General features: G+C 40.5%; 8 protein-coding genes across 28 annotated transcripts; 3 read left to right on the plus strand and 5 right to left on the minus strand.

Moving 5' to 3' along the window:
* Window positions 1-6,971: 6,971 nt before the first annotated feature.
* LOC109406136 (HEAT repeat-containing protein 5B) lies at window positions 6,972-21,728 on the plus strand. Of its 5 annotated transcripts, none has more exons than XM_019674376.3 (8): window positions 6,972-7,128; window positions 7,401-9,386; window positions 9,707-9,980; window positions 10,080-10,112; window positions 15,845-18,980; window positions 19,971-20,573; window positions 20,665-20,679; window positions 20,840-21,728. In XM_019674376.3, the coding sequence occupies exons 2-8, from the start codon at window positions 7,426-7,428 to the stop codon at window positions 21,181-21,183; spliced, it is 6,366 nt and encodes a 2,121-aa protein (XP_019529921.3). In that variant the 5' UTR covers window positions 6,972-7,128; window positions 7,401-7,425; the 3' UTR covers window positions 21,184-21,728. The 5 variants fall into 5 exon arrangements, with proteins under 5 accessions (XP_019529921.3, XP_019529922.3, XP_029718433.2 ...); XM_029862572.2 differs by lacking the exon at window positions 6,972-7,128 and adding an exon at window positions 7,165-7,329; XM_019674377.3 differs by lacking the exon at window positions 20,665-20,679.
* A 1,507-nt stretch (window positions 21,729-23,235) lies between these two features.
* LOC109401779 (ABC transporter F family member 4) lies at window positions 23,236-35,463 on the minus strand. Its single transcript, XM_019674393.3, has 4 exons — window positions 34,956-35,463; window positions 34,781-34,891; window positions 24,995-25,051; window positions 23,236-24,683 (listed from the first exon to the last, which is right to left on the minus strand). Exons 1-4 carry the CDS (start codon window positions 35,299-35,301, stop codon window positions 23,332-23,334), a joined length of 1,866 nt encoding a protein of 621 aa, XP_019529938.3. The 5' UTR covers window positions 35,302-35,463; the 3' UTR covers window positions 23,236-23,331.
* LOC109401780 (uncharacterized) lies at window positions 25,137-27,242 on the plus strand. Of its 2 annotated transcripts, none has more exons than XM_029862574.2 (2): window positions 25,137-26,276; window positions 26,341-27,242. In XM_029862574.2, exons 1-2 carry the CDS (start codon window positions 25,780-25,782, stop codon window positions 27,224-27,226), a joined length of 1,383 nt encoding a protein of 460 aa, XP_029718434.2. In that variant the 5' UTR covers window positions 25,137-25,779; the 3' UTR covers window positions 27,227-27,242. The 2 variants fall into 2 exon arrangements, with proteins under 2 accessions (XP_029718434.2, XP_062698336.1); XM_062842352.1 differs by having other exon boundaries at window positions 25,138-26,276; window positions 26,338-27,242.
* A 5,024-nt stretch (window positions 35,464-40,487) lies between the features above and the next one.
* LOC109406147 (GTPase HRas) lies at window positions 40,488-54,391 on the minus strand. Of its 6 annotated transcripts, none has more exons than XM_019679207.3 (5): window positions 54,241-54,391; window positions 48,474-48,653; window positions 43,777-43,917; window positions 43,601-43,716; window positions 40,488-43,535 (listed from the first exon to the last, which is right to left on the minus strand). In XM_019679207.3, the coding sequence occupies exons 2-5, from the start codon at window positions 48,610-48,612 to the stop codon at window positions 43,359-43,361; spliced, it is 573 nt and encodes a 190-aa protein (XP_019534752.1). In that variant the 5' UTR covers window positions 48,613-48,653; window positions 54,241-54,391; the 3' UTR covers window positions 40,488-43,358. The 6 variants fall into 6 exon arrangements, with proteins under 6 accessions (XP_019534752.1, XP_062698338.1, XP_062698339.1 ...); XM_062842354.1 differs by lacking the exon at window positions 54,241-54,391 and adding an exon at window positions 54,000-54,213; XM_062842355.1 differs by lacking the exon at window positions 54,241-54,391 and adding an exon at window positions 53,986-54,213.
* A 5,450-nt stretch (window positions 54,392-59,841) lies between these two features.
* Window positions 59,842-63,335, plus strand: LOC109401778 (uncharacterized). The gene is made up of 4 exons (XM_062842356.1): window positions 59,842-59,996; window positions 60,059-61,744; window positions 62,201-62,358; window positions 62,570-63,335. The coding sequence occupies exons 2-4, from the start codon at window positions 60,235-60,237 to the stop codon at window positions 62,693-62,695; spliced, it is 1,794 nt and encodes a 597-aa protein (XP_062698340.1). The 5' UTR covers window positions 59,842-59,996; window positions 60,059-60,234; the 3' UTR covers window positions 62,696-63,335.
* Window positions 63,336-73,866: 10,531 nt separating this feature from the next.
* LOC109401782 (ubiquitin-like protein 7) lies at window positions 73,867-75,335 on the minus strand. The gene is made up of 2 exons (XM_019674397.3): window positions 75,037-75,335; window positions 73,867-74,971 (listed from the first exon to the last, which is right to left on the minus strand). Exons 1-2 carry the CDS (start codon window positions 75,179-75,181, stop codon window positions 73,947-73,949), a joined length of 1,170 nt encoding a protein of 389 aa, XP_019529942.3. The 5' UTR covers window positions 75,182-75,335; the 3' UTR covers window positions 73,867-73,946.
* Window positions 75,336-85,780: 10,445 nt separating this feature from the next.
* On the minus strand, window positions 85,781-216,996 carry LOC109406135 (tyrosine-protein phosphatase 10D). 11 transcript variants are annotated; one of them, XM_029862590.2, is made up of 13 exons: window positions 215,850-216,994; window positions 114,708-115,233; window positions 114,175-114,219; window positions 106,317-107,417; window positions 105,822-106,253; window positions 102,757-104,187; window positions 102,487-102,507; window positions 92,207-92,444; window positions 91,861-92,047; window positions 91,536-91,793; window positions 91,209-91,467; window positions 91,022-91,141; window positions 85,781-86,336 (listed from the first exon to the last, which is right to left on the minus strand). In XM_029862590.2, exons 1-13 carry the CDS (start codon window positions 215,934-215,936, stop codon window positions 86,305-86,307), a joined length of 4,737 nt encoding a protein of 1,578 aa, XP_029718450.2. In that variant the 5' UTR covers window positions 215,937-216,994; the 3' UTR covers window positions 85,781-86,304. The 11 variants fall into 11 exon arrangements, with proteins under 11 accessions (XP_029718450.2, XP_029718452.2, XP_019529912.3 ...); XM_062842400.1 differs by lacking the exon at window positions 85,781-86,336 and adding an exon at window positions 86,549-87,385 and having other exon boundaries at window positions 102,487-102,504; XM_062842399.1 differs by lacking the exon at window positions 85,781-86,336 and adding an exon at window positions 86,549-87,385 and having other exon boundaries at window positions 215,850-216,993.
* A 9,670-nt stretch (window positions 216,997-226,666) lies between these two features.
* Window positions 226,667-227,243, minus strand: LOC134292035 (histone H3). Its single transcript, XM_062860694.1, has one exon. It carries the CDS (start codon window positions 227,166-227,168, stop codon window positions 226,758-226,760), a length of 411 nt encoding a protein of 136 aa, XP_062716678.1. The 5' UTR covers window positions 227,169-227,243; the 3' UTR covers window positions 226,667-226,757.
* Window positions 227,244-288,358: the final 61,115 nt, after the last annotated feature.

Below are 288,358 nucleotides of genomic sequence, written 5' to 3' on the forward strand. Positions count from 1 at the left end.
TTTTTATTTAAAATCTAAATTGAAAATAAATTAACAAAATCAAGGCCCCGGAGGAGCTGGGTATCGTTTACCCAGATTTTGCCACCAACATCGGTAACCCAGATTTGAGTAAAGGTGCCTTTACTCAGTTTAGAGTAACTGCAGTTTTGCTCAGTCTGGGTCGCTTTGACACCAATCTGGGTAACTGAGGGTTAGCGTGTAGATTCATGATCGATTATTTTAATCGATTTTTTAAATAAACACTACACTGTAAAAATTTTACACCGTAATTCGAATTTTGTAATGATTATTATTCTAGATTGAGTTTAAATAAGGGCGAAAGTAAAATGATCGATTTCTCTTCATCGACTCTCTCTTCTGCAAATATTTCTAGATTGAGTTTAAATAAGGGCGAAACTAACATGAGCGAGTTCTCTTCATCGACTCCCTCTTCTTCAAATTAAAGTGACAAGATGCAAGTATGGTTGCACTTTTTGGCCATAAATCGCTAGTTTGCGATGCAATCTAGCGTCTAAGTGTAAAAATGTTCGATTTAATTTGCATCTTGTCACTTTAATTTGCAGAAGAGAGAGTCGATGAAGAGAACTCTCCCATGTTACTTTCGCCCTTATTTAAACTCAATCTAGATTTAGAGTGACAAGATGCAAATTGGGTTGTTTAGTGAATTAAATATTGCCATTTTCTTTATCCTAATCGAAAGAGCTCATTTTTCTGAGTATAAGGTGATTTTATTGCATTCCAATTCCTTTGTTTTGATGGTTAAATAAATAAAACAGTTTTAATTTCCGTGGATAGAATGACAGTTCAATCGCTAAAGTGACAGTTCGCCCCGAACAAAAAAAAAATCCCCATATAAACTTTAAACGCATTTTAAAAATAGTTCCCGAGCACCAAAAATGATGAAATTTTGGATTTCGACTAATTTTTGGGCGGAGATTCCGATTATGCAATAATCTGGATACCCCTAAAGAACCCAATTCAATCGAACTTTTTTACGTTTAGCTTAGGCGCTAGGGCCCTAGGCGAAAACGGATTTTTCTCCGAATCCGTGCGTCGGAGTGGTGCGCTGTATAGCGGACAAGGTGTACTACACAGCGCATCACTTTCAAAGTTAGGTCCGACGCACGGATTTGGAGAAAAATCCAACGTCGCTTCGCTAGTCGAAAATGCTGCGGGTTTCAACTGCGGAGAATAGGGTCCTAAAATTAAAGACGAAATCTCGCTTATATCGCAGACAGACGTTCAAGTTTGACTCAGCAGCTTGTGTAAAAAACATGGCTGCCACAAATTGCCAAGTGGCAATCAGCGAACAGATGGCGTTAGCGACGTTCATATTCAATCGCTGCCTCACATGTGCGTTGCGACCAATAACTGTCACCACGGTCGTCTTCCAGCCGGATGGCGGGAGCAGACCGCAAGTGTTGCACGCTAATAATGTTTCCACATAATTTGTGCAGAGTAAATGACTTTTATTTAATGTCTAAAATCCTTTGCACAAATTAGCGCAGGACTCTTGTAAACTATTGTACACATTATTACTTTTATTTCATATAGATTTGCTTGAATAGAACTGCATTTGGATAAGCTTCACTCGTATTGGAAAATCTTTGTGAATGTGACGAAAATGTAGGAATGATATTGACAGTGTTTGTTTTGATTTTATTTCTCGGTGGGTGGTGAATTGGGTAGTAAGTAAGCGGCTGGAAGCACGTGCTTTTTCAAACTGTCAACTGCACTGTGGCAATCGGTTGCCTAGATGTCGCTAGTGAAAATTTACAAAGAAAATTTGAATAAATTTGTTCAAGCTAGAACGTCTGTCTGCGCTTATATTGAACAATCCAGCTTTTTACGCTATGATGAGGGGTGATTCAACTATGACAATTCTTGCCGACAGCCCTTGCAGCATCAAAGCTCATCATAGTAGCCGACAAATTTCAGTTCAACTCCAGCAAAATGTCAAAAATTTTCATCTTGGATGTTTACAAAGGTTTACAAGAGTTTATGTATGAGAAAATAAAGGTTTTCCTTTAATTTTAGGTTTGTGATGGCCACCAGCATTGGAAAAACCGCAACACATGGAATAAAACTTGCAGTGAAGGGAAATAACTACCTGACGTCGAAATACCAAATCATTTTTGGCCGCAACTTCATGAACCCACTTCAAACTGGACAAATACCCAACTCGCTCGGCAACATAAACTTTTCCTACATTAAAAAAAATGTTGCAGCTATTTTAACTATTAAGTCTTTGTCTATTCAACCTTTCAGAAGGCGCGCTTTTACAACGGCGCTTTTCCTGAAGGGTTGAAAAACTTGGACTACCAAACTCGACCTATTTTGTTTTTTAATGAGATTCTCATTCGAAAGAATTTGCAATTTATTGCGCGCAAACCCCAAAATTTTATTCCCACCTTTGGGTTTCCGCGCCGAAGACCCAGCGCCAGATTCGGCGACAAAGAAAACTGACAGCAGTCGTCGGGCAGTTGGCAATCCTGATATTTGACGGCGGTCGCCCGTTAGTCATGGGAGAGGATTGTTGTCACTCAAATAGAGCTTTTCGCTGAAAATGCATGTGTATTGAGGTCTTGTTGACAGATTTTCTGCTGTGTTAGTGTGAAATTCAGTGATTTCCTGTATCGCGTAAGCCTTCGCTGGAAGGAAACGTCATGTTGCTCAGCGAAGCAAGGAAAATTTTCAGTGAAAAAAGCAATACATACATTGAATTGACCAATTCCCTTTTGAGTTAGTGGATGGAGTGATTAGGAAAACGTTACACATAAAGCTAAATAATGCTTATCCAGCAATTTACGAGTGCTAATGGCCGCCACAATCATGCTCACTTTCTGGTAGGGATAAGCCGATCTGACGTTTGGCTTGTGTCGTTTGACAGCTGGTCGATAAGATCGATAATAAAACTTATCGACCAGCTGCCAAACGACACAAGCCAAACGTCAGATCGGCTTATCCCTACCAGAAAGTGAGCATGATTGTGGCGGCCATTAGCGCTAGTAAATTGCTGGATATCATTTTTGGAATTTGGAAATTTTATCATAAAATCTTCATATGATGGAGTGGTTATGATACAGAATGATCACATTTTGTGACATATTTTCCGGCAATTAGACCTACAAAAACTACAAATAACGACAACAAGGAGCTTGTATTGAATGGGGATTAGCATGAATAGCAAGAACGACCCAAGGAATTAAACTCGGCCAAGGATTCGGCTAGTTTGGTACTGAGTGAGCGTAACGAGTGTAGGGATATTTTTGATCGCCAAGTGGGTTGGGTTTGTAGTGGATTGATGCACTTGCAGCTGTTAAAACAACATCATTTGTTGCTCCGCCATCAATAAGTGAATTATTTTATCGGCATTTTCAATTCGATTTGTGGTAGTGGCCATCGCAAACCTAAAATTATAGAAAAAGCTTTTATTTAATTCAAACACAGACACTTGAGAAACACAAAGTGAAATTTTTTGACATTTTGCATCAGTTGAACTGAATTTTTTGGCTACTCTGATGAGATCTGATGCTGCAAGGGCTGTCGGCAAGAATTGTCAAAATCGAATCACCCCTCATCATAGCGTAAAAAGCTGGATACGATCAAGCATGGTATTCTAATCGCAATTGTACTTTACTCGAACTTGAAAAACAAAGGAATAATGAGAAAATTTGAAATCAGTAAAATGGTAAATAGTTCTAGATTGAGTTTAAATAAGGGCGAAAGTAACATGAGCGAATTCTCTTCATCGACTCTCTCTTCTCCAAATTAAAGTGACAAGATGCAAGTAAAGTTGAATTTTTTGGCCATAAAACGCTAGGTTGAGATGCGATCTTGCGTACAAAAGTAAAAAAGTTCAATCAAACTTCCCGCATAATCACTAACTGTTAATGCAACGTTTTCCATACTGTAGGGGACTATTAGCAATTGTCACTTAACCATTTCTCAAACTGTCAGAGATAACAGTAAGATAATCATACCATGTACAGATTTGCCAGTTTGGCAAATGGTAATCCGCCAAATTACAGTATGTGGAATAGGCGGTTAAGATAGGTTACCATAAAAAATCGCTCGTTTTCTCGAACAAATTTTTCGCAAAACAGTGAAGGATATGGTTAGTTTATGATTCAGTTTTTCAAACAATTCACTGTATAGCAAAGGGTTAGAGAACAGTTCAACAATGAAGCTGGAAGAAAAACGAACAATGTATGTGTTATTATTGATTTATTGTCGCCAATAGTATTTTAAACGTATGGTATATGGTTATGCTGTATTTAAACCATTAAAATAAAAAAGTCGGTTGTGCGTTGACCAAAGATTTATTTTTTATTCAATAAACATTTTATTTCGATTTAATTCACAAGAACCATTACTTTTTTCGGATATCCGGTAGCAACTACGGCGATCAAAACTCTTGGTAGATATTCCTCCGATGGAGACGGATTTTTCATAACATTTTTGCCTATAGCAGGACGGATCCTTCTGCAGTCAGGCGAAATAGGATGCGAATTCTGCCAAAAAGAAATCATGTGAATAGTTATACCACCAAAAACAAAATAGAATTAACACGCAAAACTTACCTCTGTTTAATCTAGATCGCTCCAGGTGCTTCAAACTGTTTATTGTAACGAAATTTCGATTTGTTTTTCTCTCAACAGGTGATGGCCGCACGAGAGATTTTGTTTTATTTTTCTACATAACAGTGCAGACTGCCAAGTTCTGTCGTTACAAATACCAATGTTTGCAACTATTTGGCTAACTGTTGAATTTAAGTGGCATACAGTGCAATACACATGTGTAAGTGAATTGTGCAAACATAATCACAAACCATTTGAGATATGGCCATTCCATATTGCCACCATATCTCAGGAATTTTCGTCGTTATAATATTACACAATTTCTGCACAATATGGTGTACTGCTACATCTTGATATGGGTTGATTAGACCATTCTTTATGATCTCGAAGCATCCGATCATAGTTTTCAACAGAACAGCACGTGATCGTGATACAGTAACATTAACATGTAGAGGTGACGTACTGTTTGGAGTTTAATACAAACTGTAATTTGCTATGCGGGTTGCTTCTTGTCACTTCTAGATTGAGTTTAAATAAGGGCGAAAGTAACATGAGAGAGTTCTCTTCATCGACTCTCTCTTCTGCAAATTAAAGTGACAAGATGCAAATTCAATCGAACTTGTTTACACTTAGACGCTAGATTGCATCGCAACCTAGCGATTTATGACCAAAAAGTGCAACCTTACTTGCATCTTGTCACTTTAATTTGAAGAAGAGAGAGTCGATGAAGAGAACTCTCTCATGTTACTTTCGCCCTTATTTAAACTCAATCTAGACTTTAATTTGCAGAAGAGAGAGTCGATGAAGAGAACTCTCTCATGTTACTTTCGCCCTTATTTAAACTCAATCTAGAGTTCTACTTTGACATTTGAGGTCAACACGCTAACCTGAAACTACCCATCGACTGGGTCGATTCGACCCGGATTTTCATGTTGTTAGCAGTTGTCATAATCCGGGTAACCCGAAAACCCAGATTCGTTGAATTTGGGTAAAGATCTGGGTAATCGGCACTTTGTCACTTTTCAGCTTGAGAATATGGCAGCGGTCAGGAGAACGCTGAAAACTATGAATGTTTTCGCGAAAAATATGCCGATAAATGACGGGAAAACAGTGGAATTATTCCGGGGAACTGTTTTCCAGCATCAGGTAAGTGAACAGCACATGGAAATTAAGAGCTTTTTATTTAAAATCTAAATTGAAAATAAATTAACAAAATCAAGGCCCCGGAGGAGCTGGGTATCGTTTACCCAGATTTTGCCACCAACATCGGTAACCCAGATTTGAGTAAAGGTGCCTTTACTCAGTTTAGAGTAACTGCAGTTTTGCTCAGTCTGGGTCGCTTTGACACCAATCTGGGTAACTGAGGGTTAGCGTGAACCTTGTGTGACTGAGGGGTCATTCAAATATGATGTCCATCGTTTAGGGGGGAGGGCGGAGGGGGGGTCTGAGAAAGTGTGACACTCCATGTATAAGGTATACAAAATTGCGTGACAGAGGGGGGAGGGGGGGTCAAAAATTCCCGAAATATGATGGACGTGATTTTAGTAAACTTTGGCTAACGTGTAATATTTACAGTCACTATAGAGCTTGCTGACGTTTGTTCACCTTTCTCTTTCAAACATGCAGGCGAAATAGAATTTGTTTTCATCAGGAAAGGTTTCCCGATGAAAACAAATCCTATCCCGCCTGCATGCATGAAAGAGAGAGGTGAATAAACGTCAGCAAGCTCTATATACACAGTCTGGCGGACTGTCACTTTCGACCGGAGCCAATCGAGCATGACGTCATAGTGTCCACACAGATAAATGCTACACCGTGACGTCATGCTCGATTGGCTCCGGTCGAAAGTGACAGTCCGCCAGACTGTGTATAGTCTATTTTACGATCCGATTTTATGAATGAATTTTGACAGGAGGTAGTGTCCAATAACCCGTGAAAACCAATATCATCATCAACATTGTTGTCACTTCGTAAAATGGCTCATATAGTGACTGTAGTATTGTCGGGCCGCCACCAAACCGGACTTCGCACAATCAAGTCGCGACGCGACCCAACTCGCGACGTTTTTGAATCATGTTAAAAGTAGTGCGCATCCTTCCCGTTGTTGTCAGCAACACAGCGCACTAGAAGCGAAACAGATGGGACACTTGTGGTCCAAGGAAATGACAATTTTTGATTGAATGTCTGTCCTGATTCCAACCGGATAGACAATAATAGTCCTGTTCAACGACGTAGGTTGAACTTGCTCGAAGTTGCTGCATCCCGCTCTTACCCGTTTGATGACAAATGGGTAAGAGCAAGATGCAGCAACTTCGAGCAAGTTCAACCTGCGTCGTTGAACAGGACTAACATTAATATTTTGTTCACACACCTTGGCAAAATCTACGTCAAAACGATGCACTTTTTTGACGTCTGCTGGATCGATCGACGAAGTAAAAAATAGAGTGCACTGCTGGTGGCTGGAATTTTGCTAAAAATTTTGAATTGCTGATAAAATTGAGATTAAAAACTTTCCCAATCCGAACTTGATATGCAATTCTAGGAGCAGGTAAGTCTGCTGCATCACGGTGCAGTGTGAATTGAGCAGGAAACGGTCCGTGGGAAGTGTATGAGTATCAAATTAGTGTTCTCTGCTAGCTGCGACATACTGCAAGGGCAGTGACCCATTTTCGATGATATCAGTGTATGCTGTGGTCAGTCAGCAGGAACCAGTGCATATCACCTATTGAATCATGCAGTCCAAATAAGGGTGTAACAAAATTGTCCAGCAGCGTAAAACCTTTATATTCGGCTTACTAAATGAATTTATTTTCGTTTCAGAACCAGCTGGAAGTGTACGACAGTCATGGAACTGTCCCACAGTCTCACCCTGAATGAGGAAGCCCTCAATCAGATTCCGGAGCAAAAGCGTCCGGTGTTTATTTTCGAGTGGTTGAGATTTTTGGATAAAGTTCTGGTAGCAGCGCAAAAATCCGACATCAAGGGATGCCAGAAGAAGCTGGTCGAGCAGCTGACTCAGCACATTCAGGGATCCCCGGGGCCTCCGACGCGGAAGCTGATTGCTCGCTGTCTGGCGACGTTGTTTTCCGTGGGCGATACGTTTCTGCTGTTCGAAACCGTGAACAAGTGCAACGACATTCTGAAGAATAAGGATGACTCTCCGAGCTATCTCGCGACTCGATTGGCCGCGATCTGTGTGGTGGGATGTATGTACGAGAAGCTGGGACGCATGATGGGCCGATCGTACGAGGAAACGGTGCAAATTTTGATCAAATCGCTGAAGAATGCTGAATCACAGGTGCGGATCGAAATTATGCTGACGCTGGAGAAAGTATGTGCCGGTATGGGCTCGGCCATTTCGAACGTGCACAAAGATATCTACAAAGCCGTGCGCTATTGCCTGACCGATCGCGTCATGGCAGTCCGTGTTGCAGCGTCAAATTGTTTGCTAGAAATGACCAAACATGCACCATTTCTGTACACTACGGAGCTGGAAAGCTTGGCCTCGCTGTGTTTTCGTGCATTTGATAGCTGCAACTACGAGGTCAGATGTGCCGTGGCGAAGCTGCTGGGAACGCTGATCGCGTGCACTCAAAATGGTAGTTTAAGGAATTTCAGTGGCATGAACACGTCGGCTTCCAGTGCCAAGTCGATTCGTTCGATTTCGCTGGATGAAGCACTGGGAGTGTTGATGGCGGGTTTTCTTCGTGGAGGTGTATCTTTCCTGAAAGGTACTGGAGAGATAATTAAAGGAAGTTCCGGAGTTAATCGCGAGGTACGCGTGGGTGTTACCCATGCATATGTAGTGTTTGTTCAAACGATGGGTGGTTTGTGGTTGGAGAGGAACATGCAAACATTTTTGGTGCACGTATTGGATTTGGTAGCCAATCCTAAAGCTGCTTCATCCCACGTAGATGCCGTTTACTCGAGGAAGTGCATAAATTTCATTCTTCGGTCGGTGATTGGTAAAATGCTGGGAGAAAAAGCTCAATCCTCGGCATGCAAGGAACTGATTCACATTATTGCCAAGCAAATGAATTCCATCGACTTTAATCCGGAGAATGCAAAGGATTCCAACCAGGAAACGCTGTTCAGTCAGCATTTGCTAGTATGTGCCCTACAGGAACTCGGCAGCCTGGTACTCTTATTGGGAACTACTGCTCAAAACTTACTTACAGATCAGTCACTAAACTTCATCGATGCCACCTGCGCTGTTCTGATTCATCCTTGCATGGCAGCCCGACTCGCCGCTGCTTGGTGTTTGCGATGCGTCTGCGTGGCCGTTCCCAGCCAGATAACTCCGCTAATCGACCGCTTCATCGAGGCCATCGAGAAAATGAGAACTTCCCCTGATGCCATTTCCGGGTATAGTGGAGCCCTGGCTGCTGTTCTCGGTGGGGTTCGCTTTTCACCGCTAGGGATTCCCCACACCAGGGGAAAAATCATCTTCAATACTGCGGAAGAACTGCTCCGCACCGCTAGTCAAAATAGTCGGCTTTCCCTGAACCGCACACAAGCCGGCTGGTTACTCATCGGAGCCATCATGACGCTTGGGGTGCCTGTGGTAAAGGGATTGCTTCCGCGGATGTTACTTCTCTGGCGGAACGCCTTCCCGCGCTCCACTAAGGAGCTTGATTCGGAAAAAGCACGGGGAGATGCTTTTACCTGGCAGGTCACGCTGGAGGGACGGGCCGGAGCCCTGTCGGTTATGCATAGCTTCCTGCTGCACTGTCCGGAGTTGGTCACCGATGATATTACAAGGCGGCTGCTGACGCCCATCGAAAGCGCCCTGGCAATGTTAATCAAGTAAGTATTAAGTAAGAGACAAACTAGCGTAGGGCTGAAAATCTCTATAGTAAAAAAATAGTATCACACCTAGTTTACTACTGATAAATAGATATTTGCTCAGGGTGTTTCAAAATGAATCTCCCTCGCTTTTCATTCCACTAAAAATTCCAAGTTGGCCAATTACGGTTGGCGGCTGCGGCTCCTAACACTAAACTGGGACATCGACACCCTGTTACCCTTTTATTTATATTGTGCTAGTTAGTGATGATATTTGTTAGTCAACTAATTTAAAAGCTCTGTCAATTATAACACCTTAATTGTTCTAACACATTCAACAGCATCACATCTGTTTTGAAAAGCTACGGACAGCATCTCAAAGCTCCCACCGCGATGGTTCGTTTACGGTTGTATGAAACACTGTCCCTGCTACCGGCTAATGCACTGGAGTCATCCTACACACATCTGTTGCGCATGCTGGTATCCGAGTTTACCTTGACGGAAAATCCTGCCAACACAACCACTTCCCTCCTGAGACAGATGTGCCATGCAGATGATTCCATCATTCTTGGGACGTGGCTTCAGGAAACGGACCATCGCACAATCGAGGATCAGGTAAGAAATCTATACCACCTGTTTGGAAAGTTTTGGAACTCGTTATTTTACGTTAAACCTCTTCGTTTCTTCCTGGTTTGAATTATTTTGAAATACAAGATGGAACCGAACCGTAAAGCTGACGGTGACTATGTAAGTTTAAAAACCCTATTAATTGATGCTCGTTTTGATGAGTTCTGTTGACAAGCTTTACACTGCAAAAACATGAACAAAGCTAGGCTGCACCATTCCGAGCAAAAAATATTCCTTTTGCTTTTAGCTGCTGTTTCATAAATACAAGATTAATCAAACATACAAAGGGAGGTGAAACATTTGGACTTTTCGCTGTGACTCATTCGTTTTCAAACCAATTGGATTACATTTTTATACATGATAAAGTTACGTTATCAACGAAAGCATAAAGGGTTTTAGTAAACGGTAGTGTTTAAGCGGAAATAATCTCCAAGAAATATTCTCTAGCGGTTTCTTGTTTAACTCCCTACGACGAGCATCCAAAGTAATTATTACAAACAAAATTGTATAAACTGCTAATCTAACTGTTTTTTTTTTCTGGTTCTATTGTACAATTTAATAATAATATTGGCATATTTAACACCACATTCATGTAGAAATAAGCAAACGAATCATTGCTGAGTTTACCTAAAGTCAAAACATTCTTTCACACACTGCTTGTGATTTACGTGTTCTAGTTTAGTCAATTTTCCACACAAGTTTGGGGTCACCTCGGGGGTCACTCCCTCAAAAACATGTCATTTTCTAGGTCCATATATCCGTCAATTTGCGTTGGATTTTGTAACCCTAGGTCTCATTCAAAAGATAATAAGTCAAAGTAACTTTGGACATGATTTATGTGAAAGTTTTACAAACATATTTCTATGTAAACTTAACCCAAAGTTGCCAAATTTTCTGAAAAATAATATAAACTTGCGGCAGGGTCGCTGGAAATCGGGTCGAATTTTATGATGAGAGCGGTAACATAACAAATTTTCTATTAGCTTTCAACTGCTGTTTGCCGAACTTGGCTAAAAAATCTATCAAAAAAGTTTTTAAGTAAATTAACTCTTGATGTCATCGATCAAAAGTTTGGGGTCACCCCTCAAAATGATGTACAATCAGCCTTGGTATCAGCCAAAAGCTTGGGCACGTTTGGGATCACTTTCGTAAAACAAGGAAAAGTGATTTGATGATATCTTCGCCATATAGTTCAATTATAATTCCTTTTAGCTCATTTCAAAAATAATTAACTAAATTTACGTTGGATGCCTTAAATTAAACGTATTAAACGTATCTATATATATAAAAATGCAGTGGCATACGTGGGACCGCGCATAACTTGCAAACGGATGGTCCGATTTGGGTCGTCTAAGTTTTGTTCTGTTAGTTTTCACCCAAGGAAGGTTTATGAGACAAAAAACATGCAAAAATTTAAAGATTTTTGAAAATCGGGTTTTTGTGCAATTGAACGGGGACTTGGACTTGACTAGGGACTTGAAACGTCAAAAAACGCAGTAGGCAAGACAAAGTTTGCCGGGGTCAGCTAGTTTATATATAAACATGTTAAGTAAAGTTAGCACATTTCACACAATCAAAAAAATAGGATATTTCACGTTGAGTTTTAGAATGTAAATTTAAAAAAAATATGTGTGGTTCAATGTCTAATGCAGTAAATACCATTCATTATATTTCAAATAAGCTAAAAAGATTTAAAATGGAATGAAAGATATCAACAAATCACTTTTCCATCACAGAGAAACATACGTTACAGTCTCAACGCCTACCATCGATCATTTTTTAACGGTTGTTTCAAATATTCAGTAGTAGGTCGATTGACTCGCGGCGCTGGTGTCGTTTTTGCTCCTATTTGACCTTTGCTCATTACCGCCATCTAGTTGCGGCCCGGCCAAATACAGTACGTTTAGCATTAGGCGATTACGTTTTCTTTACGATGTTTTTTAATGAAATTTGTTCTAAGTGTTACGTATGTTTCTCTGTGTTTCCATGTTTTGAGATAGTGACCCCAAACTTTTGGTCGATGACATCAAGAATTAATTTACTTAATAACTTTGTTTTCTAGATTATTTTTTTAGCTAAGTTTGGTAAAAAGCAGTTGAAAGCTAATAGATAATAGGTTATATTACCGCTCTCATCTTGCAATTTGGTCGACCCAATTTCCAGCGAAACTGCCGTAAGTTTATATTCATTTATTAGAAAATTTGGCAACTTTAGCATATAAGGCGAAACTGGAAGCATTTCCTCATTTTTTCAGTTTTTGATTTTTCAAAAAATAACGAAGCAATATTTTAAAAATCGGTTTTCGTACACATGTAGAGGATGGATCAAGGTATCTTCTGAATTTTTTTGGTGTTGAAAAAGTTTTCCATTTTTTTATAAACCATTTTTTTAAATTTCGTTCAAAAATGGTTTCTGCAAAAACGAAAAATATTTTCCACTACGAAAAAAAATCAGAAGATACCTTGATCCATTCTCTACATGTGCATGGAAACCGATTTTAAAAATATTGCTTCGTTATTTAATAAAAAAAAACACCCTGGCCAAGTTCGCAGGGGTTGACGGTATTAAAGTGAAGGAGTTTCATTTTGATTATTGTAATGTAGTGTTCTTTAGTGAAACATATCACCTTTTTAACACTTTAATGCGCCTCCAACGGTTCATCACGAACCGGCTGCTGCTGATGGAGTATGGCTGATCATATGCATCAGACATGCTCGATAAACAGGAGGAACCGCCGGAGCTCAGTAGAGTCTATTCCCAAGCAATAGTTCCAAGTCGGTTGGATTTGAGAAGGTTTAGACGATCGTTACAAATCCTAATAAAAGTATTATAGGATTTGTGACAGGTTTTGGAACCTTTTACAGCCATCTGACTTCAAAATGTTGTTTGGACTCTATTTCCCACGTTTCTCGGTTGATTTTTATTACATAGTAATTTATTAATGTCATAGTCGCTTTTTCGAATTTTCACAATGTTAGTTGGCCATATTTTCTTTAAATAAAGCAATAAAAATCGACCGAAGAATCAATAGTGGGAAGGAGATCTGCAGCACTTAATTGTGCTGATAGATTCAAAGCTAACGTGCGAACACTTAAACGCATTGTTGACGTCAATGCGTTCGACGTGACATTTTGGACAAAAACTGACTGCTTTTTATTAACTGAACAACGTTACTTGTGTATGACTAGGTTGACATTTCTTGGCTACGCTTGAGGAAAATGACATGGTTCATCTAGGTAGGACCGATAGGACAATTGAACGAATTTGAATATTTTTAATAGTATTTGTAGCGGGATGAAAGTTGACATGAAATCTTTATTATTTTAAAATTTTATTGCAATCAACTGACCAACTTGGCGTATTTTTGATTATCTCTTAGATGTTCAGAAGTTCATTTACATGTTTCTGTGGATTTTGGACCGATGACAATTTAAGGACACAAGAGATGAACACAAGTAGAAAACGATTAGCGAAATCAAGAAAACAATTTGACACAGGATCGACTATATTTTAACATACAGGGTTCGATTGATTCGATGAAAAAAACAACATACGACAACTGACTTAACGAGGAGAAAAACATATTTAACCATACCACAAAATCAAACAAGGAGACAAACACAAACCGTGTGACGGTGTGACCATAACAATAGGCAATAACAATAGGCAAATCCTGACTGACTGACCAATTGAAAACTTTCCAATCTTCTACCGTATCTTTCTGAGTCAGTTGCAACAGTGTCTTAATGCATATCATTTTCCGCGTACGGCTGGCAAACTGCTTCTGAAAGATTACGTACTCTTTTCTATCTTCGGGTCTAGTGTAGAGCTTTCAACTCTATTCAGAGTGCAGCTAGAAACCTAGCAAAAAAAAGTTATTTAATAAAAAAAAAACAAAAACCTAAAAGTGAGGAAATGCTATTCGTCTGTTTTCCACTATAACTCAGTCAAATTTGAACCAATAGGCTCCTAAAGTCCTATCGGTATTCTTGTTTTAAACCACAATATATGGTTCAAGAGTACATATTTACTCATTTTTTGACGTTTTTATAAACCGTAGTTGGAAATGTATAATTTTTATTTTTTTAGCCTTTTGTCTCGTCCCTACTTTGAGTGATTTTTTCGCCGTGTATGTCAGATAGGAACATTTTTGAAATCCCAGTGCGAAAAATGTCGAGCTCAGTCACACAAGGTTGACTTCAAATGTCAAAGTAGAACTATTTACCATTTTACATATTTCAAATTTTCTCATTATTCCTTTGTTTTTCAAGTTCGAGTAAAGTACAATTCCGATTAGAATACCATGCTTGATCGTATTATTCAATATAAGCGAGATTTCGTCTCTAATTTTAGGACCCTATTGACACAACTTTTGGAATGTGGTGAGATAAGTATAGTATCTACCCGTGTACAACATTTCAAGTCAATTGGTTCAAAATTGACTGAGTTATAGTGGAAAACAGACGAATATAGAAGCCACCGCCCAAGTGGCGCGATACCCTACAAACATTTTTGAAAAAGGTACATTTAAATCATGTTCAAAGTATCTTTGACTTTTATCCTTTAAATGAATCCTAGGTTTTTGAAATCGTACGCAAATTGGCCACATCTCCGCCTAAAAAAAATGACAAATTTTTGAGCGAGTGATCCCAAACTTTTGATCGGAAGTGTATAGGGTAGATACGGTTCGCTTGAATTTCCTGGTGTAGCGATATAAGACTAACTTGCGAAATAGGCAAAATTCTGAAAAAAGATGATGCATAGATGCACAAATTCTGGGAGAAGTTCATGGTTGAAATATGTGGTTTTCACAGACATTATGTGAAGAGGCATGTCTGGCAAAATTCACTAAGCATTATTTGATACAATTTAAGAAAAAAAATATATTACAGTTTGAAAACATGCAATAATGTATTCCTAGAATTGCAAGAAACAGGATCTATTTGAATTTCATTTGAATATTCTCAAGGAGATCTATATTGGTATAGTATTAATGACAGATCATATTTCGTTACGTTTTTTAAATAGTTTCTCTTGGTGACATTTGATTGTTTTCCGTAGGATCATAATAATTACCTACAATAAACTAAAGGCCCTAAAACATGGACAAAAATACCGAACATATAGCGTATGAATATAGGACGGTTCGGTATCTATTACATTACAGTCGACTCGCCATATATTGATATTGGAGGGATCATCGAGATAAGGAGAGATCAAATTGAAGAAGCAAACCTCCGTAAAAAGCCGACAACAAGCAGATGTCTCCTCGCCTGATAATTCCTAATTTTCCAGGGAGAAGATAGATACTTTTCACAATTTTAAATGACCCCACTTTAAAGAGTCGACTAGTTATCTTTCGCTAATCGCTACACCACTGATATCAACTTGATACGTATACTGCCTACCAACTATACTGCCCCCATTTCCACAACAGTCCCATGTGGATAGTAAACCCAGCAAACATGGGACTGTTATGCGAATAGGGGCAGTGGGGCAGTATTCCAAGTACTTCGGAAAAAAGAATAAATCTGATTATCTGGTTGATACAGATGTATTAACAAGAACATACAAGGGAGTATAGAGGGTGTTTGTTGTCCGAGAATAGTAATTTAGATCAGACAGCACAAAATGAATCTATATATCACTCATTTTTAATCCTTTAGCCGACCACCGAAGTATGATTTAAAAGGAGCAAAAAATCTTTACAAAAAAATATACTAAAAACATTTGGAAAAGAAAAATCACCATAAAAATATTTTTGTTAGTAATGCTTTTAAAAACAATTTCGCCTCTGTATAAATCTGCCCGAACCATCGATAATCTAACGTTTGTTATTTCTTCATCCACAGCTTCAGCCGAACAGCGCTGCCGGCTCGGGAGCCCTAGAGCACGATCCTTGCTGTTTGTATCGTGCGGTAGCAACAAATGGCGAACAGTGTCCCGGACCACTCCCGCTGGGTGTGGCAGTCATCGACATGTCGGTGGCCCTGTTTGGTCTGATCTTCCCGAAGGTGGCCAACAAGCACCGCCTGCAGATGTTGGAACACTTTGGCGAGTGCATAAAACATGCCAAGAGCTCGCGCCAGGAGGCGGTGCAGATGAACATCTTTACGGCGCTGCTCAGCGGGCTGAAAGGTTTGACGGAAACAAAGTCCAGCATCGGCCAGGAGGAAGTGAGAAAGAGTGCTACCAATTTGATTATCAATGCATTGATTTGTGCGAACCCGATATTGAGGTGTGCAGCTGGCGAAGCTCTTGGAAGGATTGCACAGGTTGTAGGTGATTCGAGGATTACTGCTGAGCTTGCACAGACCAGTTTTGATAGGCTGAAGTCTGCTAGGGATGTGGTGACAAGGACTGGACATTCTCTGGCATTAGGGTGCTTACACCGTTACGTTGGTGGAATGGGATCTTCTCAGCATTTGAATACAAGTGTTTCCATATTGTTGGCATTGGCACAAGATGGAAGTTCACCGGTTGTACAGGTTTGGTCGTTGTATGCCCTGGCGTTGATTGCGGACTCCGGTGGGCCCATGTTCAGGGGTTACGTAGAGCCAACGCTTTCTTTGGCGTTGAAATTGCTCCTTTCTGTCCCGCAGTCTCACGTGGATGTCCATCAGTGCATTGGACGGGTGCTGGCTGCACTAATCACTACGATTGGTCCCGAATTGCAAGGCAATGGTCAAACCATATGTACTGCCAGATCGTCATTTCTCTGTGCGGCAGCGATCATGCAATCCCATTCGGACCCACTGGTCCAAGCGGAAGCCACGGGATGTCTCCAGCAGCTCCATCTGTTTGCACCTCGCCATGTCAATTTATCCACCTTGGTTCCTAATCTGTGTCAAAACCTTAGCAGTAACTATTTGATGCTCCGCAAGGCGGCCGTATCATGTCTCCGTCAATTAACCACTCGTGAGGCCAAGGAAGTTTGCGAACATGCCATGACACTGGTCAGCGATGACGAAGGATTCGCACTGTCCGATTACGGACTGCCGGGGGTTTTATTCGGTATGCTCGATACGGAAAGCGACAACATCATGATCAAGAACATTCACGACACAATAACGTCGATGTTGCAAATACTGGCCGCAGATAACCTATCGCAATGGTTGAGTATGTGTAAGAATGTCCTTACCGTAGCATCGGAAGCGGCATTGACATCTGGCCCGGCGGAAACCGCTACAATCAAAGAAGATGCAGATGATGCCGAAGACGCAGAAGCAGATGATGACAACATCGAATTCCACGCTGAAGACAATCAGGCTACTCACCCGGCGGTACAACCTCGGTGGCCAACCCGGGTATTTGCGGCGGAATGTGTGAGAAAAATTATATCCACCTGCGAAAATGCCAATGCTGCGCATTTCGATTTACTGTTAGCCAAAGAAATTCAAATCACTAAATCACGTGGCGACTATTTGGTACTGCATTTGTCGGATCTCATCCGGATGGCATTTATGGCTGCCACAAGCGATTCCGATCAATTGCGTTTGGAAGGATTGAAAACACTGCAGGAGATAATAGATAAATTCGCAAGAGTTCCGGAACCGGAATTTCCTGGCCATTTGCTGCTGGAGCAGTTCCAAGCTCAGGTCGGAGCTGCGTTGAGGCCAGCCTTTTCCCAGGACACGCCATCTCATGTAACGGCAGCCGCGTGTGAGGTATGTTCGGCATGGATTGGTTCCGGAGTTGCCAGAGATTTGAATGATCTACGAAGGGTCCATCAGCTGTTGGTGTCGAATCTGAGCAAACTAAACGATAAAACAAACAGTACACAACTGTACAACGAAAGCATGGCCACACTAGAGAAACTCAGCATTTTGAAGGCATGGGGACAAATTTATATCATGGCTATGATAGATAACGGGACAGCCCCAGCTAGTATGCTATTGAAAGCTTTGCCTTCTTCATCAACTACGATCGCAGCCCCTACAAATGACATGAACCGTCTTACGCTGGATGAAGACTTCGGAGACTTTGAGAGTCGGGGCGAGAGTTTGCTGTCGCTTGTGCAACCCGAACTGACTAATCTCTCCACTCATTGGTTATCTGCGCTGAAGGACTATGCATTACTGTCGTTACCGGCAGAATACGCCAGTCAGCTGCCACATGATGGCGGATCTTTCTACACTAACGATACAATGAATCTGTCTAAGCCGCATTATCTCACATCTTGGCCTCCAATCTTGTACGCTTCTGCCCTGTGGTTGAACGCAGGAGGTTTTGCCGAAACAGAATCCGATTCACCTACCATTAATGAGGACGATAAAGCTAACGCTAATGACCTTGCAAACGGGAATAAGATTACAGATAAGGTTAATCAAACTGGCTCTACAACGTCCATTTCATACGGCAGTGTAGCAGCCGATCGATTCCATCTAGTATTTGGCATTAGCATGGAAGCCCTGTGTAGTACGCGAACGAATGAAAAGCTGGAAAGTGTAATAGCCTGTCTTCAAGCCCTGTACACGATGTTCGATTACAAGTGGTCGCGTCAGATGCTCACCAAAAACCGTTCCCTTCCGGTAGAGCTGTGCAACGTTCTGCACCGTCTAATACTGACCCGGGACAGTCTGGAAGTGCAATACTTGTGCATATCGATTCTCAAGCAAACCATCGTAGCCGCAAACGAGTGTCTGGAGTTGGAGAAGCAGGAAAAGATGACAGAATTTGAGAACAAAACCGACAACGGCAATGAAGAAAACCGAGACGTCGATAATCTCGGCGAGGGCGGCGAAGAAGGGGAAATACTTCCTGGAAAATCACACGTCTACGCCATACTGGAAGTGATCCTGTGCCTCTTGGCGCGGCAGATTCCCGCCATGAGTCCATCGCAATCGGCACGGGTGGCAAACGAACAACTGCAGCGCCAAATGGCGCAAACCAAAAATGGCCTGTTCAAGCTCTCCGAAGACAACAGCTTGCTGGTGGCATCGGCAATCAACTGTATGACGGATCTGACGAAGCTCTGCTCACCTACTGGTAAGTTTGTGGGAAAGTGGGGTGTTTGGTCGCTTTAAGGCAATGTGACAAAACAAAGAAATCAACGTTCAATCGTCCACAATCTGGCACGGTCATAACGCTTCTAATAATACTACTTCGAATGCATAACATTAATGCAGTCTAATTGTACACTTCAACATTCAGTTTAAAAAAGTTTGTATTGTCAGTGTCATCGGGGTAATATGGCACCCTATTTTTCGCCTAATGTAACACAAACTTGATGTACGGTACTGAGTCAAACTTAAAGTATATGAAATTCGTACAATAAATAGAAGCCTCTTGTACTGTTTTTGTTCAGCGTCAGTCGGGATAATTTAATCAATATTTTTCGAAATACCTACGTTGTCTATTTTACTGCATGCTTAGAGCCTATAGGAGGATTGTTGACAGATTTTTAAGGGTTAATCAGTTATCATATGTATTGCCTTATTGACTAGATTGCCCCGACTACCTTTATGTTTAAAATTTTGAAACCCGTCTTTGAATGATAAACCACAGACAAACAGACGTTAAACTTTCTTTCAACATAGGTATCTTAAAAAATCATCGTTCGATTTACATTGTCACCACCTGGTGAACATGTTTCACGAAGCACCGCGTGGTGCTTCAGAAGGCGAAAGTGTCAAACGGCAAACGCGAAGAAAAATGATGCGCGAGCCTCTGGTTGTGAACGACAGAACTTAAGAGATTTAAAATGATCGTTGAAACAATAGAGTTAATAAACTATAGAGGACGAATGTCGTTGGCGTCGTCGGCGCAACATAGATACCCGACATGTTTGCGAACGAGAACAAATGGAACAGCAGCGACATTCCTCTATAGTTTATTAACTCTATTGTTGAAACCGTAGTCGATAGAATTTTGCCAGTGTTGTATCTGTTTGTATGTGGCTAAACTTGTAGATTACCATAAAACATAAGTGGTACAAACAGACGTAAGAAGTGATGCATTTCACTTTTACACCTACAGGAGCTGTATCGATCCTTCCTACAATGCTGTATCTGACGACGGGAGTGATAAAGGAAGTCGCAACCAAGTCGGTTAACGATGAGACTATAATAGCCAATTCGAATATTATTCAAGCCGCTTTGCAACTGTTGAAAAATCTCGCCACCGACCGTTACAGCAAGCACGATCTATCTGCCGATGACTGGCGGAAGCTGCTACAGAGTGCTTTGGGAAAGATCATCGATCTAACCAAAACCGGATGCGACGAAACCAAGCTAGATGAGGTCACAATGATGCTGACCATTGCTGTATTCCTGCTGCATACGCCTTCCTCGTTGGTGTCGGTGCCCAATTTGCAGTATCCTTGCATAAATCACTTCAGGCAGTGCTTTTTAACCGGATCTCCAATGGTTCGGTTGAAGTGCGTCCAAACTATGCGATCGATTTTCGTCAATGCGGACTTGAAAGTGTCTACGCCATATATCCATGCACTGGCTCCGCGCTTGATTGAAACACTGTTTGCTGAATCGAACCGCAGTCCCTCGAGCGACATGGAGCTTGCCATCATACTGGAGGGCATTACAACATTGGAAGCGCTAATCGCATTGGCAGAACCCCAAAACCGTAAGTGTTGAACATATTTTTATTTTCGGATCGTTTTGATCATTCTTTGTAATAATTGTTTCCAATTTATATGCCTTTCACTTGACGACAGATGAACTAATCCAAGGTAAAACAAAAAAATCAAGCATAAAATCAATCAGAGCAATACTATCTAGCTCAAAATTTTATATTTTCTTGCTGTATTCTTAGGATTTCCTAAAATTCGCATTCCTAACTTTCAATAAAAAAACAGCAAGCACATGAGTATACGTGTGTTAACTTTTCAGGCATCCAAATGTTGACTCTGCTGGTTCCCATATTGATCAACTATTTGCTCGAACCGGATCAGTTCCGTTCTAAGCCCAAACAGTGCGTACAGCTGCACGAACAATCGCTGCAGTGGCTCATGAAGATCGGTCCCAAGTATCCGCATGAGTTCAAAGGGTTCATGGGACAGTCTCCGGAATTGCGGATCAAGCTAGAAGCAGCCATCAAACGTAACCAGATGAACGCCATTCAGGCGAAAAATAAAAGCGAAGCAGCCAACGCAGCAGCTCGTGCCAGTGCAACGCAACAACAGAAACCTACAATTCAATTGAAGACCGACTTTAGCAACTTCAGCGCGACCTAATTTCGCCATTTAACGCTTCATAATTGGGTGATTCACGTTGAAAAAGGAAAACGCATTCGATGGTGTTTGTTTCAAAATCCAAAACTACAATTTTTTAAATAAATCTGCATATAAGACATATTTGTATGCAAATAAAACATCTAAAGCTGAGAAACCTAACCTGATCCTGTTTTCCTTCATAATGAACATTTTACACAAGTTTCAAGTTCTTGATACCTACTTCTTAATTTTTGATTTTTGAAAACAGCATTATTGAGAATATTTTTCCTCTTCGCGTGTATCTCTTTGAGCTACATAAAATAAGAATAAAGTATATTGACACATTTCAACAGTGTAATTGGACGATTTGAATAACATCTCTTATAAAATAATCCTCTCACTAGTGGAATATTATACTATTGGCTGTTTAATTTTATTCAGGTCATCTATTAGTGAAAAAAACTGTGTAGGAACTTATTTACATTCTAATACAACAATTATAAAAATAATAAATTGTTAATATCTGTATAATTTACTGAATAATAAAGTATTACTATCATTACTCACGTAATTGCATTTGTGATCGTTTCTGATAAATCCGAACTGGTCGTTGAATTCATGACGTCCATTCAACGTTGTAGGCGTATATTATGTACAGCACACGACGCTTGTCCATTCAGGAAAATTCTACAGCTTGATCGTACGGATTCCCGGATAAACTGATACGATTGCTCAAGGCGACGATGGATCGCGTGATGTGCGTACATAGTTCGAGTATCAGGGACACTCTCGAGTCCCTTCGAATCTCGCAGAGAGTTACGGCGAGGTGGTGCTCTTTCATGCTTGCTGTTTAACATTGCTTTAGAGGGTGTGATGGTAATAAGGAGAGTGGGGATAAACACGAGTGGAAAGATTTTCACGAAATCCGTTAAGCTGCTTGGTTTTGCTGATGATATAGATATTATAGCTCGCAAATTTGAGACGATGGCGAAGACGTTTATCCGACTAAAGAATGAAGCCAGGCGAATCGGATTAGCCATTAATCTGTCGAAGACAAAGTACATGGTGACAAAGGGCTCCAGGGAAGAATTGCCGCGCCCGCCACCCCGAATTTATATTAACGATGATGAAATCGAGGCGGTTGAAGAATTCATGTACATACTTGGGCTCACTGGTGACCGCCGACGACACCAGCAGAGAAATTCAGAGGCGCAATATGGCAGGAAATCGAGCTTACTTTGGACTCCACAGAACTCTACGATCGAAAAAAGTTCGCCGTCACACGAAGTTAACTATCTACAAAACGCTGATTAGACCGGTAGTCCTCTATGGGCACGAAGCGCGTGAGGAGTTTTCGAACGGAAGGTGCTGCGTACCATCTACGGCGGAGTGCAGATGGAAGACGGGACTTGGAGAAGGCGAATGAACCACGAACTGCATCAGCCGCTGAGAAAACCAACCATCGTCCACACCGTGAAAATCGGGCGGCTACGGTGGGCGGGTCACGTCATCAGGATGTCGAATAGAAACCCGACTATGGTTCTCGACAGTCATCCGACCGGTACAAGAAGACGTGGTGAGCAGCGAGCTAGGTGGGTCGATCAAGTGAAGGACGGTTTGCGGATCCTTCGCACGCAGAGTGTGGAGCTGGAGACATTCAGCCGAGCAGAATGGAGACGATTCCTATATACAGCAGAGGTCACTCAGGCCTTAGTTTGACCGGTAAGGTAAGTAAGAGGGGGCTTAGACCCCCATAGAAAATGAATAGCCCCCAGAAAATCTTCAAATTAAATATCGCTTGGGCTAGCCCAAGACCGGATACAGTGGTGAAAGATTTCTTTATTCGGCGTATGTTCAGGGGAACGAATTTCAGGACATAAAGTATCAAAAAATAGCTCGATGCAGTTTATATTCCATACAAAACTCAAATAGGTACCATATTATATATTTCTAAAAATTGTAACTGTTTGATCATAGTCCAACTACCTATGTCTATGTGAATCATGAAAACACAAAGCGAAAGATTGCGGAGGCTTTCTTTTACGTTCTTTAATAGTAACAGATAATCCAACGTAGAGAATTACTTGTGGATATAGTAATACAGTTATGTTAAAACAAAAGAAAATTACTTACATCATCACTTCAGCGCAACAAAGGTCCAATGAGTTTTCAATTATCATTCTCTGCAGGAGTGTTAGTTGCATTTTTTAGCGTCACATCAGCACCACCAGCCTTTGCCACCAATTCCTTGTAATGCTCGACTGAACCCTCTTCAACATTCGATGGTAGCTCTGGTTCTTTCGGTGGTTCCGGAGATTCCGCCTTCTCGGCTTCCTTCTCAAGCTCCTGTTGCTCTTGTTGTTCCTTTTGTTTCTTCTTTTTGAGTTTATCGCGCACTTTATTGCCCAACCGGGAGGCAGCCATCACCTTTGCCACCCGCTTACTCTCCAGCCAACGCGAACCCCACGATTTTTCCGTTTCGTCTTCTGCCAGTTTCTGTTCCAGCAATGTTTCGTCACTGGAGTCGTGTATCTCCACAACATCTGGATCATGATCATCGTCATCGTCGCTAGAGGATGTAGGTTTTATTTCTTCTTCTGAACTTTCGCTCTCCGGTTCACTTTCATCACTTTCGTTATTTCCATCCGCTTGTTGGACCTTTTCTTCTGCTTCTTCGGTTTTTGTGGAATCATCCTTTGCTTGGTTACTTGTTTCAGGTTCTGAATCTGAAATTTCTCGTACTTCGTAATCTAGTTCTTCTTCCTGCTCCAAGCTTGTCAACTTTTTAGGAGACTCAACTACAGCCGGTTCGCTGTTTGCTCCAATCGATTTTACGGATTCCTTCCTGTTACGTTGGGGAGACTTGTCCTCTTCTGTCAGTTCGCCTTCTTCTGGCTCGTCTTTGTGATCTGATTTTTTCGGAGTAGCCGGAGTTTGCTTCTCTTTAAGCTGTTTTTCCAACTCTTCAATATTATCGACGAAAATGGATGATTTTGCTTTTTTAGCCTTTTCGTCCTCAGAATCGGAAGATATACATAGCGTTTCCGGGCTTGGGATCACAGGTATAACTTCCGGCGAGCTATCTCTGCTTTTTGGGGCTTGTGCTTCTTCCTTTGGTTTTGCGGGTTCATCAACCAACGGTTTCGGCTCGGGTTCCTTCTCTTTTGACTTGCTCCGTGATTTACGCACAGTCCGTTGTTCCGGACTAGATTTTTGGGCTGGTTCCTCGGGTAGATCTTCATCTCCGACCTGACGGATGCGGAAATTTCGTTTCAATCGAACTCGCTTGGATTGTTCTTTTGGAGGTGATTTCTTGGACTGTTTCGTGCTGTTGGTATTGTCCGGCTTTGCCTTTGAGTCGTTTGGCTTTTTTGTGGTCTTTTCCGTGTCGGAAGTAGTTTCACCATCTTGGTCAGAATCTAGCTCAATTTTCGTAACTGGTTCCAAAGCTAACTGGGAACGAATTGCTCTGGCACGAGCTTGCAACTCCAAGAGTTCCAAAACGGTCATTTCCTTTTCACCTGGATTGAAATGAATAAAACAAAAGAACTTTCTTGAAGTATGTTATGGTCCAGACCTTATGGATAAATTCAACATCTCAATTCACGGATGCCACGCACAAATAATCTTGTTGCAGTTGATAACAATAAAAAATAAATCATATTGACTATTCGCAAAATATTTGTAATTCCGTACAATTGTGCATTGGCATGGTTTTAAATAAGAAAAAAATGGGTTTGCAATTGAAGGCTTTCCATTATTTTAACGATTTGTCTGCCGATTGTCCGACATTATATATTGAAATATTTTGCAATTCATTTTGTGTACTTACTTTTCTTGCCACCATTTTTATTAGGCTTATCCTTGGGCTTATCGTTTTGTTTGACATCTGCAAAAAGATTTAATGATTAAATTAGAATTGAAAACAGGAATACTGCCCCACTTCGCATGGCAGTCCCATGTTGTTTTTCAAAGTGCTAACGTTTTGCACTGTAACTCCAATTGTTTTCAAAAAAGTGTATTCATGTGATGCATAAACTTTTCGTGGCACGTTGAGCTGTGAAATGAGGCGAGAAAAATATCAAATTTATTTTAAATGGGCTCGTGAGAGACAAAAATATGATTTGCATTAGAAACAACATGGGACTGACATGCCAAGAGGGGCAGAATAGTTTACACATAAAAGATGTCGGTACATATCTAGGTACATAAACAATATCTATTGTAGAACCCACATCCACGACTAAAAAAAATCTTACAAATGTGCGCAAAGCATCTAAAACTTGTGCAGTCTCAATTTTCAACCAAATGAGCTCAAATTTTGGGAGAAGACATAGAATCTGGTTACAAATCGAGTAGAACGGCAGTGTGGAGCAAAAACAATTTTTTCAACCACTTTACTGGCCCACCTTGTCCCCAAATACATTTTCCACAACGTTATTACCAGCATACGATTATCCCATACTAGCCTAGCATTGCTAGGATATTACATGTATACAAATATAAAACGATTTTGTCCAAATTTTAAAATTGCTAAGCAAGCTATGCTTTCTTTTCTGGACAGTATTTTTAAATTTTCTTTGCGTGACTAATTTTGTTCGACGTCTCCACGAAAACATGACTTTTATCGCAGAAAATACATTTCTATGGCAAAAATTAGCTGTTCAGCTGAGTGTAAATGTGACGCTTGATAATGCTATACAATTATTGCAACAAGGAGTAAAAATTCTATACATTCAGTTTGGATTACATACAAGAGAAGAGAACGAACATCTCTTGGATATGGCAAATCAAGCAATTGGAACATATGCCTTAGAAATGGACCTCCGAAAACCGGCTATCGGTGTCGCATGTGAGCTGAGTGGTAGAAGTTGTCGTTTGAAGTATGGCCGCAAATGGGGTCCAGTTGAAGTTACTCCAGGGCAAAGAATTTACCTAACATCCGACGCAAAATACGAGGACAAAAAGTCCGATTCTATAATTTTCGTCACCAACTTTGAAAAGCTGTTGACCACATTGATCCCAGGAGACGTTTTGAACATAAACGAAATGCAGCTTAAAGTATGTAAAATAAATGGGAAATACATGCAGTGCTGCATCATAAATGACTCTAGGTAAAAAAAAAATAAAAAAATTAAATTCTCGAAAAAAATATTACATTGCTTAATTTTTCAGAAGCTCTTTGTGTATGTTCTATCCTTACGACCAAATAGAAAACATTTCTACGGACAAAAGTACCAAATTGTCCAATATTAATGCACAGGAATGTTTGCTAGCTCTCAAGAAAGGATGTCGCTACATTGTCATACCTGATGTGGAAAACCACACGATGATTCATGCTGTGGATGAACTACTGCAATTTAATTTGAAAGGAGATCAAACCATCCGAACAATCGCTAGATTGGTAACCTCTGCTAGTGATAATCCCTGTATCAAGCATAACATCCAACACGTGGCAGGATGTGTCACACAGGACGCCGATGTCGTAAGACAGTGTAAGGAATTATGCAAAGCAGTATTGTTTGAAGTTTCGGACATAGATCAACTACCCAAAGAGGAAATATTTCGTCATGTAGATGTCTTCATCACCAAGCCAGAAATAATCGAGGCCCTTAAATTTCGCCTCAGGGAGTTAAATCAAACTGCTATGAGTACATTGAAACCATCTGTCTATCCACTGCAACTAGAGCAAGGACAACGTGTTCTATGCCAGTGCATAGAATATGCCAGCAACAATTGCAAAGCTAATGCTGTTATTTTTTGCACGCCCAAATCCTTATGCGAAGCAGAAAAACTCTCCCGCAGGAGTTTACCATGTCCAGTGCTTGTCACAACCGAAGATGAAGATGCGTTGTACTACCTTCTGCTTCGCAAGTACTGTTTTCCCGTCTTTGTATGTGGCGCCAAGTCTAACCGACAACTCATCAAGTATGCAACCATCTATGGACGAAAATTTGGATTTTTAAAACCGGGCAACTTTATTGTCAGTGGATTCGGTGAACACCTTGTTCAAGGGTTGGAAATGCGGTACGTACCAGACGACTTTATTGTTGGAGCCCAATAAACTTCACCAACTTGCAGCTCTTTTGTGTTTATATCCATCGGTACAAATGACAAAATCTTCTACATCGAGGGTGAAATGAATCTAGGGTAATTCGCCAATTGTTGAACGGTTAGTACCGGCATTTTGGTTTTCGTTTGTTTTTCCGAGCATAATTCCACTTTAGTTGAAAAATATCCAGTGAATGTCTAGATCTACTTAGGGCCCATATAGCCGAGGCGGTAAACGCACGGGTATTCAGCATGACCATGCTGAGGGTGACGGGTTCGATTCCCGGTCGGTCCAGGATCTTTTCGTAAAGGAAATTTCCTTGACTTCCTTGGGCATAGAGTATCTTCGTGCCTACCACACGATATACACATGCAAAATGGTCATTGGCAGAGGAAGCTCTCAGTTAATAACTGTGGAAGTGCTCATAGAACACTAAGCTGAGAAGTAGGCTTTGTCCCAGTGAGGACGTTACGCCAAGAAGAGAGAGAGAGAGAGTCTAGATCTACTTATCCCTTATACTGCCTATTGAATTTGTATTCCCTTAAATTCCATTTTCTAAGAGAAAATAGAGCATTTGTATGGGAAGTCTGTAACCCAAATGTTGAACGCTTCCTTAAGCTAGCTCATCCTAATGTTGGACCTAGGGGCAAGACACTGTGCAAACGAGTGCAACTCTGAGAATTTCTGAGTAACTCTTTTTAGCAATGATCGACGAAATTTATCGAAAGACATCCCCACAATTGAAATTTTCATTCAGCACATGCAACACTTTGCAGTTTGACATTGGTGCCAGATCACACTTTGGCATAAATGGGAGAAATTCTGAGGAACTGTGAGGAATTCTGAGAAACACCTCGAACACAGATTTGCTCTCGTTAGATCTGTCCTGCCCCTAGTGTTGGACGGTTCTCGCCAATTGTTGAACGGTTGAAGCTTTGTTCGTAATTAATGACGTATAACCCGACATCAACCTATCATTCACCTATTTTTATTTTGGCCACCAAACCCAACATAGACACGAGAGTTACCCGATGTGGGTCCAACAGTGGTCCAACATTTGATAAAATTTGACCCGACTTTGACCCGACATCCGATATTTTTTCACTCTGGCGGACTTTTTTCCGGGTTTTTCGTGTTTTGTGCCCAGCTAGTCCGAGCTAGTGACAATTAATTTAAATGACAAGAAATCGCACATTTGAAGAGAGCTCTAGTGGACTGAAATCGTTTTAAACATGACTAGATGCAAAAATGGCTGAAAAGATTTGTCTTTAAAAGCCCCTGAAACTCTCCTGGAAACCCATGGGACCCACTCAACCCCCAAGAACACACATGGAACGACCCTGAAATCCCTTGAAAACCCGTGGGTTGCTCTTGAGCCTCCTGGAACGCCTTGAAATACTCCTTGGACCCCCTTAACACTCTGAATTCCTCTTGAACACCTCTGGAACGCCTTTGAAACTCATTAAAAAACCACTGGAATCTTTCTGAAGCCCACTGGAACACCCCTAGAACATCCCTGGAACGCCCTTGAAACCCCATGCAATGCACGGTTGGGTAAAGTGAAAAAAAAAATCTAGCAGTCATGGTCCTAACATCGTAGGTTATGCCAGTGTCCAACAATTGGATCATGGATGCATAATGATAGTGTGATAAGAAAAATATTTTTTTCCAAATTAAATTACAATGAAAATGTGATTTTAAACAGTGGTAAACTGTTAATGACATCCTTCCATGTCTTGTAACTATGGTGTGCCTTTGATATTTGTGGTCGATTTGCCCGCAAAGCTTATTTCGTAACAGCAATTTCTTAAAATTAATCTTAAGAATTGTGCAGTTTTCGTGTCATCAGCGGTACAAAATTTTCAATAAATTTTTTTGACATAAAATATGTATAGTTTTGTAACTTAATTAGAGCAATATCGTTACCCACATGTATATGCATCTACATCATAAGTTTACGTTGGATGAAAATTACTTAAGTAAGGTTTATAATAAAATTTTCAGAAACTGTTCAACATTTGGGTAGTGTTCAACAATCAGCGAATTACCCTATAACATTCCTCAGAAAACCATTTCTCAAAAAAAATATTTCTTAAAACGCGTCATTCCTCAGAAAGAAAATAAAACCGTTTTTCGAAATGGTTTATATTAATCGCTAAAATCAAACATTTATTCGTAAAAAATCACCGGAAGAAACATCCTGCCAAAAATTCTCATTTGACAAGAAAAACTTTGGAAAAAAGCATGATTTGCCTTTACAATTTAGGCTATTAGTATAATTGGCTTCTTTAGCAATGTTGAGATAATTCCATATTCTGAATCTGCACGCCAAACTGAGTCGAAATCCAAATTTTCATCTACTTTGGTGGCCGGGAACCTATTTAAAAATCAATTTGAAGTTTGTATGGAAGTGATTTGTCGAATCACCCCTCGTCACATTTTGTACTTGGCGGAGCTGTCAAGCAGTTGCCTAACTGTCACAAGATGATTTCAAAAAATCTCTTCAAAATTGATTTTAGGTATCAAAATTAAGTTCTTAAAATCTGAAAAAAATCATACTGACTCAGAAAAAGGTGCTCTTTGTATAAAATTGAAAAATCAATAGGGGGATTCACTTAACAGCGTAAACTGATTAAACTGATTAAACGTCACGATCACCAAGGCAATCTTTGATTATTTCATTCGCAAAATCATGAAACATTTCAAATTAGCAGAAAATCATGGCTTACGCAGCAATTTAATCTGTTTAGTGAGTACCCCTAATATATTTTCCAAAATTTAAAAACCCAATTATTGGCATCGCAACTGCTTACTTTTTCAACATACATTTTCCCTTCTTTTCTGCATTGACCAATCCAAATTCCTATGTGGTAGTGGTTTGTGTTCAGATTTCCCGTGTTAATCTATCTGTAAGAACTTTGTAAACATCTTTTGTTCTCCCGTATATGGATAGGCTTGTGATAGGTTACGTGAGATAAAATTTGGAGAACTCAATAGGCTCTCTCTCTCTTCTTGGCGTAACGTCCTCATTGGGACAAAGCCTGCTTCTCAGCTTAGTGTTCTATGAGCACTTCCACAGTTATTAACTGAGAGCTTCCTCTGCCAATGACCATTTTGCATGCGTATATCGTGTGGCAGGCACAAAGATACTCTATGCCCAAGGAAGTCAAGGAAATTACCTTTACGAAAAGATCCTGGACCGACCGGGAATCGAACCCGTCACCCTCAGCATGGTCATGCTGAATACCCGTGCGTTTACCGCCTCGGCTATATGGGCCCTTAACTCAATAGGCTGTTCTTTCGAATTGCACCTTCCAGAAAATTATGGGCATTATAACAATCATCGGTGTTAACGTTGAACAATTCGTCATTGAAATTATCGTCATCATCAAACATTTGAAAGCAGTTTTTTCGTTCAAAACGAAAGATTTTGCCATAAAAATGTATTCACTGCATTCCACATTGAGAATGGAGTACAGTGAATACATTTTCGTGGTCATTGTTTTGGTTTACAGCAAAAAACTGCTTTTCATTTTCTGAAAAAGTGATGACGGATGCTTGAGGCTTAAATTGCTATAATATTTATTATATATTTTTTAAATTTCTAAACACCTGTGCTTGTGGTGCCGATAATTACCTGAACAGTGTAACTTGAAAGAACAGCCTATGTAGAAAAGAAGGGAAAAGTGCAATTCGAAAGAACAGCCTATGCAAAAAAGAAGGGAAAATCTATGTTGAAAATGTAAGCAGTTATAATTTCAATAATTTTACTAAATGCCTTAATTCTAAGAAAAATACCTATTGTTTAAAAAGAAGAATCATTGTTTTCCTTTCGGCATTCAAGAAAGGAAAACAATGTCCCTTCTTCATCAAAAATATTTTTGAGTTGTTATAAGAATTGTTGGCATTAAAACTGCTTATAATGTTCACTTTTTCTATTCCATGGTATTTGAATAATAATATAAAAGTCCTTCTCATACCGCATGAATGAAGGGCCTTTGAAGCGAATAATTAGGGACAGCCATTGGGATGAATCCCTCCAACCATTTACGTAGAAAATGTTGGAAATAAAAACAACGGCGAGGCTTTGTTCTCCAAACCCAGGCACTGACTGAACTCGCTACCAGCTCAGTGCCTCTCCTTTATTCAATCTAGGTATAGCGCATTTAGTTCACCACTGGACTATCGCACTAGTTTTCACGAGTGCGAAAACGCTAATAAAAGTGCGCGATTGCATCAAATCAACTCGGTGTCTTCAGAGCACTTGTTCACCATAGATTGAAGAAATAGTGCGCCGAAGACATCAACCTGATTTGATGCAATCGCGCACTTTTATTTACGTTTTCGCACTTATGAAGTCGCAGTTCGCAGTCCAGTGGTGAACTAAATGCGGTATATAACATATTTACAATTTATTTCCGATTACCTACCAGTTGATACCTAGCTCTCCACTGAGCTGTGTGATGCACTTCCAAGGATGTACCTACCATTCAACAGAAAAACGTGGTCTGTTGACTCTTTCCGAGTAACTCAAAGTTTTCAACAGAATAATATTTTTAATATAAACCGGCCATAAATAAACTGATCCATAAACATCTTGTACACTGGACAACAACAATAGAAAATGCGTTTCCTCTGTAAATTTTGCATATCACAATTAAATCGTTATTCATGGCGAAACACGTGCTGCACAATTTTCACAAATATCTATGTAAGGAACAAAACAGTAACAAATTTTGAAAACGACGTATAATCAATGCTACACCATTGATTATACGTCGTTTTCAAAATTTGTTACTGAAAACATTTTATAGCAACTGGAATGATGATATCATATGCTGATTTATCGACCGTATTCTATTAATAACTTGATGATTTTGTGGCTATATCGGTCTCTTTCTACTCATAAGTATAAGGGAGTAGAGATCAAAGTGGATAATGAAATGATAGATATGATAGAATTCGCTAGGTAGCGAACAAGTGTGAAAATTTTATAGAAGGTGAAATTAGGCAAGTAGGCCATGTATTGAACGAATACATCGAATGCGTGAAACTTCTGCCGTGCGACCTGTGCTTTTAAACAGATCGGCTTGGTTGGTAGTTCATACCACCTTACCAAGACTGGCAAAAGTTTCAGGCACCCGACTGCCTAATGTATTGTTCTGTTTTCATCACAAATTCTATCGATCGGTAGCTTTTTCGGAATTCGCACTCCGTTCATAGAGGTATGTCTATATCGCGGCGTGTTCTTCCTATTAGCTTTTTCGATCTTATAGGATAGAACACTTTTCTTTTTGAGCCAAATTTTTCATATCATATGCTGATTTATCGACCTACCGATCGATAGAATTTGTGATGAAAACAGAACAATACATTAGGCAGTCGGGTGCCTGAAACTTTTGCCAGTCTTGGTAAGGTGGTATGAAGTACCAACCAAGCCGATCTGTTTAAAAGCACAGGTCGCGCGGCAGAAGTTTCACGCATTCGATGTATTCGTTCAATACATGGTCTACTTGCCTAATTTCACCTTCTATAAATTTTTCACACTTGTTCGCTACCTAGCGAATTCTATCATATCTATCATTTCATTATCCACTTTGATCTCTACTCCCTTATACTTATGAGTAGAAAGAGACCGATATAGCCACAAAATCATCAAGTTATTAATAGAATACGGTCGATAAATCAGCATATGATATGAAAAGTTTGGCTCAAAAAGAAAAGTGTTCTATCCTATAAGATCGAAAAAGCTAATAGGAAGAACACGCCGCGATATAGACATACCTCTATGAACGGAGTGCGAATTCCGAAAAAACTACCGATCGATAGAATTTGTGATGAAAACAGAACAATACATTAGGCAGTCGGGTGCCTGAAACTTTTGCCAGTCTTGGTAAGGTGGTATGAACTACCAACCAAGCCGATCTGTTTAAAAGCATAGGTCGCACGGCAGAAGTTTCACGCATTCGATGTATTCGTTCAATACATGGCCTACTTGCCTAATTTCACCTTCTATAAAATTTTCACACTTGTTCGCTACCTAGCGAATTCTATCATATCTATCATTTCATTATCCACTTTGATCTCTACTCCCTTATACTTATGAGTAGAAAGAGACCGATATAGCCACAAAATCATCAAGGAATGATGATAGTTTGAGAACTTTCAAGATAGGTTCAATGATCAACATGTAACTGTATACAATGGTAATTAAACGTTTGAACCATTGTAGAATATTTTTATGGATATGTATGTATGTATACATCAATTACCTTAATTTGTTACCTATACCGTATACGGTGTTTGATGTTTGCGCGTAAGAACACTATTATAATGTTAAAATCCTTGCCTATACTATTATAGTATAATACCATTATGATAATGATTATGATAATGGTATAATACCATTATGATCAAGATTGTACTGTTTGTGTATCGAATTATACTTTTTAGCAGAGTATATTAAGCTTTTCTGGGGAATAGTGCTTTCTGGGGAATGGATTTTTGGGAAATGGTACATTCTTGGGAATGGTACATTCTGGGAAATGGAATTCTAGGGATTGGTTTTCTTGGGAATGGTTTTCTGGGGAATGTTTTAGAATAGGTGAAATAACTTGTATACAGCATATCTAGAATTTTTCAGCACGAGCTTTTTTCAACGTGTTTTGCAACTCATCCAAATAACTAGGTACATAGGTATACGGATTTTTTCTGTATGTATTCACAGATGCGCAATAGTCCATTTTACGAGCCGATTTTATGAATGAATTTTAACAGGAGGTAGCGTCCAATAACCCGTGAAAATCAATATCATCATCAACATTGTTGTCACTTCGTAAAATGGCTCATATCCATTGAATAAAAAAGAGGTGCATTCTATAGTAAACATTCTAATAATTTCAGTGATAGTAAGGCGATTTCAATATCAATGTTTTCACGAAAAAAGTTAACATAAATTTATGTTACAATTTTCCGCTTGGCTAAAGTGAGTTAGGAGATAGCTTTCTATGTAATAAAAAAAATGAATGTTCAAAAAATACACTCAAAATTGAGTGACCTATCTTGCCCTGCGGTCGTTTATAAGGAGATTATACATAACGATACATTCTGCATAACCAAAACCCATTTTGTTTTATGTCCAATTAGAGTGAATAGTCCTGTTCAATGAAGTAGGTTGAACATTGTTGAAGTTGCTGCATCCTGCTCTTACTTATTTGTTGATGAATAGGTAAGAGCAGGATGCAGCAACTTCAACAATGGTCAACCTACTTCATTGAACAGGACTAATGTTTCAAAAAATACATACCCTTAACTTTTGTGGATTCATGGTAGTCAGCTAACAAAATTATCAACATAATCATAACACATTGCAAATAAATAACAATTGCAATAGAAAAGCCCTAAAAAGCACACTGCCTATGATCGCATAATTGTCCCATATGAATAGGAAACCCAGCAAATATGGGACTGATATGCGATCATGGGCAGCACATTTCTCATTGTCTTGACAGAGCAAAAGACTAAAGCCAGATTTTCCAGTTGGAAAATATTGAGAAAATGACTTACCGGGTTCCTTGTCCTTCTTGGATTTGACATCTTTAGACTTAGTTTTCTTTGCCGCTGGTTTTGCCATCTCCACTTCAGAATCCGATGAAATCTCATCCAGGGATATATGCTCTGTAAAGGCAACAGGTAATTATTTTTACTTTGTTTATTTAAAGAACAATACTATTTTACTCACCCACAATCTTCTCATCCTCGTCCGAGGACGATTCCGTATCCGTGGGACACTTGGTGCTGTTGATGATCGACAACAGTCGCTTTGTGGATATGCCGAGCACCTCATCTAGACATTGCTCCTGAAGAGATTCGATAGATTTGCCTTGCAGAGAGTCCGGAACGAGACACTTCACCTCTTTGGGCTTTAGGCACGAGAAAGCTTGCCTGATCAATTCCACCCGATCGTCCACAAAAGCGCCCAGCGGTTTTATATCGAGTGGTTCAGCCTTGATTTGAACCGGATTTACTAACAGCGCTGCTGGGGGATCCGGCTTGGATTTTTTCAGCTTATTTTTCTGTGTTGGCATTTTGTTCAAATCACACTGCTGTTTGTAACCGATAATGTGACAAATTGCATCAGATTAACTTTAAAAACTAACTAGAAAAGTAAAACTAAGTAATTTACAAAGTTTTGCAAATTTTGAAAACACTCCGGCCAGGACCGGTAAACAAAGCGCACGCAAACTGCAGCTGTCATCGACAACACGCTCGGTATAGAGAGGCCAAATTATGCATATTTTTACCCAATTTCAAGATTGTTTCATAAGGGTCGGTTTTTTTACGTTGCACAGTGGCAAACTTGCTGAATTTATTAAGCAACAATTGGGTTGTTTAGTGAATAAAATATTGCTATTTTCTGTAGCCTAATCGAAAGAGCTCATTTTTCTGAGTATAACGTGATTTTATTGGATTCGAATACCTTTATTTTGATGGTTAAATTAACAAAATAGTTTTAATTTCCGTGGATAGAATGACAGTTCAATTGGTAAAATGACAGTTCGACCCGAACAAAAAAATTTCCCCATACAAACTTTAAATGCATTTTAAAAATAGTTCCCGGATTCCAAAAATTATGAAATTTTGGATTTCGACTAATTTTTGGGCGGAGAATCCGAATCTGAAATAATCCGGATACCCCTAAAGAACCCAATTGGGGGCTACGAAGGCTGATGAGCCGGGAAACTCTTCCTACGGGGTTTTTATGGGAGTATGAGTATTGCGAATCTTTTCTGAAATCCGCATACTGGCCAACAACTAGTGCGCCGACAGCCCATGCGCCGGGTTGTGCGCCATACAAAATGTAAATAAACAAGTGTCAAAATGGTTCGCGCCAAGAGCTCTATCTTTCTTAGGGTTCGGATCCATGTTTTGTCTAAAACATTAAACTTCCTAATGTCTGGAAATATGGTACAACAAAGATATTATTGACGGTAACAACGCTTTTACTTCATTAAACCACTGATTAATAGTGATTTGACTAGTGAAAAACTTGGCGCGTAGGCAATCGGCGCGCAAATTGTGCGCTGGTGTGTGGATTTGAGTTAATCGTCGCAAAGTGCCCAACACACATTATACCCTGGCGCGCAACCAAGAGGTCGAAGAGAAACTTGTCAAAATGCAAAAAATTCTCGAGAAGCCCAATAAAAAAAGCCAAAATTTTTCCCTCCGCTTTTTTACAGAAAACCGCAAACAAAATCATCACCTTCGTAGTCCCTAATACACGAAATGACAACAATGTTGATGATGATATTGATTTTCACGGGTTAGGACGCGAGCTCCTGACAAATTTTCATTCAAAGATAGGGCTCGTAAAATGGACTTTTGAAACACCACAGGCAAACAGACGTAATTCGTAGAGGAAACTCATCAAAAGCTTTAGCCCGGTGTCTTTTTCATGAGTACACTACCATCTGTTGGTAGAACCGCGCGAGACACTGTCGGCCATGATGGATTTCGATTTGACGTTTGTCTAACACGCACACTACTACACAAATCGCCTGTAATTTTCGTTTGCATCATGCACTGAAAAACGTCAAAGCGATCGAACACTAGCGCCTCTGATGGAAGGATCGCGGAAATCAAATAAAATTTGAATCGTTAAATGCATGTGCCAAGCTGTTCTGAAGAGTGTTACATCTGTTTGTCTGTGTGCAAACTATGAAAAACATAAGGTGTTGTTCATTTCCGATTTGCTGGATATTATTAATGAATAATGCTGTCATCATGTATCAGTTGATTTTGTTTTAGGATATACTTTCATTCCAGAACCACAAAACCATTATGTTAGATTGAATACGTCTGATCAATTTTATTTCATCAATATTTTACTACATTGGGCTTACAACAGTGAATATCTTATTCATCAGTAGGCTATCTTTGTAAAGCGCACTGGAAATTTATTTGAGCGGACACTTGTTCACGATGAACCTTAGCGTTTCTGGTTTTGTTGCTTCCTGATAAACTACTAATGCGTAAGCATAAACTGCATAACTCTTCATTACGCTATTAATCCGACTTGTGCTTTCCTTTTCTGATTGTATTGCGATCTGCCTACAAAATTATACTAGTTCAGATGACAAAACTAGGTTTAGTTAGCCAAACATCGCATACTTTGAGTTACATTGAATCATACAAGTTTTAACAACTATCGTTGCTTGCAATGGCTTGATGTGTTCATCAAGTGAGTCAAAAAAAAACTAACTTATGTGGATTCAAAATATAATCTATAGTTTTATGAATAATTATTCTAACTCTGGGACTGTTATAAGTGTGTGGGCAGATCGCAATAATTTCAACTAAATAAAATCATATGAACGCTGTTCTTGTACTAATAAAATATGCTTGTGTTTCTTTTTTAATTTTGGAATTTTTACAATGCATGCCAATCAATATATTCTGAGGGTCCTGATCAATCCTTCTGTTACTCTAGCGGTTTTATATTAGTTTGTATTTTCATGCGTTTATGATGGTTGTGCAGTTGTAATTATCTGCTAAGTTCTTATTCGATGAGATATTGAGTGAAGGTTTACAAGTGCGATTATGTGTCCAGCATGGTAATATCGATTTATATAGATGTCAGTAGTGGATCTGGCAGCAAGGCTAAATAAATTCAAGAAGGTTAACTGCATTATAAACATCAGTTCATCAAAATGCATTACGCTTTATCCTTACATTTGCATAAATACTTAGGTCATTATTTTTGTATTTAAACCAATTTTGACAAACTGTTACAATCAGGGATGGCATTCACCATTTGCAAAGAGTTACATTCACTTGCTACTATCTCAGTTCATAAGCACGCTATCAAAAAACAATGTATGGATGACTTTTACCTTGTAGTTTTATCTGAAAGTTTGCCGAATATCATAAGGGTCGCACACGCATGCTTAACTCGTGAGCGAGCTGTGAAAGCAACTCTCCACGCCGTGAATGTAATTTACATTCACGGCGTGGAGAGTTGCTTTCACAGCTCGCTCACGAGTTAAGCATGCGTGTGCAACCCTTATGATATTCGGCAAACTTTCAGATAAAACTACGAGGTAAAAGTCATCCATACATTGTTTTTTGATAGCGTGCTTATGAACTGAGATAGTAGCAAGTGAATGTAACTCTTTGCAAATGGTGAATGCCATCCCTGGTTACAATGCCTAACGTAAAAAGGATATGGTTTGAGTTTTTTTTTCAAGCATTATATATGGTCACAGGGGAATAGGCAACATTTTCTGGTTTTGAAACATATTCAACAGGTTGTTGACAACAACTGCGGTAAACATCTCCATATCGTTTTTTTTTTTTATATCAAAAACATAAAAAAAACTATATGGATACAAGCATATGACAGTGATGTAGCATACAAATTCTTTCGAAATTGACATACCTACTTTAATTGAAAGGTTGTTTGTAGCTGCAAAAAAAAAACCTTTTTCTAGCTACTTTTATTGTATTCTAAGAAAGGAATTGAACATTTTTTGTAGTGATTCTTAACTTGGTGCTTCTAGTTATAACAAATCCTAAACCGAAGAGCTTGATTTATCATTAGATACAAGATGTATCAAAGCAAGTTTAAAAAATCATACCACAAGTGGTTTAAAATTGGGTGAGTTATAGTGAAAAGTATCCAATTTAAAAACGCTGCCCAAAATGGCCCAACTTTTTATATATGGTTCATGAACTCAAATACATACTTCGCTTCAATTCAGTTTTTCATTTTGACCTAGCACCACGACTTTCGTTTTCGAGATTTATCCTAGCTTCCTTTTTTTGAATGAAGTAAATTAACATGTAAAAGATGATGTCATAAAATCTGACCATTTATCCTTCCCGATTTGAGAGAAAATGAATCATGATAAAATAGAATAACTTGAAGAAATAGCCTAATATGCTTGCACAGAGCCGCATGTACCCTGGTGCATTTTTCCATGATGTTTGCGTGCTATTTTATCCCAATCTTATGGATAATACAGGACTAGAATTATTGACACATAATCTTTCAACTTGCAGAGCCATTAACCCTCTAATACCCAAATTTTTGATTTTGATCTAAATATCATTTTTCGTCATCTAAAATCGATTTAAACATGTTTTGGAAGATGATTCTTTTTAATTCTCGATTTCGTCAATTTCAGTTTTTGATTTTTCTAATTTTTGTTTTTGAACATCCCCACAGTTTTATATTTTTCCTGGAAGCCAATTTAGGGAACGGATTTTTTGAGATGAAAACATTTTGAGATTTTATGATGATTGTTGAAATATTATTGTTTTAATTTTTTTTCACAGAAAATTTTATTTTCCGTGTAATTTTAAGGAAAATAATTTTAGAGTGTATTCGATTTCCTTAAACTATTAAACAAGGATAGAATGATTTGGGAAAAATTTAAAATATGTCAATTGTAGCGATTCAATACAAAATAAACAATGACTTCTAAAAGGTGACTAAAACATCAATTTTTCAATGATTTTTAAAAAATGTAAATACGCTTCAAAATACACCAAAAACCATTTTGAGATATACAGAACAGCCCTAAATATCAGCCAAAAATATAAAAAGTTTGATTTTCCACGAAACAAAAATTACAAAAATGCTCAAACTATACCCCGTCTAAAGGCGGGATTGGGTATTAGAGGGTTAAAATCCCTTCAACCTTGTGCAAATTCCCCATACTGCACTTTTTGACAAATTGTGTTGATATGATAAACAAAACACACCTACTTCTTAAAATCTGGGTAAAAGGTGTGACTTGAATATGCAATATGAAAACTAACGTAACGCTTGACATAAGGCCATTTAGAATTAGGTCATGTGGTACACTACCGTGGATCGCAAGTCAGTCCCATCTGTAAAAAGTAAGTATTGAGAAAATGGACTCTATGGTTCACAAATTCGATTTCTATGTGAAACTTCAAACATCGCCATGGCATTAAAATTGCTGCGATCATCACGAAACTTTCACAAAATGCCAAACATGAAAACGTAACTGTGAAAAATATAAAGCTAGTTAAAACACAAGTTCGTAATGCGACTGACTTGACTTGGTGTATACTGAACAAATTAGGTATTGTTATTCACGCAGCTGAAAGATTATCCGAAGCAAGATCGAAAAATGCCATCAACTCAGTTTTGCTCAGACTGCAGATGGGAATGACTTGCGATTCACGGCAGTATAGTGAAGATAATGCATAACTGAAATGCGTTCTTCTTTTTTTTATGACAAATAATCATTATGTCAAGCAAACTTATGCCAAACGACGCTAACGTAACGTAATCCCATCATAAATAGAAGTATCTATACTACATTGTATGCTCAATTTAAAGTAAGATACACACAATTAAAGTGTATTCTGTCTGATTATACGGATGCACTTGCTTAAACGTCTGACCACATGCACAATTTCGTAAGTAGAAAACCCCATTTTCGTAGATTTGATAAAATGTAAATTCAAATGTGGACGACATTGGGTGCTAGCCTAACAAGCAAACAACATGCCGAGAAGGCTGCGTACCATGCGGAAGATCCTGTAGAAGAGTTATGTACATCATGTTTGTACAGTTATGTGATATAACATTTTCCGTCAAGCCACTTCCCGGAGTGACATTGCATAGTGGATAGGCAGCTTTTATAGCTATGTCCATGACTCTGAACTAACCAGGTAGCAACTGGTCGCAAATAATACATTGTCATAAAATTTCGTAATATTTGAATGTCTACCGGATTTCGGTTAAAATACAATTCAATAATTCAATTGTCGTGAATTGTGAACTCATCAAAACAGTTCATTCATTGTTTCCATGTGCAAGATTTTGCGTTCGTAGGGAATTAGAATATAAAATAAAATGAAGCTTCTCGGCATGCAATTCGTGAACTAGACTTTGTCATAGGTGTTGTTGTAATTAAGCTACGTATTTGTAGTTTTGGTTTTCAAGTCAATCTATAGCACTGGTAGAGTAGAAAGGATGGAACATTTTATTGCCAAGAAAAAAAACGACTGCACATTTTTAAAGCTAAGTGGTTGTGAACCAAGAAAGTTCAGCCAAATTCATGCACATTTGACACAGCGCAGATTCTGTATACTCAATTTTGCCGCTATTTTGTCCTTTTAGTAGATAGGTGGCAACACAACGTAAATGTTTAGCAACCAGGGTGACTCAAACTGTTATTGAAATACCGTACGACCAGAATGTTGATGGGCCCACTCCTCCTTTCGTGGTGCCAAAGGGTTCAAGTTCATTTTTTAATCAAATTCGTTGACATTTTAGGCGTTGCTGTTCGCATTAGAAGTTTGTATTTAAGATTTGGTCAGAATAAGGGGGACACCAATGTAAATTTCCAGTTGTATTTTCTACACGTTCCGCGTTGTAAAAGCCATTGGACTAATCTGAGGATTAACTTCACAAACAACTGAACTTTGCAATTCGATGAAATTCACTACTGTAATATTTTTGGAATACTTTCCTGGACCTGACATAAAGTGTAACTGCACGATTAATAAATTACAATTACATTTTTTACAAAAGTTTGCTACTTTGAATGTTAATTGATGATTTGCATTTACCGGAGAAAATTTAATGACCAGGTACGTGGTACCAGTAGTCATTCATGTCACAATGGGGCACGTTCGGTGTAGTACTAGATTTGTAATAATGAGCTGAATTTTAGTATGGTGAGAAGGTCAATTCTCCGTTTCTGCAATGAAATGGTGCAAAAAGCGTGGTTATTGTGATTGCTTGCCTAATTTGATGCTATTTGAGCAAAACTTTGGATAACTATGTTGTTTATGTTGCAAGAAATGGAGAAAACAACAACACTGTTGCCCAAAGTTTTGCTCAAACAGCATCAAATTAGGCAAGCAATCACAATACCTACGCTTTTTGCACCATTTCATTGCAGAAACGGAGAATTGACCTTCTCACCATACTAAAATTCAGCTCATTACTACAAATCTAGTACTTCACCGATCTGTCCTATAGCCGCACATTATTGTAAAAAACAACAACTTTACACACATAATTGCACTTTTTTGGCACATATGTACATTCATTGATAATGTAAATTAGATGAGATCAAAGTTGATGTCCATTTATACATATTTGTAAATAACACAAATGTGAATGTTGAAAATTTTTCAAATGCTGAGCGGCTATTCTGCCGCCACTCGCATAACAGTCCCATCTTTGCTGGGTTTCCTATTCATATGGGACTGTTTTGCGAAATGTCCAGCCTTTTTTTCCGCATAGATGAGTCATGAAAGAAACGTTCTCGTGCCGTTTGCAAGGAAAGCAGCACTGCGTTGACAATTTCTTTACCATTTTCTTTTTCTGGCAGCAAAATTGCAAAACATTTCTGTCTACTGGAGACGTGGGGATATTCACACTGAGCTGTACCCCCGTTAATTTGAACGACATGCAAATCAACAGGATTCATGCTTATTTTGATTATCTGCATCTGATTATTTTCGCATTTAAGTAAGAAAGACACTACGCTACAAATTTGCAGACCATCTTATTTAGACGTTAAGCTTAAGAAATGTTTTTTAGACAAATGAGTCATTTTTTTCCACATAATTCAAACATCCTGGCATTTTACCACGTACCTTGTTTAACGCTTGACGGCCAATAATGACATGACACGAGACTAGTTTCTAATTTCAGTAAATACAATTATTAGGACTGTAAATGCTTCAATCCTAATAACTTGTTCATTTATCTTTAGATCCAATTCTCGTTTTCGACACTTTCATACATTTATATACGTGAGTTAGTTGAACAAGAGGTCATTAGGAATGGGATAAATGTGGCTGCAAAATAACATTCAATTTCTACATGTAGGTATTATGATCAATTCTTTATCGTTTAAATGTCAACGGATTCGGAAAAAAGACGAACTACAGTTGTGTGGCACCACGGCATTTGAAGTGGGCCCTTCAAAATTGCTGACAATTGATATTTTGAGCCACTCCTTTCTCCACACAACATGAGTGTTGTTGTGCGATCATAGAAAGATGTTCAAATGTTATACTTTTTATGCGTACAGATAGGTAATATAAAATGTAGAACAGCAGGGCAGCGTACGATACTCTCACACACAACTTACAGCAGTCGACATTTGAACCGCCGACTGGAGCCAAGTTTATTGTGCTTCCGGTTTTTCTTCCCTCTTTCTTTGTCTTTACGGATCTCACGAACCAGTGTATAGAAGGCATCGTCAACTCCCATTCGAGTTTTGGCGGACGTTTCAACAAATGGTACTCCATATTGTTTGGCCACCTAAAAGAAGGGAAAGGAATAATTACAGTGCTTATCATCTAGCTCGAAATTACACAAATTCTTACATCTCTGGCTTGGTTCATGTCCACGGCCCACGCCTGCAGATCACATTTGTTACCGACTAGAACCATGGGAACTTCTTCTGCATCTTTGACGCGCTTGATTTGCTCTCGATAGGTTCCTGAGCAAAAAAAGAGATTTTCTTACTGTCAGCATAATGAGCCCCAAGCCATTGTTTTACCTATATCTTCGAAGCTTTTGGCACTGTTCACTGCAAAAACTAGCAAAAAACCTTCGCCAGTCCTCATGTATTGATCTCGCATAGCGGAGTATTCTTCTTGTCCTGCTGTATCTAGAATATCTAATAAACACGTTTCACCATCTGAAATTAAAGGAAAAGGTAGTCAATGTAATGCAGCATAATTATTAAAGTAAACAGTAGACGATTTGCAAGCATCGAAGCTTGCGTGGTAGTAGATCTAGAAGTACGTGCGGAGGACGAAAGTCTTCCGGCCCCTGATCTCCAAGAGATTTAGAACAAGGTTGACCGGTTGAAAAACAACAATGTCGCTGGAGCAGATCAACTACCAAGCGAGCTTTTAAAATACGGTGGAGAAGCACTGGTAAGAGCACTACACTGGATCATCACCATGATTTGAAAGAAAGAAGTATTACCGGAAGCATGGATGGAAGGTATCGTCTGTCCCATCGATAAAAAGGGCGATAAGTTGGATTGCAGGAGCTACAGCGCGATCACACTATTGAGCGCTGCGTACAAGATTTTATGCCGCCGTCTATCAGCGATTGCAAGAGAGTTCGTAGGGCAGTACCAGGCTGGATTCATGGGTGAACGCGCTACAACGGACCAGATGTTCGCTTTCCGCCAGGTGTTGCAGAAATGCCGCGAAAACAACGTGCCCACACATCACTTGTTCATCGCTTTTAAATCGGCGTAGGTATGGTACATTCGATCGAGACCAGCTATGACAGATTATGCACGAGCACGGCTTCCCGAATAAACTAATACGATTGATCAAGGCGACAATGGATCGAGTGATGTACGTAGTTCGAGTATCAGGGACACTCTCGATTACCTTCGAATCTCGTAGAGGTTTACGGCAAGGTGATGGTCTTTTGTGATTGCTGTTTAACATTGCTTTAGAGGGTGTAGTAAGGAGCGCGGGGATAAACACGAGTGGAACGATTTTCACGAAATCCGTTCAGCTGGTATCGCCGAAAATATTGAGCTCGCAAATTTGAGATGATGGTATCTTCGGAGTATGGCGCTAACCTCCGCAAATAGGATCAATGTGTCGAAGACAATATACATGATGACAAAGGGCTCTAGGGAGGATTAAACGTGCCCGCCATTCTGAATCTCTATCGACGGTGATCAAATCGAGGCGGTTGAGGAATTCGTGTACTTGAGTTCACTGATGACCATCGACACCAGCAGAGAAATTCAGACGCATTGTGGCAATCGAGCTTACGCAGAAGCCTACGGTCGTACAAAGTTCACCATCACACGAAGTTAACCATCTACAAAACGCGGACTAGACCGGTAGTCCTCGGTAGGCACGAAGCATGGGCTATACGTGCAGAGGATTAACATGCGCCCTTGGAGTTTTTGAACAGAAGGTGTTCCGTACCATCTGCTGAGAGAACCAACCATACTCCACACCGCGGAAATTGGGAGGGTACGGTGGACGGATCATGTCATCGAGATGTCGGATAGCAACTCGATTAAAATGGTTCTCGAGAGCAATCCGACCGGTACAAGAAGATGGTGCTCAGCGAGGTGGGTCGATCAAGTGGAGGCGAAGGGTCCGCGGAGCGCCGAGTCCAATGGAGACGACTCCTACGTTCAGCAGTAAGCAGTAAGTCAAGAAGTCATCTTCTCTTCACACAAATTATTGGTTCAAAGGGGGATAAGTGTCACCCAATTTATCATAACACATGCCTCTAAAAACTATAGTCTTGAAAACTTTGACAAATTGAGATTTGGATTGCGAAAAGATATTCATGTACTCCGAAATAATGATTTATTTTGTATAATCTTTTGTATAAACTTGCATTAAACTAAATGGCTGTAAAAAAAAACAAATCAATTATTACAAGATACGCTCTAACTTCATGTATATTGTCTATATTTTTACGTACTATTTGAGGAAAAACTAACTAGCATTTCCAGTTTGAAAATTCTTGGTGCACTTTACAGAACAATATAGCTATGAAACTGAAGTTTTCCTTGCTCCTGTTATGCGATAATTAACCCTATCCCGCCCATGACTTCTTATAATGTTTAAAAATAGTTTTTATTATTTTTCCTCAAAATGGTAGAACAAAATCTTATTTTCTATGCCAAAATTATTGTTTAAGGCTATTACAACTCAAATATGAAGTGATGCTCTGGAGCACCACCAGGCATTTGGAGAACTTTATTTCATGTTTTTTCTCGTTAAGGCCCAAATACAATGTGGGCGGCATAGCGGCATGGCGGCACGACGGCACGACCGCGGTGTGTTCTAAATCTGACTGTCATTATGCCGCTGCCGCTTTGCCGCAATTCAAAACACAATGCAGACGGTTTGACGAACGGTTATTTGTAATTAAATACGTGTTTATTTTGGTTGGCTGTAATCGCGATCGTAAATCTTTGAATTATTTTATTGAAATCATTAACGGCAGAAATTGCAAATGTAAAAACTGTTCAAGAATGTTAGGATCTATAAAACTTCCAGGAAATGAAGTACATGCTGAGAAATAGATTGTAAACACTTTTCAATTTACCGTCTACGCTGGCAGCGTTCGACCAGGAACGAAAGCCCAGAGTAGAATCATAGATTAATTTCGTAGAACCGTCAAACTTAAATCGGATCGTAACCGACCGGAAGTTGTCGGCTGCTAAACTTTGCGAAGTTCTTTCATGAAACGGTCCCGCAGATGCTTCCATTTCTTTTTGTATCTTCAACATGACACATTTCACGCCATATATTGCGCCACGGTTTTTGAACTTCGTGGAACGATATTTCCATCGAGCCATGAATATATTATCGATTCCCAATCTTTAACTCCAAAACAAAGATAAACCATAAAGACAAAACACTGATAATTCTCATCGTACACCGATTTAAGTCTCTATTTAATTGATAGTTGACTAACTGCCCACCCGTGTGGCGCTTGCATCGTTTTTATTCGAGTTTGGCGTTTTATTGCCACCTAGATGATGGTTGGCCAAACTCAGTCCTTTCAGTATTGGACGAACATGATTCTGTGGCTATGATTTGTATCGAACAATGTTTGAAGTGTTACGTCTGTTTGTCTGTGTTACCATATCTCATTTTATCTTTGAGTAAATATTAGCATTCTTGAAAAGTTTCCAGAGGGTAACAAATTTATTTATGCAAAGTAAAAATCTGCCATTTTTTAGGATGGTGTCGATTTGATTAAGAAGCGTGAATTGGATCTTCTGTTTAATTCTGATTTTTTACATGCTGGTTGACACAAATTTACTAAAAAAAATGTTGGAAGAAAAACATTCTAACGTAAAACGTAATGCGAAGAATGTGTCAAATCCAAAGAAAACAATATTATTTCAATTTAAATTAAATACTTATTAGATAATTTGTTTGAATTTGCCACTGTCAATCGGGTTTTTTTCTTTTGAAATTACATTACAATAGGATTGACAGATGTTTTCGACCAATTCAATAAAATAGCACGTTGAAATATCATCATCCAAAAACCCATTCTAGTTTTCTATATTTCTGATTCAAATTATGTCCACGCAAAAGACTATAATCACAGAGAACAGACATCCAAGTCCAGTTTCGAAACTGTGTAAGGAATTTAACGGCCATTTGGAATCGGCAACACGAGTGGCAATAGCGTGGCGCTGCAGTCGGTCAATTTCCCATACTAATTTAATTCACCACTTGAAATGTTTCAATTCACCACTGACTGTGGCAATATGGTGTTTGGTGGCGTTAGTGTTGTCATCGTGTATTGGTTTGCAACCTTACTCAAGTAGAGATTCAAATCCTTACACAACTTTCCGAATGAAATTTGTTCTAGCCTGGATGTCTGTTCTCTGTGCTATAATGTAACAGAATGTTAACTTGCTCCGCTTTGCCGCTCATCCTTTGCCGCGTTTTTCCAAATTTCTGGAAAAAAACGCATTTTAGTACAATGCCGCTCTTGCCGCTAAACACTCATTGTGCGCAATCATATGGCGTCCCATGTGTTGGAAATTTGCCGTTGCCGCCCATGCCGCTATGCCGCCCACATTGTATTTGGGCCTTTAAAAATACCTTAAGCACAGGATGCTTTATTTGACAATCCACGAAAATCACTTTCCGAACCAGTTTTATACAAATTCATTACAATTCGAGACAAGTTGTTCTCAAAAACTTCGAACTTTTATGCCACCAGAATCCTAGAATGGGATGCAAACAATTATTACATTGGAAAATTGCTTATTTTTTGCACACCATGTGCCCAGTGGTGCATATGCACCATTTATATTGCATTATATTATGGGTTTAAATACATATTTCAGTTCTTTTCAACGTATGACTACACAAATAAATAGTAAATCTGTTAGGGAAATATTTTTATTTCAACCCATGAGGATAATTATGCCATTAATTAAGTTGTCAAAGTTTGTCATTATTTTTTTGTCGAAAAAATTGCTTTCCGTGAAAACTTTTTTTGACAAAAACATTGTATTTGTATGCGCATACATAGTGTAATGCCTTTAGATAGAAAACTACATATGAAATCATAATTCACAATTAAAAACATTCAAAAAACTTCATTAGTTTCAGAGATACAAGGGTTGAACGTTCTGGTGCTCTACAGACACCATGGGCGGGAAAGGGTTAAATTCTAAAGCTTAAAACCCAATATGTACTCAATACCAAATTGACTTTCACTTACCAATCACGACTTGTTTCCGGTAGGAATCTTCAATGGTGGGGTCATATTCGTCCACAAAGTGATTCTGGATGAGTTGTATCGTGAGCGCCGACTTGCCGACACCTCCAGCACCGACCACTACCAGTTTGTATTCAGTCATTTCTGTTGTGACTAGCTACTGACGCATTCCCCGCAGAATTACTGGAAAAAGTCGAATTATGAACGTGAACGTCTGCGATTTTGAAAATTCTTAGCATAGGTTTTCAGAATAGGGAACGAAACAAATTCTGCTGATCTAAAAAATCGTGGAATCCGATGGTTCAAACTTTTAACTTAAGTTTGTATTTTCTTTTTGGAAAAATATTTTACCGGTGTATTTTTTCTAAAGCCCAATGATTCTATTATAGTATGTTTTTGGGCTGATTTTTTTTTATTATTTCCATCAGATTCCACGCTACAGTTAATTCTAAACAGTTTGTGTATTCACTACACTAAGGATCTCTTAAAAATATTCGAGCGTAAGTTTTTTTTTTATTAGCGGAAAATGTTTTGTTTCTAATTCTGAGAAGTCTTGCAAAATATCACATTTGAATCGATAATATTCAAGTTGGGAGGATCCGTATTTGAGCGTGGAATCAGTCTACTATAGCTGATGCACAAGAATTTTGACGTCCGCCTTCCGCCGCCAAGAAACAAAAATCAGCTTGTTGCTAATCGATGTATACTATTATACTAAATAAAAATGCAGCATACACACGCGTCAGATGTGGACCAACCAGCCTGCTCACTGCTGGCAGCAGAAAAGGATTCTTCTCTGCTCGATGTCGTCGCCGCCTCTTGGTTGTTGTTATGTTTATTGGAATAGCTAAATACTTTTCTTGTTCTCTTTTGATGGCAATGATGTTGATTATGTGCACCGCCCGTCTTTTCGTTCTCTGTCTTGGGATTCTCTTTTCGTATGTCTGATTAATCCCGGACGCTGCTCATCGAACGAACACTGTTCACTACGCACGCACGCACTCACACAAATTTACAAATTTGAGAACTCAGTCCTGTACGATATGGGCAACAGATTGCTAGCATAGGTGGTTTGCAAGTAACTCGTTACACGGAGCAGACTGGGAAATGGATATCATACGTGTTGGGACTCCAGATTTTTACTCTTTTGATAACACATGGAAACACATCTATACCTACGATCTTCACTATCATTTAGACTATACTAAGGCGACCAGATCACGATTATTGATCTGTCGTATCCCGCGCTCAACGCCAACTATTTTGATTTCTTTCAACTACTGAAGTGGCTACGGTTAGGATAGCACCGTAGTCCAAGAACCTTACTTTCGTAAGGGGAATTTCAGTAAAAATGAAATGGCAGACTCGCGTGTAATGACTTGAGTCTGTTTGCTTGTCAACAACAAGAGGAACCCCTTGGTGGAACTCTGATCTAGCGAAACTCAGGAAACAATGTAGAAAGAGTTGGGACAGGCCACAGGCGGCGTTCGGCTGGTTCGGAGGCTTTCAGGTCGGCTCGCAAGGCCTAGAGGAAAGTTCTCCGATCTGATGAACGATCCGGCTGGAAAAACCTTTGCACAAATGTTTCCAGTTTGAGTGAAGTCAGTCGGTTAAACAAAATCCTTGCGAAATCTAAGGATTTCCGAGTTAACGAACTTCGTTTGCCAAATGACGATCTGACTTCCTCTGATGAAGAAGTTCTGGAATGCTTATTCAACACACACTTTCCTGGATGTGTGGATATTACACCTTCGGATGAACCTGATGTCTTTTCTTGTAGTTATGATTCTTTAGCTTCGGCTCGGAGTATCATAATAGCTTTGCTCCTTTCAAATCTCCTGGGGCAGATGGGATTTATCCTATTTTGCTTCAGAAGGGATTTGATCATTTCAAACATGTTTTGAAACAACTACTTGTCTGCAGTTTTGCTACAGGGTAGCAGTAATCCTGGCGGGATATTACTGTGAAGTTTATTCCTTGGTTTATTCCGAAAGTGGGTCGCGAGTCGTATGAAGAAGCAAAGAGCTTCAGACCTATCAGTTTGACCTCTTTTTTCAGAAATGAACGCATTGTAGATCATCACATCCGTGATGTTCATCTGGCCAACGTGCCTCTTCATGTGAACCAACATGCCTACCAACTGGTAAGTCCACTGTGACTCTTTTACACAAGGTTGTATACGATATCGAGAAGCCATTCGCTCAAAAGCAATCTTGTTTGGGTGTTTTCTTAGATATCGAGGGTGCCTTTGACAACGTGCCTTTCGATGCCATATTGGAAGCCACACGGGGTCATGGTATATCTCCAATGATTTCCAATTGGATTCACCAAATGCTTAAAAACCGACATCTCTTCTCGACATTGCATCAAGCAGCGATTAGGAAATTGAGTGTTTGTAAGTGCCCCCGAGGGGGAGTCTTGTCACCGCTTTTATGGAATCTCGCAGCAGATACGCTATTGAGGCAACTCAATAATAGCGGTTTTCCTACATATGGTTTTGCCGACGACTATCTAACATTGTTAGTTGGTATGTGCATCAGCACCCTTTTCGACCTGATGCAAAACGCTCTTCAGGTAGTTGAGGGCCAATATGGCCTTTCGGTTAATCCGAGTAAAACATCTATATTGTTCTTTTCACGGAAAAGCGAAACCGTAATGGTGTTCGACCTTTGCGTCTCTTTGATTCTGAAATCAATGTGCCTGAACAAGTGAAGTACGTTGGAGTTATTCTTGATTCCAAGCTTTCCTGGACACCTCACATTGAGTTCAGAATCAAGAAAGCTTGTATGGCCTTCGGGCAATGCCGGCGTACCTTTGGTACAACTTGGAGTCTAAAACCCAAGTATATCAAATTGATTTACACAACTGTTGTTCGTCCAATATTGGCCTATGGATGTCTTATGTGGTGGCAAAAGGGCGAAGTGAGAACGATCCAATATAAATTAGGCCATCTCCAAAGGATGTGCTTAATGGCGATGTCTGGAGCGTTCTCTTCAACTCCCACGGCAGCGCTCAAAGTTCTCTTTGACGTTGCCCCACTACACATTCATCTCAAACAAGAAGCACTTTCTTGCACTTACCGTTTACGGGTACTCGATTTACTAGAGGAAACTCCTGTAAACCGCAGATCAACACACACACTTCGTTGTGTCCACTATTGATGAATTGGGACAAAGTTGTCCTTGCTCCAAGTGATCTTACAATTGCTTGTAATTTTCCATATGGGATATTTTCCACGAAATTCCCTTCCGGGAAGAGTGGACATCTGGATATCTGGAGAGAAGTATTGCGGAAGGCATCGTATGTTACACTGATGGCTCCCTTCTCGAAGGTCGAGCAGGTGCTGGTGTATATTCTCGTGAGCTAAGGCTATATCAGTCTTACTCACTTGGAAGACACTGCACTGTTTTTCAGGCCGAAATATTCGCTCTTATGTGTGGATTGCAATCAGCACTTCAGCAACACGTAATGGGCAAAGTAATATACTTCTGTTCAGATAGCCAGGCTGCTATTAAAGCACTTGCTTCGGCCAACTGTAGGTCAAAGTTAGTTACCGCTTGTCGAACTCAAATCGAGGAGCTGAATTCAACAAACGCTGTTTACCTTGTATGGGTACCTGGCCCTTCTTCCATCGCTGGAAATGAATTTGCTGATGAGTTAGCTCGCACTGGAGCATCACATGACTTCATTGGTCCTGAGCCAGCTATTCCGGTATCGAAGTGTTGGGTAAAGCTTCAGATTCACACCTGGGCAGCCACTCAGCACAAACAGTATTGGAATAGTTTGGAGTCATGCCGTCAAACAAAATTGTATTGTACTGAGTCATCTCTACGCGTGGCGAAGTATCTAACTAATCTGTCTAAGCAGAATTGCAGAACGCTGATCAAAGCGTTGACTGGCCACTGCCGCCTCAGCTATCACATGGCGAATATTCAGCAAGCTGATTCATTTGTATGTGATAGCAGTGAATCCGATTATGGCACTTCGTATCATTTGATATGTAACTGCCCAGTTTTCGCGCAACTGCGTTCCCGAGTACTCGGTAAACACTTATCAAGTGAAACTGACTTCAGAAACCTGAATCTTCAAGATGTTCTGTTGTTCTCAACCCGCTGTGGTAAAGAGCATAGACTCTCTTTGCGCTTTATGCGTTATTACAGTGCCCTTTTCAGGGCGCTGTTTGCACCCTTTGTGGTACTCTTATGTGGTATTTTTCCTATTTCCCTACATGTCCCTATCCCCATCCAAATCCTTATTACCTTCCTTTTCCCTCAGATAGATGATGAAATAGGTTTTTATTATGGCAATGGCACAAATGTCCCAAATGGATGATAACGTGCCTCTGGAGCCGGCCTTCTGATACCTGATAGTTGCGGTAATAATAGTAATGATAGGAAAGGCGCCACTAACAAGTTTGCCTTCTTTCCATTAAATGCCGTTTTTTTTAAGTTTTCTCACGGGAGAAAGAATGTCAAATTTTCATTATGCCAAACGTTCCTAATGCCAAATGTCATTTACATATCTCAAATTTGTAATTTGTAAGTTTATTTATACGATAGCCTGCCAGTATACAAACTTTAAATCAGGTCAAGGAATCGTAACCACACTGTGATAAGTGATTATTGTATACATTATGTTCAAAAAAGGCTGATTGTCAATCAATCGCAAAAAAAACTCTGAATGAGTAATGATTAAAGGCGTACAAGAACTTTTAAAATAGTAGTTACTAAACTAAACTCTGCATTATTGAAGTTTAAAAAACAGAAATAAACAAATACCTATATAATATTATTTAAAACAACATTAAGACCAATTCAATTTGGATCATATATTTTGTATGATCAATCATTTTAAGTAAATACTGATTGAGTAAAGATTTTTCTTATGATATTATTTGTAATCAAATTGCGAAAGAATGTGATTAAGAATGATAATTAATGATTAAATCAAAAATGAATATAATGCTTTGATTCAAAGTGCTTCGCCGAGTTGTTTTCGAAACCCCCGATGCTAGCGTATCGTGTATGCACCACACCAGTGTCTCCCTGTCTGCCATCCGAGGTCACGAGTAGGAAGGTATTATTAATTACTTAACCGTATGCCAAAATAAACCAAAAAGAGAAGAAAAAAGTTGCACTGTCTCTTGGGGTCTATCGTGCGATGATCACACGAAACGTTCCAGCCAAGTTCTTCTGCGGCTCTACAAACAACACTGACTGCAGTAGCACTATCCAAAATGTCCGCTTTGTTTTCCGCACTTATTTGCGCTGTGTGACACTCCAAACTGGAACACTAGGCTGGGATCGCTAGGATGATTATTGCTCGCAGATTTGTCAAATACACTCTAGCTGCTAATAAGTACTCTTCTTGTTGATTACAATAAGCTTTCGCGTAATGACTCATCGCAATATTCTTGAGATCACCACAGCATGTCTCAATAAAAAATATCAGATAATGCCCAACCTGCGGATGGAGCAACAAGGCACAGTAATCAAACTCATACAGAATAGCAGACCTCCGAGAACAAACCGATTAGGAGCAAGCTGAGAAAAAAAAACACCGAATTTGACTTGTTCACTTTGTGCTTCCTTCGCGACGGGAATTTTTTTCCGGCCAACACCAGTGCGTAGCCCCAAAAGAGGCCCAGCTATTCACTTGTTGTGCTGGGATTTTTTCACAATATGCACCGTTTAGCGACGCGCTACGAGCAATTTTCGCACTGCAAACGCAAATTTATACTTTCCCGCACATTTTTAAAGTAAATTCTCACCGTTTTTCAATGTTTTTCGACTGAAATAATCAGAAATACTTTTCGTTCTGCAGCATCGACCGAAACCGAACCCGAGCCAGACCTCCGCGGACTACATCAGAGCGAGACGATCCCTTTTTCTCTTCAAGTTTTGTTTGAGGAGTGCTTGCAGCACTGCCGAACCGGTTAGAAAGGTTCAGTCGCGGATACCATTGCACAAATGCAGGCCCCTGGCATCAATGAAATTTATCGTAACCAACATCTAACTGCCTTATACTTATATTCGTGCAAATTGAAACGAGCGTGTAATCAACAAACACAGCTTTTGTTTGATGTTGTGAGCCACTCACGAAATCACATTCACAATGCGTGCTTGTTGGGTTGCTTAATTCAACTAATCGCATGCTCCTCTTATCGTACATTAACATTAAAGCGAGTTTGAAGTGTTTTGTGATCATAACAGGTGGAAAAAATGATTCCAAAAACTGATCAACAAACCCAAATAAACGTTAAACAAAAAATTGTTGATGTTTTCGCATTTGACAGTGGGCGCTATTTACTAGCGCCCAGGGCATCCTGTCTACCATGATTCCAATGCATTGATATAGGCCGTGTCAAGGGCCTGCACAAATGTCAATAGTCACTAGGGTGGGTCATACTTCATTTTAAGACGATTTCAAGCATAATTTTTCAAATCGACGTATCTAACTTTTTCACTGATCTGAGTAAATTCATGGTCAATGTTGACGACCATTTCACTAAAATAGTTTTGTATAAAAAGACTTTTCATAAGTTTTTTCGTGCTTAACATCACCAGGGATATTCCACGCACTAGGTAAGGAACGAAACCTACCCATTCCATATCATGTTAACAATGCATTTTGACAAAAATACACATACACCGGGTTGGTTCGAGATACGTCATGCCAGATACGTCGCTTTTGTATGGTGCCAGTTTGGTGTATCTGTTACTTTTGATTTTGGCTAGATACGTCGTTTGGTTTTCTCATATATCAAAACGGTGTATCTATCAGTAAAGTTGTAAACATCAAAATAGTTAGATACGTCGTTTCGAAAAATATGCTTAGTTAAACAAATTAAGCAATAAATCATCAAACAGTGATGTGGATTCTTCAATTTGCTTTATGAATCATGCATGCAGCAGTAATCCCGGATTTGTTTACATTCTCGAGTTACGTCGGATTGAAAATTTATGCTTGATTTTATCTGAGTAACGCGGACTCAACCGTTGGGGGCAGTCACCAGGGTGCGATGACGTCACGATTTCGATTCCCGCATCTTGTACCAATGTTTAGGGAACTCAAATGCATTGTCAATGGGGGAGCCCAATTGATGTTGGCTGCAAACAATCCTATCCACTTATCCGCGAGCGGTAATGGCGGCGGCTGTGTAACGTTTAGTTTTGTAAATTGTAAAAATTAGACTACTCGAGAATAATTTATACCTGCTCCGCGAACTGTGAATTGCATAACCCTGCTCTGCACGAGGCGATCATTTGAATTCGTCGAAAAATCCCATCATATTCCCCTTCATTTCCGCATGTGACAAAGCTACACACATACACATGCACCATCTTTACACATCAATGTGATTGCGGCTCGGCAAACTAACGAAAGGAGGTGCAGGAGAGGCGAACACGATCGTTCCACGGCGAAACAATGAGCAGCTCTTGGAAACACGATTCGCCGACTTCGGCATGATCATCAAATGAGAGAAGAGCGAAAACTTCGCTGAAAGCCATCTCACACATCAGCTTCGTCGGCTGTGGTACTTGTTTGTCGGGAAGAACGAGTGCGCGATCGCGATCTAGAAAGATCAGTGGTCAGTCCCTATCCAGCTAGCGCTAAGGACAGCATGCAACGGTGCAGCCTCCGGTCTGGCTATATTTGATCTCGTTAACACTCGTGAGGATCGATGTCATGTTACCTCGAAGAACAATAGTGCAAGGTTTGTGTACCGTCGGCGAAAATCATAGGAAGTGCCACTCTATCATGAATCAAACCGCGAGACATCTTTTGCTGGATTCGACGGCACCCCATCGGCATGCGGATGAAGGTGATCGCCTAGGTGATCGCCGTGTGCTAGAAGGATGCCAAGGAGCGAGGAGTGGACGGGCGTTGATATGCCCCAGCGTGGTAATCGTCGGTGCATGGTGCCAACGGCGATACTCAACGACAGTGAAGCACGTGCCGAAGAAACCTTTTCTAGATTGAGTTTAAATAAGGGCGAAAGTAACATGAGAGAGTTCTCTTCATCGACTCTCTCTTCTTCAAATTAAAGTGACAAGATGCAAGTATGGTTGCACTTAATGGTCATAAATCGCTAGGTTGCGATCTAGGGGCAAGACACTGTGCAAACGAGAGTAACTCTGAGAATTTCTGAGTAACTCTTTTTAGCAATGATCGACGAAATTTGTCGGAAGACATCCCCAAAACTTCAATTTTCATTCAGCGCATGCAACACTTTGCAGTTTGACATTGATGCCAGATCACACTTTGGCATAAATGGGAGGAATTCTGAGGAACTGTGAGGAATTCTGAGCAACACCTCGAACACAGATTTGCTCTCGTTAGATCTGTCCTGCCCCTAGGTTGCGATGCAATCTAGCGTCTAAGTGTAAAAAAGTTCGATTGAATTTGCATCTTGTCACTTTAATTTGCAGAAGAGAGAGTCGATGAAGAGAACTCTCTCATGTTACTTTCGCCCTTATTTAAACTCAATCTAGTTTTGTGCAATTTCGAAAGTGTGGGCATCAGGCCCTTGACACGGCCTATATCAATGCATTGGAATCATGGTAGACAGGATGCCCTGGGCGCTAGTAAATAGCGCCCACTGTCAAATGCGAAAACATCAACAATTTTTTGTTTAACGTTTATTTGGGTTTGTTGATCAGTTTTTGGAATCATTTTTTCCACCTGTTATGATCACAAAACACTTCAAACTCGCTTTAATGTTAATGTACGATAAGAGGAGCATGCGATTAGTTGAATTAAGCAACCCAACAAGCACGCATTGTGAATGTGATTTCGTGAGTGGCTCACAACATCAAACAAAAGCTGTGTTTGTTGATTACACGCTCGTTTCAATTTGCACGAATATAAGTATAAGGCAGTTAGATGTTGGTTACGATAAATTTCATTGATGCCAGGGGCCTGGTGGGCATGATCGTAGCTAGGGAAGAGCTAGGTAGGATTAGGTTGCGTCAGAAGTAGGATGATAATAAATCTGTTAAAATGAGTCATGGCGTCTTATTATTTTGTGGGTGAAGAAAGAACTGTAACAGCTGGCACAAATAACCGATTCGAATTTGGACGTTTCTTGGGGGAAAGTCAAAACAGTTTCATTCTCCTCCTCACCCCTTCACCCACCGTTTGGTGGCGCCAACCGATTGAGATCCCCAAGAAACGTCAAAATTCGAATCGGTTATTTGTGCCCGCCGCCGCCATTACCGCTCGCGGATTAGTGGATTGGGAGGGAGTAGGGATGTCATATCCACTAATCCGCGAGCGGTAATGGCGGCGGCGGGCACAAATAACCGATTCGAATTTTGACGTTTCTTGGGGATCTCAATCGGTTGGCGCCACCAAACGGTGGGTGAAGGGGTGAGGAGGAGAATGAAACTGTTTTGACTTTCCCCCAAGAAACGTCCAAATTCGAATCGGTTATTTGTGCCAGCCGCCGCCATTACCGCTCGCGGATAAGTGGATACGTGGGGGCAGTCGTCTCACGTTATAGATCCCGTTCACAACATTTATGTATTGCGCGCAAACCCCAAAATTTTATTCCCACCTTTGGGTTTCCGCGCCGAAGACCCAGCGCCAGATTCGGCGACAAAGAGAGCTGACAGCAGTCGCCGGGCAGTTGGCAATCCTGATATTTGACGGCGGTCGCCCGTTACTCATGGGAGTGGATTGTTGTCACGCAAATAGAGCTTTTCGCTGAAAATGCATGTGTATTGAGGTCTTGTTGACAGATTTTCTGCTGTGTTAGTGTGAAATTCAGTGATTTCCTGTATCGCGTAAGCCTTCGCTGGAAGGAAAAGTCATGTTGCTCAGCGAAGCAAGGAAAATTTTCAGTGAAAAAAGCAATATCTGGAAACCTTTCTCTTGTTTTGATTTCGCTTGCGTCCTGAATCTTCGTGAGCATAGCCAAAAAGTTCGCTGATTCTGCTGCCTGTGAAGTTTATTTTGTGCAAAACATTCCTCTAAGAACTGAGAAATTTGCAGTCGATGACATGATTGCCAGATCTATCCTAGAATGTTTTAGCTAGTGTTTTAGTGATTCTTAATCGAACCAACGTTTGCGTCAGGATTAGCGCTCTCATCTCAACAACCCTAATAGAAAATATATGATATATATGATATATGATACAACATGCTTAACAACCCTTTCGGGCTATCATCTTGATCATACACTGAATTATACAATCATTCACCCAATCGCCAGTGTATAATACATTTTTATTAGCGAACGCCTCAGGCATTCCTGCAAAGATCTACGAATTTAGATTGTTCCGGCGCATAAAACCCTCCGCTGGCTACGTTCTTCTGAGGATATTTCTCCACAAATTGACGGAATTGGCTCTAGAGAGCCCAAACTTCAGGTCCTCATCCTTGCTCTCCGTCTTGATTATGAGTCCCATCAGATCCAATCAAATAAGGTTCCAAACTAGGGGCAGGACAGATCTAACGAGAGCAAATCTGTGTTCGAGGTGTTGCTCAGAATTCCTCACAGTTCCTCAGAATTCCTCCCATTTATGCCAAAGTGTGATCTGGCATCAATGTCAAACTGCAAAGTGTTGCATGCGCTGAATGAAAATTGAAGTTTTGGGGATGTCTTCCGACAAATTTCGTCGATCATTGCTAAAAAGAGTTACTCAGAAATTCTCAGAGTTACTCTCGTTTGCACAGTGTCTTGCCCCTAGGTTCCAAAAGATTTGCAGCTCTTCATTTCTCAGGTTGTTAAAACATCATTCGATACCGTCTTCGGAATGCCCTCGAGAATACCTATAAAACCGTCTGAATACTCAGGGTCTGTGTCAATTGGTGAATAAAAATTAATTTTTACTTAAATTTGACAGTTCAACACTCAAACTTGACACTTTTCCTAAGGAAATAATCATCGAACTGTCAAGTTTAAGTGAAAATTAATTTTAATTCACCAATTGACACAGGCCCTCAGTCCTAGGGGCAGGACAGATCTAACGAGAGCAAATCTGTGTTCGAGGTGTTGCTCAGAATTCCTCACAGTTCCTCAGAATTCCTCCCATTTATGCCAAAGTGTGATCTGGCATCAATGTCAAACTGCAAAGTGTTGCATGCGCTGAATGAAAATTGAAGTTTTGGGGATGTCTTCCGACAAATTTCGTCGATCATTGCTAAAAAGAGTTACTCAGAAATTCTCAGAGTTACTCTCGTTTGCACAGTGTCTTGCCCCTAGCCTCAGTCATGCTTTTAGTTGAAATTGGATAGTTTTGAGATTCGGAATTGCCTGCATTCAACTCAAATTTGGCTCATCAAGGAACAAATTTGTTGGGTATCTTTGTTTTACCGTGTGTGTTCTTTTCAATGTAGCCGAAGCTGAACTTTAGATTTTACCGTTTCAGAAGTCGGCAATCCCTCGTTGTGTGTTGACGTTTTGTGCGAAATGTCACAAGAACATTCAGAAGACGGAAAATATTTTGCATTTTGCTTTGTAACTTTAGTAGATTGCCAGAAAATTGTAATTTTTGCTTCAAATTACTTATAAAATACAAGGTAATAGTGTTACAGTCGTGCATCAGACAATTGCAATTAATAATCTTTATCTTTATTAACAGATTTCTAGGCTTGTCCGTGGGATATTGCTATGGCTACAAGTTATCACAAAGGGAGACATTAATCCAATTTGGTAGCTGTCTGTGGGGGAAGATAACATTGAAAGGAAAAAAACCTTGATGAAATCATCGACCTTGTGGTTGTGCTCGCGAATGCAGGTAATTAACAGGGGAAGAGAATGTCACACAGTCCTCCCAACTACATGGACGGAGTTCCGGTGAAGATATCGGAGCGATTCAAACCCCCTCCGAAGATCACAGTTCCGCAGAGTGTCATAAATCGATTGGCCCATGCCCAAAGTGGCGGTGGAACTGTTCGAGCGACAACGACGGCCAGTTATGATTTCGAACTGGAAGCCACCGTACTTAAGCGGATTACAGAGTGGAGGGCGGCTAAGGAACGAGAGCGTTACGAACGCGAGGAACGCGTTCGACTCAAGGAGCAGGAACGGGCCCGATTAGCAGAAGAAGAGCAAAAGCGTAAGTTGAACCAGATTTCCTATCCAAATACCGATGACCTATCCAGTGCTAGCGACGGAGAAGGCGAAGGTTCGGAAGAGGAGAACGATGAATCGTCGCCCTCGGGGTCGTCCGAGGAACGAATTCAGCAAAATCAAGTATCATCATTAGTAGTTAGTTCCAGCGCAGTGCCGCATAGTCATATGAACAAATTCGATACCATTCTTATGCCAACGGTGCTCCCCGATGTGGCAACGTCCGCTATAGGCTCCACTGAAAAAGCGATTGACTCCAGCAAGCCACTTCACTTCAGCATTCCAAAGAATACTAATTTGTTGAATAATAACAATAGCATCTATAATAAGATCAACTATTCGGATTTTGAAAATGACACTTCGAGTCCTTTCGATAATATGGAACTAAAAACTATAAACGATTTGGATATTTTAGCTCAAGTTTATAATTTAGACATTTCTAATTCTGGTTCAGAGCGAAGCCCTGGCGATTCTAACGAAAATGATTCCAAGACGCAAGATAAGCCGGGAAATGTCTGTTCCACAACTCAAGAAAACGAAGAAAGCGTAGAACAGAAACCCACGGTGGTTCCGTCTCAGTCGTTGAGCTATCAAATGCAGTCCCACTATCAGCCTGCTGCATTTACGCAAAACTCTGGACAGGAGGTTCAATCGAATGATTATTATAAATCCTACGGCAGTTACAACTATAGTTATGGTGGCTTCGTTCCTTCGTCGACACCCTCGAATACCAGCTATGCGACTCCAGACAGTCGATTTCTAAGTCAATACCAGTCGACGGCTGGTCCTTCCTATCAACAACCGGTGCAATCTCAGTATCAATCTTACAACCAAGGCATAGGATCATACAACTACTTCCCATACACAAGTTCCTCGAACAGCACGGCCACGCAGTCCACCTATGCCAGTGCGTATTTCTACAACAGCACCTACGGCCACCAGTCTCAACCGGCGCCCAATTACAGCAACTACGCTGGCAATGCAAATGCGGCTGTGGCGGAAACAGCTGCGTCTGGCTGCACTCCGGGGATGGAAGGGGCCCCTACATCAGATGATCAGGGATCGTCGTCGATGAGATCCAAATCTAAAAGTGTGCCTGACATTGTCCGCCAATTGGACGAGGAGGTGAAAAGCTCCGCTCAGCGAAGGACTCGAAATAATAGTCAATCCGTTGCTGATAGTAACTCGACCGAGGGTAAGTAATACTTTACCTGAAGAATCATGCCCTCTTTGTGCTAAAACTAGGTAACTCGAAATTCACTATTTTGACTTGAATATGTAATTTTATGGCGCGTGTTCGCATGTTGGCGCTTCGCATGAACCCTCAGCCGCAGTTCAAATGAACAAGTTTGAAATTTTATTCAGTTGTTTGCATAAATATTTTCATTTTCATTTATTTATTAACATACTTGTAGAGTTATCCCACTCATTAGAACTCTGCAATCGGTTTCTTGATTGTCTGTACCACTTTGGTGTTATAGCTATGCTATGCTGTAACCGTACACATCCTGGGGAGGCTATCGATGCATTATCGTGTATTAGTTTGCAGCTGTTTGCAGGTTTTTAAAGAAAAAAAAAATAAAAAAAGTTTTCTTAGAAACATTTTTGATTGTTTTTTTTCTCAATTTTATTTCCATCGTTTTTTTTGCAGAAAAATGTATCGCAAAGTCAGATTCTACGCAGGACTTTACTCTTTACAATCGGTTATCGCCAACCGATCAGAATCTAGTGAAACGCATAGGATCAATGGGTTTCCCGTTGGAGCGTGTAGCAGCGGTACTAGCACGAATAGGAAATGACGATAAAAAGGTAAGTGAAATCCCCTGTTCCACTGTGGCTCAGAAAGGTGTTTTGTTTTTGGCGATAAATCAACTTTGAAAAATTCTCAGCAAGTATTTCACCTAAATCTACACTTACAAACAATTTTGATTTACTATCCAAAAATGACCATCCTGGGCCACACAACTTTCCTAAATATTTTTGTCGATCGTTGCTCTTCACCGTACTGTTTCACCAACAGATCGTGGAACACTTGATACCGCTGAGCGAGTTGTTGGATTTGGGTTTTGAGGAGGAGAAAATATCCGAAGCGTTAGTCAAATTCGACAACAATAAACACAAGGCGCTTGATTATTTAATATCCTAGTATCTGAGTATTTTTTTTTTTTGGTTTGATATTGGGATGTCGCTGCGCTCGACGTTGACGACAATGTGATTGCTGCTCGCAGGAAACGAAAATCATAGATATTGGCTCCAAATTTGATGTGTAACATGTAATAAACCAAATCGATTATAGTAGCTATTTCATATTCCACTTGAGGACAACTAACAGTAGGCTTTGCTGATGTGATGCCTTATCCGCAAAAAAGTAATGATCCTAGAACGTATTTTATAAACTCAAAAAAGCGCATCATTTGCTTTTGAAGAAGTGAGCTCATTGTTTGAAATTTTTTGTGCCACTGTGTTTTTTTTCGCTTCAAAAGAAATGCGATACGTTTTTCTACAACTACAAATGTTTGTTTCATTCAAAATAGCGTCATTGTACCTTATCTTTTTTTTTTACAGTTTGACTCGTCAATTTCTAATTAAGCCTGGGTGTGTTCTTGAAAAGGATTTTCTATACACAGATCTATTCTATGGATTCTTGTATCATTCAAGGCAATACATCACTTACTTAGGGAAAATGCACGCTGCCTTCAAGGAAAATTGGAGCAAAATCCTTTTCAGGTACATACGTAGGCTTATTAATAGAAAATAAACAATAATATGAAATATTCAATGAAAAACAGTATGAGCTATATTTTTTCCGAAATCCTTTTGGTAAACATTACATCTAAAATAAGACATAATCACAATAATAGTAGGTATGCCACGGCAAAATACTTACTTTTCAGGTATCCAGGGGACTGTTATGGTCTTCTTGTTTTCTTATCCCGCATTAAAACTATATGGTGCTGTGTTGAGAAATATGATCAGCTTGAGCCCTGCGCCGATGTTATGTTGACTACGGAAACATCGTATTGGTGGGATAGGGATGCCATTTTCTTGGCAGGTACCGCTCTCCATCCTCGGTCATGCCCAATGTTAACCAGATCACTCAGTGGTTTTCAACCCTTTTTCAGTTCGTACACCCTTTTTGGATTTTCCCCAAACCTAATTCCCCCCTTCATCGAACTATTTCAAAACTATTAATTAAACTATAGTTGATGATAAAATTTTATTTGAAAATGGTTTTGTCTTTAACCCTTTCTTTCCCATGGTAGCACAGGTGATCCACTACTTTGCACTGTTCATACAAATACAGGATAATTTAGATAATTTCCATTTTTTCATCAGATGTTTGTATATGTTTAATGAACTATTATGCAAAGTTTGGTCAAAATTTCTCTGCTCGTTTATGTTCTAGAGCTTAATGATTTAGCGAAAGTCGGTATTTTTTCGATTTTAATTCAAACAGTATTCAAAAATTCAATATTCTGAAACCTGAACATTTTTCTCAACGGAAAAAAATACTAACATGCCTTATAGTATGTATATTAGCACAATAAAATATTGTTTTACAAACAAGTTGACAATAAAACACTAATTTAATGAACAAACATGTGGATCATCAGTGATCCATTGGGAACATAACGACATTTTTATACTTTCTGATCTAACCTGTTCCTTGTTAGCATGTTTGTTTACATCCAAGAAATTTGCCATTGTTAATAGTGTTTCATGTAAAAATGTCATTATTTCATATAATATTATCTATTTATCGCCGGCAATATGTCGCAGATTAACCCTTTCTTTCCCATGGTAGCACAGGTGATCCACTACTTTGCACTGTTCATACAAATACAGGATAATTTAGATAATTTCCATTTTTTCATCAGATGTTTGTATATGTTTAATGAACTATTATGCAAAGTTTGGTCAAAATTTCTCTGCTCGTTTATGTTCTAGAGCTTAATGATTTAGCGAAAGTCGGTATTTTTTCGATTTTAATTCAAACAGTATTCAAAAATTCAATATTCTGAAACCTGAACATTTTTCTCAACGGAAAAAAATACTAACATGCCTTATAGTATGTATATTAGCACAATAAAATATTGTTTTACAAACAAGTTGACAATAAAACACTAATTTAATGAACAAACATGTGGATCATCAGTGATCCATTGGGAACATAACGACATTTTTATACTTTCTGATCTAACCTGTTCCTTGTTAGCATGTTTGTTTACATCCAAGAAATTTGCCATTGTTAATAGTGTTTCATGTAAAAATGTCATTATTTCATATAATATTATCTATTTATCGCCGGCAATATGTCGCAGATTAACCCTTTCTTTCCCATGGTAGCACAGGTGATCCACTACTTTGCACTGTTCATACAAATACAGGATAATTTAGATAATTTCCATTTTTTCATCAGATGTTTGTATATGTTTAATGAACTATTATGCAAAGTTTGGTCAAAATTTCTCTGCTCGTTTATGTTCTAGAGCTTAATGATTTAGCGAAAGTCGGTATTTTTTCGATTTTAATTCAAACAGTATTCAAAAATTCAATATTCTGAAACCTGAACATTTTTCTCAACGGAAAAAAATACTAACATGCCTTATAGTATGTATATTAGCACAATAAAATATTGTTTTACAAACAAGTTGACAATAAAACACTAATTTAATGAACAAACATGTGGATCATCAGTGATCCATTGGGAACATAACGACATTTTTATACTTTCTGATCTAACCTGTTCCTTGTTAGCATGTTTGTTTACATCCAAGAAATTTGCCATTGTTAATAGTGTTTCATGTAAAAATGTCATTATTTCATATAATATTATCTATTTATCGCCGGCAATATGTCGCAGATTAATCCAGGAGGGTATATATGGTACGAGAAGAGAATCCATAGATTCTAAGCGAGCCATGTCCGAATAACTACTTATGATAACTGTAAGAAGTCCGACAAGTTTCATTAAGTTTTGCAGAAGGGCTAGATTAGAATCTCAAGATGAATAAAAGGTGTGATGGACGAAATACCTATATAGTTTTGAGGAAAAACAATATACAAATAAAAAAAAAACAAAATTTGTATATATGTGCCTTCAGTGCATCCATCTTCCCAATGGATCACAGGTGATCCACCTCAAAAATCAAATTTTTCATTTCTAACGATATTTTGGAGTAAAACTATACATCTTTTGTTCTGGTGATTTGTTCAGAAACCATTTTATCTATTTTTAAATGTCAAAAAACCTTGTGGGAAAGAAAGGGTTAATCATCGACAAGCAAAACACAGTTTTCTGACTTGAAAATCAAAACATGCACCTATTCCGATGCATCGTGTTTGTCTGCAGCATTGTAAAAATCCTGATTTCCATTGATACATGGTCACGAATGGCAATAAAATTCGCAAGGCCATTTGCCAAACTTTGGGGTTTTTATATCCTTCAAAAGAAGAATATTAAAGATGTTGACAGTCCAAGGCTTGGGCAGTCTCCGCTGTGTGGTCCAATGAACACCCGTATTTATACTACCTTAGGTACACACAATGAATCATACCTAGACATTTAGGTACTGTCATGAATAATATTTCATGTAGGTAGATATCATATGCACACAACCATTAGGTAGACACTACAGTCCTTTCCCCTTTAGAAAACTTTAAAAAATCACATTCATCACCAAAATAATGATAGCACAAATAAACTGACGAGTCCGTCACTTTCAAAGAACATATCTGTTTGCTAACAAAGCTACAAAAACAAAAGACGATTTCGCTATCCCAACATCGACAACTTCACCAAAAAAGTACGAATAACACAAATCCATTCACCAAAACCTAACATATGACAATTCCGCCACAAAAGAACAATTTCGTTCACCACGAATATTAAAGATGTTGACAGTCCAAGGCTTGGGCAATCTCCGCTGTGTGGTCCAATGAACACCCGTATTTATACTACCTTAGGTACACATAATGAATCATACCTAGACATTTAGGTACTGTCATGAATAATATTTCATGTAGGTAGATATCATGAGCCTCTGCACGAATCTGGTGTACTGCTCACTCCCACAGAAAATTTGAAAACAGCGCGCACAGTAAAAGTCAAATGTGACTTTTACTGTGCGCGCTGTTTTCAAATTTTCTGTGGGAGTGAGCAGGACAGGGCAAATTCGTACAGAGGCTCATATGCACACAACCATTAGGTAGACACTACAGGGGTATGTGTCACTTATGAGAACCCTGAACTCACATTGGATTGGAACTTTTCTTCGAAAAAGTTTTTCTTTAAAGTGTTCGATGAGCTTATCCTGGAATTGATTTGGAATTTTGGCCACTTTTACTCGAAAAGTATTCCATCATACCATCTCCAGGCCTCTTTCCTGGACGTCAGGAAATACCATTCAAATTTATTTTAAGTGCTGAAGTGCTTTTCTGGAATGTTTACTCCTTGGTTGTTTCGTCAATTATTGATAATATAGCTATATTGGAATTTTCGCATCCAATTTTGTTGTTTACTTGAAAACGCATTGAGTGAATTGCTTCCCTTTGAAGTATCGTGTTGAGCTTCTTCAATTCCTCGAAAATGTTAGCAAAATAAGTTAACTGTAGAATTCGATGAGGATTGCTCACCATATTTAAATGTTCAACTTTGGCTTGTAATTCAAGAATATCCTTCAATTCAGATTAAAGTTGAAAAAACGATCCGTCACATTTCCTTTTGACAACGTTGAAGTGATTCAAGAGCATTGGTTGGAATCCATGTTGAAAGTTGAAAATCTTGAATTCAAAGCGCTGAATTTAACAAAAACTTAGGATCCAAAGCGATGCTCAAAGATGCCACTAGTATTAAATTTCAATGTCACAATGTCAAAGTTTGATGAAATTGAAATAATATTCTTGGAAAGTCAACTCCCCCCCCTAGGAGGACAAAATTCCCCCTAGGGGGAATTCCCCCCCGGTTGAAAACAACTGGGTTACATGTACCGTGCATTGTAGGAAGGAGTAAGGAATATGAAAGAGTACTTTGCAGCAACAAACCTCCGTCGTAAGGAACTTATATAGGGTAAGAAATCAAACTTTGAACTAGTCAAATTGTAATCTTAATTTGAACCATTTCGAAATTTATTAAAACGACGTACTTTTTAGGCAAATATTGTCCCGAAAAAGATGTTAAACAGCTTTCCGTAATATAACCTGATAACATGGACTCTAAAAGCAGTGAAAAAAGCGTTTTTGTCATGGAAAACAGGCAATTGAAAAATCACTGTGATTTCACCTATTTCCCCCCAGAGAAAGCCCATTTTCGGTGCACCCATACAGCTCATGCATTGTATCACACGCAATATGTGAACACGTCAAATGAAAGCTTATTTATCGTAGAATCGACCAACCGAATAATATTCCGCATTATTTGTCATAAAATTATCAAATTTAAGTGATTCTTACTTGGAGAATGTTATCTTAAGGTTGAAGGATTCGTCATTGATATTATCGTCATCATTGAAGTTTCGAAAGAAGTTTTCTTGTGCACAACACAAATATTCGTTATGAAAATGTATTCATTGCATTCCATTTTCCATCTGGAACGCGATGAATACATTTTCATAAGGGGTCGTCCATAAATGACGTAGCTTTTTGGGGGGGAGGGGGGTGTTTGTGATTTTGTGACGAAGTGTGACGATAGGGGGGTAGGGGTTTATGATATGCTACGTAGCTTTCTACTAGGCCTATTGAAAAAAATATTTCATAATTAATAAACATTTTACTTGCATTAATTATCATTATCCAGTAACTAAAAAAATATTGCATGATTTTTTTTCCATTCACAGTAATGTAAATAAAAAAATACCTAATGGATAAACAAAAAATAAATGCCGGCTTCATTTCATAAGGCATGCAGCTATCGGACGCAACAACTGTATCTGAGAAAGTGGTTTTGAAATCCTGCGTGAAGAATAATGTATTGTGTTTGCAGACAAAAATCAATTTCGCTTAACTGCTTCTCAAGACCAATAGTTTGCTGCTTGCTATAGGGCACTGCACGCCGCTAAGGTTGCAAAGGATTTTTTTTTCTAAGTTTTTGGCATTACTGCATTATTCCAGGATTTCCTTATATAGTTTCTACAGGACTTTCTCGAAGAATTCATCCAATAATTTCTTAAGGAGCTTCTCTAGCAACTTTGTAAGGAATTTCTCATTGTGGGCTTTATAGGTTTCCCCAACAAGGGAAGGATAACATTTCCACAGGAATTCCTACTGGGAATTCCAGAAAAAAAACTTCTGAAAACATTCCAAAAGGATCTGGAGGAATTTCAGAAGGAATCCCTGAAGAAACTTCCAGAAGAATTTTAGAAGGAACTCCTAAAACAATCTTGAAAGGAAATAGATGAATTTCAAAAGATATTCCGTGAGGAGTACCTGGAGCAAATCTAGATGAAGCTTTCAGAGAAATCTTGAATAAACTTCTGGAAGAATCTTAGAAGGAGATATTTGTTGATTGTCAAAAGGAACTCCTGGTTTAATTTCTGAAGAAAGCACAAAAGAAAAAATTGAAAGAATCCCGTAAAGAATTCCTGAAGGAATCCCGGAAATAACTTTTGGGGAATCACGGAAGATTATCTTAACTCCTGATGAAATCTAAGAAAGAAAATCCTGGAGGAACTCCAGAAGCAACTATGGGAGGAATTCGTAAAGGGATTCCTCGCAGAATTCTAAGATATCCTGGAGGAATCCTGGATGAAGTGATAGGAGGGATGCCGGAAAACGTTACTGGAGGAGTCCCGAAGAAAAAAACATCCTGGATAAATCCTAGAAGGAAGTCCTCGAGGAATCCCAGAAGCAACTCCTGCACACCTAGAAAATATCATGTAATTTTAAGTGTCCTGAACCTGACATATACGAGCATCTTCAAAAACACAAATTTAGAGGTTATAACATGTAAATTTACGTCTTTCAAGACACCCCAAAATTTTCTCAGCGTCTAGTAATCGCTAGAACCGATTTGACAGATAAAACATAGAAAAGTAAAATATTGTCATGCATGGGATTCGAACTCCGGATCTCCTGATCATGAGCCACATCTCTTACCACTCGGCTATTTCACCGAGTTGGAAGGTGGCTGATGAACGTGATACTAATTCTACACTGTTCAAAAAATTAATGTACATTTACATGATATTATGCCTCTCAAGAAAAATCAGAATATGGCGATTATCTGCCTCTGGCTTCTGATATAAGCGCGACAGTCACTAATCATAACAGCGTCACCAGATTTTAAAGTATATAATTCCATTATATGTGGTTTGACAGCAAGAACACTCATTCAACTGAGCCACTCTTGCCGTTCGTCACAAATACATTCAAAAACATCTGCCACTTCGCGAAACCCACGTGCTTTTGTTTTTGGCGGGAACACTTTTTCTTTTGTTTTGCCTTGCGACTGTCATGCGGCGGTATGCCTTGCGAGCGTACGACCGCCGCAGGACTCTAATAAAAGATAAGCGCGACAATATATAATGCACATAATTGGAGCGTGCAATGTGCTGCAACATTACATGGCATTTTATTTTTCATTTGCCATTTACGATGGCCATGTAAATTTCACGGCTTCGTGTAAATGCCATTACTTTAGTAGGAGTTATCATTGGTCTTATTTGGATATTCTTTGATCAATCATAGTAAAACATTAACGAATCATAATATAATAAACCTTTTATTTATGTTTTCAAAACATACTGAATGGAACAAATCGGTACACAGGCACACGGCACTGGAATGTTATTTGAACATTGATTTTAACGCTTGGTGTTACGAAAATTGCACTTTATTACACTGCTCACAACATGGCTCATACACTCCAGATTCACCATTAAATACTCCATAAAGTCCTGTGGGGTTTGCATATTATTCATTCCTTGATACATTGCAGAATTTCACGAAAAAAGTGGATGCAACTTGATGATGAATGGAAACTCCTTCAAAGCGCGGATGCTTCCACGGCTCTGTTGTCCGTGCAGTGGCAGCTTTCAATATACTTCCTTGGTTTTTCAATATGGTCTGAAATAAACATCGTGAATATGTAATCAATGTTGCTAAAGTAATATTAGAACAAAGAACATTTACCTGTAAATCTGGATCGAATCGAAAATGAGAAGAATCACTGAAACTCCGCCAACTGCGCACGCAGCGAGTTTGTTTACTTTTCCGCCATGTTGGATCTGGCAAGCCATCATCTGTACATTTCGTCAATTTAAAGTTGTCGGTAATGTCATGTGAATTTTGCCGCTTAACGGAACTATTTGAGCGATCGCATGCTTTAACACAACGGAATTATTTTATTAATGCAGCAATAATTTAATATTGACTATGATGACAAGCTTTGATCAATTATGTTTTATTTGGTGCAAATTTCAATTGAAGCAGCGATTACATGAACGAATGTTACATTGTATTTCGATTTACGTTTCAACTAAAGTTCATATTTTCTTTCTGTGTACGTTTCTGGTGAAACGGATTTGTTAACCAACCAGCACTTACATGATGCGCGTAAAATTGAGTCCAATTTTTGATTCAGTCTTGAAAACATTTACGTTTTTTGGTGATTCCGTTTCGTGGAAGTTTCAGAATTTCTAAGTGTGTGGGAGGGTTTTGAAAGAATGGCGGAGGGGCTACCTGCCGAGGTCTTGGAATGAATATCTGAGTGAATTCCTGAAGGAAACCAAGAAGGAACTCCTGGAGGAATCCCGAAAGGAACTTCTTAAGGAAACACAGAAAAAATTTCTGATGGCATCTCAAAAGAAATTCCGGTTAAAATCCCTGTAAAGATGTCTAAAAAAACTGCTGGTGGAAGAGAGGAGAAGAAAACCTTGAAAAAACTCCTGAAGGAAACCTTGGATAAACTTTTAGAAAAACCTTAGAAAAAAAAACTCATGGAGAAATCTCAGAAGGAGGTTTTGAGGGAATCTAAACAGGAACTCCGGAATGAACTATTGAAGGGATCTTTGAAGGAACCCCCGAAGGAATACAATAAGGAGGAATTCTCTAATGGAATCCCAAAGAAAATTATTGGAGAAATCCTAGAAGGAAGTGCTGGAGGAACTAAAAAGGGAGACATTCTCAAAAATGGAAATTTCAAAAGAAACTTCTTGAGGAATTCCAAAATGAACTGCTGTAAGAATTTTAGAAGAACTCCTGCAGGATCCTTCGAATGTCGTGGTGAATTTTATTCAAATAAAACTAATTTTATATTCTTAATAGATTTATTAGTGAGCAAACTAATATCTCCGGAAGAGCTTCTATGGTATATTGAGAGCATCAATTTCTGGTTCTTCGGCATCAAGCAGAACGATGGGCGGTTTATTGAGTCATTAGCTCTGGTGATAATCTCCACTGTTTGCACCTATGGTCTTGATGTCGGCGATCTGAACCTGGTAGTCGGCAATGTTTTCTTGCTATTGTTTTTTTTTTTCATAATATTCTATTAACATTCAAGTTAAAATTTCAATCAGAACTAAGTTCGAATTTTTTTTTACATGAAAATTTTGTTGAGGGGGGGGGGTGTTTAACATGCTACGTCATTTATAGAGGGGGGTATTGAAATTTGTGACGAAATGCTACGAGGGGGGAGGGGGGTATTAAAAATCGCTTAAAAAAGGCTACGTCATTTATGGACGCCCCCTAACGAACATTTGTGTTTTTAACGAGAAAACTGCTTTTTGGATTTCAATGATTACGATGATGTCAATGACGAATCCTTCAACCTTAAGTTGAACCATTTGTAATCTAAATTTGAATTAGTAAACGGGGGTGAGCTTCTAGTGTTGGCCTGTAGATTGCGCTAGTGGTTGCTTTGTTTACTCTTGGGGGATGAAAAATTCCAAATTTAGTTTCCAAATTCCTAAAGAATTTCGAACATTCTGAGGTGAGATTCCACTGCCTAATGAAAAATAGGTATGCGAATTAGCAGATTCATGTGATTTTTAATTGTTTAGCATGGAATTGGCTGTTTTGTGAGTTGCTCGAGCTGCTGCCGCCAGTAGTTCAAATTAAGATTAAAATTGGTTCAAATTATGATTACGATGGTTCAAATTAAGATTAAAATCATTGTTGATGAAAAATCGAATATTTCAATGAAATTCGGTGCAAATACAAACTTTTTACCATTTAACAGAAAGCTTATACCCGTGGCTTTCATGTACATACGGTTTTGCCGTAGTAAATTATTTCCATGTTTGAGAAAAAATCACTTAAAATTTGCACTGCTTCAGAAAGCCGCAATATGGTTCAAAGTTTGATTACCTACCCTAGTTCTAGGATATAATATCCCTTCTACAAGAATTATCACACTATTGAATCCAAATCATCGTGGTCCTACGTGACCCTTTCGTACAACCCCTAGTACAACCTCGTACAACCTTTCTAAAACTCCCTCAAAATAAACCGTTGTTGAAAAGAGGACAGATAGAGCCATTATTTACAGTTATAAAAAGTTGGGTTGGCCATATTGATTTTGGTTGCCATCTTCTTCTTATTTATGGCTCTACGTCCCAACTGGGACTTGGCCTGCCTCGCTTCAGCTTAGTGTTCTTTGAGCACTTCCACAGTTAATTGAAGGGCTTTCTTTGCCTGCCATTGCATGAAATTGTATATTGTGAGGCAAGTACAATAATACACTATGTCCAGGGAGTCGAGAAAATTTTCCTGACCGGAACGGGAATCGAACCTGCCGTCTCCGGATTGGCGATTCATAGCCTTAACAGCCTAGTGAGCCTGGTGAGTTTTGGTATAAAAATCCAAGATGGCGGTAAAAATCAATATGGCCGACCGAACTTTTTATAACTGCAAATAGTAGCTCTATCTTTCCTCTTTTGAACAACATTTCGTTTTACGGTGGTTTTTGGAGAAACTTTCGAGTTATAACGGTTTAACCCTTTGAAGCCAGATTGTTTTGCTTTCGCTGACGCAACCGCGCTGGCCTCGAACACGTTTCTTATGCTCTGTTTCATTACCCTGGTCATATTGACCCTCCGGCTCCAAAGAGTTAAATGAGCCACCATTTGACTAAAATCGAGGGGTCTGCAAAAATTGTTGTGGCTCTAAGTAACGAAGGGTCTATCAATTTGAATAACCAAATGCATTTTCCTTACTTTTGGCAAGGACTTTCAGAAAATCGCCACCTTAAGCCTTTTTAAAGACAAGGTGTTAAAAGTGAGCCGGTCTCAGCGAGAATAACTCAATCCGTCTACGAAACATCTACAGTTATATAATATCGAAGTATTTTTCTTTCAAAATAAAATAAGTATACTATGCATATTAGTGATTAAATATTTTAATCAAATAATTAAGACATATTATTACACCATTAGCACATTGGAAATCAAAATCAAAAAAGTTTAATTTGCCATTCCGCTAAATACTAGATTAACAGCGGCTTCTACATTACCATTGCACACAATCAACGCCTGCAGATTCGTCTCCGTGTCGGTCAGTCCCATTTCTCTCATTTGGTCCAGTTCGGCACGATACTGACTGAGGCTGGCCTCCAGCGTCGAATGCTGCGATTGTGCCTGCGCACCGACGTCGTTGTCCACGGGAGCTGCCGAACCACCACCAGCAGTGGAAGGCGACGATGTGTCCATCGGTTCCGGCTCGTTTGCATTGGCGCTCTGGGATTGACGTCTGTGTGATTGGATCACATCCGACAGGGCATTCATGAACATGGACGATGTGATTCGGTTCGAAGCCGGGGCACTGCCGGATGTAGACGGTTGATTTGTTTGATCGGTGGTGCCGTCCTGGCGATTGTCAGCATCCCTTTGGGAGATATTCGAAAGAGAATTGTACGACGATGACCCGGCAATGGCCAGCGCGGAAGCCAGCTGGTCTGCAGTGATCCGCCGAGCGGAACGGGTTCCAGTTGATGTAGTCGGCGAAGTGTTATCGTCACTGGATGAGGAATCCGACAGGGCATCGTCCAAGGCGCTTTCAATAGTTGGAGAAAAAGTCGTCGATTTTGAAATCATCTTCGAATTGAGCAATTGAACAATCGAACGCGATGCTTCGATCAAGATGTAATGCTTTTCTGCTACGCGACGAATAGTTTCAGGTTGTTGCATGGACGACAGAAGAATAGGATCCTTGAGAATGGACAAGGCCCACAAATCCTTGCGGATCGCTGGGTTTGCATCGAGAGCATTCTTCATAAATTCTGGGTGACGAACTTTCTGAAAGTTGGATGAATCCACTGTTCGCCATAATCCCAATGTTTCCTGCACATCCGCTTCGGTAAAACTGTGAACTTCTTGCGGAACGGGAGACTCCGATTTTCTTTGAATGAGATGAATCATGGAACCATTTTCCACTCCTTTGTCTTTAAGAACATCGTCATCGTGAAGCAGATCACCACAATAAATCAAATCTAAATTGGGAATTATTAGGTGGATAAGTACAAAGGTAGAAAATAAAAGCCAACATCGAACATACCGAAATCGTCACTACTGAAATCGCTTATTGCCTTGCTGGCCTGTTCGCGTAGTTGACCCGTTTTGCTGTCCAGGTCAAAATTGTCCACCTTAATTTTCTGATACGATCTGAACGGTAGATAGACACCAAGATAGACAAACGGCATTTTGTTGCGAACACTGGTTCAACGCGAGATTCGTACTTGTACTTTTTGAAATATCTTTCGTTTTAGAAAGGTTGTTTGAAAGAAAAATTGCGATTTTAAGATTAAACTTCGGACAAAATGACTTGTGGATAATTCACACACCAAAATCAAAACAAAAATCGTATCTGCGTCATCTGTCATCTTTACACGCTAAATGCAAAACAGTAAAAAATAATTGAAAAGCAAGGTTAAGGTCCTGTTACAATTATTCACAAGCACTGAAATATTTTTGTTGTGGAAACAGGGGCAAGACAGATCACGAGAGAAAATCTGCGTTAGGAGTGTTGCTCAGAATTCCTCACAATTTTGCAGGTTTTCTCCCGTTTGCAGCAAAGTGTAACCTAGTGGCATCAGATTCAAATCCAAAAGTGTTACATGTGTTGAAATTTCTCAAGAAAATAATGAAATTCATTGGACATATTTTAAGGATTTTTTTTTTGCATATTACGTAACGCAATCCCTATATTCATGCACGGATTGATCGGGTTGCAGCAGTTCAGATGTAATATTACACAACAGTTTTTTCTGTGTGCTTTAAACGAAAAACACCATTTTCGTTTTTCACCATTGAAAGATGAAAAAAATATATTTTGAACTAGGGGCAAGACACTGTGCAAACAGGAGCAACTCTGAGAATTTCTGAGTTACTCTTTTTATCAATGATCGACGAAATTGGTCAAAAGACATCCCCAAAACTGCAATTTTCATTCAGCACACGCAACACTTTGCAGTTCGACATTGGTGCCAGATCACACTTTGGAAGAAATGGGAGATAATCTGAGGAACTGTGAGGAATTCTGAACTAGGGGCAAGACACTGTGCAAACGAGAGCAGCTCTGAGAACTTCTGAGTAACTCTTTTTGTCGATGATCGACGAAATTTCAGGCTAAACATGTCTAAAGGTCCAATCTGCAGAAGAGAGGCTCTCTTTGCTTTCCCTCTCTTTCGTTAATATTGTCGCGCTTATCTTAGATTCTCAGCAAGCTGCGTTCGAAACGCGCAGCCTCAGATCGCGCCAGACTGCGCACGTATGATTTGTACACGGTGTGCACCTTGGCTAAAACTGTTTTGCAGCCGCCGGGTGGAGCTGTCAGCCGCCGTATACAAATCAAACGGGCGCAATCTTATGGCGGCTGACTCAGATTAGCAGGATCTGAGTGATTAAGCTAGGATACACAATATTTGAATTATGATTGTCTCCTTGCATAGAACGATGGTCAAAACTATAGATAGTAGAGTAAACATAGATCCGCGGACATCGCTGAGTGAAATGTTTCAAGCGTGTGAATAGTATTTTTCAAGAGTGCGACGGTTGGATATGACGTCATGCGCTCCATTGGTGTTGTTGGAATCGTGACGTCATGCTCGTTTGGATACAGATTTTGACAGTTCGTTTGGATACAACGGATTCATCATCACGGATCTATGTTTACTCTACTATCTATAGTCAAAACAATCGTCTTTTGATTTGTACTGCAAAAGTAGTTGAAAAGTGTACCCACAGACAAACAGACGTAACTCTTAAAGGAAACTCCTCAAAAACTTTTGCCCGGTGTCTTTTTCATGCGCACATTGCCACCTGTTGGTAGAACCGCGCGCAACACTGTCGGCCATGATGGATTTTCATTTGACGTTTGTCTAACACGCACACTACTAAACAAAGCGCCTGTAATTTTCGTTGGCATCATTCAGCAACGTGTACACTGGCAAACGTCAAAGCGATCGAGCACTAGCGCCTCTGGTGGAAGAATCGCGCAAATCAAATGAAATTTGAATTGATCGTTAAATGCATGAGGCAAGTCGTTTTGAAGAGTGTTACGTCTGTTTGTCTGTGGTGTACCATTACATTGCAGTAATTTAAAGAGAAAGTGAACAAAGAGAGCCTCTCAAATGCAGATAGGACCTATTGAAATGTTTGGCCTGATTTATTGAAAGACATCCCCAAAACTGCAATTTTCATTCAGCACACGCAACACTTTGCAGTTTGGCATTGGTGCCAGATCACACTTTGGTATAAATGGGAGAAATTCTGAGGAACTGGGAGGAATTCTGAGCAACACTTCGAACACAGATTTGCTCTCGTTAGATCTGTCCTGCCCCTAGATTCTGAACAACATTTCGAGCACCGGTTTCCTCCCGTTCGATCTGTCCTGCCCCTAGATTTTGAACAAGGCTAAAAGCACAGAGAAACAGACGTCACACTCCACTCGTCTCCCATCGAACACCTTTTTAACGTTGATTCAAATATTCAGTAGTTGGTCAATTGACCACTTGCAGCGCTGGTATCGTTTTTGCTCCTGTTTGACGTTTGCTCACTACCGCAACCTAGTGGTGGTCCGGCCAATTGGGTTTTTAAATTAAGAAAAACGTATTGATTTTTTGATTTTAAACGAAAGAGCACCTTTTTCTGAACCACTATGATTTTTTTAGATTTTTTGAACTTTATTTTGGTACCCAAAATCAATATCAAATAGATTTTTCGAAATCACCTTTTGACAGCTGAGCAACTGCTTGAAAGCTCCGCCCAGTACAAAATGCTACGAGGGGTGATTCGACAAATCGCTCCCATACAAACTTCAAACTGATTTTTAAATGGGTTCCTGAGCACCAAAATTCATGAAAATTTGGATTTCGACTCAGTTTTGCATGCAGATTCAGAATATGGAATTATCTCAACGCCGCTAAAGAAGCCAATTACAATAAGATTAGCTTTTTCAATTAAATTTGTTCTAAGTTTTACGTCTGTTTCTCTGTGCTAAAAGATTTGAAATCGGCTTGCGCCATCATATATATGAAATCCCAGAGTTATCTGTCTGTCCTTCCGTCACACTTTGAAATGTTTCTTTGAAATGTTTCACACGGTATCACAGCTATACAACTGATTGCATATGTCGTTTTCGTTTTTGCGGCGGAGCTACACCACTTCGTGCTACACTTTTCGCTGAATAAACGAACATTTTCGGTGCAGTTGCATTGGTGTGCGTGTATAAACACCAAAATATTGACAACTTTGCAAACGCTGATTGGTGGACACGGTGTGCAGCAGCTACACTCCCGATTTTTTGAGTGCTACACTATCATGCGCGGTGCAGAAAAAGTGCTGCACCGGTGTAGCACGAAAATCAAAAACGAACATTTTCGGTGCAAAAGTGCTACACCGGTGTAGCACCACCGCAAAAACGAAAACGACAATAGTTTCATCGCTGCTTGTTACACCGTTGAAGCGATGTATAATACATCGCTAAATTGGGTTCTTTAGAGCATCGCCACGAGAGTCCTCATCGCTATCCCTATTATACCACTCCTTTTCGGGTGCTATTTTAGGATAGCACCCTACCTTCTCACCAGTGGTTTCTATTTTGGGTTTAGGGGCTTCAAAAACATATTGATTTACCACCGTGCGTTGCTAAAAGTGGTCCTCATTTTTTATCGGACGTAGTACAAACTGAAACACATTAAAAATGCCCAAACTTTTGATGAATCCTGCATAAAATCACAAAGGCATAAAGGGTCACAGACAAGCACACAACACTTCTAACATTTCGTCACAGACAAGCAGACGTCTCCAGTCTCCCTCTAGTCACCTCTTATCGTTTTATTTTTTTAAGAATATTTTAATCAAATTTTCTGTAGTTTGCAAATTGTTCGCAGACGGCGCTCACATAATTTTTGCTCCTGTTTCACGTTCGCTCACTACCGACAGCTACTGAGTGTTTTGTGAAATAGCGTGTTTGGCATTGGGGATTATGTTTACTTACATGACGATGATTTTATTGTCGCGCTTATCTTAGATTCTCAGCAAGCTGCGTTCGAAACGCGCAGCCTCAGATCGCGCCAGACTGCGCACGTATGATTTGTACACGGTGTGCACCTTGGCTAAAACTGTTTTGCAGCCGCCGGATGGAGCTGTCAGCCGCCGTATACAAATCAAACGGGCGCAATCTTATGGCGGCTGACTCAGATTAGCAGGATCTGAGTGATTAAGCTAGGATACACAATAATTTCAAATTTCTTTCAAGTGATACGTTTGCTATTCAAAATCATAGTCGCGGAAACATATACCGCATTTAGTTCACCACTGGACTGCGAACTGCGACTTCATAAGTGCGAAAACGTAAATAAAAGTGCGCGATTGCATCAAATCAGGTTGATGTCTTCGGCGCACTATTTCTTCAATCTATGGTGAACAAGTGCTCTGAAGACACCGAGTAGATTTGATGCAATCGCGCACTTTTATTAGCGTTTTTGCACTCGTTAAAACTAGTGCGATAGTCCAGTGGTGAACTAAATGCGCTATATTCTCCCAATCTAAAAGGACTGAGTTTGGCCAATAGAGTGGCCAATCATAAACTAGGTGACAATATTGAGCGAATGTAAAACTTGAACAAAAACGCTGCGAGCGCCACAGATGGGCAGTTGGCCACCTATTGAATTTTTAAATGAACCGTTGAACCGGTGTACGTGGTAATTATTAGTGTTGCGTCTGTTTGTTTGTGATAGAGTTCTGGAGAGCATCTAGTCCCGTAAGACAAAGTGCATCAATATTCACCTCTTGCTTTATTGATCCACACCACTGCTGTTCATTTTCAACACCACCGCTCAGCTCACTTCACCGCAAAATGTAAATAAAGAAAGTGACGTCTCACAAACCATCGGAATAGCAACTCAGTGCAAGATTTGAGTGGGTCCCCAAATGTGGAAACCCATCGCTAATCCCATGTCGCGTCCTTATTTTTCATTCCCGTTTAGATACCACCGGTGTGAACATGAGTCCCTATATTCAGGGTTCGGAAATAGGGATAGGGACCCAGATAGGGACGCCCGTGGCGATGCTCTTAGGGGGATTCAGATTATTTCATAATCGGAATCTCCGTCCAAAAATTAGTCAAAATCCAAAATTTCATAATTTTTGGTGGCCGGGAACTATTATTAAAATGCATTTAAAGTTTGTATGAGTTAATTTTTTTGTTTTGGGGCGAACTGTCATTTTATCGGTTGAACTGTCATCCTATCCACGAAGTATTGTGTTGTTCCTTGCTGTGCATGCATCGCTCCTGTATGGAGTGAGTATCGCAGCATAATCGTTCGCGTTCGCAATTGTCTCGCGCGAAACCGAAAACATTAGATGCGCGAGTGTTTAGTGTTTACAATGTACCATGTTGTGAATGCATATGCTTTGGTTTACTGATGTGTCCTTTGTTGCGTTCAGTTCATCCCTGCGTGGAATGGGCTAAACGTTTCTGCTCCCTGATGAAGTGGAGACGCGCGACAGAATTTCTTTTATTGAATATGTTTCGTATAGAAAAGTGGTCGATTGTGCGCGAAAGTTAGTGTTTATTGATCCACTGTCAAATCATATCACCAACCCAGACTGACAATGTACCCTACCCTACTAGTAAAAAAATCCTTCCTGAGACAAACGTGGAGTCTTTTTAAAAACGTTTGTCTTACTAACATTCTCTGCCTTCCTCGATGACCAAGGACGTGACCGTGGCGCCGTTATTGACCTTAATAAAGTTGAGAGCTCTCGAAATGTGTACATTGAGAATAGTAAGCTAGTCCCAAGCCCTATTCATTGGTTCCTTGTACAATTTCGATTGCTCTGGTCAATCACGGAGTAGTAACTACGAATTGTGCGGTCATCTATGCTCATGCTCATGCTCATGCTCATGTACTGTCATCCTATCCACGAAGGTTAAATTTGTTTTAGGTTAAATAACTTGAAAACATAGGAGTCGAATCGCAATAACATCACGTTATACTCAGAAAAATGAGCTCTTTCGATTAGGCTAAAGAAAATAACAATATTTTATTCACTGAACAACCCGATTGGTCGCTACGTTGTATTGGATGCGTAGGATTGGTGAAGCAATGTATTGCTGTATCAACCCTGCAGAATGTTCTAGAAGCACAGAAGCGCAAGTCTGTGCTAGAAGTTTATTTCATTCTTTGAACGCTACAAGTCATTCATGAACCACGGTTGAATACATAATAGTATACCTTCTGGCGCTGGGTGAAATGTTTCACACATGCATTGGTACAAAAACTTCTAAGCTTCTAAGGAAGCTTCTGGAAATTTTCCTTCCAGAAGATTCCACAATCTTCTTGATTCGATAAAAATAATGAAATTTGAAAGTCTTGAAATTAAACATACAATATTTCAGCACGAATGTTGTTGTTTTTCGGATAACCAATCGAAATGGTATGTTAGACATACGTAATGCCTAAAGTTCATAGGCACAATATGTGTTGAAAAATGGACAAATTGAGTGGAAAAATTGCGAAAAAATCCACGTAGTTCTGGTGGGGTTAGGTAACTTTTAATCAAATTCAAAGCAATTCCTCTCACTCCGTAACGTTCAAGTTTACCCAGAAGAATATCGTGATTTAACGTATCAAAAGCCTTTTTCAAATCTATAAATAGGGCACCTACGGTTTTTTTTAGCATCAATTTCTGTGATTAAAAAATCGACAAGTTCTGTGATAGCAGTGGTGGTACCGCAACCTTTTCTAAACCCGTATTGTAGATTGTAGATTATGTTATGCCTTTAAAAAAACGATAACAAACGACATAGGGTAATTGTTCCCATCGTTGCGGTAGTACCTATTGTTGCGGTAATGGCAATTGAGCACTTTTTCGACTGAAATGTTAGCAAAAGGTATTTTTAATAGATGTATGGTGCTTAAATTATGAGATTGCACCATTTGTTTGCTTAAGATTTGCCCAAAAACCTATTTAAAAAAAATATTTTGCTGCTGTGTTCATATTGTTGCGGTAGTGTTCCTAATGTTGCGGTATCCCATATGATTTCAATGGGATACCGCAACAATAGGAACAAAATACCGCAACATTAGGAACACATACCGCAACATTAGGAACACAATGATCTTTCAGATAAAAACGAATAAAATGCTCATAACAACATCAAAGTGGCAATATTTCGTTATTTTCCCGTAGATTAAGGATGGATTTTATTATTTTCAATTCAATCCATGTAAAAAGTTTGCTTGGGGCGATACAATTGTGGTTTAAACATGAACCCAGCGCTTAACTCCTCCATGATCGGATCAATTACCCTACTAACAATTTCTCAAAAATTTTGTTGAATATGGAGAGAGTGGATATGGGACGATAGTTATCAGGTGAAAGTGGGTCACCTGTTTTGAAAATTGGGACAATTTTTGCAGTTTTTTAGACAGTCTGGATACTGTCCGGTTTCTATCATGGTGTTGAAGCATTGGTATAGTATTTTGGAAAATGTAGAACAGTTATCTTTGAGAAGGCGGGCTGGAATGTTATCATAGCCACAAGCTTTTTTAGAGTTTAGTTCAAAAATCAATGGTGTTATTTCATTCTCTGAACAAGGTAAAAGAAAAATCGAATCTTGTATACAGTGTATGCTCGAAAAAGGATCGGATCTATTGATCGTTGGGATGCTATTTGCGAGGTTTTTTCCAATACTAGAAAAATGAGCATTCAAAATCTCACACGTCTGCCAGTCGTTTTCAGTTTCAGTGCCATTTACAGTAAGACAGATTTTATCTCGATTTTTTCTGAATCCAAATATTGAACTGATATTTTTCCACCGCTTTGAATGTGTAGTGTCATTCAAAAGGTTAGCATAGTACTTTTTCTTACATGATTTTTTTTACCTTATCAACTTTACTCGAAACATGTATAAGCATATTTTTGGCTTGCTCGTCTAAGGGTCTACGTTTAGTTTTCTTTAGGTACTTATTTTTGATTTTAATCAGTTGCCATAAATCGAAAGTCATCCATGGACATTGAACATGTTTCACTTTCGCCTCTTTTGACACTACTCTAGTGCAACTTTCGCGTATTAGGTTGTACTTTGTAATTATATCTTCAAGGGCATTATTTACATTATTCACATCTCCAACATTTTCAATATAATTTTTAAATTCATAATTTAGCTTGTTGTGATCAGTAATTGTTTTTGTGAGGATAATTTTTGCGTACCTAAATTGAAACTGGAAACAACCGGCAGGTGATCGCTGACATTGTTCAAAATAGTGTAGTTTTTCACCCGATGCGCATATTCAAATTGGCAAATAAAGTGATCTAGAATATTAGAGCTCACAGGTCTAGTGACAAAAGTGTCTGTACATATGAAACCGAAAGATTCGACAAGATTCCTGTATTTTAATACAACATTATTGTTAAACAGATTAACGGGAACATTTATATCACCAATGATAAAGCAGGGACGATTATTCGATGAATTTTGCAACCAGGACTCCATCAAATCATGAAAACGATTAAAATCAAGGCAGGGTGGACGATATACGCTATGCACATCATAACATAAACCATTTATTTTTATTTCAACAAATATATGATGCAAACCATCATCAAATGTATTTTCAATAATTTTATGTGTTAGATTTTTGTGGACAAAAACAGCTAGTCCTCCTGATGATGAATCTCTACAAGAAAAGATAGGTGAGAAATTTCTAATATTAAATAAACGAGTGTTCTCTTTGTTCAACCGTGTTTCACCAATTACAATGACATCTATGGATGTGTTCAATTCATCCAAGAATTGCAAAATGTTGTCTATTTTGTTTACATCATTAAGTCCTCTAACATTCCACTGCAATATTTTCAACGATAACCCAGACGAAAAAACATTGTTAAAATCTTCAACACTTTTACAATAATATTTTTTTAAATTAGCCATTAAGATACACTATACAACAAAAAAAATTTTCAAATAAACAGAACGACAGAAATTACTTACTATAGCACCTGATTAAATCATACATATCAGCTCTATTCCTAATTATTGTTTTATCACAGTTTTCGTTTTCCTTAACTAAGATAGCACCTCCTCTACCAGGCCAGATATATTTAATTCCAAATTTTTCTTGATGAGTATGCAGCTCTTTCAAAATTTCAAGAGATAAATTTGTTAGCTCATCCCGAATGTTTATGCTTGTTGCTTTACCATTTAGTATATATCGTTTGTCTATAGTGGTAGATTTCAAATTTCCTACTTTAGCCTTTTTCTGAATTATTTCGTCCTTGACTGCTTTGGACTTGAATATCACCCTAATTGGTACAACTGAGTTTGGTTTAGTTGATGGAAACATACGAGCAGCAGAACTTATTGCATCTCGATCTGATTTCATTCCAACATGTTCGAAAGCCTGACGGGAGATTTGATGTACGTTTTCCTCAGGAGTACAGGGCAAGCCAGTAATTACGGCATGATTAGCAATTGCATTCTGATCAGTTTTGTCAACTTTGCATTCAAGAATATGCATTGTACCTGCTAGCGATGAATAATACCGTTTAATTTCAGCAAACCCAATTGAGCCAAATTTGTGCTCAAAATTGCGATATCTCTACTGGTTTCTGAGATATTTGAAAAAAAATGTCGTTTTTCAGTATTTTTTGGTTTTGATTTATCTTGATTTGAGAGACTTTCAGCCCTTGACTGGTTCGTCTCTACCAGTATTTTTTGGGTTGGGTACCAAAATATGACATTTTTTTAAATATCTCGGAAACCAGTGGAGATATCGCAATTTTGAGCACAAATTTGGCCCAATTGGGTTCTAGAATCACCGATTTAGTCTAGAAAAAATAAGTTTGAAAATTAAATTTGAAATGATTTTTGAAAGTTTGTTCTAGCTAAAATTTCACTTGAACCCTTTGCGCCACCCCCAAATATCAACCGAAATCGCTCATTTTTGTACAGCTGACTTATTTCGACTAGTAGATCACTTTCCACTTGGGAAATCATATATCGGAGAGATTTTTTGAAATTAGCCCCACCCTAATCAAGCATTCACTACCATTCAACACAGCGTAAGCTAAATCAATTAAGAAAACACAGTATCGAAATTAGTTTTCACCGTTCCACCTCAAATTCGGTTCAAAATATTAGCGCACAGTGCACAATCAAAACCATCACAAACCGTGTTGCCAAACTTTTTTACGGCGTAAAAGCAAAAGGAAAAACACTTATCTACAAGCCGAACACCTCATTTCAATATTATGCTTCTGAACTAAGCTATGGATAAATGAGCCAAATGATTTCCAGGTGATCGAAAACATCCTTGTGGTGAAAATAAAAAGTTTTGTTAATATGAATTCAAGATGGCGACCGTAATCAATACACCCGACCCAACTTTTTATAACTGCAAAAAGAAGCTCTATCTTTCCTCTTTTCAACAACATTTCGCTTTGATTTTCTCCAAAACCAACGGAGAAACTTTTGAGTTATAACGGTTTAAATGAGCCAATTTGAGTAACGAAATGCATTTTACTTACTTTTTTAGTGAGGACTTTCAGAAAGTCGCAACGTTATAGTGGGCTGGTCTCAGTGAGAGTTAATCGTTATCAATTTATGTCATATTATAGTTTTTTTTAAATTATATTAAATAGTCCAAGTCTCGATGATTTCTTGAAGAAGTTGCTTCTGTAGATTTTGGCTGCAAAACATTCGAAATAATCGCTAAAATGTGTAGTGCACGGTGGTAGTTTACTAGGAGATTTCTTTTTAAAAGCTAGAGCAATAAAACCAACATTATCAATTGATATGATACTTTTCTCTTTTATTGTAAGTTTTGTTTTAAAATATCGTTTAACTAAAATTGCAATGATACAACTTACATTATTTACAACAAAAAAGAATTAAAAAAATGGACTCAGCGTCCATTGCACATGCATAAATACAGTAAAAATTTCTGCGATTCGTTATTTTTTCTGGTTTGATTTTCCGTCCAATGAGGTCAAGAAAATAATTCCTGATCACATAATAGCACATGTACGTTCAATTTTGTTTACCGACATTTAAAAGGTGGAATACACAGTAGTACACTGATAACTTTGTCTTTTTTTTTGTATCTGTTTTAAGAAGATGCCGAAAGATTTCCGATATTTACAGCTTTTCGATTTTGTTAACGTTGAATTTTGAATTTAATTGTGTTACTGTTTTCTCGTCTAAGACTGATTTGCTAATGATGAGAGTTGTTGCGTGTTTCTAAAGATTCAGCTGCACAATGAAAAAAAGATCGTGGTTCATTTTGCATGGGGAAGGTTAAATCACTTGCGCTGTCTACATTCCTGACTCTGCGATTCCTTCGTCATCTGTTGGGAATTGAATATACGAGAAAGGTTAATAATTAGGATTTTGAAAAAGACATTATTGCAAATTTCATGCGGTTATTGTTAGTTCGTGTCGTGATAGAAATTGTTTTCGAATTTGTTAGAGCGAAAGTAAGGATGGTTTGCTAATGTTAACCAAAATTTACAAGTTTTTACATTAATTTGCAAAAGTAATTAAATAGAAAACTACCAACCCATTTCTCTAAGCTTTAAATATAGCTCGTCACTAACACCTCCACCACCACAGAGATTATTATCTTCGTCTACGATAACTATGATATCATCATCTTGTTCATCTTCCTCGTCTTCGACAAAGTGGTGCTTGTATCGAATTCTATCGCAGCCGCCGTCCATGCTGAGATTATTTTTCTCGTTCTTCTTGTGCAGCAACAGTTCCCGTTGATCATTCGAATCATCCTCATCCTCCTCGTCAGAGTCGATACCGACGTCGATCTCTGTTTCGTCGTCCTTCTTGTCTTCGATTTCATCTCCTTCAACGCGAATGATGATGTGGGCACTGTTTGCATGACTGTCATCGTTGATAGCGATAACGATGCTGCTTCTACCGCTGCTTCGATTATCGCTATCATTCTCTAACTGTCATCTTTCTTCTTTCCACAATTTGCAACCAATCGATTGTTGGTCGCTACTGTTAATACTTTCGGGCTTCACTTCGACAGATTCAGTCAAATGACCACTGCCGTCTTGGCTAGAATCATTGCTGTTACTCTTATCTGCTATATCTTCGATCGCCTGTTGTAACTGCTCGTTGCTGTTACTTTTATTGGGCGCTTGTACTTCAACGGCTATCACTTCTGTTTCTTGGCAATAGTTTGCATCTGCTTTGGCATCATCAGTCGCACTGTGGTTAAGTTTATTGCTTTGTTCTTCCTCCTCTTGTGTACTGCCAACAGGTTCGTTGTCCTTCAAGTCAGTACTATTAGCTGCCTCCAGTTCGCCTTCGTTATTAGTGTCCCCTCCCTCAGCCTCTATCAGTTGTCTTTCTTCGGAAGCGTCTTGTTCACCCGGTTCTAATACGGTTATTGCGTAAGTGTGTCAATTAAGCAACAAGTAAAAGGTGCAGAATATAAGTGTACCGTTTGCATTTCCGACACCAAAAACCAGATTTTTTTTAACATTGTATCCAAGTGTGGTTTTATGAAAAGGAGGGAGCGACAATAAGATAAGAAGTTGATTACTTTGTGATTTTGATTTATTAATAATTTACTTTTTTATGACCTAGATCTTTCAACTCGTCTACACTACAGTAAGCTTGGTTTTGGAATTGCTCAAAAGATGGCTCTCTTCGGTTTGGTTTAGTGTGCTTTCGTCGGGTACTTCGAAAGAAACAGAAAGAACAAAATAAGAAAATTTGCACGTGTTTTTCACAAATAGTATTAAAACGAAAATCAACACACGCTGTCCACACCATGCAATTAAGTAAACGCAATTTTTAAGTTAAAACTTTGTGTGGGAAAAGATGGAATAGTAGAGTAATGAAGTCATTTTGGTTATTTAAAAAATGTTATTGATGATGCGCTTTGTCTCATATATAGAACTTTGTAGGAATCCAGTTTCAAATTCGCATATAAGTTTTGGAATTTACTTTCTTCGTTTTCAATGACACACGCAATGACAGCAACTAAACAACATTTGCAAAACAAATTCATTTTCATCGATATCTTGTACAACACGTTGGGTATAAGGTTCTACTTAACATGAATAGCATAGGCACCAACAACGAAGCGCTTCCATTCGATTCTCAATCTCTTTGATTAATGACGAAATATTCCAGCAAATATTTTAACAAATATTCCAGGAATGCCACCATCGCCATTTTTAGTCATACAGTGTTAAATGAGATTTTTCCAAATTTTACTACGAAATTCCTCAAGTTTCCATTTGACATTCTTCGCAAGATTCTACAAACACATCTTTCAGAACTAACCAAAAGCTACAATTAACATTTTAGAAACTGCCATGCATTTCTCAACAGTAATATCAAATTTCTACTGTGATTCTAAAAAATCCGCCGAAAATTTCAATTTTACTAAATACATATCTTATCCAAAAATGAATCTTTGGGATACGACAGAAATGACTTCAAGAGTTTCACTAAGGAACCCAGTAAGGGATCTGTCTGTCACTTCTTTAAAATTAGTTAGAATAATCCCTAAAAGTTCGACCAAGAATTCCTACGAGTTTTTTAAATTCTCATTTCATTTATAAAGTTATTTATGTAACGGGTGGCAAAAAGTTGATTTTTCCAGCACGAGTCGTACATTTATCCAATGAGGCTTGCCGAGTTTTGCAACGGTTCCATACAAAATTGATGTTTTCATTATACAACTCATGTAAGATGCATAATGTTCATAATGCAACTCAAATGAGTTGCATAATGAACATTATGCAACTATTTTTCATTATGCATTCGGTACGGAAATGTTGGTCATCATGATACTGAAATAGGTATGATAAATTATGATACTGGATTGCATAAAATCATTTTTGCAATTTCTCATCGTAATAGGCTGTTTTGCCTCACGCAAATCTGCCAGGAAATGGCCTACTTTCCCACACCAAATCAATAGTGCTGTAATGGTCTATTACAGCACTGATTTGCGTTGCGTAATGAACCATTACAACACTTTTTTTAGTTTTTATCAACTTCTTGATGCTTTCTGGACACAGATTCGAAAAATTTTGACATCTGCACAGTACAACCTGCTTTGATCAAACATTCTGAAACATGGCTATGCACATTAGTGTGCAGTTTGATGAAAAAGTTTCGTTAAAAGCTATCCTCATGTGGTCATTTATGAAACTGCAAAAAATGTTGTACACAACTCGTTGCAGAACTCGATTTTTACAGCACTCGTGCTGTAAAAATCTTCATTCTGCATCTTGTGGCGAAAACTACTATTATAGCAATTCCTTACAAGCTCTTCTATCAGACTGAATAGAATATAGTCTCAGTATTTCCGGGTCGGACTCGATTATCCGGAGTCGGGTTCTAGCGCTTTCTAAAATAATATCTCGCAAACGAAATGCTGTAAGAAGTTAAAATTTTGACTAATCACTAATAAAAGTTATTTTGACAAAATGTAAAAATTTCAGCTTTATAGATCGTTCCGTTCTTCAGATACATGATTGAGAAGCATCCGAACCCAACCCCGGATAATTGAGTTCGACCTTTCTTACGGATGTTCAACAGCTATTAATTAAAAGTGTGATGGATGGTCATTCTATTGGCCTCTTGAAGAGAGATTATGTTTTGTGAAATCCCATTTCGTTTTTTATTGATTGAGTCGTTTCTGATAATCTTTTTTGTAAAAACCGGGTAGAAAAAATTGATTCACCGGTAAATTTACCAAAAAATGATGATTTAGCTGTTAGGGAACTTTCAAATTTCCAAATTTTTACGACCCAACGTCTGTTTCTAACCCTCTATATAAGACCCATTTTTTTTTATTTTGATCTAAATATATTTTTTTATCATCTAAAGTCGATTTAAAGATGTTTTGGAAGATGATTCTTTTTAAATCTCGATTTTGTGAATTTCGGTTTTTGATTTTTGTAATTTTTATTTTTGATCATCCACACACTTTGATATTTTTCCTGGAAGCCTATTTGGTATACGTATTTTTTGAGACGAAAATATTTTTTATGTTTATTGTTGAAATATTTTTATTTTTAGTTTTTTACATGCAAAATTTTATTTTCTGTGTAATTTTAAGGAAAATAATTTTAGAGTGTATTCGACTTCCTTAAATTATTTTACTATGATAGAATGATTCTGGATAAAAATTAAAATATGTAAATTGTAGCGATTCAATACAAAAATAAACAATGACTTCTGAAAGGTCATTTTTTTAATAATTTAAAAAAATGTAAATACGCTTAAAAAGACACCAAAAATCGTTTTTAAATACACAGAACAGTCCTAAATATCAACCACATATATAACAATTTTGATTGTCCACAAAACAAAAATTACAAAAATGCTCAAACTATACCCCGTCTAAAGGCGGAGTTGGGTATTAGAGGGTTAATTGCCAATACTGAACTGGTATCTTAAAAGAACAAAGCATTTCAAAATCAGAGGAAAGCAAATTGTTAAAGTTTTTGAGGAAAAGTAGTTTATTTGAACTATTGTGATAGGTGTAATATTTAATTACTAGAAGGCGAATAAACCCTTCTGGTTTAAAACCTCTATCGAGACTCTATATTAAACGCAAAAACAATACTGGCATCTTTATTTTACTAAAGCATTTTTTTGGTAAACTTTTGTGACGTTTGGAAATACTTAGGATTGACAACTTAGAAGTTCATGCTCCACTAAACTGAGATCCCTGGTGCAACGTTCCTAAATCGATATAAAAGTGCTACTTTCGGTGTTAATGACGCAAATTGTAACCAAAGCACATTGTGTTAATAAGGTCTGATTAAATAATAATACACCACTAAACCAAATCGAAAGCTCCATATCGTTAATTAGTATTGTAGAACAAGTAAGCGAATAACTTCCGGTTAGGAATCATAATTATTCACTTTGCTACCGTGTTTTGATTTGGTAGCAGAGGTAGTAGTTGTTGGAAAGATCGATTATCAAAGACAGGAAGCCACCACAGGTAACAGATTTGCAGTAAGAAAACGAAACGACTTACCTTCGTAACCCTGGTTGTCGTGAATTTCACGCTCGGTACCTTCCTGACCCTCTAACACCACCAGTAAGCACTGATGGACACAGATATATTGTTGCTCGGTTTGGACCATCCAGACACGTTCTAGAATTATTGAGACGATCATTTGAGATGTCGTTATATTTTTCCTAATTCACATTCAATGGTTTACCTTTTCGCATTGCCCAGACAATACCGAAGATATCGACATAGTCCGATACCTGTATCTGTTGAAGTATTCTGTCGAGAGTAATAAACGTACCGGAACGGCCAACCCCGGCACTGCAGTGCACCACGATTGGGCGTTGGTCAGGTCCAACCCGCTCCCGGAAGGCCCGCACGAAGCGAGCGAGGGTTTGAGGAGGATTTGGCACACCGAAATCGGGCCACGTAGTAAAGTGGAAATGGCGGAGGATACGTTGCTGGTCACCCTACAAGAATTAAAACAACGGTAACCAAACATCTGGGTGATTTTTTTTTATCAAGCTCTTTCACATACCCTCGTCATCATGAACTCCGTGATGACCCAGTCCGGATAGTGACTGTCGTTGAGCAGCGTCACCTTGATGTCACCGTAGTACACTGGTACGGTATCGTGTGGCCAGTAGTGGTCACACTTTTCACGACCTTTCTCGAACGTTCGCGTCAGCATCACAATCGCACGAGAATTGCTTTCCCAACACATCCGCCAGAAGTCGTCCCGCGTCGAGTGCAGCGGTCCTTGCGTAACAATGAACTCACGTGGCGAATTGTGACCCTGTGGGAAAAGATCAGAGTTAAAAGATGGACAGAAAGTCCACACCTGAAACCAAAACATCACATACCGGAACGTAGTTAGCATTGATGTAGTCCGACCCCTCTTCATCATCCACCGGTTGCAGTTTAAATCTAGAGTGGTCGTATGGTAAAATGTTGGTGAAACGGTTCTTAGGTCTATTGCACGGTAGGTCCGCAAATGTGCATGGTTGGTCCCGACCTACGTGCTTCAGTTCTTCAAATTCTTCGCTAAATCTGTAAAAGTGAAGTATGAAAATTTAATTATCATAGCTGATTCAATGTTATCCAATATATTGGGGAACTGTTTCCCTCTAAACTACCGCCATCTGTTGAGAAAAGTGTGAAACCTATTGCGCTCCATAGATGGCGGTGGTGTATTGAATTTTTACACACCTAAAGTCAGAATCGGCCGACATCATCCGGTAATGTTCGGCAAAATTCTTCACAAGTACTGGACGGCTTGTTTCGATTGTGCTATCTGGTAGCGACATATTGTCATTTGCGCGTTGTTCGGTGGTTTTCTTGCGGCCCGAGTGGCGCCGTCGACGTAGGAACAGAATGGTGCCGACGAGCAGGAAGATGATGAACAATGGGACCGTTATCGAAACGATCAGCGATGTGTTGTCTTGTGCTGGAATGGAAGAGTTGCTTTAGTGCTGCATTGGAAGGTTGTTTAAAACAAAACTCTGGAAAAGCAAAACATATATGTACACGACATGTACAAATGGAACGATTTGCATGAGGTCTAACTTCTGCCAGATTGAATATGTACACCTGATTTTGTTTTGTTCAGGAAATTCCGTGTACAAATTGATTCGGGAGTTCACGTGCACGTCAATCAAGCGAAAGTAGGTTTTGGTACATATTTATAACAATCCGCGTAGGAAAAGAAATATGGTTCCTTATTTTTCAGAAATTAAACATGTTATAAGTTCGTTGTTGGAAAGTGATTTTTTTTCGACGAAAAAAAAAATACACTATTTACTAAAACCAATGATCTCAGAACCCTAAAGGGCCAACAATGTGCTTAGAATTGCGACATCTCCACTCGTTTTTGAGTTATTGACAAAAAAGACCGAAAAATCAGCATTTTGGTCATTTTTTAGATCTTAAAGAAAACCTATCCTATTTTGTTCAATTACTAAAAAAATTATACAGATAAAAACAATAACTTAAAACGAGTAGAGATATCAAAATTATGTCCTTTAGAGTCCTAAAATCATCGTTTTTTTGTAGTAAGGCGTATTTTTCTCGTCGAAAAATTTTTATGTTTTTTTGACAACTTTAGGTCCCTTGAGGGACCACTTAGCCTTGAGATACGGACTTCAAATTTTGACACGATCATTTCTTAGCTAAAACGATCATTTTCCAACAACGAACTTAAAACATTTCAAATTGTTGCAAAATAAGGGACGGCATAGTGTATAGCCCATGCGACTTGTGCAGTTAAATTCAGAATTTGCTCTTTAAATTTTTTAAATCAGGATTTGACTGAAAACTAATTAAATGCTGAATTGTTATTTGAATTTTGAACAAGCAGTCAGCTTTAAGTGATTTGTTAGAACAAGATTGATTTTCTGGAATACTGATGATGCGTGTGACAATGAAAACTAAGCTTCTTTCACAAAGACGAACCATAAATTGTTTGTAGCGTTTCGTTTCAAACAAATTAAGGTATTCATTATATGCAAAAGTCGGGAATCCTCGGGAAATTTTATTTATCAGGGAAAAACCTGGAATACCCAGGGAATATTTTGAATAGTCAGGGAAATTTTACACCGATAAAAAATAAAACATTAATACCAAGTAATGAACTTTACTACTTGTAGATCTACTCAGAAGTAGAGTTTACAGAGTTTATTGTTGGTATGATTCTGGTAGTTACGTAAAAACATGGTGTGAAATGCCCACTCTTAGTTCATAACACCATAATAGCTGTTTGGAATTCCAGGAGGAATCTCCGAAGAAATTCATAGAGGAATCACCAAAGGAATTCCAAGAGGGAATCCCGACGGAATTGCAGAAGATATCCCCGACAAAATATCAGGAGAAATACCCGAAAGAATTTTAGGAGGAATCCTCGAAGGAAGAACCCCCCAGGAGAATCGCCCAAAGGAATCCTAGAAGGAATTCCCTTGAAGCACTCTAGGAGGAATCCCCGAAGAAATTCCATGCGAAGTCCCCGATAGAATTTCAGGAGAAATTCTCGAAGGAATTCCAGGAGAAAACCCCGAAGAAATTCTAGGAGGAGTCCCCGACGGAATATCAGAAGGAATCTCCGAAGGAATTTTAGGAAGAATCCCCGTAGAATTTTCCAGGAAAGCCACCGAAGGAGTTCCGGGAAGATTCTCCGAAAGAATTCCAAGGGGAACCCCCAATGGTTTCTTCAAAACAAAACGCCGAAGGAATTCCAAGAAGAATTAGAAGTCCAGGAGAAATCACCGAAGCAATTCAAGAAGGAAATCCCGAAGGAATTGCAGGAGGAATCTTAGAGCAATTCCATGAGGAATTTCTGAAGGAATGTCAGGAGATCTCTCCAAAGGAATACTAAAAGAAATATCCAAAATAATTCTAGGAGGAAACCCCGAAGGAATTCCAGGAGGAATACCCGGAAGAATTCCAGAAGAAATTGCCGAAGGAACTTAAGGAGAAATCTTCAAAGAAATTGCAGGAGAACTCCCAGCAGGAATCTCAGGGGTAACCACCAGAAGAATCCAAGAATTCCAGGAGGAATTTCCGAAGGAATTCTAGGAAATCATCGAAGAAATTCAAAAAGGAAATCCCGAAGGAATTATTGGAGGAATCCTGGAGGAGTTCCATGATGCATTTCTGAAGATATTTCGGAAGGAATCTCCGAAGGAATACCAAGAGGAATCACCAAAGCAATTCCAGGGGAAAACCCCTAGGGGCAAGACAAATCTAACGAGAGCAAATCTGTGCTCAGAATATTGTTCAGAATTCCTCACAGTTCATCAGATTTTCTCCCATTTATACCAAAGTGTGATCTGGCACCAATGTCAAACTGCAATGTGTTGCGTATGCTGAATGAAAATTGCAGTTTTGGGGATGTCTTTCAACAAATTTCGTCGATCATTGATAAAATGAGTAACTCAGAATTTCTCAGAGTTGCTCTTGTTTGCAGGAAACCCCGAAGGAATTCCAGGAATAATCCACGACGGAATATCAAGAGGAATCCCCGAAAGATCTGCAGGAGGAATCCATGAAGGAAGTCCAGGAGGAATCCCCAAAAGAATTTCAGAAAGAATTTAGAAAGGAGTTCGGGAAGAAATCTTCAAAAAATTTCCACGAGGACCCATCGAAAAATATCCAGGAGGTATCCTCGATGGAATTCCAGTAGAAATCCTCGAAGAAATTCCCTGTGGAATCCTCGAAGAAATATTAGAAGGAGTCCCCAGAGGAATTGTAGGAGAAATTTCCGAAGGCAATTTAGGAGGAATCCCGAAGGAGTTCTAGGAATAATCATCGTAGGTTTTTTTTTCTGTTCGGATGAGCCACTGCGACCAGTATTTAGATCTTTTGTGGCATCGTAGGAATATAATTCTAGGAGGAATCCCCGAAGGAATTCCAAGACGAAATTCCGAAAAAATTCCAGCACGTATCACAAATGAATTCCAGCAGTAATCTACATAGAAATTCCAGCAGGAATCTTCAAAAGAATTCCAGTGAGAATTTCTAAGGCAATTCGAGAAAGAAAGCCGGGGCCCGTAGCGTAGTGGCTACACGTTCACTTCATAAGTGGATGGTCATGGGTTCGATCCCAGCCCCGGCACTTGCAATTTTTCGTCAGTTGCTCTTCCCACCGAGAGCGGCTGACATCTGACCCTCTTCAGAGCATATGCTCTAACGGACCCGGAAACTTGGATATCGGCTAACGGCAATTCATAATGGACCCCCAACCGGACTGGAAATGGAACAAGAGCCACACAGCAACATCGGGCTCATCATTCTACCATGGTCAGGGTAGAGAAGTGACAGTAGCGCAAAAGGCTACCAGTTCGAATAAGAATTAGTGGAATTAGAATAGAATACATTTAGGCGCTGTACAACGTGTATTTAAGTGCAGCCGCCAATTGAAATCGCTCACGCAGTGCCCTAGTGGACAATAGAGCTGTAAATTAGGTTAAGTGGTTGAAGAATAAAAAAATTCGAGAAAGAATTCCCAAAGAATTTCTATGAGCAATCAACGAAAAATATCCAGTAGGAATCTTTGAAGGAATTCCAGGAGAAATCCCTGATGGAATTCTAGGAGGAAACACTGAAGGAATTGCAGGAGGAAATCACGAAGTAGTTCTAGGAGGAATCCCCGGAGGAATTCCATAAGGATTTCCCGAAGTAATTCCAGGAGGAAACCGAGATGGAATTCAAGGAGGAATCCACAACGGAATATCAGGAGGAATGCTCGAAAGAATTGCAGGAGGAATCCTCAAAGGAAGTCTTGGAAGAACCCTGACAGAAAATCTAGGAAGAATTCTCGAAGGAATTCCAAGAGAAATCCCCGATTGCTGTAGAAATTCCCAAAGGAATTCTAGGAGGAATCTTCGAAGAAATTTCAGGAGGAATCCCTGTAGGAGTTTCAGGGGTATTCCCGAAAGAATTCCGGTAGTAATTTCCAAAGGATTTCGCAACGGAATCCTCGAAGAATTTTCAGCGGAATCTCCCAAAGGAAATGTATCCGGGTGGGGGAAAGGATGTGCAGGAGGTATCCCCTAAAAAATTCCTGGAGGATTTCTTGTAGAAACTCCCTCAAGAATATCCTGAAGATATGCCTGATTATAATCCTAAGGGAATTATTAAACGAACTCCTACAAGATTCCCCGAAGGAACTCGTGTAGGAATTCCTGAATGAGCTTCTGGTGAAATATTTGATGTTACTCCTGGAAGCATCCGTGAGTCCTCCTGGAAAAAATCTCAATCTCAATCTACAATCTTAAAGAGCCCTAGGAGTCCCCAGACAAACTTCTGGAAGAATCCATAAAGAAACTTGTCAAGGAATTCTCTAAGGATATCCTGAAGGAATCTTAGAAGGAACTTCTATATAAGAATTCCTGAATAAACTTTGGGGGAATCCCTGAATTCTCCTGGAGGTATCCTTGGATCCTCCTATAAGATTCTCTGAAAGAACTGTTGGAGAGATTTCTGAAGCAACTTATGTAGGAATCCCTAAGATATTGAGGAGAAATCTCTGAAGAAACATCTGCAAGAATCCCTGAAACTGGAGGAATCTCTGAAGGAAATCCTGGACTAATTTCTGTAAGAACTCCTGTAGAAATTTCTAAAGGAACTTCTGACGGAATCCCTGTAGGAACTCCTAGACTTATTTCTAGAAACATATTGCAGGAATCCTGAAGAATCTTCTTACGGAATTCTCGATGGATCTCCAGGAGGCATTTATGAATCCTCCTTAAAGAATCTTAGAAGGGACTTAAGGAATATCTGGATCTGGTTACCTGGACCGGGATACTGGACAAACCACTGTTAAAAAGCTCAGGGAACTTCTGAAGGAATTCCTAATGGACGCATGGATTCATCCCTGCATCCTCCTGGAGTTTTTAGAGGGATCACTGAACGAACTTCTGGAGAGATCACCGAAGGAACTTATGGTGCAATCCTTGAAAGAACTCTGGGGTATCCCGAAGTAGTTCCAAGAGAATCCCCGAAGGAGTTGATGAAACACCCGGAGTGATCCCTGAAGGATCTCCTTGAGCGATCCCTACAGAACATCAGGGGAAATCACTTGTTGGAGTTCTAAAAGAATTCCTGAAGGATCTTCTGGAGAAATCTCTGAGGAAACTTTAGGACTAGTTCCCAAAGAAACTTTTGTAGGATTTCCTGAAGAAAATTCCGAAGGAAGTCCTGAAGGAACTCTTAGACTAATCTCTGAAGGCCGTCCTATGGGAATCCCTGAAGGATTTTCTGGATGAATCTATGATGTATCTCTAGGAGGCATCCCTGAACCCTCCTGAAAGAATTTCCAAAGTAACTCCTGGAGTTTTTAATGAAGGTAGGGTCTTGTACCATTTGGGCAGGTGTACCTATTTTGGGCACTTGTCGCTATGACTAAGTCAATTTTATACCTTTTAACTTAATTTTCGGCACACGGTAAGATACGCACAGTATCAGTATCTAAGCCTATACAAAATTTTCGATCAATTGGTATGAAATTTTACCTAGTTATACCGGCAAGTACCCAAAACAGATACACCTGCCAAAATGTTACAAGATCCTACTTCTGTAGGAATTCCTGAATGAGATTCTGGAGAAATCTCTGATGTAACTCCTACAGGCATCTCTAAGTAATTTTCTGGAGGAATCCCTGGTGGATCTCCTGGAAGCATTACTGAATCCTTCTATGAGAATTTCTGAAAATACTGCTGGAGGGATGTAAATGATAAATAATGCAAGAAATCTAATGAGTAGTGAAAAAAAATGTTCTAAGAGTTTCGTATTTGAATGGGCACCCTGAAATTCCATTTCAATTTCTTCAGAGGTTCTTAATAAGTCTTCTGCAGTTCAAGTAACAATAGAAAGAAAACAATAAAATAAACGGATTCCAATGACCAGACATCAAATTGTTAGAACGTACTGTTTTCAATTTTAATATGATAAGGGTATAACTACAGTGATTGATTTTTTATTGATATTTTCTTAATAATATTAAGTTCAAAATACGATCCGGTTTTGAATAATCTCATGGTAATCTACTAGAGAATGGTTTTGACTAGCGTTAATAAATGCAAAAGTAACTGAATATGAATCATCGATTTTCTCTTTTGTTAAGGACAGACGTCTTGAAATCCCGCAACAATAGTGCATGAGATCTTCAGGCGCACAAATCTCAGGAAGCAGGTTTCAAAATACAGTGCATTTTAATATTTTGCTCTTGCTCACTTGTAATGGGCTTAAAATAAGATGATTAATTACGAAGAGATCCTTGCACTCAAAGTCGTGAGTAGGTTATAAACTAAGTGAATGTAGCTATACTAAGCATTGCCTGAAAAGTAGTTCTAACAATATGTACAACAATGTTCCTGTGGAGCGGATCTGGTGTGATGGTTAGAACACTTGACTATCACGCCGAGGACCTGGGATCGAATCCCACTCCCGACAAACTCACAACAATGGCGGGTTCTTCCTTCGGAAGGGAAGTAAAGCGTGGGTCTCGAGATGAACTAGCCTAGGGCTAAAAATCTCGTTAATACAGATAAAAAAAAACAATGTTCCAAGTATTGTTTTTTTTTAATATTTTCCAGGGGAACATTTTTTGACGTAAACTACGTCTTACGGGAAGTACTGGGTGTAAAATGAAAATCTAAAATTTTGCGACCGTCACGAAAAATTGATAGGTTTTGAGCGCTAATAACTCAGCCGTTTCACGACCGATTTTCAAAATTTTTGCACCGATCGATCAGAAATTTATCTACGCGTTGAAATAATTATAGCTAACTATTGAATTTTAACAGCAAACTATTGAAAATTTGGGAAAAGTGAACCCATGTTTTATCCAGCCAATCACGAGCGAGCACAGGTTTGCGATTTTTCGTCGAGCATCACCCAGTATAAAAGATTACTGCTTCTTCCCATCTTCCTCCATTCTGCATCGACTCTTCGAGGGGAACGCATCGAAGGAGAACAGCCCAGTACCACCGTTTGCATTTTTGCTGCTCTCAGTTTACTTCCACATGCCGAGCACGGCGGTTGCCGACGGTCGCGCGTCGTCGCATCGTCGTGCCTGACACGGTACGAGTGGAGCTGCGGACCAGTCCAGAGGGGAACGCATCGGAGGAGAGTCAAGTTTCTCCGTTTGCGCTCAGTATTCTTTGACATGTCGAGCGCGGTGGTAGCTGTCGGCGGTTGTGCCGCAACTTGTGCGTGTGTCTTCGCGTCGGAGTGCGCGGCGGCACGAGTGGACCTGACGACCACATCAGAGTTGGACCACAGAGCAGTTTCTCCGTTTGCATGTTCGCTCAGTATTCTGCGACATGCGGAGCGCGGTGACTGTCGACGGTTGTGCGTCGTCGTGCGCGGCGTGCGGTGGTAAAATTGGAGCGGCCAGCCGCATGAGGACTTTTCATCGTCGGATGGGAATGATGTAAATCAAAACAGCCCTTCTGAGGGCTATAAAACTGTCCCACAAGAGAGAACGGTTAATTTTCCAGGTTACGGTTTCAAGTGAAATTATTATGAGATAGCTGTTATAAATGAAATGAACAAAATTTGTACGACTTGATTGAAAATTTGTTCATTTTCTTCAACTTAGACAAATGGTTACTTTGATGAAGAAAATGAGCATAGTTAAACAAATTTGATTGAATAAGTACGTTACCCGTTTAAAATCTGCAATACTTAACCATGATATGAAATTATTATTTATAAGTATTAAACTTTTAATAAATCTAGTCTACCGATTTGCAAAAGTATGATTTGCATAATAAAATGAATTTGATGAACATTAATCAAACCAATATTGTAAATAAATCCTATGGCATCACTGATTCTTACCCCTCTCTCATCGAACCAACCACGTTCGAGAGGGGAAAACGAACCGCCTTGCCGTATAAAAGCAAACTGCTTCTTCCCATTTTCTCTTATTCTTTGCCAACTCTTTGACGGGAACGCATCAACGGAGCGCTCACTTCACTTCCTTCAGTATGCTTTGGCAAGCCGGTCGCGATGGTCGAAGGCGGTTGCACGCGAGTGCGTCCGCTTTCGCATCGTCACGTTTTGCACAGCATCGCCTCGCAAACCCACCATCGGAGTCAACGCCACCGTCGCCGTTCGGGATTTCGCAATCGTAACTACCGAATTCCCCCTTTAGTAAGCAATTGAATTTAAACAGCCCTTATGAGGGCAACAATTCTATATTTTCTGCAAGAGTTGATTCCGAATTAAGTGAAGACATGCAAAAGCCGACATTTTAAAACCATCTACTACGCGAATGCGGTAAAATTGCATGAAATGGGGTGCTTACGCTACCACGAAACTGGAAATCTAAAATTTTACGACGGTCACGAAATTATGTCAGATTTTGCACGCTAATAACTCAGCCATTAATAGTATTAGTTCCAAATATTTCATATTAATCGATTGGAAATGTATGTAAGTACCATTTATGACAAATAATCAAAATTATTGATTTTCAACAGCAAACTATTGACAATTTGGGAAAAGTAAGCCGATGTTTTAACCAGCCGATTGCGTGCGAGCACATTTTTGCGTTTTGCCGTCCAGTTGAGGTGAATATATCGTCGGTTTCCTGCAATAGGGGCACAACTCAAAATTTGTAATTTTTGAGATTTTGATGGTAAATAATGAAAAACTATGTAAACTTTCATCTCACAAAGACCCGTACCGAAATTCGTTGAGAAACGAGAGATTTTTTGCATTTTCACCATTTTTCCGCAATAAAGGCACAACTCAAAATCAGTCAAGTTTTTCAATAGTCGATGAAAAATAGTAATCCACAATTAATGAAACAGATAGTCCTTCAGTCCCTTTCCATGATACAACAATCGAAATTCGTTAACTTTTGTCGAATAATGAGAGAAATAAGTGAACTTGTACGAGGTGCTTCAAGATTGCCAATTTTGAAACGCTCATTCTGAAAATTCACATTTTTTGAGTTGTGCCTCTATTGTAGGAAACCGACGATATAACGAAGCCACACCTCGAATTTTCAAAAGTACAAATCTGAAGAACCGAATGTCGGTTTGAGCTATAAAGTTGATCGATTGGTCATCACCAGCGGGTAACCAATCGATCAACTTTTAAGCTCAAACCGTAATTCGGTTCTTTAGATTCGTGCTTTTGAAAATTCGAGGTGTGGCTTCGTCATATATTCACCTTAAATTCTTCTCATCTTCCATCATTCGTTCATGACCTTTCTAGGGGATTGCATTGAAGGAGGGCTAGCCAGTTTCTCCGTTTGCGTTTTCCAATGTTCCTCCACAAGAATGAACCGAATAATTTTCTAAGGAAGACGAAGCGCCGGGTCACAAATAATGTCAAAAGCGGCACAGTCTCAAAGCCGGAGTAGCGGAGTAGTGGAAATGTAATTGCTTCTTGTAGCATCCAAGATACATTCCATATAAATTTACAAAAGCGAGTTGATGCGAGTTGATCAGAAATTTCCAATACGAGACAAAGCCTCGTCGCTGTTCTGACTTTTGCTGCCAGAACAATGAAATTTGTTAAACTCACGTGCAATAATTTGACTAAATTCTGGTTCGAACAGCCTTTTCAAGGGTTTACCAATTTTCTGAAAGAGTAAATGGCAGATTTTCCGATAACGTGACGCTGGTCACATAAGCGTCAAAACTGCCGAATTTTGAAACCTACTATAGTGTACTAAACAAAATGCAACAGCATTGTGCGGAAATTAAACCGTGTCTTTGATTCAACCAATAACAAACTGATTTACGTAGTTTACGTCATGCGGTTGTGTCTTGTACACGCCCCTCTAATTTTTTAAATATGGAAATTTGTCACACGCGTTTGCAGCTATACATAATAATATTATAATAAGTATATTATACTCTAAATGCATTTTACTATTTTGTACTAGTATCCAATTATTCGGCGTTTTGCTAATGATAATGACAAGACAACATTTGCGAAAAAACGAACACAATTAAACACAATATCTAGTTGCTTACCGTCTACTGATAGCAATCCTGCTATTTGTTTCCAATCGGAAGCATAGGATAGACATCATTGAAACATTATCACTTTGATTAAAGAAAAGGATTTCACCTCAGTATTTTTGTTACTGTTTTTCTTCAACATCATTTCCAAATAAACATAATCTGATGTGAAATCCTATTCCGCTTTTTTACAGTTTTCTACACAACATCGAATTCATTTTTTTTTTACTTTTTTCTGTCCAATGATAAATTTTGCATTCATTCATAAAACAATTTCCTTACCTGTTCGAATTGGATAACTGTACGCCGTGTCGGTAAACTTGTCCGGCGCGGTAAAAGCCCTAACCTTCACCTTGTACGTAGTGCCCGACTTAAGAGGGCCGTTGCAGTACCCCGACTTGCGGGTATCGCAATTTTCCGTTCCGATGGTAAAGTCCTCCACCGAACTGTTCTTGAAGGGGTAGTACGGTTCTATGACCTGGTACGGTGGCCACACGCTATACGATTGTACATCGTACCAGCTGGGCATCTCCAGGCCGGAAGCATTCTTGCTATCGTCCTCGGCAATTATGATTGTGTAGGTGGTAACGACTCCGTTCTGGTCGCTGAAGTAATGCTTCCGGAAGCGGATCTCGATGGTCGTGGCACTGCTGCCGACTTCGGTTGGAACGACCTGCGTTTCCGGTTTCGGTGGTGCCAAAATAGGCATCTTCTGCTTCCACATCTGTTCTGGCCCGTAACCAATAGCGGTCCTCGCCTGAATGCGGAAAATGTAAGTTTTACCTGGCAGCAATGTTTTAATTGTTCCACGCAGTTCGGACGGCTTGAAGTCCTTAGCTTGGGTATGTTGCGATCCATCTAGGCCGTAGGTGATGGTGAACTGTCTGATGATTCCGTTTTGTTCGTTCGGTGGAAGAGACCACTCGAACGTTATTTCGCTAGGTTGTATATCGATGGGTGCAAACTTGTCTACCCGTCCTGGAACCGATTCCTTGGTTTGGAAGTTTGCAGATACGGGAAGACTGCTACGCAGTACGCTCGATTCGGTTCCAGACCGGACTACTACTGTGAAAGTATAGTTACGATGGGGTTTAAGATCGGTAATTGTGATGTGATTGTTCACGGTGAGATTCTGCACGTAGTGCGAATCGTTTTTGAGGTACTGAATTTCGAACGCATTGTATTCGCCTTTTGGAATGTCCCAGTTCAGCATGATATCGGTATCGGTGACGTTACTAGCGTTCAACTCGGTTATTGGATCCGGATACATACGATCCTGCCGTTGGATCGGTTGACTTGCAACACCTCCACTTACGGTCCAAACGGTGATATTGTACAAACGACCAGGTATTAGGCCGGTGAAGGTAACCTTTCGATCAGTATCGTTCGCCAGTTTCTCTTTATCTGGAATGTTGATGTCACCGAGGGAGAAGCGATAGAGATCGAATTTGGACGACTGCTGCGGAGTTGGCGTGTAACTCAGCGTAACTGTGTCGCGCATTTGAACGTTATTTACGATCAACACTTCGGACTGGATGAGTGGCATTGTGCGAGTTTGAAGTTTAGTAACATCACTTGTCAGACCGTACGACACGGTTTGAATTTTGAAGTTGTACATCACACCGGACATCAAATCTCCGATCAGAATACGAACCGTTGGTGGCTCCTCGATTTGCTTGTCGTCATCTCCCAAACCTCCCGGGTAAGGGAAAACTGAAAGAGATTTAAAATTTGTTAGTATTTTATATGTTGTGCGTGTTTATGAGTAAAGTGCGTCTCCGAGTAAATTGTATGTTTGAATTTAAAGATATGTTAATGAAAAGTGTAGAGAAATTTTGGAGGAAAAGATGCAGCGCAGGAATGCCTCTTTCGGAAGCTGTGTCGTTCTGGAGGAACACGGACATCTTACCAGAAGCTCAACGCATTCCGCAACGGCTTTGTGCCACAAGCCGAAATGCTTCGGGATAAGGAGGGGAATCTTGACGAATGGACGTGACGTGATCGAAAAGTGGAAGCAGCACTTCAACGAATACCTAAATAACGCAGGCACTGGGGATCGGTGCAGCGGAAAAAATGGCAGCGTCAGCACGGCGGGTGATGGGGACTTACTAACTCCTTGCTAAGTAAAGTAAAGATGCAATTCAACATCTCAAGGTGTTGTGCAACCGGAAGGGTAGTATAGCAACTGAATGTCTGCACCGGCTGACTGTCAGGATCAGGGAACTGGAACAGCTATCGGATAAATGGAAGGAAGCGGTAGTTTTCCCTATCTACACGTAATGCGACAAGTGAGAGTGACAACTCTCGATCGATCACCTTTCTGAATACCGCATACAAAGTGATATTCCAGATGATCTAAATTAGTCGTCTATAGGTATAACAAATGAATTCATGGGAAATCCACAAGCTGGCTTTGTCGATTGTCAGTCGTCAACGGATCAGATATTTAGCGTACGGCAAATCTTCTAGAATGCTGTGCAAATCAGATTCCCACATTCTCCGAACAGGACTCAAGGCCACACAGAGCTTTGGAAAAACATGAAAGAGAAAGAAAAATCTACATGATTGATAAGAGCAATGATTGAAAGTGTGTGTGAAACTGAGTGAAGATTTCGGGAGGATACTTTAGTTCGTTCGAATCTCGACGGGGACTACCACAGATCAATGAACTTTCTTGTCTCCTGTTAAGCACTAGAGGCTGTTATGCGTAGAGCCGATGTAGCAGCCGCGGTATGATTTTCAACTAATCTGGCCAGTTTGTTTGTTTCACTGACGACATTATTATCCGCAGAACATTAGGATCGGTAACAGAGTTTCATATGCTTAGAAAAGTATTAAGCCTCAAACGCGAAGCAGCAAAGGTAAGACTGGTGGTGAATGCGTCAAAAACGAAACAAATGCTTATAGGTGGAACTGGGCTAGACAGGTTAGGCCTTGGCAGAAGTGTTACGGTAGACGGGGACATCTTCGAAGTGGTGAAACTATGTGTCGGCGGAGGATGAACCATGAGCTCGCTGCGCTCTACGGCGTACCCAATATCTAGGAGGTTGCCGGAAGGATTCGGTGACAGGGAATATTGCAAGAATGCCCGATAGCAACCATGCAAAGATGGTGTTCGCAAGAAATCCATATGAAGCAAGGTGGCGTTGAGTACAGCGGACAAAGTATGGGAGCTCACCAGGTGTCTAGTTGGCGAGTATAAGACCCTAGACTGGAGAGAAACAGCAATGAACCGAAGTGTGTGGCATAGAATTGTGTACTCAGTCTTATCTATGTAAAGATGCTACAGTAAATAAATAAAAATATTGTGACAGATATTTAAATTAGTGCACAACCAAACTACTTACTTGTGTTGACCTCGGATACATTCTTATCGGAGACTTGATCCGGGAACTCAGTCGGCCACCAATGGATGATGTAGGTCTCCACGCGACCTTCCGGTCGGGGCCACTCCAGCGTGATGTTGTTGGAATCGGCCAACGGTGCAATGTTGGATACCGGATTCGGTCGTACTGTTTGATTCACTTGCTGCGGATTGGGACTTTCCACACCATAGCTAACGGTATTGACCTGGATGGTATATTTCTCGCCAGGAGTCATGTCCGTAACGTCTGCCTCGGTAGTCTTCACCGATGGCAGTCGAATCCATTGCTTTTCACTCTCGGTGCGATATCGAATGGAATATTCGGTGAACTCCGATCGTTCCGGTGGTTTCCAATGTACGAGGACAGAATTACTTGTTACTTTCTCGATTGTCATGTTACGCGGTGGGTTGGGATCTGAGATTGAAAAAACGTATGTTGTATCCATTTCCATGTGGTAAAATTATGAACTATACTTACAAACTGCCTGGAAGTACGAATGCGGTTCACTCCTAAGTCCATGACTTACAGCGAACACCTTAACTTCGTAGCCAGCCCCTGGGTAGAGATTGGTAAATACTAGCCTAGATTCGGTGGTAAGTACTGTTTTTCCATCGTTGGTATCGTTACGGGTGTAAGTAACCTCGTACTTTTCCTGCCGGGAGTTAACGTCGCTCTTCCAACTAATGTTCAAACCTTCGCGGATCGATTTCAGATCCTCGATGATCGGCGACGAGGGCCTTGTCACTACGTAGATTGTCGTTTCATTGGATTCCATCTTCTTGGAAATGGCCTGCACAGTTATGGAATAATTTCGTCCCGGCAGCAGAGATTCAAGGGCAAAAGTTGTCTTATCCGTATTCATCGTACTAGAATCACCATTGATAGTACCAAGTTCATGGTAGCTGATTTTGTACTCATCTTGGGTACTAGCTTCGTCTGGACTCCATGTTATCGTTATTATACCTGTTTTACTATCCGTATAAGAGTAGAGATTCTTCACTGGCAATGGTTTAAGGGTGACTTCACCGGTAGCGGGCCAAGAAGTGACCTTACCGGACAAGGTCTTAACTACCACCTGATAAGTTTTACCAGGCTCTAAACTGTCTTTAAACTCCAGCCATGCCATATTCTCATTGTCGTTTCGCATCACTTGAATCTGGCGTCGCGCTGCCGCCACTGAGACTTGATACTTGTCGAACTCACTGATGCCTTTGGGCGCTTCCCACATGACTTTGAAGGCATTCTCCGTTATGGTTTTCTTATCGAAGGTGACATTGAGTGGCCTCAGCGGAACCGTTCTGTACTGTGCCGTCGTGGGCAGAGAGATTTCGTCCTCGGACATTGTCTGTACCGAGATGTTGTAGGCCCGACCCGGCACCAGTCCTTTGAAGGCCGCCTGGGCAGGTCCGGGGGGTTCGCCTTCCTTCTGGACGTACAACACACTGCCCAGGGCATCCGGTGGCTCGATGGATACCTTGTAGTGTGTGTAGATTCCAGCGGGGTATGGTGGTTGCCACAGTACCAGCAGAGTGGTTTCATTGCGGAACCACACAATGAATTTCCCCGGAGTGTTGGGTTCTGTGGAAATAGTAGAAGTGAGATTAGTATAGAAAGAGAAGGACAATTTTGGGTAAAGTTATGCATGAAGTTAGTTCGTTGACACCTTGCTGATCTATCGCAGAAACGTGTAGTGCATAGTAAAAATTAATCAAGAAAATACACGTAGGAGTAAATGTTTTATGTAAGTGTTAGTATACTTATAATGCTTTTTCGCTAGTTTGGAAGTTATTTTAACTTTAGTGCTTATGAAGTTGATCATCGAAATCTGGGATATTTTTTGTTATTTATTATAGTATTATTATATATTATTTTATACTTATTTACCAATACATGATGTTCTTAAGAAGTTTAAAGTAACAAAAAATCCAAAGATATTACCAAAACCTTTATCGCAATATTTTCAAAAGGTTTTTTTTTTTAAATTTTCCAAGCACATTTTAACTCCACCTGCTCAGAAATTCCTTCTGAAAGTTCAAAATCACAAAACAGAGTTCCAACATTTTTCCATAATAACAGTTTCGATGAGCTGTTAGGGTATTCCAAAGCTGCGTTTGCAAACTTTCTCTGAAAATTGGTTAAGATTGACTCCAGGGATGTGGCAAGAAATGTCATCAAGAATGACAAGAAATGTTTGCAAATTTTACAACAATATTCTTAAGAACGTCCATTTTGGTCTAACTTCTTATATGCATATTTTTTTTGCATGGATTCGAAATAACTAGTCTGAGATAATTTGTTCAACAGTTTCGCGCCATGTCATGTCATGGAGGAAATGCTCACCAAATTTCCTGAATGTTTTCCAAAAAAAAACTTGAGATAGGCAAAGCTTAGCATTTTCCTGTATTTCTTTCTGAAATATCTTCAGAAACTTTGTGACCAGTAAGTCTTGATAGATTTTTTTTTGCGATCGTGAACCTCACCAAAAATGCCTTCAGAAGCTCATGGCGCCCTTGGCCAGCATCCAGATTGGCGTCCCACAATAATTGGACATTGTCAATTTGCAAAAGCGTGTAGTTTCATTTTAATTTTTCAAAGTTTTTTTAAGTAGGATTTTGGCGTTTCGAAGAAACAAATTTCCTCTGATTTTTTTTTATTTTCTTATAGTGTTTTTCATTCGTGTTTTTTAAAGGAATTTCAATAGGCCATATGAATAATATTTAGAATACTCTTTACTAAATCTATGTGAAGCCGTGGAACAAATCTTGAATCTTCACAGAGATCTGAGTAAAGAGTATTTACTCAGTTTTATTCATATGGCCTAATGTTAGCCGCCCAAAAAATTACAAAAAATATTTCTTTTTACGAGTATATTTACGAATACTTTTTACATTTCAAGAATTTCACTAGGACCAGCACAATAATTAGAAGTTACATTTTTAAAAGAAAATTAAAAATGATGTAAGATGTCTCTAAGAAATTTATGCAAGGAATCATAAATTTCGTCTAGACAAATTACAGCCTTTTTGAATTTCTTTTCTTTTCTGGATTTTTTAATCAACTTAAAATTGTTTTAAAAATACTTAATTGAGTTTCAGGTGTTTTCAGGAAACCTCAATCGATTCATTTTACCAACTTTCGGCGATTAGTTAAATTGGCTTTACCAGAATTTTCCAACTACTTTACCAGTGGTTTCTTCTGAAGTATAATCAAAACACTTCGCAGAAGATTTGTAAGAAAATTTTCAGTTATTATCAGACAAACCATGAACATGGATAAATACCAGGAGGAATTCCTGAAGAAATTTCTATATGAGTATTTGTTGAAATCTTTGGTAGAATTTCTGTTGGAATTACCGAATAAAATTATGAAGAATTCTGCTGGGATATCCAGTTTATTGGAAAATCCGGTCCATGTGGAAATCTGGGAGACATTTCAGCAAGAATTTCCAACGGAATTTTTGCAGGAACTCCTCCAGTAGTTCGTGAAGAAAGGCCTGAAGGACTGCCTGTAAGAATATGTGTACAGAACCTTTGGAAGAATTTCAGAAAGAATACTTGGAAGATTTTTGAAGAAATCCCTGCGAAAGTTATTTATCGAATTTCTTGAGAATATTCTAAAAAAATCCCTAGGAGATTTTATGAAAAATATTCTGAAAAAAGTCTGAAGGAATCCATAAAAGGCTTTCAAATAAATTCTTTGCAAAAAAAATGTATAAAGTCATTATCAGATTTTCCAACGGAATACCTTGACAAGTTTTTGAAAGAATTCCAAATTTATGGTTTTCTGAAGGCATTTATGAGGCAATGTATGATAGGTTTTCTAAGGTAATTCTAGCAGAAATTTATGGAGCAACAACATGGAACAATTTCAGAAGGAAGCAATGCAAGGATTTCTAAGCGATATTGTAGCTTTCTTCTTTCTAAAGGGCTCTGTAGAAGACTCCCTGAAAGAAACTTTAGTCAAAATACTAAAGGAATTTATAGACGATTTTCTTTACAAATAGTGAAAGAATTTCTGAAGGAATTCTCTCAGGCATTTGTGAAGAAATCTCTGGAGGGAATTTTTGAAGAAATTCACAAATTCATCACTTAAAGATTTTTTAAAAGAAAATTTCCAGAATTTCCTTGACTCGACTATTGAAGTTTTTTTTTAATAAAAATAAACCCTTAGAGCAATTTCAGAAGGAATCCTTTGGAAAAATTTCTGAAAAAAAAATCCATAGATAACTTCCTGAATTTCTAAAGTATTAAAAAAAAATCAATGAATGCGAAGAAAATCGTTGCAAATAGCTTCAAGAGATTCACTGGTGTGAATATTTAGGACTTCTTTATAAAACTTTCACTAGAATTTTGAAGGCATATTGTTTTTGCGTTGCTCATTAGCCCTTATGTGGCCGACAGGGTACCCGGGTATTCTGCACCCATTTGAAAAGCACGGTGTAAAAAGCAAAAAAATATTGGACACATAACGGTTAAAAACTAAAATAGTTTCTCGAAATAAAATAAGAGAACTCCCAGGTAACATCATGGGTAATGCTCAAAGTAAATCTGATGAGAAGACGGAAAAACGTAAAAACATTTAATCAATCTCAAATACTGAAAATAGTTAAATCTTCAATAAAATTTCAGCATCAGCCTATTTTCTTCTAGCCTTAGGCCTTTCCGGCGCCCCTCTGAGGCTGCTGGTGCCATTGACCTAGAATTTATTCATTTTTTTTTATTGAAAACTGCATGAAGAAATCTATCTATGATTTAAAAACAAAATCTTCTCTTTTTTGTACACTGCTTCATCTAAAACTAACGAGTATCTTGCGATTTTCGACTGCGAAACTTTTGGTCTGGCTTGCAGTCTTAATAAATTGGCCTACGAATTTAATTTCTTGGCTCCAACGTTTCGATCCCGGATTTTCGTCAGGGATTTATCTCCAATGATTGGTAGCTGTCCAAAAACATTCAGCCCAGTGTTGGTAAAATCATACTCAAAGCACACTCATGAACCGCTCCTGCGTGAGCAAACTTGCGCGCAATTCTGAATCATTTTCTCACGCACGAGATTTTTATGCAAAATCTCGCTCTCACGAGTCAAGTGCCGTAATCTCGTTTGCTTGTAAAACGAATCCCATTCAATTTAAACGGCATTCAATGTTGTTGTACGCTAGATTTGCTTTTATTCTATCATATAATCCTAAAAACTTCAATGTAAATAATAAGAACACCAAGAAATAAAGCAATGAGTCAAATCACGAGTCTACTCATGCATGTTTTTTTCGGCGGTGAGTTTGGCGAGTCAAGAATCGCGCGTGAAACAAACAACTCAACCATGAGCTTTGAGAATTTGAGTTTTTACCAACACTGATTCAGCCTGTAGTATTGTCTTAATTTTGTCGTTGGGAAGTCGGTTTGGTAATCTAGTACTGCCATCTGTACACCTCCACTAGACTGGGTCAACAAAGTCGATTTTTTGGAATAAAGGTTTTTCGATTCCTTTTGGCGTCCAAAATAACTGTGCGAAATTTGGAAGCGATTGGTTGCGACCCCGTATTCCGCATTGCGATTGAAATTTATATGGAATTTAGTATGGGAAAACGTGCTTTTTTGTATTTTTCTCCTGAATCGATTTTTTTTGTCTAAAACTATCTAACTAATGACGTTGAAGTATAGCCTAGGATATGCCGAAAAACTTTGCCAAAAACGCAATAAAGTGATCCGACACTTGTGAAAAAAGTTATAACGTATAGTGGTGCTTAACATTTAACATGTAAAGGAATAACATCAATAATAAAGTCTCAATTTTTGGCCTAAGTTGCCAAGCTAATAACTCTTTCCACAAGCGTCGGATCACTTTGCAGTCTTCGACAAAGTTTTTCGACATATCCTAGGCTATACTTTAACGTCATTAGTTACATGGTATTAGACAGAAGAATTTAACTTATGAATAAAATGCAAAAAAGTACGTGTCCCCATACTACTTCTTCTTCTTCTTCTTGGCGTAACGTCCTCACTGGGACAAAGCCTGCTTCTCAGCTTCTGTGAGTGTTCAGTCAGTGTTCTATGAGCACTTCCACAGTTATTAACTGAGAGCTTCCTCTGCCAATGACCATTTTGCATGTGTATATCGTGTGGCAGGCACGAAGATACTCTATGCCCAGGGAAGTCAAGGAAATTTCCTTTACGAAAAGATCCTGGACCGACCGGGAATCGAACCCGTCACCCTCAGCATGGTCATGCTGAATACCCGTGCGTTTACCGCCTCGGCTATATGGGCCCCAATACTACCTTCCATACAAATTTCAATCGCAATGCGGAATACGGGGACCCAACCAATCGCTTCCAAATTTTGCACAGTTGTTTTGGACGCTAATACAGATTGAAAAAGCTTTGTTCCGGGGTGATGCGATCAAATTTGATTTTTTTTTCATTACAACGTTGAACCACTCTAGCCTCCACTGTCCTATGTTTTTCGCCCACAATTCAGTATAACACTTACTAACAAGCTCTTTAACATTAATCGTCTTTACTGTTTACGTTATCCGCCATTTATCCCTGATGACGATCCAAATTGGGATCGAAATGTTAAAACCAAGAAAATAAATTCGTAGTCTAATTTGTTAAGACTAATCTCGAGTGTTAGTCGAACAGTTTATTGGAAATTCCTTCGCCCATTAAGAGCTGCGCTATATCTCGTTTAGATTTCCAGATTTCCAAGAAGCTCATACAAAAACTAGCAGTCCTATACTAGAAACGACTACTCTAGGCATACTTTACATGTGTACGAAAACCGATTTTGAAAATATTGCTTCGTTATTTAATCAATTTTATCAAAAACCAAAAAAAAGAGGAAATGCTTCCAGTTTTACCTTAAATAGTTTTCACACACCAATTTTGAAATTCTGTGTATTTTAATTATGCATCACTATTTTTTTTTTCTCCAGAGATCCCTACCTGTAGGGGTATATATCTACTGTGATTGATCTATTGTGAGAGAGACCCAGTTGCTTTATAACCCTTTCGGGACGGAGCCCAAAAAAGTGAAATTTCCATACAAATTTCTCAACTTTGGCTCTCCGCAACTCATAGGTTTCCCAAAAAAGCAACTTCTCATTTAAAAGAACTACTCTTTATCTTTCGATTTTCTAGCTCAATATACGACAGATAAAACTTTTTCATGTTTTACGGGTGACCTTCAATAGAAAATGTCGAGATGGGAAGTGCCCGGCTAACAATCCTATGTACACACTTAATTCGCGTTTGCAAAAGTTCCGAGTACACGAGATGAAATATTTGACAGGGTGTGAACCAAAGAATAAGCATCTGTTCGACACTGCTGAAAATTAGATCGAGTCAAACCAGACGTTTGAGCAGAGATTTGTTTTTGGTCAAATATTTGACCCTGTGTGATAGTATCTTCAGTTTCAGTCAGTAGTGTGTTCTTTGACTGGGATGTTCCACAGAGATCCCTAAAAATCTGAAAATATCAGGGAGCTTAATTTCACGATTCACTTCCATCTTTATTCCATCATTTTTTTTTGCCGCCAAATTTTCATTTTATTGGATTCCGCCTCCAGCAGTGGTCAATTTCGCAATAGTAATTAACACCGGGTACCATGCGTCTCCATTGGATTCTTCGAATTTTAAACAATTGTTTCGTTTTCAATCAGGTTATACATTTCCCTTACTATAATGCCTATACTCTTTACGACGTTCGAATAGAACTTGGTAAACCCGAGATGAACTAGCCTAGGGCTAAAATTCTTGTGAACACAGATAAAAAAACTTGGTTAACTGTCAGTTGTAGTTTGATATCCTGATCGCACATTTGTTCACTATATGACACAATTGACACTAACAGAAAATGTAATTCTAAGTAAGTTATTCAAGCATCATCATTTCAATTTCGAAAAAAATATTGCATTCAAAAGTGTGGTCAAATAAGCAAACAAGTCGATTGGAAAACTTGGTGTGAAGTATCTTTGAAATTTCGTCGAATTCATGTCTAGTTTGATGATTTTATTTCTGCTTCAAACATTTTTAAATAATAGTCGAAATTTGTCTATTTATTTTAAACTAATTAGCACTTATTCAACCGAAGAGGATCAACAAACCATTCTATGCACTATAACAATCCTGCGTTACAGATCAGCACCGGCATCGAACAACATTATGCATGCAAGCAACAACTGTAAAAATTCCATTCCATTGTTATTAAATTGGAGTGCGTATACAAATGCCATCAGCGCGCGCGTCATTATCGCCACGACGACGACGCGACGCGACGGCACTTGACGATCACTGTGCTATATAGACAGACATGCAGTTTGATTAGCAACTACTATTACCTCGCAGAATCTTTATGTCCAACAGATCTTTGTGCCGATAGCGTTCTGCGGAAAAAAGTTGTTTGTCCCCAAAGTGTGAGTGATGTGTTAGTGTTAGCATAACCAACCCATTATGGATTAGAAAAGGGGAAAAAAAGAAACAGAAACAGACATTATAGCCAAGTGAATGTGAATGGGCGTTTTATACGTTATATGAGTTTACGACGTGGTACGCATATTTTATTGTGGAGTAAATAACTTTGTGCATAAGCATTTCAATTGAAATATCCGCTGTCCGTTGAAGAGGTTTGCTGTCTGTCCGGGTTCATCTTGGTGACTGCACTATCCAATCCATGTGTCACGCTGCAGAAACGCTTATCTGCTTTGTCCGGTATTCTGAATTAACCTTGATGGCTAAATGAGAGTTATGGCGAAGTTAGTTATCGGTTGTTATATATCCTTTCACCACGCTACAGAAAAACTAGGTTAGTTGTGTACCACTGCACCCCAAAAAATGTGAATGTTGCAGAAATTGGAAAAAGGTGACTACTCACTTGTCGTGAAGTTGCGACTAGTGTAGGCAACGGACTCCTTGCCATCGAATACGGTGTAGGCTTGGACCTGATAGGTCGCACCCGGTGTCAGATCTCTGAGCACGTGCTGAAACTGATTGTCCTCGACGGCAACGGTTTGATTGGTGGCAAAGTTGTCCGACAGGCCGAGGATTTTCAGCTTGAAGGCAGAGTAGTTACCCTGCGATGGCGGACTCCAGTTGATGATGGCATTCTTGCCAGACCGGACCGCAACCGAAAGGTTGGACGGTGGATCTGGCGCCGTCGTTATCGACACGGTCCACGTGAGCCAGTCATGGTGTGTCGAATTGGTGTAGTACAGCCAAAAGTTGTACCTCGTTCCGGGCAGTCCGTTGGAGAACTGAATCTCATCTCCGACGTCCCGGGATGCGATTGTTGCGTTTGGAGCTGGATTTCCAACCGGTGGGTAGTAATCGAGACGGTAGTACGATCCATCCTGGCCGAGGTTGCCGGGAATTTCTATCACAAGGTCGGCACCCCGACAAATCTACAACGAGAAACGAAATAAACTTGGTTAGACCAACAAAACAGACAAACATCGAATCAAATATGAGTTATTGGTTGCATGAGAATTACGCCAAACGTACTTGGTAAAATGCCCATTTAAAACTTGAAAGCGTTACGGATCACTGGTTCATTTACAAAGAGGAACCATTGTAGATACCAGTTTAATTTACGCGCTCTTGGTATTGATGCTCTTTGTGCCTGTCGACAGAAGAACTTGCCTAACTAGCCTCTGACGAAGCGAGACGCGATGGTGTGATTTTGATACGGCTGCCAATTTGGAATTGATCTCAACGTTTTTGCGACGTATATTTCAATTCAAGTGCCATGCTATACTCTGTAGCACTACTGTACGTAATTGCTTTCAAGGGTGTCAATAGCCGCGGAGCTTTTACCTTGAATTTGCTGAATTGATTGGACAATAACATGAAATGGTCTGATTTGGCGAATTAATGTATGTTTTTGCCTTTCTCGTACACCAAGGTGTACCGAAAGGCTATATGTTCACTCCAAAAACGAAAATTTGATAGAGCCTCCGGAGGGGTCAAGTGTTATATACCAATAGACTCAGCTCGACGAATTGAGATGATGTCTGTGTGTATGTATGTGTGTGTGTGTGTATGTATGTGTGTGTGTGTGTATGTGTACAAAAAGGTCACCTCATTTTTAAATAGTAAATATGAACCGATTTCAACGACCGATGGTTTATTCGACGGGGTACATTGTCCCATTGTTTCCTATTGAAAATGGTTCAGATCGGTCCAGCCGTTCCGGAGTTATGACCATTTAGGTGTTCCGGACCGGTACCCCAGAAAGGGGCCTGATATGAAAATGCAACAAACCCATGCATGCGACCCATCAAACCACGACATTTTCGATTATCTGATGAACGGAAAGTAGGAAAATAATCTCTGACTACATCTGAACCGGTGGTGTTCCGGAACCGGTTCCGGGTGTCCCGCCGGAAGTGGCCAAATAAGAAAGTAAACCAAACCAATGCATGCGACACGTCAAATAGCGGCTTTTTCGAAAACCAGTTGAATGGTTAGCAGGAAAATAGTTTCAGACCATGTTTGAACGGGTAGTGTTCCGGAACCGGTTCCGGATGTCATGTCGGAAGTGGCCAATTAAAAAAGTGAACCAAACCCAGGCATGCGACACATCAAACCACGGCATTTTCGATTACCTGATGAGCGGTAAGCAAGAAAATAGTCTCAGACCATATCTGAACCGGTAGTGTTCCGGAACCGGTTCTAGGCGTCCCTCTGGAAGTGGCCAAATAAACAATTGAAACAAACCCATACATGCGACACATCAAACCACTGCATTTCTGATGGCCTGATGGACAATGAGCAGGAAAATCATCTCACACCATATCTGAACCAGTGGTGTTCTGGAACCGGTTCTAGGCGTCCCGCTGGAAGTGGTAAAACATTCAATTGAACCAAACCTATGCATGCGACACATTAAACAACGGCATTTTTGATAACCTGATGAGCGGTAAGCAGGAAAATAGTCTCGGACCATATCTGAACCGGTAGTGTTCTGGAACCGGTTCTAGACGTCCCGCTGGAAGTGGCACAATATACAATTGAACCAAACTCATGCATGCGACACATCAAACCACGGCATTTTCGATTACCTGATGGACAATGAGCAGGAAAATCATCTCAGACCATATCTGAACCAGTAGTGTTCCGGAACCGGTTCCGGGGTTCCCGTCGAAGTGGTCAAATATGAAAGAGAAACAAACCCGTGCATGCGTTACATAAAATAGCGGCTTTGTAGATTACCTAATTAACGGCAAGCAAGTGTTTCGGAATCGGTTTTGAGTGGCCGGAAGAGGCCAAATGTAAAAGTAATCCAAATCCAGGCATGTGACACATCAAATCGTGGCTTTTGCGATAACCTGATGAACAGACTGTTCATCAATAGTGTCAGACCATATTTGGTTCAGCCGGTAGCTACCCGGAATCAGATCCGGGTAGTAAAATGTATAATTTAACCAAACCCATGGATGCGGTACATCAAATCACGAGTTCACGACTTATCGACAACTTGATGGAAAAATAGGGTTAGACCACATTAGATTCCCGGTAGTGTTGCGGGTTCAGCTGTGGCTTCGAAAGTAGTTAAAGTGAATCAAACCCATACATGCGATATATCAAATGGCGGTGATTAGGTAAAGGTGAAGAAATAGCAATAAAATAATCTCAGACCGTAATTGGGACATACGGTAATGTCATGGAATCAGATCCGAATATCCCACCGCAAATTACCAAATATAAAACTGAACCAAAGCCATACATACGACACATCAGATCGCAGATTTTTAAATAATCTAATGAACGGTTAGCAAGAAAATAGCCTTAGATCACATTAGAGACTAGCTGTTGTGTAGCAGAACCAACGTTCATGTGAAAAATTAAATCGTGACTTTGTTTAATGGCCTGATAAACGTTAGGTATGAGCAACAGTGACGAATATGTCTAAGTTCTCATATATGAAAGAGAACAAAATATAGACAAAACTAAAGCGATCTCATCAAATCGTACCATTCCAGATTCCTAAGGTGTTAATTTATAGCAGGATGGGTCAACGTTGAACGGAAAAATAAGAATTTGATCGCGTCAACAGAAGATGGCGGCTGTTTTAAGGAATTTTGAGCTCTAAAACTATGTAAAATAAGTGTATTTGGTATGGGAAATATTTTTTTTTTTTTATCTGTATAAAAGAGATTTTAGCCCTAGGCTAATTCTTCTCGGGACCCACGCTTTACTTCCCTTCCGAAGGAAGAAACCACATTTTGTGAGTTTGTCGGGAGTGGAAATAGATCCCAGGTCCTCGGTGTGATAGTCAAGTCTTCTTACCATCCAACCAGATCCGCTCCACTATGAGAAATATGTTCGGAGTCCACCAGAGTATCCAAGATAGCGGTCCAAAATCCAAGATAATGGCCCAGTATTCAAGTTAGCGCCTATTTTATAGGATTTTAAATTCTTGCATTATGGCCATATTTTGTGAGGAAATATGTCCAGAATTCAAAATTTGTAATCAGAAAACCTAAGCTGTGCGCTGTTTCACAAGGTTTGCAATATGACTATAGTTTGAATGGGGAAGAAAACTTGGTAAATTGTACTAAAAGTTCGGGTTGCATTTACTTTCGGTTTGTTTTGATTCAGATGAACAAAGAAAAATATTGAGTTAGTACAACAAATAGGGCAGTTAATTTAACTAATATTTTGTTTGGAGAAAAAACAACAAACATTTTAGTTTGAAACCTGACCAGAACAAACTAAATTATTGGTGTGTTTCGGTGTCCGCGCCATTTTTACTCTGATTCATTTTCACTCGAGAAGACAAAAAGATAGCTCAGAAGTTTTGTGTTTTGTGCTCAAGTGACTACTGTTTTCAGCTTCAACAAAAATTCAAGACGTTTGCTTATTTTCTCAGCTGATATATCTATAGGTGAACCAAGACAATATTATCTAGCAAGAGCTGGCAAGTAAGTTTCCAACCATTCCTTTTGGCGAATGTGAATAAATGTCGAAGTTTTACTCGTTTTTTCACTTCTGTTAGCAAATTTTACAATGAAGGGTATGATAAGAGAGATGTCACTAAGGAGCAGGCTAGATGCTGCCAACCTACCCACGAGCCTTCCCGCAAATGAAGAAACAAAAAACAGATCCTGGCAGAAATTTGGACGAAGCAAGGGGCCACCGGTGAGATGTTAGGAGATTCGTTTACTGTGGCCGGTTATCCAGTCTATTCTGGCAGAGATGCTCCATTTCGAAACCTCCATGGGGTAAGCAAAAGACACCACGCGAGCGCTTTCGATATTTCGGATTGGATGAATGCAACATAATCTGCTGGATATGGCGGAAAGTGTAATTTGTATTTAAGACTTGATTCAGGTTTGTTTTGTGTCAAGCTTATATATATTTAAATAAATAGACATACGATTTTATTGTTGTTTTTTTTCTCTTCAAAAGAAAGAGAAGGATGGGTCATATAGTTCAACAAATGTGTCGTTTAAGATAACCGGCGTTTTTGGTTCCATTCAAACTAAGCTTTGGTAGATTCAAACTGAACCTGTTTGTTAAAACAACAAATACTTCAGTTTGGATCGAGAGCTGTCAAAATGAATCAACTAACAAAATAGTAAAACCAAACTAAGGTTAGTTGAATTTAACTGGAAGTCCTTCAAAATAGTTAACTGAAATCATAGTTTGTTTCAACTAACGCGGGCAGTAAAATCAAACTATTATTTTATTTGTGCCATATTCAAACTTAAATTCCGGTTGAATTGAACTAAAAAATGGTTGTGTTTACTAATTATTTTTCTCCGTGTAATATAAAATGTATCCATATTGAGTGGATTTAGCGAGTAGTTTTCATTTTGTATTTATGTCAATGTCATCAACACGTCGCTTGAGTTTTGTTGAAAGGATATTTTAAAGCACGAGAAAGGCACCATCACCGCTAGGTGGATTAATTAGGGTTTTTTTTCTCAAGGTAATGAGTATTTCATCGAGTTGCGTTCCTTTAACTGCAGCTCACTAATCGCTGCTAATGTAATAAATACTTAAAAAATTAACCCGGAAATCGGACTTTCTTAATGTGTCGTTGATTTTTTTTGTTTATATTAACGTGTATTTTAATTTAAATGCTAATTCTACACTTATGTCTCGTTGATCATCAAGTACCATTTCTTCCTCGTTAGCATGATCAACGCGCACAGTGCACTATGAAGCACACATGAGTTGTACCTAAATGTAAATTGAACGCCAAGCTCGAACTTAAGTACGACCGCTGCCCACATCTCAAGATCGTATGAGGAGGTCTATGCTCTCAGGCAGGTCAGTAGGGAGAATTCAGGCCAACGATTGCAAAATTAATGGAAGACTTATGATAGGTCGACTTCATCGCCTTCAAGACTACATACTTTTTGCGACAATTTATTCTTCATTTAGGTACATAGATTTTTTTAGTGAATGAACAATTAACCTGAGTAATTAATAGTTTTTGCTAAATCTATGTAAAGTCTATAAGCAAATAAATGAGTATTTTAATTCGTATGTCTAACGAATAGAGTTTATACCTTTGAACCTCATCAAAAACACCTCTGTGTCGTATATTAGTATTCGATTTTGGATGTACAGGGGATGGTCAAAATGTTTGGGATAGGCAACTTTTTTTTCTCCCACAAAAAATTTCAACATGCTGTAACTTTTCATAGAGTGCATCAAAAAATCTCTAATTTTGACTGTTTGTCAACCTATTATATGTGCATCATTGGTACAAATTTGGGCTCGATTGATTAATTTTTCGCGAAGTTAGAACCGTTCGGGTAAAACACTATTATTTAGACAACTAATTTTTGAACTGTCATATCTCGGAAACCAGTGAACCGAATTGAATGAATTTTTTAACGTTTATCAATAATATATTGATACTCAATACGACGTTATAAAATGTAATATTTTCTCACGGCGAATTAAGTTATACCGGATTGGAATTTTTACCCATATAGAGGAAAATAAGTCAAATTTACAATACCACACAAAAATTACTAAATGTGTTCTTCCTTCAATCTAAATAGGCTTTAATATATCTAATTAGAGATTATTTGAGAACAGAAGTGGAAAATCTTTGGATATCAACACTAAAATTTATTGACATTGATGTAAAAAAATCATATTTTTTCGAGAAAAATCCAAAAAGTGTCAATCCATGATAACTTTTTTCAACGTTTAAAAAGTATCTATGTTTTAATATTTTGTAAAGCATTTACATATTGTTAGTGTACGTTCAAATTTTAATTCAATTCACTGGTTTCCGAGATATGACACCTCAAAAATGAGTTGTCTGAAAAATAGTGTTTTACGCGAACGGTTCTAACTTTGCGAAATATTAATCAATCGAGCCCAAATTTGTACCAATGATGCACACATAATAGGTTGACAAGCAGTCAAAATTTGAGATTTTTTGATGCGCTCTATGAAAAGTTATAGCTTGTTGAACTTTTTTGTGAGAGAAAAAAAGTTGCCTATCCCAAACATTTTGGCCATCCCCTGTAGCTTCCGAGAACCTTTTGTATCCGGGTATCTCAAGACGCAAGACCGCATCAGCTATAGACAAGACAACCAAATGGCACTTTTGGACGTGTTCCTTATATCCAGGGTCACTATTGCACAGTAACAAGTCCCCCTCCTCTTACGCTGGACAGCTATCTTGGCGATCGACAAGTTAGCGTCTCCGTCGACCTGCCCTTCCGGAAGCCGAATTGGTTACTTGTGAGACCATCTACATCTAAACCCTCGGTGTGCCTCAACAGTCTGTTGAGAATGATTCTCTCGAGTACCTTCCCCACCGTGTCGAGTGTAGCTTATTAGACTATGTGCCAACAAATCTCTGGGTAGTTTCCCCGCCTTTGGCGATAGGAGCAGGCTTTGTAGCTTCCACAGTCTCCCGGATCGTGCTACAGAGAAAATTGCGGGCTGACCAACAGCTGTTGGTCCCCTCCTCCTTCAATAGTTTAAGTCCAACGGGGAGACTATATCTGAACCAGGATTCAGAGCGGGTAACTTAAGACGGTAGCTGGTGGAACGCTTATCAAAGACAGTGCTCATGTACGACTTCCTCTTGAAATCATCCCTAACGGACGTACCGTGAACAAGAGGTAGAGAAAGAATGAGGTTTTAGTGAGTCGATCTTTCAATTCCACAAAGCCCATGGAATCATCCCTTGGGTGTCTGATACAAAGATGCATCTCTGGTATGAGGGCAGATTTCCTCATTCATGAATGCCCACTAGAATTTTCAGCTTTGGATTGTATTCAAATACCTTCAAATACAGCAATAGAAGGAGAAGGAGGCGCGTAATTATCAATACGTTGTCATTCATCATTAGAGATGAACCAGATGCCGGCTGAAATTTCAAAAATCGTCCTTTCCACGATTTTCTTTAACTGTATAAATCGTTCTATACTATACTATACTCAACTTGTATGCATCTGAATAAAATCTTTTCATTAGACCTTTATTGATTGTTTTCGGGCATGATCTGTCCAATTTATAGTTTAGATTGCTTTGAGGAACGCAGTTGAAAGTGCTAGTATGAATACATTTTTAGTTTTCAATTATAAACGGTCTTATTTCAGGAACTTTTATCTAATTCATCTAACTAAACAATATTTGCTTGCGACGGTGGAAACATTTTCAAATAAATACGTTTTTATCGTTTTAGCGGTTCTAATACACTAAAACCTCTTTTTATGCATGTTTTTTTTATGCACTTTTAATGTATGCACCTTTTTTTATGCCCTGCATAAAAAGAGGGAGAGCTGCTCAGAACCAATATTGTGCATAAGAATATTTAATAATGCCAGGAACTATTGCAACGGCGACCGGGGGGTGTGTACAGATGAGAGCAAAGGAAGGTTACAGGTTCGTTTTTGGGTGTGTCCGAAGGTCTCATGTGCGTTACATGGGCTCCGAGTGGGTCTTAAGGGTATTTTGGAGTGATTTCGGGAGGCTCAGAGCATTTTAGGCTGGTTTCAAAGCCGTTATGAAGGCGTTTTTAGGGGTTTTGGTTTAGGAGGATTTTTTTTAGACATTTCAAGATGTTCCAGATAATTTTTGGCGTGATTCAGAGGCGTTACGGAAGCGTTACGGAGGAGTTTTCGGGGTGTTCGGAGCCTCTCAGGTGCGTTACATGGGGTCCGACGGGGTTTAAGGGGAATTTTGGAGGCATTTTAAGACGTTTCAGAGCATTTTCGGCGGGATGCAGAGGCGTTACTTATGCGTTACAGAGGAGTTTTCGGGGTGTTCGGAGCATCTCAGGTGCGTTACATGGGGTCGGAGGGGGTTTAAGGGGGATTTTGGAGGCATTTTAAAATGTTTCAGACCATTTTCGGCGTGATTTGGAGGCGTTACGGAAGCGTTACGGAGGAGTTTTCAGGGTGTTCGGAGCCTCTCATGTGCGTTACATGGGGTCCGAGGGGGTTTAAGGGGGATATTGGAGGCATTTCAAGACGTTTCAGAGCATTTTCGGCGGGATGCAGAGGCTTTACTTAAGCGTTATGAGGAGTTTTCGTGGGGTTCGGAGCCTCTCAGGTGCGTTACATGGGGTCGGAGGGGGTTTAAGGGGATTTGGAGGCATTTCAAGACGTTTCAGAGCATTTTCGGCGGGATGCAGAGGCGTTACTTATGCGTTACGAGGAGTTATCGTGGTGTTCAGAACTTCTCAGGTGCGTTACATGGGGTCCGAGGGGGTCTAAGGGGGATTTTGGAGGCATTTCAAAATGTTTCAGACCATTTTCGGCGTGATTTGGAGGCGTTACGGAAGCGTTACGGAGGAGTTTTCAGGGTGTTCGGAGCCTCTCATGTGCGTTACATGGGGTCCGAGGGGGTTTAAGGGGGATTTCGGAGGCATTTCAAGACGTTTCAGAGCATTTTCGGCGGGATGCAGAGGCGTTACTTAAGCGTTACGAGGAGTTTTCGTGGGGTTCGGAGCCTCTCAGGTGCGTTACATGGGGTCGCCGGGGGGTTTGAGGGGGATTTTTGAGGCATTTCAGGAAGTTTCAGAGCAGCCTCTGAAATACCTTAAATCGCCCCTCAAACCTCATGCACCCTTCAAAGTCTCCTGAGATCCCTGGAATTGCCCCTAAAGCCCCTTGGAACGCCCCTGAAACCCACTTAATACTATTGAAATACCCCAGAATTCTCCGTAATCCCATGAAAACACCAAAAAATCTTGACAGAACACCCTTGTAAGGCTCCTCAAACCCCCCGAAACAACCTCTTAAAACGCCCCTGAAGCCCCTTGGAACCCCCATTTTGGGCTCTCTGGGAACATTCTGGAAACCCCCTTAGCCCCACCTCATCTGCCCAGGAGCAAGATCTGTTCTCGCAAACTAGATTTTCTAATTAAAGCCCAAACTTAATTTATGCATAAATTTCCCTCTTTTTATGCCTTTTTTAATTTATGCACATTTTTAATTTATGCAGTCCCAGCCATGTGCATAAAAAGAGGTACCAGTGTAGTTGGTTTGTTAAACGAATGTGATAAAAAACATGGGTATCAAGACATCAACGACCAAGCGTCTCCATTTGGATACTTATGCCCAGGGAAGAGAATTGTGGGACAAAAGTGGCGCAAAACCAGCTACAAAGAAGGCGTGCCGATTACTCTTTATCCCAACTGGTAACAGATAATGACTTGATCTTGAACATTTTTGTTGTATACAAAACGGAAGCTGAATTTGTTACGTACTTTTCAACACGTGAATAATCGTTTATTGTAAACCCAAAATCAAAACTGTTGGATGATAGATCTTCAACAGCGTTGCATTTTTCTCTGACTCGAAGCTCCCGATCGAAAATCACAATGCAAGGCTTGAAAATAAACTGATAGTGTACGATGTTTATCATATTCTGTTCAAGTTGGGACAAACTTATGTCGCCCTGGGTAGATTGTCGCAACTAATGCACGTTGCGATATTATCATTATTGTTGCGCCATTTTGGAAATTTGATTCAGTGCTCATTATTGATAATAAAACACTTGATTCATCTGTCAAAAGCCGAAGAAGATTTCTCTGTTGGCCAATAATTATGATCATGATACGTTCAGGAGTATGTTAATATGTCATTAACCCTAAAAGGGATACCTTCATGGCCTCAGTTTCGTCACCTCGCTGAGTGTGTTCCATCAAAGACGAGCTCTGAAAGGCGCCTGGGGTCCAATGGACCCCAGGTATCCCTTTTAGGGTTAATATGTCTACTCCATCAGTGTCCCTATGAATAATATTCATTGGCATGGGTACGATAATAAATACTTTACACATAGACCTGTGAAGCCATCGTACAAAAATCATGCTTATCGGTTCATCCGTTCGTGAGTTTTATTGATCCAAAGAGAATTCAAACTCATTTTTTATACTGCGACTAATCTCATGGAGGCGCTTGGTTGTTCAATGTTAATCTTCGTAGATGGTTTTGAAGGACAAGCACTCACCGTCATTTTTTTTACAACTTGTTCATTAGAAATAAATTTCCAGGAAAAACTTTATAATTCACATTGAAAAACTCTTTTTAAAATGTTAAATTGAACATCCCAAGTAACAGTTTTAATTTTATCAAAGTTTTTTAGCGATTCAAAAATCTTAAACATAAAACCATTAATTCCGACTTGAAAATGCTCTCGAGTTCTTGTATGCCTCAATAAGCCCACGTTCTTACTAGTTGGCCCAGTCTTATTAGGGTCTACAGGACTTCGTATGCAAACCGGCTTAGGATTTCGGGTTGTATCATAGTTTTACCAACCTTCTAAATAAAACCATCTTCTGACTTGTCAAATAATTGTTTTGATTATTTTTCACTCTCAATGTTCGATCGTCAGAATAAATTATGCTTGGTTGTTTATCCAGGTATCAATTGGAAAGATGCAGATATGGAATTCAGATTTGTTTTCCTATTTAATACGTGTCAGGAGACATGCCACGGAAAATTTGTGGTGAATGTGACTGTGGTAATGACAAAAACTAAGTGCGCCACACAAACTATGCATAATTTGGAAGTTAAATGCATTTAATTTACTCGGTGGAATTGGGTGCAAAAAAGTTTTTTTCAACACAGCGAAGTTTATAAGACATTATGTAATTTTTCTGACAAAATAAAATGACGGAAACGTGTTGTATGGTTTAATTTGATCTTAAGCTGTACGTGAAATCATAAAATTGAGTAATGATTTTTCTGTATTTACATAAATTATCCCGGCCAGGCGACATATTTTTCTGATAAAACTCTGTGTTCCTGATGATTCCTCCAATAGGGCTAACTCTCCTGAGCGGTTTTATCACAGCATTTTTTGGTTTATGTTACGGCCACGAAATCTTTTGTTGGTTTTATGCATTGCCTCACAGTTTTGTGTATTTGTTTACAAAAAAAGTCTCTCCGACAACAACCGCAAAAGCAAGTTTTATTGAAATGGTATATAATAAGTGACAAAACCAATTCATGTCTACTTGCAAGTCTTTAACTGAAGATGTTTATAGCAGAAGTTATATGATAGTTTTATGGAACGCCAAAGGTTCAAAGTAAAAACCTACCATATAAAACTAATTTAGAACAACTAGCTTTTTCACATGCTCGTACAAAACCAGGATAAAACATGAATAAACCTTCAAGGCATGCTGATTGTTACTTGGGATTAGCAATATATTTGAACATTTTAATGTTTGAGCTAAATCAGTGGACAGATAATAAAACACTTCTACAATTTCGTGACATAAGTTGATTCCGATTACTCAATTGAATACGAATGCCCACCAAACAATCCACCCGCGCAGGTGAAGAATCCATAATTCACTTATCAAATTATCTCTCTCTGATGCTCTGTCGAATGAAAGTGAAACGGAACGTCAACATCAAACAATATAGTGGGGGAAATAGCATAACGCAAAAATTTAAACCCACACCCCTGAAAGCACTGCAGAGGGTGATGCCTTCTTAGCGCGGTATGTTATTGGAAATCAATTCGAAGGTGATGCATTTTTTTTTTTGCCGGACGAGTGAAAGTGCTGCGGTCGGTTTTGGTTTTGTTTTCAATTTTCATTTTTATTTTTTTCTCTCTTCATGTGGTGGCTCCACGTGATTTACGCCAAGGTATTTACCGGAGGCCTGGCATCAGGTATGGGTTGAAAACAAAGAAAAAAGATACAAAAATGCAAACATTCTCCTCACATCATGTTTTACAGAGTTTTCTTTCGTATTTTTTTTGGCTAGGCTAGATAAAGAAGAAGACGGTGGAGGTCGCTGGCTGTTTGGCTCGATTGAACAAGTTGGTCGGATGGGATGAATGTGGGCTTGTCTCGTGCGCTGCTGATGCGGGTGAGCTGGCTGGCATCATTATCAAGCGTTCATCAGCTCAACAGTTTGATTGTGTAAGTTTTTTTATGTTTCTTTGTCATTTTCGTTTATTTTTCGTGTTTTGGTACTGGCTTTGACCAATTTGTCTGACAGGTGATTTGATGAAATTCGCACATACATCAGTTTGGATCGCTGTTGAGTAACGTTTGAATGAGGTCCCGGGCAACTACATACATAGTAATGATAGCATAGCGTCGTAACTGCCCTTTTGACTTGATTATGTTGCGAGACGGTTGAGAAAAGCCGTGTAATTGCATTGTATTCAGTGAACATTGAGAAGACATCACCCTATCTAATGCGTTTAGTTGTAAGTGGTTATCAAACACAGCCAACAATATCGCAATGCTGGCGTATTTCAGATCTTGAATGACCACCTATAGTTGCTACTCCAGTAAACCATTATTTTTTGAGTACCCAACCAACTAACCAAGGGGAAAGGAATTGTTGAAGCTTTTGATCGGCTGCTGAAGACCATGAAATCTAACATATCTTCATGAGTCCGCGTGGTTCTTGGTTAACCTTTCGTAACTCGCGCGTTTGACTACCTGCGTCGGCACCACGCTAATGCTGAGTACAAAAAGCGAGATTTTTTCAACGTGTTGTACAAAATACAACAGCGCGATCGCTCGAGGGTTAATGAGATAAAGGTTTCAGAAATGCTGGCACAGTTTGGTTCCCGAATTGCCCTAGTCTCCAAATAGGAAATATATGACTCTATCTAGCAATATTACAATGGATATGTACATGTGAATATCTATATCTATATCTATCTATATCTGGGAAGGAATCAACACGATCGAAATCAGACCAATCTAGAGTGCGGTGTTATTTTAAGCTCAACAGTTGTCAAAACAACACAAGATGGCAAGACAGCGTTTGCCGGGACAGCTAGTCTATATATATATATATATAAAAATGAGTTTGAAGTTCCTTTGAGGCAACAAAACTCGGGAACGGCTGAACGGATCAGGATGACTCTTGCTTGGTTTGATATGTATTCATGGTGGCTGTGTTTATATGCATAAAAAGTTACGAAAATCAACTAGAAAAGTAAGAAAATTGATAAAGTACTGATTTTTCATGAGCTGGGAAGGAAATCAACACGATCGAAATGACACCAATCTAGAGTGCGGTGCTATTTTGATCTCAACAGTTGTCAAACCACCACAAGACGGCAAGACAAATTTTGCCGGGACAGCTAGTGTATGTTAAAAATAGAGAAAACAATAGAAACAGAATTACAACGTTGAAATAAGAGGACGAGTCAAAGATTCAGATATTTGTACAAGCACTGAAAAGAAGAAGACACGGACACGCTTGATGCTTCCAGTGAGCTATTCGCTCTTTGAAGGAGGCACGACACTAGACAACGGACTAGCATGCAACGCCCAGTGGCACAGCCGAAAACTTTTCCTAACAGCTGCGGTGGGAATCGAACCCACGCTCCTCAGCACGATGCGACAAAATGCACTAGCCGCACGACCACGAAGCCACAGTCGTGTTGTTTTGCCAGGATTTTTTTTTTTTATGAAGTCGTTCAAAAATTTCTTATCAAAGTCTACTAAGTCCTGCTGCTGGAAGATCTCTGAGGATTTCTACTGGAAATGATCGAAGGATTTCTTCAGCGATTCCATCAGGCATTCTTCCAGGGAGTCTTTCAGAAATTCCCTCAAATGTCGCTTCACAACCCCCCCCCCCAGAATTTCTCTGCGATTCCTCTAGAATTCATTTGATGAATGCTTCCGAAAATACCTTCAGGAATGCCCCTAAGAATTTGTTCAAAAAGTTATTCCAAAGATTCTTCAAGGAATCTCCCAAGGATTCCTTCAGGAATTTCTCCATAGATTCAAGATTTTCCTCAATGGTTTTTTTTTCAGGAAGTCCTCCAGGTGTTGTTTTACAAACTCCTCCCAGAATTCCTTCAGACATTCTTTTGTGACTTTTTAGGGCATTCATCCAGAAATTCGTTGAAGAATTCCTTATATGATTCCTCCAGGTATTTACCAAGAATTTGTTGAAAACATATTCGGATCCCTTAAAGAATGCTGTAGAGATTCTTTTAGGAATCCCTTAAGGATTTAACCAGTAATTCCTCCAAGGTAATTTCTCCAATAATTTCTTGAGGACTTTCTCCAAGGGTTCCTTCAGGAATTACTTCATGGATTGCTCCTAGAAATTCTTAAGACAATCGGTCAACGAATCCGTGAAGAATTCCACCATAGACTCTTTTAATAATAATCTCTTCAAGGATTCCTTCATGTAGGTTTGCAACTATTTTGTCTAGAATAATTGAAATTTCTCCAAGCAAATAATTCAAGGATAGTTTAAATAGTTCTTTGGCATATTTCTCCAAGTATTTAATTTATCAAAAATTAATACAAAAGTTTCTCCAAAAATTTCGCAAGGGATACCCTTTCTGAAAAATTTCTCAAATAATTTCGGTAGAACTATTTCCAAGGATTTCTTCAAAAATTTCACCTAAAAACCTTCAGTAATTTCTTTAAGTATGTGAAAATTCCTCCAAAGATTCATTCCGAAATTCCTTCAAGGATTCCAACGGGATTTTTTTTATCACGATTCCTCATGGGATTCCTTTTCTGAGTAATCTTACGGGAATTCCTCAAAACATTCATTCAAGAGTTTCTCTTAGGAAAAATTTCTTCAAGGATATCTGCAGGAATTTAGACAATGTTTCTTCCAGGAATTTTGCAACGATACCTTCAGGGATATTTACATTGATCTTTTTTGAAAATTTCTCCACAGCTTTTTATTTTTAATTTCTTTAAGGGTTCCTTCAGGGAATCCTCCAGCTCCAAAGATTCCTTCAAGAACTCTTCTCAGGGAATCTTCAAAAACTCCTTCAAAAATTTCTCCAAAGATTCCTTCAGCGATTTCGTAAAGATTATTACAGAAATTTCATCAAAGATTTCTTAAGTAAATCTTTTGAACATTTCTTAAGGAACTCCTCCAATAATTCCTTCAGAAATTCCTTATCCCTTCGGAGCCGGAGCGGTCAATATGACCCGATAAACCGATAAAACCGAGCATAAGGAACGTGTTCGAGGGCAGCGAAGCAGCGGTAGCGAAGGCAAAACAATCCGGCTCCAAAGGGTTAAAGGATTATGTATTTTGAAAATTTATTCATGGTTTCAATAGGGTATTTCTTGAAAGTCTGATTAAGGCGAAACTGGAAGCATTTCCTTTTTTTATGAGGATTTAGATTTTTTTTATTAAACGAAGCAATATTTTCAAAATAGGTTCTTGTACACATGTAGTGTATGGATCGAGGTATCTTCTGATTTTTTTTTCCTGATGGAAAATGTTTTTCGTTTTTTGCAGAAACCATTTTTTTTTGTGAAATTTTGTTTGAAAATGCTTTCTGCAGGAACGAAAAACATTTTCCACCAGGAAAAAAAATTAGGAGGTACCTTAATCCATTAGGTATCAGTAGGTCGGCTCCAGAGGCACGTTCTCCTTAATCCAAACTTTACATGTGTACGAAAACCAATTTTGAAAATATTGCATCGTTATTTTATAGAAAATCAAAAAGTAAAAAATGAGGAAATGGATCCAGTTTTGCCTTAAGGAAGGCCTCCAAGAATTTCTTTACTAGTTCTTTCTAGGTTTGCTTCAGAAATGTATACAAGGATTCCTTAGATAACTACCTCGAAGATTTATTTTGAAACTCCTCCAAGGGTTGTGGCAGGGTGTTCTCTAAAATATTTCAATTAGTTTCTCCAAAGTTTATTTTAAGATTTTCTTCTAAATTGCTTCAGTACTTTCTTCATGAACATTTATGAGTTTCATCAGAAATTTACCCAAGGATTATTTCTGGCATTTTTGTGAGTAATATTTCAGGAATTACTTCATTTTTTCGTTTTTTTTTGCAGTAATTCCTCCAAGATTTTTTTCAGAATTATCTGTAATCATTCCGCCTGACATTTTTTGAAAGATTTCTTCATGATTTTTTCCAAAGATTTTTTTATCAAGATAATCTCCAGATTTTTGTGGGCTTCGTGGCCGAGCGGTTAGCCGCGTCAGTCGTTTAGGTGTCTCGTAAGCCTTGGAGTGTGGGTTCGATTCCCGCTCCAGTCGGGGAAAACTTTTCGTCAAACGGAAAATTCTCCACTGGGCCACTGGGTGTTTATATGTGTTGTCCGTTGTCTTACGTTAGTTATGTTCAGTCTGTGTGGCCACTGGCCGAAGACGGTGTGATTGTCTTTTTTTTTAAATTATTTTTTCAAACATCCATACAAAAATTTCTTTAAGAATTCTTTCAAGAATCGGGACACAGAAATACAGCTATTACTCTGCAATAGACGCATGAAAATCTTTCAAATTTGGCTTAATACAGTGATTTTTCGGTTTTATCACGATCAAAAAAAATTTTACCGTGATATAAACGAAACCGTGAATTTGGTGAAACGAGAAAAAATGTAATGTTTTCATTCAAAATCGTTCAGCTGTAATATATATGAGTCGTAGTTCACATTTTTTAACAGTTTTGGTGGACTGGGCAATGCAGTATTGATTTTATTTTGATTTCGGAATGTTTTAGAACAAGTGTGATAAAAACGAAACGGAAATCGTGATAAAATCGAATAGAAAAGCGTGAATTCGGGCGAGTAGTGATTAAAACGACTTGTGATAAAACTGAAACGCCACTGTAACATCTTCAGATGTGTTCATTTCACCTACAAAATTTCATGTGAATTGATGCATTGCTTTTTGTTGTAGCAATGAAAGAGTAGAATGTGCGCCTTTGAATTTTGTACAGCCCCTAGTTTTGCTTGTCACCGCAGTAACTTTTGAATTTGAAAAAGAATATAGCTAAAATTTTAAACACAAACCTCTCAAACTACATTTGTTGTATGTGCAAAATTTCAAAAAAAATCGATGCACTATCAACAATTCTATAGTCGAAACATGTATTGGGACTGAACGTAATTTTGGCCCCTCAGACAGCAATTAGTCAGCACCCTTTATTGTTTCGATTGTACTATTGAAAGTACTATAACAATAATCATCAAATTTTGCAGGCATAATATACACGTAATCAACTACCTTCTGTGAAAATTTCATGAAAATTGGCAGAGAAATTCAAAAGTTACGAATAGGCAAACATGGCACATGAAAAACGCGAAAAATTTTCACTAACACTCCCCTTATCAACACCTGTAACTTTCAAACTAGTTGATCAAAGTTGATGAAATTTTGCAAGAAAGTGTCTCTGTAAGTATCATAACTGCTAACGAAATTTCATAATTATCTCCACAGTACTTTGAACTGTAGCGCAAAAGAACTATCTATTATGCGAATGGAAATTGGTCAAGATTGTACAAAATGCTTAAAACTACGTCTGTTTATTTTTCATCCACAGTTAAAAGTAATGGATCGAATTTAACCCTTATGTGGCCGGCAGGGTACCCGGGTACCCAGCACCCATTTAAAATACACGGTGTAAAAAAAGCAAAGATTTTGCCGGCCACATAACGGTTAATGAAATTTGGCACAAATAATAAACATACACCAAAGAGTTCTCAGTCAATTATTTGGCCAATTTTACCGATTCATTACAGAGCTACAGCCGTACTTCTGTGTCCCGATTATTGCGGATACAGGCTTTACCCCTTTGAAGGTTTATTCTGGAACTCATAATGGTTAAGTAATTTGAGTGATTCATTGAGGAATTATATGCAAAGTAAAACTGTGTGAAAAGCATCTGCCAAGGACAGCGGCTATACAGAGGATAGACAAAATTATCGGGATAGAAAAATTCGCCTAAATGTTTAATTTTATCAATTAAATTAAATACTCTACTGTTTTTCAGTTATTGTAAAAATAAAATAAAATTGAAAAACTCAGATTTTTGTGCTAAATTTGACATTTTTACAGGAAACCATGTGAGCTCAAAACGTTTCCTGACGCAGATATGTCAAACAATAAGTTTTGTACCGAAGTTTGTGGAATATTGAAAAGTAGAATGTAAAACTTGAGAGTTAAATGGTGGCGCCACCTATGCGGATAAGTTGCGAACTACTACATTCTTGTCAAATGATGCACCAGATTACGACAAAAAAAATTGTAGAAAACACTATGTGTCGGAAATGCTTCGCTGCGGATCGAGTTGTTTTGTCCCACTAGATTGCAATCCTTGCCCTTAGTGCACTGCATTGTATTTACCCACTGTTATTCAACAAAAGCTTGCTCAAATGGAAAGGGTTTGAATCCCGGCCCGGTTCAAGATTTTAGCCTACCTAATAGTATTTTCTACGACTTTCCAGGACATAAGGGGAAATTGTGTATTTTCGGCAGTTTTGTTCTCTTCGTCAAGGTTTTTTCAAAAGCTGTTGAACTTAGAGTTGGCCTCAAATTCTTCCCAATTATGCTGAATTATATGACCAAGTTTCAGGAAATTTGGTCAACAAAAACCTCTCATGATGAAGAGAACAAAGCTACCAATAATACCTATCGTCACCCTATAGTATCTTTGGGATTGAAAAATGGGCAGATTATCCAAGAAACTCTTGGTGATAAATATTGACGTGTTTAAAGAGCACTACGCTGCTGAGAAGTAGGCTTTGTCCCAGTAGGGGTGTAACGCCAGAACAATAAATATGTAAACGATAGTCTCTGAGGACTTTGAGTCCGCTGAGGTATGAGATACACTTTTCCCTTATAAATGGTCGGTTTTTCTTGAATTATGGGCTACCATGCGCTTCCATTATTTTGGCTGCAATAAGAGCGCATGGTGATTGTTGCCGTATGCTGTCTTAGAATCTGTTTGAACTGGCCTTCAAAACCACATGGGTGGGTATACTGCGGGTCACCATGTTCCTAGGGGACCGGAACCCATCTTAAGGCGAAACTGGATCCATTTCCTCACTTTTTGGTTTTTGATTTTTTTTATAAAATAACGAAGCAATATTTTTAAAATCGGTTTTCGTGCACATGTAGAGTATGGATCAAGGTTTCTCCTGATTTTTTTTTCCTGGTGGAAAATGTTTTTCGTTTTCGCAGAAACCATTTTTGAATCAAAATTCACATAAAAATGGTTTCTGCAAAAATGGAAAACTTTTTCCACCACAAAAAAATTCAGAAGATACCTTGATCCATACTCTACATGTGCACGAAAACCGATTTTGAAAATATTGCTTTGTTATTTTATAAAAAAATCAAAAACCAAAAAAATGAGGAAATGCTTCCAGTTTCGCCTTAAGGACAAGGTATTTTTAGTGCATAGCTCAAACTTTCTCTAGCACAAATCTAGAGAACCGTCAAACGGATCCTGTTGAAAATGTAACTCAATGTTTACTGTGCGGAAAGGCCTGCCCAACCTTTAACGATCGCGGGCCATATTTTACACTCCACACCTGTTGACGGGCCAGAATTGATATTTTATAATCCATACGTTTTCTTGAAACTTTTCTGAGCATTTCTTGCCAAGGCTATGGCTAATTCCTATAAATCCAAATTCGTTCAAATTCTGGAATAATTTTGGAGTTGGTGAAGATATTGTAAAAAATTGTCTTCATAAACGAAGATTCGTATTTTTTGTGTTGTCCCAGAACTTGCCGGAATTTTGAGATTATAGCCACATAAATAAAATCTCAAAAATACAAAAGAATTGTTATTGAATCTTCTATGAATTTCAAGATTTTTTTTCCTTCCGCTGTTGGAGAAAATTAAGCCATTGCGCACAATAAACTGAAGTTTTGAACCGAAATTCTGAAAATGAGTAGAATTACTCTGAGGTTACGCTGACATGTTTGTTTTTTAAATTGCAATGTGCAATGTCAGCCAGAATTCTGAAAATTTTGCAAACATTTCAAAGTTCATTGTGAAAATTTGAGGCCTCCCTTGGCCGAAATTCTTACAGAACTCAATATAACTGATTGAAAATCTTTGAAAATTTACCTAAAAATATATGTCAAACTTGTTTTGAAAATATAATTCATTGGAAAAAGGGAAACATTCAAAATAATTGCTCCACCGGCCAAAAGTCATAACTTTTCTTCATTCGTGCCGCGGGCCGCTTGAAATGTCCTCGCGGGCCGGATGCGGCCCGCGGGCCGTACGTTGGGCAGCCCTGCTCTATGCGGAAGCAAGCACCAAGTTACATTTTCAACTAGATACGTTTGACGGTTCTCTAGATTTGTGCTTTAGAAAATTGGAGCTGTGTACTCCAAATACCTTATCCTTAAGCAAAGTGCTTCCTTTTTCGGCCTATCGAAAACAATGCTGATAAGCACTATTTGTTTCTTTTTTATATTTTTTTAGGAATGAGCGAAGAAAAGAACGAAAATAATCGGTGGTTAAATCATCTTTTTTTTTTGGAATAAGATGAACATAGAGCAATAGGCTGAATAAGGGTACTCATTCCATACGAATGCCGCAAGCCTTTCCCAGGGATGGAACTTAGCACGTTACATCCAACAAATATCAAGAATATTTTATTGTGATTCCCCTACAGACGAAAAATCGTAATACCTAGCTAACAGATGATTTCAAATGGCATACTCACGCGGATTTTATTCAGCCGACACATGGAAGAAAAATGCCATTTCCAACGCCGTTTTCAGCCTGAATCTGTTGATTGTTGTCCTCCCATTTCAATTAAACAAAAATGTTACGCAACCAATTAAGTGGAATTGTTGGTGTTGTTTCTTGAAATCAAACGCCATCAGTGGAAGAAGCACATCGCCTCTATACCACCGAAGCAAGCATTCCAAAACAGAAAAACAGAAAAAGATCCGATATGCTTTTATTTCGGCGTTTCGATAGATCAATAACTGTATGGTGTGTAGACTGTACAGCAGAGAGACACTCGGTCGAGAAAGATGAACAACAACTGACGAACGTGGTGTGGATGGATGCGCCGCCGCCACCCCGCACCGTTCGGGTAATGTAACAACACCTGATTCCATCAAAATGAGCTCTTTTTGAAGGTGGTTCAACTGGAAGTAGGGGCATGCTGCACCTGTATTATTATACCTGATTTACAGATCAACAGGGTGATATGGCTACAGCTGTGGATGCGATGTTTGGTTCGAGCATCGATGTACTGCTTGAGGCTAGTGGATAATTAGTATTTTAACCCAATACTCATGCAAATTTTCCTTTTAAGATTTGCCTGTGTTTCATAATAGTCAAGTCTTAGATGATCGGCAGCGTAGGGCCTTATGTTATGACTAGGTGATGTAATATTACTGAAGTAAGTTGAAGCTTACTGATTCGTACGAGTTTGGGCGATACACATTTGGAAGCTGAGGCTGCTTGAAATCTGCTTGCTCATATGTGGCTGAATTGGTTCATAATATTTGTATACATTTTACTAGAGAAATTTACTATTCTGAATTCTGATTATCCGTGGATTGTTTAGAAAAGTTATTCTAAATCGTAAAAAATCACCATGTCTTTTGAAAATATTATTAACTAGTTGGGACTGCTACAACACAATGTCAGTTTAAACTTACCGCAATTTCACAGCTGTCTCTATTACATTACAAGGATTTTATTTGTATCAATAAATAAAACTGAAATTAGGTAGGAAAAATTCCAAAAATTACTCCGACGTATCATAGCTTAGTAATATTTGCCGAAAACCTGTGTATGGACATGAGCAGACAAATCTAAGTTTAGGCTAGACAAATTTTCGAAGTACAACTTGCAGACTTATTATCAGTTCAAAGTTTCAGTTTCAAAGCAGTGTACGATTTTAATGAAGAAAAGAAATTACCTTTAGCAGATCATATCAAAACACGGTATTCCAGCGAACTTAATTAGGCTGATATGTACGTACAACATAGATCGGCAGTATTTTGTGCACTGCATCGATATGAATAACTCCTCTGGGTAGCTATTTAAAGGTATCCAAAAAGTTTCTTGAATATAACTGTCAAGTGGAGAGTTTATTGTTTATTTGAGGATATACACGAATTCCTTTGTTTATAGATAATCGAGGGTACAAGCGTAACTAGTTGTCTCTATAAAGCTGTCTATGAGGCCACGGAAACTCCTCAAAAACTCCCTGAAATGCCTTGTGAAACACTTTTTAAACCTCACCTGAACTTCAATTAAAAGCCTGTGAAGCCACCTAAAACTCCTGAAACCCCCTGAAACGCTCTGGAATCCCTTGAAGCATCTTAAAACGCTCTGAAAAATGAACCTCAGGATATATTCCTAAAATGATCGCAGGATGAGTTTCTGAAGGAATTCCTTTGCAGGAGCTGCAGGGGTATTCTTAAAGGAATTCATGGATGGATTCTTGAACAAATCCGTGGATGAACTCCTCAAAGCTGGATAACTTTTTGAAAATTTCTTGTATTCATCACTCTGAAATTATCTTAAAGACAAGCTCATTAGAATCCAAAGATTCTTATGTTATTCTATCCATATGATAGGTAAGCAAGAACAAAATAAAATTTACACTGTCGTTAGCTATTTACTTTTGGAGATTTGTGCATTTCAAATTGCTGATGCCTTTTTGAACTGGGATTTAAACACGTTTGGTCCTTAAAGAATTGTAATACAAACCCCTGTAGGCATTCTGTTAGAAATCTTTTAAGTAATTGAAAAAAAAAATCTTCATGTAGTTCTGGAAAAATTCTTGGGTGCTCCCCTGGGAAAGATGATGAAAAAATTTATGAAATTTCTAAAGGAACCCATGAATAAATATTTGAAGAGATCCCGAAAAGAATTCTGGAGCAATCACTAGAGGAATTCCTGGAGCAATCCCTGGAAGAATTCAAGCAGCGAACCCTGAAGGAATTTCGGAGAAATCCATTAAGGAAACCCGGTCAGAATTCCTGGAGGAATATCTGGAGGAATCCCAGAAGGAATGTCTAAAAATATATCTGGAGGAATCATTGGAGAAATTCCTGGAACTATCTCTGCAAGAATTCCTGGAGGAATATCTGAAAGAATTCCTGAAGAAATTCCTGGAGGAATCCTTGAAGAAATTTCTCGTGACGAATTCCTGGAGGACTTTATGGAGGAATACCTGGAGGAATTTCTGGAGAAATACCTGGAGGAATTTCTGGAGAAATCTGGAGGAATCCCTGGGGAAATTCTTGGAAAATTCTCTGGAGGATATTCTGGAGGAATCCGCAAATCAATGGAGGAATCCGCAAAGCATGGAGGTATCCGCAAAGCATGGAGGAATCTCGGAGGAATCCTTTGAGGAACTTCTGGACAAATTCAAGGTGAAATTCCTGGAGAAAACCCTGGAGAAGTCCCTGGAGGAATTCCTGGAATTTTTTGACAAATTCCTTGAGGCATTCTTGGAGGAATCCCTGGAGGAATTTCTGGAGGATTTTCTGGAGGAATTCCTGGACGAATCTTTGGTTGAATTTCCGGAGGAATTTCTGGAGGAATATATCGTAGAGCAAAGCCTGGAGGAACCTCTGAACAAATTCATGGCGCAATCCTAGGAAACCCTGAAGGAATTTCTTGAGAAATCCCTGAAGGAATTCTTGGAGGAATCCCTGAAGGAATTTCTGAAGGAATACCTGAAGGAATGCCCGAAGGAATCCCTGGAGATATTCCTGGATGAATTTATGAAGAAATTTCTGGAGGAACCCCCAGAGAAATTCTGTGATAAATGCCTGGTTAATTTTCTGAAGAAATTCCTAAGAAAGTCCGGGAGGAATTCCTAGAGGAATCCTTGGATGAAGCACTGGAGGAATGTCTGCAGAAATTCACGGAGCAATCTCGAAAGGAATTCCTGGCGGAATCCCTGAAGCAATTCCTGGAGAAATGTCTGGAGTAATCGTTGGAGAAAATTTTGAAGACATCTCTTGAGAAATTCCTGGAGGAGTTTATAGAGGAATTTCTGGAGAATTCATTGGAGGAATTTCTGGAGGAGTCTAAAGGGATCCCTGGAGGAATTTATGCAATAATCTCTGTAGGAAATCCTGGAGGAATCCTTTGAAGAACTTCTGGACCAATTCCAGGTGAAATCCCTGGAGAAAACTCTGGAGAAGTCCTTAGAGGCAATCTTGGAAGAATCCCTGGAGGAATTTCTGGAGGAATCCTTGGTTGAATTTTCAGAGGAATAAGGAGGAACTCTTATAGGAATTTCTTTAGCTATTTTGGAACGAATCCTTGTAAGAATTTCTGAAACAATTCCTGTGAGATTTTTTGGAGAAATCCCTGGAGATTATCCTGGAGGAATCCCTGAAGCAATTCCTAGAATATATCGTAGAGGAATTCCTGGAGGAAATGTGTTCTGGACACATTCCTGGCGCAATCCTAGGAAACCCTGGAGGATTTCCTAGAGAAATCCCTAAAGTAATTCTTGGAGGAATCCCTGAAGGTATTTCTGAAGGAATATCTGGAGGAATGCCTGGAAAAATTCCTGGAAGAATCCCTTGATGAATTCTTGAAGAAATGTCTGGAGGAACCACCAGAGAAATTCTGTGAGAAATACCTGGAGCAATTTCTAAAAAAAAAAAAAAAAACCGTTGATGAAGTCCTGGAGGAATTTTTCCGAACCCCAATGAAAAGTCCTGGATCACCTATCACCTTGACACAAGGGCGTAGGCAGCTTTTACTGGAGGAAATCCTCGAGGTATCCCTGTAAGAATCCCAGAAAAAAATCTTGAAGAATTTCATTAAGGTATTTCCGGGAAACTCTTAAAAATTCTGGGCTTCGTGGCCGTGCGGTTAGGGGCGTCAGTCATCTAGGCGTATCGTAAGCCTCGGAGTGTGGGTTCGATTCCCGCTCCTGTCGGTGAAAACTATTTCGTCTAACGAAAAATTTATCACTGGGCCACTGGGTGTTCTTGTGTGTTGTCCGTTGGCTAATGTATGTCTTTTTAAAATTGAAATTTTTGGAAAAATCTTGGAACTCACCTGAAGGCATTTCTGGAAGAACCGTTACAATGTGAAAGAAAAGTCTGGAGGAATTTAAGAAGAAATTTCTAGAGGAATTCCTGAATTCTTGAAGAAATGTCTGGAGGAACCACCAGAGAAATTCTGTGAGAAACACCTGGAGAAATTTCTGAAAAAAAACCTCTCTATGAAGTCCTGGAGGAATTCCTAGCGTCATTTCAGGAGGAATCCTTGGAGAAATTCCTGGAGGACGCTCTGGAGGAATCCCTGCAGAAATTCACGGAGAAATCTCTAAGTTAATTCCTGGAGGAATCCCTGAAGCAATTCCTGGAGAAATGTCTGGAAAAACCCTTGGGGTAATCCCTGGAGGCATCCCTAGGAGAATTCCAGGAGGAATTCCTGAAGGAGTCCCTGAAGCAATTTCCGGAGCAATCTCTGGAAGAATTTATGTAGGAATTCCTGTATGAAAGCCTGGAGGAAAGGCTGGAGGAAACCCTGGAGGAAAAGCTGGATAAATTTCTGAAGGAATTTCTAGAGGAGTCCCTGGACGAATCCTAGGTGGAATCCCTAAGGCATAGTTTCCCAAACTGTGGGTCGCGACCCCCCAGGGGGGTCGCCGGCCTTCATCCAGGGGGTCGCGAGGGACAGCGGAATGTTTTACTGTAACAGACAACAAATGAGGGAATTTCTATGGTGGGTCGCGAAAAGTACGTCTGCTGGCAAAGGGGGGTCGCGCACCCGAAAAGTTTGGGAACCTATGCCCTAAGGGAATCCCTGGAAAAATATCCTGGAGGAATTCCTGGAGGAATCCTTGGAGGAATTCATAGAGGAAGCCCTGGAGGTATTCCTAAATCTCTGAAGCAATTCCTGGAAAAATCTCTGAAAGTACTCCTGGAGGAATTTCCAGCGAAATTCATAGAGGATTTCCTGGAGGAATCCCTAACGCAATTCCTGGAGGAATTTCTAGAGGAATGCCTGGATGAATTCTTGGGTGCATTCCTGGGGGTATGTCTAGAGGAATTCCTGAAAGAATGCACGGAGAAATTCCTGGATGAATGCCGGGAAGAATTTCGTTCCTAGAGGAGAAATTCCTTTATGAAATTCTGGAAGAATGCCTGGAGATATGCCTGGATTAATCCTGGAGGAATGCCTAGAAGAATTCCTGGAGGAATCCCTACAGAAATCTCTAGAGGAATTCCAAGAGCAGTCTATAGAGGAGTTTCTAAAGTAATCTCTAGAGGAATTCTTGTGGGTATTCTTAAAGGAATCCCTACAGTAATTTCCAAAGAAAAGCCTGGGAGAACTCTTGGAGGAATCACAGGAGAATTTCTTGAAGGAATTCCTGGAGAAGTTTCTGAAGAAATCTCAGAAAGTACTGAAGAAATAGCAGAAATAATTCTTGTAGAAATTCTTAAGGAATCTTAAGAAGATTTCATGGGGAATCCCTGTAGCAGTACCTAAATAAACCCCCATAGTAATCCCGGAAGCAATCCCAAAAGGAATTCCTGAGGGAATCCCTAAACAATTCCTGGAGGAGTCCCTGAAAGAGTTCTAGGATGAATTCCTAAAGGAACTCCAAGAAGAGTTGCTGGAGGAATGTTTGGGAGAATTTTTAAACTAAAACCTGGAATTATCACTGAAAGAACCACAGAAGGAATTGCCGAGTGAATCTCTGGAGGGTTTCTTGGAGGAATTCCTGAATCCCCACGAATTCCTGAAAGAATTTCTGTAGGAACCCTTGGTAAAAAACTGAAAGATTTCATGTCTGCTGAAATTTCTGAACGAATTATTTAAGAAATCCTTTGATGGGCTACATCATTTTCTGAAATATTTCCTGGAAGAAACTGCATCAGAGATACTTCGAATAATTTCAGTTAGAACTATTAGAGCAAACTCTATCAGAATTTTTGAAAGAATGTACAGAGAAATCTACGAAGAAATCTTCGGAAAAATACCTGCAAAAATACCTGAAGGAATTCTCGAAATAAAGCATTGGAGAAACCACTGAAGGAAGCTCTAAAGATAACCTAGGAATATTCCCGGAGTAATGTCTGGTGAAATCCCAAAAGCAATTCTTGACGGAATCTCTGGAATCTCAGAAAAGAATTTCTGAAACAATCACTAGAGGAATTCCTGGAAGAATTCCCGCAGCAATCCCTGGAGGAATTTCGGAGAAATCCATGTAGGAAACCTTGTCAGAATTCCTGAAGGATTATCTGGAGGAATCCCTGAATGTCTATAAATATATCTGGAGGAATCCTTGGAGAAATTCCTGGAACTATCTCTGCAAGAATTCCTGAAGAAATTCCTGGAGGAATCCTTGGAGAAATTTCTCTTGAGGAATTCCTGGAGGTATTTCTAGAGGAATTTCTGGAGAAATCTGAAGGAATACCTGGATGAATTCTTGGAAAATTCCCCGGAGGATATCCTGGAGGAATCCGCAAAGCAATTTATAGAAGAAATCCTGGAGGAATCCTTTGAGGAACTTCTGGACAAATTCCAGGTGATATCCCTGGACAAGTCCCTGGAGAGATTCCTGGAATTTTTGTTTGGACAAATCCCTTAAGGCATTCTTTGAGGAATCCCGGGAGGAATTTATGGAGGAATTCCTGAAGAAATTTCTGAAGAAATCCCTCGAGAAATTCCTGGAGAAATTTTTAGTGGAGTTTCTGGAGGAATTCCTGGAGGAATCGTTGGTTGAATTTCCGGAGGAATTTCTGGAGGAATATATCGTAGAGCAAAGCCTGGAGGAACTTCTGGACAAATTAATGGCGCAATCCTAGGAAACCCTAAAGGATTTTCTAGAGAAATCCCTGTAGGAATTATTGGAGGAATCCCTGAAGGAATTTCTGAAGGAACGCCCGAAGGAATCCCAGGAGATATTGCTGGATGAATTCCTGGAAAAATCCCTTGATGAATTTATAAAGAAATTTCCGGAGGAATCACCAGAGAGATTCTGTGAGAAATGTCTGGATAATTTTCTGAATAAATTCTTAAGAAAGTCCTGGAGGAATTCCTAGAGGAATCCTTGGATGAAGCACTGGAGGAATCTCTGCAGAAATTCACGGAGCAATCTCGAAAGGAATTCCTGGCGGAATCCCTGAAGCAATTCCTGGAGAAATGTCTGGAGTAATCGTTGGAGAAAATTTTGAAGACATCTCTAGAGAAATTCCTGGAGGAATTTATAGAGGAATTTATGGAGAATTCATTGGAGGAATTTCTGAAGGAGTCTAAAGGAATCCCTGGAGGAATTCATGCAGTAATCTCTGTAGGAAATCCTGGAGGAATCCTTTGAAGAACTTCTGGACCAATTCCAGGTGAAATCCCAGGAGAAAACTCTGGAGAAGTCCTTAGAGGCATTCTTGGAAGAATCCCTGGAAGAATTTCTGGAGGAATCCTTGCTTAAATTTTCAGAGGAATAAGGAGGAACTCTTAGAGGAATTTCTTTAGCTATTTTAGAACGAATCCTTGTAAGAATTTTTGAAACAATTCCTGGAAGAGTTTTTGGAGAAATCCCTGGAGAATATCCTGGAGGAATCTCTGAAGCAATTCCTGGAATATATCGTAGAGGAATTCCTGGAGGAATTGTGTTCTGGACACATTCCTGGCGCAATCCTAGGAAACCCTGGAGGAATTCCTAGAGAAATCCCTAAAGTAATTCTTGGAGGAATCCCTGAAGGCATTTCTGAAGGAATACTTGGAGAAATTCCTGGATGAATTTTTAGAAGAATCCCTTTATGAATTCTTGAAGAAATTTCTGAAGGAACCACCAGAGAAATTTTGTCAGAAATACCTGGATATATTTCTAAAAAAAATCCCTGAAAGGAATCCCTGAAGGCATTTCTGAAGGAATACCTGGAGAAATTCCTGGATGAATTCTTAGAAGAATCCCTTTATGAATTCTTGAAGAAATTTCTGAAGGAACCACCAGAGAAATTTTGTCAGAAATACCTGGATATATTTCTAAAAAAACCGTTGATAAAGTCCTGGAGGAATTCCTAGCGTGATTTCTGGAGGATTCCTTGGAGAAATTCCTGGAGGACGCTCTGGAGGAATCCCTGCAGAAATTCACGGAGAAATCTCTAAGTTAATTCCTGGAGGAATCCCTGAAGCAATTCCTGGAGAAATGTCTGGAAAAACCCTTGGGGTAATCCCTGGAGGCATCCCTAGAAGAATTCCAGGAGGAATTCCTGAAGGAGTCCCTGAAGAAATTTCCGGAGCAATCTCTGGAAGAATTTATGTAGGAATTCCTGGATGAAAGCCTGGAGGAAAGGCAGGAGGAAACCCTGGAGGAAAAGCTGGAGAAATTTCTGAAGGAATTTCTAGAGACGTCCCTGGACGAATCCTAGGTGAAATCCCTAAGGGAATCCCTGGAAAAAAATCCTGGAGGAATTCCTGGAGGAATCCTTGAAGGAATTCATAGAGGAAGCCCTGGAGGTATTCCTAAATCTCTGAAGCAATTCCTGGAAAAATCTCTGAAAGTACTCCTGGAGGAATTTCCAGGGAAATTCATAGAGGAATTCCTGGAGGAATCCCTAACGCAATTCCTGGAGGAATTTCTAGAGGAATGCCTGGATGAATTCTTGGGTGCATTCCTGGGGGTATGTCGAGAGGAATTCCTGAAAGAATGCACGGAGAAATTCCTGGATGAATGCCGGGATGAATTTCATTCCTAGAGGAGAAATTCCTTGATGAAATTCTGGAAGAATGCCTGGAGATATGCCTGGATTAATCCTGGAGGAATGCATAGAAGAATTCCTGGAGGAATCCCTAGAGAAATCTCTAGAGGAATTCCAAGAGCAGTCTCCAGAGGAGTTTCTAAAGTAATCTCTAGAGGAATTCTTGTGGGTATTCTTAAAGGAATCCCTACAGTAATTTCCAAAGAAAAGCCTGGGAGAACTCTTGGAGGAATCACAGGAGGAATTCTTGAAGGAATTCCTGGAGAAGTTTCTGAAGAAATCTCAGAAAGTACTGAAGAAATAGCAGAAATAATTCTTGTAGAAATTCTTAAGGAATCCTAGGAAGATTTCATGGGGAATCCCTGTAGCAGTACCTAAAGAAACCCCCATAGTAATCCCGGAAGCAATCCCAAAAGGAATTCCTGAGGGAATCCCTAAACAATTCCTGGAGGAGTCCCTGAAAGAGTTCTAGGATGAATTCCTGAAGGAACTCCAAGAAGAGTTGTTGGAGGAATCTTTGGGAGAATTTTTAAACTAAAACCTGGAATTATCACTGAAAGAACCACAGAAGGAATTGCCGAGTGAATCTCTGGAGGGTTTCTTGGAGGAATTCCTGAATCCCCACGAATTCCTGAAAGAATTTCTGTAGGAACCCTTGGTAAAAAACTGAAAGATTTCATGTCTGCTGAAATTTCTGAACGAATTATTTAAGAAATCCTTTGATGGGCTACATCATTTTCTGAAATATTTCCTGGAAGAAACTGCATCAGAGATACTTCGAATAATTTCAGTTAGAACTATTAGAGCAAACTCTATCAGAATTTTTGAAAGAATGTACAGAGAAATCTACGAAGAAATCTTCGGAAAAATACCTGCAAAAATACCTGAAGGAATTCTCGAAATAAAGCATTGGAGAAACCACTGAAGGAAGCTCTAAAGATATCCTAGGAATATTCCCGGAGTAATGTCTGGTGAAATCCCAAGAGCAATTCTTGACGGAATCTCTGGAGGAATCCATAGTGGAATCTTTGAAGGAAGGAAGATTTCTGAAGGAATTTGTGGATACATCTTGCAAAAATATCTCTAAAAATTTCTGAAGGAGTCGTGGGAGGAACTCCTGAATCATTTCTTGGGAAAAGCCCTGAAACAATCACTATCGGAACCCCGGTAGACGTCCATGGAGAAATTCACGAAAGAAGAAGTCTCTGGAGAATTCTCTCGAGGAATCGAGGAATCGAAAATTCGTGCATTTTGAGTTACAGCACTTGATAGCAACATATGGTTCTAGTCCTTCTCTTTCCGTACCGGTTCCGGCATATCCGGAAAATTTGACATGTTGTTTTTGTGTTCCACGAATAAATATCACAAAATTCAGCCATTCAACCAAATTTGTTATTTGGTGAAACTCTATGATAAGATTAAAGTGCTCTTAAAGAAATAGTTGACGAAATTTATTGTGATTTCAAGAATGAAATGTTTGATGACTATATTAATAACATCACTGAATTCATTCAAATATTTCTATTGGAACTCTGATAATCTTAAGTTGGCTTAGATTGATAGAAAAACTATGGTGGCCAGGGGGGGGGGGGGTGTTTCACGGCCCCAGGTGCCCCCCTCTGGCTACGCCCATGAAACTTCCCAGAAGCCCCTATGAAGGTCACTTGAAAGTCTGTGAGTTCCCCTGAAATTCATCTGAAACTCCTTGAAATTGCCTGAAATCCCTTTGAAACCGCTCCGAACCCCTCTGAAGCTCTTGTGAAAGACCCTGACGCCCCGAGAACCCCTCTATGCCTTGAAATGACTCTAAAATCCCACACAACTTCAGCTTAAAAACTCATAGCCACTTACTTTCCTTAGAATCCTTTACGGCCTTAAAATCCATTTAGATAGTAAGCTGAATCAATTTAGGTTGTTAACATTCTATTTGTGCAACCCCCGAACCTAAATGAAGGTTTCAATGTATTCGTCTTTCAGTTATTAGATGACTGATAGTTATTACAATTATTACCATGAAGCAATATCATGACACGAATGCCACAATAATGGTAAAGTGTCGTTAATAATTAGTAATAATAATAATGAAGCATATTTCGTATGTATACTGTAAGAAATCTATCCTTCGTTTGGAACATAGTTTAACATTATTATGAGTTTTACATTTAATGGATACGATGCCTATTATTTATTTGAAATAAAATATCAACGCTGATGAAATCATGCCCACGATATCAATTGCCACCTAATGTATTAATCATTAGTAATGTCGAATTCGTTTATTTGCACCGCCTGCACCGCTTTGCCACCGGGTGTAGCAAACTTGCACCGAAACCGTTCGTTTATTCGCAGGTACTGTTCTGTTTTGACACCCGATTGGCACCGGTGCAAGAAAATGCTACACCCAGTTTGAGCGCGGTGTAGCAGGTACAAGGCTAGTTTTACCAATACAGGTCGGACTCGATTTTCCGGAGTATTGATTTTTATTTCACTCCGGATAATCGAATTCTCCGGATAATCGAATCACAAAAAAAAATTAAATTTTAATTTAAAAAGTATATGTTTTTGTTATTTTATGTGCATGAAGCTGTGACGTAGCCAGAAATTTAAATTAGGGGACGTCCATAAATTACGTAACACATTTTTTTCTTTCCTCCTAGTCATATTGCTTTAATGAAACCCCTGAAGTTTTCGTATTGGTCATCACACAATATTGAATTCCTCTTCTCCTCGTAATGCGTGACGTAAGTTATAGGAGTTCCTTTAGAATATTGTATATAGTGGAACCTTGATTGTATTTTAGGCTGACAAAATCGACATAGTTTTTTTTTGTGAATTTTGAACTCCATAAAAAGGTTCTGATTCTATCAAAGGAAACAATACAGTTAAAGGGGAATTGTGAAAGGATGTGGTTTATGTTAATTTTTGTCAGTTTTGATGAACGAGAAAAAAATGTAATGAATAGGGCTGTAGTATTAGAAATGTACTTTTGCTATTTATAGCGGAACAATTTTATCTTCTAATTTTTGTTGGCATGATATGCCTACTGCAACACAGTCTTCTCGGAGCTTATAATAATTGGCTTCTTCAACGATATTGAGATAATTCGATACTCTGAATCTGCACGTCAAACAGAGCCAAAATTCGAAATTAATACATTTTTATAGATGAAGTGAAACAGGTGTAGACAGCTTGAATAATAATTCATAATTGAGCGACAAATCAAAATAAACATTACAAGAGCGGTGATGTCAATTCCGCAAAAACACGCTTAACGATCACAATCTCCCTAAAGGAATCCTTATGTAAATCTTTAGAAGAATTTCTTGATTTGCCCCTGGAAAAATCACCGGAAGAATCTTTAGAGATGTTTGAAAGCAGTTTCTGGATCAATACGAAAATTACTGTAATTCATAGAAGGTTTCTGCAAAAAATTCTTGAAAAATCCCCAGAGGAATCCATGGACAACATCCTGAAGGTCTATAACTGAGCAGGAACGAATTAGATATCATACCAAGACAAGGTATTGAGTCATCGACAAAAATACCTCAAAAGCTATTGGTTTGGTATTGAGGACTGCTTGAGGTTCTATTAAATTATAGAACATGCACCATTTATTGATTTAGGTTTTGCATATCTCAGTTCAATATTCTACACCTATTCTCTCCTGCACGGGTATATGCAGGGCCGGATCTAAGGGGGGCCGGGGGGCCAGGGCCCCGGGCTCTCACATTTTAGGGATTCCCACGAAACCGTTTATGCTTGCTATACATTAACTTTATTGTTCAAAAACAAAGAAAAACTATTTTGCTCATCACATTTGTACCTCCGAAGGGCCTCCACATTCGCTCCGGCCTCGGGCCCCCACAATCCTTAATCTGGGCCTGGGTATATGGGAGTTCCTGGAGAAATCCCTAAAAATATCCTGAGGAATATATAGAAGAAACTCTTCAGAAATCCAAAGAAAAGAAGCTCCTGGAATAATCCGTGGAGAAACTCCAGTAGTACTTTTGGAACTTCCTCCCTAAAGGACTTCTTATGCTCCACCAACAGAAAATTCTGGAGGAAACTAGAAAAATCCTTGGAGAAATTTTTCCAAGAATAGCAAGAATAATTCCTAGGAAATTTATAGAGAAAACCTTGGTGGTATTGTAGGTAAAGAAAGGTAAGGAAGAATCTGCCGTAGTAATTCTTAAAGAAATCCCAGGCGGACAAAAGGATTCCATACGGAATTATTGGAGGAATATCAATTGATACCAAGAAGACATCATCTTATTTGAATGCTTCCAACTGCTGGATGTTTATATCGGGAATTCATCATTAAAAAAATCTCTGGAGGATTTTTTCATGGAAATTCTAGAGGAATCCCAGCAGTAATATCCGAAGGAATCTCTACAGGCATTGTTTGGGAAATTCCTGGATTGACGTTTGTTACCGTAAACTATATTTTGAAAACAGTCGCATAGTTGGCATTTTTATTGCTGAATCGAAATTTTAAATGGTTTGGCCCTTTTCAAATATAACGGGAGATTTGTTTGTTACGTAATTTGTATATGTTTCCTGAACATATCAACTGATATAAATATATTGATTGTTAAACGGTATGTTAACACAATCGGATCAGAAAATCGATAATATCTGGAGAAAACGCAATCGAGGCCTCCCAAAATCGGGTCAGCACAGTATTATAATATTAAACGATTTTGAATTTCTGCATTAAAGATAAAAAAAAATCTCAATGAAAAATACTCCGGATAATCGAGTCTAAAATTCCGGATAATCGAACCCCGGATAATCGAGTCTCCGGATAATCGAGTCCCCGGATAATCGAGTCCGACCTGTACATGCATATCGCTGAACTTGTATCGTGGTTTTGTTTTGATAGGAATGATGATTTATCTCTTCGGCATTAGGTAAACAATTTTCTTGGTTATTCATTTACCAGCAAATCTGTGCGTTTAAAAATTATTTAAACTTGATCGATGATTATCACGTCTCTCAATCAACTTCTGAGGAATCTTCAAAATTTATCGGTAACATGAAATTTCAAAAAGTTGATTCAACGTATATTTTTCCCATTACTATTTTTTCTGATTATCGCAAATATGTGTGTTTTTTAAATGATTTTAATCATTAGAATTTTCTGTCGCATGATGATCTATTAATTAAAAAAAAAATGACGTAATAAAATTTTGATAAGCCCACAATAGAATAAAAATCTATTCATTCAAATTGGACTGAAATATTACTGAAGTATCATTTTGTAGGTACAAACAGTTTCAAAAACCGTAAATTCAATTTTTTTTCTTACAACAAATATTGAATTTTTGAATTACATTGAAAGTCAAACAAATGTCACTAAAGGATGGTTAAAGCGTTTTTAATATGAGTTGCGTTTCAATAACGTTATGTTTTAAAAAGCATTTATTTATTTTTCTTTTTACGTTGTAGCTAAACGTTTTCTATTGAACTGCCTTCAACATATTTTTGTGTTAAATTTGTGCACGTAGATCGTTTACAATTGTATGTTAGCATCCTTTTTTTATTAGGCAACGGAAATTGTTAAATTCTCAAAGTTGCTTTAAAAAGCATATTACATATTACGAGAATTTGGAGAAGATAAATAATGTAGGAGTGTTCAAAGATTGGATAACAATTTTCAAGTAACATTCATTATTACAAGTTTATCATGTACAAGAGGATTACTGAAAACTGTTAAAATTGTTAAATTGGATATAGAAAGTAAAAAATAAAAATAAATAAAAATCATTTTGTTCATTATCGAGATCATGAAAACATTGATTGTTTTTTTTTTTTGATATCCTTTATTTCATTGACGCTCTCACGCGCTCTTACTAATACCATCATAAGCTGTCAACAAATTGCACCGAAACCGTTTGTTTTTCCGGTGTCAATTGCTACACCGGTGCAGTGCACCGTCGGGAATAAACGAATTCGACATAAGATTAATTTGGAATCGCCAAACGTTCAGCATCAGCAGAGTATCATTTGCTAATCAACCTTTATTAGTATATAGGATGCCCATTTCCTACCAGCGCCATCGGAATCACGCACTACTCTGACCTTCACGGTTGAGATCACGCACGTAGAACCACAAACAGTGCTTCAAACCGAACAGAAAGCTCCAGTTTAATTGCACAGCACCGTATGTGTATATATGTACACTTGATATAACTAAACTCTAAAGTCAATTCTTATGCAGCAGAATACCTGAACGGCACACAGTACAAATTGTTTCGATGATGGTGGACGATGTTATTGCTGTGAATATCGAGCATTTTTGTACGTTTAGAATTCCATTTGTTCAAATATCTCGCTCCATGCAACTCTTGAAGTACCACCATTTCCATACGTGGTGCAAGAATCTATTGGAGCAGCCATTGTCACACGTTCCAAACAGTGCCAGTGCATTGTACATATCATCGCGCAAAATACCGTCTGCGCTGTGCTGTGGGGGAATGAAATTCTATAACGATGATACAACCAATGCTCATCTACGTGCTGCCTCAATGCGGAAGCGCTGAAAAGTGCCGCCATATGAACACCTACAAGTGACGAGGCCAAGAGTATAGCCCCCTAGGGCGGTTGGGGAGAAACAACACAAGATTGACGTCGACCAGCTCTGTCACATGACTGGGTTTGTCTCGATTTTTTTTTCCGGTTCTTTTCTCCGGAATTTGTCGTCATTGTCATGATGAAGGGTCTCATCTTCATGTGTCTAGATGCGTCGTAGAGTGCAGGAATTAGCATTTTTGTTCGCTACTATGAGCGGGATTTTAACTTCAGCTTGACTTTTCGTTTATGACAAACGACGCTACATGATGCGGTTATGGAAGGTAAACCAGTTGTTTTGGTTTTCAAAGACTAATAACGTTATGCTTAACTTTAAGGCATAATTTAATAATTGAAACTGGATACCTACTTTGTAGGTTGAATCTAAAGCGTGGTTGTATTTGTGAAATTTTTATACATACTTCGAAGTTAGGGATTTACTAGCGAGTTTCGACGACGGCTCTGAAGTAGCAACTACGGGAAAACCCGAAATATATAACAGATGCAGTATTAGAAAAGGAAGCAGAAGTAAGAAACCAAGATGAAAATGAAGAAAAAAAAGTAATAGTAAGAATAAGAGAATAAAAAGATGAAAAAAATGCACAGCTATGATTTAACCGCGTACACGGAGTCGTCTGTCAATGCTGGTAATTAACAACAATACATTTCATAGTCCACACAATTCATGTCACTCCAACATAAACCCGAAGCTTTAAAACACTCGTCTCGACAACATCATCAATACAGATGACAATTGTCGTTCGCAACACATCCGTTTTCATTTAGGGAACGTTCAAAAATTACGTCCAACATTTTGGGGGGAGGGGGGGTCTAAGAAAGTGTGACAGTACGTGTATTAGGTATAGGAAAATAGCGTGACAGAGGGGGGAGGGGGGGTCTAGAAATCCCGAAAAACGATGGACGTAATAAATGAATGTTCCCTTACCTAGCTTTCAACTCCACATTCCCCCCCCCCCCCCTACACAAAACGAAAAATGCTGATGCTGTGTGTGCTTTCATCCGTTATTTATTTGCCAACCGGGCTCATTTAGGCTTCGAAGGAGCCTTGACAGTTACTCCACCGCCGCGCCGCTACGACACGACATGGCGATGATCCATTCATAACTCTATGGCCAGACGGCTCACGGACAGGAGCAGAGCACCATTTGATTCTTGTTTGCTGTCGAGAGGCTCGTGGGGGGTTGCGAGTGCGTTTCAAGTCATTTCAAGGATACGCGGCGGCATACAATAGATTCCGTTGCACAAGAAAGACATGTAGGTACGCAACGGCACGAACCGGTATCTCGGTAATGGGTATGCGGACGTGTGCAAGCAAAAAATACTTGGGGATGTGAAGTGAGCACCCACACGCTGCTGATTGAGGGTGTCTGCTGTGCGTAGACGACGGTAGGTCCTTTTCCGTGTCTGCTAGAATCCTTCAATCATTAAACGTGATTCCTTAGGGTGCCAATCATGCATAGACAATTGCGGATATTATGGTACACAATGTCAATGATCCTGTTTAGCCTGTTTAAATGCTATTAACCCGCTAACGCACAAGCCATTAGAGCCTATTAGAGCCCAAAGTAAAGCACAACAATCTCTGGTACGACAGTTGATTTCAAGCACTAAACACTAGGCGAGTTTGGCGGATCCATAATGTTTCAAAAACGTTCTGACGTTCTAAACTTAGTAATCAACTAGAGTTACGGTTGTAGATTTTCAAGTGCTTTGCTCCATGACAGTATGGATGACTCAGAATATCCCAAAAAAATAATCTTCAAATATGATCTGATCAGTGACGTGGTAGAACATTTAGCATTACATTTAAAATGTGCATAAATTTAACATGGGATAAAAAGAGAGAATTTTGTGCTTAAGTTCAGTCAGTGCTTTGAAGGAAGGAACTTAGTTCACCAGAACAGGTATTGCTAGTGGAAGTTCGAGATAGGTCCAAGAGTTTCAGGGGAGCCTGATAGGACGTGGTTTCATGGAATATCGGGGAAGTTTCAGGGGGCTTTAGGTGGTTCAGGGAGTTTTAGGTACTTTTAAGGGGCATCCTAGGGCGGTTTCTGGGAGTTCCAGGGACATTTCAAAAATACAGGTAAAGACCGTTCACACTTAAATCCGGACACAGAAAAAATATTCTAGAAAAACAACAGCATGTTTTTGATCCATATTTTTAATACATATTATAGACAAATGTAATACTGAACACCACAGCATATAGATTTATATGGATTTGATTTTATCAGCTGCTGCGCGTACTTTATTGTTTACACCTTTCGTGAAGCTTTGCACGGTGAACTAGTCGATTTACTTAATATCAATATATCACTGAGAACGAAATTATTGGATCGTTGACACCTCTACACTGCTTTTTGAGGTCTTCCTTCGCCATAGATCAGTAATAGACCAGTATGATTCAATTGGTCGCAGCTGTGGACGGTTTGGTGGATAACTATCCTTGGTTACATACGCAACGTTGTTTTGATGGTACGAAGGGATTGTATCTTCAACGTAATGGCAACTGGCCAAATCTGACCAGAACAAGGTTACATGTTTTTTTTGTTCAGAAAACGTAAAAGACGCTTTGGCGGCATTTTTACGAAAAAGTCTCAATGTATATGTTGTTACAAAAATCTGAAATTTAAGCACTCACGAACATATTGCTTGCCATACTTAGGGATTTAGTGTCGTTTCAGAGCTATTTAGAGAGTTCTCCTGAAACGCTCTTGAAACACTCTGAAACCGCGTAAAAATCCCTGAAATGTTATGGAAACCAATCTAATCTACTGGAACGCTATAGAACGCTCCTTGAAACCTGTTGAAACGCGCTTGAAACCCCCTGAAATATACTGAAACACTTTAAACCTCTCGTGAGCCCCTGAAATGCACCTAAAACTCCCAAAGACCTCCTGAGACCCTCTGAAATGCCTCCTAAATTCTATCGTAAAATTTTCTATTTGTAAATTAAATTTCCTTGACTTCCTTGGGAATAGAATATCTTTATACCAGTCACATGATATACACAAAGAAATTGATCATTGGTTGAGGAAGCTCTCAGTTAATAACTGTGGAAGTGCTCATAAAAAACTATGCTGAGAAGCGGGCTTTTTCCCAGTGGGAACGGTATACCAAAAAGAACAAAAACCCTACAGACCACTCAGACACTTGATTTGTGTACGGAAATTTTTTTTAGGATCTTCGTTACCAAGAAAATATTTTTCACTCCAGATACCGACAGCATACGCAACGCATAACTCTAGCAGCCCGGGAGCTAAGGACTGTATCGTTAATTATGAGTACACCTTTGAGGCTCTGTATTAAAAAGACTATGCCTTATTTTGTTAACTGCTTTGTGTCTATGTGTTGCTAACGTTGTAAACAAACGATAACTTTCATTAAAAGTTAAAGTTTTTCCTCAAGTGGAACAATGCGAGGGTTTACGGAGGAGAAGCGAAAATGGATTGTGACCAGGCACTGCAATGAAAAATGATCATCGCTAAGAAAATTAGCAAAAATTGAATGTGTTAGGGTTTTTGTTGTCCAAAATGCTATCAAACGATTCGGTATGCATAACACACTGAAAGACTTACTCGGACGCGGCAAAAAACAGGTGCGTCCAAGTCAAATTTGGACAGCAAAACTTGCAAAATCGTTGAAGGAAAATAGGAGGTATCCATTAGAGATTACGCAAAAAAGTGTGAAACGACTGTTGGTAAAACAGAAATGTCCAAAACGCAGTCAAATTCTGGCGGATTATGTGAAAACTCAGGCTTAGAATGTTTTGAGCAAAAATTGCATGTGCATATTCATGGATGATGAAACGTATGTCAAATTGGACTACAAGGTACTTCCAGGGGCACAGATTTTCACTGTTAAGCATGGCACGGATGTTACAAATGAGGAGAAATCGATTTTTTGCGAAAAAAATGGGAAAATGTGTTGGTTAGGCAAGCAATTTGTCAATGTGGTATGAAATCGTCACCTTTCTTCACCGTCCCAGGTATGAACGTCGAAATATACCGGAAGGAATGTCTCCAGAAACATATTCTGCCACTCATCTGAAAGCACAAAGGTCCTACATTACTTTGGCCGGATTTGGCATCCTGCCACTATGCGCGTGACACCTTTGACAGGTATGAAGTAAACAATGTTCAATTTGTGGAAAAGGTAATGAATCCTCTAAATTGCCCGTAAATAAGGCCCATTGAGAAATAGTTAACTTTGATGAAAGGGAAACTACGGAAAAAGGATAGAGGAGCAGAGGACGTCACAAAATTCAAGAAAAACTGGGTCAACGTATGCAAAACCATCGTCGGAACGGTTGTCCGAAACCTTATGAAGCACGCCAAGAAGAAAGTGCGAGAGGTGGCAAGATCCACGAAAAATTAAATATACAATCATGTCATGGACTTTTCTGATGGTCAATGAACAATGTAATTGAATTTAATTTACAAAATAAATAAAACATGATTTCGAACTGGCTTTCTCAGTCTAGGGAAATTCAAAACGACTGGTTTTGTATTGCCCGACGTTTCGGCCTTATGTATTTGGCCAAATACATAAGGCCGAAACGTCGGGCAATACAAAACCAGTCGTTTTGAATTTCCCTAGACTGAGAAAGCCAGTTCGAAATCATAAATCAAATTCCAGTCGAAATTCACGAACAATAAATAAAACATTTTGAATTACAGCATTTTTAAGGTGTACTCATAATTAACGATACAGTCCTTATGTGCCAAGCTCGCACTAACAGGATTATAATGATCCTCTTATCAGTGGCACACTGTGATTTTAAAGAGCTAGGAAACAGTTTGATGGGACAGGAAGTCTCCAGTCGTATTTGTATACAAATGAGAAATAAAAAAACTCTTCCCACAAGCTGCCAACTCTTCCTAAAAGCCCCACAACCTTGAAACCCCTTACGACCCCTGGGACTTCTCTGATACCCCCGGGATCTCAAAAACAAACCTGGAACGCCTCTGGGAACTCCATGAAAATTTCGGAAGCTCCCTTGAAACCCTGTAAAGCACTCCTGAAACTCCCGGAGTCTCGCAGAAACGCCCCTGAATTCATCTGAGAGCTCCTGGAATGACCCAAAAATCCTCTGAGACCCTATACGTGAACCCACTAGAGAATACCCATTAGAGTGGGTCAACGTTGTACGGAGAAACTTTAAATTTGAACGTATCAACCCGGAACAAAGCTTTTTTAATCTATAATAGCGTCCAAAGCAACTGTGCAAAATTTGGGAGCGATTGGTTGCTTCCCCGTATTCCGCATTGCGACTGAAATTTGCATGGAATTTAGTATAGGGAAACGTACTTTTTTGCATTTTTCTCATAAATTGAAATTTTCCGTCTAAAACGATCTAACTAATGACGTTACACATTCAATCTCTGTTCGGTAATTTATTTTACGGTTTTAGAACCGTAAAACGAAAAAAAAATACCGAGTTCTCAGTTTTTTTTCCCAGATAATCACTGAAGTTCAGTACTGCTATTTGAGTTTTCACCGAATTCGGTATCGGTTTGTACTGATAGCTTATTACTGAGCATCCACTGGGTAGAGAGAAAAGTCAGTAAAAGAAAGTACCGACTTTTCAGCATCTGATATACTTCACTGAATTTTCGTTAAAATAAAATGAAAACATTTGGCACGCTGTCAAAATAAAAAAAAGAAAAAAAAAACTACCGGCAGATTGAGCTTCAGCGTCATAACCTTTGGCGGAGAATCTTGAATCAGGCGAATTTTCATTTTTTAACGAATTATCTATTATGCATTTGCTGTTTTTCATGGTAAGTTATCGAAAATCTCGATTAGTAGCACAGAGCTGGGCTGCATTGACATTCCGCGAACGATTACTCTGTTGAAGAATTTCAGGAGAATTTTGAAAGAGTCGAAATTGCTCTCTTGAGAATTGAGGAAGTTATGTAGCAGCTTCGGATGATCCTCTGCTGCCTTTGGTTCTGCCGGAACTGTGTTGAACCATATTACTTGCCAGGGAGAGCAGCTAAAGGGCACCATGAAAAAAAAAGGCAGTAGGGGAAGTTGAAGTTAAAAGTCCCCAAGGTTGGAGGGAATGCATTAAAATTGGGTCAACTGGGAGGGTAGAAAACCGCTTGAGGAACTGGAAAACTCAGTAAGAATAAATAAACAAGCAAAAACATTACCGAAAAAGTCAGTAATAGCTGCAACAATTTATGCTGAAAAAGTCGGTATATGTTTGACAGTTTGACGATTTCTTAATTACTGAGTTTTCGGTACTTCCGAATCATTACTGAGTTAACTCTGCTGTTCAAAAACCCAGTAAAATTTTACCGAGTTCGGTAATCAAATCTGAGTGTGTAAAGTATAGCTTAAGATAAGCCGAAAAACTTTGCCGAAGACCGCAAAGTGATCCGACGCTTGTGAAAAAAGATATTCGCCTGGTAACTTAGGACAAAAGTTGAGATTTTATTATTGATGTTATTCCTTTACATGTTAAATGTTAAGCACCAGCGGGCAATCTGTACATTATAACTTTTTTCACAAGTGTCGGATCACTTTGCGGTCTTAGGCAAAGTTTTTCGGCATATCCTAGGCTATACTTTAACGACATTAGTTAGATCATTTTAGACGGAAAATTTCAATTTATGAGAAAAATGCAAAAAAGTACGTTTTTCCATACTAAAACCCATGCAAATTTCAATCGGGGAAGCATCCAATCGCTCCCAAATTTTGCACAGTTGCGTTGGACGCTAAAATGAATCGAAAAAGCTTTGTTCCAAAAAATCGACTTTGTTAACCTAGTCTAATACCCATAGACTGATATCTATGTCTTAGGGTGGTCATACGGTCTAAATGTGTGCTAGCGGGCATGATATCCTTAGCACTAGTGGTGGCAGATGATGAAAAGACGCGGTACTTATAAGAGACGCGAGACAGATCGCTAGAACATCATCTATGTTGAAGTGGCAGAGGGAATGGGATTCCTCCAGAATGAAGGGGCCTTGAAGATTCCAAGGCCACATTCTTGAAAGGCTATGCTTCGTTTATACCTTCGTTTATACCTTATACACATTTGAAGGACTGAGCTTCATGATCATGAACTGCCTTTTTACTCGACTGTTGTGAGAATTAAGCCTCTGAGACCAACAAACTGAACTTTTTTGGAAGGAAGCCTAGAACATTTCCGTGGCAGAACTCAATGTAATACTTTTTCCAAATTTAAGCAATCAGCTTTTATTATTCAGTTGGTGTTCTGAAGTTTGTAAAAGGACCTTTTGCTACGAAAAGATAATTAGAAAAATAGTAATGATGAAAATTCCCTCCTATTCAAATAATGTCAAAATCAGTCCGGTGTTCATAAAGGTCATAGAAACTTTCGTTTCAACCAAGGTGCCACTCTTTTTTATCACATTTGATGGCCCATCTAGTGATGCCAGTGACACTTCGTCTAAAGATTTCGCTCTCTTAACCTCTCTTGACTGGATGTCAGGCATGTACCATAAATTCGAACATTATTTCCGGGCGGCAAAGCACTACCGAACCAACCAAACCGACCCCGACTGCCACTAGTGCCAGTGCGCATGCTCTTCCAGCAAGTACCTAAAACACAGACAGGCAGATGTAGAAAATGGAACATCGCACAGTGTACCTGCTTGAGCGTCTGGTTTACGGATGACAGTATTGTGAATAACTTTCAATAGATGGCGGTACTAGAGTATGTTTAAAATCTTGTTGAATGATAAGGGCGTCTTTAGAGGGGATGTTATTTCCTTAGTGTTGTTGACATTGCTCTAATGTGAAAAGTTTGGATAATGTAAATCTCGTCTGTTTATCTGTGCTCGAAGTACGAGTCTATAAAGTGTTAAAATTTTCGCTCCATTTCCGAGCTTATTTACCCATTGGCTGCCGGTTGGTGGTGTGGCCAAGTGCAGCTCGGTGATAAGACATGGAACACGGGGTATTTTTATTTTGCGGTATTATTACTGGTGATGTTTTGCTGTCGATAGAAGTGAGAACTTTGGTCACGAGGTAAATGGACACAATCATCGACGATATAAACACAGACCAAACCGTCTGTCGCGTCGGGTGCCGGACTCGGGACACGGGAGGTGTAATGTAAGCCTGGTGCTAGATATATTTCTGGCATACTGATTGTACACATGGATGAACGATTGAATGGGTGCTGCTGAAAATAGCATTGGATGGAGAATTGGTTTTTGCGAATGGAGGAGGCATTCGGAGCTTCCGGTTTCAGCCATGACAATGCTTCGTTGTGAAAAAATATAATTACAGAGCGGAAGCACATTCCTGTCCGAGATTTGTGATTATGGGTAGCTTGAATCCAATGAATAATTTGTGGATGTTATTTTACCGTCGTCGTAATTTGTGAATGTTATTTTTATAGAACGTTTCTAATTTAAGCCAATACATTTTATAACTCAAGAGTTCAGCCTAATACATCGTAACAAATAGGAATGTAATTAGGTATTTTAGAGATGGCACAAATGTCCCAAATGGAGGATAACATGCCTCATCGATGTTTCAGGATATTTGAAGGACGTTTTGGAAAACATGCACTGAGAGTAACAAATATTCATCGCGAATCTTTGTTAGATATTATATAATTTCAATTTTTCAAACACCTAATTTTTTTGATTTTTACTAATATTTTTCTGTAGAAGGTGCTTCTCTCGTTCTCTCTCTCTCTTCTCTATATATACAATTCATAAGTTTATAACCATCGCTAGAACAGGAACGGGTTGAAAAAGCCGTTTGCCTTCCTTCCATGTTTCACTGCACAGTGTCATTCTATCATATAAGGCCTACAAGTTCACAAAGTAGGAGGAAAGGAACGGGTCAGGGATTGAACCCATGACCTTATGCATTCGAATCAGAAGCGTTAGCCACTAAACCACCAAGCCCGTCTTCTTCAAAAATTGTTTGTTTTTGCTAGTTTAAAAAAAGTTTGAGAAAAAAAAAGTTTGAGAAAAATAATAGAAGCATTTGACCATCTTAAACTGCTTGGAAAGTTTTGAGATTGGAAGTCAGCTTTGCACAGGAAATAATGAACGAAATCTAAGTATCTAAGTTTTAGGACAATTTGAATCTAGCATAGATACGCGATGACTTTTACACTCAGCGCATTTTATCAAAAAATCCTTCAAATATCCTGAAACATCTTCGAAGACAATTTCACATCCATAATATCATTTTCGAGTTATTATTTTTGAAGAAGAAAAAACTGGGGTTTTCCATACGCCCTTTTCAAAACTTAGATGAGGAGAATTGATAATGTGTTGAAGCAAAAATAAATGGTTCACGTAATCCAGCGCTTGAACAAAATTTCATTCAAATTGATGCATATCGAGTCTTATACGGTATGTTTTCGTGTGTTGGTCTGTAAAAGCTCAATAATAATCAGGGTAATGCTTCTACCCTAGAATCTCGAAGATGCCTCTAATGCAATCTCTTTTTCTTCTTCTCTTTTTCTTGGCGTAACGTCTCTACTAGGATAAAGCTTGCTTCTCAACTATTTTTTGTGCAATTGTATATCGTGTGGCAGGCACGAAGACACTCTATGCCCAAGGATGTCAAGGATGATTCAGTTAAGAAAAGTTTCTGGGCTGATCAGAAATTAAATTCGCCTCCACCCTCTCTGCATGGTCTTGCTGGATGTAGGATCGTAGTAGTCGAATAGTTAGAGAAATGACAAGCACGAATAATAAAGGATTGTTACTGGTTTCATTATACTGACTAGACGCGTTTTCTTGACCCTACAAATGGCGACGAGGATAAAAAAAATCTTAGAAGGAACTTAGTGAAAACGAAATTGATTGCTCTTGCAAATAACCATCTACGCAAAAGATTGGAAGGAATATAAAGACGGAAACAGAAAACCAGAGAAAACGGGTAGCTTCCTGTGCCACAAGTTTTATTCAAGCTATACCGGATACTCAGGACGATCACGAGCCATAATTCAAGTCAAACCCAGGAGTGGACCTCAAAAGTTCACTCTTCCTCGATCATAGTAAATGGAAAAACCTCCGCAGTTCAAGTAGACCAGAAGGAGAAACACAAGTGTATCAACGAAGAACTCCCAGGAAATAGGCGGGCTGATGTAAAGACAACTATTGTGGGCTACTGCCTTGGTCAATTATGGACTGAAGATATTAGCCACAAGGATGGTTGTATACAGCTCATACGTAGGTATTCAACGTTACTAGTACTCGTAAGTATGCATTTGATAACCTTGTCATACATGTATTGTACGTAAAATAGGCATGTTTAGTTTTGCATGCTCTCACAAGGTTAATATGGCCAATTCTTCCATCAAAAATTTTACTTCTATCCATACTTTTACGGAACTGATTGTAAAGATAAATCAACACGAAATTTGAAGCAGTTAAATCTTCTCTACATACAATTAAAAAAAAATAGACAATTGTTGTCCTAAACTATCCAGAATATCGGGAAGCATAAGTGTGCAAATTGACCAACTATTTTCCGTGTGTTCAGATAAAGCAAAATACAGTTTGCATTGGGAACTACGTAATTATTATTCCACTGGAGAATATAAAAGTATTAAAAGAATCACATTCATCCCCAGAAAATCAAAAGATTGGAATAATTATTTCTTTTAATTAATTAGAAATCATTTATAGAAATAATTTTTGACTCTAGTAATGGTTAAATTTTATTTAAAGGATTGAAATGGACGAGGTCATTTCTGTACATATATGCACATCGTAAGTGCATCAAATTGAAATGACATTCCATCCAAGTTTACATGATAGACGGTTTAAAATGAAAATTTAGTCACGATTTAGTACATAAATGGTTTTAGATCCATTAGATCTTCTATTGACTGTTTACAATCATGCTCCTACAAATCTGAAAGCTGAAAGCCGAATTTGTACAAGTATACGGTATATGTGATTTGTGATGATGTATGAAATATCAGGTTTGGTGGCTAAAAGTAGACTGAACGTCTTTCTATTTTCGTTCTCTTTTGAACTCGTAGGCTCAACTAATCGGTAAGCCAGACTCTTGTTACAATACGTTTCAGAACACATTAGGGATGCTCAAATCGAATACAACAATAAGAATCCAGAACAAGAGTTAAAAAAAAGGTAACGAAGCAAAATTCAACTGATACAAACAAATATTTGTTGTTATGGAAAGGAAATAATATATGTAAGTAATATTCAAAGTTTACAACAAATGGATGAATCAATTTTTCGGCCATGATCCTTGAATGAGATCCAGATATATAAGAATAACTTTTTGATTGTTCAAATTTGAAAAGTGAAAACGTTTTATCTTTATCGTTATTATAACGGCGGTTTTTCGGCTATGGCCCTTACATAAATAATAAATTTAATAATAAATTTGTCCTTCCACTGTTTAAGAAAAAAAAACTTCTTTGCTAAAAGATTCTCATATTGTGTCATAACGATCAAATGTCATGATGACACCTACCCTACTGACAATACATTTTAATCTAGTTTAGGCGAATTAAAGCAAGTTAGTGCACGTTAGGGATAGAGTGAACAAATGGTTCAAACAATATATTGTTTAAAAAAATAGTAATAAATGCGCGAGTACTTTCCAAAACAGTTTGCAATAATAGAGAAAAACCACTGTGGCAGATTTCACATTGTGGAAGTAATATTGAACTTGCGTAACAAACTCTGAAGCAGGGTCGTGCAATTTCGAAAGGAAAACATGACGTACGACGACTGTAGCAAATCGTTTCCCATGCGAACGGACTGCTGTGATGCTTCATCTCTCACCCAGCAACACACTCGTTCGTTGCTGCTACAGAAACAAGTGCGTATGAAACATGGGATGATACACTTGGATTTTCGTTTCATTTATGAGTCATTGAAATACTTCAACATGCTAAAAACACTATTTAAACCACATTTTTAAATAGTGGTGCACGCCAATAAAATGATAATTATGTTTTATGAAAGAGGATAACAAATTCGACCACTTAAATCCAATTAACCGGCGCCCGTAACCATTGAGAGACTAGCGCGCACCAGTGAGACATTAATGCTCTGACGGGTGAAGCACAAGCAATGCGCCCGGGTGGGAGACTACCGAGTGCTACGATGAGTGGAAAAGTTTTTATTAACGACCGAGTCATTAGAAAAATGTATGAAACACTTGAAGTGACTCATTCAAATGTTGCATGAAAGTGTATCATTGAAACGAAATTGTACGCCCCTGCTCTGAAGTGAATGAAAAAAAAGTTTTGTAAAAATGATGAGATTTTAATATTGCTTCGGGAATTTTGGCCATAGAACCCAGGTTTTAAATGATGACATTTACATTGCCAATCAGTTTGTTCAATGGCAATATTTTGTTCCGTTGACATTTTCTGAATCCTGAGCATGAAGTTCAGGCGAGTAAATAATGGAACTGCAGAGTTAACCTGGGAGCGGTCGCGTCGTGTACTGAGTACACGCACCATATAAAAATGCACGCTTGTGGTACAAAACGTGAGCGTGGTGTCGTTGAAGGTAGTCGAAGACGTGACTGCTCGAGGGTTAACAGTATTTATGCTTAAAAAGGTGCAAATATAAAAGCGGAACCTTATTACTGGGATGAAGTACACTTGTCTATAAGTAAAGTGGAACCCAGGTAAAAGGATGAAGTACGCTAAAGTGAACCAAAGATGATATTTTGGTATATATCTTAAGAAGTAGCGGAACCCTAGTTGGGATGAAGTACACTGGTCGGTGATGACAGTGGAACCCAGACTGAGGGATGAAGTACGCAGGAATGATTCAAAGGCGATCCTTTGAATTTTATCGGAACCCTAGTTAGGATGAAGTACACTGATCGGTGATGGCAGTGGAACCTAGACTGAGGGATGAAGTACGCAGACATTATTCAAAGGCGATGTAACCGCGGCGGAGTTTGGGAGACCGACGGAGTGTTTGGGATCGTTCTTTCACTGCACTCAAACCGACACGTGTAGCACGCAAATTGCGGCTAAGAGTTTTCCCGTCTTCTGCTTCGTTCCCTGGCTCCAAAAACAGACGGCTTAAGCGCCACCTCCGAAGAGGACCGTCTGTCGAGTTATGTTTGCCCGGCAAGAAACCCAACCTCAGGGCGGGTTTGTTTTATAAGAGACCAAATAGCGATTTAGGGACGATACAGAAAGTTCAAAAGTATGGCTAATCGAGATATCTCACTTATAGAGGTCGCCTTAAGCGATTCTCAAAATATGGTTGATGCTAACCGTCGTTCTACCAACTCACAAAGACACCACTCACGAGTATCATCATTGGAAGAACTCACCAATTCAAATTTTCCTGTTAGCTTCGGACACGTGAGTGGAGAGACTGATTTCCCAGGCAGTCTATCCTGGCGTACAAAAAGATTAACAAAAAACAGGTAGAACGACGCGAACGTGAGAAATCTCAAAGACCAAAACTGTTACATCGGGGAAAGCTAACATTCTACAAAAACAGCATTTGAAGGTAACGAAAAAACTAACGAAACATTTATTCAATTTGATAACCTAGGTTTTTTAACGCATGTTCCTCTCCATGCTATTTCATCTTCTTCTACTTCCTAGCTTTCCCTACGTGTGTGCGGTATTAATTTGTTCCTAATCTGTTCGAGTTCTATCGACATTAATCGACATCACTTCTTCTCCGAGCTCGGTTAGTTGTGTGGAGGGTTCAACACATGCGCATGGTTAATAGGATTGGTTTCTACTCACGGTACCTTTTTAGCTGCTCATGAATGCCGCCGACAAAGAAGAAGCGACGGTGTGGCGGTCGACGGACGGCTTGGTAAAACAGAATGCTATTCTTACCGCATCCTACGCTGGTATTGCGCCGCTACCTCCAGATGCGTGCGACGCGCGGCGGTTGCGAAAGTGCGCCTTTCTCGTTGCCGGTTGCTGAACGGACCGGATCACCGGCGCAGATGCTCCTCGGTGTCGATGACGATGGGGGTCGTCGATGGCTTCGTCGGTAAGGTGACTACCACATGGCCGACGTAGAAAAACGTGGGTTTCGGCCGCCTCCGGTGGGTGAATGTTCCGATCACCGAAAAAGTTGCTTGATGGCGGATCTGACGATGGGGGTCGTCGGTGGCTTGGTGGGTACGGTGTCTACTTCACGAACACCAAAGAAAAACGTGGTTTGGCCGCTCTGTCGGAACGGTTGTTCCCTTCCGGCTTTCCCCTCAAACCGGGACTTTTGAACACTGCGACGTGGGGTCGAGAGCGCGTTTAGCGAAAAAGGTGCGGTGTGCCGAGCTTTCGGCCGTGGATCAAATCCTGAATAAAAAGCCGTCGAACGGCTGTTCGACACGTTTAACAAAAAGTTTACTCCACACAACAAAAAATATCACCTTTTTCTATTCACTAACACGCACACACAATCTACTTGACCGCACTTAACCTTTTGGCTTAGGTTATTGAACTGGCTAACTGGCTAACGGAAAGGAACGAAAAAGTAACATTTAATTCAATCTAGAAGACTTCTCACATTTTATAAGTATTACCAAATATAACACACCGCGACACTAAACTTAGAACACGCACTCCCGCCTCTTCCACGGTCCAGGTCAAAATGGACGAGTAGAAGTTCTGTAGGTCCTCAGATAAGGTCGGATCCCAAGACTTCGTGGCCGGAAATACGTAAAATTACCGAAGTAATTTTACGATCTTTTCAAACGACAATTCTCATCAACCACGAATGAGAACCGAATAAATTGCTATCTCTTTCACTTTCATACTCATCTGAATGATCTGTATCGCTCTATCTATTTTTAAATACCCGATCTATTTTTGACGAGAGAGTTCGGGCTTGAACATTGAACCTCGAGATTGTTCGGGTTTCGTGGTGTAGTGGATAGAACGGCAGGAATTTTATTTACATGTATTAGACTTGTGAAGGCGACTTGCATGCAAGTTGTATGCGGTTTTGAAGTGCATGTCATTTTGAATGGTGACATTGAATATTGCAAAACATTTATAGTGAACTTTGGAATTTAGTACATTTGACACTGAAAACATTAAATTTGAATGAAAAATAAATTAACACGGATAATAAATTAACATTGAAGAACATGAAAAATATTTAATTTAATATACAATTTATGTACATTTTATATACATTTCATCTAATAAAGAATAAATCTTAAAATAATATTTACACAAAAGTGACCATGCTACATCATCCTCTACTAAAGGTACGAAAATTTGATTGAAATTGAGAAGATTTCAATCAAATTTTCGTAGGGTTAAATATTGAGAAATTTTCCAGCTGATTATAAACTATTGCGAAGAAAGGTTGGGCTATTGAGTACAAAAAATCCACGAAACATTGTTGGCAGGCTACGCACACTAGCAAACATTAAATAAACGAAACAGTAAAAGTACTTACACCTGGAGTAGGCCTTAACTCCAGAGAAGTAAACATAAACTAGGACCCCTGTCTTCTACTCCAGCCATCATGGGCCGAACACTAAGACAGTGCCCGTAAATCTCCTCTTCCATCACAAAACCTGTGGATCGCGAACGTCGGTCTACTCCAGAACATGTTCCGAACACCTGACTGCGTCCACTTTCCACAATAAACATAAACCGTATTAGTGAATCCCGGCTGCGATCCCTCCAGATATTCTACCCGAAACATATGACCACAGCCGCTCTCCACTTTAAACCGTGTGCCGCGAAAACACTCCAGACATAAGTCCGAAAACGTTTCACAACACACAAACAACATTAATTTTAAAAGTCGCATCATAAACATTTCTTTCGAAATATTTATGAGCCGTACAATACCACAAACAATGAATCACCCCTCGTTCGGTCACTCCGGGAACGAGTCGTCACTCACTCCCTTGGAACTCACGCACTCACTGCGCTGCCAACGTAACGGAACGAAAATGGACAAACGTCAAAACAACCAAAACAAAAAGTGGAAAAAAAATGTGTAGAAGTACAAGTTGGAACCGAGCTGCTGCGGAAACTACTATTTTTACAAAAAAAAAATGGATGGAAACGGAAAAAATGTTGCGGAAAGTATCAGAAAACTGTATCGGTTTGTGATGTTTAATAAAATGAACTGTTTTGGGGATCGTGGGAGGGTTTATTTTGTATTTTTAGGTCGGCACCCAGGCACGAACATGGCTATGGATGGATAGAAAAAAAATCCTATTGGAACCGGTTCTAGTGATGGATAGAACTTCAAAAACGGACTGATTAATTTGTGGAATCGCTTCGAATGCGCAAAGAATGAAGAGAAATACAAACAAGATGGACTGCACTGCTATTTTTGAACAGATTGATGACGATAAAACAGGACGTGGAATAACTACGAAAAGATGAACTGTACCTTTTCCGACCAACGGTAAACAAGGCCTTAGTTTCAAAGCATAACAAGTGTGTATAATTGATTAACTTTCCATAGGAACGGAAAATCAACCGCATCGTCAAACGGCTGGCCAGAATGCCAGAATGGACCGATTGCAACAACTAGTCATGATATAAACTACGGAGAGGCAACGAATACGGATGAAAACAACTTATGCTAAACGCATGAAAATGAACGAAAAACGATGTCGACAAAACGATGCACTATAATCTAATTGGAATGGACTCTACGACAAGAATTACAACTAGGACGAAGGATAATATGAAATGAAAACGGAAACATTGGCAAATAAGGACAAAATGGAGAATCGTGAGTGAAGTTATTTACTAATTAACCCTAATCTTAAGCTACTAACTTTAGAATTACCGTAGGGCGTTAGGCGCGAACTAACAACTAATATTTACACTATTTACATGGGAGGATTACGTTTCGTAGTCTCAACTCCCTTTCTATGTGGATTTTGCCCTTGAAGGTGTTTTCGTGGAGTTTTCTATGGAAATGCCTTAGTTGCTTCTCGGGGAAGTTCACATAGCTCGTCTACCTAACAGTCCATCAATTTTCCAAGTGAGATGACGTCATAGCTGACGATCAATCACTGTGATGGATGAGTTCGAGTCACCTAATGGTCAATTGAGGCCAGAGGTCTCACATGGGCTCCTTCCTAGGCTTCGTAAGGACCAGTACTAACTCAGTACTGAGTACCGAGGATTGGAAGTCATCACTTAGGCTCCCTGTAGTCTTCGTGTTTCCACGTACTATTGGTCAGGTCATCACCCAGCTCCTTCTATGCTTGATGATCCTTACTACTTCAGTGAGAAATCATCGCCCAGGGACTCTCTTCAAGATCTGAGGTGTTTCTAGCTCATTTTCACCTGGATTGGTCCAACCTGACTTTTCCCCGTAGGTGTTTTATGAAGTTAGTCACTCACAATACATAGCTTGAAAAAATTGTCGGTCACCTTAGTGACTGGTGATTTATGAACCCTTGGGCATGTTTTGATCGATTTGGTCACTCCGAAGAGGTTCATAGCTTGAAAAATTTGTTATTCTATGTCGGTGGGTGCATCTTCTTCAGATGACACCCGTAAAAGACGCCAAGACGTTTCCCCTGAAGGTCCTCAAGCTCGTAGCAGTGTTTTCCGAGTATTTTCCTGACTACGGCGAGTTCGTACTTCGGAGCTAGTTTCGCGCAGAAGTTTTTGGCCTTGCTCGACTGTTCGAAGGTTCGCTTCAGCACAGTTTCTCCAGTGACGTAGGTAGGACATTCTGCGTTTGACCGTAGATTGTACGTTCGCTTGTGACGCTCGTATGCTTTTGCGAGATGCTGCTTGATCTCCGGGTACAACTTTTTCCGTCTCTCTTGGATTTCGCTACTTGGCATACTGTCCGAAGAACCCTGTCGTAATCGCTGGTACTCTTTCCCGTCCGAAACCATCTCACGGCCGAACACAACAAAATACGGAGTGTACTTAGTCGATTCATGCACAGCATTCCGGATCGCACAGGCAATCGTCTGCAGGTTCTCCGCCCAGTCTTTGTGCTGTTTAATCGTGGCCCGTATCGCTGTCGTGACTACCCGGTTCACCCTCTCCGTGTTGTTCACTTGCGGATGGTACGAAGGTGTGAGCCAGTGGTTGACACCATACTCAGCCAGGAGTTCACGGAAGGCTTTTGAAGTGAACTGTGTTCCATTGTCCGTTAGAATCACTTCTGGAACTCCAAAGAGTAAGAAGATCATGTTTCGGACAAACTCGATCAGTGAACTAGCTTTCGCTTCACGAAATGGTTGGATCAACACGAACTTGCTAAAAACATCGGTGGCCACGAGTAGGCAAGTATGTCTCCCTTTCCCTGACGCAGGCAGAGGACCGACGTAATCCAGCGTTACGAACTGCCAGGGGTGCTCAACGAACTCTTTTTGACTGCCCATGGGCGGCGTGACGTTAATGTTTCCTGCTTTGGATGTCTGACACTTGACACACTCCTGACAGAACTTCCTGACCTCTTTGGCCATTTTGGGCCAGTAGAATCGACGTTTCAGACCCTGTAGCGTCTTTTCAAACCCAAAATGTGCTACATCGTGCTCCTGTTTGACGATTCCAGTTCGTTCGGCTTTCTGCGGCAGGAGTTTCCATCGGAATCGCTCATCCTCGGCTCTATTCGTGCTCCTCATGTATTTGAAGATTTGTCCATCTGCAACACGATAGTCAGCATGCTTCTCGGGGTTGGCCAGTATGCTCTCAGCTAATTCTTCGTATTCTTCATCTTCCGAGGACAAATCGAGGACATTCACAGAACGGGACAGACAGTCTGCAGTAATGTTGCTTGCACCTTTTCTATATTCGAGCTGGATATCGTACGACTGTATTTTTAGTGCCCATCGGAGGAGTTTCGAGTTACCGGATTCAACTCCGATGGTGAACAGCCACAAAAGGCTCCGTGCGTCCGTGACAACTTTGAACCGTGAGCCCTCGACGTAGTGGCGGAAGTTCTCGATGGCCAACAGAACCCCCAGGCACTCCTTCTCTACGCTCGAGTAAGCTCTTTGAGTTCTACTGAGCTTTTTGCTGAAATAGGCCACTACTCTGTTTTCTCCGTCCTGCTCCTGGATTAAAGCTGCACCAACCGCTGTATCCGACGCGTCGCTCTCAATCGAAAACGGTTTCGCAAAATCCGGATTCGCTAAGATTGGAGCCGACGTTAGCACGGACTTTAACTCCATAAACGCTTCTTCGGCAGTTTCCGTCCACTCAAACTTCTTCCTGGCCTTCTTCAGCAGATCGGTTATTGGTGACGTTATTCGGCTGTAGTTCTGTATAAAGCGTTGGTAGAAGCCTGCTAATCCAAGCAATCTACGAACGTCCTTCACGGTTTTTGGCCGGGCGTAGTCTAAGATGGGAGAAATTCTGGAAGCATCGATTGCGACGCCTCGATCGGTTAGTAGATAGCCAAGGTACTTCACCTGCTTCCTGCAAAACCGTGACTTTTCGAGGGAGATAGTCAGGTTCGCCTTCCTCAACCTGTCGGCCACGATTTTGAGCAGACGCATATGCTCCTTCAGGGTTCTGGACGCTATCACGATGTCATCGAGGTAGACGAACACCGACGGCATCAGGTCGAACCCGATAACCTTGTCCATCAACCTGCACATCGTGAAGGGCGCATTGGTCACTCCAAAAGGTAGAACCTTGAACCTAAACAACCCTTTAGTCGTCCGGAAGGCCGTGTAATTCCTGCTTTCCTCCTTAAGCGGGATTTGGAAGTACGCGTCCTTCAAATCGATGATGGAGAAGTACTTCGCGTTCTCCAACCGTTGAAAAATCTCCACCATATTCCGTATCGGGTAGCTATCCTTAACCGTCATGCTATTCAGTCTACGCGAGTCCAGACAAACCCTGATTTTGCCGTTGGATTTTCGGACTGGTACTAAGGGATTCGTCCACTCGCTATAGCACTCCTCTATGACGTCCATGTCCTTGAACCGCTGAATTTCCGCATCGATTTCCTTTTGTATGGCCGGTGCTGACCGGTACATTACTTGGTTTTTCGGCTTCGCTCCTTCTTTGAGTACGATCTCGTGTTCGATCAGATGCGTCCGTCCTAGATTGTTGCTGCTCGTAAACTCGAAATCCTTGATTACTTGGACCAGCTGTTGTCGCTCCTTATCGGTTAACTCGTGCTCTACTTCTAACGTCTCCACCGTCGGTTCTTGTGGCTCCTCCGGGACATCAAATGTTGGTACATCCAGTGTCGTATCGTTTCCTGTCGGCTGAAGTTTTGGAAGCTCTCCCATCGGTTCAAGAGTGAACGCGATAGTCTCCTCTGTGTTTGCAAAACACCCTACCGGTTCTGGTCCGTTTCCTAGATCTGCCATCGGCGAGATTCCGAAACTGCGCCAGAAATTGCAACCAAGAATCGGTTTCGAAATTTGTGGTACTACCACGGTTGGCACCACTCTGGTCACGTTCTTGTATGTAAATGGAACATTCAAATACCCTAAACATCGATATTCGGTGTTGTCGGCTGTACAGACTCGTAATCTCGTTGGCTGTAGTTTTAAACCGTACTTCTCGGAGAGTTCCAGTGAGTTTACCACACTGATTCCCGCCCCCGAGTCAAGCAAACCTACGATTTCAGTATCAAAAACGTTTACGCGCAAATACGGGCACTTTCTTGTCTGGATTTTGATTGTGTGTATTCGGTCAACTGGATCAAAATTGGCAACCTCTGTGGGAACCTTACTCTCATTTGGAATGTCCGGGCTCCCCGTCGCACACTCCTTCACTGGTTTCCCTGGTTGGTTCGACTCCATCTGCGGCTTGATTCCGCACATCGCTGACACGATCGTATTGTTCGCCCTAGATCTCCGCATCCATAGCAGAAGATTGCTCGTGGTTCCTTGCAGTCTCGCCAATTGTGACCTACCTTTCTGCAGTTCCAACACGCGTTTCCCTCCGGCTGTCTTGACGGCTGCTGATTCGACCTATTAGTGTTGTCCGCAGGCACCGTTAGGTTTCCTTCGCTCGATCTTTGGCCTCGACGGTTGATTCTTGCATCCACCACGTCCAAGTCCTCCCGCTCGTCACTCTCCTCCTGTGCCGATGCACATTCGATCTGGTTGACGTTCCGTTGGTTCCTCTGTTCCATATGCCCAGGTTCCGCGTGGAGTTGGAAACTACTATCTGCCGCATCGATTCGGTGGTTTAGCTGGATCAGGTGATCCAGGTCACGAACTGGTATAATTGAGATTTTCGATCGGTAGTGTGGGCGCATGTTGTCCCACACAACCTCGAATTTTCGCCTCCTGGAAAGTGGTCTAGAAAGCATCTTGTTCAAACGCTCGATCTCCGATACGAATGCGCTAAACGATTCGCCCCTGAGCTGCTTTCGATCGTGAATCTTCTGCCGAATCCCTTGGTCCTGGTTTGGATTCCCGAATCGAAATCTTATCTTCTCCTCGAAGTCTTCCCAATCTACAAAATCGTCCACGTACGTGAAGAACCAGTCCGAGGCTTGGCCTTCCAGGACCAGGTGTATATCTCGCAGCAGACCCTGCTGAGATACCCCTTCCCGTGCGGCGATCTTCTTTAATTTGTATAGGAAATTTTCCACTGATATAGCCCTGGAGTCTCCTGAAAAGGTAAGCTTCCAGTGCTCGATCCTTCGATTCTGTCGGCTGTTCCTATTTCGAAAACCGTCCGAAGCATACGATCCTCGTTCGCTGAACCACTCGTCAATAGGAGGTCGACTGTTCCTTTGTCGTTCGTCTACAAGGTTCAAGCTTCGTCTGTCGTCCCTGCCTGGTCCCCTGTTTCGATTCTGGTTCGACTCTCGCCGGTTGGTTCGTCGCAGTTCGTCGTAGTCGCTGTCGGAGTCTTCGGTCCTACCTACTCGGGTTTCCATCACTCTGTGGCTGGTGTTTGGTTTCGTTTGGTGTAATGCGAGTACTGCCGTCTGTCCGCAGATGTCCTTGGCTACTCCGTAATCCCATTCGCTGAATGGTAGTCTGGAGCTCACGGATTTTCTCCTGCAACTCCTGGTACGTCGGTTCACCTCTTTTTGAACTACTTGGTTCCGTTTCGGCTTTGGACTGCAGCGACAGGTTCTTTGAGTATGCACCCAAGGTTTGTGGAGGTCCGGTACTTGTCCTACCTTCTTCGTCTTCCGGTAAACTCTCCGCACTGGTCCTGAGCGTCTCCGAAATCGACCTAAGAAGTTCCTTCCTCGTATTTTCCACGTCTTTATCAGTGGTTTCACCCCTTCGAACACGCAAATAATAGTGCTTCAAACGCGAAACTAGCCTAGGGTCTCCCTCTTTACCTTGCCATGCTTGTTGAATTAATAACACACGGTTCGAGATTATGTCCACCTCTTGCTCAAATTTATAAGGGGATCTATAATCTCTTCCCTCTTTTTGATCCGTTTGAAATAAATTACGCAACAACCGAAGTTTTGACTGAATATCTTTCTCCGTTTCTTCTTTATAGTTTCGCAAAATCAGCTCATAATTAATTTCCTCGTTTGTTAGATAATCAGCATGTGGAAACGACATTTTGAAAAGTAATAGAAATGTGTGCAGGTCGATTAAGTTACAAAAATACTAATAAGTTCACTTATGTATATTATAATAAATTAAGGTTTATAACAGCACAAATACACAAATAATTACAAATATCCTCACACAACAGAAAAAACGTAATAAAGATAATATAAATGAAAAATATCAACTTTGTGTGTGAAGCGAGTAGTAATAAGGAGTTTATGTATAAATATAAGGAAAATACCGCATACGATTTTTAATAAAAAGTTTTTAATGTGTTTTATTATAATTACTATGTATTCTTGCAAAAAAAACATGAAAGAAATTCTGAAAATGTGCAATATTTCAATAAGCGCCAAAAATTCGAAAAAATGTGTCTGCCTTCTAAACGTTTGGGCGCCAAAATGTAGCACGCAAATTGCGGCTAAGAGTTTTCCCGTCTTCTGCTTCGTTCCCTGGCTCCAAAAACAGACGGCTTAAGCGCCACCTCCGAAGAGGACCGTCTGTCGAGTTATGTTTGCCCGGCAAGAAACCCAACCTCAGGGCGGGTTTGTTTTATAAGAGACCAAATAGCGATTTAGGGACGATACAGAAAGTTCAAAAGTATGGCTAATCGAGATATCTCACTTATAGAGGTCGCCTTAAGCGATTCTCAAAATATGGTTGATGCTAACCGTCGTTCTACCAACTCACAAAGACACCACTCACGAGTATCATCATTGGAAGAACTCACCAATTCAAATTTTCCTGTTAGCTTCGGACACGTGAGTGGAGAGACTGATTTCCCAGGCAGTCTATCCTGGCGTACAAAAAGATTAACAAAAAACAGGTAGAACGACGCGAACGTGAGAAATCTCAAAGACCAAAACTGTTACATCGGGGAAAGCTAACATTCTACAAAAACAGCATTTGAAGGTAACGAAAAAACTAACGAAACATTTATTCAATTTGATAACCTAGGTTTTTTAACGCATGTTCCTCTCCATGCTATTTCATCTTCTTCTACTTCCTAGCTTTCCCTACGTGTGTGCGGTATTAATTTGTTCCTAATCTGTTCGAGTTCTATCGACATTAATCGACATCACTTCTTCTCCGAGCTCGGTTAGTTGTGTGGAGGGTTCAACACATGCGCATGGTTAATAGGATTGGTTTTTACTCACGGTACCTTTTTAGCTGCTCATGAATGCCGCCGACAAAGAAGAAGCGACGGTGTGGCGGTCGACGGACGGCTTGGTAAAACAGAATGCTATTCTTACCGCATCCTACGCTGGTATTGCGCCGCTACCTCCAGATGCGTGCGACGCGCGGCGGTTGCGAAAGTGCGCCTTTCTCGTTGCCGGTTGCTGAACGGACCGGATCACCGGCGCAGATGCTCCTCGGTGTCGATGACGATGGGGGTCGTCGATGGCTTCGTCGGTAAGGTGACTACCACATGGCCGACGTAGAAAAACGTGGGTTTCGGCCGCCTCCGGTGGGTGAATGTTCCGATCACCGAAAAAGTTGCTTGATGGCGGATCTGACGATGGGGGTCGTCGGTGGCTTGGTGGGTACGGTGTCTACTTCACGAACACCAAAGAAAAACGTGGTTTGGCCGCTCTGTCGGAACGGTTGTTCCCTTCCGGCTTTCCCCTCAAACCGGGACTTTTGAACACTGCGACGTGGGGTCGAGAGCGCGTTTAGCGAAAAAGGTGCGGTGTGCCGAGCTTTCGGCCGTGGATCAAATCCTGAATAAAAAGCCGTCGAACGGCTGTTCGACACGTTTAACAAAAAGTTTACTCCACACAACAAAAAATATCACCTTTTTCTATTCACTAACACGCACACACAATCTACTTGACCGCACTTAACCTTTTGGCTTAGGTTATTGAACTGGCTAACTGGCTAACGGAAAGGAACGAAAAAGTAACATTTAATTCAATCTAGAAGACTTCTCACATTTTATAAGTATTACCAAATATAACACACCGCGACACTAAACTTAGAACACGCACTCCCGCCTCTTCCACGGTCCAGGTCAAAATGGACGAGTAGAAGTTCTGTAGGTCCTCAGATAAGGTCGGATCCCAAGACTTCGTGGCCGGAAATACGTAAAATTACCGAAGTAATTTTACGATCTTTTCAAACGACAATTCTCATCAACCACGAATGAGAACCGAATAAATTGCTATCTCTTTCACTTTCATACTCATCTGAATGATCTGTATCGCTCTATCTATTTTTAAATACCCGATCTATTTTTGACGAGAGAGTTCGGGCTTGAACATTGAACCTCGAGATTGTTCGGGTTTCGTGGTGTAGTGGATAGAACGGCAGGAATTTTATTTACATGTATTAGACTTGTGAAGGCGACTTGCATGCAAGTTGTATGCGGTTTTGAAGTGCATGTCATTTTGAATGGTGACATTGAATATTGCAAAACATTTATAGTGAACTTTGGAATTTAGTACATTTGACACTGAAAACATTAAATTTGAATGAAAAATAAATTAACACGGATAATAAATTAACATTGAAGAACATGAAAAATATTTAATTTAATATACAATTTATGTACATTTTATATACATTTCATCTAATAAAGAATAAATCTTAAAATAATATTTACACAAAAGTGACCATGCTACACACGACACGTTTTACTTGGGACGGACTACTGAGGAACGAAGTTTATTGCGGGCGAACGAAATACGTTACAGAGATGTGTTCTGTTCTGCGGTTTATTTCAACTGATTCGATTCGATACTGGTTTGCTTATTTAACTATAGGGAAATTCAGTATAAAGAGGATCGAAAAGGCCTATCCGAATGTAAATCAAAATCGGATTTCTCTCACTAGCCGAAGGCTAGTGATAAGGAAGACTGATATCTGGCTATTATGCCTTTGACATTGGAACAAATGGGATGGCTATTGGTATCGTTAATTTTAGTACAGAGAGTATCAGAAAAATATTGAAATTGGGAGATAAATTTCTACTTAGCTCTAGGGTGGTTCCAACATATGCCGGCCCCTGTTGAAAGGTCGGACCTTTCAACCGACTTTCCTAATGCGGATGCTGAGAGAGGGCTTCGGGGTTTCTCGTCGCAACTCGGGAGACTCGCCGGTCTGTTTTGGTTCCGCTGCTTCTAAACACCGCAGGTCAGCGACCTCGATGTTGGTAAACACCTCGCACGTCGTCTGGGTCAACGACCATCGGTGGTGGTGGTATTGTTCGCTTCGGACGATTACTTGTTGGCTGGTGTGACGTCATCGGGAGTTCTTTCGTTGCGGCGCACTCGAGGGTCGATTGGGTTGTTTCGTGGTTCATCTCGCAGTCATCGGGTTGGGCGTACTCAATGGTTACCCATCGGAGCAGCCATCGAAGCCGCAGCACATGCCGGAGTACAAACATTCCATTATTTTTTTGAAAATTCGTTATAATATAATACTTACAGGGTACGGAGGCCCAAAGGCCTCCGATCGTTGCGCAGCACTAGTGTACTGCGATCGGTGATTATTCAGGGTCGGTCCCAGTTTGACGAATGGGAAGCACGCAGATCTTAGCGATTCCACGTCGATATTCTCCATCGGCTGTCCGGACGTCTACGACCCGGATGTTGCCATCGTCCCCACGAAAAATGTTGGAGATCCTTCCGTACTTCCATTTCAGGGGCGGAAGGTCGTCTTCTTTCAGGAGAACCATCGTTCCTTCAGCGACGTTGTCCCGCACGCGAGTCCACCTAGTGCGCGGGTGGAGGCCAGAGAGGTAGTCGGTTGACCACCGCTTCCAGATTCGCCGGAGGAGCTCTTGGTTCTCTTGGTAGCGATCTAGTCGAGTTCGGGGTACCTCAGAGAGGTCGGGTTCGGGGAAGCAAGTAAGCGGACGGTGAACGAGGAAGTGGCCTGGTGTTAGCACCTCCAAGTCGTTCGGATCGGTCGATAGCGGCGTCAAAGGCCGCGAATTTAGGCACGCTTCGATGCGGGTCAGCAGAGTCACGAATTCGTCCTGAGAGAGGACGGAGTTCCCGACGGTCCGACGAAAGTGCTGTTTGAAGGACTTCACAGCTGCCTCCCACAACCCGCCAAAGTTTGGGCTGCGGGGCGGAATGAACTTGAAGATGATGCCTTCATCTGCGCAGCGGTCGACTACTTCACCTTGGTGTTGCTGAGAGCGAAACTGCTTGGCCAGTTCCTTCAACTCCCGCGCTGCTCCTCTGAAGTTTGTGGCATTGTCGCACTCTATGAGGCTCGGCTTTCCTCTTCGAGTAATAAACCGATGCAACGCTGCTATGAACGCCGCAGTGGAGAGGTCGTAGACTAGCTCTATATGAACTGCCTTGGTTACAGGGCACACGAAGATGGCTACGAAACACTTTATGGGAGGTGCCTTCCTGGTTTTACGGTACTGGAACGGTCCACAGAGGTCTACTCCGGTATTGATGAAGGGCAATGTCGGAGTAACTCTCTCTGGCGGCAAATCTCCCATGAGCTGCTCGAGATTGCAAGGGCGGCAGCGAAAGCAACTTACGCAGGAGTGGACTACACTTCTGGCTAGATCTCGCAGGCGAAGTGGCCAAAACTTCTCCCGGACGCATGACGCAAGTAGCTGAGGTCCGGCGTGTAGATTCTTGAGGTGGTAGTACGATACGATAAACGTTGTTAGAGGATGTCGTGCGGGCAGAATGATGGGATGCTTTCGGCATTCAGAGATGGCCGCATTCCTGAGCCGGCCACGAAGTCGGAGGATGCCATCGACGAGAATTGGGGCGAGAGTACGTAGATCAGAGTTTGAATCAACCTGACCGTGTTTGGCTACAGCTGCGAGGTCCTTGGCAAAGGTTTCGTGTTGCGCTAGTCGAACTAGGCTGTCGGTGGCTTCCGCTAGCTCCAACGTCTGGAGGAACCCGGTCCGCCGGTTAGAGCGATTGCGAGGATTGCTGTTATGGTAGAAGCGACGAAGCAGAGCGACGATACGAACGAGCGCTGGAAATGACGATCGGATGGAGAAGATTTCGTTTGGAGGGTGCACCTGCACCGGAAGCGATACTGCTCTTTCTTCTAGGAGTTCAGGCGGTATGTCGACGGAGGGTTGCGGAGTTAAGGGCGGCCAGAACCTTGACGGTTGGCTTAACCATGGCGGGCCATTCCACCACGATGCGGTTTCTTGCAGCTGTGCAGGATACATGCCGCGGGAAATTATATCCGCAGGATTTTCGATGCCAGGAACATGCGCCCAAATGCCGCTGGTGGTGAGATGCTGCACTTCAGACACTCGATTCGCAATGAAAGTTTTCCACCGCGAAGGTGTCGAACGCAGCCAGTGCAAGGTGATCATCGAGTCTGTCCAAAAGATCGATTTGGCGTTCAGCGCTGTACTGCTTTGGACCTTGTGATAGAGGTGACTTAGCAGAAGTGCCGAGGAGAGTTCCAACCTAGGCAAACAAATGCGCTTCTGCTTCTTCGAGTCGCCGAGGGGTGCCACCTTGGATTTGGCGGCTAGCAGGCGAACGGCGATCGATCCGTCAGTCGAAACGGTTCTCAAATAGAGACAGGCTCCGTATGCCTTCTCAGAGGCGTCGCAGAACCCGTGCACTTCAATCGATACGAGAACGGAGGCAGGCGCCGCCCATCTTGGAATGCTGATTGTAGCTAATCCATCGAGACTGTTGCGAAACTCCAACCAATGTTGTTGCTCGGATTCGCCTAAGGGATCGTCCCAGTTCTTGGAGGAGCGCCAGAGTGTTTGAACGAAGAGTTTGGCGAGCACCACGACCGGCCCGATCAATCCAAGAGGGTCGTAGAGTCGCGCCGTGTCCGATAGAACGATTCGTCGAGATATTGGTCCATCCTGAGACCACGTGGGAACGGAATAACGGAATTCGTCATCCGTTGGCTGCCATTGCAACCCTAGCGTCTTGATCGGAGCAGAAGGAGATTCCAGCGAAAGTGTGGTTCGTTCATCGCGAAGTTCTGACGGTATTTTTGAGAGAATCGCTGGCGAATTCGACGTCCATTTCCGCAAGCTCATACCGGCAGAATTCAGCAACTGCAGAAGCTGCTGACAGGTTTCTTCACCTTCGTCCTCGTCGTCAACACCGGTCAGCATGTCGTCCATGTAGAAATCCTTGGCTAGGATCAACGAAGCGAGAGGAAATTCTTCGGAGCCATCCTTGGACAACTGCTGAAGGCACTTCGTCGCCAAATAGGGGGCGGATGCGGTGCCATACGTCACTGTTGTGAGTTCAAAGGTGCGAAGAGGTTGCGAGGGAGAATCACGCCACAGAATTCGCTGCAAAGGGTAGTCCGCAGGGTTTATACGGATCTGGCGGAACATTTTTTCGATGTCCGCAATAATAACAAATCGGTGCATGCGAAAGCGCAAAATGATTGCCAGCAGGTCGTCTTGGATGACTGGGCCAACCATCAGCGCTTGGTTCAGGGAGATTCCGCTATCTGTGGGGCAGGAAGCATCGAATACTACCCGCAATTTCGTGGTGGTACTGTCAGCCTTTTCAACGCCGTGGTGCGGTAGATAGTACGACGTACAGTGCGACAGAGCTGCTTCGTCGCACACTTCCCGCATGTGGTTAAGCTGGTGGTATTCATCGATGAAGGCTGAGTACGAGGTCATCAACTTGGGATTGGCTAGCAGCCGACGTTCGAGAGCGAGGAATCTTCGAGCAGCAATCTCTTTCGAGTTTCCTAACTGGTTGAGAATCAGTGGGCGCTTGGGAAGGTTGACTACAAAGCGACCCGATTGGTCGCGAAAGACAGTGGCGGCGAAGTGCTCTTCACACTTGGATTCCTCCACCGAATGAGTGCTGTTGGTCCAGCAGGATTCGATTTCCCAAAACCGAGAAAGCTGTTCGTTGAGAGATTCTGCACTGGTGACATGAGCGAGCTTCGGAGTACCTTCGGATGCTTGGTTAGAACCGACCTTCCCGGATGCTACCCAACCAAAGACGGTGTTCTGCAGGATCGGCCTTTCGGGTCCCAGTTTGATGAAACCTTCAAGCAGCAGGTCGTAGTACATCTCCATTCCTATGAGGAGATCGATGGGTCCGGGTTCATGGAACTGAGGGTCAGCTAAGGTGAGATTCGAGGGGATGTTCCATGGCGAAGTGTCGATGCATCTGACCGGCAGCTCTCTGGTTATCTTCTTCAAGACGTGACACCGAGCATCAGCGACGAAATCCGAGCAGCGAGAACCCATCCGAACGAGGACAGCGTGGTATGAAACGACGATAGAATTACCCACACCTCCGATTTCTTGGCGATCGGAGTGGCGAGGTAACTGGAGTTTCTGGACGAGATTTTCAGTAACCAGGCTGAGTTGAGAAGCGGAGTCCAAGAGCGCTCGGGCCCAATGATGGTGTCCGTGATTGTCGAAGATCTTGATGACAGCAGTCTGCAGCAACACAGTGGCAGGAACAGTACGGGAACTTCCGACGAGGGTGGTGGAGACGAGCGTAGAGGCGTTGTTTGATGGCGATTGTGCTTCCGCTGACAGCGAAGTTCGAGAGTGTGAGGGTTGGTTCGATGGGCATGTTTGATTGCCCGAGGGTGACGACAACGATTGCGAACTGACAGCGGAAGTGGGTGGTTTTGTCGGGGTGGACGAACGATCTTGCGATTGTTGGTGGAGCATGGTGTGGTGCTTCTGGCTACATACTCTGCATGCACTGGAAGAGCAATTTCTAAGTAGGTGGGAGGAGGAGAAACAGTTGATGCAGAGGTTTTTCTTCTTGACCTGCTCGAAACGTTGGACGACTGACAACTTCTGGAACACCTCGCACTTGAAGGGAGAGTGGGACGGTTTCGAACAGAACGGGCACGCACCAGCTGACGGACTAACTGTAGTAACGGTGTGGACTGTATTTATTTTGGATTTGTGTGACCGGAACGATTCCGGTTTAGCGGGTTCGAACGAGCGAGACTTCGACGGCGGCAGCGATTGCAGCACCGTAAGATGAGTACGAAGAAACTGGATTAGATCTTCGTATTTGGGAACCTCTGTTGATCGGTGGTGAGCTTCCCACTGCTTAAGTGTGGACGGATCCAGTCGGCTACAGACCATGTGTGCCAACAACACACTCCATCCTTTCGTTGGAATGCCCATCTTGTCAATCATGCACAGGTTTCGCTCGAAATCATCAACCAGGTGCATAAGAGACTCGTAGCACTCTCTCTTCATAGGCTCGATCGCGAATAGGGAATCAATGTAGGTTTTCACGACTAATTTCTTGTTGTCGAATCGCCTTTCCAACAAGGTCCAAGCGACAGAATAATTGGCAGCAGTGTGCTCGACGGATTCGATAACCCTTTTGGCGTCTTTGGAAAGGGAAGCGACAAGGTACGATAACTTGTCGATAGGCGATAGCTGGGGATTCGAGTCTATGAGAGATTTGAAAGTATCTCGGAACGTGATCCATTCCGAAACGCACCCAGAGAATGTTGGGAGTTTAACTTCTGGGAGCTTGATACGAGAGAAGGCGTTATCGGGAACATTTACACTGCCTCTAGAGGTAGAAGGGACAATTGCTTGCGTTCCTGCGGAAAATTTGCGAAGTTCTCTAGTGAGAAAACTGTGAACCCGTACAAAATCGTTTTCGAACCCCTGTCGAATGACGCGATTGGCTTCTTCCGTAACTCTCATGCCTTCTTCATCCGTTTCGAGCCTATCGCTTTCATCGCCGTACAGCTCAATTTTTAATCGATTGGCCTGAAAGTCACTGTACAAAGCCTCCGCTCGTTGCTTCCATCCTTCGAGCTGTCCTCTATCGCGCTCAGCCGTAAAATTATCCACAAAATGCTTCAAATTGGCCATGGTGTCCAAGTAGAACCGCTCTTGGTGGGAAAGTGTCCTCAAACTCGGCGACATTTTCCACACCTGGACGATCGAAATCAATCGCTCAACTCCTCAACTATGCTCAAAACGAAACCACCGACCAATTTGAAAGCCAGAGCACCTAGCTACCAACCAAAACGCTCATCCGGGATGAAAGCAACGAAGCAATAGCCACTATCAGTTTTCTCGCAAATAAAATATCAATTCGTCAACCAAAGAACCCTTCTACTCACAGTAGCGTGGCGATCTGACGCCGTTGACCGACGTCCTATTGTCCGGTGCAGCACAATACAGACCCAAGCCAAGCCGGCGTGGTTTGCTCGCACAATGGGGACCACGCTGGAAGCACGTTGGATTGCAGCACCTCGGGAATCGCAGCTTATCCTCGAACGGCACTAACGAGATCGATGTTAATTAACGATCGATCTTACGCGCACTGTAATTATGCTGCTCTAGGGCAGGCAATCTTCGCAATTTCACTTTCAGAAATAGTCACTGTTCGTCACTGTACGACGTCACGTGACGTGCGGTATATGTTCACTCCTCGATAGTACACCGAACCGCGAATCGAATTGTCCGAATCGATTACCGTTTTTTCGAGAGGCACTAAACGGTTGATCCGGTTCGAAGGACCAAAAATGTAACCGCGGCGGAGTTTGGGAGACCGACGGAGTGTTTGGGATCGTTCTTTCACTGCACTCAAACCGACACGACACGTTTTACTTGGGACGGACTACTGAGGAACGAAGTTTATTGCGGGCGAACGAAATACGTTACAGAGATGTGTTCTGTTCTGCGGTTTATTTCAACTGATTCGATTCGATACTGGTTTGCTTATTTAACTATAGGGAAATTCAGTATAAAGAGGATCGAAAAGGCCTATCCGAATGTAAATCAAAATCGGATTTCTCTCACTAGCCGAAGGCTAGTGATAAGGAAGACTGATATCTGGCTATTATGCCTTTGACATTGGAACAAATGGGATGGCTATTGGTATCGTTAATTTTAGTACAGAGAGTATCAGAAAAATATTGAAATTGGGAGATAAATTTCTACTTAGCTCTAGGGTGGTTCCAACAGGCGATCCTTTGAAATTTAGCGGAACCCTGTTGTTGGGATGAAGTACACTGATCTATGTAGATGGTGGAACCCAGACAAAGGGATGAAGTACGCATAAGAAACCCGGAGGCGATCCTCGCGGGGGATACGGTAACATTGAGACCTGGAGGCGATCCTCAGGATGATTCTCATGTACCAAGGTGAAACCCAACACAAGGGATGATAGTACACCATTGCGAGACCCGGAGGCGATCCTCGCGGGATGATTCTCGAGTATCAGATTGAGACCTAGAGGCGAACCTCAGGATTATTCTCAATGTCTGAAGCAGAATATTATTTTTCGAAATATTAATTGAAATTATTTTTTTTATGTGTACAGAAAAAAAGAAAACTATCAAAAAAAAAAATATATTTTACTTGAAAATAATTCAAAAACAAAATAAGGAAAATAAGAGCTGATCCAAATATCACTGTCAAGACGGCCTGGATGGTATCAATGCAAATGCGATCAAAAGAGGAATTATGGTCAAGATTATCTTAAAAATACAAAATAAAAATTATATAAAATATCCATACATATAACAGGACATTTAATGAAATCCTTTCATTCCAGATCAAATAGATCCGTGAGATGGGCTCTGCAAATTCAAACAACCTTGGGATCTGTTAACCGTCTTGCATTCAAGATGTGAAAATATATTTAGTCTTAAAACCATAAACCAATGTTATGATCAAAGTTAAGCCACAACATCATTCTATGAAAGGAAGGAGAAATGTAGGATCGTAGTAGTCGAATAGTTAGAGAAATGACAAGCACGAATAATAAAGGATTGTTACTGGTTTCATTATACTGAATAGACGCGTTTTATTGACCCTACACTGGATACCGAGACGTTTATCAGGGCTGTATGGTCCCTATTTGCGCAATTCCCTGCGACCCTCATTGAAGTATACTTAGCAACGTACCTGACAATTGTTAGAATATGAAACTTAACAAACCCGAGAGTTAAAGTTACAATCAAATAATCACTCTTTCACTTTATACCTTACAGGACTTATGGACATCCTTAAAGATGTGACCATCTTTTATGTATTAACATTATCCTTAGACCATGAATAGTACCTGAAAAAAAAAAAAAGAAAAAGGCAAAACATTAGTACATATTGATGCAGTCAAATTTTTAAACAATCACCTATAAGCAATACACGTATAAACCACACCATTCAAAAAAACTTTCGAAGTATTGTTTTTGCTGATTTATCAATACGCACTTCGGGAATTTAGAAGCATTGTTTGTGTTTCCCAAAACAATGATGCGGCATTAAATTCAAGGTGAAAAAGGGTTGGGTCCAGACGTATTTATGACTCGCACTTGAAAAAAAAAACGCATGAAATTGGAAAATCAACTGTCTCTTCGAGTGGGCTTGCAATTAGTAGCGGTTTTATGCTCTGGGTGTTATTTGGGTAACGAGATCTAACCTTCGGGATTTCAAAGGTGGTCTTTGCATTTTGCATATTGAGTGGTCAAGAATCAGAAACGGAATTGCTCAGCAAACACTTTTACTAGGAATTTCCATGTAATTTGCATGTTTGCGGTTTAATATTCCGAAGAGGATGTGAATCATCCCTAGGAAAGTTAGTCAGTTTTAAGTAATTTATTTGTATGAATTGATTGACACCTATTTTTAATTGATTACATATTTATATTTGAACCTGTCATGCGATATACGAATGCTAACCGAAAAAAGGCTCTCACTGTATACCTGTGGAAGTGCTTACAAAGGACTGAGCTGGGAAACAGGCTATGCCTCAATTGACTTGTAAGAAGCCAGAACTAAAAGCAGAAGAAAACCCATCAAGGGGGTAATCAAGTCGTACTTCAGTGTGGAGGTGTATCGTAAATGTGTTTCATTCAAACCCTTCATACTCGTATGAAAAGTAAAAACAAGCCCGTCTGCCCGCGAAGACTTTGTCTTTGTGCCATCGAGCCGTGTTGGAATAAAAACAAAAAGTATACCGATGTTTTGTTTAAGCACCACACCACCCATTGCCTGATGGTAGCGGTAGCTGCATCTTGATGCATGGCCCTGCACTACATACTGAAAACACGAACGCCAGACATGTTTCGGTACTTGACTGCTTTATTGCGATACAAACCTGTATGCATCCATTGTGCATAACACTCATCATGGAAAGTGGAGAACATGCATTGTAAGTTGTTGGTAGGTTTACGATACATACCATACTTATAGTTGATAATTGACGAACCGCGCCCCGTGCCGCGCCGGTATGTTTAGGTCAAACGACGAGAACCACATGTTTGGAAGCATTTGAAAAATCTCTTTACGGTCACTGCATAATCAATGTGTTGGTAGGTACAAAGGGCGACATGGTGTGATGTGGAGTTCAATGCTTGATTTAAAAAATAAAGTCACTTGTAGGATGTTATACAGTCGGAATTCGTTATACACGTTAGATGGTATTTCACACGGCATGTAGTAAGCTACCGGCTGCTGGCTGTTCGAGCCCGTATGAAGTTAATCATCAATATTAACTTCTTTCTCGGCTAAGAATAACAGTACGGACCGCCTGTTCTGGTGGTAAGAGTACACTAAACAGGTGATCCCTAATTCATGGTGTGATGCGGCTATGTGCTTACCGTGCCTAAGAATGAATGACTGGGGGGGTTTAATAAAAATCTAACCGTTAACCAGGGCCGGATTTCAGCGGGGGCTCAGGAGGGCCATAGGGGCCCCCACAAAATTTCATTTCACGAATGTGAAATAAAAACAATCCGTCTAGAAAACCTTTGTACAAATGTTTCCAGTTTGAGTGAAGCCAGTCGGTTAAACAAACTTCCTGCGAAATCCAAGGATTTCCGAGTGAACGAATTTCGTTTGCCAAATTCACTTCCTCTGATGAGGAAGTTCTGGGATTGCTAATTCAGCACACACTTCCCTGAATGTGTGGATATTACATCTTCGGATGAACCTGCTGTCTTTTCTTGTTGATATGATTCTCTGTCTTCCACCCGGAATTCTTCTTCTTCTTCTTTATGGCTCGACGTTCGCATTGGAACTTGACCTGCCTCTCTTCAACTTAGTGTTTTTAGGGCACTCCCACAGTTATTTTCCCGATCGGAACGGGAATCGAACTCGCCGTCTCCGGATTGGCGATCCATAGCCTTAACCACTAGGCTAACTGGAGACCAATACTCCGTAACTATATCGTCGAATTCCTGCAATAGGGACACAACTCAAAAAAATGGGAATTTTCAGAATAAACGTTTGAAGGTTGGATATCTTGAAGAACCTCCAACCAGTTCATATATTTCACTCATCATTTGACAAAAGCAAACGAATTTTGATTGTTGTATCATGGAAAGGAACTGAAAGACTGTCTGTTGCATGTATTTTGAATGACTATTTTTCAACGACTATTGAAAAAGTTGACTGATTTTGAGTTATGCCTTTATTGCAGAAAATTGGTAGAAATATCGAATTCTCAACGAATTTCAGAACGGGTCTTTGTGTGATTAAAGTTTACATAGTTTTTTTTATCATTTGCCATCAAAATCTTAAAAATTACAATTTTTGAGTTGTGCCCCTATTGCAGGAAATCGACAATATAATCGATTGGAGCGCTGAATAGTTTTGATCTTTTCAAACCTCCTGGGCAGATGGAATTTATCCTATTTTGCTCCAGAAATGATTTGATTATTTCAAACATGTTTTGAAAACTACTTGTTTGCAGGCGGGATATTACTGTAAAGTTTATTTCAAATGTGGATCGTCGTCGTATGAAGAAGCAATGAGTTTCAGACCTATCAGTTTGACCTCTTTTCTTCTGAAATGCTCAGATCGCATCAACATCCGTGATGTTCATCTGGCCAATGAGCCTCTTCATGTGAACCAACATACCTACCAATCTGGAAAGTCTCTCTGGAAACTCTTACACAAAGTTGCTTACGATATCAAGAAGGCATTTCCTCAAAAGCCATCCTGCTTTGGTGTTTTTTAGTTTTTTAGTTTTTTATCGAGGGTGTCTTTGACTATGTGCCTTTCAATGCCATATTGGGTCATGGTATAGGTACCTTAGATCCAATGATTCACCAAACGCATAAATCCAACATCTCTTCTCGGCATTGCGTCGAGAAGCGATTAATAAATTGAGTGTTTGTGGATGCCCTCAAGGGGAGTCTTTTCGTCGCTTTTGAAGAATCTCGTTGCAGATCAGGTAACTCAATAATAGCGTTTTCCCTACTTATGGTTTTGCCGACTACTATCTGACGTTGTTAGCACCATTTTCGACCTGATGAAAAGCGCTCCTCACATAGTTGAGGCTAGGTGCAAAAAATAGTCTACATAGTTGACAGCGCCTTATTGAAATTGACAAAATTAAGCCACAACATCGCAGCGTATTTTTCAAACGTTACGTTCGAAACTACCTTGAGTGATATACGACCTAATGAGCTCTGTATGCAACATTAGATGATATCATCGCTGCTGTATACAAAATTTTTCAATATTTCTTCCACATTATCGAGGAGATTCCAGCCAGCGGCCCTCAACCGAACAATGGACCAACCCATGTGACGTTTTATTTTCACATAATTAAATTTTACCCCATGCGGATGGCAGACCGTATGGTGGCGAGGCTGGCATAACATCGATCCAGCAGCGGAGCGCGATGACGTATGGGAATGCACCCGTGCAGCAGCATTGATGCAATGCCTCTTCTCTCAGATGCATCAGTGCGCTGGCTGCCTAGCTGGCTTGTTGGATGCCGTTCGTTCATTGTAAGTATGTAGAAGGTGAAAGAAGATAATGATGAGCTCATTCGGAACAATCTGTCCATCGAGCGACGACGACGGTGCTGTGGCACGGTCGTAGAGAAACTGGTACTCTGGCCGAGCTGATTGATTGCATATTGCATGTAGGTTTGTGCCGAACGTGTGTGTGCCTCTCGGTTATGGCATGGCAGTAATAATGACGACTCAGTTTTATTTGGCGACGACGACGACAACGTTGCCAATATATTGTATGAAAGCCCATTCGATAGCCTTGAGAGTGGGCAAAAAACAACCAAGCAGCTGAAACAGGTTTGCGAGGGTATTTTTGGACGGCGCGGTGTTCGAATCATTGCCATCGATGAAGCGGAAATCCCACCTTCGTCAATAGAAGATTCCTAAGATATATATTTCCAGCTGTACTGCCAGGACAACGCCTAATACAATACTTTACCAATATGTCTTTCATTGGATTTGAGTAAATACAACAGATTTTCGCATTGTATGTTAGTATGGAATTCAAACTACAAATAACAACGAATGTTTCTTCTTTGATATGTATAACAATTTGTGCATGCAGTTTCATTCCAGAAAGCTGGCCGACTAGAATGTTTTAGGATTAATTATAGAAGCCATAATTTCTCAAGTGAGCGAAACATTTTTTTCAATTTTGGTGTACCTTTGATAGTGCCACGGAACACACACTTAATTCCAGCTCAGCTTCATCAGGTGACTACAACGATGACGCTGTTGCCAATGCATAGTATTAAGGCTTATAACCTGAGAGTGGGTAAAACACCTCAATTCAACTGTTGAAACAGGTTTGCAAGGCTTTTAGTGGAGTTTTATGACAGTGTTTGAATCATTGGCATCGATGGTGAAATTATGCTTTCGGCATTGGCAGATCTCTAAGATGAATATTTCCAGCTATTGAAGTGGCTGTGTTGAAAGGGCAGTTGATGAGCAAATATTCCATATTTTTTGTAATGAACAAATTAACCCAAACAAAATTGCGTATTAAATGTTCATAATTTGTGTTCCCACAAAAAAAAGAAAATATTTCATCCAATATACTTTGAGATAAAGAGTATTGAAATTTTGTTTAATAAACCATCCATGTACGGTTTGGGTCAAAAATGACCCTAATGCTAAAGGAGGGTTATAGCGGCCAGGCCTACTGTGCAGCGTTATTGATTTTACAAAAAAAATAGTGGGGACATCTCGTACCAACCGCTCATTTTATTATAGAGTAAAGTGAAAAATCGGTAGGAGTGACGTAGCTAAGAAGGTTAATGTCACTCCTTGGTCCTCGGATTCCTGCAAAGTTACCCTTTCTTACTAATAAGAATTCTCTTCTGAGACAAACGTGGAGATGCAGTGATTATCGACAACTACGTTTGTAATCACATTCCTTCCTATTCTCGATAACCGTAAGGATTTGGCTGGCACCGTTATTGACCTTAATATAGTTGAGAGTTCTAGAACTGTGCACATTAAGACTGCTGTGTCAATCACGGAGTAGTAACTACGATTTGTTTGATCAATTATGCCCATGCTCATTAGGCCTGTCCACTTTTTCAAAAATGTTCTCTGATTCTCAAGTCCAGCCCCATATTTTGATTGGCATTCTAAAAGAAGTAACTGGCTAAAATTTCAGCCAAATCCATTGGAAATAAGAGGTGCATCAAATCAATTTTGTGTTTTTCGACTGTTTTCGAACTTCAAAATATCATATATGCTACACTAAAAATGATGAAAAATTAGTTCTTTCGGCACAAATTGAAGCTTTTCGGGGGCAATCATGCTTTGGCGCGCAGAATGTTGAATCGTCAGCACTGATATTGATGGCCAACACGTTGTTTTTTGACACCCGCGATAGGGGGTAGCCAAGGCAAACTACAAGGAAGCAAAGCTACTACGTTTACTCCCCCCCCCCCCAATTCCTCCAATAAGCTAGTTTTTGGCTTTCCCGAATTTTGATAATTTTTGCTTAATTCCTACAGAATTGATGTCAAAAATGCAAATAACCACAAAACATTAGAGAATATGGTGCCGTTATAAAATATCCAACTTATTACGTATATTAGAGTGTTCTAGAACGAAATCTATCAAAAATTCAACTTTTTAAGGTTTTTCTGATTAAGGTACACCGGGGCAAGTTGAAACGGGTGGGGCAAGATGAAACGCGAAGTTTTGAAATAGATTTCAATACAATTTGGAAATTTATTCGTCGCTAAAAGATTGTTTGAATCAAAAACCATGTGTTATGGCAATCAAATTGTTTATCATCATTAGAAAACATCATGATAACCCGCTGTTTCATCTTGCCCCAACCGTTTCAACTTGCCCCGGTGTACCTTACAAATGTGATAATTACAAATGGGTAACTCTCGCTGAGACCGACCCACTATTTACACCTTGTCTTCAAAAATGTTTAAGGTGCCGATTTTCTGAAAGTCCTCGCTTAAAAAGTAAGGAAAATGCATTTGGTTACTCAAATTGATGGACCCCCTGTTAATTAGAGTCACAACAATTTTTGCAGGCCCCTCGATATTTGGCACATTTAAATCGTTATAACTCGAAAGTTTCTCCAAAAACCACCTCAAAACGAATTGTTGTTGAAACGAGGAAAGATAGAGCTACTATTTACAATAATAAAAAGTTGGGTCGACCATATTGATTTCAGCCGCCATCTTGGATTTTTATACCAAAACATTTTTTTCATCATGATGGCAACCACCGATTTTCCAAATGTTTGCATCAATTGAGAGCTGAGACATTTATACATAACATATAAAAAAAATGGGGGTTTTTTTTTCCTTATCAAAAGTTATCTGCAGTTTTGTAAATTAATCCACGTTTTCTCCATACATTTCCAAGTGAGCATTCAAATGTTCATAACTTTTTTATACGTCAGAACAATTATAAACAATATATTAAGGCTCCATTGGTGAAATTTTAAGCGAGATTGAAAAAGTTTTCTGGAAGTCATAGAAGTTTAAGTAAAACTTATAAGATGTTCGAACGAATTTTAAAAACATTATATCTTAATATGTACTTTATGAAACTTTTTCATTTTTTGTTGTGTTACAGCTTATAACTAAGGCTCTCATATGCAGCTTTGTTTGAGGTTTTATATTCACTACAAAAAATATGAAAAATCTGTTCATGTTCAGAGTAATATTTGAAGATTTACCATGTTTTGATCAATAAAAGTGCCAAATGCTTTCAACTTCTTAAAACTTTCTTAACCCTTCAGCGCGCGCGCTGTTGTAAAAAGTACAACAGCACCAAAAAACCTCGCTCGTTGTATACAACGTGCGCGCGATGCAGTTTCGGTTGCTTGATGGCGCGCGTCCTGGAAGGTTAATGTAGTATTTTTATACAGGACCTACTCAACTGCATATGCAGAGTAGGTCCTATGCATTTTCGTTCAATTAATACACTTTTATTAGTGGAAAACGTTTGGCAGATTACATGTGTAAAATATGGTAAATTTATAAGCATCGTCAACTACATAAGAAGATTTTTCATATTTTTTGTAGTGAATAAATTAACCCTAACAAGATTGCGTATTAAATGTTAATGTGTTGGTGTTCCCTCAAAAAAGTTTGAACATATTTCATCATTCTTTGAGATATAGAGTATTGGAATTTTGTTTAATAAACCATTTAGCTTTACTAAAAGTTCTATAACTTTCAGAAAACTTATTCATTATCTTTCAAAATTTTACCAATGGAGCATCAATATATGGTTTATGATTGATCAAAATTTCAGAGTTTTTTATTGACGTATAGAAAAGTTATGAACATTCGAAAAAAAAATATTTTGACGGAACAATTGCTGTACGGACAATTGTTTGATACAACGTACCTGTTACTGGTCAGAGATTTCATGAATAATAGGAAATGATGAAAGAATGCTCCTAGACGACATAAAATAATAATTGAATAGTAATCAAAGTTATTTTCAATACTGTGGGCAATTTTCAAACCTTTTTCTCTCTGCTTTTACCAATTACCGAAAGTGGAATTTCCGAAATCTCGATGGCAACGTTTAGAAAGCTGTCTAAAATATCCTCGCAAACCTGTTCCAGCTGCTTGGTTGTTTCTTTGCTTTTTGTTCTGGGTATTCCCGTCGTAAGCAGGAACGTTCACCATGGCATGGTCGGTTGATTTGCTTGCCACTCGTGAGGCTAGTTTATGGGCTGCAATACAATACATTAGCAACGTCGTTGTCGTTCTCATGAATGTTGTTGGGTTGTTGAATCATCACGTGCTGATTTTGATAACGATCCAAGTAAAAAAGACATGGACACCGTCTTTAGCCGTAGGCTGTGCAGACTGAATGAAACTTAACACTAAACAACGGACACACGGAACATGCACCAGTGGATACCAAGAAGAAACTATCCTCACGAAAAGTTTCATTGGCCCGAGCGGGAATCGAACCCTCACTCCAGAGCATGGTGCGATTAGAAGCTTGGTGACCCTAACCGCACGGCTACGATAGCTCCACTAATGGTAGAATGGTTTCTGAGTCACAGTTCCGTTAAATTTTACATTACAGTGAACCAATTTCAAATCTTTTAGCGTGAAAAACATAAACAATACCTCTCAATCATAGCTTTTTAGCGCTAGAATAATGAAAGTCGTATCTCATAAACATACTCACATGCAGAGTGTAATAAAGCAGTGGTTGACATTCGTTTATCTGAGGCATATTTTTCTATTATTTCTCTACTGCAATATTTTTTGTTCTAATGAAAAGAAACAAGATATTATTTAATTTTTGGCCTTGAAATACATGAAAAATATCAAGTTTGCCTCATTCAGTCGAATTTGAAAATTTTTAGATTTATTGCGCATTGCGCGGTTATAAGTGCGACGATGAAGTGCGGAATCTCAAATAAAAGTGCGATATTGCGTCAGATCGTTCCGGTGTCTTCACCGCACTTATTCATTAACTCGTGATGAATAAGTGCGGCGAAGACACCGGAACGATTTGATGCAATATCGCACTTTTATTTGAGATCCCGCACTTTGTCGCAGTCCAGTTAGCAATGCAATAAACTATACATAAAAAAATATCAATTTTCAAAACATTTCTAACACAATCTTTTTGTATGGTGACCTAAATTATAGATCAACTCGTAAATCATAAATTTAATGGTTTCGGTAGTGTAGTCAGGTTAAGCCTAGTGGCTAAGGCTATGGATCGCCAATCCGGAGACGACGGTGCTTGCCTCACAATATACTAATTCATGCAATGGCTGGCAAAGAAAGCCCTCCAATTAATAACTGTGGAAGTGCTCAAAGAACACTAAATTGGAAAAAGGCAGGCCAAGTCCCAGTGGGAAAGTAGAGCCATACAGAAGAAGACAGAAGAAGAAGAAGGAAGTGTAGTCATACTAATTTTTCATACATTTCATGTCTATAAAAAGAATGTTCCATCTAATGGCTAGTTTCCACCTGGTAAGTACTGTGTAAAAAGATAGGACAAGTAATGGTCACGTAAAACTTTTGCAATCAAAATTACTTAAGCGTTCGCAGTTGATAAGTAATTTGCAGTCAGAAAGATTTGCCAACAGATGGCACTGTCATGCGATGCTGTCAGTCATGTTGTTGATTTTCCGTACGGAATAATATGTCGATGTATTATTCCGTGAGTAAAAGGGACATTTCTCTTTTTTTGTGTTTCTTCTTTCGCGCCTGCGCGTTCACAGTGTGCATTAGTATTTAGCCGTGTCGCTCTATAATGTATGCTCCGTCGTCCCTCAGCATGGCTGCATCTGAACACGAGATTGAATTTCTTGAGGTTGAATAATTTGCCGTTACGAAGTTTAAAAATTTATAAAGACACCCCAAAACTGAATTGTTTTTAAATAGTTCGACTATTGAATAAAGTAAATAGCATTTGAGTTTAGCTGATGAGGAGACAATGATTCTAAAAACTGTTGCATCATAATCATTTCATTTCGTTTGTTGAATAAAATGTTCTATGGTGCACTAGAACCATGAGAAGTAAAGACTGTATTCGATGAAATTTGGACACAGAAAATAATGTATAGCTTTTGATTGCGTTCACAAAATCAAATATTTTTTTGATCAGGAATAATATATAACATGTAGCTAATACCATAACAATGACAACAAATTCAGTTTGGTATTGGCGCAGATATTGGTAATATCATAAAATAATATTTTAGCAAATTTTTTCATCCGTTTTAAAAATTGTAAAGGCTATAATTTTGATGTAACTCGTCAAGACGTCTGAAAATTTGACTCGAAGTTCTTAACAGAGTATCAATAAACTGGTAAAAAAAATTAAAATCTGTTCAATACGTTTTTCTAGTATTCAAAACTCAAATCGCTTCAAGGCATATTTTAGGTACATTTTAACCATTTTATTCCGTGTGTACTATTTTGTTTGTTCAACTGTCATGACTGTTCCGATTTTTATTAGCATTTGAAACTGTAAAACCATTATAAAACTGTTCTTAGCCAAATTGCTTGAAAATTTGTCAAGTTATAACTGTGTGAATGTCACGATACAAAAAAAAACATTTTTGCTTATTGTGACTTTGTGCCACATACGGCTATAACTTTATTACGGTTAGATCGAATTGAATAAAATTTTTACACAATATTTCTACATGTATACTTTACATACAGAACAGTTTTGATTGAAATCAGTTCAGTATTTTTGAATCTAGAGCTATAACGGTGAAGAAGTGATATTTTTTAAAACTTTCGTTTGCTCAAACTTCTCAAATGGCAAAATTCTTGTTTCAACGATATCTCCACCAATATTCAACCGATTTTGATGAAATTTGTATAGTATTAGCTTTACGTAATACACTATTCCTGGTAAAAAATAGTCATTTACCATTTAATTATGAAATCTTTCTGAATTCCAGGAATTCGTTCCGAGATCCCTACAAGAATTGCTCTGGGATTCCCTCAGAATTTTTGCTTGGGATTTCTGCAGAAATTCCATCCTAGATCTCTCTCGAAATTAATTCAGGATTGCTCCAGGAGCTCTTTCTGGGATACCTAAGGGAGTTCCCTCAGATATTATTCCAGCAATTTGTTTAGGATTTGTTCAGAACTTCCAGGAGTTCTCTCCAGGATTATTCCTGTAACTCCATACGGGATTCCTTCAGAGATTCCTTCATAGAATTCTCTAGAAATTCCTTCCGAGAATCCTCCAGAAGATTCCTATGAAATTATTCTAGAAGTTCTTTCAGGGGTTCTTTTACGAGTTTTTTTATGATTTCTCCAGAACCTTTTGGAATGTCTTCAGATTTTTATCTGGGAAAAACTATTGAAAGAATCTCTGAAATCGCTCGTGTTGATATTCCCTGCAAAACTGCTGGAGATATTCCTTAAGTAGCTGTTGGAGGAATTTTATATGGAACTCAAGAGCAAGTCTTGGAGTACTTCCATAAAGAAAAAAAAAACTTCTGGAGTATTTCCATGAGCAAAATTTAAGAAACTTCCAGAATGAATTCCAGAATATGTAATCTGCAAGGAATCCCAGTAGAAGTTCTTGGAGGAATCCCGGAAGGATATCCTGGATAAATCATTGGACAAATCTTAGAAGGAACTCCTGGAAGAACCTTGACTTATTTTCCAGGAATCTAGAAGTTCTGAAGAAATTCCGGAAAGAACTTTTGAAAATTTCCCGGAAGATACCCCGGGTAAAATTTCTGGAGAGGTCTCTGATGCCACCCCTGGTGTAATCTTAGAAGAAAATCCTGGAGAAACACCAGAAGAAGCTATGAGAGGAACCCATAAATTTACTCCTAGAGAAAACCTAGAAGGAGTTCCTGGAGGAATCCCGGAAGAAGCTAGAGGAATTACAAAAGGAATTCTTTGAGGATTCAAATGAGAAACGTCTAGAGAAAACCTGGTGGAACTTAAAAAGGTGTATCTTAGAAAGAAATCCTGGAAGAATCACTGAAAGAACTCCAGAACGAATCTAAGAATGAATTCCTATAGAAATCCTGGAAGGAACTCCTGAAATGATCCCGGAAGGAATTCCTGCGGCAATCTCCGAATAAATATCTGAGTGAACTCCGGATAAAAAATACTTAAGAAATCCCGGATGAAATTATTGTAGAATAGTTCGAAAAAACTCCTGGTAGAATCTTAGAAAACACCTCTGGAGAAAACCCTGAAGGAACTCCTAGAAGATCCCAAAAAAAAAAACAAAATAAATAAATCCTGAATTAGAAGGAACTCACGGAGGGATTTTTTGTAGAACTTCTAATGAAAATCTCAGAGACATTTTATAAGAATCCCCTGCGAACTTCTGGTGGATTTTTCGGTGGAACATCTGGAAGAATTTCAAGAGGACTTTCTGTGAAACCCCAAATAAAAACCATCGTACGGAATGCCAAAAGATTCATCACAAAGAATCTTTCGAGGATCTTCATTAAATTCCCCGTGAAGCTTTGTCCTACCTCGTATTTCATCTAAAACTCCGCAAGGTAACCGTCAGAGTCCCAGCCGAATTCCTCCCACCGTAGTCCGAACTCCAATATTGCAGAATTTATAATTAGTATCCAACCATAGTTCTCGCTGTAATACCATTAAAAGTTTTTTTTTATTTCTTTTTATTTGTGAATTTTAACTTTGGCTAATTCTTCACACACCCATTAAAAGTTCCCTCAGAATCCCAGCGTCTCTCATAAGCATTTCCCTTGGAACTCCGTTGCACGGTGTCAAAATTTCGATTATTATCGACCTTCCATGTACCTCGGATCTTTCTTCACAGAAAGTCAGCATTTTGGCTATACTTTTTTTTTATGTCTTTATTTATGAGATTTTCAGCCCGAGGCTGGTTCATCTCAGCTGGCTATATTGCTGTGTGCGTTCAAGATACAAACGGTGCCCAAATGCGCTCCAAACGCGGTAACACAGTGTTATCAAAGGCAACTTAGCAACCATAGTCAAAACCACCGCCAACCTAGGATTCAAAAGCTCCCACTGACATCGGGTTACTTGTTAGAAAATCTTACCGCATTTGGGGCTCCCGCATTTGATATTTGCATTTCGAATGCACACAGCAATACTTTATAATTGGAAAGTTTTAAAATATTACATCGGGGAAATTTTGTTTTATCTAAGTTTTTGGCTATTTTCCATACTAAAATTAATTAAATACTGATCTTAACCAAAAAACGTCCCATACAAAATGTATGAAGAAAATGTAATGTAAATGTAAGAAAAATCCGAAGTACATGAAAGTTCGATAATAATCGAGATTTTGACACCGTGGCGTTGAAATCTCACTATCTGGATTTTCCCCATACGCGCGCAAAAATTAAATTTAAATTTCAATCACACTTCCTGAGGAAACGAACAAAATTTCTCTAAGTCCAAATCGTAAACAACAAGGTCACGAAACGCCACACGAACAACGAACAATTTATCTAGCAACCGCCGTATGCAGTGCCCTTTTCTTCACATCCTTCTTACAGCATCGTTTCGTAAAAATGCTGGCGGTTAAACAAATGTCAAAATTACTTACGGAAAAAGGAGGAATTTTACTTGAGCGCTCTACTTGGGAACTGGAAACTTACCATAACGGTAAAACGTTTGATCGACCCGAAGATCAATTGTTCACCAGTTTACGGTACTTACTGGTACATTCATGAACACGTTTAATCCTTTAGGTTGCTGGCGAAATCTTAAAGCACTAGTATTTGTTAGACATATTCGTCTTTATTGATCTGAAAACTTTTGTCACAAATTTGTTTCTATAGTTTCATCATAAAGGACAAATTCGGGGGTCTCCTTCTATTTTCATAAATTTTAGATGCACAAAATCGTAGGTGTTGTTGTCCCTAGTACTAATTCAATGTTTTAATTACACCTAAACTTTGCGCATACGAGTCATATGCGCGCTAAAGCGCTTACTTAACTCATACCCATGTCATATGGCTCTGGATATGTATGAACTGAACACCTCTGGCTTTTGTTGATTTCAGCTCAATCGAGTGTGTTGGTTAGCTCTAGTACAGTGATTCCCAAAGTGGGCGAAATCGCCCCCTTGGGGGCGAAAATCAAGCCCAGGGGGGCGAAAATTTTAGAAATACAAATTGGGGGGCGAAAATACTAAAAAGGGGGGCGATTTTTTCAATGATTGGAAAACATCGAAAGTATTGAATTACAAGTCGAGAAAGTGAACTGAATCATAAAAACTCCCTGACATTCAAGCTACAGTTCAAGTTTTGTCTAGGATAATAAAAAAATGCTGTGACCATTAAACAAAAGCATCGACTTAATTTTACAGAATTAATGGAATTTATGTGGACTCTTTGGCAAAATTGCTAGACAAGACCGCTACACGTATTTCTGAAGGGTTTGTGTGATTCTGGAAATCTAAATATTTGGAAACTCCTATAATGAACATTCGTGAATCGTGATCAGTTTTTGTCAAAATTATGAAAAGAACATAATTTTTTTTTGCGAAATGATGAAAAAAATGCATTTCAACTCGTAGGCGGACTTATTCATGGAATTTCCAAGCAAAAACATGAATATCAGACGAATTTTAGAATATTTTGCTGATTAAATTCGTATCACAGTGTTTACAAACAACTGTGTTTGAAAATATTTCAGAGAAGCTTCTCAGAGGAATTCCAATTTTTACTGAAGTTAATTTTAAAACATTCCAAAAATTCTGCGTAAAATTCCATTTAAATATTCCATTTAAATCTAGTCATGAATGCTACATATTTATTTATTTGATATTTTTTTAATACACAGAAAGCATTCAAATTTATACGAAGCTCGTTGATTTGAATCTGGAGAAACATAACTACATTTGAAAAGACACCAATATGTATTATTATTATTTTTCTTTATTATCGAGATTTTCAGCCCTCGGCAACACACCGATATTTTTCAGAGTTGCACTTTCACATAACATATGTTTATAATTGTTTTCAAATTCTAGTGTTCGAAATCGATGATTTAACGATCAAAATTAAATAACTTTTTTTAGGTTGGTTCTAGAGGTTTGGCGTGTTCTACAAAGTTTTTCTGCATGTTAAAAGGCGTCTTTTGATAAAATGTTATAAATGATTAATTCCCCTAGAAGTGAGATAAAAAAATTATTTTTTCGAAATATTTTTTTAGAGGTGTGACGTCTTCGGCAAAGCTGTAGCCCATAATAAGAGATCAAAAATCGTAGAACATGTCAAAGCTCCACCTCTTACGGTTTTCGAGATATGGAGCGTTTTGTGCGAAGTACCCCTAAAAATAGTTTTTTCAGTGTAGCTTCAACAGATAAAATCCAACAGTTTTGTGACCTTCTACAAACTTGTTCAGGACGTCAAAATACACATTTCTTCCGAAGATGTCAAGTCATTATATCTTAAAACAAAAAAGTTATAGGCAAATTTATCATATTTTAAGGTGTACTTTCACCTTAAGTAACTATTTCCGGCGCAAAATGGCGCAGATGGCTCAGTCGGTAGTTGAAAGATTAAATTTTTTACTACCACTTGGGGGTGGAAACCCTCGTGGGCAATAGTGGGAAAGGTGGTTTAAATACATGACAAAAACTAGTTATTTTACCTGTAATACAAGAAAAATTAATAAAAGTTTATAATTTAGGATCCCGCAGTAATTTTTACTGCATTGCGTATTTTCCAGCAAGGGCCCATATAGCCGAGGCGGTAAACGCACGGGTATTCAGCATGACCATGCTGAGGGTGACGGGTTCGATTCCCGGTCGGTCCAGGATCTTTTCGTAAAGGAAATTTCCTTGACTTCCTTGGGCATAGAGTATCTTCGTGCCTGCCACACGATATACGCATGCAAAATGGTCATTGGCAGAGGAAGCTCTCAGTTAATAACTGTGGAAGTGCTCATAGAACACTAAGCTGAGAAGCAGGCTTTGTCCCAATGAGGACGTTACGCCAAGAAGAGAGAGAGAGAGAGTATTTTCCAGCAATATTTTACAACATTTTTGAGCATGATTTATTTATTGATTTACTTAAATCAGCGACACTTTACACCAAAGGTGCATTCGTGTCGTTTTTAAGCATTGTTTTTACCAAACAGAATATTTTATTCATGCTTTTGAATTTATATTGTTTACTATCAGATGATCAGGCAATTTCTGATAAAGTTACTTTAAAATTACCTATTTGAAGTTTTTTTTGGGGCAATATTCAAGTTATATAGCGCTAGAAATAGGAAGAAGGAAATATTAAACAGTTCAAGATGTGCATCAAAACACAGAGTAGATATATATATATATGTATCTGTATTAACGAGATTTTTAGCCCTTGGCTAGTTCATCTCGGGACCCACTCTTTACTTCCCTTCCGAAGGAAGAACTCACATTTTGCGAGTTTTGTCGGGAGTGGGATTCGATCCCAGGTCCTCGGCGTGATAGTCAAGTGTTCTAACCATCACACCAGGTCCGCTCCACACACAGAGTAGATTTTTTTCATGTATTTATATTTATATTTGTTGTTTGACTTTTCAACTACGGAATCAGTATCCGAAAATATCAGGAGAAGTTTTAAATCGTCCGATAGCAGATTAACAGCTTTTTCAGTAATCCACGAGCTTGACTTACACCTGGGAAGCAATTGAAATATATCAGATATAAATCAATAAAATACAGGGTGTGTCGAGAAATAATGCGATGTTTTTTTTTTATTTCAAACATTATTTTTAATCTCTTGACGTTAACCAATTACATGTTTAGACGTCCCATCGTATGCATCATGAGTCAATTGAAGTATTTTTTATATTTTTGACAGCACTTTTCACAAAAATCGAGTTGAAAATATTTTATTTAATCAAATTGATCATTTGATATAAAAGATCTACTTTATTTTCACCAGGAAATCGTCAAAATATGTATTGAAGAATGTAAAATTACAACTACCTTAATAAGAACTGCGAAGGTATTTATCATTTGATATTCTAACCACCGTAGCCATTCAATTCTATGACTATTGGGTAGGTAGTCATTCGTTTGGGAATAGATATGTTGTATATGTTGTCATAAGTTTGAAGAAATTCAATACTTTTATTTAGAACTAGCTTTAGTTATAACTCTCAGGAACAATATTTTGTCCTGATGTTTTAATTTTTAGTGATAAAAACTCACTGGTTTTTGCAAAAACGTTGTCACATATTGTCGGAAGAAACACAGTGCAGTAAAAATTTCTGTGGGCTTCTTAATTTTTTTTTTTCAATTTATTTTTCTTGTATTACAGGCAAAATAAATAGTTTTTGTCATGTATTTAAACCACCTTTCCCACTATTGCCCACGAGGGTTTCCACCCCCAAGTGGTAGTAAAAAGTTTAATCTTTCAACTATCGACTGAGCCATCTGCGCCATTTTGCGCCGGAAATAGTTACTTAAGGTGAAAGTACACCCTAAAATATGTTAAATTTGCCTATAACTTTTTTGTTTTAAGATATAATGACTTGACATCTTCGGAAGAAACGTGTATTTTGACGTCCTGAACAAGTTTGTAGAAGGTCACAAAACTGTAGGATTTTATCTATTGAAGCTACACTGAAAAAACTAGTTTTAGGGGTACTTCGAACAAAACGCTCCATATCTCGAAAACCGTAAGAGGTGGAGCTTTGACATGTTCTACGATTTTTGTTCTCTTATTATGGGCTACAACTTTGCCGAAGACGTCAAACCTCTAAAAAAATATTTCGAAAAAATAAATTTTTTATCTCACTTCTAGGGGGATTAATCATTTATAACATTTTATCAAAAGACGCCTTTTAACATGCAGAAAAAACTTTGTAGAACACGCCAAACCTCTAGAACCAACCTAAAAAAAGTTATTTAATTTTGATCGCAAAATCATCGATTTCGAACACTGTGACCAGTATTATTTGGCTACTTGTGACCAAACATTGACTCTCAGTTGTTGAAAAAGTCCTTTTAAAAATGATAATGATAAAACATCTGGTAGGAATATCGAGTGTTCATATGTGTTTACAGTTCGTTCTATTTCGATTAATAATTGTTCAATTAACAACGGTTTGAGAAGTAGGCATAAAAACGATTTCAATTTTTTGTAAGTACGAATTGAATTTACTATATTTTTTTCGAATGCGGAAAATCAACGCATTTACAAAACAATTTAATGAAAATGAGAGTGACACAGATATAGATGCACTGAATGGCACTGCTAGATTTGCCACAGTAGCGCTTTTAAAGGCTAAGCACAGTTTCAGCCTTCTATTTTAGAAAAAAATAAAATCGCGCCTAGGGGGGCGAAAATATTTTTTTGAAGCTCTAAGGGGGCGATACCTCCTAAAAGTTTGGGAAACATTGCTCTAGTATATGATCAATCGAAGTCGAAACTCGCATCCATTCAGCGACGGTTTGGCTCAGAGCTCGGTCGGGCTCCTTCATATGTATGTATTTATGCACCGATGAACGATTAGTGCGTGCTCTACTGCAACTTTCGATTTCAGTCAGCTAGCTGGCTGGCGGGCGAAACTAATCGCGTGGATGGTTAGGGGCCGATGTGAGAAAAAAAAAACTACGGTAAACCGAGTGGAAAAATATTGTCATTCATTCGTGCAACTTGTTCGAGATGCATTACATTGCAGGGGAGAAAGTTTTCTGGGCAACCAGAAAATTGATGATACGTTATGCAACTAATTTGATGGCATTATATGTTATTTGCGTGTTTGACAATTAAGTTTTGGAAATATTGCTGTGTGCATTCAGGATGCAAACGGTGCCCAAATGCGCTTCAAACGCGGTAACACAACGTTACTAAAGGCAACGTAGCAACCATAGTCAATATCACCGCCAACCTAGGATTCAAAAGCTCCCACTGACATCGGGTTACTTGTTGGAAAATCTTACCGCATTTGGTACTCCCGCATTTGATATTTGCATTTTGAATGCACATAGCAATAATTAAAAACATTGGTAACATAATGACCCAGCTGTTGTGCCAAATGGAAGTAATTATTGCAAACCCAGTGAATGCAAATAAACACTGAAATATGTTGGTTAACAGGAAAGGCAGATAAAACATTGTGCACGTTCTTGCAAGGGGTTTAATGTAGCTATGTCATGATGATCTTTTGAATAGGGGTTTAATTTAGAAGATTTTTTTTGTTTGTAATTGTACTTGCCGTGTGTAATTTCCCAGTCTTGGACTTGGACCTTAATTTCTAAACATAAAACCGTATGTTTTTAATTTGTGAATCCCACGGTGGTCCAAACTAATTTTATTCGATAAGTTGATCAATTTTACTCAGAAAATCTACTACTTCATCGATAACAGTAAAATTAGTTTGGACCACCGTTTGGCTCGTTATTAGACGTTATACCCCCATTCGATGTTTGACTTATATAATTTGGGTGGAACGATATAGTTGGACCATTTTTGTATGAAAGACACCATGGAAGATCGTGAAGATAGAACCCGAATTCTAGACCGCTGGAGAAGAAACAGTTTCTCCACATCACGATGGTCCATACTCGATCGGACTAAAACTAAACCAAGACGAACGTATGACTTTTCGAGTTTAGCAAAACTGTTTTTCAACAGAAAGCCTTAAAGATTGAACCCTTGAAAACCTTTGTCCCAAACGACCGAAACGTCGGGAATAATCAAAAACTAGTGTTTCCCAGTTTGAGCATCTCAGCTGATATGTGATCGACCATTACCCTTGTTAGACTCCAAGCTTCGGATGGCTATTTCAATCTCCTGCAGTTATGGGGCCTCAGAGTTGACGCGCATGCCGTTCATGCCGAGATGTTGATGGTTAGTCGGACGTCGAAACGTAAAAAAGTTGTTCGAAGTTCTAGTTGGTCAGTTGCGTCGTTGAGTAACTGTCTAGTAGCGTCTTTCACTGACATCCTCGGATTCATTTTTGTGGATATAGCCGGTAGTGGCGGCTTTCTCTCCTTCGTCAGCCAGGAAGTCCACCCACGCCCACATGTCCTGTACTCGTATTTGTATTTCTTTCGTATTTCTTATTCTTGCCCGCTGTATCGCGTTCGCGACCTTTTATTCTCAGCGATTCTTTCGTTTCACAGCTCGCCCAAGTTATTCTCGCTGGTTACAATAAAGGTCATTCTCGATGGCCAGCTACTGCTCCTCTACGCAGCCACCATCCGGAACATCTACTGCTCGAGTTCAAAGTTCGTCAACGAACGATCTCTACACAGGATTTTCTAGTAGGAGTGTGCGGGGTCTTTCCTCTTGTCGCTGGATCTGAATTCGCTTGTGTAGATATTTGGAACGTTATACATGACGGCATTCAATTCACTGTAGAAGTTCTTATTGTCCACCGCCTGTGCCCGGGTGCTAAGTAGAACCAACTCGTCGGTGTCGAGGAGCGTTCTCGCCTCGTTTACCGTAATATGACAATGCAGTTTGCCTTGTGGTCTAGCGTTAAAACATTCCATGTGCCAATTCTTGTCCGTTCTTCTTCTTCTTCTTCTTCATTATGGCTCTACATTCCCACTGGGACTGGGCCTGCCTCGCTTCAACTTAGTGTTCCTTGAGGGAGTCGAGAAAATTTCACCGACTGGAACGGGAATCGAACCCGCCGTCTCCGGATTGGCGACCCATAGCCTTAACCACTAGGCTAACTGGAGACCCCGTTGTTTCATCCTTAAAGTGGAGGCCGTCGAATCAGTTCGTGGTCTTTCCCTGTTGGTTTCTTGATGCATGAACTGATTTTGCGAATTTGTAACGCTTACACATTTTTGGTTCAGGGACACGAATGCCACAGGAGTGGTAAAGTGTCGTTAATAAATATTAATAATAATAATAATAATATTTTTTTGTCCGGCAATTATGCACATGTAAGTAGGTTGTATACCTTTTATTGCTTAACGGTTTTTGCCTGAAGTTCATTTACAGGTCTGTTATAAAAGTGTTGATTCGGAATCCACGCCAAGCCATTTGAAATCCGCGCCGAAGTCATCAAATCCGCGTCAGTATAAAAACATATGGTTTTGATGACTGAAGCTGATGATTCAGGAATTTCGTGAATTCCGTTAAACTCATCCATAATGAATGAAAAAAGTCCTACATGTTAAAATAAATCGCTAGTTTTTCCAAAGCTTTTTCCATGGCAGTAAGTAATGGAATTTTCTAAGAATGCAATCATGCAAATCTTCAGGACGTCTTACCTGTATCTTTTTTCAAGAATTTCCGAGTTTTCACGACATACTGTGTCACAAAACCACTCAGATTGATTTCTCACGACACATACAGTCTTAAATTTGACTACAAAATTCAACCAAATTCTCCAAAATTTCCGGTAGGCGTCTTATTACAAATTCCATAAAAAACAGCTTTCAGTATTACCAAGAAATCCCAGCCTCAAAACTCTAATTTGAAAATGTTCTTTATTTTTTACTGATTGTGTCGAACCTCATGTCTAAATATTTAATGTAAGTGCGTAATGTAATGTAAGAAAACGATTTCCGCAAAATCTGCGCCGAAATTAGCAAAAACGCGCGAAATCCGAGCGAAACGCAAAAACCGCGAAAAACGCAAAATCCGCGCCACGTGTAACATCCCTGCATTTAGCTCTCATAACTGCTACGTATTCCGTGCGACCGTAATTACCGCCATATCGCCTTTCTCCATAGAATCAACGAATATTTGCTTTTGTCTAAATGGCATTCTGTAACAGTCTATACCAGAAAGGGTAACAAAGGGTTCCTCAAGGAGGAATCCTCTCACTAATATTGTGGTTCTTAGTTGTGAATGATCTTCTAAGAAGCTTGAACAAAAAAGGTTTTGAAGTTGCGAGTTTTGCAGACGATATTATCTATATGAGTATGACCATATTGTTCGGAGATAATGCAAAGGGCTCTAAACTCGGATGCCTGTACGCTGTACCAGTAATGACAGTAATGTAAATGTGATCTTTAATTCACAAAATGTTTCATGTTAATTTACATCGTAAATTGTTTGAAATCAAATATGGCGTACAGGAGGTACTATAGCCATAACTGGCACACTTAACCTATACACATTCTTGACGAATTAAGGTGAACCTAAGCATCAACCTGTCAGAAGTCGTAATTGTATGTCCATTTCACAAGGATAATAAAAATTAATCAGATACAAATTCAAAACAGTGATCACGCCAAGTACTTAGGGCTGTTTCTAAGATCGAACAGAATTGATGTTATTGTAACGATTGATTGGTTTGATCAGATTTACGGAGGTTCAGGTGCACAAGATTGCACCAATATAAGAATATGGATTGTTGAAATGCAATAGGAAATGAATTTGAAATAATACGGAATGGGAAATGAATATGTAATTGAATTAGTACAAAACACGAGAGAAGGCAAGCAAATCAAATCAGCTTGTTGAAATGGAAATATGTATGTATGCGAGCTGTCTGAGAAGAACAATCTAAAGATAGCGCTGCTATAACGAGGTTTGCGATAAGTTCAATATGTAAAATAATTCAAACATTAACAGAAATGTATTGTTTTCATTTAGAAATATTTCAACTGTATTCGAGTGGGTGATTGATAGAAAAATGATGCTGCGGTAAGACGGTTAGGAAACACTTTCTCATCGCCGAACTCAATTGAAACACTCGCACTTGCACATCTGACTACATATTAGTCCGACCGATGCAGAAGCAAAACATCAGAATTGGCTACCGCTGCAGTTTAACCTATACTACTCACATATAAGTATAAACTAAATCTAGTAGCAGCGCGCAGTCGGCTAAAAATCAAAAAGTCAAAGAATGCGTGCAACAAGTTCAGCGTCGAAGTAGGTATGTTGATGTGGCATGGCACGGTTGGAATGGGCACTGAGCCACAACCGACCGACCACGGCCGGTGCATGGCGGTATACGGTTTGTTTGCATATGGACCTGATTCCGAGCTGGGGAGGTAACCAGCTGCTCTGTGCTCTCACAGCAGAATCCGGTTGCATGGGTTGAACATACCCGGAGGTCATGTGAGCAACATTGTGGCGTGTTTACTGTAGCATGGGGTTGTGGACTGAAATACATACAATGCAATGGAAAATCAGAACCGTTTGCTTGCTACTGTGCACCTTGATTCGATAAATTAAAGGTCAAAATGAAATTACTTTGGGATATTTTTCTATGGGCCTCTTTTCATTCATCTATTTTGATTGAACATTTGGCTATATGTACTTGTCTCGATTTGGTGTGGGATAGAGAGGTGGCATGGTTATCATTCCGTGTGATCTAATGTCGCTACAGGTTCGACGAAACGACAGACATTGGAAAAAAAAAAATCACGAAATGCGTAAGGGGCCGAGACGTGGGTATCTAGAATGATAATGCTGAGGATGACGGGTTCGATTCCCGGTCGGTCCAGGAGCGTATGTACATATTATTTATTTCTTGCAACTTCAACAACATAGTTACCCAATTTTTTGCTCAAGCAGTATCAAGTAAGGCAAGAAATCATAATACCCACACTAAGGTGGCCCACACGTATATGAAAAACAAAAAATTTCGAAAATTGCCAAATCTTACCTCCTAAATCGGTAGTTTTTGACTTCCAGAAGCTACGTTCAAAATTTGAGCAAAATCGGTTGAGCCTAAGGGGGCGCTCAAAACGCTTGAAGTTTGTATGGGAAAATTTGGCCAAATGCATGCAGAAATTTTAAGTTTTCGAATTTTGCCGCTAGGTAGCGCTGTAAGCGTTCAATAAATAAACCCTTTGGTATTACTGTTGGTGACTATATGCCAAACAGCTTTGTCGAAGACCGCAAAGTGATCCAACGTCTGTAAAAACGTTATACCCTAGGTAAAGTGAAGATAAACTTTATTGTTGTTTTGCCAATACATGTAAAGGAATAATATCAATAATGATATCTCAATACTTAGCCTCACTTTGCCTAGGGTATAACTTTTTTCACAGCCGTAGGATTACTTTGCGGTCTTCGACAAAGTTCTTTGGCATATAGTCACGTACAATAATAAAAAAAGGTTTATTTATTGAACGCTTACAGCGCCACCTAGCGGCAAAATTCGAAAACCTAAAATTTCCGCATACATTTGGCCAAGTTTTCCCATACAAACTTCAAGCGTTTTGAGCGCCCCCTTAGGTTCAACCGATTTTGCTCAAATTTTGAACGTAGCTTCTGGGAGTCCAAAACAACTGATTTAGGAGGTAGGACTTGGCATTTTTCGAAATTTTTGTTTTTCATATAAGTGTGGGCCACCCTAACCCACACTGTTTGCACCATATCATTGCAGAAACGGAGAATTGATCATCTCATAACCATACACAAATCCAGCTCACAACTTTCATTCTAGTACTTCACTGATTGCGTCCTATTAAACTCATTCAACATATCGTCGGTTGCGTGCAAAAGGGACACAACTGATTTTTTTTGAGATTTTGATGACAAATGATGGAAAACTACGTACCGTAAAATGGGGTAACTTTGATAATGCGGGTACCTTTGATAGTGCGAAAGGCATTGTATAGTTTATCCTATAACTATGATTCCTTCAATCAGTTAGGAAAAAGGCAAACGTAGATCTAAACTATACATATGAAAGTCCATCTTAGACGTATTTTCATTAAAACCACGTTTATATTAAACTTTTTAATATGCGTTAGAGACGAATGCCTCTTTAGGGTAAAATCTCTCAAAACAAAAAAAAAAAAAAAAAAATTAAACTTTTTGGGCAAAAAGTAAAAATTGTTGATATTTTTGTCAATTGTCAATCCCTTCAAGCAATCTGCAGTATGAATTCGTTCCAACTATTTTTTCAAAGCATAGCCTCTTATTCTCGGTAGACCTATCATAGTAGATTCCAAATCTGGCCTTGAATCTCTTAACAGAGTGTGTTTTTACGAACTGGAATCAATTTTGTAAATTGGGACAAATAAATCTCCATACACCAATAAACGCCTAAAAGTATACAATGTCCTTGTAATTTCATGTACCGCCTACCCCCGTTGGTTTGACCTCATCTTATCTGAACGCTTTTTAATCTGACCCCATTCAATCTGCACATCATTCAAACTAAAAATGGTTCAAACATCATTCTACTTATGGAACGGGGTAAAACGGAGCGCAGAATCAAAACAAAACAGTAAAAAGGGTTACCATCAGTGTGGTTTTCGATGCTCACAGGGTTACTAGAATTAGTGTAGAATTAGCGTTTTGTTAGAATACACATAAATAAAAACAGAAAAAAGAACAAAAAAAGGGTTACTAGAAGTTCAAATTAAAAAAATGAACCCCGTTGGTTTGCATGAGGTCTCGTTCAAACAAACGGGGGTAGACGATAGTTAAATCTGTTGTGTTCAAAATTTGTTTATAAAACTTTCAAAAACAACTCAAATAAAGAGAACTCACCATGAATAGCATGTAATAATATGTTGATGTACCGTTAAAAATATATGTTTACAAAAATAACGATTTTTGGCAGCTAACCTTACTGTGTTGTTCATTCAGTACTCCACAAACTCATTTTTATATGTAGAATTTTGTAAAAAGTCCATGTTTTGATATAAAAACTCAATCTGATATGTTCCACAAGGCTTCTCTCATCATGTTTATATTCCTATGATTTCAATCTGTGATTATTTTTCAAGATTTGATGTGTTTTTCAGGCCATTATCAAAGCTACCCCAAAATGAAAATATGATTCTCGCTTATATGCAAAATATTTAAAATTGTCGAATCTTTTAATTGCAATTTATAACTGATACCCCAGTACTTGTTTAAAAAATATAAAACTAGAGGACATACTGTTACATGGAAAAATATTAAGGATATTTGCTGAAAAACTATCAAAATTACCCCGTTTTACTTTAAACTTTCATCTCACAAGGACCTGTTCTGAAATTCATTGAGAAACGCGAGATTTGTTGATTTTCATTTGTGCAATAAAGGCTTAATTAAAAATAAGCTAACTTTTTTCATAGTCGTTTAAAATGTCCTTTGAGCAGCGGTCGGAATTTTCGCTCATTCTCACGAAAATAGAATTCTCCCTCACGCCAATTTTCAGGGAAAATCTGGCTTGAGAAATCTCCCGCACAAAGAGCAGAGCGAAAACAATTTTTCACTCACTCCCAAAGGTGCGAGAATTTCGTTTGCTCTTTGTCGGCCGATTATGTTGTCTTTCCTTGACTCATATGACGCCGACGATGATTGGTTTTATACATTATATTTTCTACACCCTCTGTGGGGTTGGCGTGGTGGTGTGGATAGAGTGCGTGTGTCGCGTATGTTTTTAGTAATGTTCCAGGTTCGAATCCCGTCGCGGGCACAATTTTTGTTAATCTGCTTTGAAAAGATTTTCGTGAAAATTGGGTGAGAGAAAATTGAACAGAACGAAAAGAAATTATCTGCAGGTTGAAGCAATTTTCAGTTATCATGAATCGCTACTCTCGAAAGAAGTGCTGGAGGGGAAAAATGTTCCTCAAGCAAAATAGTGAAAATAAGCTCTCCCGCCGCCGTGAGAATAGCCATATTTCGTATTGCCGAAACGAAAATTACGAACCCTGCCTTTGAGTGCCTTTCAAGTGCAATGATCAATGTTAGTCCATTTCCTTCAAATGACGAATTAAATAAACGAAATAGTAGGAAGTACTTTGAGAGCCCTAACTTAAGGGCCATTAGACTGTTTGTCATAATGACCAATATTTGCCATTGTAGTCCGACATTCATCCGAGGTTGCCGTGATTTACGTTGTGTAGGTCATTTGTTGAGCATGTTTGGCCAAATATTTGTCATGTCTAATGGGACCTTTACAATCGCTTATTCTGAAAATAACCATTACACAGCGCAACATTTTTTTGTCTCAAGAGCAAACTTATGTGTCTCTGACAGATTTTGGGCCATTGAATCCGAATCCGGGCTCAGATTTGCTCCAGCACGTCACAATTTTTAGCTAAACCTCAATTTATAGGGCATATTTTATGCGATTTTGGGTTTTTTTGACTGCAAGCCATTAAGCATGGAAATATTTTTTTTAGCAATCAAAATGTCAATTGACCTTCTAAATTAACGATGCATGTAAAATATTTCGTTTTACCTAATCAAATTTGATAGATTTAAGCAGTAAAGTTAGTAAGTAAACTTGCATGCAGCTTTTGGAGGGTGACTTGTATGGGAAATATTGTAGGTATCTAACATACATAAATCGATTAAAACTATCAAAATCGATTTAGTAAAACAAAATATTTTGCATGAGTCGTTAATTTAGATGTTAATTGACCAATTTACCCTTTGATTGCTTAAAAAAATATTTCCATACCTAATGGCATACAATTAAAAAAGCCTAAAATCGCATATTTTGCCCTAATGGAGGTATAGCCCAAAACTGTGACGTGCTGGAGCAAATTTGAGCTCGGATTCGGATTCAGCGGCCCAAAACCTGTCAGAGATACATAAGTTAGCTTTTGAGACAGACCAAAACTTAATGTTTGTTACGCTGTGTTATTGAGTTTCGGACCTTTCTTACACGAAAGCGTCGATATACTGTATTTGCCCATCGATCCGATAACGACGATATCAGCAATTATAATAACTTCAAGTGCCATATTGTGACAAGTGTCTTTTTTCCTAAAGCAAATAAACATATTTGCTATCATGTCAGTAGTTAGTAGCAGCGATAAATTATCTTTTATTGATCGCCTACCGTTCCTGCCGAAGGTCGGCCTTATCCTGACTCACTCAATTCCCATGCAGCACTCCGGCACGTTTGTGGGAAGCAGCTATACTGCTGATAAGAGAGCAGAATGAAAACGCTTCGAACAACTGCATCGAGTGCGGCGGCATAATCTCATCGACTTGCGACTTGCAACTGATTACAGATAACGGGGTGGTGGCTTCCATCGCACACTGTTGTTGCCTTTACATCACGAGCCCCATGCTCATCAAGCAGTGAACCGTCTAATGAGTCGACAGGAGCTAGACTCGACGTGCGATATGTGAATATGATTGGCTCAGTTTAATGATTATGACTGACAGATGTTCGATGTGATTATGTCGCGATACATCGTATGGGGGTTTAGTATCAAAGCCAATCATTTTTATGGGCATTAGACTGTTTATAACAGCTTGATTTGTTACGTATTTATGAATTACTACGAATGACAAACGAGACAAATACCTCAAATTCCAGTGGCCAGTACTCGGTTCAGTGGTAAAAGGTGGCATGAATACAAGCGATTCGTATCTATCACTGCGAGAAACGGTAGCGTAAAGGGTTTGATTGCTGATGCGCATAATAGTATGGATCGAAGCGATATGCGGAGGCTTTATACAACTACCAAATGGTGCGTGGCTCAAATTTGCGCCAGTGCTTGCCATGAAATAAATAATTGTTGTTATCATTCATGAATGCCTGGGAATATTTTTTTGACAATTTTTACCGTGGTATGTACGTCCTAGAAATTACGAAATCTTTGGTTGATGCATTCAAGGTTCTGAAGAGTACATTGGTCAATACCTTCCAAACTCTCCAAGTATCGCTAAAACACTACAAGTACTTGTTGTATGTCCATAAAGAAGGCCCTTTAGGAGCTCAAAATAGCAAAACTTTCGGGAAGAACAAGATCCCGGTCGAACTTCTTGAGCACGGAAGCGAGCAGCTACATCAACCAGATTCTAATAAAGATATGGGAGGATGAAGAACTACCCACCAGCTTGTTGGATGGCGTCATATGCCCAATCTGATTCGGCTCGGATCCGATCACTAAAGTGAACCGTTTTTTTTTCCATCTTTAGTAGAAATGCTCCAATAACCTTCCGTCATTAACAAAATACGATACATTACATATTGATTCGACGACGATTGTAGAGAGATTTTGGAAAAGAAGAACGCAGCGAGGGTGGTCATGCTGCAGAACGGACTCGGTAGAATGGTACGAAAATCGTAGAAACAGCATGACCACCACTTCCGAGAGAATATGCGCCGCCTGGAAGAAGCCGCGTGCGAACAAATGAAACTACTGTGTTGTTCACAAGAAACACGGAAGTGTTACAAGAAGCTCAATGCATCCCGCAAAGATATCGTGCCACGAACCCAAAATGTGCTGGGATGAGAACAGGAGCATCTTGACGGACGAACGTGAGGTGATCGAAAGGTGGAAGATGCACTACGACGAACACTTGAGCGCAGACTTGTAGGACCAAGGCAGCGGCACTACGATAGTACAGCAAGGAGCAACAACGAGTCGATTCCCACGTTGAGGGAAGTTAGGGATACTTTCCAGCCAGCAGCTCAAGAACAATAAGGCAGCTGGAGGGGATGGTACCAGTAAGCCCAACTACACTAATTCTTCAACCGCCTCGATTTCATCACCGTCGATAGAAATTCTGGGTGATGGGCCCGGTAATTCCTCCCTAGAGCCCTTTGCCATCATGTACTTTGTCTTAGACACGTTAATGACCAATCCGATTCACCTCGCTCCATTCTTTAGTCGCATATATGTTTCCGCCATCTTTTCAAATTTACGAGCTATAATATCAATATCATAAGGGAAACCAAGCAACTGAACGGATTTCTGATAATCGATCCAGGCGTGTTTATCCACGCTCTCTTTATTACACCTGCTAAGGCGATGTTAAATAGCAAACACGAAAGACCATCACCTTGCCGTAACCCTCTGCGAGATTCGAAGGGACTCGCGAGTGTCCCTGATACTCGAATTACGCACGTCACTCGATCCATCGTCCCCTTGATCAATCGTATCAGTTTATCCGGAATCCGTAATCGTGCATAATCTACCATAGCTGGTATCTATCGATTGTATTATACGCTGATTTAAAATCGATGAACAAGTGATGTGTGGGCACGTTGCATTCGCGGCATTTCTGCAACACCTGGCGGATGGTGAACCTCTGGTTCGTTCACCCATGAATTCTGCCTGATATTGCCCCACGAACTCTCTTGCAATCGGTAATAGACGGTGGCATTAATTTTAAGAGAGTATCTTGTAGGCAGCGTTCAGTAATGTGATCGCGCGGTAGTTCCCGCAATCCAACTTGTCGCCCTTTTTGTAGATGGGACACACGATATCTTTCATCCCTTCCTCCGGTAATACTTCCTCCTCCCTAATCTTGGTAATGACCCAGTGTAGTGCTCTCATCAGTGCTCCTCTACAGTATTTTAGAATCTCGCTTGGTAGTTGATCTGCTCCAGCGGCTTTGTTGTTTTTCAACTGGCCAACCTTTTCCTTAATCTTTTGGAGGTTAGGAGCCGGATATTTTTCGTCCTGCGCACTTACTCCTAGATCTGTTACCACGCCACCTAGTGCTCATCGCCATTGAGGTGCTCATCGTAATGCTGCCGGCACCTCTTGAGTCTTGACCACCTCACGCTCGCTCGTGAGAAGATTCTCTTGATTGTCTCCGCACATGTTGGCTTGTGGTACTAAGCCTCTGCGCAAGCAATTCTGCTTCTCATAGAGCTTCCGTGTGTCCTTAGCGCGGTGCAGCTCTTCCATCGCTTCGTGATCTCGATCTTCCTGCTGGCGCTTTTTCCTCCGTAAGACCGAGCTCTGCCTGTTCCGTATCAGTCTATAAATTTCTTTATTCGTCCTCGTGCGGTGTTGCAAAATTCTCGCCCAAGTTGCATTTTTCTCGTTTTTCAATTGTTCACATTCGCCGTCGTACCAGTCGTTTCTGTTATTCGGAGTCACAAAGCTGCAGCTAATGTACCACCTATAGCGGATCGGATGTCTCTTCAGCCATCTTGCCAAGCTTCTCTTTCGTTGGTAGGGCCACTGCTAACTGCTGTGCGTAGTCTTGAACCACTTCTACGTTACGCAGCCGCTCGATGTTGAGCCGCAGCGTTCGACTTCGACGCGTAGTAATAAATGTCGAAAGCTGTGAGCGCATGCATACAGCAACTAGGTAGTGATCTGAATCAATATTCGCACTGCGGTATGTGCGGCCATTGATTATATTTGAGAAGAATTTACCGTCGAGTAGAACGTGGTTGATTTAGATTTCTGTTTGATGGTCGGGTGATCGCCAGGTGGCTTTATGAATATCTTTGCGGGGGAAGAAAGTGCTTCGGGCTACCATACCACGGGAGTCTGCAAAGCTCACGCATCGCCAGGCTGGTATTCGTAAGAAATCCGGATGATACAAGAAGAGCGTGCAATGTGGGCGGATCAGGTGCAGAACGATCTGGTAAATGTGTGACTCAGTCGAGGATTAAGGACTTCAGCTACGAACCGAGGGTTGTGGCTAGGTATTGTAGCCATATTCGATTGGAATCGATTTGTTAGAATAGCACAAAATAAGTGTTATTCATGTGGAAGTTTTTTCCCCCATCAGAACAGCTCTAAGGTTTCAAATCAGCAAAATTACCATTAATCAAAATTCATTCAGTATCGCTTCGCGCTTAAATATGAACGACAATAAACGCCGAACCGGAGTTCGATAGCTGAAAAAACAATCAACAAAAATCGCATCAGAATGCGAAACCAGATACACCTTACCTGTATCAGACTGGAAATCAGTGCTAGCAGCAGCGTGAGCGAGATACCCGATGTTTTATATCCAAATATGGCAGCAGTTGAATACATGTTTATGCGGTTGCTATATATAGATCTGTACAGCGACTTAGAGATGTGTGTATGGGTGTGATGGAATTGTGTTTCTCCTTTTTGTTTTTCTATACCTCCACTTTTCTTCCCTTCGATTTTCCGTGTGATAACTTCTTCTCCGATTAATTACGAAATATGATGAACTTGTTGTAGAACGATTGGAACAGAATACGATTCACCTTTGCACGCAGTGCACCGATTGACGATGGAGACACGAGAAAGACGACAGTGGCGGGGGAAGATTTATACTCGCAAAAACACAGAAAGGAGAAGGGGATTCACTATTTACGCCAGAAGCATTAGCTAGCTGCACAGATTTTGCCCGTAGAAACGATTTAGCTTGCGAATTCCATTCAATGAATTTTCACTTTTCTTTATCATCTTGCTAGCAACTGTGGCGCTCATTGTTTCGCACTATTTTTCGCACACTCGCTCCTTCGCACCCTGCAGCCCCGTCACTTGTACATATAACTACGTTTATAGTAGCACACAGGCAGCTTGAAATTTGATATTTCATTCATTTTTCCTTTTGCTTCATTTCATACACACATCCGTCACCTTTACCACTCGATGTGTCGCCACGCAGAATAATTGCCTTGGGCCATAATTTCCTCACAGTTACTCCTATCCGTCGACGACGACGGCAGGCTGGGCCTGCTGTCTACGTATGAGGTCACGTATGTATATCCATTGGTATTTTGTGCAAAACTATGATCCTAAGGTGCTTTAATGGCGCTTAAAGCGAAGACAGAATGGAAGGTATGAATCGCTGCACTGCTGAGGACGAACCTCCCGAAAACGCTTAGCTGGCACCCCGTGCAAATGATGTGACGAATTGGATACACACAAATTTTCAACTCGCAGCAAACGGGCTCGAAACGACATTAAACAAATCCATGTGTGTGCGAGTAGATTTCACTCTGCGCCTACACAGCACTTCAGATTTCCTCGCGACGGCGGCGAACGTACGGACAAACGCGGACCTGCTCAGCTCGGCTCTCGTGCTACTCTCATACTGACGACGGGAGGCAAATGTTTGCTGTGTGTAGGCAAGTGCAAACGCCAAACTTCGTGTAGAAGTTCCATCCAGCACTGACGTTTGTGATTCGTGAACAGCACACTTGACTCGCGCTCACCCACGTCTCACTACTGTGTTGTGTGCAGTGCAGTGAGAAATGATCGGATAACAAACAAACTGGAACATGTGGGGTTTGCTACGCCTACAATTTTACTGAGTTCGACTATGAATTGTACCCAGTGATGTTGAACAACAATGAAATAGTGGATCAGGTCGCGAGCCAAGAAGAGTTTCTTCTCCTTCAACGTAGAACCTGATAAACTCATGAAAATATCAATTGATAACTAGGGTATCGCGCTATGTTCGTCTGTTTTCCACTATAAATCAGTCAATTTTGAACCAATTGACTTGAAATGTTGTACACGGGTAGATACTATACCTATCTCACCACATTCCAAAAGTTGTGTCAATTGGTTGAAATTTGACTGAGTTATAGTGGAAAACAGACGAATATAGAAGCCACCGCCCAAGTGGCGCGATTCACTATATGGATTTTGAAAGTTTCCTATCTGGGTAGAAATACAACGAAACCAATAACGTACTGGCTCGCATAAGCAACACTTCAATGGCGCAAATATCACTGTACTCATATCGTCGGTTTCCTGCAATAGGGGCACAACTCAAAAATGTGAATTTTCAGAATAAGCGTTCGAAAAATTGGCAATCATGAAGCACCTCCTGCAAATTCACTTATTTCTCTCATCATTTGACAAAAGTAAACAAATTTTAATTGTTGTATCATTGAAAGGGGCTGAAGGACTATCTGTTTCATGAATTTTTGACAACTATTTTTCAACGACTATTGAAAAAGTTGACTGATTTTGAGTTGTGCCCTTACTGCGGAAAATTGGTGAAAATGCCCAAATCTCGCGTTTCACAACGAATTTTGGAACGGGTCTTTGTGAGATGAAATTTTACATAGTTTTTCATCATTTGCCATCAAAATCTCAAAAATGACAAATTTTGAATTGTGCCCCTATTGCAGGAAACCGACGATATGTCACTGCCATCATTGGGTCATAGTTTCCTACCTGATGAGAGATACAGCGAAAACAGGAGTGTAGATATCAACATACTCGTCCACCACTGCCATCATTGGATCGTAGCTGGCCTCTAGCTTGTTGATCTCGTGAGCAACAGCCATGATTGATACCTTGGGGTTTTCAGCACCACCACCGTTGAGGGTTCACCGAGCGCTGGACAACAAGGATCGGTATATTCGCCTCACTCCTTTCATATTCACTCCTCTTTGCTGAAGCGAATCGAGAAAGATGCAGCAAGCGGATCGTCGTGATCAAACACGCAACCCCATCACCAGTGGGAAGCGATGAGCTTGCTGCTTGACATGAATATTCGTTGCCATTCGTCGCAGTTTGGATCGCAAGCGAATGAATGAATGGCGAATGGTGAAGATTGCTGATGAGCGTTCGAAGCGGCTATTATCATAAGTAGAAAAAAATTCCTGCATGTAATGCATATATTTTTACTGTATTGTTGCTGAAGTGCTAGATTAACAAAGAAAATAATTCGAAAACATCAAAAATTCGTCTGCACAATATCAATCGCATCACTCACGAATCGCATTCGCTTGCGATGCGAATATGGACGAATGAGTAATTTCCAAGTGTGGCTTCCCACCATTCGCCGGAGTTTGTTGTCGTCGCTGACAAGCATACACACGAACTAAAGCGACAACCGTTCGCTGCTAACTGTCTTCGAATGTGGAAGAACATGAAAAGTGGAAATTAGGAACCCTGCTGGACAATATCGTTAAACTCTGAATTCAGAATACCTGGCTTAGAGTAAACCACAACTTGTATTCCTACGCTGCAGTCATTCATTTTCGACTGAAAAACAGGCACTGACACTGATATTTTGCAGGCCTGTAACTTAGTGTATAACAATAGGAAGAAATCGGTGAAGTACTAGATTACATCCGACATTTCTAGAACATGATGAATCTCATGTTTATGGTTTGACTGTGAAATGTTTGAAGACAGCTCCGGTCAGAACAGAGTTCAATGATCTACCATTTACGATGAATACGTTGAACAGCTGTTATATCCAGACATTTATCTTAAATAGTCAAGAATGTTCAATCCGGAAATACGAATAACGCCGTTCATGATGGCTAGCAGTGGATTGCGGCATCGTGATCGACGTGTAGCCAAACCGAAAAACCTGTACCATGCTGAAATGATCCTTTGTCTACGCGTTTACGAAGGACTTCAAAACGCAACTGCAAACACCCAAAATACGGAAGGGCAGAGTGTTTCTTGGACAATGCATCGATCGGAACTTGGAAAATCGAAACTATCAAATATATAGATACTTGCCCACAACCTATCAGTGTCTAGACACTTCAAAATAACATCACAGACAAACAAACGTGACAATTTTACCACATTCATTGTAAACGATCAACGTTCCTACACAATATATCCGCTATCCCATAAATATAACTCCAACTAACTTTCTCAAAAGACGAAAGTAATATTTCTTTATCATCTGCCTAGCAACTGATATGAGTAAATTTTAATTTTGCATGAATCTAACATTTATTTCCAAAATTTTTACACCGTATTATGCATTAAAAAAATGTGAATACTCTCAGTCATTTTAATTCACATTTGTAAGGTTCTCGTACTGATTGCATTGCTTTTATATGGCCCAAAGTCACCCCCAAAACGAAGTATTTGTACTACAGCTTGAGTAAATAAGTTTTTCATGCAAAATAGCATACAAAACAAAGAAAACTTATTATACTTTTCAAAACAACTACCCAACATACCGAGAAAATAGTAAATTCATTACATGTTCGGTTTTCAGCTGTTTTCTGCTAGGCATTTTAAAACAACGATATTGTACAGTACGCCTAACCATAAAATTCACATCAAGTTTTCTTAATAGAAAATTGACTAAATGTGACTTTTTTCTACATCGGATGGTCAACGCAAGTTATATTTACCGTATACCATCCACTTTTTGAAAATCACTTTGTTAAATTTTAGTATTTTGAGCAAAACATCTTTCTTGATTTTTGGCCCAAAGTTACCCCTTAGGCCCAATGTCACCCCGACTGGCGGTATTACAAAATTGTATAATTTTTATGAAAGATTCGCAGTTTTCTGATTTTTTTTTTTGAGTTCTTTGGCAAGGGTAATATTAATCATGTTCTGCAAACTTAATATGGTAAAATATGCAATTAATTTAGTTTCAAAAAATCTATGGAATATTGAGATCAATTTGAATTTATAACAATATTGTACATTTTTCCTGAAAAACTCATATTTTTCTGAATTTTTTGTAGTTCTTCGAGAAGAAAACTATCAACAAAGTGTGAAGAATTAGCATTAAGTTAAAATTCACAAATAAAAAAAAATCAACAAAATTCTGCAAACTTCTTCTCCAAGTATATGTACACATTTTAAAATGAAAAAATATAGGGGTTATAGCGTCAAATTTAAAGTTACAAAAAAATGTATTTTTCCTGTATTACACGTAGTTTTGTGAATATATTGCAGTACTTTGGGTGATAAATACTTACTATAATCACATTGGTTCTGTCACATTCGCCCGAAAACCATTCGCCCGAATTCCAAATGCCCGAATGACAAACGCCCGACACATTACTTGCATTATTACTCTCGTGTCAGCAATTTACCATAAAAATCATGTTATTATCGCTACAAAATAGAAGTTCTGCGCAAACATAAAAAAAAACTTAAAAAAAAATAAAATGACTTGCTCCGGGTTTTTCAATACTAGAAATCAGAATTTCGATCAGAGAAAAATTTCAAAAGATGTACCTATACTCATCCAAAAATCTGAGTCGTCGTATCTATTACTACATACAACAACGTAGCTTGCTTACTCGTAGTGACCAGTCAATGAATAGCATTTTTAGACCAATGCGATTGATCGGTCTTTGAATTTGTGCTCGAGAAAATGCGAGGCAAAATGATTGTTTGGAAAGCAAATCCTGGTGATTTTCACTTTAATAGTTTCATTCTTTTTGTTCGCAATTTCAGGGATTTCAAGTTTCAAGTTGAATGCTTTTTAGGGCATTTCAGGAGGTTTCCGAGGTGTTTTAGTGGGCTTCACAGGGTCTTAGAAAGAGCTTTAAGAAGGTTTCAAAGTGATTTCAAAGGCGTTTCATTATGTTTCAGGGCGTTTTCAGAGGGGTGAGGGAAGGGTTGGAGTTCGAACTTCTGGGCAATTTCAGAGATGTTATAGGAGGCGTTTCAATGTATTCAAGGAGATTTCAGAGAGATTTTAGTTTTCTTTAGGTTTTTAGGCTGCTTTAGGGCGTTTCAGGTTGCTTCAGGTTGCTTCAGAGCGTTTCTGTTAGTTTCAGAAGGAACTATCCAGGGCCATCGATCAAAGGCTCTCCAGGAGATTTTCATGGGTGTTTCAGAAGCGTTTTAAATGTATTTCAGGGTGTCTCAGAGGAGTTCTAGGAGTGTTATTGCTCCCTGGTGAGCTTCAAGGGGCTTTTATAGGCGTTGCAAAATATTTTAGAATGTTTCAAAAGCTTTTGGAGCCGCAGCTTAACCATCCTCGAACGCATTTATAATGCTCGGTTGTATTACCGGCGTCACATTAGGACCCCTCTGGTTCCAAAAGGTCCAGACGTTTCAGATTGATTGCGCTTGTAGATATGATTTCCTATACCAAAGGAATTTCCAGGAGATCATTATAATCTTATAATATATTAACTAGACAACTAGGGGGATAGGCGAAACTGAAGTTTGCAGTGGTTTGTTTCTACATGTTGGGCTAGATTTCTTCTTGCATACTTCCGCTCATAAACCCGTTTTTTTTTGCACGGGTCTATTTTGCTATAACTCAGTCAAATTTGAACCGATTCTCACGAAATTTTGTACACGATTAGTACAATATTGTTTTGGTTACTAATGTCGATTGATTTGGGTGCTCGATTTATTGGGTTTTCGGCTTGCAGTCTAAAATAATTTGCGTTGACTGATTTCAGAACATCGCCAACGTTTCGGTCCAGGTATGGGATCTTCCTCAGGGCTCGATATAATCAACCTGTCACAGAACTTTTTTGAAAGACAAAAATGTCGGGTCGTAAAAAGCAACGCTGTCTGCTACACTTCTGGGCCATCCGTTATGGTTCGGTTCAGGAAATCCGCTTCTAGCACGGAGAAATACCTGCCGGGATTGACCACTTCTTTAATGAACGCCTGTGAAACACGCCTAAAATCCTCCAAAATTTACTTAAATGTCACTGAAATCCCCCTTAAAACTCCCTCGAACCACATGTAGCGAACCTACATAAGATCCTCCGAAATACAGGAAAACACCTGCGTAACACTTCTGCCCCTGAGATACAATGGAACCCTGGAACCCCTTGAGACGGCATTGAGACTTCTTTAAACGCCTCTGATACATCCCAGTAGCCCCTTGAAACGCCCCTGAGACCTCGTGGTACGCCCTGAAACCCCTGAAATGGTCCTGAGACCCACTGGGACCTCCCCTGAACTCAATGAGACCCCTTGAAGCACCCGTGAGCCCCCTTGGAGCCTGCAAAATTCAGAAGAAATTTCTCGATTGTTGAATATGTTGGTCAACTAAGTCTGTAGAATATATGGTCTGATTGATCGAACAATCGATTTTCAGATGAAATTATACTTATTGGCTCTCCGAAATAAGACATACAGCACAGTGTATGTTCAAATAACTATCCAGATTATATCAAAATTTGTTTATTTTCGTATAATGATAAGGTAAAGTGAAACTGTGGAATATGCTTTGAGATTCCCAATTTTCAAGCGCTTATATTCTGAAAACTCCCCTTTTTGATTTGAGCGAAGATATGTACAGAGCCTCACACAATCCAGAGATTTCAATCATCATCATAATTAATCATTGTAGCGTTTTAACACGTTTTCCTCTAACTTGACTAACGCTTGATATTTTTTTTTTCACGAGCATTGATAATCAGAGCTTTCATATAGTCAGAAAACACGAAACTTCTGTTCAAAATTTTATGCGACTCAAGCTGGTTTTAGAAAGCACGTTAAGCCTAGGTTAAGCCTTCATAGCATAGTGGATAAAAGAAACTTGCATTCAACGTTGAATGCATGAAATTTCCCGATGCTTGAAAAGATGAATGAGCTTTAAGTTTTATTTCTAGTTTGAATTGGAGAAATTTACGCTTCCGTAACTGACATTGATGCACTCTTAAAACTACAAAGTGTTTTGATGTTTACTATCTGACTTTTTGCGAATTTAAAACTCAAGGTTTGTGCGTGGATCTGGACCAGATACTAAAAGTATCATGTGTAATTTATAAAATTTATTTAATTTAATTTAATATATTTAATATGCCTCGTGTTTGAAGGAAGTTCGGAATGGGTGTATGTGAGATTAGTTTTCCCGGCTACCTTCGAAAATGCCAATTGATATTCATTATGAATATCAATTAACATTTTTCGAAGATTTTTGATGACATTGACCTTAAATTTTGAAGTGCGGATTTTGCGTGACTTTTTTGTACAACTGGTCGAGCTGTACAAGTTTTGAATATATCATATTTTCAGGTTTAGCTTCTGGAATGAGCTATAGGTGATTGAATCCAAATATGTTCAGCACTGATTACACTAGTTTACAGCATTTTTGAACTCGGTAAGCTGATGATCATTTTTGGTGTAGAATCATGCCCTGAGTTCGAAAACGCGAAGGAAAAAAATTACAGTAGAGTGGAAATTTTCAACTTTCCATACAAGGTTGACGATTTGAAATCGATTTTTGTTCTATTTTGAAACAACGTCGCTCACTTCACACATTTAATTCTCCGTAATCAATACTCCGATTGAGATGATTTTTTTACTGTAACTCGCTTACATATAATATGTCAAATGAACATTGAGGAAGAATTTTAAGATTGTTTTTATCGAAAAAAATAAATTTCGTCATATATTTTTGGAAATTTGGCTAAAATTTAAGGAGATCGTCCCTAAAACTCGCCAATATCTTGAATTTCATCAATCTGACGCAAAACCTGCATTCAGATGATCGAATGGTATTGTACTCAGCTTTTAATTTACCGAAAAAGATTTGAAATTGCTTCAACAAAACGCAAGATATTTGAATTTTAGTAAATTCCATATAAAACTCGATATTAAGCTAAGACTCAAAAACTGCTCTACTTAAAATTTTTTGAAGCACGGTTTCGAAATCAGTGCTGAATTGCACTTCAAAAATTTTGGTTGTTGACAGAAGTTTACGACTTTCGTTGTTTTTTTGTAAACTAGTGTTAAAGCTCTAGCTTGTGGAGCATAGCTTCTAATCGCACCATGCAGTGCACCCGCTCCAGGCGATGAAACTTTTCGTGAGAATAGTTTCTTTTTCGTATTTACTGGTGCATGCTCCGTGTGTCGTTTGTCTAGTGCACGGTGTACAACATTTAGAAGGTGATACATTCCGGAAATCTATCAGTTTTTAGATGACGTAATTCAAATCGTTCAAAGGCGTGAACAAATGAAACAAAATGATAGCACTCCACATCAGTTTTGATCAACGTTCGAAGACAATGAGAACGACGTCTCATGTTTATATCCAAAATTTGGTGTTTACATAGGTAACTAGCCTGCCTTGTGATATTGTATACCGTGGTCTAATGTTAACTTTCGTTCAGTCTGTACAGCCTCTGCTTAAAGACGGTGTCCGTTTCTTTTTGGGGAGTTTGTTTTTACTGAAGTATTCTCCATATTAGTGGAACAAGTTTTCACTTATGATAAACAAAATCTATTTTATGCAATTCAGTGTCATAATTATGTTTTAAGCACTCATTTTGGTATCATAATAGTCAATTTTTCCGAACTCGTTCATTATGCAACTGAAATGAGTTGCATAGTGAAAAATAGTTATATTTTGTTCATAATGCAACTCATTTGAGTTGCGATATGAACATTATGCAACTCAAATGAGTTGCATTATGAAAAAATCATTGCATAAACTTTTGTATGGAGCTCGTTGCAAAACTTGATTTTTCAGCACTCTTCGTATTTATCCAACTCGGCAAGCCTCGTTGGATAATGTACGACTCGTGTTGAAAAAATCAACTTTTGCAACTCGTTACATAAATAACTATTATTGATTATTGAGATACCCTTTTTATTATAGGGTATTGATTCCCTTATTAAGTATGTGGCTCTCATTTTCATCCTTCGAAAACAAAGAATCGAAACGCTGTTTGGTTTGTTTCCTATTTTTGTATTTTTTGTTAGAAGTGAGCACCCATGAAAACAAAAAGAAAGGAATCAATCGGTGCCGTAATCGCTTGTTTTCGAATAGGATGAATATGGAAGCTTGAGATTACTGATGGCACACATACCTACATATCAATTATACCATCGCTTTCGTGTAGAAACAACTCAAGAAAAAAGTAAAGTGTGAATTTTTAGAAAAAGCATTTGCAAATTTGGACTACCGAAACACACCCTATTTGATAAGTTGCCAAAATCTCCAATTTCTCAACGAATTTCTGAACGGATCTTTGTGAGATGACAGTTAACAAAGTTTTCCATCATTTGCCATCAAATCTCAAAATGGTAAATTTTCAATTGTGCAAGAAATTGCCGATGTACTTAGAGAACGAAATATTAAACACCACTAAAATTCCGATTAAATACTGATTGAAGTTGGTTCAAACAAAAATGTTTAATTTGAAATGCTTTTAGTATGTTACAGGGCCCACATAGCCGAGGCGGTAAAACGCACGGGTATTCAGCATGACCGTGCGGTGAGGACGGGTTCGATTCCCGGTCGGTCCAGGATCTTTTCGTAAAGGAAATTTCCTTTGACTTCCTTGGGCATAGAGTATCTTCGTGCCTGCCACACGATATACGCATGCAAAATGGTCATTGCAGAGGAAGCTCTCAGTTAATAACTGTGGAAGTTCTCATAGAACACTAAGCTGACAAGCAGGCTTTGTCCCATGAGGGACGTCACGCCAAGAAGATGAGAGAAGAGAGAGAGAGAGAGAGATAGAGAGAGAGAGAAGAGAGATGAGAGAGAGAGAGAGAGAGGAGAGAGAGAGAGAGAGAGAGAGAGAGAGAGAGAGAGAGAGAGAGAGGGAGAGAGAGAGAGAGAGAGAGAGAGAGAGAGAGAGAGAGAGAGAGAGAGAGAGAGAGAGAGAGAGAGAGAGAGAGATATGTTACAGTTACACATCAATGTTTAACAGACCCAGGAATTCTGTGAAAAGTTTACAAATCTATGTAACTTAAGATATGTACTATAATACAACATTTCAAAATTAACAACAAAAACCTTAAGGTGCAGGTCACTAGCGTCACATTTCAAACTCGTATTTTCTTAAGTAAAAATCCTTACAACGAGCTTGATATTGGTCTTACAGTAATGATACTTGGTGTTCTCTGCGAGTAAGTAATCAATTGATGGACCACCAAATTTGTTGCACGAGAATAACTGTAGTCGAATGAAAGGCGTTCTACATAATGTTGGGCCCTCCTTGTAATATAGCAACCTTGTCATATACATAAGTATGAAAATTGTTGGATATATACATTATCATGTTTTTCAGAGTAAGTTACAAATCTTCAACCGAAACTTTGCTCTTGAATAAACTCTTTTCCATATGGAATTGGGGTCCTTAAAAGGACCATTTGCAAAAAAGGTTCCTGAAAAATAAAAAGATCATTTATCCCAGATATAAGTCAATGTTATTTGCCTGATTAAGCGCGTTCCCCTCGAATGCGTCGGGCCAGCTGGATGTCCTTCGGCATGATGGTCACACGCTTGGCGTGGATTGCACACAAGTTGGTATCTTCGAACAGGCCCACCAGGTAGGCCTCGCTCGCCTCTTGCAGTGCCATCACAGCCGAGCTCTGGAAGCGCAAATCGGTCTTGAAGTCCTGGGCGATTTCGCGAACCAACCGTTGGAAGGGCAGCTTTCGGATGAGCAACTCAGTCGACTTCTGGTAGCGACGGATCTCTCGCAGGGCCACCGTTCCCGGCCGATAGCGATGTGGTTTCTTCACGCCACCGGTAGCAGGGGCACTCTTCCGAGCCGCCTTGGTTGCCAGCTGTTTGCGAGGTGCCTTGCCTCCTGTTGATTTGCGCGCCGTTTGCTTGGTACGAGCCATTTTCCGTTTTGAATTGCTTGGGTGTTTATCCTGTTAGATGCTGAGAAATGTACTGCCGTCGTCGAGGACATGCATTCGGTATTTATAGAAAGACACAGGATGTATCTCAACTAAGTGTGGATAGAGAACCGATCCATTGTATTTTCTTCGAAGCAGCTGTAGGACAGATGCATCCTTGCGTCTTATGTATGCATGTTATTTTCCCCTACGAAAACATCTTTAAAGGGAATGTAGTTGCCAATTTGTAGGGCCCTTGCTTATGTATTCTCCCTAGAAATTAGGGTGCACGGCTCTTTAAAGACCATAAATGCGGACAAAAAAAGAGTCGTATGTATGCCATTCATTAGGAAATATTTACAGTCACATAACTTGAAAGAAGCCAGTGCTATCCTTAGCACAAAATGCAGAACCGTTAAGATTGTTATTTTCCCTATTTATACTCATCCAGCAACAGCTTCTTAGTGCAATTTGTAAAACATATTGGGAAATCATTAAATATCGTCTCATGCTTCTGACGTTACCTTAAGTTATTTAAAAAAATCAAAGGGCATTAGTATCTTTAGCCTAAAAGTACCAAGGGCCAACTAGCACTCTAGGGCACATGGGGGAATGCTACGGTCAATTTATTGTAATTTCATGTAGCTAGAACAGTTGTGTCCAAAATTTGTAAATATAAACTTCTTATACAATTCACCTACAATTCACTGCGGACCCTACGCAGAGTGCGGAACTGGAGACAAACAGCCATGGACCGAGTGGAATGGAGGCGGCTACTATGTACAGCAGAGGCCTTAGCCTGATCGGTAAGGTAAGTATACAATTCAAAAAGAGAACTCAAAATGCGTAGCACATAATAATATGTTGATGTACAGTAAATACAAAAAAAAATATGCAGGTAATGATTTGATTGCTAAATTCACTGCGTGCAGAAAAACTATCAAGCTTACCCCGTTTTACGGGAGCTCGGAATCCGGAACAGGCCACTATAGTTCTAAATGACCCTAAAATATTTGAAGATATGAATACTGTATGATTTAGATGTAAAAACTTATCGATTCATATAAGATCTGTAAAAAACAACGAAAATGTCTCATTTGGCCAACCGATGTATTCCACTGGGTTTTCGTATAAATCCGGAACCGGTCATCCAACATCACCAACCGGTGCATTCTATGAAACGGTAGTCATTTCCGGTTGTTTTGTCAAATTTTCATCAAAATTGAGTAAAAATTGAAGAAAATAGAGCCAAATGAACATCAAAATTTGAGTGCGCATGTCAGGGGCGTAGTCTATACGCCCACACATGCATACATACATTGATTTGTTCAACATCATTAAGACAAGACATAATCAACAATAGTACGCCACAATACTCGGTTTGTAGCTGACGCTCTCCATCCTCGGTCGCGCCTAATGCTCGCCAAGTCACGCTCCACCTGGTCCGCCCATCGTGCTCTCCGCGCTCCACGCCTTTTTGTGCCAACCGGATCAGTTGCAAACACCAGCTTTGCAGGGTTATTGTCTGGTATTCTTGCAACGTGCCCTGCCCACTGTATCCTTCCGGCTTTGGCCGCCTTCTGGATGCTGGGTTCGCTGTAAATTGCAGCGAGCTCGTGGTTTATCCTTCTCCGCCACACACCGTTCTCCTGCATACCGCCGAAATCGTCCTTAGCACGCGTCGCTCGAAAACACCGAGTGCTTGCAGGTCCTCCTCGAGCATGGTCCATGTCTCTTGCCCGTAGAGGACCACCGGTCTTATTAATGTCTTGTACATGGTGCATTTGGTGCGTGGGTGAATCTTTTTCCACCGCAGTTTCTTCTGGAGCCCGTAGTAGGCCCGACTTCCGCTGATGATGCGCCTCCAAATTTCAGTAAGGATTCGAGGTAGACGAATTCCTCCACCACCTCGAAAGTATCTCCGTCTATTGTAACATTACTGCCCAGACGGATCCGGTCGTGTTCGGTTCCGCCTACCAGCATGTATTTTGTTTTTGAGGCATTCACCACCAGTCCGACCTTTGCTGCTTCACGTTTCAGGCGGGTGTACAGCTCTGCCACCGTTTCAAATGTTCTGGCAATAATGTCCATGTCCGCAAAGCACACAAATTGGCCGGATTTTGTGAAAATCGTTCCCCGGCTGTTCAGCCCATTTCGTCGCATCACACCTTCCAGAGCAATGTTGAAGAGTAGGCATGAGAGTCCATCACCTTGTCGCAGTCCCCGGCAAGATTCGAATGAACTTAGTAGTTCCCCCGAAACCCTTACGCAGTTTTGCACACCGTCCATCGTTGCTTCAATCAGTCTAATCAGCTTCCCAGGAAAGCCGTTTTCGTCCATGATTCTCCATAGCTCTGCGCGGTCGATATTGCCGTATGCCGCTTTGAAGTCGATGATCAGGTGATGCGTTGGGACCTGGTATTCACGGCATTTCTGGATGATTTGCCGTACCGTAAAGATCTGGTCCGCTGTCGACCGGCCGTCGATGAAGCCGGCTTGATAACTTCCCACGAACTCATTCGTTTTAGGTGACAGACAACGGAAGATAATCTGGGATAGAACTTTGTAGGCAGCATTCAAAATAGTAATCGCCCTGAAGTTCTCACATTCCAAATGGTCGTCTTTCTTGTGAATGGGGTAGATTACGCCTTCCTTCCACTACTCCGGTAGCTGTTCGATTTCCCAGATCCTGGCTATCAGCCGATGCAGACAGGTGGCCAACTTTTCTGGGCCCGTCTTGTTGGCTTTGTTGGTTTTGAGCTGGTGAATGGCATCCTTAACTTCCCTCAGTGTGGGAGTTTGTTCATTTCCGTCCTCCGCTGCACTGGCGTCGTCATTTCTTCCGTTGCCGTGGGCTCCCGTGCCTACGTTTTCCACGCCGTTCAGGTGCTGATCGAAGTGCTGCTTCCACCTTTCGATCACCTTATGTCCGTCCGTCAAGAGGCCTTCGTCTTCATCCCTTATTTCGGCTCGTGGCACGAAGCCGTTGCGGGATGCGTTAAGCTTCTGATAGAACTTCCGTGTTTCTTGGGAACGGCACAGTAGTTCAATTTCTTCACACTTCGCTTCTTCCCGGCGGCGCTTTTTCTCCCGAAAGAGGCGGGTTGGCTGTTTCCGCTTCTGTTTCCACGTTCTGTCGAGTCCCTTGCTGCAGCATTACCGACCTCGCTGCGTTCTTCTCCTAAAAAACCGTTCTGCACTCTTTGCCGAACCATTAGTTCCGTTGATTCCGTTCCATGTACCCGATGGTGCTCTCGGCTGCATCGTTGATGGCTGCTTTCACTGTATTCCAGCAGTCCTCTAGAGGGGCCTCATCGAGCTCGCTCTCGTCTGGCAACGCGGCTTCGAGATTCTGCGCGTATGCTGAGGCGACATCCGATTGCTTCAGTCGCTCTAGGTTGTACCGTGGCGGTCGCCGGTACCGTACATTGTTGATGACGAAGAGTTTTGGGCGCAGTTTGACTATCACCAGATACTAGTCGCATTCGATATTGGTGCTACGATAGGTCCTGACGTCGATAATGTCGGAGGAGTACCGTCCGTCAATCAGAACGTAGTCGATTTGAGATTCCGTCTGCTGTGGTGATCTTCAGGTGTAACGATAAGGGAGACTGTGTTGGAAAAAGGTGCTTCGTATGGCCATATTTTTGAAGGCGGCGCAATCAATGAGTCGTAGGCCGTTTTCGTTCGTCTGTTGGTGGGCGCTGAACTCACCAATCGTTGGTCTGAATTCCTCCTCCTGGCCTACCTAAGCGTTCAAATCTCCTATGATGATCTTGACGTCGTGGCTTGGGCAGCGATCGTACTCGCGTTCGAGCTGCGCGTAAAATGCATCCTTGTCATTATCAGTGCTTCCGGAGTGTGGGCTGTGCACGTTTATTATGCTGAAGTTGAAGAATCGGCCCTTGATCCTCAACCTGCACATTCTTTCGTCGATCGGCAACCAACCAATCACGCGCCTCAGCATATCACCCATCACGATGAAAGCTGTTCCCAGCTCGCGTGTGTTGCCGCAGCTCTGGTAGATGGTATGATTACCTTTAAACGTTCGCACCATGGATCCTGTCCAACACACCTCCTGCAGCGCTACGATGCCGAACCCACTGTCCTTCAGTAGATCGGCGAGTATGCGGGTGCTCCCAATGAAGTTGAGAGATCGGCAGTTCCACGTACCGAGTTTCCAATCGCAAGACCTTTTCGTTCACTGGGGTCGTTGCCGTTGGTCTCGGTTCGTATTATTCTGTTGCTGATTTTCCGTTACAATGTTTTTTTTTTCGGCTGGCTCGTAGGGCCTGACACCAACCCCCTACTTTCCGGAGGACCATAGTGCACAGTTGAGCTTAGAGTCTGTCCCTGGCACTCGGACGCAGATCAGCCACCCCTAACATGGGGATCAGACGCTGTGGTGAGCCGCTCTTCCTGGAGAACAGACGCTCAGGTTTGCCGAAGCAAATCCCCCTTCTCTGTCAGCCTGTGACCAAAGTTCCCACCGGGGTTGGTTACCCGATCTTGCCTAAATTTGCTCATAGTTTAAAGTCGGTACCACGAGGAGGTAGGGATAGGAGTTGTTGGGCAAAAACTAGTGGATCACAATGGGATCTGAATTGCGCAGCATACCCAGCCTTTACCGTGTCACGCTCACACAACATCCTCAAATTTGAACAATAGCCATACTCGATTACACAATTGATGTTGGATCCAGTCAAAACCATTAGATTATTCAAAACCCCCTTCACGCCCCACAACCACCCCCCCCCCCCCCCCCCCCTAACACCTTTCGTAATTAACGGACAGACCCTAAGTAGACATCGACACACATATAAATACTATCAGTGCAAACACTTACATGGAATATCGAGCATTATAAACATGATGAAGTTTATGAATTAGCGAATAAAATTTATGTAAATGACTGTACAAGTCAAAGTTTCTTGGTGAAATAAACAAGTGAATAAATAGGTCACTAAGTTCTAATTTTAAAAAGCTTTTAGTGTATAATGGAAAGTCGAATTCATTTCACGTACTTCCTTCCATTTCCGAATGACGGTACAGCAAGGTGAATTAGCGAGCTCTTCACTTGCCAAAACCAAATCGAAGCTTAAAACAAATCAAACCGCATTCCTATTCAACTCAGCATCAGTTTACGCATCCACCCCGTGCCTGGCTTCATGAGCGTAGACTGAGAGACCCATCATCGCGTTTCGGCTGTAACGCGCGCAACCAAATTACAATCGTTACCCAATCGTGTAGACAATACAAGCGAATTGATTCCTAATGCCCGCCCCTTGGCCATTAAAAAGCAGCAAATTTGATTTAATTTCCGTTGGGTTAACATGGTAGTTAGTTACCCGCCGTAGTGGCGATCATCGTCCGACGGACAGTTGTGGCTCTGGTTGGAAGAGGAGGGAAATGCTTGACGAGTAAACCGAAGACGGGGGGCTCTGTTTTGGTAGTAAACTGTCAATTATACTTTACCTGCTAATGCTCATGCTCGATGCAATTGCGTTACGGTTTTTGTGCAACAACTTAGAGGCAATAGTGGTATGGTTTTCTGCAGCTCCTTTGGAAGAATTTTGTATGGGTCACAAGATATGGGTGATGGGCAGTCGGTACCGGTCATGCGTAGCTGTGCAGACATTTTACAGTAATATTCCATCAAAAGTAACAATGTTACAAATTAATGGGTTCTGTTGTCATAACACATTTTGCAGGGTGGTTCAATAATTTTACACTTGAACCTCTTTATAGGTATGCCATGGCCATAAAAAGTGTACATAAAATAAAAATGGGAATTTTGTGCATACATTCTTTATTACGCTTTAATAAGAAACTTAGATCGCGCGAATAGATCTTGCTCCTGGGTATTTGAGATGGGGCCAAGGGGGTTCCCGGAACGATTCCCATAGATTCCAAAACGAGGGGTTTCAAGGGGCTGCTTCAGATACGTTTGTTTCAAAGGAGGTTTTTTCAGAGGAGGTTGTTTCAGAGGGTTTCAGAATCTTTTTAAGGGTGGTTTAGTTACCATATCAATGGTATTAAGAGGATTTCAGGGACGTTCCAATAGAACTACAGGAGTTTGAAATATGTTTCAAGGGGATTAAAGGGAGAACCATGGGAGATGGAGGGGTTGTTTGTCTCAGGGGCCTTTAAAGAGTGTTACTAGAGCTTTAGGGGCATTTCAAGGCATTTGTGAGAGGTGAAGGGGGTTCAGGAAAGTTATAAGTGCGTTAAGCCAGGCTTAACTGTATGGGTAAGCCTGGCTTACCGGTTAAGCCGAGGTGAAGAAATCGGCCCTAAGAGGTTTTAGGGGCGCCTGGTAGAATTTCAGGGTCGTTTCAGGAGGGGTTTCAGGAACCTTTAAAGGGTTTTCCCAGGGGTTTCCGGGGAATTACAAATGGATTACGAGGCTTTTAAGGTGTTTCAATGGGATTATGGAAGTTAAGGGGTATTTCGAAACATTTCGGGGGCGTTTTAAGGTTTTTTTTTCTAGAGGGGTCACAGATGTTTTAGAGCGTTCAGAGGTATTTCAAAGAGATTGCAGGAATTTTATGAGCGTTTTGAATGTATGAAGCGCTCCAGACACCCCTTGGAACCCCGGAAACGCTCGTGAAACCTCTATCCAAGTAACACACTTGTCACCGAAGAATTGATTTGGTAAAATGAAATATTTTGCATGAGTCGTTAATTTAGATGTTTATTGACCAATTTACTCTTCGATTGGTAAAAAAAATATTTCCATGCTTAATAGATTGCGATCAAAGAAGCCCAAAATCGCATATTTTGCCCTATAAATTAAGGTATAGCTCAACATTGTGACGTGCTGGAGCAAATCTGAGTCCAGATTCGGACGCAGCAGCCCAAAATCTGTCAGAGACACATACGTTTGCTCTTGAGACAAAAAAAAGGTTGCACTATGATATCGAGCATATATTTATTAGTTATGAGTCAATCGGGTTCAAAATATCTGCCTGTCATATGGAGACCGGAAGTGTAATTTGAAATTTCACCATCTTGCTTCCACATCAGCTCGAATTGCCTACTGCCCATACCAACGTCACCCAACCGATGTCTATGCCGCTGTGCTGGCAAATAACCAAGAAGTAAAATGGGAAGCGATCAAAGCCGTTAAGTAATGTAGCAGACCGTTTACTGGACACATTAGCCGTTCCATTTGGTTTTACTTTCGATCACTATGCTCCATTTGCTTTGCATCAGTGGAACATTTTGCAGATCAATTTCACTTTCGATTCCATTAGAAATCTAAAATGGATGCACTAGTGTTCAACCAGTAAGTCAATTTGCTTACTTACTAGCTAACACGTGTTGCAGACAACACGGCCAGCCAGATGCTCTAAACGACAGCACTTTTATTTATTTGCTTCACTTTTGCCCCCTTTCCGAAGAGTAACTTACCCTTTGCACATATTTGCACAATTAAACTCAGGTGAGCTACCGTGGGAGATTGATCCACAACGGGGCAAAGCTATTTTTGCCAAATTGTGTACGACATTGACAGAGAGCCGCGTTTTTTTCCAAAAGGAAAAATGAATTTTTATTGGCAGATGCCATTCAATGGCAATTGGATGGCAAATTAGCGACGGCGAGCACGCCTCTCGGCCGATAAGTGGTACGCGTAAACAGATTCAATTTTTCGCCGATTCGATCTGAGCCATCTTGGTAGAAGAAGGCTCTGATCTAGGCCACCGGCGGCAGCATCATGTAGCGAGCGAGTGGCTTCGAATAATAGGCGCATGGAAAACACTATTAGCGTAGGTTCGTTTTGCTGCAATGCAAACCTATTGAGCAGATGATCTCAATTTGGGAAACCGACGAAATATGTGTGGGGTCCGAAAAGCTGTACCATGCCTGACCCAGCCTACGCAATTTTGATTTTGAGGTGTTTACAATACCAAACTGTTGGTCTGTCGTCACGTGGATTCATCAATAGTTAGTTACTCATATTTGAAAAGCTTATTTGTTAATGATACTTATGACTTTTGAAAACAATGTTGTTTTATTTCATTGCTTACCTAGAACAACGTGAGCAGTACTTGATCAATTGTAATAATTTTCTCTAAGGCTTTTATTCTTCTGCATTATGTATGTTTTTTATTTATTTTCTTTTTTGTTCTCGTGACTCATATGTATCTCCATCGGTTTTGCCTTTCTCGTACACTAAGTGTACTGGAAAGGCTATATGTTCACTCCAAAAATGACTTTTTGATAGATGGCCCGGAGGATCAAGTCGCATATACCAATCGACTCAGCTCGACGAATTGAGGTGATGTCTGTGTGTGTGTGTATGTGTGTGTGTGTGTGCGTGTGTGTGTATGTGTGTATGTGTGTGTACAAAAAACTCACATCACTTTTTGGCAGTAAACCTCAACCGATTTTAATGACCGACGGTTCATTCGACGCGGCATACAGTCCCATTGTTTCCTATTGAAAATGGTTCATATCGGTCCAGCCGTTCCGGAGTTATGGCCATTTAGGTGTTCCGGACCGGTACCCCTGGAAGGGGCCAGACATGAAAATGCAACAAACCCAAGCATGCGACGTATCAAACCACGGCGTTTTCGATCATCTGATGAACGGTAAGCAGGAAAATAGTCTCAGATCATATCGGAACCGGTAGTGTTCCGGAACCGGTTCCAGATGTCCCGCCGGAAGTGGCCAAATATGAAAGAGAACCAAACCCATGCATGCGACACATCAAGCAGCGGCATTTTCGATAACCTGATGAACGGTTAGCAGGAAAACAGTATAAGACCATACCTGAACCGGTAGTGTTCCGGAACCGGTTCTGGGTGTTCCGCCTGAAGTGGCCAAATATAAAATTGAACATAACTCATTCATGCGACATATCAAACAGCGACATTTTCGATTACCTGATGAACGATAAGCAGGAAAATAGTTTCAGACCATATCTGAACCGGTAGTGTTCCGGAACCGGTTCTGGGTGCCCCGTCGGAAGTGGCCGAATATAAAATTGAACATGCGACACATCAAACAGCGGCGTTTTCAATAACCTGATGAAAGGTAAGCAGGAAAATAGTTTCAGACCATATCTGAACCGGTAGTGTTCCGTAACCGGTTGCGAATGTCCCGCTGGAAGTGGCCAAATATAAAAGATAACCAAACCCATGCATGCGACACTTCAAACCACGGCGTTTTCGATAATCTGATGAACGGTAAGCAGGAAAATAGTATCAGACAATATCAGAACCGGGAGTGTTCCGGAACCGGTTCCGGATGTCCCGCCGGAAGTTGCCAAACATAAAAGAGAACCAAACCCATGTATTCGACACATCAAACAGCGACAGTTTCGATAACCTGACGAACATTGAGCAGGATAACAGTATCACACCTTATCTGAACTGGTAGTGCTCCGGAACTGGTTCTGGGTGTCCCGCTGGAAGTGACCAAATATAAAATTGAACATAACTCATTCATGCGATACATCAGACAGCGGCATTTTCGGTAACCTGATTGACCTGATGAACGGTTAGCAGGAAAACAGTATCAAACCATATCTGAACTGGAAGTGTTCCGGAACCGGTTCCGGAGGGTCCCAATGGGTGGATGCAAAATATAGAGGGTCTCCAGTTAGCCTAATGATTAACGCTATGGACCGCCAATCCGGAGACGGAGGGTTCGATTGCCGTTCCGGTCGGGAAAATTTTCTCGACTCCCAGGGCATAATGTATCATTGTACTTGCCACACAATGTACAAATTCATGCAATGGCAGGCAAAGAAAGCCCTTCAATAAATAACTGTGGAAGTGCTCTAACGGGTGGCCACTAAATAACGGGAATGCTTTTAGTAGCTGATTAAAAACAATAGAAGCGTCCATAGAGTAAACATTTTTTAGACAAAACCATCGTCTATCTATCCACAAAGTCAGCGTATTTTTTATTTTGTGTCAACTTATTCTGTTCTGCAGAAAACGACATTGAAACAGGAAGCACTACCAAAACGCCTTAGACGGCTCTACTGATTGCTCAAAACAACCGTAAAAAAAGTTAATAGTAAACCATTATAAAACTAGAACCCGCCCGGTTTTGAATGAATTCCACATTTCGGCATCCAAAGAAACAGATCCTGAAGGAAATAGAGGAAAACTAGCAAAACCAATAAGCATGATATCATTTCACATAATAAAATCTTCTTTTGTGACATGGGCTGGATAAATCAATAGAATGCCTTGTTAAATAACAATATTTACATCAAATCACATTTACACATTGAACAACATGTAAATGGTTCGTTATAAAAAAAAAATAGCACAAAAAAAGTTCAACAATGAACCGCAGTGCACAAATTACATCGACACGTTTTGGTGATACAGAAAAATAGCATTTTTTGGAAATTTCTATAAATGTCATTTACGGGAAAAGGCTACAACCAAAGCAGAAAAAAAAACAAGTCAGTATCCCCATTTTTTCTTATTACTTTTTGAGTGTGTAGATGCTAAAGGTAGCTGAGAAACCATTTATGTTGACCAACGATTTCACAGACGCAGAAAATGCGTGAAAGTAAACTCTGAAAAGTCGTACAAAGCAGTTGCTCCAACATCACTGCAAAAAAATACTGTACAAATTACTACGTTCAACTTTCCTAAATTTTATATTTTTCATGGACGTACATTGTTAAACCTTTATGATAGTTAAATTCAGATTGCCATTTTTAAAGATCATATATTTTTAAGAGCACATTCAAAGCATTCCCGTTATTTAGTGGCCACCCGTTAAGAACACTAAGTTGAAGGGAGACAGGCCAAGTTCCAATGCGAACGTTGAGCCAAAAAGAAGAAGATGATTTTTTTACTTTGCTTGCCTCAAACTGGCTATTACTTGAAAATGGTCAAACTTATCGCAGCTTTTTAACCCTCATTCGAAGGTTTAATAAATTTCTTTCAAAAAAAGATTGGGTTAGTTAAATAACTTAGTTTTCTAAAGCAAATGAGCTCGAAAGTATAATTTTGCCTTTCTCCTACACTGAAGTGTACTGAACGGCTATATGTTCACTCAAAAAAACAATTTTTGATAGAGGCTCGGAGGATCAAGTCACATATACCAATCAACTCAGTTCGACGAATTGAGATGATGCCTGTATGTGTGTATTGGAGTGGGTCAACGTTGTATGGAGCTGAAAAAGCGTTGCTTTTTCAATCTGTATTAGCGTCCAAAGCAACTGTGCAAAATTTGGAAGCGATTGGTTGCGTCCCCGTATTCCGCATTGCGATTGAAATTTGTTTGGAATTTAGTATGGGAAAACGTACTTTTTTGCATTTTATTCATAATTTGAATTCTTTTGTCTAACACCAAGTAACTAATGACGTTAAAGTATAGCCTAGAATATGCCGAAAAACTTTGCCGAAGACCGCAAAGTGATCTGACACTTGTGAAAAAAGTTATTTCTTCGGTAACTTAGGCCAAAGTTGAGATTTTATTGATGTTACTCCTTTACATGTTAAATGTTACCCAGACAACCAGTAATCGTATACGATGCTGCATAAGATGATAAAGTGGAGGCCATATGCGTGCATGCCTCCATTTGGGCGTATGTAAAATGTACGCATATCACCTCCACTTTAGCATCTTATGCAACATCTTGTACGATCACTGGTTGACTGGGTAAGCACCACTGGGCAATCTGCACGTTATACACACTCAGTTGAGCTCGGCTAATTCTCATTCTTTTGTCGAGATCCGCACAGCCGAACGCTCAGCAATCGCATTTTAACTGAGATATCAGTAAAAATTAAAGTTTATTCATAGCAGCACCCATGGGTGCCGCTATCATCAAACATCAAACGTCAAGCGTTTAGCCGAGATTTCAGCAAATGAACTTTAACCGAGATCCGCACAGCCGATCTCGGCATTCTGTTTTAAGTGTGTAACTTAAGTCGGATTACTTTGCGGTCTTCAACAAAGCTTTTCAGCATGTCCTAGGCTATACTTCAACGTCAATAGTTGGATCGTTTTAGACAAAAAAATCAATTTAGGAGAAAAATGCAAAAAAAAAAACAAGTTTTTCATACTAAATTCCATACAAATGCGGAATACGGGAACGCAACCAATCGCTCCCAAATTTTGCACTGTTGTTTTGGACGCCAAAAGGAATCGAAAAAGCTGTGTTCCAAAAAATCTACTTTGTTGATCCAGTCTATTGTATATTGCTATTAAAAATGGTACGGATAGGTCGAGGCGTTCCGGAGTTATGGCCATTTCAGTGATTCGGACCAGCACCGATGGAACTGGCCGTATATAAAACTGAACCAAGCCCCATTATGCGACTTATCAAACTGCGGCGATTTTTGTAACCTTTAGAATGGTTTACGAATTGTATGCGAAAATGAAAACTGGAGACCAGAAATTCCACGATATCGGTCCAAAATTCAAGATGGCATCCTAATATTCAAGAAGGTGGCTGTTTAAAGGAGTTTCAGGCTCTAAAACCATGTAATATTTGGTATTGAAAAGATGTCTGTAGTCCAAAAATGACGAATCAAATATCCAAGATGGCGACCAAAATATCCGAGATCGCGTCTCAAAATTCAAGATGGCGACTGTTTAATGGAGTTTTAGGACTTGAAACCATGCAATGGTGGGGAAGAAATTTGAACTCCAAAAATGACAAACAGAGTATCCATGGTGGTCTACAATCCAAGATGGCAGATCAAAACTTAAAATTACTTCTGTTTAATGGAGTTTTGGGCTCTAAAACCATTCAATTCATCATCATCATCATCATCTAAAACCATTCAATATGGGTGTATCTTATATGGGGAAGAAAAGTCTGGAGTCCAAAAATAGCGACCAGAATTTCCAAGCTGCCGGACTTTAATCCTAAAAATTCAAAATTGCGGCTCAAAAATGAAAAACCAGATAAACGATATGGTGTCTGATGCCATGGAATGGATTTCTGTTAAACATATGCAAGTGCAATATCCATCAACATGTCACTTGAGTTGTGTTGAAATGGGTTTTCGAAGGCACGAGAAAGGCGCCATCACCGCTAGGTGGATTAATTAGGGTTTTTAATATTTACATGCGTGTTCTTCAAACTGTGAATCAGGATGAACTTGAGGCCCTGTTACGATAGCCATTACGTATCGTCAAAAATTACGGAAGTGATCATCACTATCATTCGGAAACGTAGCATTGATGATCGAATCAAACTGAGCTGTTCTTCTAAACAGATCGATATTTAAAGAGGCCCAATCCTTGACGGAGAACTTCTGGAGCGACTTATGCTAGGTGACCTAGGCTAGGTCAGTACTTTTAATCCTCTAATACCCAACCCCGCCTATAGTTTGACCATTTTTGTATTTTTCTTCTCTGGGCATTAACAACTTTTCTGTTTTTGGCTGATATTTAGGATTTGATTTTTGGTATCTTTGAAAGCGTATTTACATTTTGAAGCCGGATTTTTTTTTGTCTTCGCTGTCGGAACCTCGCTGGCCTCGAACACGTTTCTAATGATTGGTTTCATCGCCGAGGTCGTATTGACTCCTCCGGCTCCAAAGGGTTAAATCATTAAAAAATTTGCTGCAAAATGGTGAGTCGATAAGGAGAGCGTCCAACATAACTCTGGTCCTCACAAGTTCCTGCCTCATGCTTCCACGGGTCAACCGATGACAAAGACCGCTAGCTAAAAGTTGTGTGATTAGCTGGTAGTGCAGCCTGGGCACTGTTGTCCTTCTGACTTCAGCTAGATTGAGGAGGTACGTCCCGAACGTCTGTTCACCAAGGAGGTGCAGCTCAAACAGCGTCTATCCTGGCATCCAGCGGCTGAGTATGAAATGCTCCTCCACCGGAAGCTATACCTAAGGTAGCAGCCCCACCACGGTGGATAGGGGACCTTATGCCAATAATCTACTGTACCCGAAACCCAAATAACGTTGTCAATTGATTGATTTTTGCTTTGGTTTACCAAGCCAAGTGGAAATTACAATGTTTTTAAATGGTTTGACATCCATGCGCACAACAGAGTTATGAAAAGAAATCCACGTAATCCGGTGGGAATCGAACCATCGACTGCCAATGCACTAGACGAGCGCTCCTATTCCATCAAGCTACGGAGTCACTGGACCATCTGCGCCCCTTGTAGGCGTAGAATTAAACTCGATTCCACAATCGTACATGGTTAGCTTCTTTTCTCAATCAAAATCCCCTTCGGATGAAATTAAATGAACATCTAACACATACACTATTGTGCACATGTATGTCAAAGCGGGAGAGGCATTATTTTTAAATTGTCGTGAACTTCGGGCACTGTCTACCGATGACTTATTGGTGTGATTTGTCAGTGTGCCGTTGGACTCTCGATATCGTCGGTTTCCTGCAATAGGGGCACAACTCAAAATTTGTCATTTTTGAGATTTTGATGGCAAATGATGAAAAACTATGCAAACTTTCATCTGACAAAGACCCGTTCCGAAATTCGATGAGAAACGCGAGATTCTTGCATTTTCACCAATTTTCCGCATTAAAGGCACAACTCAAAATCAGTCAAATTTTTCAATAGTCGATGAAAAATAGTAATCTAAAATTCATGAAACGGATAGTCCTTCAGTCCCTTTCCATGATACAACAATCAAAATTCGTTTACTTTTGTCTAATAATGAGAGAAATAAGTGAACTTGTAGGATATGCTTCAAGATTGCCAATTTTCAAGCGCTCATTCTGAAAATTCACATTTTTTGAAATGTGCCCCTATTGCAGGAAACCGACGAATATGTGTTTTATGCAGTGGATCACAGATGACAGCTGGGGGAAGGTAGAGTATCAAAGGACGCCAAAGCCGCGATAGAGCGGGTGAAAACTAGAGGAGCCAAAGCTGTAGCCGCTATTCGGTCTCTAGAAGGAAGTGAAACGCTCCTATAGACGGGACAAAAGAGCGTGGGTGGACTAGCTGACGAAGGCAAGATAGTCACAAATGCCGGTAACATCTAATTGTTAGTATTTCTTAATGTTCAGTGATAAGTTGCTAGTCCGTTGTCTAGTGTCGTGCTTCCTTCAATAACGTTGCATCCTAAACAAAAGAAAATTTATTTATTTTTTAATCAAAAGATAAATCTAATGTAAAAAATTGATTCGTTTGATTTCGTGGGGCTTCAACATCTATTGAAAAAATCGATTAATCGAAACAAAAACATCTATTCAAAATTGCCCAATGCTAGTTTCAACGCGTTTAAGTGGGTTTTGAGTAGCGTTTCTGGTGGTTTCAGATGTTTTAGGAAGGTTTCAGAGGTGTTTTAGAGCTTTGCAGGGGCTTCAAAGGCATTTCCAAGCATTTTAGGTATTTGTTGTTGGTATCCAGGGACGTTTTCGAGGGTTTCGGTGGTTTTTCAGACTTATTTCTGCGGATCTCAAGGGGATCGCGGAAGTTTTCATAGGCATTCCTGGTGGCTCAGGAATTCTCAAGAGCTTCAGAGGCGTACAGGTGATTTCATCTTCTTCTTATTCTATGTGGCTCTACGTTCCCACTGGAACTTGGCCTGTCTCTTTTCAACTTAGTGTTCTTTGAGCATTTCCACAGTTATTAATTGAATGGCTTCCTTTACCTGCCATTGCATGAATTTGCATATTGTGAGCCTAGTACAATGATACACTATGCCCACGCCCAGGCATGCCGAGAAACGATTCCGTCCCGAACGGGAATCGAACCCGTTTTCTTCGGATTGGTGATCCAAAGCATTATCCACAAGGCTATCTGGATACCCTGGGTGTTTTCATAAGCGTTTCAAACGCATTTTAGACCTATTCAAACGTTTAGAACTAATGCATAGGGACGCAAGCCTTCTGAATCCCTAATTTTGCGGACTTCGTGATTGTCCGCTGGGTAACGACAGGGGTTTCAGGGATTTCGGCGGATTTAGCAGGCTTTCAGAGTTGTTTCAAAGGTTTTCAAAGCAGTTTATTCCCTTTAAAACTCCCCTTAAGCCCCTTGCATTGTACCTGCAATTGAATTTGAAGCTCCCTAAGACCTCAGAGATCCACTCTGAAACGTTCCTGAAAACTCTATGAATCGTCCTGAGAACCTGAGAACCTTTGAAACACCTCCTAAAACTTTATTTTTCACAAAACATCAATATGATCGCAGTGATAACATACCAGACAAAAAACTTCCCTGAAACCCCAAATGGATCATCCAGAAATTCCTTGAGACCCCTTAAAACATCAATGACACATCCCAGAACCCACCTGAGTTCTTGACCCTGTAACCCTTTGAAATGCACCTGACACCACCTCAGTGTTGGTAAAAACTCAAATTCTCAAATCTCATGGTTGAGTTGATTCACGCGCGATTCTTGACTCGTCAAACTCACCGCCGAAAAAATCATGCATGAGTTGACTCGTGGTTTTACTCATTCCTTAATTTCTTGGTAGTCTTATTATTTACAACGAAGTTTTTAGGATTGTATGACAGAACAAGATCAAACCTTGCATATAACAACAAAGATTGTCGTTTAAATTGATTTGGATTCGTTTTACAAGCAAATGAGATTTCGGAGCTTGACTCGTGAGATGAGAGCGAGATTTTGCATGAAAATCTCGCGCGTGAGAAAATGATTCAGAATCGCGCGCGAGTTTGCTCACGCAGGAGCGGTTCATGAGTGAGCTTTGAGTGTGAGTTTACCAACACTGCACCACCTGAAATCCTATTATATCTCCTCGGAGCTTCTCTAAAACGCACCTGAAGCCCCTTAGAAGCCATTACCTCAGGCTTCCCTTAGTTCCCTTGTTTGAAGCAAATGCACGAAACTCCCTCTTTTTAAGCCATGTTTTAATTTATGCTCCCTGGTCCATGGCAGAAAAAAAGGCTCCCATGTACCAGAGTATCAGAAATTGGACGATAAACGCTAATAGAAAAAAAAATACCGTAATCCGGGGTCAAATTGATCACTTTAAAACAACTTTTGCGGATAACATCAGTGCCTGTTCAACTATCACCAAAAGAATTTCTGTAAAACCAGTACCCAGTGGATCTCCATGGAACCATGTGACAGAATTATGTTCAACAAATTTAAACTTTAAGTTAAATAACTTCAAATATCAAAATATTGGAAATGCCAATTTGGGGCGAAATTGATCAGTATACAATTAAGCATCGGCTGGAAAGGAAAATTTCCTTCACCACTTAATTTTGCTCTTCTAAAACCGAATAACGCGTTCAAAATCTTACGACTAGTGAATTTATTACTTTAAATGCAAAATTAAATTTTGAAATATCCCCTTAAACGCCTAAAGGTAGGCAATTTCATTTAAAATAAGTGATTTCAATTACAAAAAATGATTATTTCTTCATAAAATGAACTTTTTATAACTATTTCATGTTCTTATTAGCTGCATTACATCCCCACCAAGGCTCCACAAAAATGTTAAAACATAGAATTCACGGGAAGTCCTATTAGCAATTGATTGTTTAGTAGCAATGCTTTCTGCTAAATGAGAAATACATTGCAAATTCCTTGAAAAAATAAGGCAAAACTAACATTTTCTAAAAAATTAAAAGTCTACACTCATCTCTAGACATCTACGAATCAGATGACGTAAAAAGTTTAAGATCATTACGACGCTTAAGAGTTCCTAGTATCGAATTACAATGTAGTATCCGAGTGATCAATTTCACCCCGCTGATCAATTTGACCCCGGTTTACGGTACATCTTTTAACCTGTAGGTTCACGTTAATTAAGACGCTCGTGTATGTCAAGTACAGGAAACCTGAAATGCCATGATATTTTTCTTGCTAAGCATTCATGTTTAAAAATAACAAAAACAATCAATCTACATAAATACTTTATCACTTTTCGAAAATGTTAGCCAACACTCAATGACATGTTGGCAAACTTCTTCTCACCGCTGATACGCTTCCAAACCAATGACATCGATACCCATTTAACAAAATTGCATCGAAATATTTCACTGGCAATCAGTGTCGCTTACAGCAGATTGCACATTTTTGTCGATGATGCCGAATGATGCAGCACATGCCGACACACGGCAAATGGCAGTTTACCTACTGGTTGGCGATCGAGTCTGGTCTGTCTGGTGGGGTCAGTTGAAAACCGTGTACGTGAGCCTGTGGAAATATAACTCCGGACACCAGGCTACAATTAAGCCTGCCTGCTTCGGTCTTTGATCTCTCAATTACAACAAAACCTTATGCTTATGGGGTTTTGTGTAGGGGCTTCTAGTGGAAGTCCACGTGACATTTGCTTAACAGCGAGCGCCGCAATGATAGGGTTTCGGTGGTCAACTGACTCCCATACTTAGGTCCGGCTTGCTTCGGTCAATATTTTACCATGTTTCCATAGGATGGCTTCAGACGGAGAAAAAAGTTTTAAGTAGATACCTAATCCCACCACACCACCACCGGGCGCCGATTGTGACTTGATCATATGTTTCTTTGATGTTTGAGCTACTGAGGAGGCTGAGCTCTTTTCCAGCCATTTTCAGCGAGCTGGAGCTGGAGCTTGAGCTCGGTGCGATGTCATTTATTATCGTTTATAACATCACTGAGCCAAAGAAATACCATTGCGGAGTGGAGCCAGGGTGGCAATATAGGTGGACGATCTTACTTTCTTTATGGTGGCTTTTTATGTCGTCGTCAATTGTTCATTATTGTGTGGTTTGATGTTATGAAATTTCAGAAAAAAGAAGCATGTGCCTGAACAGTGCAGGAAACTGGACTATGGCCGAACATGACACACAATGAATGACGTAGCAATGGCTATTCAATGTGGCCAGAGAAACATTTCATAATTTTATGTTCCCTCTTGTTCGATAGATTGAAGTGAGAGGCATCGATAATAAATCCTGGAATTGTGTATCGTTTGAAGGTTTTTCAGAAGTGGTTGTATCGTCGAATCTATGCCAAATTGAGAATTCCGGTCCGATCAGTCCGATCCTGAGTCGACCATCCTGATTTCCTTGAGTGTAATCCATATAACCACAGCTGTAAAGACGTGGGTAATCAGTTTGATCATGCTGAGGGTTACGGGATCGATTCTCGGTCGGTACTGGAACTTTTCTTAAAGGAAATATCCTTGACGTCCTGGGCAAAGAGTATATTTGTGCCTGTCACACAATTTAGAGTGTGTATCTTTGAAGAAGTTGTTTGGTATGTTGAAGTTTGATAGTACCGTTGTTGGGGGTGACAATGGATCATAACATTATCTGAAATATCTCACCAAATATTGCGAATTTCGAATCAAATTTTTCATGGTGCCTCGTAGTTGCCAGCAGTTCCTGTCGAAAAATGAGTTTTCTAGAGCAATTAGGTATTTTATGCAATTCAGTATTATAATTTCTATTTTATACAACTAATTTCGGTATCATAATGGCCAACTTTTCCGAACTGGTTCATAATGCAACTGAAATGAGTTGTATTATGAAAAATAGTTGCATAATGTTCATAATGCAACCCATTTGAGTTGCATTATGAACATTATGCAACTCAAATGAGTTGTATGATGAAAAAATCATTGCATAAAATTTTGTATGGAACTCGTTGCAAAAAGTTGATTTTTTCAGCACTCTTCGTATTTATCCAACTCGGCAAGCCTCGTTGCATAAATGTACGACTCGTGCTGAAAAAATCAACTTTTTGCAACTAGTTACATAAATAAATCATCGAAAACAGCTTGAAAATAAGACCTTTTTAAAATATCACTTCATCACAACATCACACTTTTAGGTGGATTGATACTTTTCAGAATGTCGAACTTATAGCCATCAAATAATATAGTATTGGTAAGTAGTATCAAGCTCGAGCAGAACTTTATTAACTTGCTTTGTTGTCAATGCGGAACAAATTCGGTTCTCTTGACCTATTCTCACACCCTCGAAGGGCTGAGAATGGGTCAATTTTCATGCACTTGTAGTTTTAAGGAAAATTGTCAAACTTCATCACTTGTGCTTGCATTACCAAAGATCACATTCCGGAGGACTTTTTCATGCAAAGAAGCAAAAGTTATTGAACAATGAATGAACAATGAATGAACAATGAAAGTGAAATGCGATTTTTTTCATGTGCGAAGATGGCGTTGTAGAAAATTTCACTCTAAAAAACTTGCTAAACAAACCTTTGTTCGATCTGCTCAATTTTCAGAGATATTGGTCATTTTTTGTACGTTTAAAAATCAGTTTATTTGTAGTTACTTTTTCTAAATATTTTTGGGAAATTTCATATGTTCTACAAAGTTTTTCTGCATGATAAAATACGTGTTTTTCCAAAGACAGTGAAATATAATTTAGTATTTTTTAGTTAGTTTAGCTTTAATGCTGAAAAAAGCTCAAATCCATGTTTTGCTTTATTTTGATCTTGAATAATTTATTTTACAAACTTAGTTTGTTTGAAGAAGTTGTTTGTAAAATAGAGCCTTGCTTGTGAAAGTATTACTTTTGTGACCATCGATTCACCTAGTGTCTTAGTAGAGAGATGAAAATTCAATTTTTGCCGTGTGTGAATGTAGTGTACTGATGTCTTAAAAAAAGTTGTAGGAAATACCATTATATGAAAACTTGCTGAACAAACTATAATTCTATCTGCTCGATTCTGAAAGGTAGAGATCATTTTCTGTAAACGACTCCTAAATATCAACATTTTCATTGTAACTTTTTTTTAGAATTTTTGGGGAATTTTGAAATGTTCTACAAAGTTATCCCCAAGTAACCATTAGTACTATATTTCGCCTTTTTTTGGTTCACATGGCTATTAAACGGCCAATATAGAGTGTGTCAGCTTCTTATTAGCATTATATTGCTTATGATGAAATACATGTTATCTTTAACAAAGTTAAAGTTGTTTCTTCAGTACTTTGAGAGATTCTTGAAATTTTCAGTTACGAACTTTCAAATTTTCCATCTCAATTTCAATGTTAAGGAAACTAGGGCCTAGCATGAGCTGTAACGAAATTAACACTTTCTTGTTACACTGTTGAAAATGCTTTGACATCCTTGTGCACAACAGAACATGTGCTCGATGAACAAATTGAGATTTGAATTATGAAAAGAAATCCACGTACTCCGGGCCGGCGATACTCGAACTACGACTCCCAATTCGCTAGACGGGCGCTTCTATTCCTTCAAGATACGGAGTCAATCGACTATCTCCGTCGCCAGCAGGCCTAGAACTGAACTCGATTCCACAGTCGCACATGGTTATCTTCTTTTCGCAATCCAAACCTCCTTCGGATGGAATTTGATGAACATCTATTTTTTTAGCTTATTGATTTTTTCGAGATTCTTTTATGATTTTTTCTGGCGTTTTTTTCCCCGGGATTCTTGTTCATTTTATCAGAACTTTACTATTACATACATTTTGTTTAAAGATTTAAATTGTGAGACACCTTGGGCGTTAACAGATTGATATTCATGTGGTTAAACATGTTGTGTTCAAAAATTTGTTCATTCAAATTGCAAAATTGACTTCATTAGAAACAAAAACTCATCATTCACTACATTTGGATGTTTTCGACGAGTGTAAACCGAACAATGCACCTCCTCCCAGTCGTCAAGGGTAGTTCTACTTCCTAGGTAGGTCTAGGTACACAATACGACCGAAGATCGTAGAGTCGAATCCTGTCACGGTCGCCATGTTAAGGAAATTATATTTGTTCTTGAGGTGTCGAACAACATGAGCTGCTGAGTTATGTAATTTAAAAGCTTACACTACCCATCATAAGTAGATACGGACTCACTTGAAAAAGTATTGCAACATTCAGTTAAATATTGCATCACCCCCCAAAAAGTTAAGCATCACCTGAAAACAGCTAAACTTGTGCTTTTATATCTCGAAATCCTGATGGTATGCAAAGGTACAGCCATCAATCAATTGTTCGGAAGGTCGTTGGCATCACAATGGCAAGCTGTTTGGTTCGCAAATCTACCACTAGGTGACGCTAATAAGCATGAAAAATGAGCATGTTCAACTATTTCTATCTCGTGATCCTGATGAGATAGAAAGTTCAAGTCTTCGGCAAAGTTGTTTGGAAGCCCAGCCAACACGAAGTAAGTCGCATATGATGTAGAATAGAATACTAAAGTGGAGGCCATATGCGTACATGCTTCCCTTTAACCGCGTGTACGCCTCCACTTTTGCATCGTATTCAACGTCATATGCGATCGTGTGTTGGCTGGGAGGTCGTGAATATCATAATGACAAGCAGTTGAGTTCGCAAACATGAGATAGAAAGTTCAATTCATCGGCAAAGTTGTTGGGAAGGGCATGGACATCATGATGATAAGCATTTTGGTTCACAATTCTGTCACTAGGTGACGCTAGTGAGCATGAAAAAATGAACATTTCTAACTAGTTCTATTTCGTGATCCTAATGAGAGAGAAAGTTAAAGTTATCGGCAAAGTTGTTCTGAAGGTCATGGACATCATAATGACAGGCAGTTTGGTTCGCTTGATTTGAATCACTTGAATATGAAGTGAATCAGACCTGAACCACTTGAATATGAAATGAATCAGACCTGCATCACTTGAATATGAAGTGAATGAGCCCTGAACCTCTTGAATATGAAGTGAATCAGACCTGAATCACTTAAACATGAAATAAATGGACCTGAATCATTTGGATTAGAATAACTCAGATCTAAATCGCTTGAATAAGAAGTGAATCAGATCTGAACTACTCGAATATCAAGTGAATCAGAACTGAACCAGTTGGATTAAAATTATTCATACCTGAACTACTTGACAAAGAACTAATGCTGCCATAACTATGGTGGTTTGAGGAACTTGTAAAACAATCAAACTTGTTACAAAACGTACGAGCAAAAACAGGTACATGTTTACTACACAAACAAGAGAGCCATCTATTTTAATTAGCGAACCCTAATTGAGTTTTTCAATATAGTAAAGATATGACGTAGTCGTACATTAGAAATCACTAATAATTATCACCTGTGCTTCTACCTCAACAACGGTCATTCATTTTTTTTCCTCATTTACTTGTAGTATCACTTACAACGATATTGTAATGTGCACCAGAAAAAAAAAACGAAAGTGAGAAATAACGCGCAACATTAAATGTCATGCTGAAGGTCGAAGCTGTGAGATTTTCCGTTAACTGACTCGGCAGCCAACCGTTTGTGTTGCATTATTGTAGGTTATTCACACAGGCGAGCTGCATTAGATCAGAAGCGAAGACGCCGGCCGTCGTAAAGCAATCTTAGCAGTTGATGAGAAGATGGACTGCTTACCCCAGGTCGTTCTTGCTGTTCACACCAAAAACTGTAGCAGCACACATTGCACACCGCGAGCAAGGGTGAGGGTAATCGAATATGTACCTACTGTGCTCGGTTTCGAATTCTGTTCAGATGATCTGTGTGTATATCGTTTTGTTCACGAACGTCTCGGATCTAGCAGAAACCGCCTCGACTGGCTGACTGGTGGCGTTGTCGGTGGATGATTTGTCAAACACGTTGGCTGGGAATTGTTTAACTTTAATTGTGCTGTTGCTAGAAACAATTTTTCGTAAGTTTTGTTTTGTTTTCGAGGCTGCTTCAGTGAACAATACCCATGGGTTGGCTATTGCAAAATTAATTCATATCTGACGCATAAAATCTTGTGGAGGTCGTGTGACCCTGCTAGTGGTTTGAGGTTTTGTTTTAGTGTCTACGGGATGCACTGGTAAAGGCTTCTTTACCTTGACCATTTGATAGATACGGACTGTAGTTTTAGGCCTAACTTGACAGTCAGAAAATCATTGTTTGATCTTGTAAGGGCAACTATTATTTGAATAATTGTCAATTGAATATTCGAAAAAGCTCAACGTTTGACCACATGGAAAAAAATGAGAATAGATTTTCATTATTTTACTGTCTTACTGAAAATTCAATTAGAGATATAGTTCTTCAACAATGAATAAAATACCATATGATGTCTCAAAATTTATATTTAAATCTGGAAAATTTCCCAATTAACTTTTTCATACATCTGGTGGTATAACCATGATATTATTTGTTATTTTGATCAGTGTTGAAAAAAATCATCTCATTCATTTGAACACTAACCAACAAATCTTTTCAGTCATTTTCCCTTCTATTCATGTTTATTTATTTATTTATTTATTTATTTATTTATTTATTTATTTATTTATTTATTTATTTATTTATTTATTTATTTTTTATTTATTTATTTATTTATTTATTTATTTATTTATTCATTTATTTATTTATTTATTTATTTATTTATTTACAGCATCTTCAACACAATGGTTCTACAGAATGATAGCTTATATAACTAATGAAAACTTCAATTAAAATAACTCCAATACATTCATAAAACGTTTACTTACACACTTAGATTTTTTTACAGTAGGGGTAGGCGGGGCAATATGGACACCCTAAGGTTTTTGCCAACTTTACCTGGCAAGATGTCAAAAAAGTTTAGTTTTTTGATACATGTATCCTTTTAAAGTCTATTTAGCATCTATTGCATAAGAATGTTCACGAAGAAAAATGATTTATCCACTTCAAAAAGTGTTTTGAAAAATGTTAGTTTTTCATGACCGTCTTCAAGCATACGGGGTAGAATGGACACCCCCATGGGGCAATATGGACACCATGAGACTTTTACGAATTCCGTACATTATTTACACCTATAAAGTCATTTTATTACAAAACAACTATTATGGATGAATAATACGCCGTAGTAGTGCATTTTTGTTCAGTTAATTTAAATTCAGGCTGTTTTGGATAAAGCTTCGTTTTTGTCGGCATGTACAGCTGTGCCTAGAACAACTATTTTCCACTGCTGTCGTTTTTGACCAATTTGTTTCACCGTATGTCTACTATAGTGAACATTTAATCGAAAATATACTGAAATCGAAGAATTTGGTTGATTTGTGATTTAGGTTATATTTTTCCCTTGCCGCTTCTTTTAAAACGGTGAGTGTCCATTTTGCCCCGGCAGCAGAAGATATTTCCAATTTTGATTTTTGATTAATAAAGAAGAAAATATAAACATGTTAAGCATGTAGATACAGCGAAACTACTTGCATGTGTTCTAGAAATATCAGGTTTTAATCAACCGGCAATAAATTAATCACTAAATCTTATTTTAGATGGTGTGAAAATTATAATTTCCAGGCACAAAAAACGGAGGACGCAACTTTTCCGTGTAAAATCAAGTATAATTTTAATTTCGAATGTTTCTTTCTTAAAACTACGTTTTAGACAAATGGACTATATTCTCCATTCATTAAAAGTTCAAAAAAGTTCGCATATTTCAAAATATTGAGGGTGTCCATTCTGCCCCGGGTGTCCATATTGCCCCCCCCCCCCTACCCCTATATTGTAATTTTTTACCGAATTCTCAACAGCTGAACGTTCGGTAATCGAAACGACCACCGAACGTACGGTTATTTAGATTCTGTCAACAATTACCGAATTTCTCCGGTAGTTTTTAGTCGTTGATTACCGTAGAACTCCGGTAGTTTTTTGTTTTCTTTTGTTGGTTTACAGTATTTCGGTACATTATTGAATTGAAAAAGCAGACGCAGTTTGAATTTTAATAATAATTTATTGGGTAGAATTTCGTACAACGTAGTTAACTAACATACTTTCCGGAACAAATTTGCTGGAACATTGATGGATTGATTGTTTTCGTGGCAATGAAATGCAGGAGGACCTGGAACGTCACGTTGTTTATTTGTATGCGAAATTATGATAATTGGTTTATGAATACTTACGTTATTACTGCGGAGACGATGATAAGATCTACTACAACTGCTTCACTTTTATTGAGTCACTTTGCTTTTTATTAACAAATAACACCAGCTCAACTTCACCAACCAAGTTAACTGGAGTAGAAATCACATCAACAATGTGACTGCTTTGACAACACAAACAGTTTACCGAATTTCGGTCATAAAGCGTGCGATGTACAACCTTTTTCGGTACTTTTTTACAGGATACGGTAATCTCTCCATTTCACAGTGCATACTGTAAAGTATTTGACAGATTCTGATTAAATCACAAATCTATTGGTAAGAAAAGTACCAAACTCTTGTAAAACGATCGATAATTACCGGAAGACGGTTGTTTTTTCACTTTACCGAATTTTTCCTGTAAAATAATTACCGAACAGCGAATTTGATTCTGAGTGTGCAACATTATAACATTGACAATCTAACACGGTTGGGAATAACATCATCAACAAACAAACGATACAAATGAAAATGTTCAAAACGATTTCATTCAATCAGAGCACCTATCAAATGAGAACCGAATCCTTGTCGAAGTCGGGTCATTTTTTATCAAATGTTGGGCCACTGTTGGACCAACATCGAACTACTATTGGGTCCATGTTGGGTTTGGTGGCCAAAATAAAAAGAGGTGAATGATAGGTTAATGTCGGGTTTGAGACGTCATCAATGATGGTAAAAGCTTTAAATCTACAACACCACAAAATTTTCTTCCTTGCTGGAGCTCAATTGAATGATACAGGGGATACTCAAAATAACTGGGATAGGTAAAATTTTCACTTTTTAAAAAATGTTCAACAGTTCAACTCGCTATAACTTTTCGAAAAGGGCATCAAATATTTTCAAATTTTTACTGTAAGTTCATCAACTAGTTGTGTATCAGTGGTCAAAATTTGGAAAAGATCGAGCCATTCTACACGTAGTTATAAAGGTTTAGAAAAAGGTATAATTATCCGATAGCCAACTTTGAGCTGTTATATCTCCGGATTCAATGAACCGAATGCAATGAAATTTTGATCATTTATGACTTATATAATGAGCTATCAAAAACTTTAGACTAAACTTAAAATTCTTTACACGAAAGAAAATTATTACGTTTGGATTATTTTTCTTATATACCACCAATTTATCCAAAACTTCATCATCGTTTCAAAATTCGGTATAGTAATTATAATTCATTTAAATTCCCTCTAATTGACTTCAATATGAATATGTTTTGAAAGGAAGTAACAAAATATCCGGCATTAAATTGAAAAAGTAATGGGATGCATATGAAGAATAGATAAATTTACTAAAAAAAACATGGAATAAATTAAACCGGCATAACTTTTTTTCTCATTAATAATTTCAAATTAAGTAAACTGTTTTTCAAAGTTCATTATGTTAGTCATAAATGATCAAAATTTCATTGCACTCGGTTCATTGAATCCGGAGATATAACAGCTCAAAGTTGGCTATCGGATAATTATACCTTTTACTAGAATCTTTATTACTTAGTGTAGAATGGCCCGATGTTTTCCAAATTTGAACCACTGATACACAACTTGTTGGTGAACTTACAGTATAAATTAGAGCATATTTGATGCCTTTTTCAAAAAGTTACAGCGAGTTGAACATTTTTTGAAAAGTGAAAATTTTACCTGTCCCAGTTATTTTGAGTATCCCCTGTATGTGCCTTGACTGAGGCTGGAGCTGATGATCAGACGCTATTCAATTGATGTTCCTATAGTAAATGGAAAAATAAGTGGTTACCATTCTCAATTTCAGCTTTGAATGACGGTTGATACTTACATTTCACAGCACTGATTTTGATCGCTCTAGACAAGAGGCTAACAGCAAAACTGTTACCAATTTCGTTCTGCAAAACTTAACAGAGTTTGTTATAATCGTGTTATTTTGAAACAAGTTTAATTATTATTAAATCTTCAAATATTCTATCTGAATATCCTACTCTTGCCTGATAACTACATAACTGACGGAGGAAACTGCACAGAACATATGAACACTACCTGCATTTTTTTTTTTTACAAAACACGATTTAAATTCACACAAAATCTCAAAAAGAAATCCAACACTCCAAAAGAAATACACACTTTTCGACGTTTTGTCCTTTCTACATTTTAGCATTCGACGTTTTGTCTTTCGACGTTTCGTCACCCATCGGGTTCACTTCATACATGATGTTCAGGAAGGTATGTCAAAGGTAACACGAAAACTATGATAGCGTGTCAAGCGTGCCTATCGAGATGTGGTCTTCTGTTTGAATATGCGAGGATCAACATTGTTAAATATATGTGTGTATAGAGTCTTAACGAATTGCGGCCTTCTGCAACATTCGTCATTGAGATTTGAAGAATTCAATTTGACTTTGAAGAGTCCCCAGAGGCAACTCCTGAAGAAATTTCAAGAGTGAACTTCTGAGGGATGCCCCAGAACGAACTCTTGGAGGATCCCTGAAGGAATCCCCAGAAGAAACTCCTGTAGGAATACTCAGAGGGAAATCCTGGAGGAATCCAAAGAGGAAACTCCAGGAAAAATCCCCAGAGGGAACTCCTGCAGGAATCGCCAGTGAGTGCTCCTGGAGGAATCCCCAGTGGGAACTTATGGAGGAATCCCTAGAGGAGCCTTCAGAGGGATCTCCTGGAAGAATCCCTAGAGGGAACTCCTGGAAGAATCCGCAGGAGCCCAGCTAACACAAAGTCGTGGACGATATTGCAAGCTAAAGTGCAAGCCATATGCGTACGTACATGCTTCCATTTACCCCGTATAAATTGTGGAGCCTCGTAGCTGTGCGGTTAGGGTTACCAAGCTTCTAATCGCACCATGCTAGGGGTGAGGGTTCGATTCCCGCTCCGGGCGATGAAACTTTTCGTGAGAATAGCTTCTTCTCCGTATCCACTGGTGCATGCTCCATGTGTCCCTTGTCTAGTGTTAAGTTTCAATCAGTCTGTGCAGCCTCTGGCTGAAGACGGTGTCCGCGTCTTTTTTATATCGCCTCCACTTTTGCATCCTATGCAACATCCTATAAGATCGTGTGTTTGCTGGGAGGAATATGTGTGAAGAATTAGCATCTGTTCAAGTTCACGAATAGAAAGAATCTAAACAAAATCCCATGTGGGACTCCTGGACGGATTTCAAGAGGGAACTCTTTGAGGTATCTTGGAGAAACTCTGGGAAAAATCCCAATAGGGTAATTTTGAAATAATCTCCATAGAGAACTCCTGGACGAATCCCCAGAGAGAGTTCTTGGAGTAATCCCCAGAGGGAACTCCTACAGAAAGCCTTGGAGAAATCCTCAGAGGAAATCTCTGGAGGAACCTTCAGAGGAAATTCCTGGAGGAATCTTAGAGAAACTCTTGGAAAAATCTCCAACGGGAACATCTGAAGGAATCCCCAGAGGGAGCTTCTGGAAAAATTCCTAGAGGGAACTCCCTGAAGAATCCACAGAGAACACTCCTGGAGGAATCCCTAGAGAAAAGAAATCCCGAAAGGGAACTCCTGAAGAAATTTCCAGAGGGAACCCCTGGAGGAATCCTCAGAAGGAATTCTCGGTATTCCTCCAGGAGTTCCCTCTGAGAATTCCCTCAGGAATTCCCTCAGGGGATTCCAACAGAATTTTCCTGTGGGAGTTAGTTCAGAAGTACCTAATATTTTATAATGGTAAGGTTTCGAACGCTCCTTGTCGTCTCACCATTGCAGCCCATTACATTTTAGTTCACTAGTACTATATGCTGCACTTGATGTTATGGGATTGACATTTTTTCGGCAACTTTTTGATGAAATATTCCTGTTTGGAGGTGGGTGCAAAATTACCGCACACTCCCTGTACAACAAACCTCCGAAATTAAATTGTATCCATAATGGTGATTTGAACGAAATTTTCTAATTTTTTATTCCAAATGTTTGTTTGGTTTACTATTTTCGACATTTTTATTTATTATCTCTGCCATTGATTCATATTCATTCACAGGCAGAAACTATCACAGTCGGCAAACAGTAACCGATTGTACACTTTCTCAACTGATGCTAAGCAGTTCCCTGAGAAAATATGTCTGCGGAACAGTGTACGACAATTATGACATTAAACAAATATATGATGTCACCTCGCTATAATTATGGTGCCGTTGCATCATATTTGATTAAGATGAATAGCTGCACTTGTACCTACATATAATTGTACCAATGATCTTCGCGTGCTGGAGCAGCCAGCGCCGACATAAGCGAACAGGTACGCGAGAGTTAAACCACATGTTATACCATTTTACCGTTTATTCGCAAACGAGAGAAGGAACCCAGCGCAGACCAGACCAACGAAAAATGGCATCAAAACAGACAAACTATAGCATAGGTAATTTGACCGAAAGTGGAAGCTAAAACAATAAAAGTCGGCTTTTGCATAAGTCCTCCATGCAATGCACGCGTAGTCTTTCTTCTACGGAGGTTCGTCTACTTACATTTTTCTCCCGGTGGATTAGTTTCTTTCTTCCTCTTTTAGCACCTCACATAATAGAGCAGCTTTGGAGCCGCACTTAATGAGCATAAAAAAACGCTGGCCGAACGCTGGCAACAGCTGACTGTTTTTCTTGCCACAGAGGATCGAATGTTTTCAAAGGTTGATTAAAATAATGCTTTTTCTCGTGTTCTCCTCCTCTTTTTGGCATAACGTCCTCACTGGAACGAAGCCTGCTTCAATGGTCTATGTCTATAATACAGTTATGAGAGCCTCCTCTGTCATTGACCATTTAGCTTGTATATATCGTGTGGCAGGCACGAAGGTACTCTATGCCCAAGGAAGTCAAGGAATTTTCCATTGCCAAAAGTTTCTGAACTGACCAGGAATCAAGCCCATAACCGTCAGCATAGTCTTGATGAAAACCCGTGCGTTTATCGCTTCGACTCCCTGGGTCCATGTTTTATTCAATTGGGTATAGTACTGCGACCAGTTTTTAGATCTATTGTGACAAAAGCAATTTGAATGAGTTCATGTTGTTTTATCATTTAAACTGCTGATATTGTAGGGTGTATCCTATGTGTAGTTTGCGTTGGCGTTGTTAGAGTTACCAACTTTTTGTCGAAGATTTCAATCTTGGATACTTGTATAACATTTCCTAATTTCACTATTTCTTATTTTCCTCCTTGTACCGACTTTTCGAACACTCTAAGCAGAATACCCTCTTTGCTTGAGTGTAATCGGTTTCGTACCTTTTAATTCCGCCCTATGTTACTTATCCTTTTTCAAATACTAGCACTTGAAATCTTCCTCAGTGTCAGTTATCCAGTGGATTACAAGGGGCTGTCCATAAACCACGTGGTCATTTTTTTGGGACTTTTCAGCCCCCTCCCCCCCCCCCCCCGCGTGGTCATTAGTCCATACAAAATTTTTTATTCGTCCATACAAAATGGTCATTGGCCGAACCCCCCCCCCCCCCCCCCCTCATGACCACGTGGTTTATGGACAGCCCCCAAGTGGTAGTCGAACTACGCGTATCTGTCAAAGGATAAGCAACACATTTTTCCTTGTTTAAAACATATGTTGTTTTTCCAAGTTGACTAATTTCATTGCATTTTGATATATCAAAGCTAGGCTTTCCATCAAATATTTCTGCTTCTTTTGTACATGGAGTTTTCTATTTTAACTATTTTTGCATGTCATGGATAATATTTTTTTTCAACATTTCTTCTTCTTTTGAAAATAGGTTGTTCTTTGAATTTTTTTTGTACTGTGATTTTGGTTGTTACCGCTGCACAATGGTCCACGAAACAGATTTACGAGGAAAAATGCATTCAGCGTCTTCAAATGATTTTTTAGATTATTATGGTCTTCTACAAAGTTGTTCCTAAAAATAAGGCCCTCTCTTCAATATACATGGAATTTATGGTGGTCCATATTTTCAAAGAAATTGGGAACCAAACTTTTTAATTTGCAAGAATAACTACCGTGATTTCGGGTGAAATTGATCAGTGGGGTGAAATTGATCGACGTGAGGGCCGTTTTTATTTGTTAAAAATAACGCTTTATACTTGAAACAATTTGTAAAAAATTCCCATCATCTGGCTAAAAAGTTATTGAATGATGATTTTACATGTTTTAAAGCCAATTAGACACATATTTCTGTATAAAATTCAATATTTTCTGAAATTGCGTGTAAGGCGAACTTCAAAGACATATTCAAACTATTGTTACCGTAGCTGAATCGCACATGTAATGAATATTCGAATTCTTGTTTCTAGCTGCCAAGTATTCGCTAAACCCGATTTCATCATCAAAAGTTCTATAAATATTGAAATTTATGCCTAAAATTGTGCTTTTATTTATTTATTTATTTATTTATTTATTTATTTATTTATTTATTATTGTTTCATTCATCTGACTTTACAGTCTTAATGAATATCTAATCCTAATACATACATAACAAAATTAACAATATGTCATCAGATCATATTTCAACAGATTTCAACAGATCATATTACAACATCAATCACATTTCATTACATACAATATCAATACAACATCGGAACCCACGAAACACGATAAGCTATCAAAACATTCAACCTAAACTTCGAACAACGATAACACCATAACTTCGAACATACAATATAACCAAATTAAAATTGAACATCTAGAAACTCAACAACAGATCAAAAGATATTGAAATATCAACTATTTACGGCCTCCACGTGACGTTGTGTCGTTCAATGAATTCTCTAGTTCTAACTTGTTTCGGCCAGATCATTGGGTTCATGGTCATTGCTTTCCATTTCTTATCAAGAGTTACCTTGAATGAAATAAAATCTGGCGGTCGACAGTAACTCCAATATGAAACTAGTTTTAGTACATCAATGCGTTCGGGACCGGGAGCATTTAACGTTCGAGAAACCATATTGTGAACCTCTCGCTCTGAGACACTGGAATCAACGTTGGATAAAAACAATGAAAAGTTGTCTACATCGTTCGTATTCAGCGACTGTTGATAGCTTTCCGCGATGTTCACATCTCCCTCACTCGTCTGCATCTCCTCAAAAGGCATATTCATCGAAACGGGTGTTGAATGTAGCGGGGCACGGTTGTTCATAACAGCGGTCGGTGTGATTTTAGAGAGCGTTTCTAGTATACCAGCAACAGAGTTTTTGAGCTCCCTAACTTCATCATCGAGAGATTTAGTTTTGGGAGAATCGGTAGGCGAATCATTTCGTGTACCGTCACTCATGCTACGAAATTTGTGCATACATTTGTCACACATCCAAATAAGGTTCAATCTTGAAGCGATTGAACACAAATCATCTTCTGTTAAGCCGACGCAACTGGCATGGAAAAGACACGCACAGTCTCCCTCGCAGACACTGAAGGACTCAGATTTAACATCGATGGTCTGAGAGCATTTTTCGCAGATTCTCACATCGGCCATTGCAAGTTGCTATTAATCACAACGGCGAAAAATAAAAGCAAGTCTAAAACTATGATTTTCCACGATGTTTGCAAAATCGGACCGGATATTGTTCTTTCACATGTATTAGCAAGTATCACATTCGATGTCAGTCCATGTAGATCACTTTTAACGACGCTGCCGACGCTTCTGGAAGTTATAACATATTTAGTATGGAAATTGCATACTTTCAGGCGTTTTCTTAAGATTTATTAAGCTTCAAACTTAAATAATTAAAGATTTAGTAAACTTGTAAATGTTTTGCATAGCTTTTCGCATTCCGGGGTGGTTAGTTTAGGTGGAAAAAATATTTTTAGCACTTACAACAACATTTCACTGACTGATCAATTTCACCCCGAAAGTATTTTTTTTTTTTTTTTTTTATTTCAAATGATATTTTTGTAATAAAATGATTTGCAGTAGAACTTTCAACCTCTTTGGCTGATGAAAACCATGGTCGTACTTGTTTTAAAGCATTGAATTTAACCATATCGATAAGCATTCAAAAATTATTCACCAAAAATTGCGAAAAGTGATCAATTTCACCCGAAATCACGGTATATACATTCTTCGCGAAAGTTGTAGATCTATCAATTTTGGGAGCATCCATTAAGTACGTCACGCTAAAATTGGGAATTTTCGACCCCCCCCCCCCCTCCACCCTTCCTACGGGTTTTTCCTATACTTAATACATTGCTTGTCACACTTTCACAAACCCCCTCCCCCCTAGGACCGTGACGTACTTATTGGATGACCCCTTTGTGCAAGTTTGCTGAAGACTTTTTTTATATAGCTTTGAAATTGATCGATCTAGAGGTATTTTTCTGAATAAACTTAGGGTGGTTCAAGACAAACCGGTTTTCCGGCGTTGACTTTTTAGTTTAGATTTATCATCAAAGTCGCCCAAGAAACACTTGTAGAACATTTGAAGACGCGTCGTTTCGTGAGCTGAAATGGTCTTTATATATCTTGGTTCAATAGTTACAGGTGTTTTCCCTAAAAAATCTTATTTTTTGAAAAGGTGTTATGACCGATTGGGGCAAATATAAAAAAATATCTTTTGCCCGCATTCAAATGAAGAAATGTCGAAAAATCAAAAAATTGGAGGGGTGTTATTTTTGTAACTGAAGCAAAAAATACTTAAAAAGTGCCTATTTTTTCAAGAAAATAATCAATATTTTTTGAACGTAATGACGTAGCAACATTCTCAGCGCACGAAAATGTGCGTTTTTTTAGCTCCTTCAACAACTTTGATGAGAAATTTGAAACAAGAAAGATAAAGCGTTTAAACTATTTTGACCAAATTTGGAGTATTTTTCCATAGTTTTCATAGGGTGACGCTAGAACAAATCGTTTTATTGCTGCATCTTTTTTGTTTCAAATTTCGCGTCAAAGTCGCCCAAGAATCATTTTTAGAGCTTCTAAAAACGCGCATTTTCGTGCGCTGAGAATGTTGCTACATCATTTCTTTCAAAAGATATTGATGATTTTCTAGAAAAAATAGGCAGTTTTCAAGTATTTTTCACTTGAGTTACAAAAATAACACCCCTCCAATTTTTTTATGTTTCTTTTGAATGCGGGAAAAAGATATTTTTTATGTTTGCCCCAATCGGTCATATCACCTTTTCAAAAAATTAAGATTTTTTAGGGAAAACACCTGTAACTATTGAACCAAAAGAGATAAAGACCATTTCAGCGCACGAAACGACGCGTCTTCAAATGTTCTACAAGTGTTTCTTGGACGACTTTGATGATAAATCGAAAAAGTTAACGCCAGAAAACCGGTTTGTCTTGAACCACAACCGGTTTGTCTTGATCCACAACTATTTTAATTTTTTGATATGTTACATAACAACATTTCTTCTTTTGAATGCGGGTAAAAAGTAAAGAAATAAAAAAAAAGATATTTTTTATGTTTGCCCCAACCCGTCATAACACCTTTTCAAAAAACTATGATTAAAAAAACACCTGTAACTCTTGAACCAAAAGAGATAACGACCATCTCAGCGCACGAAACGACGCGTCTTCAAATGCTCTACAAGTGTTTCATGGGCGACTTTGATGAAAAATCAAAACTGAAAAAGTTAACGCCAGAAAACCGATTTTTCTAGAACCACCCTAAGCTTATTCAGAAAAAGTATCTCTAGGTCGGTCAATTTTAAAGCTACATAAAATGTGTCGTCAGCAAACTTGCTCAAAATTGATAGATCTACAATTTTTCTGAAGAATGTATTCAGTTATTCTTGCAAATAAAAAAGTTTTACCCTAATTTTCATGTACCTTGGAAAGAGGGCCTCGAAAAGAAAATCTTGGATGCTGACATGTGAAAACATAAACAGCACTCCTGTAGTTGCAAGACTACAGAAAACGCTTGCAAAAGATCATTCAAATGAATTGGGAAACCTGAAGTGGAACCTAAGTGTGGATTCCAATGATACTATATCTCTGGAAGGTGAAGGATGTCCTAGTATAAACTCATCATCGGAGTCAACTAGTACAATAAACACCGCCTCAGATTTAGCTGATGAAATCTTCACGAAGGCCAGGGTGGAAAATGCAATTAGATCTTTTCAGCCTTTTAAATCTGCAGGAGTTGATGGAATATTTCCAGCACTGATTCAAAATGGAGAAGCGGTGTTGGTTCCACCACTAATTGAGATGTTCAAGGCTAGTTTTAGATTGAATTACAAAAGTTATGCGGAACGGTTCATCCGTTCATGAGTTTTGTTGCCTCAAAGGGGCTTAACACTTATTTTTATATATCTTCTTTTTTCAAATATAAGCTATTGAAGAACAGCTTGAAAAGTTGAATGTGTTTTTCAGGTTTTTTGAAATTTCAGGTATTTTTAATGTTTTCATCGTATTTTTTATTTTCATATTTGGTATTCCTTATAATTGAACTACCTACATTATTGTTGGTTATTCCTTTTTTTTTAAATAAAGGGTTTTACCGTGAAGAACTTTTTGGAATTTTATCTGCTATTGCAATAATCCGAAATTTACCTTAGTTAAAGGCTTCCTAGTGTTTATTAGTGTTAAAAGATTTTTTAGTGTTGAAATTGAACATATTCATGCAAAAAGTTTTCCCTTCTTTCAATCATAGACTGATGTTCTTTCCAGTTATACTGCTGTAAGAAGCAGTGAAATGGTCACTTCTTTTGCAAAATTACCCAAAACCCTTCCGACATAAAGTAAATGAAATCTCGATAAATTTTCTTCTTATTAATTATTTAAAATTAAGTCAATCGTTTTTCAAAGTTCAATATAAGTTACAAATGCTTAAAATTTCATTACATTCGATTCATTGAATCCGGAGATATATATGACAGCTCAAATGGCTATCGGATAATAACACCTTTTTCTAGAATCTTTCAAACTTCGTGAAGAATAGCTTCCCAAATTTCGACCACTGATACACAACTGATTGATCAACTAACAGTGAAAATTTAAAGATATTTGATGCATTTTTCGAAAAGTTACAGCTGGTTGAACATTTTTTGAAAAAGTGAAAATTTTGACTGTTCCGATCATTTTGTCTATCCTCTGCATGCTTTTCTTTCAAATTATAATGTTTTGGTATTTTTTTTGGATTTTATCGTTTTCTTAAATTTAAACTCTATCAATGGTAGTACTACTTTTATGAATACATTCTTCTCTTTTAAATATTCTGTTTCATTGTATTAAACTGTTTCAATAATGATTTTCCATATTTTTTAATTTTTTTACCAAGCACAATTTTGAAATATTTATAGAAAAGCAAACGTGCAGTTCATATTCTATATATATAAAACTATTTCCTTAAAGCTCAACATTTTATCTTCTGCTCTTTTAGGTGAAAGTTTTGGAACATCTTAGGTGATTTGTTAAAAAATAATTCACAAATGCAAATTGTGCTATTTTTCAGTGATTTGCTCAACTACCATTTCTTGTAAATTCAATATTTGTTTTTATTTATTTTTAAGTATTCTTGTCAATTTCTAGTGTTTGATATTCACTTGAATTTTAAGCCCACAGAGTTTTTATCATTTCACTATTGATAATATGCATAATGCCCATATATTGGTCCATATAAGGTAATCGGTGTACCATACCATACGTAGCGCAAAAATCAGCTATTCAGACCCATCTCTCTTTCTCTCTTGTATCGCTTTTTGTATGTAAACATACAACTATTGTATGTATCGTAACGCTGCGCCAGTTCCCTCTCTCCTCTATATTAAGTAATTTGTTTCATCAATAAATACCTCATTATAGCCAAGTAGTTCAAAATGTATGACAAACATCGATTATGGCTGTCGTAACTACGGGAACTCTTCACTTTCATAACATTATCTTCATGATTTTCTGAGTATATTTTTACTCCTAGTTTCGTGATTTGACCCAGTGTGCAATGTCTGTTTGAGGATCTCTAAGAACTCTCTAATGCACGGGTCATTGAATGTACAAAAATGGAATCAGTCTAAAGCGCCATGAATCACCTAAAATTTTTATAAAGGACCTAACATTCACTTTGAAGCGGTTTGTGTTTTTTAATCTAAAAAAATCAGTACTAAAGCGATCTTGATGAAATTTTCACTACTTCATTTTTATTATGTTTTTAATTTATTGTTAAATTTTCAAATAGTCAAAATCGCCCTACAGTAGAGTTGATAGTTTTGTCAGAAAATGTCTAATCTGAACCACCGTGCGTTCTTTAGCTTTGATGGACCTGCGACGGCAAGCACCCAAAATAATAAAAATGTGCCACAGAGCAAACAACATATTTTCGCGATTATGCCGCCTGCCTGCTCATGCCCAACCAAACGCGCACAGTTGCGTGCATTATGGACGGCGAATAGTTTAATGTCTGACGGTGGCGGAGAAGACTCGGCCGCCGGCCCTCTCGATGTTCGATCGCCGGGAGAGTAAAGCCCATTGGCCATGCGGTGGTGACGCAACTTTGAAAACTGTATCAAACTTAATTAAAATATGCAAAAGGCCTGTAGAAGTATGAAGGAAATTCTCCGTGGCCGAAATTGTACCTTTAATGGACTTACAAAAGTGGTACATTATGAGAAGTGTAAAGAGTCGATAAAGTATGAAACTTACTGGCACATGGAAGTGGTCGTCGTCGTCGGTGCTGCTCGACGCAAATAATGGTCCAAAACCGACTGACAGCCGGCCGCTGTTGGCTGAATGGAACAATCGTGTAGCCCTTATTACCGTATCGAAACTAGGTACCTAACCTGCAGCACACAAATCAACAATCCGAGCACAACGGAGAAAGCGCGAATCGAGTTTGATCGATCAGCACCGGTTGGTGACAAGTGATCGTCTATGATCGTGATTAGAATGCCATGTGGAACGCTTTTGATTGATCGAACCATGCTAAGCGTTCGATATCCTTTGAAAAGGTTGAGGCTGGCAGTCAACGGTAATCATATACCATTGTCATGACTTTTGATTGGTAAGACAATGACCAATTTTATCAGCTATCAGAGCGAGACCTTACAGCAAAGAGTAAAAGGATTTGGTTTGCAAAAGGCAAGACAAGCACACTGAGAATAAACTAAATCCCTAAGGCGTCGGTGTCCCGGGATGGGTCCGTACCCATGGATGGAAAAGAGGCTCCCGGTAAGGTCCAGGCCGGTGGAAGCTCCATGTCGGCAAGACTTTCTGTGTGTTAGCTGATAGGGTCTTACTTGCAGTAAGGCCAAATAGCTGTACACACGGTAGCAGTTCTTGATACTTGCAGTACAGTTTTTTTCCTCCCCTGTTGGGGAAATTAAGCCATTGCGTCCAATAAGCTGAACTAGCCAGCTAATTACCATGTGTCAAGTAATCAGCTTCTGCCATGATGCGTCGTCTCCCAGTCGGGTCCAATGGAATTAATATACTCCAAGACCTTCCCAGGTTCTGCAGACCAGATCTCACTGGGTTGCAAGCAACCGAGAAATCTTTGCCTGCGCGTGTATAAAGCACCACAACTTCAAAGCAGATGTTCTGAGGTTTCACGATTCGTATTACAGAAACGACAGATATCATTCTGAATATGGTCAATATTTTTCAAGTGATACCTGCTCGGGCAGTGTCCAGTAACTAGGCCAGTGTATGTACATAGAGCTCTCTTGTTGAGCTCTAAGAGCTTTTTGGTTTGCTTGGTGTACAGTTACAAGTAGGCAAGGTGTTGACCCCAGCAGTGGGTTGATGAGGTTCCCGATTAGGAGAAGTGAGGAGATAGGAGCGGAAAGCAGCGTACGCAGCTTCAGCGTGGGTGCTTCGATCCAGCCGACAAGCCAGCCGGTGGTGATCATGGACGGAGTGTGGTTGACGAGGGCCGTTAACCTAAGACATGAGGGGATGTCCGCGATGGATATTGCTATGCAGCAGCTCGGCAAAATCATCGACTTTGCGTCCACAAAGTCCAACATTAGCAAGGACCTAAAAACGGACCTGTTGCGACTTCGTAAGTCGATTGATGATGCCAAGCAGAATCACGAATATCTCGAGAAGCTGTGGCAGCTGCGGAACCGGCTAAAGCAAGGGATACGAAGTCTACCCAGACTGAGTCCTTCGCTTTCACCGGCAGTCCCAAAAGTGTGGCGGGTGCGACTGCTTGTCGTGACAAGCAATCGCAGAAGCGAGTGAGGCAGCCATCAGGTGAGGAGCTGTCTGGCGGCGCCCGCAAGGCTAGGCTGGTAATAACCCCGAAGGTCGGCAGTAATGCCTGCAAGTCGGACCCAAGCCAGGCGTCCCGGAAAACTGGGAAGGGTGGGCCTGAAAAGGTTGGCCCGTCCCGGTTGGAAGGGAACGGGGAGTTGCGACCGATGATAGGCCCTCAGGTACCACAGGTTAGGGCGAACCAAGAGAGGACGAAGGTGGAGCGGAAGCGGAAGAAGAAGAAAAATCCGCAGGCAGAGGTTGCTAGGGACGAAAACTGCGACGCTATTACGCTATTAGCAGGTGCCAAGCGCGACAAAGGCGACGCGCTCGTCATCAAGACGGAAAAGTCTAAGTACTCGAACGTCTTGAAGGCGATGCGGAGCGACGTCAAGCTCGACGATCTCGGAGCCGACGTGCGCAGTATTAGACGAACATACTCGTACGGGCGAGATGATTATCGAGCTAAAGCGCGACAAGGAGCGAAAGGGCGCCGCCTACAAACTGTTGGCGGAAGAAATCCTGGGCGAAGGTGAGGGCTCTGACGACGGAGGCGATTATGAAGGTGAGGAACCTGATCGAGTCAACAGACGCTGAGGATCTCGTCATGGCACTGCGGCAACAGTGCGAGGTAGAGGTGGCCGCTGCAGCCATTCAGCTACGGAAGGGCCCGGCAGGGATGCAGGTAGCCTTGGTTCAGCTACCTGTGGACGTCAAAAAGTCCGTTAAGACAGGGGACGAAACATAAAGGTTCGCTGATCACTTTGCCATCTGACCCTGCATAAGCCACCGAGTGCTTGCTTACGGTGCTTTGAACCAGGGCACAAGTCGTGGGACTGTAAAGGCCCTGACAGGAGCAAGTTGTGTAGGAGATGCGGCGGCGAAGGCCAAAAGGGACAAGGCTGCACGAGACCACCCACGTGTCTGATTTGTACTGGGAAAACCAAGAACAACAGACACTCAACGAGTGGTCCAAGGTGCCCGGCCTTCAAGAAAGCCGCAGGGAACAAATCACAGTGCAGGTAACGCAGCTGAACCTGAACCACTGTGATGCGACCATGCCTAGGCGAGTCCCACCGCGGCTGCAAAAGCCGCGCTTAAAACCGAGATAAGAGCAAGCAAAAAGGCCTGCTTTGAGGGTCTCTGTCAGAGTGCTAATACGAACCCGTGGGGTGATGCCTACAGGATCGTTATGGCCAAGACGAGAGGTGTGATAGCTCCTACAGAGCAATCTCCAGAGATGTTGGAGGGGATCATTGGAGGACTTTTTCCGCGTCATGATCCTAGTCCTTGGCCTCCTTTCGTAGGACAGCTGGGGACTGGGACTGGCGATGAGGAGAGGGTCACCGATGTGGAACTTGCGGGGATAGCTAAGTCCCTTAGCGTAGGTAAGGCCCCAGGTCCGGACGGAGTTCCGAACCTGGCCTTAAAAGTAGCTATTGCAGAGGCTCCCGAGATGTTCAGGTCTGCTATGCAGAAATGCCTGGACGAGGGAGTTTTCCCAGAAGCTTGGAAGAGGCAGAGCATGGTACTATTGCCAAAGGCGGGGAAACCCAAGGGGGAGTCGCTGAGCACATCTTTACTTGCGCCAATTATTTTCAGTGTGCCACCGGGTATTGAGTTGTGCCTCAGTGTGCCCCGAAGTGCCACTGCTTGATGATTCAGATTTTGCTTGGCAACTACCAAGACAACCAACTGTTTGTTTTCATTTTGCAGGTCAAATGCACATGGTTGCCTAGTTTTTTCACCCAAACTCAAGTGTCAAAATTGTGCCTCAGAGTGCCTCGGTGTGCCATACAGCGTATAAGACGGTGTGCTTGGCACCTCTTGGCACAATGTTCCAAGCGACTAGCCCCTTGGGGAAACCACCCGGAGACCCGTCGACATATAGACCAATATGCTTGATTGACACGGCGGGGAAGGTGCTCGAAAAGATCATCCTCAATAGAATGTTGCGGTTCACCGAGGGCGAAAATGGTCTTTCGAGTAACCAGTACGGCTTCCGGAAGGGGAGGTCCACCGTAGACGCTATCTTGTCGGTTACAAAAACCGCCGAGAAAGCACTCGAGCCTAAGAGGAGGGGAATTCGCTTTTGTGCGGTAGTGACTCTGGATGTAAGGAATGCGTTTAATAGCGCCAGCGTCTGGGGATACCGGAGTACCTGTACAAGATTCTCGGAAGTTACTTTCAGAATCGTGTACTAGTCTACGACACGGAGGTGGGTCGGAAGTGCTTTCACATAACCTCAGGAGTCCCGCAAGGTTCCATCCTGGGTCCGGTGTTATGGAATGTCATGTACGACGAGGTGTTGAGGTTAGAGTATCCAGTGGTAGTGGAGATTGTCGGATTTGCCGACGACATTACGCTCGAAGTCTACGGTGAAACGATCGAGGAGGTAAAGTTGACTACCAACCACTCGATCAAGGTTGTGGAGGCGTGGATGCGGTCCAGGAAACTGGAGCTGGCTCACCACAAGACAGAGGTGACGGTTGTTAACAACCTAAAGTCGGAGCAGCAGACGGAGATCGGTGTAGGAGACTGTACTATCCTGTCAAAGCGCTCCGTCAAACACTTGGGCGTGATGATCGACGATAAGCTTACCTTCGGTAGCCACGTCGATTATGCCTGTAAAAGAGTCTCCACAGCTATTGCGGCACTGTCCCGGATGATGTCCAATAGCTCTGCGGTGTACGCCAGTAAGCGCAAGCTTCTGGCTAGTGTTGCTACATCCATACTTAGGTATGGCGGCCCGGCGTGGGGCACCGCGCTAAGTACTAAATGCTACCGACGGAAGCTGGAAAGTACTTACAGGCTTATGTGCCTGAGGGTTGCAAGTGCGTACCGTACCGTGTCACACGACGCTCTCTGCGTCATTACTGGTATGGTGCCTATCAGCATTCTTATCAGTGAGGACATGGAGTGCTTCGAAATGCGCGGCACAAGAGGCATACGCAGGACTGTCAGGATGGCCTCTATGGTCAAATGGCAGCGCGCGTGGGACAGTTCCACCAAAGGAAGGTGGACCTATAGGTTGATACCGAGGGTAGATAGTTGGATTAATAGGCGCCATGGGGAAGTCACATTCCACCTGACACAGGTCCTTACAGGTCATGGTTGCTTCCGACAGTATCTACACCGTTTCGGGCATGCGGATTCTCCCGAATGCCTAGTGTGCAATGGTTTAGAGGAAACGGCGGAACACGTTTTGTTCGTGTGCCCGCGTTTTCGCACAATGAGTGACCGCATGCTTGCCACATGCGGGGAGGACACAACTCCGGACAACTTGGTCCAGAGGATGTGTAGGGATGAGTTTGGCTGGAACGCCGTTTCAACGGCTATTACCCACATCGTCTGGGAGCTACAGAGGAGGTGGCGCGTGGACTCGGAGAATGGCTAGTCCAGATGCAGTACAAGAGGTGGTCCAGGGGTTCGGAGTCGGCTTCGTAGGTTATACCGGTGCCCTGCGGTCGAGATCGACCCTTACAACGATTAAGTGGCCGCGGAGAGGAAGTCCCGGTAGCGGTGCTGTCGTGGCGTCGGTCTACTGGGTTGGATCCGAGCCCGCGGTTGGAAAGGGGTCCCCGGCAAGGGTCGGGGTAGGTGAGATCCTGCTGTCTGCAACCTACGGGTGCATCTGATAGGGCCTGAAGGGTAGTGATACCCTTCCTTACGGGCAGGTCAGATCGGGTTGCACGTGGGCATCAGTTCTTGATGTCCGCTCAGCAGTAGGGCGCGGGCGGGGTTGACCCTGCCCGCCTTCCGAGGACAAAGGGAGTGGCGAGGACCACTCGGGAAACTGGCTAAGCGCCAGCATGCTACCGTGATGGACTCTCCAAAGCGAGTCATCGATGTTCGTTGCTGCAGGCTACGCAGCTAACCTTGTGGGTGCGATGTGCACTAGCCCCTCTCTGAAGCAATACCTTCTTGGTGGTTCCGGAGAGACGTAGGGTTTGGCGACCATAGGAATGGTTTAGTGGGTACGAGGAGAGAGTAGTCCTGGATTTTACTTTTGTTGTAGAAGACGGCCTGGATGGAGTTCCGAACCTGGCCTTAAAAGTAGCTATTGCAGAGGCTCCCGAGATGTTCAGGTCTGCTATGCAGAAATGCCTGGACGAGGGAGTTTTCCTAGAAGCTTGGAAGAGGCGGAGCCTGGTACTATTGCCAAAGGCGGGGAAACCACCCTGAGACCCGTCGGCATATAGACCAATATGCTTGATAGACACGGCGGGGAAGGTGCTCGAAAAGATCATACTCAATAGAATGTTGAGGTTCACCGAGGGCGAAAATGGTCTTTCAAGTAACCAGTACGGCTTCCGGAAGGGGAGGTCCACCATAGACGCTATCTTGTCGGTTTCAAAAACCGCCGAGGAAGCACTCGATCCTAAGAGGAGGGGAATTCGTTTCTGTGCGGTAGTGACTCTGGATATTAGGAATGCGTTTAATAGTGCCAGTTGGTCTGCTATTGCCGATGCGCTCTTGCGTCTGGGCGATACCGGGGTACCTGTACAAGATTCTCGAAAGTTACTTTCAGAATCGGGTACTAGTTTGCGACATGGAGGTGGGTCGGAAGTGCTTTCACATAACCTCAGAAGTCCCACAAGGTTCCATCCTGAGTCCGGTGTTATGGAATGTCATGTACGACGAGGTGTTGAGGTTAGAGTACCCAGTGGGAGTGGAGATTGTTGGATTTGCCGACGACATTACGCTCGAAGTCTACGGTGAAACGATCGAGGAGGTGAAGTTGACTACCGACCACTCGATCAAGGTTATGGAGGCGTGGATGCGGTCCAAGAAACTGGAGCTGGCTCACCACAAGACTGAGGTGACGGTTATTAACATCCGGAAGTCAGAGCAGCAAGAGGAGATCAGTGTAGGTGAGTGCACTATCCTGTCAAAGCGCTCCGTCAAACACTTGGGCGTGATGATCGATGATAAGCTTACCTTCGGTGACCACGTCGATTATGCCTGTAAAAGAGCCTCCACAGCTATTGCGGCACTGTCCCGGATGATGTCCAATAGCTCTGCGGTGTACGCCAGTAAGCGCAAGCTTCTGGCTAGTGTTGCTACATCCATACTTGGGTATGGCGGCCCGGCGTGGGGCACTGCGCTAAGTACTACAGTGGAGTAACCTTCAGATTTATTGGAACGAATGAAATTCGTTACCCGTAAAAGTTGATGAGTAGTCGAATGTCCTTGGCGGAATCCGAAGTGCTCATTGGCAGGGTTCGTAATTTTCGTTTCAGCGATACGAAATATGGCTATTCTCACGGCGGCGGGAGAGCTTATTTTCACTATTTTGCTCGAGAAACACTTTTCCCCTCCGGCACTTCTTTCGAGAGTAGCGATTCATGATAACTGAAAATCGCTTCAACCTGCAGATAATTTCTTTTCGTTCTGTTAAATTTTCTCTCACCCAATTTTCACGAAAATCTTTTCAAAGCAGATTAACAAAAATTGTGCCCGCGACGGGATTCGAACCTGGAACATTACTAAAAACATACGTGACACGCGCACTCTATCCACAGCACCACGCCAACCACACAGAGGGTGTAGAAAATATAATGCATAGAACCAATCATCGTCGGCGTCATACGAGTCAAGGAAAGACAACATAATAGGCCGACAAAGGGCAAACGAAATTCTCGCACCTTTGGGAGTGAGTGAAAAAATGTTTTCGCTCTGCTCTTTGTGCGGGAGATTTCTCAAGCCAGATTTTCGCTGAAAATTGGCGTGAGGGAGAATTCTGTTTTCGTGAGAATGAGCGAAAATTCCGACCGCTGCTCATTGGTAAAAATAGAATTTTCATCAATATGAATCATCATTCAATTTAAAATAAGCTTTTCAAAAAGTTTACTGATAGATGACAGTAAGCTAATTGGACGATAACTAGAAGCTTCGGCAGGATTTTTGTCAGGCTTCAAAATTGGAACAATCTCGAAGTGTAGAATTAGCGTGATGTTAAAATACACATAAATAAAAACAAAACAAAAATTGGAACAACTTTAGCATTTTTCCATTTTTTAGGAAAATATGCTAACTGAAAACATTTATGAAATATATTAACCAAAAATAATAAGCAACTTTCTGGAAGTTTTTTGATGAGAATATAGGATATTCCGTCATCACCCGGATCTTTCATATTCTTAAACTTTTTTATAATAGATCTCACTTCGTCCAAATCAGTGCCCAATGAATTGTTGAAAATGTTCTCATGATTGAGAATGTTTTCGAATTCGCGGGCAACCTGATGTTCTATTAGACTAGTGAGACCTGTACTGAAATTATGCGCACTTTCAAACTGTTTGGCAAATTTTTGTGCTTTTTCAAAATTAGTTAATAATATTTTGTTATCCTCTTTCAGCGCAGGAATAGGCTTCTGAGGCTTTTTCAAAACTTTTGTCAATTTCCAAAACGGTTTAGAGCCGGGGTTTAATTGAGAAACTTTATTTGCGTTTTTAAATTTCCTTCTGAAGATCCTGTCTACTTTCAAAGCAGGATCTCGAGTTCGTTGTCTTCTTCTCACGTTTTTAAGACGTATCAGAAGTTTCCGGTACTGTTTGTTTAGTGTAAATGCCCCCCATATCGTCGGTTTTCTGCAACAGGGGCACTACTCAAAATTGATCATTTTTTTGTGATTTTGAAGGCAAATGATGAAAAACTATGTAAACAAACTTTCATCTCACTAAGACCCGTTCATTCGTTGGGAAACGCGAGATTTTTGCATTTGCATCAATTTTCCGCAATAAAAGAACAACTCAAAATCAATCAAATTTTTCAATAGTCGTTGTTAAATAATAATCCCTAATTCATGAAACAGATAGCCCTTCAGTCTGTTTCCATGATACAACAATCAAAATTCGAGTCAAGTACAAGACACTGAAGACGACCTTACAGTTGAGGTCGAAATACGTATCTGTCAAAGGATGCAAATTCTTAGTGGAATTCAAAGGAACAGTACTTAACGCGATTTTCTTTTTATTTACAGATGTTCCCCTAACAAGCCCAGGTTAATCATCATAATCAAAATTTGTTTACTTTGGTCACATGATGAGAGGAATAAGTAAACTTGTAGGAGGTGCTCTAAGATTCCCAATTTATAAACGCTCATTATGAAAATTCTCATTTTTTGATTTGTGCCCCTATTGCAGGAAACCGAAGATATGCCCTCATTCACGAGCTGGTTCAGTGTCGGTGTAACGAACATTTTGTAACACTTCTTCATCTTATCGCATGCCGAAAATCTATTCAATTATAAATTCCGCGATCGCGTGCGCTTATCGCTGACACCCGGCACATGTTTGCATTGTAAGTACTCCAGAACAAATTGCATAAATGAAGAGAAAAGTTTGCTCATAGCCCATTTTCGTGCCTTTCGTGTGCATCTCGTTCGATTGATTCTCAACTTTGTTGCAAACGGTGATGAAGGTATGGGCTAGTTATTGGTCGGTCACCAACACCGCCGATCGGTGGGGGTGCTCATCGAAGATTCAACATCATGCAGCAGTTGATGGCGACGTGATGATGATTCCTTTCCCTTTTCGAGCTGGAATTTGCAAGTTTTCAATCGCACTCGTTCGTACAAGGTGCCGTGGAGACACTCTTATTCTCTCGCGTTCTCTTCGTGTTGCATTGCAAAGAGGGATATGGTGTCCAACGCGAGAGTCATAGTGCTCAAGATCTGAACGTTAGGGGTTGCAAACTGTTCGTTTCACGGGTCACCACTGCGGCTAACTGCCCAAAACTGGTGTACTATATTGTCACCAACAAAGTAAATAAATTGATCATTTATGTTAAACATTGAATTGTGATTTCCACATTGGGCTATCTTCATTACACTTTCAAGATCATCATATTGACATCGCCAATATTGAGCAAGATGATTCAGTTTTACCCTCAGGTTTTCAAGAGCAGATCTGGCCGTGAACAATAGCATATTACAACAGTACCCGTGTTCGATTCTCGCATGCTTTTTTTTATTTCGTTACCACTTTTAAACAAAAATATTTCGTTTTTGAATCTAAGTCGATGGATATTTGTTTCTAAAAAATATAGACTTTGAAATCACAAAATTGCTTAGTTTCAAAGCAATAATGTTATAGATTCAAAGTGAAGAAGTATTTGAACCTAAAACCTAATTTGATTTTAGAAACAATGGAATTAATGCTTTAAAACTAATGCCAAATGCATTAGATTCAAAGCAAGATGGTATTAAGCCGTGGTTCAATGATTTATTTTCTATGTTTCAAAGCACTTTTTTTTTGAGTTCAATGTATTTTTTCTGCGTGTATTTATGAGCGTATGATCATTAGGCGAGACATTGCCTTCTTCTCCTTTTTCTACTTGGCGTGACGTCCTCACTGAGCCAAAGCATCGGTTGACAGACGGCTAAGATACTTATTGTGATACACTTGGTCAAAAATCTATCAAAAAGCTATCCTCTATTACTTCCAAATACTCTTCGAAAGATATCTCGGTTACCAAATCTCCGATCGTAATAAAATTCAATAGGGTTCTACTAGGATGTTGTAGCTTTCATTTGGAGCCAAGAGAATCCAAATCGGATGTCAGACGGCTGAGAAACGTGCGTGACTTTTTTTTTGTAACATACGCACACACACACACACACACACACACACACACACACACACACACACACACACACACACACACACACACACACACACACACACATGTCCTGGGGCCTGACGCACCCCCCCGCTTGCGAGTCAGCCGCGTAGTTGCCGGCTAAGAATAGGACTACTAACCCCAATTCAAGGTGTCAAGCGACCCGTGCCGAGGAATGAGTGATCGAGGAGGTGAAAAAGATGCTCGATCTTTAACGGAGCCTGTGGGGTACCTGGGCACCCCCCACAGTATGCTGTCCCTTACCGCGTTAATGCAGAGCTCTGGCGTGGTGGACATTATTTCTCGTGCAACTCGTGGGAACAATGAGCAAGAATTCAAAATCAAATAATTTAGGTGGAAGTAGCGGTGCGATCAACCCCTTCGCAAGAAGTGGGTTGATGAGGTCTCCGACAAGGAGAAGCGAGGAGTCAGGTGCTGGAAGCTGCTTGCGCAGCTCAAGCGTGGGAGCTCCTGTCCACTCCACGGCAAGCCAGCCGGCGGAGGTCATGGACGGAGCATGGTTGCTGAGGGCCATCAGCCAAGTTGCAGAAAAAGGACGGCCCGCATTTGAGGTAGCTGAGCAGCAGCTCGGCAAAATTATCGACTTTGCGACAACTAAGTCGAATATAAGCAAGGACCTGAAAACGGCCTTGCTTCGGCTTAGGGCGTCTGTCGATAATGCCAAGCAGGAGCACGCGGTTGCGTTGCTGGCTGCAGCAGCGGCGGTACCCGCAAAGGAGAAAGCGTCTAAGTTTACACAAACGGAGGCCTTCTCCTTCGCGGGTAGTCCGAAGAGAGTGGAAGCGAATGCTCGCGACAAAAGCGACAAGCATTCGCAGAAGCGGGCGAGGCAGCCGTCAGGTGAGGAGCTGTCTGGCGGCGCCCGCAAGGCCAGGCGTATAATAACCCCGAAAGCCGGTGGTAACGCTTGAAAGTCGGACCCCAGCCAGGGTTCCCGGAAAGCTGGGAAGGGTGGGCCTGAAAAGGCCGGCCCGTCCCGGAATGATGGGAGCAAGGGGTTGCGACCAATGGTGGGCCCTCAGCAGCCGCAGAGCAGGGCGATCCAAGGAGAGGACCCTCCTTGGACAAAGGTAGAGCGGAAGAGGAAGAAGAAGGGAAATCCGCAGGTAGAAGTGCAGGTCGCCAAGCCAAGGCGTAGGAAGGCAGGTGCCAGGCGCGAAAAAGGTGACGCTATCGTCATCAAGACCGAACAGTCGAAATACTCGGACGTCTTGAAGGCGATGAGGTGCGACGCCAAGCTCGAGGGTCTTGGAGCCGACGTACGCAGTATCAGACGTACTCGTACGGGCGAAATGATCCTGGAGCTTAAGCGCCAGAAGGATCACAAGGGCGCCGCCTACAAGAGGCTGGCAGAAGAGGTGATGGAGTGGAGGTGAGGGCTCTTACGCATGAGGCGACTCTGAAGGTCAAAGACCTAGACGAGATCACCGAAGCGGAAGAGCTCGTCACGGCACTGCGGCAACAGTGCGATGTTCAGGTGGCCGCCACAGCCGTCAGGCTGCGGAAGGGGCCAGCAGGGACACAGATAGCTCTGGTTCAGCTACCTGTGGCGGATGTTAAAAAGTCCGTTAAAGTAGGGAGTATTAAGGTGGGCTGGTGTGTTTGTCACCTGACATTCCACGAGCCACCTGAGGTTTGCTTCAGGTGTCTGGAACCAGGACACAAGTCGTGGGACTGCAAAGGCCCCGACAGGCGCAAACTGTGTAGGCGATGCGGCGCTGAAGGTCATAAGGCCCAAAGCTGCACGAGTCCGCCCATCTGCATGATCTGTACCGGGAAAACCTCGAAAAACAGACATGCGATGGGTGGTCCAGGGTGCCCGGCCTTTAAGAAAGCCGCAATGAGCAACAAATCACAGTGCAGGTAACGCAGCTGAACCTGAACCACTGTGATGCGGCTCAGCAACTGCTTTGTCAGGCGGTTTCTGAGTGGGAGACGGATATCGCCATCATTTCGGACCCATACCGAGTACCCGCCGGCAACGGCAACTGGGCCTCGGATGGGACCAGGAAAATGGCGGCGATATGGACGACGGGTAAATACCCCGTGCAGGAGTTGGTGTCTACTACCTATGAGGGCTTCGTGGTCGCCAAAGTAAACGGGGTCTTCTTCTGTAGCTGTTATGCGCCTCCGCGGTGGCCGATCGAGCGGTTCACGCAAATGCTGGACCGCTTAACGACCGTGCTAACAGGGCGAAGGCCGGTGGTAATAGCGGGTGACTTTAATGCCTGGGCTGTGGAATGGGGAAGCCGTTTCACGAACCAGCGGGGTCAGATCCTGCTAGAAACACTGGCCATCTTAGATGTCGACTTGGCTAACGTCGGTACCAAGAGTACCTATAGTCGAAACAGAGCGGAGTCAATTATTGACGTGACCTTTTGTAGTCCTGGCCTAACAAGTAGTTCGAACTGGAGAGTAGATGATGGCTACACTCACAGCGACCACCTGGCGGTTCGCTACAGTATCGACTACAACAACAGCAGACAGCGGATAGAAGAAGAGGCGGCTAGGCCAAGGCCAAGCCCTCGTAGGTGGAAGACATCATACTTCGACGAAGAGGTATTTAGGGAAGCGCTCCGCCGTGAGCGAAACTTACTCGGTTTAGACGGCGACGAGCTGGTAGCGGTGCTCTCACGTGCGTGTGATGCGACCATGCCTAGGAGAGTCCACCCTAGAAATGGGAGGCCACCGGCTTACTGGTGGACCGACTCGATTGCGGACCTGCGCCGCGCCTGCCTACGGGCTAGGCGGCGGATGCAGCGAGCACGATCAGAGGAAGAGCGAAACGAACGGCGGGTGGTGTTCGCCGCTGCAAAAGCCGCGCTCAAGACCGAGATAAGAGCAAGCAAAAAGGCCTGCTTTGAGGGTCTCTGTCAGAGTGCCAATACGAACCCGTGGGGTGATGCCTACAGGATCGTTATGGCCAAGACGAGAGGTGTGATGGCTCCTACAGAGCAATCTCCAGAGATGTTGGAGGGGATCATTGGAGGACTTTTTCCGCGTCATGATCCTAGTCCTTGGCCTCCTTTCGTAGGACAGCCGGGGACTGGGGCTGGCGATGAGGAAATGGTCACCGATGTGGAACTTGCGGGGATAGCTAAGTCCCTTAGCGTAGGTAAGGCCCCAGGACCGGACGGAGTTCCGAACCTGGCCTTAAAAGTAGCTATTGCAGAAGCTCCCGAGATGTTCAGGTCTGCTATGCAGAAATGCCTGGACGAGGGAGTTTTCCCAGAAGCTTGGAAGAGGCAGAGCCTGGTACTATTGCCAAAGGCGGGGAAACCACCCGGAGACCCGTCGGCATATAGACCAATATGCTTGATTGACACGGCGGGGAAGGTGCTCGAGAAGATCATCCTCAATAGAATGTTGAAGTTCACTGAGGGCGTAAATGGTCTCTCGAGCAACCAGTATGGCTTCCGGAAGGGGAGGTCCACCGTAGACGCTATCTTGTCGGTTACAAAAACCGCCGAGAAAGCACTCGAGCCTAAGAGGAGGGGAATTCGCTTTTGCGGGGTAGTGACTCTGGATGTAAGGAATGCATTTAATAGCGCCAGTTGGGCTGCTATTGCTGATGCGCTCTTGCGTCTGGGGATACCGGAGTACTTGTACAAGATTCTCGGAAGCTACTTCCAGAATCGCGTACTAGTATACGACACGGAGGTGGGTCGGAAGTGCTTTCACATAACCTCAGGAGTCCCGCAAGGTTCCATCCTGGGTCCGGTGTTATGGAATGTCATGTACGACGAGGTGTTGAGGTTAGAGTACCCAGTGGGAGTGGTGATTGTCGGATTTGCCGACGATATTACGCTCGAAGTCTACGGTGAAACGATCGAGGAGGTGAAGTTGACTACCGACCACTCGATCAAGGTTGTGGAGGCGTGGATGCGGTCCAGAAAACTGGAGCTGGCTCACCACAAGACAGAGGTGACGGTTGTTAACAACATGCAGTCGGCGCAGCAGACGGAGATCAGTGTAGGAGAGTGCACTATCCTGTCGAAGCGCTCTGTCAAGCACTTGGGCGTGATGATCGACGATAAGCTTACCTTCGGTAGCCACGTCGATTATGCCTGTAAAATAGCCTCCACAGCTATTGCGGCACTGTCCCGGATGATGTCCAATAGCTCAGCGGTGTACGCCAGTAAGCGCAAGCTTCTGGCTAGTGTTGCTACGTCCATACTTAGGTATGGCGGCCCGGCGTGGGGTACCGCGCTAAGTACTGAATGCTACCGACGGAAGCTGGAAAGTACTTACAGGCTTATGTGTCTGAGGGTTGCAAGCGCGTACCGTACCGTGTCACACGACGCTCTCTGTGTCATTACTGGTATGGTGCCCATTAGCATTCTTATCAGTGAGGATATGGAGTGCTTCGAAATGCGCGGCACAAGAGGCATACGCAAGACTGTCAGGATGGCCTCTATGGTCAAATGGCAGCGCGCGTGGGACAGTTCCACCAAAGGAAGGTGGACCCATAGGTTGATACCGAGGGTAGATAGTTGGATTAATAGGCGCCATGGGGAAGTTTCATTCCACCTGACACAGGTCCTTACAGGTCATGGTTGCTTCCGACAGTATCTACACCGTTTCGGGCATGCGGATTCTCCCGAATGCCCAGTGTGCAATGGTTTAGAGGAAACGGCGGAACACGTTTTGTTCGTGTGCCCGCGTTTTCGCACAATGAGTGACCGCATGCTTGCCACATGCGGGGAGGACACAACTCCGGACAACTTGGTCCAGAGAATGTGTAGGGATGAGATTAGCTGGAATGCCGTTTCAACGGCTATCACCCATATCGTCTGGGAGCTACAAAGGAGGTGGCGCGTGGACTCGGAGAATGGCTAGTCCAGATGCAGTACAAGAGGTGGTCCAGGGGTTCGAAGTCGGCTTCGTAGGTCATACCGGTGCCCTGCGGTCGAGATCGACCCTTACAGCGATTAAGTGGCCGCGGAGAGGAAGTCCCGGTAGCGGTGCTGTCGTGGCGTCAGTCTACTGGGTTGGATCTGAGCCCGCGGTTGGAAAGGGGTCCCCGGCAAGGGTCGGGGTAGATGAGACCCTGCTGTCTGCAACCTACGGATGCAGCTGATAAGGCCTGAAGGGTAGTGATACCCTTGCCTTCAGCAGGTCAGATCGGGTTGCATGTGGGCATCAGTTCTTGATGTCCGCTCAGCAGTAGGGCGCGGGCGGGGTTGACCCTGCCCGCCTTCCGAGGACAAAGGGAGTGGCGAGGACCACTCGGGAAACTGGCTAAGCGCCAGCATGCTATCGTGATGAACTCTCCAGTGCGAGTCATCGATGTTCGTTGCTGCTAGGCTACGGCAGCTAACCTTGAGGGTGCGATATGCACTAGCCCCTCTCTGAAGCAATACCTTCTTGGTGGTTCCGGAGAGACGTAGGGTTTGGCGACCATAGGAATGTGTTTTAGTGGGTCGAGGAGAGAGTAGTCCTGGCTTCTACCGGCATTGTAGAAGACGGCCTCATCCCCACACTACCCTAACCTTCCTGTTAGGGTGTCTGATGAGCAGATTTATCCCCCTATGGTTTAGAAGGAAAAAAAAAACACACACACACACACACACACACAATACCCCGTGCAGGAGTTGGTGTCTACTACCTATGAGGGCTTCGTGGTCGCCAAAGTAAACGGGGTCTTCTTCTGTAGCTGTTATGCGCCTCCGCGGTGGCCGATCGAGCGGTTCACGCAGATGCTGGACCGCTTAACGACCGTGCTAACAGGGCGAAGGCCGGTGGTAATAGCGGGTGACTTTAATGCCTGGGCTGTGGAATGGGGAAGCCGTTTCACGAACCAGCGGGGTCAGATCCTGCTAGAAACACTGGCCATCTTAGATGTCGACTTGGCTAACGTCGGTACCAAGAGTACCTATAGTCGAAACGGAGCGGAGTCAATTATTGACGTGACCTTTTGTAGTCCTGGCCTAACAAGTAGTTCGAACTGGAGAGTAGATGATGGCTACACTCACAGCGACCACCTGGCGGTTCGCTACAGTATCGACTACAACAACAGCAGACAGCGGCTAGAAGAAGAGGCGGCTAGGCCAAGGCCAAGCCTTCGTAGGTGGAAGACATCATACTTCGACGAAGAGGTATTTAGGGAAGCGCTCCGCCGTGAGCGAAACTTACTCGGTTTAGACGGCGACGAGCTGATAGCGGTGCTCTCACGTGCGTGTGATGCGACCATGCCTAGGAGAGTCCACCCTAGAAATGGGAGGCCACCGGCTTACTGGTGGACCGACGCGATTGCGGACCTGCGCCGCGCCTGCCTACGGGCTAGGCGGCGGATGCAGCGAGCACGATCAGAGGAAGAGCGAAACGAACGGCGGGTGGTGTTCGCCGCTGCAAAAGCCGCGCTCAAGACCGAGATAAGAGCAAGCAAAAAGGCCTGCTTTGAGGGTCTCTGTCAGAGTGCCAATACGAACCCGTGGGGTGATGCCTACAGGATCGTTATGGCCAAGACGAGAGGTGTGATGGCTCCTACAGAGCAATCTCCAGAGATGTTGGAGGGGATCATTGGAGGACTTTTTCCGCGTCATGATCCTAGTCCTTGGCCTCCTTTCGTAGGACAGCCGGGGACTGGGGCTGGCGATGAGGAAATGGTCACCGATGTGGAACTTGCGGGGATAGCTAAGTCCCTTAGCGAACCTGGCCTTAAAAGTAGCTATTGCAGAAGCTCCCGAGATGTTCAGGTCTGCTATGCAGAAATGCCTGGACGAGGGAGTTTTCCCAGAAGCTTGGAAGAGGCAGAGCCTGGTACTATTGCCAAAGGCGGGGAAACCACCCGGAGACCCGTCGGCATATAGACCAATATGCTTGATTGACACGGCGGGGAAGGTGCTCGAAAAGATCATCCTATATAGAATGTTGAAGTTCACTGAGGGCGTAAATGGTCTCTCGAGTAACCAGTATGGCTTCCGGAAGGGGAGGTCCACCGTAGACGCTATCTTGTCGGTTACAAAAACCGCCGAGAAAGCACTCGAGCCTAAGAGGAGGGGAATTCGCTTTTGCGGGGTAGTGACTCTGGATGTAAGGAATGCATTTAATAGCGCCAGTTGGGCTGCTATTGCTGATGCGGTCTTGCGTCTGGGGATACCGGAGTACTTGTACAAGATTCTCGGAAGCTACTTCCAGAATCGCGTACTAGTATACGACACGGAGGTGGGTCGGAAGTGCTTTCACATAACCTCAGGAGTCCCGCAAGGTTCCATCCTGGGTCCGGTGTTATGGAATGTCATGTACGACGAGGTGTTGAGGTTAGAGTACCCAGTGGGAGTGGTGATTGTCGGATTTGCCGACGATATTACGCTCGAAGTCTACGGTGAAACGATCGAGGAGGTGAAGTTGACTACCGACCACTCGATCAAGGTTGTGGAGGCGTGGATGCGGTCCAGAAAACTGGAGCTGGCTCACCACAAGACAGAGGTGACGGTTGTTAACAACATGCAGTCGGCGCAGCAGACGGAGATCAGTGTAGGAGAGTGCACTATCCTGTCGAAGCGCTCTGTCAAGCACTTGGGCGTGATGATCGACGATAAGCTTACCTTCGGTAGCCACGTCGATTATGCCTGTAAAAGAGCCTCCACAGCTATTGCGGCACTGTCCCGGATGATGTCCAATAGCTCAGCGGTGTACGCCAGTAAGCGCAAGCTTCTGGCTAGTGTTGCTACGTCCATACTTAGGTATGGCGGCCCGGCGTGGGGTACCGCGCTAAGTACTGAATGCTACCGACGGAAGCTGGAAAGTACTTACAGGCTTATGTGTCTGAGGGTTGCAAGCGCGTACCGTACCGTGTCACACGACGCTCTCTGTGTCATTACTGGTATGGTGCCCATCAGCATTCTTAAGGCATTGTCCAGTTAGAATCCGGACGCAGATAATCACTTATATCTCAGAGGTGGAATAACAAACACAAAAGGTTAAGCCCTCAAAATAAAGATAATTTACTGTAGTTTCATGGAAAAATATCATTGAATTTATTTGATTAAATTTTCAATACATTTTTTCATTTTTTCCGTGATTACTTCCTTAAAAATCTGCACAATGGTAGTTATTTTTAACATCAACCCCTCCGGCGTATTTGTTTAATAATCGAGTCGTCTCTGTGGTGTCCTGAAACCCTCTACCAGTCTGATTAGGATTCCAAAGAAACTTTGCCAAATATTTCTCTTATTGCTAAATTAGGGGTTATTCAGTGAATTTTAAAGCAGCGAAATTTGAGTGTTTTTTCGTTAATAAACACAATCCAACAGTGATGACATCACTGCACATCTCAAGCTGTCGTGATAGCTCACCAAAGTAGCTCAAACCTCTACAGATTCCTTGTGTGCATTTTTGAAACGCAGCACGCGATTCTTGAGGTTATCATCTTTGCACACATTTGGTGTCAAAATCGTGATGTGAGAAAACGATGCCCAGAGCTCGAACTTCCTGCCAAATCTTGAAATTCCAAGCAGATTCATCCATGAACATAAACTTCAATCTTCCTGGGATACTTCCTCATGGCATGGTTAACAACATCTGAACACATCACACATAATGGTTTTGGAGATATTAACATTTTTCGTGACTGTTGTACCTAACCACACTAAATTTTCAGCGTGTTTGTGCAGATTTTTTTCCTTCGCTTGTATTCAATCTAAAATAACTTTTCACTCGTAGCAAGAAAATCGATGAAATTTTCACCATCAATAGAGGACTTGTTTATGATCAGACTGCTGTAAAAAAAATATCATTATGATCGTTTAGAGCGTCACAATAAATTATCCTTTGCGTCCGGATTCTAACTGGACAATGCTTTATCAGTGAGGATATGGAGTGCTTCGAAATGCGCGGCACAAGAGGCATACGCAAGACTGTCAGGATGGCCTCTATGGTCAAATGGCAGCGCGCGTGGGACAGTTCCACCAAAGGAAGGTGGACCCATAGGTTGATACCGAGGGTAGATAGTTGGATTAATAGGCGCCATGGGGAAGTTTCATTCCACCTGACACAGGTCCTTACAGGTCATGGTTGCTTCCGACAGTATCTACACCGTTTCGGGCATGCGGATTCTCCCGAATGCCCAGTGTGCAATGGTTTAGAGGAAACGGCGGAACACGTGTTGTTCGTGTGCCCGCGTTTTCGCACAATGCGTGACCGCATGCTTGCCACATGCGGGGAGGACACAACTCCGGACAACTTGGTCCAGAGAATGTGTAGGGATGAGATTAGCTGGAATGCCGTTTCATCGGCAATCACCCATATCGTCTGGGAGCTACAGAGGAGGTGGCGCGTGGACTCGGAGAATGGCTAGTCCAGATGCAGTACAAGAGGTGGTCCAGGGGTTCGAAGTCGGCTTCGTAGGTCATACCGGTGCCCTGCGGTCGAGATCGACCCTTACAGCGATTAAGTGGCCGCGGAGAGGAAGTCCCGGTAGCGGTGCTGTCGTGGCGTCGGTCTACTGGGTTGGATCTGAGCCCGCGGTTGGTAAGGGGTCCCCGGCAAGGGTCGGGGTAGGTGAGATCCTGCTGTCTGCAACCTACGGGTGCATCTGATACGGCCTGAAGGGTAGTGATACCCTTCCTTTGCGGGCAGGTCAGATCGGGTTGCACGTGGGCATCAGTTCTTGATGTCCGCTCAGCAGTAGGGCGCGGGCGGGGTTGACCCTGCCCGCCTTCCGAGGACAAAGGGAGTGGCGAGGACCACTCGGGAAACTGGCTAAGCGCCAGCATGCTATCGTGATGGACTCTCCAGTGCGAGTCATCGATGTTCGTTGCTGCTAGGCTACGGCAGCTAACCTTGAGGGTGCGATATGCACTAGCCCCTCTCTGAAGCAATACCTTCTTGGTGGTTCCGGAGAGACGTAGGGTTTGGCGACCATAGGAATGTGTTTTAGTGGGTCGAGGAGAGAGTAGTCCTGGCTTCTACCGGCATTGTAGAAGACGGCCTCATCCCCACACTACCCTAACCTTCCTGTTAGGGTGTCTGATGAGCAGATTTATCCCCCTATGATTTAGAAGGAAAAAAAAAAGAAAAAAAAAAACACACACACACACACACACACACACACACACACACACACACACACACACACACACACACACACACACACACACAGACACACAGACACACACACACACACAGGGGCAGCAGGGACAGGAGTCCAGGGGCTTGACAAACCCCCCCTTCTGCGAGTCGGGTGGCAGCTTGGGAATTCATCCTAAGCGAAAATCGTTCACACATCCGTGTGGATTACCACCTTTGGCTCTTCCTTCGGGGAGTGACCGAGCTTCTGGTTTCCAGATAGCTCAAGCAGAGGATGCCTAGGATGTGGCGGGGTTTCAACAGTGGGCTCTGTTGGATCTCCATAAAAAGCCACACATCCGCAAGCAACTCTGTACAAGCGACCTGGTACCGCTTCCAAAGTGCCTTAGCCCAAATACTCGGAGTGCCAACCGGCACATCAGGATCGATGCCAGTAACATCCTGATTATGGCATACTGGTCAACGCAAACGACAACGGACTACGGATTACGGATAGGATGACGACGATGGGCTGACATTCGTGCCATTCTGCTCCCTGAGTAAGGAAGGGTGACACCTACTTGAAACGGCGAGCGGGCTAATGGTGCGTCTGCCTCCGTCCCGGTAAAACCTTGGCAGGCCTCCGGATACGTTCTTCATCTGTCCATCATTTTTGATGGGTACTAGGCTCGGATGTAACACTCCCGACTTGCGCTGATCTGGCTCTGGACACGGACCCCATGAAGGTACGTGTTCAACCCTCGCTTGGCCTCCCTGATTCATAGACAACCAAGAGATCACGAAAGCGACTACGTACAGCAGGTGGAGATAGCGGCTCGGAGGGGGGACCCAATAGAATGGAGACATCAAATTATACCGAAGTAGTTGGAGAGAACGCGGACGCGTTCAGAAGAAGTGGAATGATGCAGCGATCACCAGTGACGCCGCTGGAAACTGCTGCGAGAACGAGTAGTAGCGCGATACGTAGCGAGCCTCAAGGAAGCCAACGGGAGCTAGCATTCCTGAATCAGCGAGTGCTTACACCGAACTCGAACAGCGGCACAGCTCAAGAGTCGAGCTTATTCGAAGTGAGGAGAAGGGTGAACGAGTTGTACGAGTTTGTCAAAGACAAGCACAACGTTCACCTGAAGATCAAGCAACTAGTGACGAGCATCAAGTCTGCCGTTACAGTTGCGGAACGCGATCAGAAGGCGCTCAAGCTGAGAGTGGAAACAGCCGAGAAGTCTCTGGCGGAAGCCACGGATAGACCTACGGCTGAAAACATGGAGATGCCGAGGAGCCACCGGAGTACTCGCTCAGAGAAACGAGGCAGGGACACGCCAGGAGAAGAGGAAGTCCCGAAGAAACAGAGAAGCGAACGGGAGCGTGCCAGCAATCGGAGTGATGATGGATGGCGCACTGTGGAGAACCAGCAGGCGAAGAAGAAGAAAAAGCGAAAGGAGAAAGAAGATAAGAAGAAGGAAGAAAAGAAGAAGGAACAGAAGAAGAAAGAAACCCAGCGGCCTCCTAGGGAGAGGAAGAAGGGCGATGCATTGATCGTTGAGGCGAAGGACAAGACGACGTACGCTGCTCTGCTTAGGAAACTGCAGGAGGACCCGGAGTTGAAGGTGTTGGGCGAAAACGTAGTGCGGACCAGACGCACCCAAAAAGGAGAGATGCTGTTCGAGCTCAAGAAGGATCCGACGGTTAAGAGCTCGGCGTTCAGGGAGCTCGTTGCCAAATCGCTGGAGAACGAGGCCAATGTGAGAGCCTTATCACAGGAAGCGGTGGTTGAAGTCAAGGATCTGGACGAGATCCTTGACGAGATCACGACCGAAGATGATCTGAAACGCGCATTGAAGGAGCAGTGCAACGTCGAAGGACCGATGGTGATTCGGATAAGGAAGTCGTATGGAGGCACTCAGACGGCGGCAATCCGATTGCCTGTGGATATTGCCAATAAGCTGGTAGCAACTGGCAAGGTAAAAATTCGATGGGCGGAGTGCTCGTTGCGACTGGCTCCCCGAGCCACCAAACAAATGGAGCGATGCTTTAAATGCATGGAATTTGGTCATCAGGCGAGAAATTGCAAGGGCCCCGACAGGTCCGGACGATGCTGGAATTGCGGTGGAAACGGCCACGTTGCTCGGGACTGCACGAGCCAACCCAAGTGCATGCTGTGTAAGCCGGAGAACGGAAACGACCATAAGACGGGAGGCTTTAAGTGCCCGGCCTATAAAAAGGCGATGGCAGGTCAACAATGATTGAGATAACCCAAATCAACCTCAATCACTGCGACGTCGCACAGCAACTGTTATGGCAGTCGACAACAGAGACTAAGTGCGATGTTGCAATCATCGCAGAGCCGTATCGGGTGCCCCCTGAGAACGGCAATTGGGTGACGGACAGATCCCAGATAGCGGCCATACAGGTGATGGGTAGATTCCCCATTGAAGAAGTGATCGAGTGTTCGTACGAAGGCTTTGTGGTTGCCAAAATTAATGGAGTCTTCGTTTGCAGTTGCTATGCACCTCCAAGGTGGTCAGATGAAGAGTACAACAGGATGTTGGATGCACTCACGGACACGCTGGTCGGGCGGAAGCCGGTAGTCATCGGAGGAGATTTCAACGCCTGGGCCGTGGAATGGGGTAGTAGGCTCACCAATGCTAGGGGGTACAACCTACTGGAAGCCCTGGCGAAGCTGGATGTGAGGCTTTGCAACGATGGTATGGCCAGCACATT

The sequence above is a fragment of the Aedes albopictus genome, chromosome 3 (assembly GCF_035046485.1).
Source record: "Aedes albopictus strain Foshan chromosome 3, AalbF5, whole genome shotgun sequence".
Classification (NCBI taxonomy): Eukaryota; Metazoa; Arthropoda; class Insecta; order Diptera; family Culicidae; genus Aedes; species Aedes albopictus.

Bases quoted from the DNA above. Each gene is read 5' to 3' on its own strand.
- LOC109406136 (XM_019674376.3), top strand. From the start codon at position 7,426: ATGGAACTGTCCCACAGTCTCACCCTGAATGAGGAAGCCCTCAATCAG. The intron at 10,113-15,844 runs GTAAGTTTAAAA...CTTCATCCACAG, and splicing joins GTAAAGCTGACGGTGACTAT to CTTCAGCCGAACAGCGCTGC. The intron at 18,981-19,970 runs GTAAGTTTGTGG...TTACACCTACAG, and splicing joins GAAGCTCTGCTCACCTACTG to GAGCTGTATCGATCCTTCCT.
- LOC109401780 (XM_062842352.1), top strand. From the start codon at position 25,780: ATGACTTTTATCGCAGAAAATACATTTCTATGGCAAAAATTAGCTGTT. The intron at 26,277-26,337 runs GTAAAAAAAAAA...TTAATTTTTCAG, and splicing joins TGCATCATAAATGACTCTAG to AAGCTCTTTGTGTATGTTCT.
- LOC109401779 (XM_019674393.3), bottom strand. From the start codon at position 35,301: ATGCCAACACAGAAAAATAAGCTGAAAAAATCCAAGCCGGATCCCCCA. The intron at 34,892-34,955 runs GTGAGTAAAATA...TTGCCTTTACAG, and splicing joins CGAGGATGAGAAGATTGTGG to AGCATATATCCCTGGATGAG. The intron at 25,052-34,780 runs GTAAGTCATTTT...ATCTTTTTGCAG, and splicing joins CAAGAAGGACAAGGAACCCG to ATGTCAAACAAAACGATAAG.
- LOC109406147 (XM_019679207.3), bottom strand. From the start codon at position 48,612: ATGACTGAATACAAACTGGTAGTGGTCGGTGCTGGAGGTGTCGGCAAG. The intron at 43,918-48,473 runs GTAAGTGAAAGT...CTTTAATTTCAG, and splicing joins CCGGAAACAAGTCGTGATTG to ATGGTGAAACGTGTTTATTA. The intron at 43,717-43,776 runs GTAAAACAATGG...TTTTTTGCTCAG, and splicing joins CAAAAGCTTCGAAGATATAG to GAACCTATCGAGAGCAAATC.
- LOC109401778 (XM_062842356.1), top strand. From the start codon at position 60,235: ATGTCACACAGTCCTCCCAACTACATGGACGGAGTTCCGGTGAAGATA. The intron at 61,745-62,200 runs GTAAGTAATACT...TTTTTTTTGCAG, and splicing joins TGATAGTAACTCGACCGAGG to AAAAATGTATCGCAAAGTCA. The intron at 62,359-62,569 runs GTAAGTGAAATC...TTTCACCAACAG, and splicing joins TAGGAAATGACGATAAAAAG to ATCGTGGAACACTTGATACC.
- LOC109401782 (XM_019674397.3), bottom strand. From the start codon at position 75,181: ATGCCGTTTGTCTATCTTGGTGTCTATCTACCGTTCAGATCGTATCAG. The intron at 74,972-75,036 runs GTATGTTCGATG...TTCCCAATTTAG, and splicing joins TTTCAGTAGTGACGATTTCG to ATTTGATTTATTGTGGTGAT.
- LOC109406135 (XM_062842399.1), bottom strand. From the start codon at position 215,936: ATGTATTCAACTGCTGCCATATTTGGATATAAAACATCGGGTATCTCG. The intron at 107,418-114,174 runs GTAATAGTAGTT...CTATTTCCACAG, and splicing joins GGACATAAAGATTCTGCGAG to AACCCAACACTCCGGGGAAA. The intron at 104,188-105,821 runs GTAAGTAGTTTG...AATCTCTTTCAG, and splicing joins TGTATCCGAGGTCAACACAA to TTTTCCCTTACCCGGGAGGT.
- LOC134292035 (XM_062860694.1), bottom strand. From the start codon at position 227,168: ATGGCTCGTACCAAGCAAACGGCGCGCAAATCAACAGGAGGCAAGGCA.